Source organism: Petromyzon marinus, chromosome 79, assembly GCF_048934315.1.
Source record: "Petromyzon marinus isolate PM22_M1 ecotype Great Lakes invasive population chromosome 79, UKy_Petmar_22M1.pri1.0, whole genome shotgun sequence".
NCBI classification, from domain to species: Eukaryota; Metazoa; Chordata; class Hyperoartia; order Petromyzontiformes; family Petromyzontidae; genus Petromyzon; species Petromyzon marinus.
In genome coordinates, this window is record NC_133745.1 from 8308276 (window position 1) to 8596633 (window position 288358).

The following is a 288358-nucleotide window of genomic DNA, read 5'->3' on the forward strand; positions in this document are numbered from 1 at the left end:
GATTGGGACTAAGGTGAGTGCGGGCTAATTGATCAGAGGGAAGAAAGCGGAGAGGCAGGCAGGATAAGTTCAGCCCAGGATCCCCGAGGGATAAGCTAAAGTCTGCTGACCCACACAATCACGAGTAGTTTAGCGGGTTACTCGCGGTGAATAAAATAGCTAGTAGGGGGATAAACTGTGTCGTGTGGTCTTTGTGAGTGTGAAGAGGAAGGCAGAGTGCTTAGCATTCGCGTGCCCGTGCGGCTGTTTACCGGAGTGCTTAGCGTTTGCGTACCTGGGCGACTGTTTACGGGAGTGCTTAGCGTTCGCGTGCCCGTGCGGCTGTTTACCGGAGTGCTTAGCGTTTGCGTACCTGGGCGACTGTTTACGGGAGTGCTTAGCGTTTGCGTACCTGGGCGACTGTTTACCGGAGTGCTTAGCGTTCGCGTACCTGGGCGACTGTTTACGGGAGTGCTTAGCGTTCGCGTGCCTGGGCGACTGTTTACGGGAGTGCTTATCGTTCGCGTACCTGGGCGACTGTTTACGGGAGTGCTTAGCATTCGCGTGCCCGTGCGGCTGTTTACGGGAGCGCTTAGCGTTCACGTACCTGGGCGATTGTTTACGGGAGTGCTTAGCGCTTGCGTACCTGTGCGACTGTTTACGGGAGTGCTTAGCGTTCGCATACCTGGGCGACTTTTTACGGGAGTGTCTTGCGGTCGCGTGCATGCGCGGTTGTTTCTAGCGAAGCAGAGAGCTAAGCGCCTGGTGTGCGCGTACACGCGCGGCTGTTTAAACGGCCCTTTTAAATCAGAGCGGAGTGACTCCCTCCAATAAGCGGCGCGCGCACGGCAGACACCCCTGCCCTCTCACCCCCGAACCCAACTCCCTCGCGTGTGATTGGTGTATGGGGCTGGGCAGGTAGCGGTGTTGGGTTTGTTATTGCCTAGGCGCGTAGAGCGTGTGTGTGAGGGAGTCATGTGTCAGCATACCGTACTCATTTGTTTACGTACTGAAATCACGCGTCGGCGCACCGTACCCATTTGTTTACGTACGTGAGTCACGCATCAGTGCGCCGTACCCATTTTTTTACGTACGGGACAGAGTCTTGCTTCGCGAGCGCGCTCACCGCAGCACGCCGCCACTGAACCCGCGTAGCGCGCCGCAAGAGTAAAGCGTACAAGCCCACTAATTGAGCCATGCCAACGCGGTCGGTAACAAAGTCAGGGGCCCCGGGGGGCAAGGAGTTGGAGGTCGCTAACCCGAACCCTACAGAACTGCCAGGTGGTAGTAGTACAAATGTAATGGGGGAGTCAGGGGGCAACGGCCCCGACAATTCAGTGATGGCGGGGGACGGCAGCCCCCACAGTTTGGCGTCAGAAGCGGTACGAACCCCCGCGTTACCCCACGCAAAAATATGGCATATATTTACCAGCCGGGGGGCTCCTTGGTGGAAGGCATTCGCCCGCAACGTCATAGGGGCTAAAGAGATTAATGGGTGGACGGACGCGCAGGCGTTACGCCAACTTATTATGAACCTGGATGGGCGGGCAGCCAATTTTGTGGAAGCCCTACCCACAAGCGCGCAGACACAGCTAGAGGAACTGATGCGCCGACTTGATCTGCGTTTCGGTACGCGTGATGAGGAGTAGGCAAAAGCAGCCTTAGAGGCACGCTACCGCCAACCCGGCGAGGACCTGCGTGATTATGCCGAGGATGTGCACGAGCTAACAAAGATCGCACACCTGGGATACACGACAGAGATGATTGAGGAGCTTGCCGCTGAGAAGATCCAGCGATACTTGACTCGCACGTCGTGGTGGCAGCCAGACATGAGCTATACACGTCTCCCCTTTAACGCCCTTGTCGAGCGCGCGCGTAAATGTGAAGGAATTTCCAGCGAACGCGCGCAGCTCCGGGGGCTGGGAAGAGAGCGCACCATCGCAAGCCTGTCGTTAGAGTAGGAAGAGGAGGAACAGGAGCTCGCCACGACGGTAAGGGGTCGGGAAAGGGAGCCCCCGGTAGCCCGCGAGACAACCCCGGGATGGGTAGCAGGGCTACAGACCGGCATGGGTGATATAGTCGGCCAGGTGACCCAAGTTGGTGGCCATATCACCAAACTACAGTCCACAGTGGAGACCATTCAGTCGGAAATGGGGGAAATGCGCTCCACGGTAGGGGGGCTAGCCGGGAGGGTGGCCCGACTAGAGGCAGAGTCTGGGCAGCGGCGTACGGGAGGGGAAAGAGGGAGCGTGCGGGGAAGCTCCTACGGGGCCACCGCCCTTCCCCGAGCGTGTTACCTGTGCGACCGCCGCGGGCACCTCGTGAGAGACTGTCCTCAAATCGCCCGCACTAGACAGGCGCCAGGGTTAAACGCCAACGCCCCCTAGAGAGTGGACCACCTAAGGGTGCAATCGACGAGGTCCCAAAACAAAACAACGATAGTAATAATGGTGAGCGAGTGACCCCCGCACAGATTCCGACCACAACACCCAAGGACGCGGTGAGGACAGGTGACTGGCTATGGGAGCTGGTGGCGGCGATCACGGGGGCCACATCACTGGTAGGACAGGTGAACGGGCAGCGCACCTGGATCCTACTCGACACGGGGGCAGTGGCTTCACTCGTGAGCGCCACACACTGCAGCGTGCTCGGGGTTGACGTGAGCCGCCTGCAGGCACACAGCGAGCAGAGCCGGGATGGGGTTGCTGGGAAGGATCTCCCTCGAGGTCCGTCTCGGACACCAGGTGTGTACACAGGAATTCTATGTCTCGAGTGTGTTGTGCCATGAGTGTATTGCGGGTACGGACCTCCTGGAGAAACTGGGGCTCAACGACTAGCCAGGCCAGCGATGCGCCACCGTGGAGGACAGCGGGGAGAGGATCCCGCTCCTGGGACAAGAACGGAATCGCCCTCACTTCACACCCATGGCCGCCACCCTGGTGTCGGCCGTCACCATCGGCCCGCTTGCCGAGATGCTGGTGCCCGTAGCAACACCCTCCGCCGACCCCACACACCGACCATCGGGCGAGGTAATGCTAACTCCTCACCCGGAGCTGGCGGACCGGTACGGAGTTGTGGGGTCAGCCACACTGGTAAACGCAGATGAGGGCCGACTGTTTATGCGGGTGTTTAACCCACACAGTACCCCGGAAATTCTACGACGACGCACCACGGTAGCCACCATACACCCCCTGCACGCGCGCCATTCTAACGACTCGGTGTTTGCACTCTGGGCGGAAGACCCTGGCTGCCCCGAGGACAACCAGGATCTGGCCTGGCGAGTCGGCCCGACCCCCCGAGCCGAGATCGTTCCCTTGCATGATGCGTTACATGTGCCTTGGGCAGATTTACCTAAGGGGGAGGCCGATCAACTGTGCGGATTGTTGCAGGAGCACGCCAACGTGTTTAGTGAGCACGATTCAGATATGGGCCGGACAGACCTTGTTAAGCACCAAATTAACACAGGTGCAGCCCGACCCATCAAACTCCCCGCATACCGAGTGGGCGCGCCTGATCGGACCCAGATCAAAGAGGCAGTCGCGGATATGCTACGTGATAACATAATCCAGCCCTCGGCGAGCCCCTGGTCTTCCCCGGTAGTGCTAGTGACGAAAAAGGATGGGTCGACCCGATTCTGTGTTGATTACCGAAAGTTGAACGCAGTCACCCTCGGCGACGCCTTCCCCATACCGTGCATCGACGACACCTCTGACAGCCTCGCAATAGCACAGTATTTTTCCACCCTCGATCTGGGGTCCGGGTACTGGCAGGTGGAGATGGCAGAGGAGGATCGGCCAAAAACCGCATTCACCACCCCAATTGGACTGTTCGAGTTTCGAGTGCTTCCGTTCGGACTCACTAACGCGCCTGCAACGTTCCAGCGATTGATGGAGTTGGTTATGCGGGGCTTGCAGTGGGAACAGTGCCTGATTTACCTGGACGAGGTGACAGTGTTCAGTAGATCTGTCGGAACACTGGTCAAGCGCTGCGAGAGGTGTTCCAGCGATTGCGAGCAGCCCATCTCAAGCTCAAGCCGCGTAAGTGCTACATTGCGCAGTGCGAGGTGGCATACCTCGGACACCGAGTCAGCGAGGCGGGGTGTGCACCGATCCGGAGAAGGTACGCGCCGTAGTGGAATGGCCACGGCCAAGGAACCTGACGGAGATCATTCTTGGGGCTCGCCACCTATTATCGTCGATCTGTAAAGGGATTCAGCGAGATTGCATGCCCCCTCACCCAACTCACCTCCCATAAGAACCCCTATCAGTGGACGGAGGCCTGCCAGACGGCCTTCACCACCCTCAAAGACCACCTCGCCCACACCCCCACTCTAGCTTTCCCCAATTTCACCACTAATTTTATTTTAGACACCGATGCCTGCAGCAGTGGGCTGAGCGCGGTGCTGTCGCAGGTGCAGGGTGGGACGGAGCGGGTCATCGCATATGCCAGTCGGACCCTGAGTGGGGCCGAGCTGAATTATTGCGTGACCCGTCAAGAACTGTATGCCGTGATCTTCGCGTGTAAACAGTTCCGACCGTATATGTATGGCAGGAAATGTCGGGTGCGCACCGACCATCATGCCCTGCATTTCCTCCTTACGTTCAAGGAACCACGGGGGCAGATGGCCCGATGGTTAGCGGAGTTGCATGAGTACAAATTGCAAATCGAGTACAGAGCTGGGCGTACACATGCAAACGCGGACGCCTTGTCGAGGCGACCCGCGGTGTGCGCCGAGACATGGGTGGAGGAAGTCTGCCCGTGCTTCACGGGGGGACGCTGCCAGCAAACAGCGGACCACCGAAGGCGCGCCGAAACTAAAACCCCCCCTCGCGGGGGAGAGTGCAATATGTGCCACAGAAACCCCGGCAGGGGGAACCAGGGAACCGGGGGACCACCCGGCGGACGCGGAGCCCACGCCCCGGGGCCCAACGGGTCGCTTAACCCCACCCAATCGGATCCAGGAGAACATCGGCTGCGCCTTCCCAGGCCTGGACGACGAGTAGCTGAGACGGACCCAGCTGCGAGGATCCAGATCTGGCGGCGGTGGAAGCGGCCCTACGGGAGAAGAGGGACACCCTACCAGGACCCTGGCGTGGTTTGTACGCCCGGTTGTGCATGCAGAACGGGGTGGTACGGGAGCTCACCGAAGCCGGCCAGCCTGGGTGCATCTGTGTTCCCGCCCAGGTGCGACCCCAGCTGCTAAGACTAGTGCATGACCACCTGCTCGGGGGCCACGACGGGGAGACCCTGCATCGCCAATATCTCTGGCCCAAGTTAGCACAAGACGTGGCCGCCTGGGTGCAGGGCTGCCGCGCGTGTCAGTAATGCGGGCCCAAACCAGCGCGATACCAGGTCCCCCTGAGACCGTTCCGCGTCAGTCGGACGAATCAGCTGGTTGGGATCGACCTGCAGGGGCCATTCCCGCGATCCCACCGGGGCAACCGATATATTCTTGTAGCGGTGTTCTACTTCACACGCTATCCCATAGCGGTGGCCATCCCCGATAAGACAACCCTCATAGTGGCCCGAACATTCGTGGAACACTACGTACTTAAGCACGGGATCCCCGAACGAGTCATTACTGACCAGGGTAGTGAGTTCGACCCTATGCGGAGCTAGGGTCCGGGCCTACCTGCAAGGCGAGGCCGTACACCAGCGGCAGGAGCAGGGCGCCCGACCCCGGATGGAGCCCCCTTCTACTCGGCGGGCTCCAAGGTGTGGCTGCACACCCCTCGCGTCGGGGCCGGACAGATGGGAAGCGGGGACCCTGGACCGTGGGGCGACAGATCTCCCCCTGGACGGTACTGATTCAAGGGGGGGAGAGAGGCCGGGAGATGGTTGTCAATGTCCGGCGAATTAAACCATGGAGGGCGGCCCCAGCGAGGGAGAACCCCGCCGTTCGAGGACCCCGATACCCCGGGGTCCCCACACCCCCCCCCCCATACCCGGGGGCCTTGCACAGTGTATGGGCCCCACGGAGCCCCGGGCCCCAGGGGGTCCCGACCCGAGCCAGGAGAGACGGGTACGATGGCCCCTGCACCCTACCGCTACCGAGTTTGTCTTCCAGCTCGCACGTACCCAGGACCGGTGAGAACCACTGGAGTGGAGGAGGAGACCGCCGCCGGAACCCCGAGAGGTGGAGCCACCACCGCCAAGGCCAGCCACGAGAGCCGGACGAGTCCCGCGGACCCCGCGGCGCTACCTTGTAGGGGCAACCCAGGCGAGGTGCTCCAGTCAACCCGGGACGAGGACTGACACCTCGGGGGGCTGTGTGGTGCTGCCACAGCTGAGCCACTCCGTCGGGGCCATACCCACCGCCGTGACGCTGCCACCGGTGCCTCGGATTTCCCGCCACTCTCCCGAGGCCGGTGCTCTCGCAGACGTCCGCTGTTTAGCCTCTACACAGTTGTGGTGCTGCCGCAGCGGAGCCTCTCCGTCGGGGCCGTGCCCACCGCCGTGACGCCGCCACTTGGGAGTGACGGCGCCGACGCGGCGCCCCCCTCGCACGAATGCACGCACACACCATGTAGAGGCGGGAGGGACGGTCACCTGGACATTGTTGCCGTCAATGATAAGTGTGATTTGTAGAGTGTCTTGTCTAACTGATCTAGTTCGGTGCGTATAAGTCTGATTTTCTCTGAGATAAGAGCTAAGCTAGTTTTGAAAAGAATTCGTTTCGCATTAGAAGAAGTTACAGCAGCAGAGGTCAGTGTAAATGCGATTGGAATTACCCCAGAGTCGCGGCATCTCTTCAGAAAGGTGAGAGACTCGATCAGCTGAGCCTTCTTATCCCGGAGTTTGTTGAAGGATCTTAAAGTGACGTGGAAACCCTCCCCGTAGAGGCGGTAAAATTTTCATTTAAAGCTTTCGTGACTGCAGTAATTCATATTCTTAGCTCTTTCGGTAAAGTCACGTTGAAGGGAAACAATAAAATAATAAATATATATAAAACAATAAAAATTCTCACGACGTTTCGAAAGGAATAGATGTAAGATGCATGGAACATCTGAAGGCTGTGCTAGTTTACTTGTTAGGAAGCCATGCTTGTAATTGTGCATGTTAAAAAAGATAGGTCCACCTGGATTGTGGATCAATTCACGTGATGTTTTAATCTCTTTTAGCTGTTTTATAAACATATTGGCCCTTAGGATTTCAATTTGCGCACATAAGAAAGAAATATTATGAAAGTATCTTTACATATTTTTTTTAATTGTCGTAATTTAAATGCACTAACAAGACTAAAACCTTGAATCACATCCAAAAAAGGAATCTGTGCCTGTAATGCCCACAAATTATTAATAGACTTCAGGTATTGTATCCCTATTGTACAGATACATGGTTTCTGTCTTTGTTTTTTCATAGCCCCTCTTTCTTTTGTACTTGTAATATGTTGGATAAACATGTTGAGACAAAATTGCACAAATACATGTCAATCTGCTGTTCCTTTTCATAGTTCTTATCTTTTTGATGGTGCTCGGTTGACTTAACGTAAGTGAATTGTGGCACCATGAAGGCATGCTATTGGGTGGATTAGAAATATAAATGTTATGGCAACAGACATTCAATATAAGTATTTTATTTAGTAAATCCAAATCATTGAACCAGATATTTAGTAAGCTTATATCAATTTCACCCAGGCAATTAGTACATGTAAATCAATTTCAGCCAGATCATTAATATATATTAATCAGATTCCTCCAAATATTTAGTAAATCTAAATTACCATTGCTCAGACATTTAGTAAATATAAATCACTTTTCCTTGTAAAATCTATTTGTATTTGCACTATTTTTCAGGCTAAATAACTCATCATTTGGCATGCTATTACTAAATCCAACACATTTTAACTGTTGCTTTTATTACCATGTACTTACTTTTATTCTTTATTTTTAATTTATTCAATATTTTTTTTTTCAAAATTGTAGTGCTTAAAATCTATTCAATTATATCACGTATCACTTCATTGCCAAAATTGTTTTAAGTAACAATGGGTCACTCATTATAGACACCCAGAGAGACCTACAGATTTGCACGGTTGGCTACGTACGGTGCGAAAGAGGTTCAACATACAGGTTGGTGCTGATGAATTCTGACTACCCAATAAGTTGTATTTGTATTCTTGGGTCTTTCGGTAAAGTCACCACGTAGATAGGTTCAGAGAAAGTAGCAAAAAATAACAAAAAACTACGACGTTTCGATTGCAACAAAAGCGGTCGTCAAAGACTTTTAAAACGGCCTGCATCAGCACCTTTCCACCTCCTTGTTTTCTCCTGATGTCGAGGAATGAGTGGGTGGGTGAATGAGTGAGTGGATGAGTGGTTGGGTGAGTGAATGGGTGGGTGGTTGAGTTAATGAGTAGATGTGATGGTGAATGAGTAGATGGGTGTGTGAGTGAAAGGGTGGGTGAGTGAATGGGTGGGTGAGTGAATGAGTGGATAGGGTGGGTTAGTGAACACAAGGGCAGTTGTGTGAATGAGTGGATGGGTTGGTGAATAAGTGAGTGGGTGGGTGAGTGAATGAGTGGGTGGGTGAGTGGTTGAGTTAGTGAATGAGTGGGTAGGTGAGTGAATGAATAGTTGGGTGAGTGAAAGTGTGGGTGGGTGGGTGAGCGAATGAGTGGGGGGGGGGGGGGTGAATGAGTGGGTGGGTGAGTTAATGATTAATGGGTGAGTGAACGAGTTGGTGAGTGAGTGGATGAGTAGTGGGTGAGTGAAATAGTAGGTGGATAAGTTGATGAGTGTATGGGTGAGTGAATGAGTGAGTGGGTGGGTGAGTGAATGAGTGGGTGGGTGAGTTAATGAGTGGGTGAGTGAGTGAATGAGTTCGTGGGCGAGTGAATGAGTGGGTCTGTAAGTTGATGAGTGTATGGGTGAGTGAATGAGTGGGTGTGTACGTTGATGAGTGCATGGGCGAGTGAATGAGTGCGTGGGTGAGTGAATGAGGGGGTGGGTGAGTAAAGGAGTGGGTGCGTGAGTGATTGAATTGCGGTTTTGGGAAGGCGCCTGAAATCTAGGCGGGGGTTGGTGGATCACCACACACAAGATGAGTGGATGAGTTGATGAGTGACCCCACCCTACCTGGCCATTATATACTCATTCTACCGGGAAATTATGAACCCAACCTTTCATTATCACCAGCACCAATAATCATCACTAGCACCAGCACGAACCATTATAATCATAACCAGCACCAATAATCATCATCATGGCCAGCACCAATCATCATCATCATCCCCAGCACCAGGACCAATCATCATCATCACCATGACCAGCACGAACCATCATCATCATGACCAGCACAAATAATCATCATCACCAGCACCAATCATGATCATCTTCACCAGCACGAATCATCATCATCATCATAACCAGCACCAGCACTCATCATCATGCTCATCACCAGCACCAATCATCATCACCAGCAACAATCATCATCTTCATTACCAATCATCATCACCAGCACCAATCATCATCACCAGCATCACCAATAATCATCATTGTCATCACCAATCATCAGTCGTCATCACCAGCACCAATCATCATCATTATCACCAGCACCAGCACGAATCAGCGTTATGACCAGCACCAGCACCAATCATCATCATCACCAGCAGCAATCATCATCACCAGCACCAATCATCATTATCATCAACAGCACCAATTATAAATCATCATCACCAACCACCCACCACCACCCAACACCACCCACCACCACTCACCTCCACCATCCACCACTCACCACCAACCACCACCACCACTCACTACCCACCAACCACTAGCCACCACCCACCACCACCCACCACCAACCACGAGCCACGACAACCCACTACCAACCACGCACCTCCACCACCACCCGCCACCCACCACCCACCACCACTAACCACCACCCACGACCACCCACCACCCACCACTACCCACCACCATCCACCACCACCTAGCACCACGCACCACCCAGCACCACCCACCACCACGCATCACCACCCACCACCCACCATCACCCACCATCACCCACCACCGATCTCCACCAACCACCCACCGCCCACCACCACCAAACCACCAACCACCCACATCCACCAACCACCCACCACCACCCACTACCACCTCCACCACCCACCAACCACCACAACCACCCACCAACCACTACCATCCACCAACCACCACCCACAAACCACCACCACCACCCTCCAACCACGTCCATCACCCACCAACCACCACCACCACCCACCAACCACTACCATCCACCAACCACCACCCACAAACCACCACCCACAAACCACCACCCACCAACCACCATAACCACCACTACCCACAAACACCCACCAACTACCACCTACCACCAACCACCACCACCCACCACCACCACCCACCAACCACTACCATCCACCAACACCACCCACAAACCACCACCCACAAACCACCACCCACCAACCACCATAACCACCACTACCCACAAACACCCACCAACTACCACCTACCACCAACCACCACCACCCACCAAACACTACCACCACCACCACCCACCAACCACCACCACCCACCACCACCCATCCCCACCCACCAACCACCACCACCCACCACCACCCACCACCACCCATCCCCACCACCACCCACCCCCACCCACCACCCACAACCAATCACCACCAACCACCACCATCCACAACCAACGACCAACTCATCCAACCACAACCACCAGCAACTACAACCACCACCAACCACAACCACCACCTCCCCTCATCATCACATAATCATCATCCATCATCATCATCCATCATCATCGCCACCCAACATCATCGTCACACATCACCACCCATCATGACCAGCATCCTTCATCACAACCACCCATCACCTATCATCACCACCACCACAGACCCATCATCACCACCACCCATCATGATCAATCACCCAATATCACCAACCACCACCACCACCAACCACCACCACCACCCACAACCACTCACCCACAACCACCCACCCACCACCACCCTCCAACCACCACCACCCACCACCACCCCCAAGCAACCACAACCGCCACCCAAGAACCACCAATCACCACTAATCGCTAAATACCACAAATTACCAATCACCGTTAATCACCAATCACAACCAATAACCACCAACCGCCAAACACCAATCACCACCAATCACTGTTAATCACCAATCACCACCAAACAACACCAATCTCCAAACACCAATAACAAACATTCACCACGAATCACCAATCAAAAACAATCACCAATCACCACCACTCATCATGAATCACCAATCACCATCAATCACCACCAATCACCATGAATCACCAATCACCATCAATCACCACCAAACACCATCCAGTACCACCAATCTCCAATCACCTTTCACCACCAATCACCAATCACCACCAATCACAAATCACCACCAATCACCAATCATCACCAATCACCACCAATCACAACAATCACCAATCACCACTAATCACCACCAATCTCCAATCACCACCAATCTCCAATCACCACCAATCTCCAATCACCACCAATCACCACCAATCATCATCATCACCCATCATCACCACCCATCATGATCACCACCCTTCATCACTACCACCCTTCATCACTTCCAACTATCAAAACCACCACCAATCAACCATCATTATCACCATGACCAATCATCAGCACCACCCATCATCACTTTTACCTATCATAACCACCACCCATAAACCATGATCATCACCATGACTAATCATCACCACCACCCATTATCACGGACCACCATCATCATCATTGCCACCAACCACCCAACATCACCATCACCCATCATTATCCTCACCACAAATCAGCATCATCACCCATCATAATCACCACCCATCGTGATCACCACCTTACATCATTAACACCAATTATCAGCATGAACACCCACCATCATCACCAACCATCATTATCACCATCTATCACAATCATCACCACCGATCATCATCAACCACCTATCAACACCACCACCACCGACCATCATCAACACACATCATCACCCATCAACCATCATCATCAACAGCCATCAGCACCCATCATAATCACCACCCATCGTCATCTATAACCATCATCACCACCCACCATCATCAACCACCACCACCCATCATCATCACCCATCATCATCACCACCCACGGCCACCACCCGCACTGCACCACGTGGTGCGGCAGCTGTGCGCGTGGGGGCGGAGCCTCGCGGAAGTGACGTCATTTCTGGTACGTCATAGCCACGCCTCCACCGCCAGTCGAGAGGAATGCGCACGAGGGAGCAGCTGCAGACGACGTTGGAGAGCGAATCCTCAACGAGGTGAGCGTCCCTGTTGACTATGAGTGTTGTTTATCTTTATTTTACATTTTGACCGCAAATTAAAGCCTCATTATTGTTGATATGTTGGTATTTTTATTTTCTGCAATCAAATTAGGACTGCTAGATAGGTTACTTGGCATGCCCTGATATGTTGCTTTTACTGTCACTGTTTAGACATAAGCGAGTCAGCATTTTAAAATTAATAACTAACTTGTTTAAATCTCAGAGTATGAATAACATGTCTACAATTATTGTTTTCTGATTGCTGGCACAATTGTGCCCTACATTTTATGTATTGAATGTTATTCAACATTGGGGAGGAGTCTGCCTTCTTGTTCAGACCCCAGCTGCTGCCATAGTTGTCTCTAATCTGTGATGTCACAGCCACATGGGTGGTGTCTCTGACATCACGTGACCCACGACGTCATGCTCGGTTTATAACAAATAATTTAAGTAAGGTCATATGACCCTCATGACCTACAAGGCATAGGGGGGGGGGTGTTTATCAAGAATTCGATTAATGCAAATGGGCTGTACATTAACATGCATGTGTGGATTAAATATCATTAAGTTTGGCGATTATGTTTAATGTAATAGGCTGGTGGAATATACATGTTTGTGTGCATCGATGAGTGAGTGATCAGAAGCACGTATGAGTGGCAAACAAGTGCGGGCGTTGGCTTGAAAGCAACAGGCATGGAAGTGATGGGATTGGTACAGTGAGTGGCCAAATATGTAATATTTTAGAGGATGAGTGATTCAAATTGTTGCTAAATCTTAGCGTTGTTCCAAACTCCACAGGCCATCCAACTTCACGCAGAATCTACTCTTTCCCAACAACATGGATAGCCATATCAAGTGGGCTGAGATTGTGGATGACTATGAGGGTAAGTCCCAGATACCTGCATCACGTGGCTTATATACAGAGAAGGAGGCTCCTTTATCAATTACTTTGAGAAGACATGGCTTGGTTGTGATGGGAAGACGTAATGATCGAGTGTTCCAGAAACGATGGGTTTATATCTGAATTTCAGCCATTTTTGTTTAAACTGGGGTCTCAAGCTTATGGAATTAATGGTCTCAGCATGCCCACAAAAACATGACTTGTAAAGTTTTACTGCCATGTGATGAATATTTCTCAATAGCAGCTCCTGTTGTGTGGAAAGAGCTAATTACAGGGATCTTAAAATTCGTTCTGTGAAACTCCATGTTCTTCGTTCTCTAATTCATTACTCGTCCTTTGAATTACCTGTCTGCTCTTCGCAGGCCGGGAATCGTCGCGCCAGTCGACCACCTGGGGTGACATTATGGATAAAGTGGACCCTTTCCCAGGCCAAGGTTACAAGCATCGCTCCCCAAAGGTGTGTATGGGGTCTGTGGGGGTCAAATACACATTATCTACAAAACTGGCACACCATCTCTCCACATTACCTTTCTCACCACACCACCACCAATTAAATAGACCATCATATAGCCTTATCATGAATCTATAACATCACAAGACACCATCTCTCTGGAACATTCCTCTGCTTCACCTCTCTGTATATCAAAACCAGCTCCAGACACCATCAGCCAATCTCTCCACCATCCCACTCATGCATTGGTCATTTATTACCATTGAGGACGAAATGATATAAATCAGTCACATTAATTACGTCTGCTAGTTCAGTTGATTGGAAGTAGCCATTCCAGTTGCCCACTATTGGCACTGCGTGAAATTTGTCGAGATTATGGGCTACGAGATCTTTATAATGTAACATTCTGTGGAAACTATTGCCAGTGATGATTGTTGCCAACAATTGCCATGAAATATTCCCAGTCGATCACAGACTTAAGTGCATGTATGGGGTGTGTGAGGATATATGAGGATGTAACATGTATTTTGATTATGTAGGGGTTGGGATTATTAAGGGTTAGGGCTACACGTACAATGTGATAAAAGTATTGATGGATAAGGTGTTATGTTATCAGGTGATTTTATATATTCAATCTTGATTTGAAATTTTCTTGACTGTGTATATTCATGCGAGTGTAAAAAGCGAGTTTGAATGAGTGAACGTGGATGTCTGCATCTGTACAAAGATGTGTGAGTATGCATTTGTGTTGGGTTTATGTGCACGTTTATGTTTGCATGCATGTGGGTATTAATTTTTGTTTGCATGTGCATGTCTGAATATTAATGTGGTGATCTTTGCTTGAACAGAGGATAATTGGGGAGTTAAAAGACTTCAGCGGGGTGAAGCGTCTTCAGGAGAAGGACCTTGGGACGCTGAAACGCCTCCTGGTAGAGGAGCGCCTCTTTGAGGTGCAGCGCCTGGCCAGGGAAAAGTGCCGCACAGAGGAGCATTGCTTCAGAGACCATCTCCTCAAGAAGCGACTCGTTATAGTGCAGTGCTTCGCGGAGGAGAAGCGACTTCGTGAGATGAAGCATCTTGAGGAGAAGCGTCTGGCGGAGGATGAGGAGAAGTACCTTGAGGAGGAGCAGTGCCCCGTCAGGACCGCTGCCATCACCACCACTGCCAGCAACGCTGCCACCACCACCACCGCTGCCACCCCCGCCATCACTGCCACCACTGACACGACTGCCACCACCGCCACCGTCACCGTCACCGCCACCACCGCGGCAACCACCACCTCTGCCACCACCACAACTTACTCCACTGCCAGCGCCACCACCACTGCTGCCACCCCCACCACCGACACCTTTGACGCTACCGCAACCACCTCCACCGCCATCATCACCACCGACCGCCCTGCCGCTAACGCCACCACCACTGCCACCACCATGGCAACCACCACCTCTGCCGCTACCAACGCAACCAACACCACCACTACCGCCACCACCACCACCACCGCCACTGACACCACCAGCACTGCCACCTCAGCCAACACCACCACCACCGACACCACTGCCACCACTTCTGCCACCTCCGAGGACGAGGAGGTTGAGGAGGATGAGGAGAGAATTGAGAAAACAGAGAAGGGGGATACGATGGTGGTGGAGGATGAAGATGAAATGGAGGACGAGACAAAGGAGCAGGAGATGGAAGAGGTGCAGGTGGTGGAGGTGGTGATGCAGGGAAAGAAGAGGAAGCGAGGGGGCCTCGCTCGCGTTGCAAGAGCGATCACCTCACTCCTCCGCCGCGTGCTGCTTTGTGGTAGCATGTCAACCACTCAGTAGGGGTGATGGTGGTGGTCGTGGATTGGTGCCAACCATGACCACTATCACCATACTACCCACCCACCCTGTGATACATGCCACACCCACCCACCCCGTGATACATGAAACACACTTACCACACGGTTCCCCAGAGAAACGTTGCCAGTGGGACCACAGCTGTTGAAGTGGAGAACGATTGCTACCAAGACACCACGCACACCACACACACACGGGACTAGCCCAAAAGCATAGCCGGCCCCACTCTGGGCCCCTTCCATGCTGGTTTTTATCCAGGCAGTCCTCATGGGATGACCTTGCTATGGTTTCCAGGACATGGAAGGGGCAGAAAAGCCAGGGTGAGAGAGCTGGAGGGGTCTGGATCGGACAATGGACGACACCTGCCACATGGCAAGCCCCAGGGCCACCCTGCAAATAATACGGTTAAATACCATTGTTCTTATTGGTACTATAAACTCTTTGAAATAAACCCATGATGACAAAAAATATATTTGAATTGCTTGCAAGTGCTGCCTGAGTTGGTTAAATGTGCCTTGGCTCAGGTGTGCGGTTTTCCAGCTGTGTGTGGAGGTACAAGGACAAATATAGAATGATCGCCGTTTTGAGAGATGGTCCTTCTTTAGAGCACATACAAATGTCGGTGGGAAAAGATATTCAGGTGATTCGCCTCCTTCACAACACTGCCACTCTACTCCACTGCCCCACTGATCCACTGCTCCACTGACCCACTGTCCCACTGTCCCACTGCTCAATTGATCCATTGCCCCTCTGCCCAACTGTCCCTTTGCTCCACTACTCCACTGCCCTACTACCCATTTGGCCCACTGCTCTTCTGCTCCGCTGTCCCACTGCCCATCTGCTCAATTGCCCTACTGCTCAACTACTCCAATGCTCCACTGCCCTTCTACTCCACTGCCCCTCTACCTCCCTGCTCCACTGCCCATCTGTTCCCCTTCTGTAACAGCAGTTGAAACAAACGTTTGAGTTTCTTAACCCCCCCTGCCTCTGTCCACCAATCAGTAGAAATGGGTAAGCCACAATCGAGCAGCAAGGTGCATGTGGTGTGTTAAAGTGTGGGTACTCCATCTTCTAAAATATCTGCTCAGTGTGGTAGAGTAGAACAAAACATCGTGTAAAGGGGCTCTCTAGAACTCGGTCTTGTAGAAATTATTCCTGCAACCAGAGGTATGATAAAGCAATTGCGAAATTGGGTCAACACTCCACAATTCAAATTGTTTTGGCAGAGTATTCAAAGAATGCTGCTGCTCACGATACAGGTTGCTACTTATGTATTTAACATGGGGGGTGTTTAGAGGCGGCCCAGTGACCGAGAGGTCAGAGCACTGAAGTGGGACCACGGAGTAACTGGGTCTGAATCCAGGCACCCGCCTGTGATCAAAGTGGGTTGTCAAGTCTAGCGAGTTCATGATCTCAGCCTGGTCGTCAATGACTGCGAAACATAAACCATCACATGGCAGTAATGTGGTTCTCTACTTACTTTGCGTGAGGAGGCCCTCGTAAAACCATGTTTTTACAAGAAGGTCTGCATTGTGCACATAGAATCGCCCCTTGGATACGGAGAATCGGAGCGACCGCCCAGGTCCGCGGGCATTGGGGGGGCCCTGCGCTTCAATGTCACGGGGGTGTCAGATGTAATACTTGCGGTGGAATTTGAACGCGTCGGAGGCCCACATGCTGGGATTTTCCCCTGGCCTAGCACCCTTATGGACGGTCCTGTGTGTACATTGTTCAAAGTCTCGCACAGGCTTTTGCCAAACTCAATTATGGCAATAATAATAAAACGAATTACAGGACTGTGAAGGACATGGCATGTGAGCCCTGTAGCTCTCCCAAGTGCTTGTGGGTTGAACCGCGTGTTGTTCAGCAGGAATTCAGTGTTTTTGAAGAGAGGTGAGACAGTGAGACCCAGGTTAGTGTGGGTAGAGTGGTGAGTGTGACAGTAAGACAGACCCAAGTGAGTGAGTGTAGGAAGACAAATGAGTGAGAGAGTGAAACAGACTCTGGTGAGTGTGTGTGGGTAGAGGTGAGTGTGACATTGAGACAGACCAATGTAAGAGTCTGTGGAATGTGGTGTTAAAGTAAGACAAACCCAGGTGAGTGTGGTAGAGAGGTGAGTGTAACAGTGAGACAGACCCAGGTGGGTGAGTGTGACTAGTGATGTGAGTGTGACAGTGAGACAGACCTACGTCAGTGCGTGTGGATGAGGTGAGTATGACAGTGAGACAGACCCAGATGAGTGAGTGTACGAATAGAGGTGAGTGTGACAGTGAGACAGACCAAGGTGAGCCCGGTTGTCCTTGACAGCACAAAGAAGTAAGAACATTGTTACGACCAACGTTACAGGAGGGAGGATCCTGCTCTTTATTACGTGGATGAGAGGGCACTTGAAATGTACTCAGAAGTAGCTCCGTGATTACAGCTTCAGTGGGCCATTCTCTAACACAAGGCTTGCAATCTTCTGCTCGAGACACGAATGATTCGTTGTTTCCACGGCAGGATGGCAACATCCAACCGAGGTTAAGATTTGGGTAAAATTAGAAAATGCAGGTTTACTAATAAAATACGTTGCAGTTTGGTTACCAAAGCAGTGGGTTGTCGGCATGTAGCATGGAGGTAGGGTAGATGTGAAGTTTAACGTCATTGAGTAAAAACTCAGAGTGAGTGTACATCTACTGTCGTTATGATCCACGTCTAGCGATACACGCAGAGACACGAGGAGCAGGAGGTACTCTATTTATTATAGCCTTCACAGGGTACAAGGGGTCACTACACTTTCAGTCAAGAGAGCTAACAGACTGCCTGTCTGACACCGCCGAGAAAATGCAGATGGTGACGATGACTCCAGCAGTCCGACGAGATTCCACTCCAAGCAACAGCCCCAAACCTTTGCCCGGGGTCCCCTTTTATCCTCCTAGCGTGGCCTCGCTAGGAGGATAATGGAAATCAAATTATAACATTTTTGACATGTTTTTCTGGATGTTTTTGTTGTTATTCTGCCTCTCACTGTTCAAATAAACCTACCATTAAAATTATATTCTGTTCATTTCTTTGTCAGTGGGCAAATGTACAAAATCAGCAGGGGATCAAATATTTTTTTCCCTCACTGTACTTGATATGTACAGGACCGGACAACATCACCTTAACAAATTCATATGCCACAGATTGCACATTAGATCAGAGCACAATTATTTGTTTTGTCATAGTTCTGAATGTCTCAACTGGGACCAAAAAAGTTAAACAAAGTTAATGTAATAAACAGTGCTTGTTAATATTTGTCTGTTGTTTAAAAGAAATAAGTTTCTGTTCCCAAAACTTATTTTCAATAAATTGTACCATAGATGTACACTTGAATAGTGTGCTGATCTTTAAAGGTGTATTGAATATTTTTTTACATACTGCGACTCATAATCCTGCTGTTATGGAGTGACTCATACAGCCAGCTATGGCTGCAAAGTTTGGTCGTACATGTTATGTATATATCGTTAATTGTTAAATTTGAATCACAGTTCCTATGATCACTGTTACATTGTTTTTATAGCTTTATTTTGGTGATTTTGAAAACGTTTTGGTTTAGCCATGTTTGTTTTTTGTAGTACAGAGTTAGCCTGATAACTTTAATCTAAATTGTCTTATGATTGTTATTATTCGACTTGCATCCCACCGGGATTTTTGCACACAGTGTTGATATACGGTGCTTTTCTGGAAGACTTTGCTGTCTTTTCCTGGATTTTTCTGTTACGTGTAGTCGCTTTAAGATATTCCTTGATCATGTTTTTGTTTGTTGCGGTTGCACCCGAGTCAAGAGCAACATAGCTCACAGGGTTATACCAAATAAATGAATCTGAAAAACTTAAATGAATTTCTGCTTGCATGTCTGTATATTCATGTGATTATCTTTGCTTGAACAGAGGATAATTGGGGAGTTGAAGGATCTCAGCGGGGTGAAGCATCTCCAGGAGGAGAAGGACCATGCGACAGAGAAACGCCACATGGTAGAGGAGCACCTCTTTGAGGTGCAGCGCCTTGCCAGGGTGAAGCGCCGCACAGAGGAGAACTGCTTCAGAGACTATTTCCTCAAGAAGCGCCTCGTTAAAGTGAAGTGCTTCACGGAAGAGAAGCGTCTGGTGGAGGAGAAGTGTCTCGCCAACGTGAAGAGCGTCGAGGAGGAGAAGCGCCTCATGGAGGAAGAGCGGTGCCTCGCCAGGACTACTACCATCACCACCACCAACGCTGCCACCTCCGCCCCACCACCGCTGGCGCCACCGCCATTACCGCTGCCGCCACCGCCACCTCCGCTGCCACCATCACCACCATTGCCACCGCCACCACGGCCATCACCTCCAGCACCTCCGCTGCCACCACCGATGCCACCGACGCCACCTCGGAGGTTGAGGAGCATGAAGAGAGAATGGAGAAAACAGAAGAGGGGGAGAAGATGGTGGTGGAGGATTAAGAGGAGGTGGAGGAGGATGAGACAAAGGAGGAGATGGAGGTGGTGATGCAGGGAATGAAGAGGAAGCGAGAGGGCCTCGCTCGTGAGGCGAGAGCGGTCACCTCACTTCTCCGCCGCATGCTGCTTTGTGGTGGCATGTCCACCACTCAGTAGGGGTGATGGAGGTCGTGGATCGGTGCCTACCATGACCACTATCACGATACTATCCACCCACCCCGTGATACATGTCACACCCACACACACACCACATGGGTCCCCGGAGAGACCGCGCCACTGGAACCACAGCTGTGGAATGAAGCTGAGCAGCAGATGCCAGGACTACAGTGGAGAACGATTGCTACGAAGACACCGCACACCACACACAAACGGGACTAGCCCAAAAGCATAGCCGGTCCCACCCTGGGCCCCTTCCATGCTGGTTTTCATCCAGGCAGTCCTCATAGGATGACCTTGCCATGGTTTCCAGGACATGGAAGGGGCAGCTGACCCAGGGTGAGAGAGCTGGAGGGGTCTGTTATGGACAATGGACGACACCTGCCACGTGGCAAGCCCCAGGGCCACCCTGTAAAGAAAAAGGTTCAATACCATTCTGTTAAATTTCGATTTAAAGCTATCTTGGCTGCAAGGATTCATCTTCTTTGGTTCTTTCGGTAAAGCAGCGTAGAATGAGAATAAAATAATACATTGATCAAATAAATAACACAATAAAATTCTCACGACGTTTCGGCCACAACACAAGCGGCCTTCATCAGGTGAAGGGACGAGACTGTCTGGAGGAAAGCGCTGGAGTGAACACAGCCAAGCTCAGACCGCGACCTTTAAGCTGTGTGAGAAGAAACAGAGCGCCTTGACAAACGAATTAGCATAAAATTTAGCATTGAAAGAGCTGAGTGATTAGCTTGTGACTGGTCACAGAAATGGCTATGTTAAAGTCAAAGCCTACACATCCACAGAGGCACCTAGTACAAATCAAACAGGATAATTTAGCATTGAAATTGCTGAGTGATTAGCTTGTGTCTGGTCACAGAAATGGCTATGTTAAAGTCAAAGCTTGCAAGCAGAAATATCCCTGTGAAACTCGCACAGACAGACACACACACACGCAGATGCGCACACAAACAGGCACACAGGCGCACACAGACACTACTGCTACTAACTACTACTCAGTACTACCACTGCTGCTACCACTAAGCGTAAAACATTCCCATCGTGATTGTGACTCTGACTGGCCGTTGCGGCGCTGCTGCTGCTGCTGCTTCTTAGATACCCCAGGAGCAGCTCCAATGCCGCTTCGAGGTGCGAGAGAAGATTGGCGAGGGAGGGCAGGGAGTGGTGCTGCGGTGCGTGGACCACAATATGGGATTCCTGGTGGCTGTCAAGATGCTGGCACTGCCCATCCAGTAGGTTGGGGCAGGGGTGATGGGGTTGGTGGTGGTGGTGGTGTGGGTGGGTGCTGGTGGTCTTAACACAGCGGCCATGGTCATAATTATAAATGAATACAATAATAGATAATAAATGCAAGTAAATACAACATGGTTACAAAATAATGAGTATAATAGTAAACAACAATGATAATAACCTCTGCAAAACTATCTCTAACTATAAACTGAAACTATCTCACTAAAAAATTAACCGTCGTAAAACTACTATGAACTAGAGACCCACAGAGACCCACAGACTTGCTGTGTGCACACAGCCCTACCAAAATGGAGATGCAGAGGATGGAGTTGAAGGTGATCACGGAGCTGCAGGGGGAGGGCAGTGCTGAGCTGCACGGCGTCATCCGCGTCCTGCACTCGTTCCACTTCCGCGGACACAACTGTCTCGTGCTGGAGCTGTTGAAGTACGCATCATCACCATTGTTATTATTGTCATCATTATCATCATTATCACCATCGTCATCATTATCGTCATTATCACTATCGTCATTAAAATTGATTAACACAGAAGTGTTGTGTTCTTTCGTGACATTTATGCATAAGAACTATATTCTGTGCTGAGATCTGAACTTGGAGACCTGGCTGAACACACTACCACATACTCAGTAAATGTTAAAGCGGGAATAATTGTATTATACTGATCGATAGTACAAAGTTAAACAACACAGCCGAGTTTAATCTGACATGCTCAAGTACCTGCATAACTGCATATGATTAATTGCATTATCCCGATTGAAAACCGACCCTCGTCAACGAGGCGGGGCCTAATTATCATAACGGCTCGCAGTAGCATAATCACACATACACTAGCATAAATTAATACGATTATCTCTCGCATTCGCATAGTTTATGCGCATAAATTACAGCAAATTAACATTTTTTCGGATAATTATGCAAATTTCAAATTTGATTTAATTTTTATTATTTTCATCAAATTTTCATAACCTACATATACAACAGACCGCAACCTCACCCCAACCGTGACGCGTGTCGGAGAGCCCTCATGTCGTTGTTGTTGACTCCGTAGTACAGGTTTTGTTTGGGTTAGATCGCGTGAATATATAAATGTTGTGTTGTTATACCTCGCCACCACCCGACACGGCCATCACCACACAGAGACCCATAGACATCGTCACCACACAGAGACCCACAGACTCACCACACTGTCAACCACAGACTCAGCCCCTTTACCGTATTCACCTGATTAAGAGACTCAGTTTTTTTATGTTCTTGTTACAACAAAGTATGGTTTGCGTCCTATAATCCGGTAGTAGGATAGATCGGATTGATTTAACTCACCCGTTTTGGGGTGCGTCTTACTTTACCCACTAAGCTATTCATTGTTGTTATGTTTGTGTTATATTTTAAATACAAAATGTTTACATTTGTGGGACCTCTTTGGCCCAGAATTACAATTACAGAATAAGGGATATGGTGTTACCACCTCGTGGAAATAGAAAAACTTCATCAGCAAAAAAGGAAAAGGAGGAGGGAGACACAGGGAGGAGGGAGACGGGGGAAGGAGGGAAACACGGGGAGCAGGAAGGAGACCGGGGGAGGAGGGAGACACAGGGAGGTGGAGGGAGACAGGGGGAGGAGGAGGAGGAGGGAAATGAGGGGGAGGAAGAGAAGGAGGTGCTGCAGCTGCTGACCTTCTTGACAGCGAATCTGATCGCCGGTTTCATGGCTCACCTAGCAACACAGACGGAGTGGCTGCAGTTGCAGGAGCAGCTGCAGAAGGTGCAGAAGGTTCAGCAGCTGCAGGAGGTTCAGCCAGCACAGCTGGTGCAGGAGGTGGTCAACTGCCTGGCAGACCTGTTCCTCGTGCGGTTCAGAGACTCCGTTCTGGACTTGGTGAGCCACACGGAGGAGCGGGTGGTGCACCGAGGGCTCCTCCGGCTGCTCGTGGACGTGGCCTGGGAGGTCCTCCGCGATGGCTCCGCGAGCTGGGGCCGCGTGGTGGTCCTGGTGGTGCTCTGCTCGCTCCTCCCTCGCGAAGAGGCTGGTGGACTGCTTACGTCTGAGCGACGCGGAGAAGACGGTGGCCGTGACGGACGCGGTGGCCGCCCTGCTGGTGAACGCGTGCGGGGCCTGGCTCGTTGAGCAGGGAGGCTGGGAGGGCTTCAGGCGAGAATTCGGGCTGGGGTCGCCCACCTAGGAGAGCGGCCGCGGATGCCGAGCTCCGACGATTGGCGACGGTGGAGACAAAAAGAGAGGAGAGAGCGAGAACGTCGCAGTTGGGAAAAGAAGAAACAATCCGTACGGAGGAGACGGCGCGACCTCACCCTCACCCCAACCGCGACGCGCGTCGGAGAGCCCTCATGTCATTGTTGTTGACTCCGTAGTACAGGTCTTGTTTGGGTTAGATCTCGTGAATCTCATAATGTTGTGTTGTTAAACCCGCCACCACCCGACACGGCCATCATCACACAGAGACCCAGAGAGATCGTCACCACACAAAGACCCACAGACTCACCACACTGATACAACAAAGTTTGGTTTGCATCCTATAATCCGGTAATAGGAGAGATCGGATTTATTAAGCTCACCCGTTTTGGGGTGCGTCTTACTTTACCCACTAAGCCATTCATCATTGTTGTTATGTTTGTGTTATATTTTAAATACAACACGTTTACGTTTATGGGACCTCTTTGGTCCAGAATTAAAAAGACAGAATAAGGACACACTGCAAGCCTCGCAGAGTGCTCTGCTACTGTGGAAGAGGCGTGTGGTAGCATTCCACCTGCCACGGCCCCTGGGGGAGGTGTTGTATCTAGGCCCCTTTTCCATCTTAATATTAACAAGTAATTTTTCAATACATATAGATACATATTTCTATTGTTTCTTTTAATTTTAATAATGAATAAAAACACCAAACCAGGCCTCAGCATGGCATGTGGGGGTCATATTTACCTTGACCCACTAACACGATTTTGACGTTCAGAGCCCTCCCAGGGTCAGAGGGAGCAGATAGAGAGCAGAGCGCAGTGGATTGCAAAGGGCTGACGTAAACACAAAGCCAGGGTCACTGGGAGGTTGCGTTAGCCTAGATCTAGTTAAGTCAAAAAAACTAATTGGTGCTGCATTACTATTAAAGCAACTTAAAGTCGGAATTTAACGACAGGGTAGGCTAAAGTTATTGATCTTCACACCCACTTCAATTGAACCCTGCCACAAGCTACGTCAATGTAACCATCACCCGTCTATTAATTTAATATGAAATGTATTTCCATATTTTAATAATGTCTATACGACTTGACCCGAAGCCTATAACAATCAGGTTTTCCTAAGTCAACATAAATGCTCTAGCCTCCACCCATACGCAAATAATAAGCAGGGTTAAAGTAAGAGTAGAGAGGAAAAGAAATGCAAGCGCACAGCAAAACTGCAACGTAAGCAAAGGGCGATGTTAAACCCAGGGTCGGAGAGAAAGGGAAATCCCGGCCGTCTTTGTATCCCTGCAGCGCGGGGTAGGAGTGTGTATACGCTTGGGGAAACACGAGTCAAACACCACAACGAGAAGCTGACTCAGACCTTGGATTAATACAGAATCATAACTATGGAACTCTGATGAAATGAAATGTTAACTTAAAACTTTTTAACCATTTCTTTGTGCGTCGGTGAAAGTCGGAGGGAATATCACCCCTCCCTCCAGGTTGTGCACCCAGACAGAGAGGCGCCTTCGAGACAATTTATAACATTTGATTGTTTTACTTGTGGGTTTTATGGTAGGAGTATGACAACGGAATATACCGTGGGTGATCTACACAAGGACACACACTGACACATGTACGGACACACACACACGGACGCAGATACATACGGACAAATCCTTACACAGCAAAAATCGAAAGAAACCTCGCCTTGTGGGCAGGATCCGAGTGAAGGGATTTTTGGGCATAAAAAGAGGATCCTGAGCATTGAAACCTCAGTTCGACTTGGGGGGGGGGGGTCGGCTCACCAGAGTTCGACCGGGGGGTCGACTCTCGGGAGACAGTTCGACTCGGAGGAGCAACTCGGAAGAGTTCGACCCGGGGGGGGGTCGGCTCACCAGAGTTCGACCGGGGGGGGTCGACTCTCGGGAGACAGTTCGACTCGGAGGGGTCGGAACTCGGGGAGTTCTACCAGGGGGGTCGGAACTCGGGGAGTTCGAATCGGAGGAGGTCGGAACGCGGGGAGTTCGACCAGTGGGCCGGCTCAGGAGCAGTTCCAATCGGGAACGAGAGCAACAGGTCGCCAGCCGGCGAGCTGCAGAGCAGGGGGCGGCGAGCAGAAGCCAAAGTGGCCCCGTCGCTACCCACTGACGTTGGCAAGACTCGCAAGGTAGTGAGGCGTCACCTAGTGTGATTTCCAAGAGCTGAAAGACAGAGTATTGCTGAAAGATTATTCTACATTGAGTCCAGCTGCAGAGCGACCGACGCAATAAGCAAGAGCTTCTGCAAACCAGAGCAAGAGCACGTGCGACTTGAGTCATCCAGCAGTGGAGAAAAACCTGCTTTCAGCAAACCAGCAACGAGCACGTTCGAGTTCTCCACCCAGAGAGAGGGAGCGTGCCGATGCAGCTCATCCAACAGCGGAGAGAAACTGCTGTCAGCGAACCAGCACGAGCGTGATCGCGCAGCTCATCCAGCAGTGGAGAGAGGTGTCCACTGAGCAGAACTGAGAGCGATCAAGCAACTCTCCCCCGTGGACAGAGGCTGGCTGCTGCGTGGAGGAGGGCGGCGATTCGTATGATGCACTCCCACACACCTCACCGCTCTAAAGGGAGCGAGGCTACTTCTCCTACAAGCGATGCCAACTTCAGCATATGGCAACGCAAATAATTAATTCCAAACACTGACTATTCAAAACAATTCATATCACTCAAACATACACAGGTCCTTAACCAGAAGCGAACACTCAAGTCCGTGAACCATCTGGCTGTGGAAGCATCGATCGTGTGATAACAGTCCGTCATTTATAAGTATATTCATAATTTCCCTCTTTAATATTTTGTTTTGGACTGTACTTCTAATCGCATAAGTTACCAACCGATCTATCAATACGAATTAACCCTTGGCACCTTCGCCACGGAGCTACGGTCCCGGGGAGGAATCGTGCTAAACCGATTTTCTGATCATACATTCTTATTCACGAATTAATTAATTAATTAATCTCCCGTGAGATAACACGCTCCGCCGCATACCCTCACACTAAGCCATTTCGGTAATCTTATAGTCTGTCCGGTGGATCTGTTGTTACATTTATGCCTTTGGAAATAATAACTGTTTGATTGTCTTTTTATATGAATACCGTTGCATGTTAATCAGTCGCCTGTGATAATGTGCTGACCATTTCAAGCATAATGATCGTTCATATTATAATGTATAAGCTTTTGTGTAACATAGCATTTGCATGTTCTGACTCTCTCTCTCACTAACAGCAATCGCTTTATGCGGGGTCCATGTGTTATCAAAGTGAAATCGTACAGTCGTTGATGATACTGTCTTGATACCGTGTGGATACCGTGTTGAAGTTCCGAGATTGAGAGTCACATACATATTATAGTTAAGGTTTAATTAGAAAATAAATTGATTAATACAGAAGTGGTCGTGTGATTCTTTCCTGAAGTTTTTGCATAAGATCTGTATCCTGCGACGAGATATGAACTCGGGAACCTAAACTATAAACACACCAATCCACACTCATTAAACTAATGCGAACGATGTGAACATGGGACCTAAAATATGAACACTCGGGGAGTGTTAAAGCGAGAATCATTGTATTATGCTGATCAATAATACGAAGTTAGACAACGAGGCCGAATTGACACTAGCGTAACGGCACACGATTGATTGCGTTATCCTGATTGATAACCCCACCTCGTCAACGAGACGGGGCCTGATTATCATAAAGGCTATCATTAACACAACCACACCCACTCGTATAAATTAATACGATTACCTCTCTAATTAGCATAGTTACACGCATAAGTACACAAATTAGCATAATTTCGGATTAATTATGCAAATTTCGAATTTCATTTAATTTTAATTATTTTTCATCAATTTTCACACACCCACATATACAACAAATTGGGGGCTCGTATCCGGGATCTCTCGCAGACAGTTTATGCTTAAATTAAGGAACGAATCACTGTTGTATTAATCAAGGTATTGTGAACTAACATTGCCCTGTGACTGTAAACGGTGTAAACAAACAAAAAAACGCACTCTGAAGGAAAATACCAGAGTAGCAGTGGATAACAAAGACAGTGGGGGTAAGATTATTTGCTCGAGTTGAACCAACACATCCTGTGATACGAATGTTTTTATATGTACTCTGAAGTGGAATTCCAGAGTAACTCACGCCACACATAAGAGACTAGAGTTAAGATACACTCTTAGGTCTATTAACTACACTACGTAATAGAGATGGCACATGACCCGCAACGTTCTGAGGGTGACATCCCAACGCATAACACTGATACAGAATGGACCTCCGAGGAGGAGATAGAATCTATGGAAAAACAATATCGTGAATTTGTGTTAAAACGTACTGGACGGACTGCTAGACAGCAGACAGAGCAGAGAGACGTATGGGAGGGGAGACATATAGAAGATGTTAAGGCACATAGGAGGAAACTACTTAAGGATGTGATGAAATGTAGCAAAGCCAAACGTGACGTAAAAATTGCAGAAATAGCAAGGTTAGACTCGTATCTCCTCACACAGACATACAGAGAAAGATTATGGACTGGGGAAAAATTTGACAGGGAAAGGAAGGAGAAACTGTCCCTAATAGAGGAGGTTGAGCGTCTGCACGCCCTCGTGAGAGAAAAAGAGTCGGCGCTGAATGCACCAGCGAAACCCCCAGATGTTGATACACATAACACATACGGGAGTAACAGTTTACCACACTCCGAGCCACGCGGACGTAAACCAGAGACAGGTCACACAGGAGGTGTGGCTACCAATCAAAGTGGTTTTGACAGAGATTCCCCCTCGCGACTCGAGAGAGGGGAGGGAGAGATACGGATGAAAATAGGAAAACATAGGACTGACAACTTCGAGGGTAGAGAGGAAAAAAATATTAACACTAAGTCAGCAGGATATTCTGTACTGATCGAGCAAAAAAGGGCGGAGCTGGGGCAAGACGAGCGACATGACAGAGACAGCTCATTTGGTAGACACATTCCACGCAAGCACGACCGACGTGGAACCTATGGCAGAGATTACTTTCCAGAAAGACGCACATCACACAAGCATGAGCCATGGGATAAGCAGGAGTCACCGAGCAAAGTTGACTCACGTTACAGGTGCAAAAGGCACTACAAAAGTTATGTTAAGCAGCGCCACCGTGATGGTGACAGCTCGAGTGAGCACTCCTCAGGAACAGACGCCTCTGACGATGATCAACTGTCCGAATACTCATTCAGTAGTAAAACTCTGAAATTGATGGACAAGGCTCTCGTCAGAATTCCCTACTTTGATCCACACGATAGGAACAGAGACATACACGCTCACATCGCAACGGTAGAAGCAGAAGCAGTGATCAGGGGTTTGAGGAAAACGAATGAGAAAGCCAGTTTACTGAGACGAAGCTTGCACGAGCAGTCTATACCATGGGTAAAGTCGCTTTCATACAAGGTTCGGAACGATTTCAAAAAGCTGAGCCTGGCAGTGAGCCGGAAGTTTGGAGAATATTTAACATGGTCTGAGGGATTTAATGCTGCAAAATCTATGACCCAGTGCGCAGACGAGGATCCGCGAGATTACCTCCTACGGTTTAAAAGAGCGTACTACGCGGGTGATGTGGATCAGTATCACGAAGGTGACAAAAGGTTCAAAGTTATGTTTTTCGGGTCTTTGAGTCCAGAGATTACAGAAATTGTGGGAATGGTATTGAATCCAGAAACAGCCTCCTTACACCATATAGAGGATAAGGCGCACAGAGCTTGGCTGTACAGAGCTAAAGACAATAGTTCTACGACACCCAGAGAGAGGGATGATGTAACCAGCGTTTCAGAGGGAAATAAAAATCACGTGAGCAGAAACACAGCACCACCAGCGAGGCAATGGCCCGCAGGCTGGGAGCGATCGCAGTGTGCAGGGACGCATATTTGCGAGAATCGCGGTGTGTGTAGACCAAGAGCAGAATCATGCCGGGTCCCAATGCCACGACACACGAGGGATCAAACACAATCGGCCCACTTCCGATCGATTCCCCCACCAGTTTTACCAGGAGAGAGCAGAGGCATGAGGAATAGGGAGACAGGCGTGAGCTTGGCTGAGACACAAAAAATGACACGGGCACGTGATGAATCAATCACATTGGTTGAGAGGGAGCTTTCAGTGAGAGTGGTGTCCGTGGAGCTGCAGGGAAATTATGGACCCGTTAAAAAAATTAAGCAGGCTGCGGTTGACAAGGTAAACCAGGAGGGTCCCAATGATTGGGAAACAATAAATGCGTCGGGCACCAGTTCTGATAATGTGGTGGAGAGCGCAAGTGTTGCTCCCGTAATTGACACACCTATCGAGCAGGGAAACATAACTGCATTAAAGTGTGATCCTACAGGAGATGATAACCAACCGCAGGGAGGGGAAGGAAAACCTGATTGTCTGGTAAATATAAATGCCATCCCTTGTGTCGCGGAAGTGCGTGAGTGTACTGTGGAAGAGGCAGATGAATGCAGACATCAGCCTTTGGATGTTAAATTGTGCTCGGGCACACTAAGGAGGGATGGAGATCAGAGTGTTGAAGTGGAGGAGAAGAATATCCGTGACGGATCGGGAATTGTGTTGAAACACAGCATACTCAAAAGCACGGAATCGAATCGTGACCCAGAATCGAATCGTGGCACGGAATCAAATCGTAGCGCAGAAGGGAATCGTGGCCCAGAGTCAAATCGACTCCCAGAGGCAGCAGATGTGCACAGGGCTGCGGAGAATACAAATGACCCCAACAGTCGAGTACGGAAACTCGTGGTGTATGTTGATCCTGGTTACGCACAGCATAACTTCACGCCACACAATCTCACATGGAAAGGGAGTGATAAAATAAATTACCGATACGAACCAGTGAGCCATGTTCATTAGGCCAAAGCCATCACGACGATGAGCCGGGACGATGATGTGATGATGTTGCATGGAAGGGTCATCGGTAACTCTAAGATACCTGGCCATGAGAGATATGATACACTCGTGACTAAAAGAGTCAGTCAGGTTATCAATGACTTGGTACAAGGTGGCAGAGAGGTAACATGAGAAAGTCAGAGAGACACCGTGGTTCTCGTTAACCTGCACTCCGCCATGGTTAACTTAACAATCCAAGAATTGGGTTTCGCAATCCGAGATCTGTACGAAGAAGAGAATACTCGACAGCAAATTCAATAGTTGATCCAAAGACTTGTTGCATTGCACCAGCGGCAGCATCAGTGATCTTCTCCAAGGACAATTTCCTTCATATCTGGTAACTCCAACACTAAAAAAAAATGTGATACCATTAGCATCCCTGGAAACAATCAGTACAACACAGGTACAAATTGACTTTAAAATGGGTACAGCCACACCCATACATGGGGACTCCCAGACCGGACAGGTGGGATTTTTGTTGAATTTCCCACTGGTCAAACCCGAAAATGTATTTCGATTGCGGACAGTATTGAACGTGGGTACATGGAATAATGACATCTCCTATAACATGTAGCCAGTTAAACAATTTCCCCTTGTTTTACCTTCCTTTTAGTATTTCTTTTCTTATTTCAAATGTAATCATAAGTTGTGACGTGCGCGCGTTGTAAGGAAAAATTACTTGAGTAATATTGATGATTCATGATGGAAAAGTGCATAGATTCTTTGTTTTAAAAATGACCCGTGGCCAATTGACCACCGATCATTTTTAAAAGGGCGGAATGTTGTATCTAGGCACCTTTTCCATCTTAATATTAACAAGTAAGTTTTCAATACATATAGATACATATTTCTATTGTTTCTTTTAATTTTAATAATGAATAAAAACACCAAACCAGGCCTCAGCATGGCATGTGGGGGTCATATTTACCTTGACCCACTAACACGATTTTGACGTTCAGAGCCCTCCCAGGGTCAGAGGGAGCAGATAGAGAGCAGAGCGCAGTGGATTGCAAAGGGCTGACGTAAACACAAAGCCAGGGTCACTGGGAGGTTGCGTTAGCCTAGATCTAGTTAAGTCAAAAAAAGCTAATTGGTTCTGCATTACTATTAAAGTAACTTAAAGTCGGAATTTAACGACAGGGTAGGCTAAAGTTATTGATCTTCACACCCACTTCAATTGAACCCTGCCACAAGCTACGTCAATGTAACCATCACCCGTCTATTAATTTAATATGAAATGTATTTCCATATTTTAATAATGTCTATACGACTTGACCCGAAGCCTATAACAATCAGGTTTTCCTAAGTCAACATAAATGCTCTAGCCTCCACCCATACGCAAATAATATGCAGGGTTAAAGTAAGAGTAGAGAGGAAAAGAAATGCAAGCGCACAGCAAAACTGCAACGTAAGCAAAGGGTGATGTTAAACCCAGGGTCGGAGAGAAAGACAAATCCCGACCGTCTTTGTATCCCTGCAGCGCGGGGTAGGAGTGTGTATACGCTTGGGGAAACACGAGTCAAACACCACAACGAGAAGCTGACTCAGACCTTGGATTAATACAGAATCATAACTATGGAACTCTGATGAAATGAAATGTTAACTTAAAACTTTTTAACCATTTCTTTGTGCGTCGGTGAAAGTCGGAGGGAATATCGCCCCTCCCTCAGGTTGTGCACCCAGACAGAGAGGCGCCTTCGAGACAATTTATAACATTTGATTGTTTTAATTGTGGGTTTTAAGGTAGGAGTATGACAACGGAATATACCGTGGGTGATCCACACAAGGACACACACTGACACATGTACGGACACACACACGTACGCAGATACATACGGACAAACCCTGACACAGCAAAAATCGAAAGAAACCTCGCCTTGTGGGCAGGATTTTTGGGCATAAAAAGAGGATCCTGAGCATTGAAACCTCAGTTCGACTGGGGGGGGGGGGGTCGGCTCACCAGAGTTCGACCGGGGGGTCGACTCTCGGGAGACAGTTCGCCTCGGAGGAGCAACTCGGAAGAGTTCGACCCGGGGGGGGTTGGCTCACCAGAGTTCGACCGGGGGGGGTCGACTCTCGGGAGACAGTTCGACTCGGAGGGGTTGGAACTCGGGGAGTTCTACCAGGGGGATCGGAACTCGGGGAGTTCGAATCGGAGGAGGTCGGAACGCGGGGAGTTCGACCAGTGGGCCGGCTCAGGAGCAGTTCCAATCGGGAACGAGAGCAACAGGTCGCCAGCCGGCGAGCTGCAGAGCAGGAGGCGGCGAGCAGAAGCCAAAGTGGCCCCGTCGCTACCCACTGACGTTGGCAAGACTCGCAAGGTAGTGAGGCGTCACCTAGTGTGATTTCCAAGAGCTGAAAGACAGAGTATTGCTGAAAGATTATTCTACATTGAGTCCAGCTGCAGAGCGACCGACGCACCAAGCAAGAGCTTCTGCAAACCAGAGCAAGAGCACGTGCGACTTGAGTCATCCAGCAGTGGAGAAAAACCTGCTTTCAGCAAACCAGCAACGAGCACGTTCGAGTTCTCCACCCAGAGAGAGGGAGCGTGCCGATGCAGCTCATCCAACAGCGGAGAGAAACTGCTGTCAGCGAACCAGCACGAGCGTGATCGCGCAGCTCATCCAGCAGTGGAGAGAGGTGTCCACTGAGCAGAACTGAGAGCGATCAAGCAACTCTCCCCCGTGGACAGAGGCTGGCTGCTGCGTGGAGGAGGGCGGCGATTCGTATGATGCACTCCCACACACCTCACCGCTCTAAAGGGAGCGAGGCTACTTCTCCTACAAGCGATGCCAACTTCAGCATATGGCAACGCAAATAATTAATTCCAAACACTGACTATTCAAAACAATTCATATCACTCAAACATACACAGGTGCTTAACCAGAAGCGAACACTCAAGTCCGTGAACCATCTGGCTGTGGAAGCATCGATCGTGTGATAACAGTCCGTCATTTATAAGTATATTCATAATTTCCCTCTTTAATATTTTGTTTTGGACTGTACTTCTAATCGCATACGTTACCAACCGATCCATCAATACGAATTAACCCTTGGCACCTTCGCCACGGAGCTACGCTCCCGGGGAGGAATCGTGCTAAACCGATTTTCTGATCATACATTCTTATTCACGAATTAATTAATTAATCTCCCGTGAGATAACACATTCCGCCGCATACCCTCACACTAAGCCATTTCGATAATCTTATAGTCTGTCCGGTGGATCTGTTGTTACATTCATGCCTTTGGAAATAATAACTGTTTGATTGTCTTTTTTATATGAATACCGTTGCATGTTAATCAGTCGCCTGTGATAATGTGCTGACTATTTCAAGCATAATGATCGTTCATATTATAATGTATAAGCTTTTGTGTAACATAGCATTTGCATATTCTGACTCTCTCTCTCACTAACAGCAATCGCTTTATGCGGGGTCCATGTGTTATCAAAGTGAAATCGTACAGTCGTTGATGATACTGTCTTGATACCTTGTGGATACCGTTTTGAAGTTCCGAGATTGAGAGTCACATACATATTATAGTTAAGGTTTAATTAGAAAATAAATTGATTAATACAGAAGTGGTCGTGTGATTCTTTCCTGAAGTTTTTGCATAAGATCTGTATCCTGCGACGAGATATGAACTCGGGAACCTAAACTATAAACACACCAATCCACACTCATTAAACTAAAACGAACGATGTGAACATGGGACCTAAAATATGAACACTCGGGGAGTGTTAAAGCGAGAATCATTGTATTATGCTGATCAATAATACGAAGTTAGACAACGAGGCCGAATTGACACTAGCGTAACGGCACACGATTGATTGCGTTATCCTGATTGATAACCCAACCTCGTCAACGAGGCGGGGCCTGATTATCATAAAGGCTATCATTAACACAGCCACACCCACTCGTATAAATTAATACGATTACCTCTCTAATTAGCATAGTTACACGCATAAGTACACAAATTAGCATAATTTCGGATTAATTATGCAAATTTCGAATTTCATTTAATTTTAATTATTTTTCATCAATTTTCACACACCCACATATACAACAGAGGCCACATGGAGCCAACCATGGGCACCCGACTCTTGGCCCCCACATGCAGGGCATGGAAGCAAGAAGGGGGACTCGGATTATGACCTCCGTGTGGGTAGCGAAACCAGCCAGGTCTCAAAGAGGTCATCTTCGCGGGCACCATCTTCTGCCAGGAAGACCTGTGGAGATTCTTCGAAGAGACCCACAGGAAACCAAACAAGGTGATGGAGGCCTTGTCAGGATGGCGAGCCAGACGCCATAGAAGTCTCCCTCAGACGCATCCTAGGGGAGCTCCAGCAGGAAGGACAACAATCGAGAGACCTGGAGAGGTCCAGGGTAAGGAGCCTTCTCAGCAAGGTGACTGATTGGAACAGGCGGGCCACTCGCTCACAATGACACTGCGCATCGCCTCCCTGAACATGAATGGGTGCCGAGAGGCGCTGAGAAGATACTACGCAGCGTCCCTTGCAAAGCAGCATAATGTCTCTGTGCTGTTCGTGCAGGAGACCCATCTCGCCATGGACGATGAGGTTGCCTGGAGGACGGAGTGGAAAATGGGAGCCTTTTTTCAGCCACTTCAGCAACACCTCCTCAGGAGTAGCAACCGTGCTGTCACCAAACTTCACTCCTGACACCGTCAGCCAGGTGGAGGTGATCAAGGGGAGGGTCCTGGACGTCCGGGCGCAGGTCGGCAACACCGCCATCCACCTCGTCAACGTGTACGCTCCCACCACTGACAGTGAGAGACCCGGGTTCCTGCAACTTCTGCGGAACCACCTCGGTGGCATTCCAGAGTACGAGTTTGTGGTCATGGGAGGTGACTACAACTGCACGCTGGATGCTCTCGACCGTACAGGGAAGGGTCACTGCAACGCCAAGCTCTGGGGAGAGCTCCAAGCCCTTCTGGACCCCTCCGATCTGGTGGACGTGTGGCAGCTTCACCACCCGAGGCGGCGAAGCTTCACCTACACGAGGACAAGGGGCAATGAACCAGCTACCCAGTCCAGGATCGACCGCTTCTATATCTCCAGAAGTCTTGTCTCGAGCATTCTGCCTGCTGACATCAGGGCTGCACCACTAACAGACCACAGCCTGATCCTGCTGGACCTTAGGCTGCGTGGAACACCAAGTGCTGCGGCCTACTGGCACTTCAACAACGCCCTGCTGGAGGACAGTACGTTCACCGACCTCTTTAGGAAATTCTGGGCAGGCATAGACGTTTTATCAGGAGAGAAGAGGTCACTATAAAATTCCCAGGTTATTGATATTATGTCCTCACTCTTTGTTTTATGAGTGGAGGAGGAGGAAGAAGAAGGTGAGGGGGAGGAAGAAAAAGGAGGCGCTGCAGCTGTTGACTGTCTTGACAGCGAATCTGATCGCGGGCTTCATGGCTCACCTAGCGAAACAGACAGAGTAGCTGCAGGTGCAGGAGCAGCTGCAGGTCCAGCAGCTGCAGAAGGTTCAGCCAGCACAGCTGGTGCAGGAGGTGGTCAACTGCCTGGGGACCTGTTCCTCGCGCGGTTCAGAGACTCTGTTCTGGTGAGCCACGCGGAGGAGCGCGTGGAGCACCGAGGGCCCCGCCGGCTGCTCGTGGACGTGGCCTGGGAGGTCCTCCGTGACGTCTTCGCGAGCTGGGGCCGCGTGGTGGTCCTGGTGGTGCTCTGCTCGCTCCTCCCTCGCGAAGAGGCTGGTGGACTGCGTACGTCTGAGTGACGCGGAGAAGACGGCGGCAGTGACGGACGTGGTGGCCGCCCTGCTGGTGAACGCGTGCTGGGCCTGGTTCGTCGAGCAGGGAGGCTGGGAGGGCTTCCTGCGAGAATTCGGGCTGGGGACGCCCACCTAGGAGAGGGGCCGCGGATGCCGAGCTCCGACGGTTGGCGACGGTGGAGACAAAAAGAGAGGAGAGAGCGAGAACATCGCAGTTGGGAAAGGAAGAAACAATCCGTACGGAGGAGACGGCGCGACCGCACCCTCACCCCAACCGAGACGCGCGTCGGAGAACCCTCATGTCATTGTTGTTGAATCCGTAGTACAGGCTTTGTTTGGGTTAGATCGCGTGAATATATTAATTTTGTGTTGTTAAACCCGCCACCACCCGACATGGCCATCACCACACAGAGACCCACAGACTCACCACACAGAGACCCACAGACTCACCACACTGACACCCACAGACTCAGCCCCTTTACCGTATTCACCTGATTAAGAGACTCAGTTTTTTCTATGTTCTTGTTACAACAAAGTTTGGTTTGCGTCCTATCATCCGGTAATAGGAAAGATCAGATTTATTTAACTCACCGGTTTTGGGGTGCGTCTTACTTTACCCACTAAGCCATTCATTGCTGTTGTTTGTGTTATATTTTAAATACAACACGTTTACGTTTATGGGACCTCTTTGGCCCAGAATTAAAAAGACAGAATAAGGACACCCTGCAAGCCTCGCAGAGTGCCCTGCTAATGTGGAAGAGGCGTGCGGTAGCATTCCACCTGCCACGGCCCCTGGGGGAGGCCACATGGAGCCAACCATGGGCCCCCGACTCTTGGCCCCCACATGCAGGGCATGGAAGCAAGAAGGGGGACTCGGATGATGACCTCCGTGTCGGTAGCGAAACCAACCAGGTCTCAAAGAGGTCATCTTCGCGGGCACCCATCTTCTGCCAGGAAGACCTGTGGAGATTCTTCAAAGAGACCCCCAGGAAACCAAACAAGGTGATGGAGGCCTTGACAAGATGGCGAGCCAGACGCCATAGAGGTCTCCCTCTGACGCATCCTCACAGAGCTCCAGCAGGAAGGAAAACAATCGAGAGACCTGGAGACGTCCAGGGTAAGGAGCCTCCTCAGCAAGGTGACTCATTGGAACAGGCGGGCGACTCACTCACAATGACGTTGCGCAACGCCTCCCTGAACATGAATGGGTGCAGAGGGGCGCTGAGAATATACTACGTAGGATACCTTGCAAAGCAGCATAAGGTCTCCGTGCTGTTCGTGCAGGAGACCCATCTCGCCATGGACAATGACGTTGCCTGGAGGACGGAGTGGAGAGCGAAGCCCTTCATCAGCCACTTCAGCAACACCTCCTCAGGAGTAGCAACCGTGCTGTCACCAAACTTTTCCCCCGACACCGTCAGCCAGGTGGAGGTGATCAAGGGGAGGATCCTGGACCTCACGGTGCAGGTCGGCGTCACCGCCATCCACCTCGTCAACGTGTACGCTCCCACCACTGACAGTGAGAGACCCGGGTTCCTGCAACTTCTGCGGAACCACCTCGGTGGCATTCCAGGGGACGAGTTTGTGGTCACGGGAGGTGACTACAACTGCACGCTGGATGCTCTCGACCACACAGGGAAGGGGCACTGCAACGCCAATCTCCGGGGAGAGCTCCAAGCCCTTCTGGACGCCTCCGATCTGGTGGACGTGTGGCGGCTTCACCACCCTAGGCGGCGAAGCTTCACCTTCACGCGGACACGGGGCAATGAACCAGCTACACAGTCCAGGATCGACCGTTTCTACATCTCCAGAAGTCTTGTCTCGAGCATTCTGACTGCTGACATCAGGGGCTGCATCACTAACAGACCACAGCCTGATCCTGCTGGACCTCAGGCTGCGTGGAACACCAAGTGGTGAGGCCTACTGGCACTTCAACAACGCCCTGCTGGAGGACAGTACTTTCACCGAGCTCTTTAGGAAATTCTGGGCAGGCATAGACGTTTTATCAGGAAAGAAGAGGTCACTATAAAATTCCCAGGTTATTGATATTATGTCCTCACTCTTTGTTTTGAAAGTGGAGGAGGAGGGGGAGGAGGAGGAGGAGGGGGAGGAGGAAAACGAGGGGGAGGAGGAAGGTGAGGAAAAGAAGGAGGCGCTGCAGCTGTTGAGCGTCTTGATAGCGAATCTGATCGCCGGCTACATGGCTCACATGGCGACACAGACGGAGTAGATGTAGGTGCAGGAGTAGCTGCAGGTGCAGGAGCAGCTGCAGCTCCAGCAGCTGCAGAAGGTTCAGCCAGCACAGCTGGCGCAGGAGGTGGTCAACTGCCTGGGAGACCTGTTCCTCGCGCGGTTCAGAAACTCCGTTCTGGTGAGCCACGCGGAGGAGCGGGTGGAGCACCGAGGGCCCCGCCGGCTGCTCGTGGACGTGGCCTGGGAAGTCCTCCACGACGGCTCTGCGAGCCGGAGCCGCGTGGTGGTCCTGGTGGTGCTCTGCTCGCTCCTCCCTCGCAAAGAGGCTGGTCGACTGCATACGTCTGCGCGACGTGGAGAAGACGGCGGCCGTGATGGACGCGGTGGACGCCCTGCTGGTGAACGCGTGCGGGGCCTGGCTCGTCGAGCAAGGAGGCTAGGAGGGCTTCCTGCGAGCATTCGGGCTGGGGACGCCCACTGCGGATGCGGTGTGTTAAAGTGTAGGTACTACTTCCTCTTCATCTGCCCAGTGTGGAAGAGTAGACCAAAACATCGAGTAAAGGGGTTCTCTAGAACTCCGTCTTGTAGAAATTCTTCCTGTCACCAGAGGTATGAGAAAGCAATTGCGGAATTGTGCCACCACTCCACAATAAACATTTTTTGACAGAGTATTCAAAGAATGCTGCTGCCCACGATACAGGTTGCTGCTTATGTATTTGACATGGGGGGTGTTTGGAGGCGGCTAAGTGACCCAGAGGTCATAGCACTGACCAGGCACCACGGAGTACTTGGGTTTGAATCCACACCGCCTGTGATCAAAGCAGGTTCTCAATTCTAGCGAGCTAATGATCTCAGCCCAGTCGTCATTGACAGCACAAAATAAACCATTACATGGCTGCAATGTGGTTCTGCACTTAATTTGGATAAATTTCATCGAAAAGAACGTTGTTATGACCAACGTTACTCCTACTTAAAGGACAGGTGGGAGGGTGCTGCTCTTTACTGTGGACCAGAGGGCGTTTGAAGGGTAATTAGAAGTAGCTCTGTGATATCAGCTTCAGTGAGCCATTCTCTAACACAAGGCCTGCAATGGTCTGCTAGAGACACGAATTAATAATTGGTTCCAGGGCAGGATGGCGACAGCCCAACCCAGGTTAAAATTTGGGAAAAATAAGAAAATGCAGGTTGATGAATAAAATGCGTTGCAGTTTTATTACCACTGCAGTGGCTTTTCGGCATGGAGCACAGAGGTAGGGTAGATGTAAAGTTTCACGTCATTGTGTACCCCATGCTGTTTAACGACACAGTAAAGACTCGGAGTGAATGCACATCCACTCTCGTTACTATCCACGTACAAATACAGAACACATACAGTGCATGGAATTGTCCATGTCTCTGACAAGCTCGCAGGAACATTCTCCTGAAGCCGGTGCCTCGGATGATTCCTCTGCTGCATTCGGTCGGTGCCTAGGGCGACACATTCACGGTGGTACAGGTGTTCCACTACGTGGAACAGTACATCAAGCGGAGGCGACTTTACGATGAAGAGAGGCAGTACCTGGTGAGGTGTGGCAGGGACCCCCTGGAGGAGGTGTTTTGTCTGGAGGGATTCTCACTCAGAGATCTCAGACACTCGGTGGCAGCGCTGCTCATTAAGTTATTCTCCGTAGTGACGGCCGACAACAGGCGAGCCGGTGCCAGCGTCAACACCACCTCCACCACTGCCTCTCCTTCTTACACTCCAGCCGGTAGCGGTGGTGGATGGTGATGGTGTGGGTGGTGTGGTTGGTGGTGGTGTAGGTAGTGGTGGCATGGGTGCTGGTGCTGGTGGTGTTGTGGGTGGTGTTGTGGGTGGTGGTGGTGTTGTGGGTGGGTGCGTGGTGTGCCGGTGTGAGCCACGTAGCTGCACGTTGGTTCACGGCGACAGCGAAAACCTTGCCACATGCCGCCACTGCGTCTTCGAGTTGCAGCGGCGCGGCATGGCCTGTCCCCTGTGCCGCAGGGAGATTCACTCTGTGGTGCACACATTCCTGGTCTGACAGAACACAAAGATAAAGATCCCCCATATAGCCTTAACAGACTGTAGGGGCAAGTGCTGTTAGCGAGCACCTATGAAGGCCGGAACGGTACACGAGGGGGTGGGTGGCCAGCACCACGCCCGACCGCCTTTGTCTCCCCAGTGGCAATGTTTACACACCGCACCAGGTACTCATTTGAGGCTGAGTCGACCTAGGGGAAGCCCGGGACCGGTTCAGAAAATCGTCACTGGTGTTGGCCGTGAGCGGGAATCAAACCCGGGTCGCCAGGTTCATAGCGCAGCGCGCTAACCGCTACAGAACACACACACAGACACACACACAGACACACAACAACCGCCAACTTGCTGGGCTTTTTGGTGTGTGTAAAAACACTCTTTGGTTGTTTCGGTAAAGAAAAAAAACATAGTTAATGATTTAAGTTGTTGTTGTCACGTCTGCAGCGATCCTGGCTCTCTTCGAGCCTCGCCTGACCGAGCGCCAGGAGGAGGAGCTGGCCGACGTCTGTCAAGTTTGGTTTTTCTCTATGGACGAGGGCAAATCCCGCGGTGGCATCTACAACGATGGCTACGACGACCAAGAAAACAAATACATCCCTGTGAGGCTCACAGAGACCCAGACATCCATTGATACACCCATTGAGACACCTATAGAGACCCATAGATAACACCCATAACGACCCACAACTACATCCCTGTGAGGCTCACAGAGACACCCACAGAGCCCATTCAGACACCCATAGAGATCCACAGAGACACTCATAGAGACTCACAGAGGCACCAATCGAGACCCACAGCTATATATCAGTGAGATGCACAGACACAGAGATACCCACAGAGACCCACAACTATATCCCTGTGAGACTCGCACAGACAGACACACAAACACAGGCACACACACAAAGGCACACAGACACACAGGCACTACTGCTACTACTAACTACTAACCACTACGACCACTGCTGCTCCTACCACTAAGCGTTAAATATTCCCATCGTGATTGTGACTCTGACTGGCTGTGGCGGCGCTGCTGCTGCTTCGGCTGCTTTTTAGATACCCCAGGATCAGCACCAATAGGGCTTCGAGGTGCAAGAGAAGATTGGCTAGAGAGGGCAGGGTGTGGTGCTGCAGTGCGTGGACCACAAGATGGGATTCCTGGTGGCTGTCAAGATGCTGGTACTGCACGGAAAGTGGGTTGGGGCAGGGGTGATGGGGTTGGTGGGGGGGTGGGTGGGTAGTGGTGATGTGGCGTGGTTGGAAATGGTGTGGGTGGTGGTGGTCTTAACACAGTGGGAGCAGTCGTAATAATTATACATGAATAAAATAATAATAGATCATAAATGGTAGTAAATACAACATGGTTACAAAATAATGAGTATAATAGTAAACAGCAATGATAATAACCTCCGTAAAACTCTCTAAATATAAACTGAAACTATCTCACTAAAATAATAACCCTCTTAAGACTACTATAAACTAGAGACAACCATAGAGATCCATAGACACCCTTAGACACTCATAGAGACCCACAGAGACCCAAATAATTCATAATAAAGGTGTTTGGGTTAGATCGCGTTTATTTATAAATGTGTCGCAACCCTCCACCACCCGACACGGCCAATCAGCAAAAAAGTGTCACGTTGACAAAAGACAAACAATTCACTACTTCAGCCCACCGGTGTGTTGAAGAGTCAATCCACATTTACAGTTTGAGTACGACGTTTCGCTGGTAAATACATCCAGCATCATCAAGCAATTGATGATGCTGGATGTATTTACCATCATCAAGCAATTGATGATGCTGGATGTATTTACCAGCGAAACGTCGTACTCAAACTGTAAATGTGGATTGACTCTTCAACACACCGGTGGGCTGAAGTAGTGAATTGTTTGTCTTTTGTCAACGTGACACTTTTTTGCTGATTGGCCGTGTCGGGTGGTGGAGGGTTGCGACACATTTATAAATAAACGCGATCTAACCCAAAAACCTTTATTATGAATGATATTGGTCGCGAAAGCCTACGTGTTAAACTGACCCAAAGAATTGCTGTGTGCACGCAGCCCTACCAAGATGGAGATGCAGAGGATGGAGCTGAAGGTGATCACGGAGCTGCAGGGGGAGGGCAGTGCTGAGCTGCACGGCGTCATCCGCGTCCTGCACTCGTTCCACTTCCGCGGACACAACTGTCTCGTGCTGGAGCTGTTGAAGTACGCATCATCACCATTGTTATTATCGTCATCATTATCACCATCGTAATCATTATCACCATCGTCATCATTATCGTCATTATCACTATCGTCATTAAAATTGATTAACACGGAAGTGTTGTGTGTTCTTTCCTGAAATTTATGCATAAGAACTGTATTCTGTGCTGAGATCTGAACTTGGAGACCTGGCTGAACACACTAACACATACTCAGTAAATGTTAAAGCGAGAATAATTGTATTATACCCATCGATAATACGAAGTTAAACAACACAGCCGAGTTTAATGTGACATGCTCACAGTACCTGCATAACTGCATACGATTAATTGCATTATCCCGATTGATAAACGACCCTCGTCAACGAGGCGGGGCCTAATTATCATAACGGCTCGCAGTAGCATAATCACACATACACTAGCATAAATTAATACGATTATCTCTCGAATTAGCATAGTCTATGCACTTACATCAATTAGCATAATGTCGGATTATTATGCAAATTTCATTTAATTTTTATTATTTACATCAAATTTTCATAACCTACATATACAACAGAAAGCACCCTCACCCCAACCGAGACGCGCGTCGGAGAGCCCTCACGTCGTTGTTGTTGACTCCGTAGTACAGGTTTTGTTTGGGTTAGATCGCGTGAATATATAAATGTTGTGTGGTTAAACCCGCCACCACCCGACATTGCCATCACCACAGAGACCCATAGACATCGTCACCACACAGAGACCCACAGACTCACCACACCGGCAACCACAGACTCAGCCCCTTTACCGTATTCACCTGATTAAGAGAATCAGTTTTTTTATGTTCTTGTTACAACAAAGTTTGGTTTGCGTCCTATAATCCGGTAGGAGAGATTGGATTTATTTAACTCACCCGTTTTGGCGTGCGTCTTACTTTACCCACTAAGCCATTCATTGTTGTTGTGTTATATCTTAAATACAAAACGTTTACGTTTGTGGGACCTCTTTGGCCCAGAATTACAATTACAAAATAAGGGATACGGCGTTTACACCTTGTGGAAATAAAAAAAAAACTTCATCAGCAAAAAGAAAAAAGAGGGAGACACAGGGAAGAGGGAGACGGGGGAAGGAGGAGGGACGCACGGGGACGAGGAAGGAGACCGGGGGAGGAGGGTCACACAGGGAGTTAGAGGGAGACAGAGGAGAAGGAGTCTAAGGAGGGGGAGGAGGAAGATGATGAGGTGGAGGAGGAAGACGAGGGGGAGGAAGAGAAGGAGGCGCTGCAGCTGCTGACCGTCTTGCCAGCGAATCTGGTCGCCGGCTTCATGGCTCACCTAGCGACACAGACGGAGTGGCTGCAGGTGCAGGAGCAGCTGCAGAAGGTGCAGAAGGTTCAGCAGCTGCAGGAGGTTCAGCCAACGCAGCTGGTGCAGGAGGTGGTCAACTGCCTGGGAGACCTGTCCCTCGCGCGGTTCAGAGACTCCGTTCTGGACTTGGTGAGCTACACGGAGGAGCGGGTGGAGCACCGAGGGCCCCGCCGGCTGCTCGTGGACGTGGCCTGGGAGGTCCTCCGCGATGGCTCCGCGAGCTGGGGCCGCGTGGTGGTCCTGGTGGTGGTCTGCTCGCTCCTCCCTCGCGAAGAGGCTGGTGGAATGCGTACGTCTGAGCAACGCGGAGGAGACGTCGGCCGTGACGGACGCGGTGGCCGCCCTGCTGGTGAACGCGTGCGGGAACTGGCTCGTCGAGCAGGGAGGCTGGGGGCGCTTCCTGCGAGCATTTGGGCTGGGGACGCCCACTGAGGAGAGGAATTGTGTCAGCACTCCACGATAAAAAATATTTTGGCAGAGTATTCAAAGAATGCTGCTGCTCACGGTACAGGTTGCTGCTTATGTATTTGACATGGGGGGTGTTTAGAGGCGGCCCAGTGGCCAAGAGGTCATAGCACGGAACTGGCACCACGGAGTACTTGGGTTTGAATACAGGCACCCGCAAGTGATTAAAACGGGTTCTCAAGTCTAGCGAGTAAATGATCTCAGCCTTGTCGTCATTGACAGCACAAAATAAACCATCACATTGCTGCAATGTGGTTCTGCACTTAATTTGGATAAATTTCAACGAAAAGAACATTGTTATGACCAACGTTACTCCTACTTAAAGGACAGGTGGGAGGGTGCTGCTCTTTACTGCGGACCAGAGGGCACTTGAAGGGTACTCAGAAGTAGCTCTGTGATATCAGCTTCAGTGAGCCATTCTCTAACACAAGGCTTGCAATGGTCTGCTAGAGACACGAATGAATAATTGGTTCCAGGGCAGGATGGCGACAGCCCAACCCGGGTTAAAATTTGGGAAAAATAAGAAAATGCAGGTTGATGAATAAAATACGTTGCAGTTTTATTACCACTGCAGTGGCTTTTCGGCATGGAGCACGGAGGTAGGGTAGATGTGAAGTTTCACGTCATTGTGTACCCCATGCTGTTTAACGACCCAGTAAAGACTCGGAGTGAATGTACATCCACTGTCGTTACTATCCACGTACAAATACAGAACACATACAGTGCATGGAATTGTCCATGTCTCTGACAAGCTCGGAGGAACACTCCTGAAGCCGGTGCCTCGGATGCTTCCACTGCTGCAGTCGGTCGGTGCCGAGGGCGACACATTCACTGTGGAGCAGGTGTTCCACTACGTGGAACAGTACATCAAGCGGAGGCGACTTTACGATGAAGAGAGGCAGTACCTGGTGAGGTGTGGCGGGGGACCCCCTGGGGGAGGTGTTTGGTGTGGAGGGATTCTCACTCAGAGATCTCAGACACTCAGTATTAGCGCTGCTCATGAAGATAGCCGACAACAGGCGAGCAGGTGCCAGCGTCAACACCACCTCCACCACTGCCTCTCCTTCTTACACTCCAGCCGGTAGCGGTGGTGGTGTGGGTGGTGGTGATGGTGTGGGTGGTGGTGTTGTGGGTGGGTGCGTGGTGTGGGTGGTGGTGGTGGTGTGGTTGGTGGTGGTGGTGTGGGTGGTGGTGATGTAGGTAGTGGTGGCATGGGTGGTTGTGGCCTGGGTAGTGCTGCTGGTAGTGTGGTTGGTGGTGTTGGTGGTGCGGGTGGCGTTGGTGTGGGTGGTGGTGTGGGTGGTGGTGGTGTTGTGGGTGGTGGTGTTGTTGTGGGTGGTGCTGGTGGTGTGGGTGGTTTTGGTGCGGGTGTTGGTATAGGTGGTGGTGGCATGGGTGATGGTGCTGGAAGTGTGGTTGGTGGTGTTGGTGGTGTGGGTGGTGTTGGTGTGTCTGATGGTGGTGGTCTTGTGGGTGGGTGCGTGGTGTTGTGGGTGGTGGTGGTGTTGTGGGTGGTGGTTGTGGTGTGGGTAGTGGTGGTGTTGTGGGTGGGTGCGTGGTGTGCCAGTGTGAGCCGCGTAGCTGCACGTTGGTTCACGGCGACGGCGGCCACCTTGCCACGTGCCGCCGCTGCATCTTCGAGTTGCAGCGGCGCGGCATGGCCTGTCCACTGTACCGCAGTGAGATTCACTCTGTGGTGCACACATTCTTGGCCTGATTGAATATACACACACACACAACAACCGCCATTCGCCACTAAGTGGCGGTGACATCATAACGACGCTTGTGCCAGGCTATGTGCACTTTTAAGCCAAGTGAAGTGTCGAACTCCCGCTGGCAGGAGGTCACGGGGCAGACCCAACAGGTGCCACGGGTCGACCGACTGAGACGAGTGGCTGATGCACCACCTGTGCCCCCTACTGTGCCAATTTACTGGGCTTATTGGTGTGTAAGAAACACTCTGGTTCTGTCGGTAAAGAAAAAAAACCCATAGTTGTCAGGTGTGCAGTGATCCTGGCACTCTTCCTGCCTCGCCTGACCGAGCGACAGGAGGAGCTGGCCGACGTCTGTCAAGTTTGTTTTGTCTCTATGGACGAGGGCAAATCCCGCGGTTGCATCAACAACGATGGCTACGACAACCAAGAACACAAATATATCCCTGTGAGGCTCACAAAGACAGACACTCATAGACACACTCATTGAGACACCCATTGAGAAACCCATAGATACACCCATAACGACCCACAACTACATCCCTGTGAGACTCACAGACACCCATAGAGATCTACAGATACCCATTGAGACTCAAAGAGGCACCAATAGAGACCCACAGCTACATCCCAGTGAGACGCACAGACACAGAGACACCCACAGAGACCCACAACTATATCCCTGTGAGACTCGCACATACAGACACACACACACTACTGCTACTACTAACCACTACTACCACTGCTGCTCCTACCACTAAGCGTTAAACATTCACATCGTGATTGTGACTGACTGGCTTGTGGCGGCGCTGCTGCCTCATCTGCTCCATTTTATATTCCCCAGGAGCAGCTCCAATACCACTTCGAGGTGCGAGAGAATAATTTGGCGAGGAAGGGCAGGGAGTAGTGCTGCGGTGTGTGGACCACAAGATGGGATTCCTGGTGGCTGTGAAGATGCTGGCACTGCCCATCAAGTGGGTTGTTGCGGGGGTGATGGGGATGGTGGTGTGGGTGGGTGGTGGTGTTTTGGTGTGGTTGGAAATGGTGTGGGTGGTGGTGGTCTTAACAAAGCGGCCGCAGTCGTAATAATTATAAATGAAGAAAATAATAGATAATGGAAGTAAATACATGGTTACAAAATAATGAGTAAAATAGTAAAAAATAATAATAACCTCCGTAAAACTACTATGACCCCCAAACACCCATAGAGATCCATAGACACACGTATAAACCCACAGAGACCCACAGAGACCCAGAGACCCACAGACTTACTGTGTGCACGCAGCCCTACCAAGATGGAGATGCAGAGGATGGAGCTGAAGGTGATCACGGAGCTGCAGGGGAGGGCAGTGCTGAGCTGCACGGCGTCATCCGCGTCCTGCACTCGTTCCACTTCCGCGGACACAACTGCCTCGTGCTGCAGCTGTTGAAGTACGCATCATCACCATTGTTATTATCGTCATCATTATCGTCATTATCACTATCGTCATCATCACCATCGTCATCGTGATTATCACCATCGTCATTGTCATCATTATCGTCATTATCATCATCGTCATCATCATCTTCATTACCGTCATCATCGCTATCGTCGTCATTGCTGCTGCTGCCGCCGCCGGGATTGCCTCTACGACTTGAGCAAGCGAGCGGTGATCTGGCGCATCAACGACGCCGCGTTGAGGTCATACACCAGTGGAATCGTCCGCTTCCTGGCCCAGACCAAGTCCCGCGGCATCGTCCACGCGGTCATCAAAGCCGGTGATAGCGGAGGGCACTCTGGGAGCGCGCACGCTCCCCACGACGCACTCGCGCTCGCTCCTGTTGTAGCGGTGGTGTGTAGTAAACATCGCCCAATGGGGGAGACAAAGGCGGCCGGCCGTGGTACTGGCCACCCACTCCCTCTGTGCGTGCCACATTGTCAGCTTGCATAGGCAGTGCTGCTACTAGCTACTTCTAACAGCACTTGGCCCTACAGCCTGCTAGCGGCTACACGAGGGGACCTTTGTAATTGTCGTTGTTCGTGGGTCGATCCACTGCTGGCTGACCGCTCACAGGGCAGCCTCTGAGCGTGACCTCCCCTTGCCTCCCCGTGTGCGTCCAGGACAACGTGATGCTCTCTCAGGCCGGCCACATGAGAGTCACCGATATTGGTTGCAGCTTCTATGTTTGTCAATCAATGTGAGTGGCCACCCACCCATCGACCGACCCACCCACCCACCGACCCACACACCGACCGACCAACCCACCCACCGACCCAAACCGACCCACCCACCCACACCGACCCACCCATCCACCCACTGACCCAAACCGACCCACCCACCCAAACCGACCCACCCACCCAAACCGACCCACACACCCACCCACCGACCCATGCCGCCCTGACTGCACGACACGTGATGCTGCTTGCGCGCAATGCCCGGCGACGGCACCACGGGCACGCGCTGCGCCACTCCGCCCGACACAGCGCCCGCGGCGCTCCGAACGGCGCCGGTGACGCGGTCCGGCAACCCGCACCGGCTCCCGGGACGCAGGGAGCTGCTGTCGCGACTGCGGCCCTGACTGCGCGGTAGGTCTCTCCAGATTTCATCTTGGGCAGGCATAGACGTTTATAAGGAGAGAAGAATTCTGGCCAAAGCGCTATTCTCCAAGATGAAGACTGTATTGGCTCAGGTGGTGGGCAGTGACCAGGCCCACACGGTCTCAGTGAGAACAATTCATGATGGCGTCTTCCTCGTCAGAGACCTCAGCACCCTCTTCGAGAGAAAGGGGGCTCCCACTCGCGCTTCTCTCCCTCGACCAAGAGAAGGCGTTTGACCACGGGTACCTAATGGGACCACCGAGGGCGTTTGGTTTTGGGACCAGCTTCCTGGGACTGAACCGCCTGCTCTACACTGAAGTCCAGTGTCTAATCAAAGTCAACGGTACGCTCACTGCCCCTGTCAGCTTCAGAAGAGGTGTACGACAGGGTCGTCCCATGTCAGAGCAGCTGTATACCCTCGTTGTGGGGAAACATACTAATTAACTGATTACTAACGTAGTATATAATTACAATAATACACATTACACCTAATTACTAATCTACAACTTATTACTGATCATAACATTTGACTGATTACTAATCTATTATATAATTAAAATACCCCCCACTCCGCCTCAAATCACTGCACCTGAATGAGTTAAATGATGTCACCCTGCTGCTCTATTTAAGACCGCGAGTGAGTGAGGGCTTCACCATTCTGGCGAATTGCCCGATGATGCTGGATGTAATTACCAGCGAAACGTCATACTAAAAAATTGTAAATGTTGTGGATTCACTCTTCAACACACCAGTGGGCTAAAGTAGTGAACTATTTTGTCTTTTGTCAACATGACACTTTTTTACTGATTGGCCGTGTCGGGTGGTGGAGGGTTACGACACATTTATTAATAACGCGATCTAACCCAAACACGTTTATTATGAATAATATTGGTCGCGAAAGCCTACGTGTTAAACTGACTAACCTCTATGGGGAGGATACTTTTCTTAAAACCAGAAAGTTGGAGAAGCTCCGCATCAAGCGGATGGAATTGATATCTTCACTGACGTTCCTCAAAAGGTGCAGAGATTCGAAGTTAATACCAAACGCAGTTAAAATAACACATCACAAAGTCTGCTAAAGCTAACCAAATACTACACAAAGCTAGCAAATGATTATTAATAGAGAGAATACAGCACAACAGGAGTGAATTATCTTACATTTCAGAATCTCTAAGGCAGTTGCACTTAGATATAAGCAAGTAGATCAATGCATTATTGGAATATAATCGAGACCATAACACAACAATCGGCTGATAATGTGTTTAATCTAACCAAAACTAGCCAAATGAATAAATTATCTAGACTTCATAATAAACAAATACCCACTAAAAACGAACAATTTAAAAACAAACCCGTAATGAACTTGACTAACACTGTTTTAACCAGTGACATGATCTCTGTCCTTTCTAAAGGCCTTAACTTTGCCGTTACCCCACGCACAATTCCAGTGGATGAGATAATTGCTGAGGTAGAATCAGCAGTTAGACTCCTTCCACATAATGAGGCAGAGATGACTAGACACGAGGTTGCCAAAATAATTGAAAATAGCAAAGTACCAAAAATAAATATTAGCTCGAACGAAGCAAAAGCCTTAAGAGAGATTCATTTAAATAAAGATTTTAAAATCCTGGCAGCTGATGAAGGCCGCACTACTGTGGTGATGCCACGAGCCAATTATGATAATAAAATTAAAGATTTACTAGAGAAAAGTACCCACATTAAAATTAAACGAGATCCTATTAATACTTTAGAACGTCAGACTACTGCAATAATTGCAAATTCATTAATCCCTAAGAATGAGCAATACCGAATAATTCCAAGGGCCTCAAAACCATCTAGACTGTATGGGCTACCAAAGATTCATGAAATCGGCATCCCATTACGACCCATATTCAGTACAATTCGCTCTGCCACATATAAATTAGCAAAACATATAACTAAACAATTACATCCCTACATCGGGAGGACATCTTCATACATAAGAAATTCAGAACATCTTGTGAATGTGAATAAAGATATTAAACTTTACCCTAATGATATTCTGGTGAGTTTTGATGTGATTTCTCTATTCACTAAGGTTCCAGTGAACGAGTCACTTAAATTACTTGATACACTAGTAAAGAATACAGGTTTACCAAAATATATTCTGAAACTGGCTCATCATTGTTTAAATAACACTTACTTCTTTTGGAGGTGATTTATTTAAACAAAAGGAAGGAGCAGCAATGGGCTCTCCTTTATCTCCGGCTATAGCAAATATGCACATGGAAAACTCTGAAACAAGAGCACTTGTCTCGAGCACATTGAAACCATCTTTTTGGTTTAGATATGTGGATGACACTTTGGTTGCCTGGCCACATGGTAAAGATACACTTAATGATTTTCTAAATCATCTCAATGCACAAAACCCGGCCATCCAGTTCACCATGGAAATGGAGGTGAATAACACATTCCCGTTCCTAGATATTTTGCTTGGACATGGCCTAAATGGTAAAATAGCACACAGCGTTTACAGAAAGCGAACGCACACACTGATGCTATTTGAATGCAGAATCACATCATCACCCAGCTCAGACATCCTCTCTTATCAAGACGCTGATATATCAGGCTAAAGCAGTGTCAGATGGTGAAAGTCTCGTGAGAGAGATTAAACACGTTAAAGAAGCACTACGACAGAATGGCTACAATAATGCTCAAATTAACAGAGCATTGAATGCCAAATCACGATGGCAAAGCAACAATGCTGAAATCGATAAGATTGTTAAAACAATTAAAATACCATATATCTCGGGAGTAACTGACAAATTAGTACGTGTTTTGCAAAAGCAAAACATTACAGTAGGAGGGAGACACAGGGAGGTGGAGGGAGACAGGGGGAGGGAGTGGGACACGGGGAGGAGGAATGAGACACGGGCAGGAGGAGGAAGAAGATGAGGGGGAGGAAAAGGAGGTGCTGCAGCTGCTGACCGTCTTGACAGCGGATCTGATCGTCGGCTACATGGCTCACCTGGTGACACAGACGGAGTAGCTGCAGGTGCAGGAGCAGCTGCAGGTCCAGCAGCTGCAGAAGGTTTAGCCAGCACAGCTGGTGCAGGAGGTGGTCAACTGCCTGGGGGACCTGTTCCTCACACGGAGTGGGTGGAGCACCGAGGGCACCGCCGGCTGCTCATGGACGTGGCCTGGGAAGTCATCCGCGATGGCTCTGCGAGCTGGGGCCGCGTGGTGGTCCTGGTGGTGCTCTGCTCGCTCCTCCCTCGCGAAGAGGCTGGTGGACTGCGTACGTCTGAGCGACGCGGAGAAGTCAGCCGTGACGGACGTGGTGGCCGCCTTGTTGGTGAACGTGTGCGGGGCCTGGTTCGTCGAGCAGGGAGGCTGGGAGGGCTTCCTGCGAGCATTCGGGCTGGGGACGCCCACTTAGGAGAGGGGCCGTGGATGCGGTGCGTTAAATTGTGGGTACTCCTTCCTCTCCTGAAACATCCGCCCAGTGTGGAAGAGTAGACCAAAACATCGCGTAAAGGGGTTCTCTAGAACTCGGTCTTGTAGAAATTCTTCCTATCACCAGAGATATGATAAAGCTATTGCGGAATTGTGCCACCACTCCACAATTCAAATTGTTTTGGCAGAGTATTCAAATAATGCTGCTGCTCACGATACAGGTTCCTGCTTATGTATTTGACATGGGGGGTGTTTGGAAGCGGCTCAGTGACCCAGAGGTTGTGGTGCCGCGGCAGCGGAGCCGCTCCATCGGGGCCGTGCCCACCGCCGTGACGCAGCCACCGGGGAGTGACGGCGCCGACGTGGCGCGCCCATCACACGAATGCACACACACCCCACGTAGAGCCGGGAGGGAAGGTCACCTGGCCAACAGGTTTTTATCCAGAAGCCCCTAATGAGATCAAGCTTCATGGTTTCCTGCAGCCGGGAAATTGGGCGACCTACCCCCGAGGCTGAAGAGCACCGCGGTGCTGTGACCTGGGATTGTAATGGCATGGTCATGGCAGGGGCTGTTTAGCCACCGCGAGTGGAACCACACACACACAAACACGAGTCAGTGGCCGGATAGCGGGAAGAACGGAAAGCGGACGTCCAATAAACCACTGCAGTGACGTCACCAGAGCGGTGATCCGAGGGCGGGAAAATCCAGACCTCTGATTGGACAGGGGGGCACGGGGTGCGGGAACATCACCGTTCCACAGCTTCTGCAGCATCAGATTGGGACTAAGGTGAGTGCGGGCTAATTGATCAGAGGGAAGAAAGCGGAGAGGCAGGCAGGATAAGTTCAGCCCAGGATCCCCGAGGGATAAGCTAAAGTCTGCTGACCCACACAATCACGAGTAGTTTAGCGGGTTACTCGCGGTGAATAAAATAGCTAGTAGGGGGATAAACTGTGTCGTGTGGTCTTTGTGAGTGTGAAGAGGAAGGCGGAGTGCTTAGCATTCGCGTGCCCGTGCGGCTGTTTACCGGAGTGCTTAGCGTTTGCGTACCTGGGCGAATGTTTACGGGAGTGCTTAGCGTTCGCGTGCCCGTGCGGCTGTTTACCGGAGTGCTTAGCGTTTGCGTACCTGGGCGACTGTTTACGGGAGTGCTTAGCATTTGCGTACCTGGGCGACTGTTTACCGGAGTGCTTAGCGTTCGCGTACCTGGGCGACTGTTTACGGGAGTGCTTAGCGTTCGCGTGCCTGGGCGACTGTTTACGGGAGTGCTTATCGTTCGCGTTCCTGGGCGACTGTTTACGGGAGTGCTTAGCATTCGCGTGCCCGTGCGGCTGTTTACGGGAGCGCTTAGCGTTCACGTACCTGGGCGATTGTTTACGGGAGTGCTTAGCGCTTGCGTACCTGTGCGACTGTTTACGGGAGTGCTTAGCGTTCGCATACCTGGGCGACTATTTACGGGAGTGTCTTGCGGTCGCGTGCATGCGCGGTTGTTTCTAGCGAAGCAGAGAGCTAAGCGCCTGGTGTGCGCGTACACGCGCGGCTGTTTAAACGGCCCTTTTAAATCAGAGCGGAGTGACTCCCTCCAATAAGCGGCGCGCGCACGGCAGACACCCCTGCCCTCTCACCCCCGAACCCAACTCCCTCGCGTGTGATTGGTGTATGGGGCTGGGCAGGTAGCGGTGTTGGGTTTGTTATTGCCTAGGCGCGTAGAGCGTGTGTGTGAGGGAGTCATGTGTCAGCATACCGTACCCATTTGTTTACGTACTGAAATCACGCGTCGGCGCACCGTACCCATTTGTTTACGTACGTGAGTCACGCATCAGTGCGCGGTACCCATTTTTTTACGTACGGGACAGAGTCTTGCTTCGCGAGCGCGCTCACCGCAGCACGCCGCCACTGAACCCGCGTAGCGCGCCGCAAGAGTAAAGCGTACAAGCCCACTAATTGAGCCATGCCAACGCGGTCGGTAACAAAGTCAGGGGCCCCGGGGGGCGAGGAGTTGGAGGTCGCTAACCCGAACCCTACAGAACTGCCAGGTGGTAGTAGTACAAATGTAATGGGGGAGTCAGGGGGCAACGGCCCCGACAATTCAGTGATGGCGGGGGACGGCAGCCCCCACAGTTTGGCGTCAGAAGCGGTACGAACCCCCGCGTTACCCCACGCAAAAATATGGCATATATTTACCAGCCGGGGGGCTCCTTGGTGGAAGGCATTCGCCCGCAACGTCATAGGGGCTAAAGAGATTAATGGGTGGACGGACGCGCAGGCGTTACGCCAACTTATTATGAACCTGGATGGGCGGGCAGCCAATTTTGTGGAAGCACTACCCACAAGCGCGCAGACACAGCTAGAGGAACTGATGCGCCGACTTGATCTGCGTTTCGGTACGCGTGATGAGGAGTAGGCAAAAGCAGCCTTAGAGGCACGCTACCGCCAACCCGGCGAGGACCTGCGTGATTATGCCGAGGATGTGCGCGAGCTAACAAAGATCGCACACCTGGGATACACGACAGAGATGATTGAGGAGCTTGCCGCTGAGAAGATCCAGCGATACTTGACTCGCACGTCGTGGTGGCAGCCAGACATGAGCTATACACGTCTCCCCTTTAACGCCCTTGTCGAGCGCGCGCGTAAATGTGAAGGAATTTCCAGCGAACGCGCGCAGCTCCGGGGGCTGGGAAGAGAGCGCACCATCGCAAGCCTGTCGTTAGAGTAGGAAGAGGAGGAACAGGAGCTCGCCACGACGGTAAGGGGTCGGGAAAGGGAGCCCCCGGTAGCCCGCGAGACAACCCCGGGATGGGTAGCAGGGCTACAGACCGGCATGGGTGATATAGTCGGCCAGGTGACCCAAGTTGGTGGCCATATCACCAAACTACAGTCCACAGTGGAGACCATTCAGTCGGAAATGGGGGAAATGCGCTCCACGGTAGGGGGGCTAGCCGGGAGGGTGGCCCGACTAGAGGCAGAGTCTGGGCAGCGGCGTACGGGAGGGGAAAGAGGGAGCGTGCGGGGAAGCTCCTACGGGGCCACCGCCCTTCCCCGAGCGTGTTACCTGTGCGACCGCCGCGGGCACCTCGTGAGAGACTGTCCTCAAATCGCCCGCACTAGACAGGCGCCAGGGTTAAACGCCAACGCCCCCTAGAGAGTGGACCACCTAAGGGTGCAATCGACGAGGTCCCAAAACAAAACCACGATAGTAATAATGGTGAGCGAGTGACCCCCGCACAGATTCCGACCACAACACCCAAGGACGCGGTGAGGACAGGTGACTGGCTATGGGAGCTGGTGGCGGCGATCACGGGGGCCACATCACTGGTAGGACAGGTGAACGGGCAGCGCACCTGGATCCTACTCGACACGGGGGCAGTGGCTTCACTCGTGAGCGCCACACACTGCAGCGTGCTCGGGGTTGACGTGAGCCGCCTGCAGGCACACAGCGAGCAGAGCCGGGATGGGGTTGCTGGGAAGGATCTTCCTCGAGGTCCGTCTCGGACACCAGGTGTGTACACAGGAATTCTATGTCTCGAGTGTGTTGTGCCATGAGTGTATTGCGGGTACGGACCTCCTGGAGAAACTGGGGCTCAACGACTAGCCAGGCCAGCGATGCGCCACCGTGGAGGACAGCGGGGAGAGGATCCCGCTCCTGGGACAAGAACGGAATCGCCCTCACTTCACACCCATGGCCGCCACCCTGGTGTCGGCCGTCACCATCGGCCCGCTTGCCGAGATGCTGGTGCCCATAGCAACACCCTCCGCCGACCCCACACACCAACCATCGGGCGAGGTAATGCTAACTCCTCACCCGGAGCTGGCGGACCGGTACGGAGTTGTGGGGTCAGCCACACTGGTAAACGCAGATGAGGGCCGACTGTTTATGCGGGTGTTTAACCCACACAGTACCCCGGAAATTCTACGACGACGCACCACGGTAGCCACCATACACCCCCTGCACGCGCGCCATTCTAACGACTCGGTGTTTGCACTCTGGGCGGAAGACCCTGGCTGCCCCGAGGACAACCAGGATCTGGCCTGGCGAGTCGGCCCGATCCCCCGAGCCGAGATCGTTCCCTTGCATGATGCGTTACATGTGCCTTGGGCAGATTTACCTAAGGGGGAGGCCGATCAACTGTGCGGATTGTTGCAGGAGCACGCCAACGTGTTTAGTGAGCACGATTCAGATATGGGCCGGACAGACCTTGTTAAGCACCAAATTAACACAGGTGCAGCCCGACCCATCAAATTCCCCGCATACCGAGTGGGCGCGCCTGATCGGACCCAGATCAAAGAGGCAGTCGCGGATATGCTACGTGATAACATAATCCAGCCCTCGGCGAGCCCCTGGTCTTCCCCGGTAGTGCTAGTGACGAAAAAGGATGGGTCGACCCGATTCTGTGTTGATTACCGAAAGTTGAACGCAGTCACCCTCGGCGACGCCTTCCCCATACCGTGCATCGACGACACCTCTGACAGCCTCGCAATAGCACAGTATTTTTCCACCCTCGATCTGGGGTCCGGGTACTGGCAGGTGGAGATGGCAGAGGAGGATCGGCCAAAAACCGCATTCACCACCCCAATTGGACTGTTCGAGTTTCGAGTGCTTCCGTTCGGACTCACTAACGCGCCCGCAACGTTCCAGCGATTGATGGAGTTGGTGATGCGGGGCTTGCAGTGGGAACAGTGCCTGATTTACCTGGACGAGGTGACAGTGTTCAGTAGATCTGTCGGAACACTGGTCCAGGCTGCGAGAGGTGTTCCAGCGATTGCGAGCAGCCCATCTCAAGCTCAAGCCGTGTAAGTGCTACATTGCGCAGTGCGAGGTGGCATACCTCGGACACCGAGTCAGCGAGGCGGGGTGTGCACCGATCCGGAGAAGGTACGCGCCGTAGTGGAATGGCCACGGCCAAGGAACCTGACGGAGATCATTCTTGGGGCTCGCCACCTATTATCGTCGATCTGTAAAGGGATTCAGCGAGATTGCATGCCCCCTCACCCAACTCACCTCCCCTAAGAAACCCTATCAGTGGACGGAGGCCTGCCAGACGGCCTTCACCACCCTCAAAGACCACCTCGCCCACACCCCCACTCTAGCTTTCCCCAATTTCACCACTAATTTTATTTTAGACACCGATGCCTGCAGCAGTGGGCTGAGCGCGGTGCTGTCGCAGGTGCAGGGTGGGACGGAGCGGGTCATCGCATATGCCAGTCGGACCCTGAGTGGGGCCGAGCTGAATTATTGCGTGACCCGTCAAGAACTGTATGCCGTGATCTTCGCGTGTAAACAGTTCCGACCGTATATGTATGGCAGGAAATGTCGGGTGCGCACCGACCATCATGCCCTGCATTTCCTCCTTACGTTCAAGGAACCACGGGGGCAGATGGCCCGATGGTTAGCGGAGTTGCATGAGTACAAATTGCAAATCGAGTACAGAGCTGGGCGTACACATGCAAACGCGGACGCCTTGTCGAGGCGACCCGCTGTGTGCGCCGAGACAAGGGCGGAGGAAGTCTGCCCGTGCTTCACGGGGGGACGCTGCCAGCAAACAGCGGACCATCGAGGGCGCGCCGAAACTAAAACCCCCCCTCGCGGGGGAGAGTGCAATATGTGCCACAGAAACCCCGGCAGGGGGAACCAGGGAACCGGGGGACCACCCGGCGGACGCGGAGCCCACGCCCCGGGGCCCAACGGGTCGCTTAACCCCACCCAATCGGATCCAGGAGAACATCGGCTGCGCCTTCCCAGGCCTGGACGACGAGTAGCTGAGACGGACCCAGCTGCGAGGATCCAGATCTGGCGGCGGTGGAAGCGGCCCTACGGGAGAAGAGGGACACCCTACCAGGACCCTGGCGTGGTTTGTACGCCCGGTTGTGCATGCAGAACGGGGTGGTACGGGAGCTCACCGAAGCCGGCCAGCCTGGGTGCATCTGTGTTCCCGCCCAGGTGCGACCCCAGCTGCTAAGACTAGTGCATGACCACCTGCTCGGGGGCCACGACGGGGAGACCCTGCATCGCCAATATCTCTGGCCCAAGTTAGCACAAGACGTGGCCGCCTGGGTGCAGGGCTGCCGCGCGTGTCAGTAATGCGGGCCCAAACCAGCGTGATACCAGGTCCCCCTGAGACCGTTCCGCGTCAGTCGGACGAATCAGCTGGTTGGGATCGACCTGCAGGGGCCATTCCCGCGATCCCACCGGGGCAACCGATATATTCTTGTAGCGGTGTTGTACTTCACACGCTATCCCATAGCGGTGGCCATCCCCGATAAGACAACCCTCATAGTGGCCCGAACATTCGTGGAACACTACGTACTTAAGCACGGGATCCCCGAACGAGTCATTACTGACCAGGGTAGTGAGTTCGACCCTATGCGGAGCTAGGGTCCGGGCCTACCTGCAAGGCGAGGCCGCACACCAGCGGCAGGAGCAGGGCGCCCGACCCCGGATGGAGCCCCCTTCTACTCGGCGAGCTCCAAGGTGTGGCTGCACACCCCTCGCGTCGGGGCCGGACAGATGGGGAAGCTAACCACCTACTGGCGGGGACCCTGGACCGTGGGGCGACAGATCTCCCCCTGGACGGTACTGATTCAAGGGGGGGAGAGAGGCCGGGAGATGGTGGTCAATGTCCGGCGAATAAAACCATGGAGGGCGGCCCCAGCGAGGGAGAACCCCGCCGTTCGAGGACCCTGATACCCCGGGGTCCCCACACCCCCCCCCCCCATACCCGGGGTCCTTGCACAGTGTATGGGCCCCACGGAGCCCCGGGCCCCAGGGGGTCCCGACCCGAGCCAGGAGAGACGGGTACGATGGCCCCTGCACCCTACCGCTACCGAGTTTGTCTTCCAGCTCGCACGTACCCAGGACCGGTGAGAACCACTGGAGTGGAGGAGGAGACCGCCGCCGGAACCCCGAGAGGTGGAGCCACCACCGCCAAGGCCAGCCACGAGAGCCGAACGAGTCCCGCGGACCCCGCGGCGCTACCTTGTAGGGGCAACCCAGGCGAGGTGCTCCAGTCAACCCGGGACGAGGACTGACACCTCGGGGGGCTGTGTGGTGCTGCCACAGCTGAGCCACTCCGTCGGGGCCATACCCACCGCCGTGACGCCGCCACCGGTGCCTCGGATTTCCCGCCACTCTCCCGAGGCCGGTGCTCTCGCAGACGTCCGCTGTTTAGCCTCTACACAGTTGTGGTGCTGCCGCAGCGGAGCCTCTCCGTCGGGGCCGTGCCCACCGCCGTGACGCCGCCACTTGGGAGTGACGGCGCCGACGCGGCGCCCCCCTCGCACGAATGCACGCACACACCATGTAGAGGCGGGAGGGACGGTCACCTGGACATTGTTGCCGTCAATGATAAGTGTGATTTGTAGAGTGTCTTGTCTAACTGATCTAGTTCGGTGCGTATAAGTCTGATTTTCTCTGAGATAAGAGCTAAGCTAGTTTTGAAAAGAATTCGTTTCGCATTAGAAGAAGTTACAGCAGCAGAGGTCAGTGTAAATGCGATTGGAATTACCCCAGAGTCGCGGCATCTCTTCAGAAAGGTGAGAGACTCGATCAGCTGAGCCTTCTTATCCCGGAGTTTGTTGAAGGATCTTAAAGTGACGTGGAAACCCTCCCCGTAGAGGCGGTAAAATTTTCATTTAAAGCTTTCGTGACTGCAGTAATTCATATTCTTAGCTCTTTCGGTAAAGTCACGTTGAAGGGAAACAATAAAATAATAAATATATATAAAACAATAAAAATTCTCACGACGTTTCGAAAGGAATAGATGTAAGATGCATGGAACATCTGAAGGCTGTGCTAGTTTACTTGTTAGGAAGCCATGCTTGTAATTGTGCATGTTAAAAAAGATAGGTCCACCTGGATTGTGGATCAATTCACGTGATGTTTTAATCTCTTTTAGCTGTTTTATAAACATATTGGCCCTTAGGATTTCAATTTGCGCACATAAGAAAGAAATATTATGAAAGTATCTTTACATATTTTTTTTAATTGTCGTAATTTAAATGCACTAACAAGACTAAAACCTTGAATCACATCCAAAAAAGGAATCTGTGCCTGTAATGCCCACAAATTATTAATAGACTTCAGGTATTGTATCCCTATTGTACAGATACATGGTTTCTGTCTTTGTTTTTTCATAGCCCCTCTTTCTTTTGTACTTGTAATATGTTGGATAAACATGTTGAGACAAAATTGCACAAATACATGTCAATCTGCTGTTCCTTTTCATAGTTCTTATCTTTTTGATGGTGCTCGGTTGACTTAACGTAAGTGAATTGTGGCACCATGAAGGCATGCTATTGGGTGGATTAGAAATATAAATGTTATGGCAACAGACATTCAATATAAGTATTTTATTTAGTAAATCCAAATCATTGAACCAGATATTTAGTAAGCTTATATCAATTTCACCCAGGCAATTAGTACATGTAAATCAATTTCAGCCAGATCATTAATAAATATTAATCAGATTCCTCCAAATATTTAGTAAATCTAAATTACCATTGCTCAGACATTTAGTAAATATAAATCACTTTTCCTTGTAAAATCTATTTGTATTTGCACTATTTTTCAGGCTAAATAACTCATCATTTGGCATGCTATTACTAAATCCAACACATTTTAACTGTTGCTTTTATTACCATGTACTTACTTTTATTCTTTATTTTTAATTTATTCAATATTTTTTTTTTCAAAATTGTAGTGCTTAAAATCTATTCAATTATATCACGTATCACTTCATTGCCAAAATTGTTTTAAGTAACAATGGGTCACTCATTATAGACACCCAGAAAGACCTAAAGATTTGCACGGTTGGCTACGTACGGTGCGAAAGAGGTTCAACATACAGGTTGGTGCTGATGAATTCTGACTACCCAATAAGTTGTATTTGTATTCTTGGGTCTTTCGGTAAAGTCACCACGTAGATAGGTTCAGAGAAAGTAGCAAAAAATAACAAAAAACTACGACGTTTCGATTGCAACAAAAGCGGTCGTCAAAGACTTTTAAAACGGCCTGCATCAGCACCTTTCCACCTCCTTGTTTCCTCCTGATGTCGAGGAATGAGTGGGTGGGTGAATGAGTGAGTGGATGAGTGGTTGGGTGAGTGAATGGGTGGGTGGTTGAGTTAATGAGTAGATGTGATGGTGAATGAGTAGATGGGTGTGTGAGTGTAAGGGTGGGTGAGTGAATGGGTGGGTGAGTGAATGAGTGGATAGGGTGGGTTAGTGAACAGAAGGGCAGTTGTGTGAATGAGTGGATGGGTTGGTGAATAAGTGAGTGGGTGGGTGAGTGAATGAGTGGGTGGGTGAGTGGTTGAGTTAGTGAATGAGTGGGTAGGTGAGTGAATGAATAGTTGGGTGAGTGAATGTGTGGGTGGGTGGGTGAGCGAATGAGTGGGGGGGGGGGGGGGGTGAATGAGTGGGTGGGTGAGTTAATGATTAATGGGTGAGTGAACGAGTTGGTGAGTGAGTGGATGAGTAGTGGGTGAGTGAAATAGTAGGTGGATAAGTTGATGAGTGTATGGGTGAGTGAATGAGTGAGTGGGTGGGTGAGTGAATGAGTGGGTGGGTGAGTTAATGAGTGGGTGAGTGAGTGAATGAGTTCGTGGGCGAGTGAATGAGTGGGTCTGTAAGTTGATGAGTGTATGGGTGAGTGAATGAGTGGGTGTGTACGTTGATGAGTGCATGGGCGAGTGAATGAGTGCGTGGGTGAGTGAATGAGGGGGTGGGTGAGTAAAGGAGTGGGTGCGTGAGTGATTGAATTGCGGTTTTGGGAAGGCGCCTGAAATCTAGGCGGGGGTTGGTGGATCACCACACACAAGATGAGTGGATGAGTTGGAGAGTGACCCCACCCTACCTGGCCATTATATACTCATTCTACCGGGCAATTATGAACCCAACCTTTCATTATCACCAGCACCAATAATCATCACCAGCACCAGCACGAACCATTATCATCATAACCAGCACCAATAATCATCATCATGGCCAGCACCAATCATCATCATCATCCCCAGCACCAGGACCAATCATCATCATCATCACCATGACCAGCACGAACCATCATCATCATGACCAGCACAAATAATCATCATCACCAGCACCAATCATGATCATCTTCACCAGCACGAATCATCATCATCATCATAACCAGCACCAGCACTCATCATCATGCTCATCACCAGCACCAATCATCATCACCAGCAACAATCATCATCTTCATTACCAATCATCATCACCAGCACCAATCATCATCACCAGCATCACCAATAATCATCATTGTCATCACCAATCATCAGTCGTCATCACCAGCACCAATCATCATCATTATCACCAGCACCAGCACGAATCAGCGTTATGACCAGCACCAGCACCAATCATCATCATCACCAGCAGCAATCATCATCACCAGCACCAATCATCATTATCATCAACAGCACCAATTATAAATCATCATCACCAACCACCCACCACCACCCAACACCACCCACCACCACTCACCTCCACCATCCACCACTCACCACCAACCACCACCACCACCCACTACCCACCAACCACTAGCCACCACCCACCACCACCCACCACCAACCACGAGCCACGACAACCCACTACCAACCACGCACCTCCACCACCACCCGCCACCCACCACCCACCACCACTAACCACCACCCACGACCACCCACCACCCACCACTACCCACCACCATCCACCACCACCTAGCACCACGCACCACCCAGCACCACCCACCACCACGCATCACCACCCACCACCCACCATCACCCACCACCCACCATCACCCACCACCGATCTCCACCAACCACCCACCGCCCACCACCACCAAACCACCAACCACCCACATCCACCAACCACCCACCACCACCCACTACCACCTCCACCACCCACCAACCACCACAACCACCCACCAACCACTACCATCCACCAACCACCACCCACAAACCACCACCACCACCCTCCAACCACCTCCATCACCCACCAACCACCACCACCACCCACCAACCACTACCATCCACCAACCACCACCCACAAACCACCACCCACAAACCACCACCCACCAACCACCATAACCACCACTACCCACAAACACCCACCAACTACCACCTACCACCAACCACCACCACCCACCACCACCACCCACCAACCACTACCATCCACCAACACCACCCACAAACCACCACCCACAAACCACCACCCACCAACCACCATAACCACCACTACCCACAAACACCCACCAACTACCACCTACCACCAACCACCACCACCCACCAAACACTACCACCACCACCACCCACCAACCACCACCACCCACCACCACCCATCCCCACCCACCAACCACCACCACCCACCACCACCCACCACCACCCATCCCCACCACCACCCACCCCCACCCACCACCCACAACCAATCACCACCAACCACCATCCACAACCAACGACCAACTCATCCAACCACAACCACCAGCAACTACAACCACCACCAACCACAACCACCACCTCCCCTCATCATCACATAATCATCATCCATCATCATCATCCATCATCATCGCCACCCAACATCATCGTCACACATCACCACCCATCATGACCAGCATCCTTCATCACAACCACCCATCACCTATCATCACCACCACCACAGACCCATCATCACCACCACCCATCATGATCAATCACCCAATATCACCAACCACCACCACCAACCACCACCACCACCCACAACCACTCACCCACAACCACCCACCCACCACCACCCTCCAACCACCACCACCCACCACCACCCCCAAGCAACCACAACCGCCACCCAAGAACCACCAATCACCACTAATCGCTAAATACCACAAATTACCAATCACCGTTAACCACCAATCACAACCAATAACCACCAACCGCCAAACACCAATCACCACCAATCACTGTTAATCACCAATCACCACCAAACAACACCAATCTCCAAACACCAATAACAAACATTCACCACGAATCACCAATCAAAAACAATCACCAATCACCACCACTCATCATGAATCACCAATCACCATCAATCACCACCAATCACCATGAATCACCAATCACCATCAATCACCACCAAACACCATCCATAACCACCAATCTCCAATCACCTTTCACCACCAATCACCAATCACCACCAATCACAAATCACCACCAATCACCAATCATCACCAATCACCACCAATCACAACAATCACCAATCACCACTAATCACCACCAATCTCCAATCACCACCAATCTCCAATCACCACCAATCTCCAATCACCACCAATCACCACCAATCATCATCATCACCCATCATCACCACCCATCATGATCACCACCCTTCATCACTACCACCCTTCATCACTTCCAACTATCAAAACCACCACCAATCAACCATCATTATCACCATGACCAATCATCAGCACCACCCATCATCACTTTTACCTATCATAACCACCACCCATAAACCATGATCATCACCATGACTAATCATCACCACCACCCATTATCACGGACCACCATCATCATCATTGCCACCAACCACCCAACATCACCATCACCCATCATTATCCTCACCACAAATCAGCATCATCACCCATCATAATCACCACCCATCGTGATCACCACCTTACATCATTAACACCAATTATCAGCATGAACACCCACCATCATCACCAACCATCATTATCACCATCTATCACAATCATCACCACCGATCATCATCAACCACCTATCAACACCACCACCACCGACCATCATCAACACACATCATCACCCATCAACCATCATCATCAACAGCCATCAGCACCCATCATAATCACCACCCATCGTCATCTATAACCATCATCACCACCCACCATCATCAACCACCACCACCCATCATCATCACCCATCATCATCACCACCCACGGCCACCACCCGCACTGCACCACGTGGTGCGGCAGCTGTGCGCGTGGGGGCGGAGCCTCGCGGAAGTGACGTCATTTCTGGTACGTCATAGCCACGCCTCCACCGCCAGTCGAGAGGAATGCGCACGAGGGAGCAGCTGCAGACGACGTTGGAGAGCGAATCCTCAACGAGGTGAGCGTCCCTGTTGACTATGAGTGTTGTTTATCTTTATTTTACATTTTGACCGCAAATTAAAGCCTCATTATTGTTGATATGTTGGTATTTTTATTTTCTGCAATCAAATTAGGACTGCTAGATAGGTTACTTGGCATGCCCTGATATGTTGCTTTTACTGTCACTGTTTAGACATAAGCGAGTCAGCATTTTAAAATTAATAACTAACTTGTTTAAATCTCAGAGTATGAATAACATGTCTACAATTATTGTTTTCTGATTGCTGGCACAATTGTGCCCTACATTTTATGTATTGAATGTTATTCAACATTGGGGAGGAGTCTGCCTTCTTGTTCAGACCCCTGCTGCTGCCATAGTTGTCTCTAATCTGTGATGTCACAGCCACATGGGTGGTGTCTCTGACATCACGTGACCCACGACGTCATGCTCGGTTTATAACAAATAATTTAAGTAAGGTCATATGACCCTCATGACCTACAAGGCATAGGGGGGGGGGGGGGGTGTTTATCAAGAATTCGATTAATGCAAATGGGCTGTACATTAACATGCATGTGTGGATTAAATATAATTAAGTTTGGCGATTATGTTTAATGTAATAGGCTGGTGGAATAAACATGTTTGTGTGGATCGATGAGTGAGTGATCAGAAGCACGTATGAGTGGCAAACAAGTGCGGGCATTGGCTTGAAAGCAACAGGCATGGAAGTGATGGGATTGGTACAGTGAGTGGCCAAATATGTAATATTTTAGAGGATGAGTGATTCAAATTGTTGCTAAATCTTAGCGTTGTTCCAAACTCCACAGGCCATCCAACTTCACGCAGAATCTACTCTTTCCCAACAACATGGATAGCCATATCAAGTGGGCTGAGATTGTGGATGACTATGAGGGTAAGTCCCAGATACCTGCATCACGTGGCTTATATACAGAGAAGGAGGCTCCTTTATCAATTACTTTGAGAAGACATGGCTTGGTTGTGATGGGAAGACGTAATGATCGAGTGTTCCAGAAACGATGGGTTTATATCTGAATTTCAGCCATTTTTGTTTAAACTGGGGTCTCAAGCTTATGGAATTAATGGTCTCAGCATGCCCACAAAAACATGACTTGTAAAGTTTTACTGCCATGTGATGAATATTTCTCAATAGCAGCTCCTGTTGTGTGGAAAGAGCTAATTACAGGGATCTTAAAATTCGTTCTGTGAAACTCCATGTTCTTCGTTCTCTAATTCATTACTCGTCCTTTGAATTACCTGTCTGCTCTTCGCAGGCCGGGAATCGTCGCGCCAGTCGACCACCTGGGGTGACATTATGGATAAAGTGGACCCTTTCCCAGGCCAAGGTTACAAGCATCGCTCCCCAAAGGTGTGTATGGGGTCTGTGGGGGTCAAATACACATTATCTACAAAACTGGCACACCATCTCTCCACATTACCTTTCTCACCACACCACCACCAATTAAATAGACCATCATATAGCCTTATCATGAATCTATAACATCACAAGACACCATCTCTCTGGAACATTCCTCTGCTTCACCTCTCTGTATATCAAAACCAGCTCCAGACACCATCAGCCAATCTCTCCACCATCCCACTCATGCATTGGTCATTTATTACCATTGAGGACGAAATGATATAAATCAGTCACATTAATTACGTCTGCTAGTTCAGTTGATTGGAAGTAGCCATTCCAGTTGCCCACTATGGGCACTGCGTGCAATTTGTCGAGATTATGGGCTACGAGATCTTTATAATGTAACATTCTGTGGAAACTATTGCCAGTGATGATTGTTGCCAACAATTGCTATGAAATATTCCCAGTCGATCACAGACTTAAGTGCATGTATGGGGTGTGTGAGGATATATGAGGATGTAACATGTATTTTGATTATGTAGGGGTTGGGATTATTAAGGGTTAGGGCTACACGTACAATGTGATAAAAGTATTGATGGATAAGGTGTTATGTTATCAGGTGATTTTATATATTCAATCTTGATTTGAAATTTTCTTGACTGTGTATATTCATGCGAGTGTAAAAAGCGAGTTTGAATGAGTGAACGTGGATGTCTGCATCTGTACAAAGATGTGTGAGTATGCATTTGTGTTGGGTTTATGTGCACGTTTATGTTTGCATGCATGTGGGTATTAATTTTTGTTTGCATGTGCATGTCTGAATATTAATGTGGTGATCTTTGCTTGAACAGAGGATAATTGGGGAGTTAAAAGACTTCAGCGGGGTGAAGCGTCTTCAGGAGAAGGACCTTGGGACGCTGAAACGCCTCCTGGTAGAGGAGCGCCTCTTTGAGGTGCAGCGCCTGGCCAGGGAAAAGTGCCGCACAGAAGAGCATTGCTTCAGAGACCATCTCCTCAAGAAGCGACTCGTTATAGTGCAGTGCTTCGCGCAGGAGAAGCGACTTCGTGAGATGAAGCATCTTGAGGAGAAGCGTCTGGAGGAGGATGAGAAGTACCTTGAGGAGGAGCAGTGCCCCGTCAGGACCGCTGCCATCACCACCACTGCCAGCAACGCTGCAACCACCACCACCGCTGCCACCCCCGCCATCACTGCCACCACTGACACGACTGCCACCACCGCCACCGTCACCGTCACCGCCAACACCGCGGCAACCACCACCTCTGCCACCACCACAACTTACTCCACTGCCAGCGCCACCACCACTGCTGCCACCGCCACCACCGACACCTTTGACGCTACCGCAACCACCTCCACCAACTCCACCACGTCCACCGCCATCATCACCACCGACCGCCCTGCCGCTAACGCCACCACCACTGCCACCACCATGGCAACCACCACCTCTGCCGCTACCAACGCAACCAACACCACCACTACCGCCACCACCACCGCCACTGACACCACCAGCACTGCCACCTCAGCCAACACCACCACCACCGACACCACTGCCACCACTTCTGCCACCTCCGAGGACGAGGAGGTTGAGGAGGATGAGGAGAGAATTGAGAAAACAGAGAAGGGGGATACGATGGTGGTGGAGGATGAAGATGAAATGGAGGACGAGACAAAGGAGCAGGAGATGGAAGAGGTGCAGGTGGTGGAGGTGGTGATGCAGGGAAAGAAGAGGAAGCGAGGGGGCCTCGCTCGCGTTGCAAGAGCGATCACCTCACTCCTCCGCCGCGTGCTGCTTTGTGGTAGCATGTCAACCACTCAGTAGGGGTGATGGTGGTGGTCGTGGATTGGTGCCAACCATGACCACTATCACCATACTACCCACCCACCCTGTGATACATGCCACACCCACCCACCCCGTGATACATGAAACACACTTACCACACGGTTCCCCAGAGAAACGTTGCCACTGGGACCACAGCTGTTGAAGTGGAGAACGATTGCTACCAAGACACCACGCACACCACACACACACGGGACTAGCCCAAAAGCATAGCCGGCCCCACTCTGGGCCCCTTCCATGCTGGTTTTTATCCAGGCAGTCCTCATGGGATGACCTTGCTATGGTTTCCAGGACATGGAAGGGGCAGAAAAGCCAGGGTGAGAGAGCTGGAGGGGTCTGGATCGGACAATGGACGACACCTGCCACATGGCAAGCCCCAGGGCCACCCTGCAAATAATACGGTTAAATACCATTGTTCTTATTGGTACTATAAACTCTTTGAAATAAACCCATGATGACAAAAAATATATTTGAATTGCTTGCAAGTGCTGCCTGAGTTGGTTAAATGTGCCTTGGCTCAGGTGTGCGGTTTTCCAGCTGTGTGTGGAGGTACAAGGACAAATATAGAATGATCGCCGTTTTGAGAGATGGTCCTTCTTTAGAGCACATACAAATGTCGGTGGGAAAAGATATTCAGGTGATTCGCCTCCTTCACAACACTGCCACTCTACTCCACTGCCCCACTGATCCACTGCTCCACTGCCCCACTGTCCCACTGTCCCACTGCTCAATTGATCCATTGCCCCTCTGCCCAACTATCCCTTTGCTCCACTACTCCACTGCCCTACTACCCATTTGGCCCACTGCTCTTCTGCTCCGCTGTCCCACTGCCCATCTGCTCAATTGCCCTACTGCTCAACTACTCCAATGCTCCACTGCCCTTCTACTCCACTGCCCCTCTACCTCCCTGCTCCACTGCCCATCTGTTCCCCTTCTGTAACAGCAGTTGAAACAAACGTTTGAGTTTCTTAACCCCCCCTGCCTCTGTCCACCAATCGGTAGAAATGGGTAAGCCACAATCGAGCAGCAAGGTGCATGTGGTGTGTTAAAGTGTGGGTACTCCATCTTCTAAAATATCTGCTCAGTGTGGAAGAGTAGAACAAAACATCGTGTAAAGGGGCTCTCTAGAACTCGGTCTTGTAGAAATTATTCCTGCAACCAGAGGTATGATAAAGCAATTGCGAAATTGGGTCAACACTCCACAATTCAAATTGTTTTGGCAGAGTATTCAAAGAATGCTGCTGCTCACGATACAGGTTGCTACTTATGTATTTAACATGGGGGGTGTTTAGAGGCGGCCCAGTGACCGAGAGGTCAGAGCACTGAAGTGGGACCACGGAGTAACTGGGTCTGAATCCAGGCACCCGCCTGTGATCAAAGTGGGTTGTCAAGTCTAGCGAGTTCATGATCTCAGCCTGGTCGTCAATGACTGCGAAACATAAACCATCACATGGCAGTAATGTGGTTCTCTACTTAATTTGCGTGAGGAGGCCCTCGTAAAACCATGTTTTTACAAGAAGGTCTGCATTGTGCACATAGAATCGCCCCTTGGATACGGAGAATCGGAGCGACCGCCCAGGTCCGCGGGCATTGGGGGGGCCCTGCGCTTCAATGTCACGGGGGTGTCAGATGTAATACTTGCGGTGGAATTTGAACGCGTCGGAGGCCCACATGCTGGGATTTTCCCCTGGCCTAGCACCCTTATGGACGGTCCTGTGTGTACATTGTTCAAAGTCTCGCACAGGCTTTTGCCAAACTCAATTATGGCAATAATAATAAAACGAATTACAGGACTGTGAAGGACATGGCATGTGAGCCCTGTAGCTCTCCCAAGTGCTTGTGGGTTGAACCGCGTGTTGTTCAGCAGGAATTCAGTGTTTTTGAAGAGAGGTGAGACAGTGAGACCCAGGTTAGTGTGGGTAGAGTGGTGAGTGTGACAGTAAGACAGACCCAAGTGAGTGAGTGTAGGAAGACAAATGAGTGAGAGAGTGAAACAGACTCTGGTGAGTGTGTGTGGGTAGAGGTGAGTGTGACATTGAGACAGACCAATGTAAGTGTCTGTGGAATGTGGTGTTAAAGTAAGACAAACCCAGGTGAGTGTGGTAGAGAGGTGAGTGTAACAGTGAGACAGACCCAGGTGGGTGAGTGTGACTAGTGATGTGAGTGTGACAGTGAGACAGACCTACGTCAGTGCGTGTGGATGAGGTGAGTATGACAGTGAGACAGACCCAGATGAGTGAGTGTACGAATAGAGGTGAGTGTGACAGTGAGACAGACCAAGGTGAGCCCGGTTGTCCTTGACAGCACAAAGAAGTAAGAACATTGTTACGACCAACGTTACAGGAGGGAGGATCCTGCTCTTTATTACGTGGATGAGAGGGCACTTGAAATGTACTCAGAAGTAGCTCCGTGATTACAGCTTCAGTGGGCCATTCTCTAACACAAGGCTTGCAATCTTCTGCTCGAGACACGAATGATTCGTTGTTTCCACGGCAGGATGGCAACATCCAACCGAGGTTAAGATTTGGGTAAAATTAGAAAATGCAGGTTTACTAATAAAATACGTTGCAGTTTGGTTACCAAAGCAGTGGGTTGTCGGCATGTAGCATGGAGGTAGGGTAGATGTGAAGTTTAACGTCATTGAGTAAAAACTCAGAGTGAGTGTACATCTACTGTCGTTATGATCCACGTCTAGCGATACACGCAGAGACACGAGGAGCAGGAGGTACTCTATTTATTATAGCCTTCACAGGGTACAAGGGGTCACTACACTTTCAGTCAAGAGAGCTAACAGACTGCCTGTCTGACACCGCCGAGAAAATGCAGATGGTGACGATGACTCCAGCAGTCCGACGAGATTCCACTCCAAGCAACAGCCCCAAACCTTTGCCCGGGGTCCCCTTTTATCCTCCTAGCGTGGCCTCGCTAGGAGGATAATGGAAATCAAATTATAACATTTTTGACATGTTTTTCTGGATGTTTTTGTTGTTATTCTGCCTCTCACTGTTCAAATAAACCTACCATTAAAATTATATTCTGTTCATTTCTTTGTCAGTGGGCAAATGTACAAAATCAGCAGGGGATCAAATATTTTTTTCCCTCACTGTACTTGATATGTACAGGACCGGACAACATTACCTTAACAAATTCATATGCCACAGATTGCACATTAGATCAGAGCACAATTATTTGTTTTGTCATAGTTCTGAATGTCTCAACTGGGACCAAAAAAGTTAAACAAAGTTAATGTAATAAACAGTGCTTGTTAATATTTGTCTGTTGTTTAAAAGAAATAAGTTTCTGTTCCCAAAACTTATTTTCAATAAATTGTACCATAGATGTACACTTGAATAGTGTGCTGATCTTTAAAGGTGTATTGAATATTTTTTTACATACTGCGACTCATAATCCTGCTGTTATGGAGTGACTCATACAGCCAGCTATGGCTGCAAAGTTTGGTCGTACATGTTATGTATATATCGTTAATTGTTAAATTTGAATCACAGTTCCTATGATCACTGTTACATTGTTTTTATAGCTTTATTTTGGTGATTTTGAAAACGTTTTGGTTTAGCCATGTTTGTTTTTTGTAGTACAGAGTTAGCCTGATAACTTTAATCTAAATTGTCTTATGATTGTTATTATTCGACTTGCATCCCACCGGGATTTTTGCACACAGTGTTGATATACGGTGCTTTTCTGGAAGACTTTGCTGTCTTTTCCTGGATTTTTCTGTTACGTGTAGTCGCTTTAAGATATTCCTTGATCATGTTTTTGTTTGTTGCGGTTGCACCCGAGTCAAGAGCAACATAGCTCACAGGGTTATACCAAATAAATGAATCTGAAAAACTTAAATGAATTTCTGCTTGCATGTCTGTATATTCATGTGATTATCTTTGCTTGAACAGAGGATAATTGGGGAGTTGAAGGATCTCAGCGGGGTGAAGCATCTCCAGGAGGAGAAGGACCATGCGACAGAGAAACGCCACATGGTAGAGGAGCACCTCTTTGAGGTGCAGCGCCTTGCCAGGGTGAAGCGCCGCACAGAGGAGAACTGCTTCAGAGACTATTTCCTCAAGAAGCGCCTCGTTAAAGTGAAGTGCTTCACGGAAGAGAAGCGTCTGGTGGAGGAGAAGTGTCTCGCCAACGTGAAGAGCGTCGAGGAGGAGAAGCGCCTCATGGAGGAAGAGCGGTGCCTCGCCAGGACTACTACCATCACCACCACCAACGCTACCACCTCCGCCCCACCACCGCTGGCGCCACCGCCATTACCGCTGCCGCCACCGCCACCTCCGCTGCCACCATCACCACCATTGCCACCGCCACCACGGCCATCACCTCCAGCACCTCCGCTGCCACCACCGATGCCACCGACGCCACCTCGGAGGTTGAGGAGCATGAAGAGAGAATGGAGAAAACAGAAGAGGGGGAGAAGATGGTGGTGGAGGATTAAGAGGAGGTGGAGGAGGATGAGACAAAGGAGGAGATGGAGGTGGTGATGCAGGGAATGAAGAGGAAGCGAGAGGGCCTCGCTCGTGAGGCGAGAGCGGTCACCTCACTCCTCCGCCGCATGCTGCTTTGTGGTGGCATGTCCACCACTCAGTAGGGGTGATGGAGGTCGTGGATCGGTGCCTACCATGACCACTATCACGATACTATCCACCCACCCCGTGATACATGTCACACCCACACACACACCACATGGGTCCCCGGAGAGACCGCGCCACTGGAACCACAGCTGTGGAATGAAGCTGAGCAGCAGATGCCAGGACTACAGTGGAGAACGATTGCTACGAAGACACCGCACACCACACACAAACGGGACTAGCCCAAAAGCATAGCCGGTCCCACCCTGGGCCCCTTCCATGCTGGTTTTCATCCAGGCAGTCCTCATAGGATGACCTTGCCATGTTTTCCAGGACATGGAAGGGGCAGCTGACCCAGGGTGAGAGAGCTGGAGGGGTCTGTTATGGACAATGGACGACACCTGCCACGTGGCAAGCCCCAGGGCCACCCTGTAAAGAAAAAGGTTCAATACCATTCTGTTAAATTTCGATTTAAAGCTATCTTGGCTGCAAGGATTCATCTTCTTTGGTTCTTTCGGTAAAGCAGCGTAGAATGAGAATAAAATAATACATTGATCAAATAAAATAACACAATAAAATTCTCACGACGTTTCGGCCACAACACAAGCGGCCTTCATCAGGTGAAGGGACGAGACTGTCTGGAGGAAAGCGCTGGAGTGAACACAGCCAAGCTCAGACCGCGACCTTTAAGCTGTGTGAGAAGAAACAGAACGCCTTGACAAACGAATTAGCATAAAATTTAGCATTGAAAGAGCTGAGTGATTAGCTTGTGACTGGTCACAGAAATGGCTATGTTAAAGTCAAAGCCTACACATCCACAGAGGCACCTAGTACAAATCAAACAGGATAATTTAGCATTGAAATTGCTGAGTGATTAGCTTGTGTCTGGTCACAGAAATGGCTATGTTAAAGTCAAAGCTTGCAAGCAGAAATATCCCTGTGAAACTCGCACAGACAGACACACACACACGCAGATGCGCACACAAACAGGCACACAGCCGCACACAGACACTACTGCTACTAACTACTACTCAGTACTACCACTGCTGCTACCACTAAGCGTAAAACATTCCCATCGTGATTGTGACTCTGACTGGCCGTTGCGGCGCTGCTGCTGGTGCTGCTTCTTAGATACCCCAGGAGCAGCTCCAATGCCGCTTCGAGGTGCGAGAGAAGATTGGCGAGGGAGGGCAGGGAGTGGTGCTGCGGTGCGTGGACCACAATATGGGATTCCTGGTGGCTGTCAAGATGCTGGCACTGCCCATCCAGTAGGTTGGGGCAGGGGTGATGGGGTTGGTGGTGGTGGTGGTGTGGGTGGGTGCTGGTGGTCTTAACACAGCGGCCATGGTCATAATTATAAATGAATACAATAATAGATAATAAATGCAAGTAAATACAACATGGTTACAAAATAATGAGTATAATAGTAAACAACAATGATAATAACCTCTGCAAAACTATCTCTAACTATAAACTGAAACTATCTCACTAAAAAATTAACCGTCGTAAAACTACTATGAACTAGAGACCCACAGAGACCCACAGACTTGCTGTGTGCACACAGCCCTACCAAAATGGAGATGCAGAGGATGGAGTTGAAGGTGATCACGGAGCTGCAGGGGGAGGGCAGTGCTGAGCTGCACGGCGTCATCCGCGTCCTGCACTCGTTCCACTTCCGCGGACACAACTGTCTCGTGCTGGAGCTGTTGAAGTACGCATCATCACCATTGTTATTATTGTCATCATTATCATCATTATCACCATCGTCATCATTATCGTCATTATCACTATCGTCATTAAAATTGATTAACACAGAAGTGTTGTGTTCTTTCGTGACATTTATGCATAAGAACTGTATTCTGTGCTGAGATCTGAACTTGGAGACCTGGCTGAACACACTACCACATACTCAGTAAATGTTAAAGCGGGAATAATTGTATTATACTGATCGATAGTACAAAGTTAAACAACACAGCCGAGTTTAATCTGACATGCTCAAGTACCTGCATAACTGCATATGATTAATTGCATTATCCCGATTGAAAACCGACCCTCGTCAACGAGGCGGGGCCTAATTATCATAACGGCTCGCAGTAGCATAATCACACATACACTAGCATAAATTAATACGATTATCTCTCGCATTCGCATAGTTTATGCGCATAAATTACAGCAATAAACATTTTTTCGGATAATTATGCAAATTTCAAATTTGATTTAATTTTTATTATTTTCATCAAATTTTCATAACCTACATATACAACAGACCGCAACCTCACCCCAACCGTGACGCGTGTCGGAGAGCCCTCATGTCGTTGTTGTTGACTCCGTAGTACAGGTTTTGTTTGGGTTAGATCGCGTGAATATATAAATGTTGTGTTGTTATACCTCGCCACCACCCGACACGGCCATCACCACACAGAGACCCATAGACATCGTCACCACACAGAGACCCACAGACTCACCACACTGTCAACCACAGACTCAGCCCCTTTACCGTATTCACCTGATTAAGAGACTCAGTTTTTTATGTTCTTGTTACAACAAAGTATGGTTTGCGTCCTATAATCCGGTAGTAGGATAGATCGGATTGATTTAACTCACCCGTTTTGGGGTGCGTCTTACTTTACCCACTAAGCTATTCATTGTTGTTATGTTTGTGTTATATTTTAAATACAAAATGTTTACATTTGTGGGACCTCTTTGGCCCAGAATTACAATTACAGAATAAGGGATATGGTGTTACCACCTCGTGGAAATAGAAAAACTTCATCAGCAAAAAAGGAAAAGGAGGAGGGAGACACAGGGAGGAGGGAGACGGGGGAAGGAGGGAAACACGGGGAGCAGGAAGGAGACCGGGGGAGGAGGGAGACACAGGGAGGTGGAGGGAGACAGGGGGAGGAGGAGGAGGAGGGAAATGAGGGGGAGGAAGAGAAGGAGGTGCTGCAGCTGCTGACCTTCTTGACAGCGAATCTGATCGCCGGTTTCATGGCTCACCTAGCGACACAGACGGAGTGGCTGCAGTTGCAGGAGCAGCTGCAGAAGGTGCAGAAGGTTCAGCAGCTGCAGGAGGTTCAGCCAGCACAGCTGGTGCAGGAGGTGGTCAACTGCCTGGCAGACCTGTTCCTCGTGCGGTTCAGAGACTCCGTTCTGGACTTGGTGAGCCACACGGAGGAGCGGGTGGTGCACCGAGGGCTCCTCCGGCTGCTCGTGGACGTGGCCTGGGAGGTCCTCCGCGATGGCTCCGCGAGCTGGGGCCGCGTGGTGGTCCTGGTGGTGCTCTGCTCGCTCCTCCCTCGCGAAGAGGCTGGTGGACTGCTTACGTCTGAGCGACGCGGAGAAGACGGTGGCCGTGACGGACGCGGTGGCCGCCCTGCTGGTGAACGCGTGCGGGGCCTGGCTCGTTGAGCAGGGAGGCTGGGAGGGCTTCAGGCGAGAATTCGGGCTGGGGTCGCCCACCTAGGAGAGCGGCCGCGGATGCCGAGCTCCGAAGATTGGCGACGGTGGAGACAAAAAGAGAGGAGAGAGCGAGAACGTCGCAGTTGGGAAAAGAAGAAACAATCCGTACGGAGGAGACGGCGCGACCTCACCCTCACCCCAACCGCGACGCGCGTCGGAGAGCCCTCATGTCGTTGTTGTTGACTCCGTAGTACAGGTCTTGTTTGGGTTAGATCTCGTGAATCTCATAATGTTGTGTTGTTAAACCCGCCACCACCCGACACGGCCATCATCACACAGAGACCCAGAGAGATCGTCACCACACAAAGACCCACAGACTCACCACACTGATACAACAAAGTTTGGTTTGCATCCTATAATCCGGTAATAGGAGAGATCGGATTTATTAAGCTCACCCGTTTTGGGGTGCGTCTTACTTTACCCACTAAGCCATTCATCATTGTTGTTATGTTTGTGTTATATTTTAAATACAACACGTTTACGTTTATGGGACCTCTTTGGCCCAGAATTAAAAAGACAGAATAAGGACACACTGCAAGCCTCGCAGAGTGCTCTGCTACTGTGGAAGAGGCGTGTGGTAGCATTCCACCTGCCACGGCCCCTGGGGGAGGTGTTGTATCTAGGCCCCTTTTCCATCTTAATATTAACAAGTAATTTTTCAATACATATAGATAATATTTCTATTGTTTCTTTTAATTTTAATAATGAATAAAAACACCAAACCAGGCCTCAGCATGGCATGTGGGGGTCATATTTACCTTGACCCACTAACACGATTTTGACGTTCAGAGCCCTCCCAGGGTCAGAGGGAGCAGATAGAGAGCAGAGCGCAGTGGATTGCAAAGGGCTGACGTAAACACAAAGCCAGGGTCACTGGGAGGTTGCGTTAGCCTAGATCTAGTTAAGTAAAAAAAGCTAATTGGTGCTGCATTACTATTAAAGCAACTTAAAGTCGGAATTTAACGACAGGGTAGGCTAAAGTTATTGATCTTCACACCCACTTCAATTGAACCCTGCCACAAGCTACGTCAATGTAACCATCACCCGTCTATTAATTTAATATGAAATGTATTTCCATATTTTAATAATGTCTATACGACTTGACCCGAAGCCTATAACAATCAGGTTTTCCTAAGTCAACATAAATGCTCTAGCCTCCACCCATACGCAAATAATAAGCAGGGTTAAAGTAAGAGTAGAGAGGAAAAGAAATGCAAGCGCACAGCAAAACTGCAACGTAAGCAAAGGGCGATGTTAAACCCAGGGTCGGAGAGAAAGGGAAATCCCGGCCGTCTTTGTATCCCTGCAGCGCGGGGTAGGAGTGTGTATACGCTTGGGGAAACACGAGTCAAACACCACAACGAGAAGCTGACTCAGACCTTGGATTAATACAGAATCATAACTATGGAACTCTGATGAAATGAAATGTTAACTTAAAACTTTTTAACCATTTCTTTGTGCGTCGGTGAAAGTCGGAGGGAATATCACCCCTCCCTCCAGGTTGTGCACCCAGACAGAGAGGCGCCTTCGAGACAATTTATAACATTTGATTGTTTTACTTGTGGGTTTTATGGTAGGAGTATGACAACGGAATATACCGTGGGTGATCTACACAAGGACACACACTGACACATGTACGGACACACACACACGGACGCAGATACATACGGACAAATCCATACACAGCAAAAATCGAAAGAAACCTCGCCTTGTGGGCAGGATCCGAGTGAAGGGATTTTTGGGCATAAAAAGAGGATCCTGAGCATTGAAACCTCAGTTCGACTTGGGGGGGGGGGGTCGGCTCACCAGAGTTCGACCGGGGGGTCGACTCTCGGGAGACAGTTCGACTCGGAGGAGCAACTCGGAAGAGTTCGACCCGGGGGGGGTCGGCTCACCAGAGTTCGACCGGGGGGGGTCGACTCTCGGGAGACAGTTCGACTCGGAGGGGTCGGAAATCGGGGAGTTCTACCAGGGGGGTCGGAACTCGGGGAGTTCGAATCGGAGGAGGTCGGAACGCGGGGAGTTCGACCAGTGGGCCGGCTCAGGAGCAGTTCCAATCGGGAACGAGAGCAACAGGTCGCCAGCCGGCGAGCTGCAGAGCAGGGGGCGGCGAGCAGAAGCCAAAGTGGCCCCGTCGCTACCCACTGACGTTGGCAAGACTCGCAAGGTAGTGAGGCGTCACCTAGTGTGATTTCCAAGAGCTGAAAGACAGAGTATTGCTGAAAGATTATTCTACATTGAGTCCAGCTGCAGAGCGACCGACGCACCAAGCAAGAGCTTCTGCAAACCAGAGCAAGAGCACGTGCGACTTGAGTCATCCAGCAGTGGAGAAAAACCTGCTTTCAGCAAACCAGCAACGAGCACGTTCGAGTTCTCCACCCAGAGAGAGGGAGCGTGCCGATGCAGCTCATCCAACAGCGGAGAGAAACTGCTGTCAGCGAACCAGCACGAGCGTGATCGCGCAGCTCATCCAGCAGTGGAGAGAGGTGTCCACTGAGCAGAACTGAGAGCGATCAAGCAACTCTCCCCCGTGGACAGAGGCTGGCTGCTGCGTGGAGGAGGGCGGCGATTCGTATGATGCACTCCCACACACCTCACCGCTCTAAAGGGAGCGAGGCTACTTCTCCTACAAGCGATGCCAACTTCAGCATATGGCAACGCAAATAATTAATTCCAAACACTGACTATTCAAAACAATTCATATCACTCAAACATACACAGGTCCTTAACCAGAAGCGAACACTCAAGTCCGTGAACCATCTGGCTGTGGAAGCATCGATCGTGTGATAACAGTCCGTCATTTATAAGTATATTCATAATTTCCCTCTTTAATATTTTGTTTTGGACTGTACTTCTAATCGCATAAGTTACCAACCGATCTATCAATACGAATTAACCCTTGGCACCTTCGCCACGGAGCTACGGTCCCGGGGAGGAATCGTGCTAAACCGATTTTCTGATCATACATTCTTATTCACGAATTAATTAATTAATCTCCCGTGAGATAACACGTTCCGCCGCATACCCTCACACTAAGCCATTTCGGTAATCTTATAGTCTGTCCGGTGGATCTGTTATTACATTTATGCCTTTGGAAATAATAACTGTTTGATTGTCTTTTTTATATGAATACCGTTGCATGTTAATCAGTCGCCTGTGATAATGTGCTGACCATTTCAAGCATAATGATCGTTCATATTATAATGTATAAGCTTTTGTGTAACATAGCATTTGCATGTTCTGACTCTCTCTCTCACTAACAGCAATCGCTTTATGCGGGGTCCATGTGTTATCAAAGTGAAATCGTACAGTCGTTGATGATACTGTCTTGATACCGTGTGGATACCGTGTTGAAGTTCCGAGATTGAGAGTCACATACATATTATAGTTAAGGTTTAATTAGAAAATAAATTGATTAATACAGAAGTGGTCGTGTGATTCTTTCCTGAAGTTTTTGCATAAGATCTGTATCCTGCGACGAGATATGAACTCGGGAACCTAAACTATAAACACACCAATCCACACTCATTAAACTAATGCGAACGATGTGAACATGGGACCTAAAATATGAACACTCGGGGAGTGTTAAAGCGAGAATCATTGTATTATGCTGATCAATAATACGAAGTTAGACAACGAGGCCGAATTGACACTAGCGTAACGGCACACGATTGATTGCGTTATCCTGATTGATAACCCCACCTCGTCAACGAGACGGGGCCTGATTATCATAAAGGCTATCATTAACACAACCACACCCACTCGTATAAATTAATACGATTACCTCTCTAATTAGCATAGTTACACGCATAAGTACACAAATTACCATAATTTCGGATTAATTATGCAAATTTCGAATTTCATTTAATTTTAATTATTTTTCATCAATTTTCACACACCCACATATACAACAAATTGGGGGCTCGTATCCGGGATCTCTCGCAGACAGTTTATGCTTAAATTAAGGAACGAATCACTGTTGTATTAATCAAGGTATTGTGAACTAACATTGCCCTGTGACTGTAAACGGTGTAAACAAACAAAAAAACGCACTCTGAAGGAAAATACCAGAGTAGCAGTGGATAACAAAGACAGTGGGGGTAAGATTATTTGCTCGAGTTGAACCAACACATCCTGTGATACGAATGTTTTTATATGTACTCTGAAGTGGAATTCCAGAGTAACTCACGCCACACATAAGAGACTAGAGTTAAGATACACTCTTAGGTCTATTAACTACACTACGTAATAGAGATGGCACATGACCCGCAACGTTCTGAGGGTGACATCCCAACGCATAACACTGATACAGAATGGACCTCCGAGGAGGAGATAGAATCTATGGAAAAACAATATCGTGAATTTGTGTTAAAACGTACTGGACGGACTGCTAGACAGCAGACAGAGCAGAGAGACGTATGGGAGGGGAGACATATAGAAGATGTTAAGGCACATAGGAGGAAACTACTTAAGGATGTGATGAAATGTAGCAAAGCCAAACGTGACGTAAAAATTGCAGAAATAGCAAGGTTAGACTCGTATCTCCTCACACAGACATACAGAGAAAGATTATGGACTGGGGAAAAATTTGACAGGGAAAGGAAGGAGAAACTGTCCCTAATAGGGGAGGTTGAGCGTCTGCACGCCCTCGTGAGAGAAAAAGAGTCGGCGCTGAATGCACCAGCGAAACCCCCAGATGTTGATACACATAACACATACGGGAGTAACAGTTTACCACACTCCGAGCCACGCGGACGTAAACCAGAGACAGGTCACACAGGAGGTGTGGCTACCAATCAAAGTGGTTTTGACAGAGATTCCCCCTCGCGACTCGAGAGAGGGGAGGGAGAGATACGGATGAAAATAGGAAAACATAGGACTGACAACTTCGAGGGTAGAGAGGAAAAAAATATTAACACTAAGTCAGCAGGATATTCTGTACTGATCGAGCAAAAAAGGGCGGAGCTGGGGCAAGACGAGCGACATGACAGAGACAGCTCATTTGGTAGACACATTCCACGCAAGCACGACCGACGTGGAACCTATGGCAGAGATTACTTTCCAGAAAGACGCACATCACACAAGCATGAGCCATGGGATAAGCAGGAGTCACCGAGCAAAGTTGACTCACGTTACAGGTGCAAAAGGCACTACAAAAGTTATGTTAAGCAGCGCCACCGTGATGGTGACAGCTCGAGTGAGCACTCCTCAGGAACAGACGCCTCTGACGATGATCAACTGTCCGAATACTCATTCAGTAGTAAAACTCTGAAATTGATGGACAAGGCTCTCGTCAGAATTCCCTACTTTGATCCACACGATAGGAACAGAGACATACACGCTCACATCGCAACGGTAGAAGCAGAAGCAGTGATCAGGGGTTTGAGGAAAACGAATGAGAAAGCCAGTTTACTGAGACGAAGCTTGCACGAGCAGTCTATACCATGGGTAAAGTCGCTTTCATACAAGGTTCGGAACGATTTCAAAAAGCTGAGCCTGGCAGTGAGCCGGAAGTTTGGAGAATATTTAACATGGTCTGAGGGATTTAATGCTGCAAAATCTATGACCCAGTGCGCAGACGAGGATCCGCGAGATTACCTCCTACGGTTTAAAAGAGCGTACTACGCGGGTGATGTGGATCAGTATCACGAAGGTGACAAAAGGTTCAAAGTTATGTTTTTCGTGTCTTTGAGTCCAGAGATTACAGAAATTGTGGGAATGGTATTGAATCCAGAAACAGCCTCCTTACACCATATAGAGGATAAGGCGCACAGAGCTTGGCTGTACAGAGCTAAAGACAATAGTTCTACGACACCCAGAGAGAGGGATGATGTAACCAGCGTTTCAGAGGGAAATAAAAATCACGTGAGCAGAAACACAGCACCACCAGCGAGGCAATGGCCCGCAGGCTGGGAGCGATCGCAGTGTGCAGGGACGCATATTTGCGAGAATCGCGGTGTGTGTAGACCAAGAGCAGAATCATGCCGGGTCCCAATGCCACGACACACGAGGGATCAAACACAATCGGCCCACTTCCGATCGATTCCCCCACCAGTTTTACCAGGAGAGAGCAGAGGCATGAGGAATAGGGAGACAGGCGTGAGCTTGGCTGAGACACAAAAAATGACACGGGCACGTGATGAATCAATCACATTGGTTGAGAGGGAGCTTTCAGTGAGAGTGGTGTCCGTGGAGCTGCAGGGAAATTATGGACCCGTTAAAAAAATTAAGCAGGCTGCGGTTGACAAGGTAAACCAGGAGGGTCCCAATGATTGGGAAACAATAAATGCGTCGGGCACCAGTTCTGATAATGTGGTGGAGAGCGCAAGTGTTGCTCCCGTAATTGACACACCTATCGAGCAGGGAAACATAACTGCATTAAAGTGTGATCCTACAGGAGATGATAACCAACCGCAGGGAGGGGAAGGAAAACCTGATTGTCTGGTAAATATAAATGCCATCCCTTGTGTCGCGGAAGTGCGTGAGTGTACTGTGGAAGAGGCAGATGAATGCAGACATCAGCCTTTGGATGTTAAATTGTGCTCGGGCACACTAAGGAGGGATGGAGATCAGAGTGTTGAAGTGGAGGAGAAGAATATCCGTGACGGATCGGGAATTGTGTTGAAACACAGCATACTCAAAAGCACGGAATCGAATCGTGACCCAGAATCGAATCGTGGCACGGAATCGAATCGTAGCGCAGAAGGGAATCGTGGCCCAGAGTCAAATCGACTCCCAGAGGCAGCAGATGTGCACAGGGCTGCGGAGAATACAAATGACCCCAACAGTCGAGTACGGAAACTCGTGGTGTATGTTGATCCTGGTTACGCACAGCATAACTTCACGCCACACAATCTCACATGGAAAGGGAGTGATAAAATAAATTACCGATACGAACCAGTGAGCCATGTTCATTAGGCCAAAGCCATCACGACGATGAGCCGGGACGATGATGTGATGATGTTGCATGGAAGGGTCATCGGTAACTCTAAGATACCTGGCCATGAGAGATATGATACACTCGTGACTAAAAGAGTCAGTCAGGTTATCAATGACTTGGTACAAGGTGGCAGAGAGGTAACATGAGAAAGTCAGAGAGACACCGTGGTTCTCGTTAACCTGCACTCCGCCATGGTTAACTTAACAATCCAAGAATTGGGTTTCGCAATCCGAGATCTGTACGAAGAAGAGAATACTCGACAGCAAATTCAATAGTTGATCCAAAGACTTGTTGCATTGCACCAGCGGCAGCATCAGTGATCTTCTCCAAGGACAATTTCCTTCATATCTGGTAACTCCAACACTAAAAAAAAATGTGATACCATTAGCATCCCTGGAAACAATCAGTACAACACAGGTACAAATTGACTTTAAAATGGGTACAGCCACACCCATACATGGGGACTCCCAGACCGGACAGGTGGGATTTTTGTTGAATTTCCCACTGGTCAAACCCGAAAATGTATTTCGATTGCGGACAGTATTGAACGTGGGTACATGGAATAACGACATCTCCTATAACATGTAGCCAGTTAAACAATTTCCCCTTGTTTTACCTTCCTTTTAGTATTTCTTTTCTTATTTCAAATGTAATCATAAGTTGTGATGTGCGCGCGTTGTAAGGAAAAATTACTTGAGTAATATTGATGATTCATGATGGAAAAGTGCATAGATTCTTTGTTTTAAAAATGACCCGTGGCCAATTGACCACCGATCATTTTTAAAAGGGCGGAATGTTGTATCTAGGCACCTTTTCCATCTTAATATTAACAAGTAATTTTTCAATACATATAGATACATATTTCTATTGTTTCTTTTAATTTTAATAATGAATAAAAACACCAAACCAGGCCTCAGCATGGCATGTGGGGGTCATATTTACCTTGACCCACTAACACGATTTTGACGTTCAGAGCCCTCCCAGGGTCAGAGGGAGCAGATAGAGAGCAGAGCGCAGTGGATTGCAAAGGGCTGACGTAAACACAAAGCCAGGGTCACTGGGAGGTTGCGTTAGCCTAGATCTAGTTAAGTCAAAAAAAGCTAATTGGTTCTGCATTACTATTAAAGTAACTTAAAGTCAGAATTTAACGACAGGGTAGGCTAAAGTTATTGATCTTCACACCCACTTCAATTGAACCCTGCCACAAGCTACGTCAATGTAACCATCACCCGTCTATTAATTTAATATGAAATGTATTTCCATATTTTAATAATGTCTATACGACTTGACCCGAAGCCTATAACAATCAGATTTTCCTAAGTCAACATAAATGCTCTAGCCTCCACCCATACGCAAATAATATGCAGGGTTAAAGTAAGAGTAGAGAGGAAAAGAAATGCAAGCACACAGCAAAACTGCAACGTAAGCAAAGGGTGATGTTAAACCCAGGGTCGGAGAGAAAGACAAATCCCGACCGTCTTTGTATCCCTGCAGCGCGGGGTAGGAGTGTGATTACGCTTGGGGAAACACGAGTCAAACACCACAACGAGAAGCTGACTCAGACCTTGGATTAATACAGAATCATAACTATGGAACTCTGATGAAATGAAATGTTAACTTAAAACTTTTTAACCATTTCTTTGTGCGTCGGTGAAAGTCGGAGGGAATATCGCCCCTCCCTCAGGTTGTGCACCCAGACAGAGAGGCGCCTTCGAGACAATTTATAACATTTGATTGTTTTAATTGTGGGTTTTATGGTAGGAGTATGACAACGGAATATACCGTGGGTGATCCACACAAGGACACACACTGACACATGTACGGACACACACACGGACGCAGATACATACGGACAAACCCTGACACAGCAAAAATCGAAAGAAACCTCGCCTTGTGGGCAGGATTTTTGGGCATAAAAAGAGGATCCTGAGCATTGAAACCTCAGTTCGACTGGGGGGGGGGCGGGGGGGTCGGCTCACCAGAGTTCGACCGGGGGGTTGACTCTCGGGAGACAGTTCGCCTCGGAGGAGCAACTCGGAAGAGTTCGACCCGGGGGGGGTCGGCTCACCAGAGTTCGACCGGGGGGGGTCGACTCTCGGGAGACAGTTCGACTCGGAGGGGTCGGAACTCGGGGAGTTCTACCAGGGGGATCGGAACTCGGGGAGTTCGAATCGGAGGAGGTCGGAACGCGGGGAGTTCGACCAGTGGGCCGGCTCAGGAGCAGTTCCAATCGGGAACGAGAGCAACAGGTCGCCAGCCGGCGAGCTGCAGAGCAGGAGGCGGCGAGCAGAAGCCAAAGTGGCCCCGTCGCTACCCACTGACGTTGGCAAGACTCGCAAGGTAGTGAGGCGTCACCTAGTGTGATTTCCAAGAGCTGAAAGACAGAGTATTGCTGAAAGATTATTCTACATTGAGTCCAGCTGCAGAGCGACCGACGCACCAAGCAAGAGCTTCTGCAAACCAGAGCAAGAGCACGTGCGACTTGAGTCATCCAGCAGTGGAGAAAAACCTGCTTTCAGCAAACCAGCAACGAGCACGTTCGAGTTCTCCACCCAGAGAGAGGGAGCGTGCCGATGCAGCTCATCCAACAGCGGAGAGAAACTGCTGTCAGCGAACCAGCACGAGCGTGATCGCGCAGCTCATCCAGCAGTGGAGAGAGGTGTCCACTGAGCAGAACTGAGAGCGATCAAGCAACTCTCCCCCGTGGACAGAGGCTGGCTGCTGCGTGGAGGAGGGCGGCGATTCGTATGATGCACTCCCACACACCTCACCGCTCTAAAGGGAGCGAGGCTACTTCTCCTACAAGCGATGCCAACTTCAGCATATGGCAACGCAAATAATTAATTCCAAACACTGACTATTCAAAACAATTCATATCACTCAAACATATACAGGTCCTTAACCAGAAGCGAACACTCAAGTCCGTGAACCATCTGGCTGTGGAAGCATCGATCGTGTGATAACAGTCCGTCATTTATAAGTATATTCATAATTTCCCTCTTTAATATTTTGTTTTGGACTGTACTTCTAATCGCATAAGTTACCAACCGATCCATCAATACGAATTAACCCTTGGCACCTTCGCCACGGAGCTACGCTCCCGGAGAGGAATCGTGCTAAACCGATTTTCTGATCATACATTCTTATTCACGAATTAATTAATTAATCTCCCGTGAGATAACACATTCCGCCGAATACCCTCACACTAAGCCATTTCGATAATCTTATAGTCTGTCCGGTGGATCTGTTGTTACATTCATGCCTTTGGAAATAATAACTGTTTGATTGTCTTTTTTATATGAATACCGTTGCATGTTAATCAGTCACCTGTGATAATGTGCGGACTATTTCAAGCATACTGATCGTTCATATTATAATGTATAAGCTTTTGTGTAACATAGCATTTGCATATTCTGACTCTCTCTCTCACTAACAGCAATCGCTTTATGCGGGGTCCATGTGTTATCAAAGTGAAATCGTACAGTCGTTGATGATACTGTCTTGATACCTTGTGGATACCGTTTTGAAGTTCCGAGATTGAGAGTCACATACATATTATAGTTAAGGTTTAATTAGAAAATAAATTGATTAATACAGAAGTGGTCGTGTGATTCTTTCCTGAAGTTTTTGCATAAGATCTGTATCCTGCGACGAGATATGAACTCGGGAACCTAAACTATAAAACCACACCAATCCACACTCATTAAACTAAAACGAACGATGTGAACATGGGACCTAAAATATGAACACTCGGGGAGTGTTAAAGCGAGAATCATTGTATTATGCTGATCAATAATACGAAGTTAGACAACGAGGCCGAATTGACACTAGCGTAACGGCACACGATTGATTGCGTTATCCTGATTGATAACCCAACCTCGTCAACAAGGCGGGGCCTGATTATCATAAAGGCTATCATTAACACAGCCACACCCACTCGTATAAATTAATACGATTACCTCTCTAATTAGCATAGTTACACGCATAAGTACACAAATTAGCATAATTTCGGATTAATTATGCAAATTTCGAATTTCATTTAATTTTAATTATTTTTCATCAATTTTCACACACCCACATATACAACAGAGGCCACATGGAGCCAACCATGGGCACCCGACTCTTGGCCCCCACATGCAGGGCATGGCAGCAAGAAGGGGGACTCGGATTATGACCTCCGTGTGGGTAGCGAAACCAGCCAGGTCTCAAAGAGGTCATCTTCGCGGGCACCATCTTCTGCCTGGAAGACCTGTGGAGATTCTTCGAAGAGACCCACAGGAAACCAAACAAGGTGATGGAGGCCTTGTCAGGATGGCGAGCCAGACGCCATAGAAGTCTCCCTCAGACGCATCCTAGGGGAGCTCCAGCAGGAAGGACAACAATCGAGAGACCTGGAGAGGTCCAGGGTAAGGAGCCTTCTCAGCAAGGTGACTGATTGGAACAGGCGGGCCACTCGCTCACAATTACACTGCGCATCGCCTCCCTGAACATGAATGGGTGCCGAGAGGCGCTGAGAAGATACTACGCAGCGTCCCTTGCAAAGCAGCATAATGTCTCTGTGCTGTTCGTGCAGGAGACCCATCTCGCCATGGACGATGAGGTTGCCTGGAGGACGGAGTGGAAAATGGGAGCCTTTTTTCAGCCACTTCAGCAACACCTCCTCAGGAGTAGCAACCGTGCTGTCACCAAACTTCACTCCTGACACCGTCAGCCAGGTGGAGGTGATCAAGGGGAGGGTCCTGGACGTCCGGGCGCAGGTCGGCAACACCGCCATCCACCTCGTCAACGTGTACGCTCCCACCACTGACAGTGAGAGACCCGGGTTCCTGCAACTTCTGCGGAACCACCTCGGTGGCATTCCAGAGTACGAGTTTGTGGTCATGGGAGGTGACTACAACTGCACGCTGGATGCTCTCGACCGTACAGGGAAGGGTCACTGCAACGCCAAGCTCTGGGGAGAGCTCCAAGCCCTTCTGGACCCCTCCGATCTGGTGGACGTGTGGCAGCTTCACCACCCGAGGCGGCGAAGCTTCACCTACACGAGGACAAGGGGCAATGAACCAGCTACCCAGTCCAGGATCGACCGCTTCTATATCTCCAGAAGTCTTGTCTCGAGCATTCTGCCTGCTGACATCAGGGCTGCACCACTAACAGACCACAGCCTGATCCTGCTGGACCTTAGGCTGCGTGGAACACCAAGTGCTGCAGCCTACTGGCACTTCAACAACGCCCTGCTGGAGGACAGTACGTTCACCGACCTCTTTAGGAAATTCTGGGCAGGCATAGACGTTTTATCAGGAGAGAAGAGGTCACTATAAAATTCCCAGGTTATTGATATTATGTCCTCACTCTTTGTTTTATGAGTGGAGGAGGAGGAAGAAGAAGGTGAGGGGGAGGAAGAAAAAGGAGGCGCTGCAGCTGTTGACTGTCTTGACAGCGAATCTGATCGCGGGCTTCATGGCTCACCTAGCGAAACAGACAGAGTAGCTGCAGGTGCAGGAGCAGCTGCAGGTCCAGCAGCTGCAGAAGGTTCAGCCAGCACAGCTGGTGCAGGAGGTGGTCAACTGCCTGGGGACCTGTTCCTCGCGCGGTTCAGAGACTCTGTTCTGGTGAGCCACGCGGAGGAGCGCGTGGAGCACCGAGGGCCCCGCCGGCTGCTCGTGGACGTGGCCTGGGAGGTCCTCCGTGACGTCTTCGCGAGCTGGGGCCGCGTGGTGGTCCTGGTGGTGCTCTGCTCGCTCCTCCCTCGCGAAGAGGCTGGTGGACTGCGTACGTCTGAGTGACGCGGAGAAGACGGCGGCAGTGACGGACGTGGTGGCCGCCCTGCTGGTGAACGCGTGCTGGGCCTGGTTCGTCGAGCAGGGAGGCTGGGAGGGCTTCCTGCGAGAATTCGGGCTGGGGACGCCCACCTAGGAGAGGGGCCGCGGATGCCGAGCTCCGACGGTTGGCGACGGTGGAGACAAAAAGAGAGGAGAGAGCGAGAACATCGCAGTTGGGAAAGGAAGAAACAATCCGTACGGAGGAGACGGCGCGACCGCACCCTCATCCCAACCGAGACGCGCGTCGGAGAACCCTCATGTCATTGTTGTTGAATCCGTAGTACAGGCTTTGTTTGGGTTAGATCGCGTGAATATATTAATTTTGTGTCGTTAAACCCGCCACCACCCGACATGGCCATCACCACACAGAGACCCACAGACTCACCACACAGAGACCCACAGACTCACCACACTGACACCCACAGACTCAGCCCCTTTACCGTATTCACCTGATTAAGAGACTCAGTTTTTTCTATGTTCTTGTTACAACAAAGTTTGGTTTGCGTCCTATAATCCGGTAATAGGAAAGATCAGATTTATTTAACTCACCGGTTTTGGGGTGCGTCTTACTTTACCCACTAAGCCATTCATTGCTGTTGTTTGTGTTATATTTTAAATACAACACGTTTACGTTTATGGGACCTCTTTGGCCCAGAATTAAAAAGACAGAATAAGGACACCCTGCAAGCCTCGCAGAGTGCCCTGCTAATGTGGAAGAGGCGTGCGGTAGCATTCCACCTGCCACGGCCCCTGGGGGAGGCCACATGGAGCCAACCATGGGCCCCCGACTCTTGGCCCCCACATGCAGGGCATGGAAGCAAGAAGGGGGACTCGGATGATGACCTCCGTGTGGGTAGCGAAACCAACCAGGTCTCAAAGAGGTCATCTTCGCGGGCACCCATCTTCTGCCAGGAAGACCTGTGGAGATTCTTCAAAGAGACCCCCAGGAAACCAAACAAGGTGATGGAGGCCTTGACAAGATGGCGAGCCAGACGCCATAGAGGTCTCCCTCTGACGCATCCTCACAGAGCTCCAGCAGGAAGGAAAACAATCGAGAGACCTGGAGACGTCCAGGGTAAGGAGCCTCCTCAGCAAGGTGACTCATTGGAACAGGCGGGCGACTCACTCACAATGACGTTGCGCAACGCCTCCCTGAACATGAATGGGTGCAGAGGGGCGCTGAGAATATACTACGTAGGATACCTTGCAAAGCAGCATAAGGTCTCCGTGCTATTCGTGCAGGAGACCCATCTCGCCATGGACAATGACGTTGCCTGGAGGACGGAGTGGAGAGCGAAGCCCTTCATCAGCCACTTCAGCAACACCTCCTCAGGAGTAGCAACCGTGCTGTCACCAAACTTTTCCCCCGACACCGTCAGCCAGGTGGAGGTGATCAAGGGGAGGATCCTGGACCTCACGGTGCAGGTCGGCGTCACCGCCATCCACCTCGTCAACGTGTACGCTCCCACCACTGACAGTGAGAGACCCGGGTTCCTGCAACTTCTGCGGAACCACCTCGGTGGCATTCCAGGGGACGAGTTTGTGGTCACGGGAGGTGACTACAACTGCACGCTGGATGCTCTCGACCAGACAGGGAAGGGGCACTGCAACGCCAATCTCCGGGGAGAGCTCCAAGCCCTTCTGGACGCCTCCGATCTGGTGGACGTGTGGCGGCTTCACCACCCTAGGCGGCGAAGCTTCACCTTCACGCGGACACGGGGCAATGAACCAGCTACACAGTCCAGGATCGACCGTTTCTACATCTCCAGAAGTCTTGTCTCGAGCATTCTGACTGCTGACATCAGGGGCTGCATCACTAACAGACCACAGCCTGATCCTGCTGGACCTCAGGCTGCGTGGAACACCAAGTGGTGAGGCCTACTGGCACTTCAACAACGCCCTGCTGGAGGACAGTACTTTCACCGAGCTCTTTAGGAAATTCTGGGCAGGCATAGACGTTTTATCAGGAAAGAAGAGGTCACTATAAAATTCCCGGGTTATTGATATTATGTCCTCACTCTTTGTTTTGAAAGTGGAGGAGGAGGGGGAGGAGGAGGAGGAGGGGGAGGAGGAAAACGAGGGGGAGGAGGAAGGTGAGGAAAAGAAGGAGGCGCTGCAGCTGTTGAGCGTCTTGATAGCGAATCTGATCGCCGGCTACATGGCTCACATGACGACACAGACGGAGTAGATGTAGGTGCAGGAGTAGCTGCAGGTGCAGGAGCAGCTGCAGCTCCAGCAGCTGCAGAAGGTTCAGCCAGCACAGCTGGCGCAGGAGGTGGTCAACTGCCTGGGAGACCTGTTCCTCGCGCGGTTCAGAAACTCCGTTCTGGTGAGCCACGCGGAGGAGCGGGTGGAGCACCGAGGGCCCCGCCGGCTGCTCGTGGACGTGGCCTGGGAAGTCCTCCACGACGGCTCTGCGAGCCGGAGCCGCGTGGTGGTCCTGGTGGTGCTCTGCTCGCTCCTCCCTCGCAAAGAGGCTGGTCGACTGCATACGTCTGCGCGACGCGGAGAAGACGGCGGCCGTGATGGACGCGGTGGACGCCCTGCTGGTGAACGCGTGCGGGCCTGGCTCGTCGAGCAGGGAGGCTAGGAGGGCTTCCTGCGAGCATTCGGGCTGGGGACGCCCACTTAGGAGAGGGGCTGCGGATGCGGTGTGTTAAAGTGTAGGTACTACTTCCTCTTCATCTGCCCAGTGTGGAAGAGTAGACCAAAACATCGAGTAAAGGGGTTCTCTAGAACTCCGTCTTGTAGAAATTCTTCCTGTCACCAGAGGTATGAGAAAGCAATTGCGGAATTGTGCCACCACTCCACAATAAACATTTTTTGACAGAGTATTCAAAGAATGCTGCTGCCCACGATACAGGTTGCTGCTTATGTATTTGACATGGGGGGTGTTTGGAGGCGGCTAAGTGACCCAGAGGTCATAGCACTGACCAGGCACCACGGAGTACTTGGGTTTGAATCCACACCGCCTGTGATCAAAGCAGGTTCTCAATTCTAGCGAGCTAATGATCTCAGCCCAATCGTCATTGACAGCACAAAATAAACCATTACATGGCTGCAATGTGGTTCTGCACTTAATTTGGATAAATTTCATCGAAAAGAACGTTGTTATGACCAACGTTACTCCTACTTAAAGGACAGGTGGGAGGGTGCTGCTCTTTACTGTGGACCAGAGGGCGTTTGAAGGGTAATTAGAAGTAGCTCTGTGATATCAGCTTCAGTGAGCCATTCTCTAACACAAGGCCTGCAATGGTCTGCTAGAGACACGAATTAATAATTGGTTCCAGGGCAGGATGGCGACAGCCCAACCCAGGTTAAAATTTGGGAAAAATAAGAAAATGCAGGTTGATGAATAAAATGCGTTGCAGTTTTATTACCACTGCAGTGGCTTTTCGGCATGGAGCACAGAGGTAGGGTAGATGTAAAGTTTCACGTCATTGTGTACCCCATGCTGTTTAACGACACAGTAAAGACTCGGAGTGAATGCACATCCACTCTCGTTACTATCCACGTACAAATAAAGAACACATACAGTGCATGGAATTGTCCATGTCTCTGACAAGCTCGCAGGAACATTCTCCTGAAGCCGGTGCCTCGGATGATTCCTCTGCTGCATTCGGTCGGTGCCTAGGGCGACACATTCACGGTGGTACAGGTGTTCCACTACGTGGAACAGTACATCAAGCGGAGGCGACTTTACGATGAAGAGAGGCAGTACCTGGTGAGGTGTGGCAGGGACCCCCTGGAGGAGGTGTTTTGTCTGGAGGGATTCTCACTCAGAGATCTCAGACACTCGGTGGCAGCGCTGCTCATTAAGTTATTCTCCGTAGTGACGGCCGACAACAGGCGAGCCGGTGCCAGCGTCAACACCACCTCCACCACTGCCTCTCCTTCTTACACTCCAGCCGGTAGCGGTGGTGGATGGTGATGGTGTGGGTGGTGTGGTTGGTGGTGGTGTAGGTAGTGGTGGCATGGGTGGTGGTGCTGGTGGTGTTGTGGGTGGTGTTGTGGGTGGTGGTGGTGTTGTGGGTGGGTGCGTGGTGTGCCGGTGTGAGCCACGTAGCTGCACGTTGGTTCACGGCGACAGCGAAAACCTTGCCACATGCCGCCACTGCGTCTTCGAGTTGCAGCGGCGCGGCATGGCCTGTCCCCTGTGCCGCAGGGAGATTCACTCTGTGGTGCACACATTCCTGGTCTGACAGAACACAAAGATAAAGATCCCCCATATAGCCTTAACAGACTGTAGGGGCAAGTGCTGTTAGCGAGCACCTATGAAGGCCGGAACGGTACACGAGGGGGTGGGTGGCCAGCACCACGCCCGACCGCCTTTGTCTCCCCAGTGGCAATGTTTACACACCGCACCAGGTACTCATTTGAGGCTGAGTCGACCTAGGGGAAGCCCGGGACCGGTTCAGAAAATCGTCACTGGTGTTGGCCGTGAGCGGGAATCAAACCCGGGTCGCCAGGTTCATAGCGCAGCGCGCTAACCGCTACAGAACACACACACAGACACACACACAGACACACAACAACCGCCAACTTGCTGGGCTTTTTGGTGTGTGTAAAAACACTCTTTGGTTGTTTCGGTAAAGAAAAAAAACATAGTTAATGATTTAAGTTGTTGTTGTCACGTCTGCAGCGATCCTGGCTCTCTTCGAGCCTCGCCTGACCGAGCGCCAGGAGGAGGAGCTGGCCGACGTCTGTCAAGTTTGGTTTTTCTCTATGGACGAGGGCAAATCCCGCGGTGGCATCTACAACGATGGCTACGACGACCAAGAAAACAAATACATCCCTGTGAGGCTCACAGAGACCCAGACATCCATAGATACACCCATTGAGACACCTATAGAGACCCATAGATAACACCCATAACGACCCACAACTACATCCCTGTGAGGCTCACAGAGACACCCACAGAGCCCATTCAGACACCCATAGAGATCCACAGAGACACTCATAGAGACTCACAGAGGCACCAATCGAGACCCACAGCTATATATCAGTGAGATGCACAGACACAGAGATACCCACAGAGACCCACAACTATATCCCTGTGAGACTCGCACAGACAGACACACAAACACAGGCACACACACAAAGGCACACAGACACACAGGCACTACTGCTACTACTAACTACTAACCACTACGACCACTGCTGCTCCTACCACTAAGCGTTAAATATTCCCATCGTGATTGTGACTCTGACTGGCTGTGGCGGCGCTGCTGCTGCTTCGGCTGCTTTTTAGATACCCCAGGATCAGCACCAATAGGGCTTCGAGGTGCAAGAGAAGATTGGCTAGAGAGGGCAGGGTGTGGTGCTGCAGTGCGTGGACCACAAGATGGGATTCCTGGTGGCTGTCAAGATGCTGGTACTGCACGGAAAGTGGGTTGGGGCAGGGGTGATGGGGTTGGTGGGGGGGTGGGTGGGTAGTGGTGATGTGGCGTGGTTGGAAATGGTGTGGGTGGTGGTGGTCTTAACACAGTGGGAGCAGTCGAAATAATTATACATGAATAAAATAATAATAGATCATAAATGGTAGTAAATACAACATGGTTACAAAATAATGAGTATAATAGTAAACAGCAATGATAATAACCTCCGTAAAACTCTCTAAATATAAACTGAAACTATCTCACTAAAATAATAACCCTCTTAAGACTACTATAAACTAGAGACAACCATAGAGATCCATAGACACCCTTAGACACTCATAGAGACCCACAGAGACCCAAATAATTCATAATAAAGGTGTTTGGGTTAGATCGCGTTTATTTATAAATGTGTCGCAACCCTCCACCACCCGACACGGCCAATCAGCAAAAAAGTGTCACGTTGACAAAAGACAAACAATTCACTACTTCAGCCCACAGGTGTGTTGAAGAGTCAATCCACATTTACAGTTTGAGTACGACGTTTCGCTGGTAAATACATCCAGCATCATCAAGCAATTGATGATGCTGGATGTATTTACCATCATCAAGCAATTGATGATGCTGGATGTATTTACCAGCGAAACGTCGTACTCAAACTGTAAATGTGGATTGACTCTTCAACACACCGGTGGGCTGAAGTAGTGAATTGTTTGTCTTTTGTCAACGTGACACTTTTTTGCTGATTGGCCGTGTCGGGTGGTGGAGGGTTGCGACACATTTATAAATAAACGCGATCTAACCCAAAAACCTTTATTATGAATGATATTGGTCGCGAAAGCCTACGTGTTAAACTGACCCAAAGAATTGCTGTGTGCACGCAGCCCTACCAAGATGGAGATGCAGAGGATGGAGCTGAAGGTGATCACGGAGCTGCAGGGGGAGGGCAGTGCTGAGCTGCACGGCGTCATCCGCGTCCTGCACTCGTTCCACTTCCGCGGACACAACTGTCTCGTGCTGGAGCTGTTGAAGTACGCATCATCACCATTGTTATTATCGTCATCATTATCACCATCGTCATCATTATCACCATCGTCATCATTATCGTCATTATCACTATCGTCATTAAAATTGATTAACACGGAAGTGTTGTGTGTTCTTTCCTGAAATTTATGCATAAGAACTGTATTCTGTGCTGAGATCTGAACTTGGAGACCTGGCTGAACACACTAACACATACTCAGTAAATGTTAAAGCGAGAATAATTGTATTATACCCATCGATAATACGAAGTTAAACAACACAGCCGAGTTTAATGTGACATGCTCACAGTACCTGCATAACTGCATACGATTAATTGCATTATCCCGATTGATAAACGACCCTCGTCAACGAGGCGGGGCCTAATTATCATAACGGCTCGCAGTAGCATAATCACACATACACTAGCATAAATTAATACGATTATCTCTCGAATTAGCATAGTCTATGCACTTACATCAATTAGCATAATGTCGGATTATTATGCAAATTTCATTTAATTTTTATTATTTACATCAAATTTTCATAACCTACATATACAACAGAAAGCACCCTCACCCCAACCGAGACGCGCGTCGGAGAGCCCTCACGTCGTTGTTGTTGACTCCGTAGTACAGGTTTTGTTTGGGTTAGATCGCGTGAATATATAAATGTTGTGTGGTTAAACCCGCCACCACCCGACATTGCCATCACCACAGAGACCCATAGACATCGTCACCACACAGAGACCCACAGACTCACCACACCGGCAACCACAGACTCAGCCCCTTTACCGTATTCACCTGATTAAGAGAATCAGTTTTTTTATGTTCTTGTTACAACAAAGTTTGGTTTGCGTCCTATAATCCGGTAGGAGAGATTGGATTTATTTAACTCACCCGTTTTGGCGTGCGTCTTACTTTACCCACTAAGCCATTCATTGTTGTTGTGTTATATTTTAAATACAAAACGTTTACGTTTGTGGGACCTCTTTGGCCCAGAATTACAATTACAAAATAAGGGATACGGCGTTTACACCTTGTGGAAATAAAAAAAAAACTTCATCAGCAAAAAGAAAAAAGAGGGAGACACAGGGAAGAGGGAGACGGGGGAAGGAGGAGGGACGCACGGGGACGAGGAAGGAGACCGGGGGAGGAGGGTCACACAGGGAGTTAGAGGGAGACAGAGGAGAAGGAGTCTAAGGAGGGGGAGGAGGAAGATGATGAGGTGGAGGAGGAAGACGAGGGGGAGGAAGAGAAGGAGGCGCTGCAGCTGCTGACCGTCTTGCCAGCGAATCTGGTCGCCGGCTTCATGGCTCACCTAGCGACACAGACGGAGTGGCTGCAGGTGCAGGAGCAGCTGCAGAAGGTGCAGAAGGTTCAGCAGCTGCAGGAGGTTCAGCCAACGCAGCTGGTGCAGGAGGTGGTCAACTGCCTGGGAGACCTGTCCCTCGCGCGGTTCAGAGACTCCGTTCTGGACTTTGTGAGCTACACGGAGGAGCGGGTGGAGCACCGAGGGCCCCGCCGGCTGCTCGTGGACGTGGCCTGGGAGGTCCTCCGCGATGGCTCCGCGAGCTGGGGCCGCGTGGTGGTCCTGGTGGTGGTCTGCTCGCTCCTCCCTCGCGAAGAGGCTGGTGGAATGCGTACGTCTGAGCAACGCGGAGGAGACGTCGGCCGTGACGGACGCGGTGGCCGCCCTGCTGGTGAACGCGTGCGGGAACTGGCTCGTCGAGCAGGGAGGCTGGGGGCGCTTCCTGCGAGCATTTGGGCTGGGGACGCCCACTGAGGAGAGGAATTGCGTCAGCACTCCACGATAAAAATTATTTTGGCAGAGTATTCAAAGAATGCTGCTGCTCACGGTACAGGTTGCTGCTTATGTATTTGACATGGGGGGTGTTTAGAGGCGGCCCAGTGGCCAAGAGGTCATAGCACGGAACTGGCACCACGGAGTACTTGGGTTTGAATACAGGCACCCGCAAGTGATTAAAACGGGTTCTCAAGTCTAGCGAGTAAATGATCTCAGCCTTGTCGTCATTGACAGCACAAAATAAACCATCACATTGCTGCAATGTGGTTCTGCACTTAATTTGGATAAATTTCAACGAAAAGAACATTGTTATGACCAACGTTACTCCTACTTAAAGGACAGGTGGGAGGGTGCTGCTCTTTACTGTGGACCAGAGGGCACTTGAAGGGTACTCAGAAGTAGCTCTGTGATATCAGCTTCAGTGAGCCATTCTCTAACACAAGGCTTGCAATGGTCTGCTAGAGACACGAATGAATAATTGGTTCCAGGGCAGGATGGCGACAGCCCAACCCGGGTTAAAATTTGGGAAAAATAAGAAAATGCAGGTTGATGAATAAAATACGTTGCAGTTTTATTACCACTGCAGTGGCTTTTCGGCATGGAGCACGGAGGTAGGGTAGATGTGAAGTTTCACGTCATTGTGTACCCCATGCTGTTTAACGACCCAGTAAAGACTCGGAGTGAATGTACATCCACTGTCGTTACTATCCACGTACAAATACAGAACACATACAGTGCATGGAATTGTCCATGTCTCTGACAAGCTCGGAGGAACACTCCTGAAGCCGGTGCCTCGGATGCTTCCACTGCTGCAGTCGGTCGGTGCCGAGGGCGACACATTCACTGTGGAGCAGGTGTTCCACTACGTGGAACAGTACATCAAGCGGAGGCGACTTTACGATGAAGAGAGGCAGTACCTGGTGAGGTGTGGCGGGGGACCCCCTGGGGGAGGTGTTTGGTGTGGAGGGATTCTCACTCAGAGATCTCAGACACTCAGTATTAGCGCTGCTCATGAAGATATTCTCCGTAGTGACAGCCGACAACAGGCGAGCAGGTGCCAGCGTCAACACCACCTCCACCACTGCCTCTCCTTCTTACACTCCAGCCGGTAGCGGTGGTGGTGTGGGTGGTGGTGATGGTGTGGGTGGTGGTGTTGTGGGTGGGTGCGTGGTGTGGGTGGTGGTGGTGGTGTGGTTGGTGGTGGTGGTGTGGGTGGTGGTGATGTAGGTAGTGGTGGCATGGGTGGTTGTGGCCTGGGTAGTGCTGCTGGTAGTGTGGTTGGTGGTGTTGGTGGTGCGGGTGGCGTTGGTGTGGGTGGTGGTGTGGGTGGTGGTGGTGTTGTGGGTGGTGGTGTTGTTGTGGGTGGTGCTGGTGGTGTGGGTGGTTTTGGTGCGGGTGTTGGTATAGGTGGTGGTGGCATGGGTGGTGGTGCTGGAAGTGTGGTTGGTGGTGTTGTTGGTGTGGGTGGTGTTGGTGTGGCTGATGGTGGTGGTCTTGTGGGTGGGTGCGTGGTGTTGTGGGTGGTGGTGGTGTTGTGGGTGGTGGTTGTGGTGTGGGTAGTGGTGGTGTTGTGGGTGGGTGCGTGGTGTGCCAGTGTGAGCCGCGTAGCTGCACGTTGGTTCACGGCGACGGCGGCCACCTTGCCACGTGCCGCCGCTGCATCTTCGAGTTGCAGCGGCGCGGCATGGCCTGTCCACTGTACCGCAGTGAGATTCACTCTGTGGTGCACACATTCTTGGCCTGATTGAATATACACACACACACAACAACCGCCATTCGCCACTAAGTGGCGGTGACATCATAACGACGCTTGTGCCAGGCTATGTGCACTTTTAAGCCAAGTGAAGTGTCGAACTCCCGCTGGCAGGAGGTCACGGGGCAGACCCAACAGGTGCCACGGGTCGACCGACTGAGACGAGTGGCTGATGCACCACCTGTGCCCCCTACTGTGCCAATTTACTGGGCTTATTGGTGTGTAAGAAACACTCTGGTTCTGTCGGTAAAGAAAAAAAACCCATAGTTGTTGTCAGGTGTGCAGTGATCCTGGCACTCTTCCTGCCTCGCCTGACCGAGCGACAGGAGGAGCTGGCCGACGTCTGTCAAGTTTGTTTTGTCTCTATGGACGAGGGCAAATCCCGCGGTTGCATCAACAACGATGGCTACGACAACCAAGAACACAAATATATCCCTGTGAGGCTCACAAAGACAGACACTCATAGACACACTCATTGAGACACCCATTGAGACACCCATAGATACACCCATAACGACCCACAACTACATCCCTGTGAGACTCACAGACACCCATAGAGATCTACAGATACCCATTGAGACTCAAAGAGGCACCAATAGAGACCCACAGCTACATCCCAGTGAGACGCACAGACACAGAGACACCCACAGAGACCCACAACTATATCCCTGTGAGACTCGCACATACAGACACACACACACACTACTGCTACTACTAACCACTACTACCACTGCTGCTCCTACCACTAAGCGTTAAACATTCACATCGTGATTGTGACTGACTGGCTTGTGGCGGCGCTGCTGCCTCATCTGCTCCATTTTATATTCCCCAGGAGCAGCTCCAATACCACTTCGAGGTGCGAGAGAATAATTTGGCGAGGAAGGGCAGGGAGTAGTGCTGCGGTGTGTGGACCACAAGATGGGATTCCTGGTGGCTGTGAAGATGCTGGCACTGCCCATCAAGTGGGTTGTTGCGGGGGTGATGGGGATGGTGGTGTGGGTGGGTGGTGGTGTTTTGGTGTGGTTGGAAATGGTGTGGGTGGTGGTGGTCTTAACAAAGCGGCCGCAGTCGTAATAATTATAAATGAAGAAAATAATAGATAATGGAAGTAAATACATGGTTACAAAATAATGAGTAAAATAGTAAAAAATAATAATAACCTCCGTAAAACTACTATGACCCCCAAACACCCATAGAGATCCATAGACACACGTAGAAACCCACAGAGACCCACAGAGACCCAGAGACCCACAGACTTACTGTGTGCACGCAGCCCTACCAAGATGGAGATGCAGAGGATGGAGCTGAAGGTGATCACGGAGCTGCAGGGGAGGGCAGTGCTGAGCTGCACGGCGTCATCCGCGTCCTGCACTCGTTCCACTTCCGCGGACACAACTGCCTCGTGCTGCAGCTGTTGAAGTACGCATCATCACCATTGTTATTATCGTCATCATTATCGTCATTATCACTATCGTCATCATCACCATCGTCATCGTGATTATCACCATCGTCATTGTCATCATTATCGTCATTATCATCATCGTCATCATCATCTTCATTACCGTCATCATCGCTATCGTCGTCATTGCTGCTGCTGCCGCCGCCGGGATTGCCTCTACGACTTGAGCAAGCGAGCGGTGATCTGGCGCATCAACGACGCCGCGTTGAGGTCATACACCAGTGGAATCGTCCGCTTCCTGGCCCAGACCAAGTCCCGCGGCATCGTCCACGCGGTCATCAAAGCCGGTGATAGCGGAGGGCACTCTGGGGGCGCGCACGCTCCCCACGACGCACTCGCGCTCGCTCCTGTTGTAGCGGTGGTGTGTAGTAAACATCGCCCAATGGGGGAGACAAAGGCGGCCGGCCGTGGTACTGGCCACCCACTCCCTCTGTGTGTGCCACATTGTCAGCTTGCATAGGCAGTGCTGCTACTAGCTACTTCTAACAGCACTTGGCCCTACAGCCTGCTAGCGGCTACACGAGGGGACCTTTGTAATTGTCGTTGTTCGTGGGTCGATCCACTGCTGGCTGACCGCTCACAGGGCAGCCTCTGAGCGTGACCTCCCCTTGCCTCCCCGTGTGCGTCCAGGACAACGTGATGCTCTCTCAGGCCGGCCACATGAGAGTCACCGATATTGGTTGCAGCTTCTATGTTTGTCAATCAATGTGAGTGGCCACCCACCCATCGACCGACCCACCCACCCACCGACCCACACACCGACCGACCAACCCACCCACCGACCCAAACCGACCCACCCACCCACACCGACCCACCCATCCACCCACTGACCCAAACCGACCCACCCACCCAAACCGACCCACACACCCACCCACCGACCCATGCCGCCCTGACTGCACGACACGTGATGCTGCTTGCGCGCAATGCCCGGCGACGGCACCACGGGCACGCGCTGCGCCACTCCGCCCGACACAGCGCCCGCGGCGCTCCGAACGGCGCCGGTGACGCGGTCCGGCAACCCGCACCGGCTCCCGGGACGCAGGGAGCTGCTGTCGCGACTGCGGCCCTGACTGCGCGGTAGGTCTCTCCAGATTTCATCTTGGGCAGGCATAGACGTTTATAAGGAGAGAAGAATTCTGGCCAAAGCGCTATTCTCCAAGATGAAGACTGTATTGGCTCAGGTGGTGGGCAGTGACCAGGCCCACACGGTCTCAGTGAGAACAATTCATGATGGCGTCTTCCTCGTCAGAGACCTCAGCACCCTCTTCGAGAGAAAGGGGGCTCCCACTCGCGCTTCTCTCCCTCGACCAAGAGAAGGCGTTTGACCACGGGTACCTAATGGGACCACCGAGGGCGTTTGGTTTTGGGACCAGCTTCCTGGGACTGAACCGCCTGCTCTACACTGAAGTCCAGTGTCTAATCAAAGTCAACGGTACGCTCACTGCCCCTATCAGCTTTAGAAGAGGTGTACGACAGGGTCGTCCCATGTCAGAGCAGCTGTATACCCTCGTTGTGGGGAAACATACTAATTAACTGATTACTAACGTAGTATATAATTACAATAATACACATTACACCTAATTACTAATCTACAACTTATTACTGATCATAACATTTGACTGATTACTAATCTATTATATAATTAAAATACCCCCCACTCCGCCTCAAATCACTGCACCTGAATGAGTTAAATGATGTCACCCTGCTGCTCTATTTAAGACCGCGAGTGAGTGAGGGCTTCACCATTCTGGCGAATTGCCCGATGATGCTGGATGTAATTACCAGCGAAACGTCATACTAAAAAATTGTAAATGTTGTGGATTCACTCTTCAACACACCAGTGGGCTAAAGTAGTGAACTATTTTGTCTTTTGTCAACATGACACTTTTTTACTGATTGGCCGTGTCGGGTGGTGGAGGGTTACGACACATTTATTAATAACGCGATCTAACCCAAACACGTTTATTATGAATAATATTGGTCGCGAAAGCCTACGTGTTAAACTGACTAACCTCTATGGGGAGGATACTTTTCTTAAAACCAGAAAGTTGGAGAAGCTCCGCATCAAGCGGATGGAATTGATATCTTCACTGACGTTCCTCAAAAGGTGCAGAGATTCGAAGTTAATACCAAACGCAGTTAAAATAACACATCACAAAGTCTGCTAAAGCTAACCAAATACTACACAAAGCTAGCAAATGATTATTAATAGAGAGAATACAGCACAACAGGAGTGAATTATCTTACATTTCAGAATCTCTAAGGCAGTTGCACTTAGATATAAGCAAGTAGATCAATGCATTATTGGAATATAATCGAGACCATAACACAACAATCGGCTGATAATGTGTTTAATCTAACCAAAACTAGCCAAATGAATAAATTATCTAGACTTCATAATAAACAAATACCCACTAAAAACGAACAATTTAAAAACAAACCCGTAATGAACTTGACTAACACTGTTTTAACCAGTGACATGATCTCTGTCCTTTCTAAAGGCCTTAACTTTGCCGTTACCCCACGCACAATTCCAGTGGATGAGATAATTGCTGAGGTAGAATCAGCAGTTAGACTCCTTCCACATAATGAGGCAGAGATGACTAGACACGAGGTTGCCAAAATAATTGAAAATAGCAAAGTACCAAAAATAAATATTAGCTCGAACGAAGCAAAAGCCTTAAGAGAGATTCATTTAAATAAAGATTTTAAAATCCTGGCAGCTGATGAAGGCCGCACTACTGTGGTGATGCCACGAGCCAATTATGATAATAAAATTAAAGATTTACTAGAGAAAAGTACCCACATTAAAATTAAACGAGATCCTATTAATACTTTAGAACGTCAGACTACTGCAATAATTGCAAATTCATTAATCCCTAAGAATGAGCAATACCGAATAATTCCAAGGGCCTCAAAACCATCTAGACTGTATGGGCTACCAAAGATTCATGAAATCGGCATCCCATTACGACCAATATTCAGTACAATTCGCTCTGCCACATATAAATTAGCAAAACATATAACTAAACAATTACATCCCTACATCGGGAGGACATCTTCATACATAAGAAATTCAGAACATCTTGTGAATGTGAATAAAGATATTAAACTTTACCCTAATGATATTCTGGTGAGTTTTGATGTGATTTCTTTATTCACTAAGGTTCCAGTGAACGAGTCACTTAAATTACTTGATACACTAGTAAAGAATACAGGTTTACCAAAATATATTCTGAAACTGGCTCATCATTGTTTAAATAACACTTACTTCTTTTGGAGGTGATTTATTTAAACAAAATGAAGGAGCAGCAATGGGCTCTCCTTTATCTCCGGCTTTAGCAAATATGCACATGGAAAACTCTGAAACAAGAGCACTTGTCTCGAGCACATTGAAACCATGTTTTTGGTTTAGATATGTGGATGACACTTTGGTTGCCTGGCCACATGGTAAAGATACACTTAATGATTTTCTAAATCATCTCAATGCACAAAACCCGGCCATCCAGTTCACCATGGAAATGGAGGTGAATAACACATTCCCGTTCCTAGATATTTTGCTTGGACATGGCCTAAATGGTAAAATAGCACACAGCGTTTACAGAAAGCGAACGCACACACTGATGCTATTTGAATGCAGAATCACATCATCACCCAGCTCAGACATCCTCTCTTATCAAGACGCTGATATATCAGGCTAAAGCAGTGTCAGATGGTGAAAGTCTCGTGAGAGAGATTAAACACGTTAAAGAAGCACTACGACAGAATGGCTACAATAATGCTCAAATTAACAGAGCATTGAATGCCAAATCACGATGGCAAAGCAACAATGCTGAAATCGATAAGATTGTTAAAACAATTAAAATACCATATATCTCGGGAGTAACTGACAAATTAGTACGTGTTTTGCAAAAGCAAAACATTACAGTAGGAGGGAGACACAGGGAGGTGGAGGGAGACAGGGGGAGGGAGTGGGACACGGGGAGGAGGAATGAGACACGGGCAGGAGGAGGAAGAAGATGAGGGGGAGGAAAAGGAGGTGCTGCAGCTGCTGACCGTCTTGACAGCGGATCTGATCGTCGGCTACATGGCTCACCTGGTGACACAGACGGAGTAGCTGCAGGTGCAGGAGCAGCTGCAGGTCCAGCAGCTGCAGAAGGTTTAGCCAGCACAGCTGGTGCAGGAGGTGGTCAACTGCCTGGGGGACCTGTTCCTCACACGGAGTGGGTGGAGCACCGAGGGCACCGCCGGCTGCTCATGGACGTGGCCTGGGAAGTCATCCGCGATGGCTCTGCGAGCTGGGGCCGCGTGGTGGTCCTGGTGGTGCTCTGCTCGCTCCTCCCTCGCGAAGAGGCTGGTGGACTGCGTACGTCTGAGCGACGCGGAGAAGTCAGCCGTGACGGACGTGGTGGCCGCCTTGTTGGTGAACGTGTGCCGGGCCTGGTTCGTCGAGCAGGGAGGCTGGGAGGGCTTCCTGCGAGCATTCGGGCTGGGGACGCCCACTTAGGAGAGGGGCCGTGGATGCGGTGCGTTAAATTGTGGGTACTCCTTCCTCTCCTGAAACATCCGCCCAGTGTGGAAGAGTAGACCAAAACATCGCGTAAAGGGGTTCTCTAGAACTCGGTCTTGTAGAAATTCTTCCTATCACCAGAGATATGATAAAGCTATTGCGGAATTGTGCCACCACTCCACAATTCAAATTGTTTTGGCAGAGTATTCAAATAATGCTGCTGCTCACGATACAGGTTCCTGCTTATGTATTTGGCATGGGGGGTGTTTGGAAGCGGCTCAGTGACCCAGAGGTTGTGGTGCCGCGGCAGCGGAGCCGCTCCATCGGGGCCGTGCCCACCGCCGTGACGCAGCCACCGGGGAGTGACGGCGCCGACGTGGCGCGCCCATCACACGAATGCACACACACCCCACGTAGAGCCGGGAGGGAAGGTCACCTGGCCAACAGGTTTTTATCCAGAAGCCCCTAATGAGATCAAGCTTCATGGTTTCCTGCAGCCGGGAAATTGGGCGACCTACCCCCGAGGCTGAAGAGCACCGCGGTGCTGTGACCTGGGATTGTAATGGCATGGTCATGGCAGGGGCTGTTTAGCCACCGCGAGTGGAACCACACACACACAAACACGAGTCAGTGGCCGGATAGCGGGAAGAACGGAAAGCGGACGTCCAATAAACCACTGCAGTGACGTCACCAGAGCGGTGATCCGAGGGCGGGAAAATCCAGACCTCTGATTGGACAGGGGGGCACGGGGTGCGGGAACATCACCGTTCCACAGCTTCTGCAGCATCAGATTGGGACTAAGGTGAGTGCGGGCTAATTGATCAGAGGGAAGAAAGCGGAGAGGCAGGCAGGATAAGTTCAGCCCAGGATCCCCGAGGGATAAGCTAAAGTCTGCTGACCCACACAATCACGAGTAGTTTAGCGGGTTACTCGCGGTGAATAAAATAGCTAGTAGGGGGATAAACTGTGTCGTGTGGTCTTTGTGAGTGTGAAGAGGAAGGCGGAGTGCTTAGCATTCGCGTGCCCGTGCGGCTGTTTACCGGAGTGCTTAGCGTTTGCGTACCTGGGCGAATGTTTACGGGAGTGCTTAGCGTTCGCGTGCCCGTGCGGCTGTTTACCGGAGTGCTTAGCGTTTGCGTACCTGGGCGACTGTTTACGGGAGTGCTTAGCATTTGCGTACCTGGGCGACTGTTTACCGGAGTGCTTAGCGTTCGCGTACCTGGGCGACTGTTTACGGGAGTGCTTAGCGTTCGCGTGCCTGGGCGACTGTTTACGGGAGTGCTTATCGTTCGCGTTCCTGGGCGACTGTTTACGGGAGTGCTTAGCATTCGCGTGCCCGTGCGGCTGTTTACGGGAGCGCTTAGCGTTCACGTACCTGGGCGATTGTTTACGGGAGTGCTTAGCGCTTGCGTACCTGTGCGACTGTTTACGGGAGTGCTTAGCGTTCGCATACCTGGGCGACTATTTACGGGAGTGTCTTGCGGTCGCGTGCATGCGCGGTTGTTTCTAGCGAAGCAGAGAGCTAAGCGCCTGGTGTGCGCGTACACGCGCGGCTGTTTAAACGGCCCTTTTAAATCAGAGCGGAGTGACTCCCTCCAATAAGCGGCGCGCGCACGGCAGACACCCCTGCCCTCTCACCCCCGAACCCAACTCCCTCGCGTGTGATTGGTGTATGGGGCAGGGCAGGTAGCGGTGTTGGGTTTGTTATTGCCTAGGCGCGTAGAGCGTGTGTGTGAGGGAGTCATGCGTCAGCATACCGTACCCATTTGTTTACGTACTGAAATCACTCGTCGGCGCACCGTACCCATTTGTTTACGTACGTGAGTCACGCATCAGTGCGCCGTACCCATTTTTTTACGTACGGGACAGAGTCTTGCTTCGCGAGCACGCTCACCGCAGCACGCCGCCACTGAACCCGCGTAGCGCGCCGCAAGAGTAAAGCGTACAAGCCCACTAATTGAGCCATGCCAACGCGGTCGGTAACAAAGTCAGGGGCCCCGGGGGGCGAGGAGTTGGAGGTCGCTAACCCGAACCCTACAGAACTGCCAGGTGGTAGTAGTACAAATGTAATGGGGGAGTCAGGGGGCAACGGCCCCGACAATTCAGTGATGGCGGGGGACGGCAGCCCCCACAGTTTGGCGTCAGAAGCGGTACGAACCCCCGCGTTACCCCACGCAAAAATATGGCATATATTTACCAGCCGGGGGGCTCCTTGGTGGAAGGCATTCGCCCGCAACGTCATAGGGGCTAAAGAGATTAATGGGTGGACGGACGCGCAGGCGTTACGCCAACTTATTATGAACCTGGATGGGCGGGCAGCCAATTTTGTGGAAGCCCTACCCACAAGCGCGCAGACACAGCTAGAGGAACTGATGCGCCGACTTGATCTGCGTTTCGGTACGCGTGATGAGGAGTAGGCAAAAGCAGCCTTAGAGGCACGCTACCGCCAACCCGGCGAGGACCTGCGTGATTATGCCGAGGATGTGCGCGAGCTAACAAAGATCGCACACCTGGGATACACGACAGAGATGATTGAGGAGCTTGCCGCTGAGAAGATCCAGCGATACTTGACTCGCACGTCGTGGTGGCAGCCAGACATGAGCTATACACGTCTCCCCTTTAACGCCCTTGTCGAGCGCGCGCGTAAATGTGAAGGAATTTCCAGCGAACGCGCGCAGCTCCGGGGGCTGGGAAGAGAGCGCACCATCGCAAGCCTGTCGTTAGAGTAGGAAGAGGAGGAACAGGAGCTCGCCACGACGGTAAGGGGTCGGGAAAGGGAGCCCCCGGTAGCCCGCGAGACAACCCCGGGATGGGTAGCAGGGCTACAGACCGGCATGGGTGATATAGTCGGCCAGGTGACCCAAGTTGGTGGCCATATCACCAAACTACAGTCCACAGTGGAGACCATTCAGTCGGAAATGGGGGAAATGCGCTCCACGGTAGGGGGGCTAGCCGGGAGGGTGGCCCGACTAGAGGCAGAGTCTGGGCAGCGGCGTACGGGAGGGGAAAGAGGGAGCGTGCGGGGAAGCTCCTACGGGGCCACCGCCCTTCCCCGAGCGTGTTACCTGTGCGACCGCCGCGGGCACCTCGTGAGAGACTGTCCTCAAATCGCCCGCACTAGACAGGCGCCAGGGTTAAACGCCAACGCCCCCTAGAGAGTGGACCACCTAAGGGTGCAATCGACGAGGTCCCAAAACAAAACAACGATAGTAATAATGGTGAGCGAGTGACCCCCGCACAGATTCCGACCACAACACCCAAGGACGCGGTGAGGACAGGTGACTGGCTATGGGAGCTGGTGGCGGCGATCACGGGGGCCACATCACTGGTAGGACAGGTGAACGGGCAGCGCACCTGGATCCTACTCGACACGGGGGCAGTGGCTTCACTCGTGAGCGCCACACACTGCAGCGTGCTCGGGGTTGACGTGAGCCGCCTGCAGGCACACAGCGAGCAGAGCCGGGATGGGGTTGCTGGGAAGGATCTTCCTCGAGGTCCGTCTCGGACACCAGGTGTGTACACAGGAATTCTATGTCTCGAGTGTGTTGTGCCATGAGTGTATTGCGGGTACGGACCTCCTGGAGAAACTGGGGCTCAACGACTAGCCAGGCCAGCGATGCGCCACCGTGGAGGACAGCGGGGAGAGGATCCCGCTCCTGGGACAAGAACGGAATCGCCCTCACTTCACACCCATGGCCGCCACCCTGGTGTCGGCCGTCACCATCGGCCCGCTTGCCGAGATGCTGGTGCCCGTAGCAACACCCTCCGCCGACCCCACACACCGACCATCGGGCGAGGTAATGCTAACTCCTCACCCGGAGCTGGCGGACCGGTACGGAGTTGTGGGGTCAGCCACACTGGTAAACGCAGATGAGGGCCGACTGTTTATGCGGGTGTTTAACCCACACAGTACCCCGGAAATTCTACGACGACGCACCACGGTAGCCACCATACACCCCCTGCACGCGCGCCATTCTAACGACTCGGTGTTTGCACTCTGGGCGGAAGACCCTGGCTGCCCCGAGGACAACCAGGATCTGGCCTGGCGAGTCGGCCCGATCCCCCGAGCCGAGATCGTTCCCTTGCATGATGCGTTACATGTGCCTTGGGCAGATTTACCTAAGGGGGAGGCCGATCAACTGTGCGGATTGTTGCAGGAGCACGCCAACGTGTTTAGTGAGCACGATTCAGATATGGGCCGGACAGACCTTGTTAAGCACCAAATTAACACAGGTGCAGCCCGACCCATCAAATTCCCCGCATACCGAGTGGGCGCGCCTGATCGGACCCAGATCAAAGAGGCAGTCGCGGATATGCTACGTGATAACATAATCCAGCCCTCGGCGAGCCCCTGGTCTTCCCCGGTAGTGCTAGTGACGAAAAAGGATGGGTCGACCCGATTCTGTGTTGATTACCGAAAGTTGAACGCAGTCACCCTCGGCGACGCCTTCCCCATACCGTGCATCGACGACACCTCTGACAGCCTCGCAATAGCACAGTATTTTTCCACCCTCGATCTGGGGTCCGGGTACTGGCAGGTGGAGATGGCAGAGGAGGATCGGCCAAAAACCGCATTCACCACCCCAATTGGACTGTTCGAGTTTCGAGTGCTTCCGTTCGGACTCACTAACGCGCCCGCAACGTTCCAGCGATTGATGGAGTTGGTGATGCGGGGCTTGCAGTGGGAACAGTGCCTGATTTACCTGGACGAGGTGACAGTGTTCAGTAGATCTGTCGGAACACTGGTCCAGGCTGCGAGAGGTGTTCCAGCGATTGCGAGCAGCCCATCTCAAGCTCAAGCCGCGTAAGTGCTACATTGCGCAGTGCGAGGTGGCATACCTCGGACACCGAGTCAGCGAGGCGGGGTGTGCACCGATCCGGAGAAGGTACGCGCCGTAGTGGAATGGCCACGGCCAAGGAACCTGACGGAGATCATTCTTGGGGCTCGCCACCTATTATCGTCGATCTGTAAAGGGATTCAGCGAGATTGCATGCCCCCTCACCCAACTCACCTCCCCTAAGAAACCCTATCAGTGGACGGAGGCCTGCCAGACGGCCTTCACCACCCTCAAAGACCACCTCGCCCACACCCCCACTCTAGCTTTCCCCAATTTCACCACTAATTTTATTTTAGACACCGATGCCTGCAGCAGTGGGCTGAGCGCGGTGCTGTCGCAGGTGCAGGGTGGGACGGAGCGGGTCATCGCATATGCCAGTCGGACCCTGAGTGGGGCCGAGCTGAATTATTGCGTGACCCGTCAAGAACTGTATGCCGTGATCTTCGCGTGTAAACAGTTCCGACCGTATATGTATGGCAGGAAATGTCGGGTGCGCACCGACCATCATGCCCTGCATTTCCTCCTTACGTTCAAGGAACCACGGGGGCAGATGGCCCGATGGTTAGCGGAGTTGCATGAGTACAAATTGCAAATCGAGTACAGAGCTGGGCGTACACATGCAAACGCGGACGCCTTGTCGAGGCGACCCGCGGTGTGCGCCGAGACAAGGGCGGAGGAAGTCTGCCCGTGCTTCACGGGGGGACGCTGCCAGCAAACAGCGGACCACCGAGGGCGCGCCGAAACTAAAACCCCCCCTCGCGGGGGAGAGTGCAATATGTGCCACAGAAACCCCGGCAGGGGGAACCAGGGAACCGGGGGACCACCCGGCGGACGCGGAGCCCACGCCCCGGGGCCCAACGGGTCGCTTAACCCCACCCAATCGGATCCAGGAGAACATCGGCTGCGCCTTCCCAGGCCTGGACGACGAGTAGCTGAGACGGACCCAGCTGCGAGGATCCAGATCTGGCGGCGGTGGAAGCGGCCCTACGGGAGAAGAGGGACACCCTACCAGGACCCTGGCGTGGTTTGTACGCCCGGTTGTGCATGCAGAACGGGGTGGTACGGGAGCTCACCGAAGCCGGCCAGCCTGGGTGCATCTGTGTTCCCGCCCAGGTGCGACCCCAGCTGCTAAGACTAGTGCATGACCACCTGCTCGGGGGCCACGACGGGGAGACCCTGCATCGCCAATATCTCTGGCCCAAGTTAGCACAAGACGTGGCCGCCTGGGTGCAGGGCTGCCGCGCGTGTCAGTAATGCGGGCCCAAACCAGCGTGATACCAGGTCCCCCTGAGACCGTTCCGCGTCAGTCGGACGAATCAGCTGGTTGGGATCGACCTGCAGGGGCCATTCCCGCGATCCCACCGGGGCAACCGATATATTCTTGTAGCGGTGTTGTACTTCACACGCTATCCCATAGCGGTGGCCATCCCCGATAAGACAACCCTCATAGTGGCCCGAACATTCGTGGAACACTACGTACTTAAGCACGGGATCCCCGAACGAGTCATTACTGACCAGGGTAGTGAGTTCGACCCTATGCGGAGCTAGGGTCCGGGCCTACCTGCAAGGCGAGGCCGCACACCAGCGGCAGGAGCAGGGCGCCCGACCCCGGATGGAGCCCCCTTCTACTCGGCGAGCTCCAAGGTGTGGCTGCACACCCCTCGCGTCGGGGCCGGACAGATGGGGAAGCTAACCACGTACTGGCGGGGACCCTGGACCGTGGGGCGACAGATCTCCCCCTGGACGGTACTGATTCAAGGGGGGGAGAGAGGCCGGGAGATGGTGGTCAATGTCCGGCGAATAAAACCATGGAGGGCGGCCCCAGCGAGGGAGAACCCCGCCGTTCGAGGACCCTGATACCCCGGGGTCCCCACACCCCCCCCCCATACCCGGGGTCCTTGCACAGTGTATGGGCCCCACGGAGCCCCGGGCCCCAGGGGGTCCCGACCCGAGCCAGGAGAGACGGGTACGATGGCCCCTGCACCCTACCGCTACCGAGTTTGTCTTCCAGCTCGCACGTACCCAGGACCGGTGAGAACCACTGGAGTGGAGGAGGAGACCGCCGCCGGAACCCCGAGAGGTGGAGCCACCACCGCCAAGGCCAGCCACGAGAGCCGAACGAGTCCCGCGGACCCCGCGGCGCTACCTTGTAGGGGCAACCCAGGCGAGGTGCTCCAGTCAACCCGGGACGAGGACTGACACCTCGGGGGGCTGTGTGGTGCTGCCACAGCTGAGCCACTCCGTCGGGGCCATACCCACCGCCGTGATGCCGCCACCGGTGCCTCGGATTTCCCGCCACTCTCCCGAGGCCGGTGCTCTCGCAGACGTCCGCTGTTTAGCCTCTACACAGTTGTGGTGCTGCCGCAGCGGAGCCTCTCCGTCGGGGCCGTGCCCACCGCCGTGACGCCGCCACTTGGGAGTGACGGCGCCGACGCGGCGCCCCCCTCGCACGAATGCACGCACACACCATGTAGAGGCGGGAGGGACGGTCACCTGGACATTGTTGCCGTCAATGATAAGTGTGATTTGTAGAGTGTCTTGTCTAACTGATCTAGTTCGGTGCGTATAAGTCTGATTTTCTCTGAGATAAGAGCTAAGCTAGTTTTGAAAAGAATTCGTTTCGCATTAGAAGAAGTTACAGCAGCAGAGGTCAGTGTAAATGCGATTGGAATTACCCCAGAGTCGCGGCATCTCTTCAGAAAGGTGAGAGACTCGATCAGCTGAGCCTTCTTATCCCGGAGTTTGTTGAAGGATCTTAAAGTGACGTGGAAACCCTCCCCGTAGAGGCGGTAAAATTTTCATTTAAAGCTTTCGTGACTGCAGTAATTCATATTCTTAGCTCTTTCGGTAAAGTCACGTTGAAGGGAAACAATAAAATAATAAATATATATAAAACAATAAAAATTCTCACGACGTTTCGAAAGGAATAGATGTAAGATGCATGGAACATCTGAAGGCTGTGCTAGTTTACTTGTTAGGAAGCCATGCTTGTAATTGTGCATGTTAAAAAAGATAGGTCCACCTGGATTGTGGATCAATTCACGTGATGTTTTAATCTCTTTTAGCTGTTTTATAAACATATTGGCCCTTAGGATTTCAATTTGCGCACATAAGAAAGAAATATTATGAAAGTATCTTTACATATTTTTTTTTAATTGTCGTAATTTAAATGCACTAACAAGACTAAAACCTTGAATCACATCCAAAAAAGGAATCTGTGCCTGTAATGCCCACAAATTATTAATAGACTTCAGGTATTGTATCCCTATTGTACAGATACATGGTTTCTGTCTTTGTTTTTTCATAGCCCCTCTTTCTTTTGTACTTGTAATATGTTGGATAAACATGTTGAGACAAAATTGCACAAATACATGTCAATCTGCTGTTCCTTTTCATAGTTCTTATCTTTTTGATGGTGCTCGGTTGACTTAACGTAAGTGAATTGTGGCACCATGAAGGCATGCTATTGGGTGGATTAGAAATATAAATGTTATGGCAACAGACATTCAATATAAGTATTTTATTTAGTAAATCCAAATCATTGAACCAGATATTTAGTAAGCTTATATCAATTTCACCCAGGCAATTAGTACATGTAAATCAATTTCAGCCAGATCATTAATAAATATTAATCAGATTCCTCCAAATATTTAGTAAATCTAAATTACCATTGCTCAGACATTTAGTAAATATAAATCACTTTTCCTTGTAAAATCTATTTGTATTTGCACTATTTTTCAGGCTAAATAACTCATCATTTGGCATGCTATTACTAAATCCAACACATTTTAACTGTTGCTTTTATTACCATGTACTTACTTTTATTCTTTATTTTTAATTTATTCAATATTTTTTTTTTCAAAATTGTAGTGCTTAAAATCTATTCAATTATATCACGTATCACTTCATTGCCAAAATTGTTTTAAGTAACAATGGGTCACTCATTATAGACACCCAGAAAGACCTACAGATTTGCACGGTTGGCTACGTACGGTGCGAAAGAGGTTCAACATACAGGTTGGTGCTGATGAATTCTGACTACCCAATAAGTTGTATTTGTATTCTTGGGTCTTTCGGTAAAGTCACCACGTAGATAGGTTCAGAGAAAGTAGCAAAAAATAACAAAAAACTACGACGTTTCGATTGCAACAAAAGCGGTCGTCAAAGACTTTTAAAACGGCCTGCATCAGCACCTTTCCACCTCCTTGTTTCCTCCTGATGTCGAGGAATGAGTGGGTGGGTGAATGAGTGAGTGGATGAGTGGTTGGGTGAGTGAATGGGTGGGTGGTTGAGTTAATGAGTAGATGTGATGGTGAATGAGTAGATGGGTGTGTGAGTGTAAGGGTGGGTGAGTGAATGGGTGGGTGAGTGAATGAGTGGATAGGGTGGGTTAGTGAACAGAAGGGCAGTTGTGTGAATGAGTGGATGGGTTGGTGAATAAGTGAGTGGGTGGGTGAGTGAATGAGTGGGTGGGTGAGTGGTTGAGTTAGTGAATGAGTGGGTAGGTGAGTGAATGAATAGTTGGGTGAGTGAATGTGTGGGTGGGTGGGTGAGCGAATGAGTGGGGGGGGGGGGGGGGTGAATGAGTGGGTGGGTGAGTTAATGATTAATGGGTGAGTGAACGAGTTGGTGAGTGAGTGGATGAGTAGTGGGTGAGTGAAATAGTAGGTGGATAAGTTGATGAGTGTATGGGTGAGTGAATGAGTGAGTGGGTGGGTGAGTGAATGAGTGGGTGGGTGAGTTAATGAGTGGGTGAGTGAGTGAATGAGTTCGTGGGCGAGTGAATGAGTGGGTCTGTAAGTTGATGAGTGTATGGGTGAGTGAATGAGTGGGTGTGTACGTTGATGAGTGCATGGGCGAGTGAATGAGTGCGTGGGTGAGTGAATGAGGGGGTGGGTGAGTAAAGGAGTGGGTGCGTGAGTGATTGAATTGCGGTTTTGGGAAGGCGCCTGAAATCTAGGCGGGGGTTGGTGGATCACCACACACAAGATGAGTGGATGAGTTGGAGAGTGACCCCACCCTACCTGGCCATTATATACTCATTCTACCGGGCAATTATGAACCCAACCTTTCATTATCACCAGCACCAATAATCATCACCAGCACCAGCACGAACCATTATCATCATAACCAGCACCAATAATCATCATCATGGCCAGCACCAATCATCATCATCATCCCCAGCACCAGGACCAATCATCATCATCATCACCATGACCAGCACGAACCATCATCATCATGACCAGCACAAATAATCATCATCACCAGCACCAATCATGATCATCTTCACCAGCACGAATCATCATCATCATCATAACCAGCACCAGCACTCATCATCATGCTCATCACCAGCACCAATCATCATCACCAGCAACAATCATCATCTTCATTACCAATCATCATCACCAGCACCAATCATCATCACCAGCATCACCAATAATCATCATTGTCATCACCAATCATCAGTCGTCATCACCAGCACCAATCATCATCATTATCACCAGCACCAGCACGAATCAGCGTTATGACCAGCACCAGCACCAATCATCATCATCACCAGCAGCAATCATCATCACCAGCACCAATCATCATTATCATCAACAGCACCAATTATAAATCATCATCACCAACCACCCACCACCACCCAACACCACCCACCACCACTCACCTCCACCATCCACCACTCACCACCAACCACCACCACCACCCACTACCCACCAACCACTAGCCACCACCCACCACCACCCACCACCAACCACGAGCCACGACAACCCACTACCAACCACGCACCTCCACCACCACCCGCCACCCACCACCCACCACCACTAACCACCACCCACGACCACCCACCACCCACCACTACCCACCACCATCCACCACCACCTAGCACCACGCACCACCCAGCACCACCCACCACCACGCATCACCACCCACCACCCACCATCACCCACCACCCACCATCACCCACCACCGATCTCCACCAACCACCCACCGCCCACCACCACCAAACCACCAACCACCCACATCCACCAACCACCCACCACCACCCACTACCACCTCCACCACCCACCAACCACCACAACCACCCACCAACCACTACCATCCACCAACCACCACCCACAAACCACCACCACCACCCTCCAACCACCTCCATCACCCACCAACCACCACCACCACCCACCAACCACTACCATCCACCAACCACCACCCACAAACCACCACCCACAAACCACCACCCACCAACCACCATAACCACCACTACCCACAAACACCCACCAACTACCACCTACCACCAACCACCACCACCCACCACCACCACCCACCAACCACTACCATCCACCAACACCACCCACAAACCACCACCCACAAACCACCACCCACCAACCACCATAACCACCACTACCCACAAACACCCACCAACTACCACCTACCACCAACCACCACCACCCACCAAACACTACCACCACCACCACCCACCAACCACCACCACCCACCACCACCCATCCCCACCCACCAACCACCACCACCCACCACCACCCACCACCACCCATCCCCACCACCACCCACCCCCACCCACCACCCACAACCAATCACCACCAACCACCATCCACAACCAACGACCAACTCATCCAACCACAACCACCAGCAACTACAACCACCACCAACCACAACCACCACCTCCCCTCATCATCACATAATCATCATCCATCATCATCATCCATCATCATCGCCACCCAACATCATCGTCACACATCACCACCCATCATGACCAGCATCCTTCATCACAACCACCCATCACCTATCATCACCACCACCACAGACCCATCATCACCACCACCCATCATGATCAATCACCCAATATCACCAACCACCACCACCAACCACCACCACCACCCACAACCACTCACCCACAACCACCCACCCACCACCACCCTCCAACCACCACCACCCACCACCACCCCCAAGCAACCACAACCGCCACCCAAGAACCACCAATCACCACTAATCGCTAAATACCACAAATTACCAATCACCGTTAACCACCAATCACAACCAATAACCACCAACCGCCAAACACCAATCACCACCAATCACTGTTAATCACCAATCACCACCAAACAACACCAATCTCCAAACACCAATAACAAACATTCACCACGAATCACCAATCAAAAACAATCACCAATCACCACCACTCATCATGAATCACCAATCACCATCAATCACCACCAATCACCATGAATCACCAATCACCATCAATCACCACCAAACACCATCCATAACCACCAATCTCCAATCACCTTTCACCACCAATCACCAATCACCACCAATCACAAATCACCACCAATCACCAATCATCACCAATCACCACCAATCACAACAATCACCAATCACCACTAATCACCACCAATCTCCAATCACCACCAATCTCCAATCACCACCAATCTCCAATCACCACCAATCACCACCAATCATCATCATCACCCATCATCACCACCCATCATGATCACCACCCTTCATCACTACCACCCTTCATCACTTCCAACTATCAAAACCACCACCAATCAACCATCATTATCACCATGACCAATCATCAGCACCACCCATCATCACTTTTACCTATCATAACCACCACCCATAAACCATGATCATCACCATGACTAATCATCACCACCACCCATTATCACGGACCACCATCATCATCATTGCCACCAACCACCCAACATCACCATCACCCATCATTATCCTCACCACAAATCAGCATCATCACCCATCATAATCACCACCCATCGTGATCACCACCTTACATCATTAACACCAATTATCAGCATGAACACCCACCATCATCACCAACCATCATTATCACCATCTATCACAATCATCACCACCGATCATCATCAACCACCTATCAACACCACCACCACCGACCATCATCAACACACATCATCACCCATCAACCATCATCATCAACAGCCATCAGCACCCATCATAATCACCACCCATCGTCATCTATAACCATCATCACCACCCACCATCATCAACCACCACCACCCATCATCATCACCCATCATCATCACCACCCACGGCCACCACCCGCACTGCACCACGTGGTGCGGCAGCTGTGCGCGTGGGGGCGGAGCCTCGCGGAAGTGACGTCATTTCTGGTACGTCATAGCCACGCCTCCACCGCCAGTCGAGAGGAATGCGCACGAGGGAGCAGCTGCAGACGACGTTGGAGAGCGAATCCTCAACGAGGTGAGCGTCCCTGTTGACTATGAGTGTTGTTTATCTTTATTTTACATTTTGACCGCAAATTAAGCCTCATTATTGTTGATATGTTGGTATTTTTATTTTCTGCAATCAAATTAGGACTGCTAGATAGGTTACTTGGCATGCCCTGATATGTTGCTTTTACTGTCACTGTTTAGACATAAGCGAGTCAGCATTTTAAAATTAATAACTAACTTGTTTAAATCTCAGAGTATGAATAACATGTCTACAATTATTGTTTTCTGATTGCTGGCACAATTGTGCCCTACATTTTATGTATTGAATGTTATTCAACATTGGGGAGGAGTCTGCCTTCTTGTTCAGACCCCTGCTGCTGCCATAGTTGTCTCTAATCTGTGATGTCACAGCCACATGGGTGGTGTCTCTGACATCACGTGACCCACGACGTCATGCTCGGTTTATAACAAATAATTTAAGTAAGGTCATATGACCCTCATGACCTACAAGGCATAGGGGGGGGGGGGGGTGTTTATCAAGAATTCGATTAATGCAAATGGGCTGTACATTAACATGCATGTGTGGATTAAATATCATTAAGTTTGGCGATTATGTTTAATGTAATAGGCTGGTGGAATAAACATGTTTGTGTGGATCGATGAGTGAGTGATCAGAAGCACGTATGAGTGGCAAACAAGTGCGGGCATTGGCTTGAAAGCAACAGGCATGGAAGTGATGGGATTGGTACAGTGAGTGGCCAAATATGTAATATTTTAGAGGATGAGTGATTCAAATTGTTGCTAAATCTTAGCGTTGTTCCAAACTCCACAGGCCATCCAACTTCACGCAGAATCTACTCTTTCCCAACAACATGGATAGCCATATCAAGTGGGCTGAGATTGTGGATGACTATGAGGGTAAGTCCCAGATACCTGCATCACGTGGCTTATATACAGAGAAGGAGGCTCCTTTATCAATTACTTTGAGAAGACATGGCTTGGTTGTGATGGGAAGACGTAATGATCGAGTGTTCCAGAAACGATGGGTTTATATCTGAATTTCAGCCATTTTTGTTTAAACTGGGGTCTCAAGCTTATGGAATTAATGGTCTCAGCATGCCCACAAAAACATGACTTGTAAAGTTTTACTGCCATGTGATGAATATTTCTCAATAGCAGCTCCTGTTGTGTGGAAAGAGCTAATTACAGGGATCTTAAAATTCGTTCTGTGAAACTCCATGTTCTTCGTTCTCTAATTCATTACTCGTCCTTTGAATTACCTGTCTGCTCTTCGCAGGCCGGGAATCGTCGCGCCAGTCGACCACCTGGGGTGACATTATGGATAAAGTGGACCCTTTCCCAGGCCAAGGTTACAAGCATCGCTCCCCAAAGGTGTGTATGGGGTCTGTGGGGGTCAAATACACATTATCTACAAAACTGGCACACCATCTCTCCACATTACCTTTCTCACCACACCACCACCAATTAAATAGACCATCATATAGCCTTATCATGAATCTATAACATCACAAGACACCATCTCTCTGGAACATTCCTCTGCTTCACCTCTCTGTATATCAAAACCAGCTCCAGACACCATCAGCCAATCTCTCCACCATCCCACTCATGCATTGGTCATTTATTACCATTGAGGACGAAATGATATAAATCAGTCACATTAATTACGTCTGCTAGTTCAGTTGATTGGAAGTAGCCATTCCAGTTGCCCACTATGGGCACTGCGTGCAATTTGTCGAGATTATGGGCTACGAGATCTTTATAATGTAACATTCTGTGGAAACTATTGCCAGTGATGATTGTTGCCAACAATTGCTATGAAATATTCCCAGTCGATCACAGACTTAAGTGCATGTATGGGGTGTGTGAGGATATATGAGGATGTAACATGTATTTTGATTATGTAGGGGTTGGGATTATTAAGGGTTAGGGCTACACGTACAATGTGATAAAAGTATTGATGGATAAGGTGTTATGTTATCAGGTGATTTTATATATTCAATCTTGATTTGAAATTTTCTTGACTGTGTATATTCATGCGAGTGTAAAAAGCGAGTTTGAATGAGTGAACGTGGATGTCTGCATCTGTACAAAGATGTGTGAGTATGCATTTGTGTTGGGTTTATGTGCACGTTTATGTTTGCATGCATGTGGGTATTAATTTTTGTTTGCATGTGCATGTCTGAATATTAATGTGGTGATCTTTGCTTGAACAGAGGATAATTGGGGAGTTAAAAGACTTCAGCGGGGTGAAGCGTCTTCAGGAGAAGGACCTTGGGACGCTGAAACGCCTCCTGGTAGAGGAGCGCCTCTTTGAGGTGCAGCGCCTGGCCAGGGAAAAGTGCCGCACAGAAGAGCATTGCTTCAGAGACCATCTCCTCAAGAAGCGACTCGTTATAGTGCAGTGCTTCGCGGAGGAGAAGCGACTTCGTGAGATGAAGCATCTTGAGGAGAAGCGTCTGGAGGAGGATGAGAAGTACCTTGAGGAGGAGCAGTGCCCCGTCAGGACCGCTGCCATCACCACCACTGCCAGCAACGCTGCAACCACCACCACCGCTGCCACCCCCGCCATCACTGCCACCACTGACACGACTGCCACCACCGCCACCGTCACCGTCACCGCCACCACCGCGGCAACCACCACCTCTGCCACCACCACAACTTACTCCACTGCCAGCGCCACCACCACTGCTGCCACCGCCACCACCGACACCTTTGACGCTACCGCAACCACCTCCACCAACTCCACCACGTCCACCGCCATCATCACCACCGACCGCCCTGCCGCTAACGCCACCACCACTGCCACCACCATGGCAACCACCACCTCTGCCGCTACCAACGCAACCAACACCACCACTACCGCCACCACCACCGCCACTGACACCACCAGCACTGCCACCTCAGCCAACACCACCACCACCGACACCACTGCCACCACTTCTGCCACCTCCGAGGACGAGGAGGTTGAGGAGGATGAGGAGAGAATTGAGAAAACAGAGAAGGGGGATACGATGGTGGTGGAGGATGAAGATGAAATGGAGGACGAGACAAAGGAGCAGGAGATGGAAGAGGTGCAGGTGGTGGAGGTGGTGATGCAGGGAAAGAAGAGGAAGCGAGGGGGCCTCGCTCGCGTTGCAAGAGCGATCACCTCACTCCTCCGCCGCGTGCTGCTTTGTGGTAGCATGTCAACCACTCAGTAGGGGTGATGGTGGTGGTCGTGGATTGGTGCTAACCATGACCACTATCACCATACTACCCACCCACCCTGTGATACATGCCACACCCACCCACCCCGTGATACATGAAACACACTTACCACACGGTTCCCCAGAGAAACGTTGCCACTGGGACCACAGCTGTTGAAGTGGAGAACGATTGCTACCAAGACACCACGCACACCACACACACACGGGACTAGCCCAAAAGCATAGCCGGCCCCACTCTGGGCCCCTTCCATGCTGGTTTTTATCCAGGCAGTCCTCATGGGATGACCTTGCTATGGTTTCCAGGACATGGAAGGGGCAGAAAAGCCAGGGTGAGAGAGCTGGAGGGGTCTGGATCGGACAATGGACGACACCTGCCACATGGCAAGCCCCAGGGCCACCCTGCAAATAATACGGTTAAATACCATTGTTCTTATTGGTACTATAAACTCTTTGAAATAAACCCATGATGACAAAAAATATATTTGAATTGCTTGCAAGTGCTGCCTGAGTTGGTTAAATGTGCCTTGGCTCAGGTGTGCGGTTTTCCAGCTGTGTGTGGAGGTACAAGGACAAATATAGAATGATCGCCGTTTTGAGAGATGGTCCTTCTTTAGAGCACATACAAATGTCGGTGGGAAAAGATATTCAGGTGATTCGCCTCCTTCACAACACTGCCACTCTACTCCACTGCCCCACTGATCCACTGCTCCACTGCCCCACTGTCCCACTGTCCCACTGCTCAATTGATCCATTGCCCCTCTGCCCAACTATCCCTTTGCTCCACTACTCCACTGCCCTACTACCCATTTGGCCCACTGCTCTTCTGCTCCGCTGTCCCACTGCCCATCTGCTCAATTGCCCTACTGCTCAACTACTCCAATGCTCCACTGCCCTTCTACTCCACTGCCCCTCTACCTCCCTGCTCCACTGCCCATCTGTTCCCCTTCTGTAACAGCAGTTGAAACAAACGTTTGAGTTTCTTAACCCCCCCTGCCTCTGTCCACCAATCGGTAGAAATGGGTAAGCCACAATCGAGCAGCAAGGTGCATGTGGTGTGTTAAAGTGTGGGTACTCCATCTTCTAAAATATCTGCTCAGTGTGGAAGAGTAGAACAAAACATCGTGTAAAGGGGCTCTCTAGAACTCGGTCTTGTAGAAATTATTCCTGCAACCAGAGGTATGATAAAGCAATTGCGAAATTGGGTCAACACTCCACAATTCAAATTGTTTTGGCAGAGTATTCAAAGAATGCTGCTGCTCACGATACAGGTTGCTACTTATGTATTTAACATGGGGGGTGTTTAGAGGCGGCCCAGTGACCGAGAGGTCAGAGCACTGAAGTGGGACCACGGAGTAACTGGGTCTGAATCCAGGCACCCGCCTGTGATCAAAGTGGGTTGTCAAGTCTAGCGAGTTCATGATCTCAGCCTGGTCGTCAATGACTGCGAAACATAAACCATCACATGGCAGTAATGTGGTTCTCTACTTAATTTGCGTGAGGAGGCCCTCGTAAAACCATGTTTTTACAAGAAGGTCTGCATTGTGCACATAGAATCGCCCCTTGGATACGGAGAATCGGAGCGACCGCCCAGGTCCGCGGGCATTGGGGGGGCCCTGCGCTTCAATGTCACGGGGGTGTCAGATGTAATACTTGCGGTGGAATTTGAACGCGTCGGAGGCCCACATGCTGGGATTTTCCCCTGGCCTAGCACCCTTATGGACGGTCCTGTGTGTACATTGTTCAAAGTCTCGCACAGGCTTTTGCCAAACTCAATTATGGCAATAATAATAAAACGAATTACAGGACTGTGAAGGACATGGCATGTGAGCCCTGTAGCTCTCCCAAGTGCTTGTGGGTTGAACCGCGTGTTGTTCAGCAGGAATTCAGTGTTTTTGAAGAGAGGTGAGACAGTGAGACCCAGGTTAGTGTGGGTAGAGTGGTGAGTGTGACAGTAAGACAGACCCAAGTGAGTGAGTGTAGGAAGACAAATGAGTGAGAGAGTGAAACAGACTCTGGTGAGTGTGTGTGGGTAGAGGTGAGTGTGACATTGAGACAGACCAATGTAAGTGTCTGTGGAATGTGGTGTTAAAGTAAGACAAACCCAGGTGAGTGTGGTAGAGAGGTGAGTGTAACAGTGAGACAGACCCAGGTGGGTGAGTGTGACTAGTGATGTGAGTGTGACAGTGAGACAGACCTACGTCAGTGCGTGTGGATGAGGTGAGTATGACAGTGAGACAGACCCAGATGAGTGAGTGTACGAATAGAGGTGAGTGTGACAGTGAGACAGACCAAGGTGAGCCCGGTTGTCCTTGACAGCACAAAGAAGTAAGAACATTGTTACGACCAACGTTACAGGAGGGAGGATCCTGCTCTTTATTACGTGGATGAGAGGGCACTTGAAATGTACTCAGAAGTAGCTCCGTGATTACAGCTTCAGTGGGCCATTCTCTAACACAAGGCTTGCAATCTTCTGCTCGAGACACGAATGATTCGTTGTTTCCACGGCAGGATGGCAACATCCAACCGAGGTTAAGATTTGGGTAAAATTAGAAAATGCAGGTTTACTAATAAAATACGTTGCAGTTTGGTTACCAAAGCAGTGGGTTGTCGGCATGTAGCATGGAGGTAGGGTAGATGTGAAGTTTAACGTCATTGAGTAAAAACTCAGAGTGAGTGTACATCTACTGTCGTTATGATCCACGTCTAGCGATACACGCAGAGACACGAGGAGCAGGAGGTACTCTATTTATTATAGCCTTCACAGGGTACAAGGGGTCACTACACTTTCAGTCAAGAGAGCTAACAGACTGCCTGTCTGACACCGCCGAGAAAATGCAGATGGTGACGATGACTCCAGCAGTCCGACGAGATTCCACTCCAAGCAACAGCCCCAAACCTTTGCCCGGGGTCCCCTTTTATCCTCCTAGCGTGGCCTCGCTAGGAGGATAATGGAAATCAAATTATAAAATTTTTGACATGTTTTTCTGGATGTTTTTGTTGTTATTCTGCCTCTCACTGTTCAAATAAACCTACCATTAAAATTATATTCTGTTCATTTCTTTGTCAGTGGGCAAATGTACAAAATCAGCAGGGGATCAAATATTTTTTTCCCTCACTGTACTTGATATGTACAGGACCGGACAACATTACCTTAACAAATTCATATGCCACAGATTGCACATTAGATCAGAGCACAATTATTTGTTTTGTCATAGTTCTGAATGTCTCAACTGGGACCAAAAAAGTTAAACAAAGTTAATGTAATAAACAGTGCTTGTTAATATTTGTCTGTTGTTTAAAAGAAATAAGTTTCTGTTCCCAAAACTTATTTTCAATAAATTGTACCATAGATGTACACTTGAATAGTGTGCTGATCTTTAAAGGTGTATTGAATATTTTTTTACATACTGCGACTCATAATCCTGCTGTTATGGAGTGACTCATACAGCCAGCTATGGCTGCAAAATTTGGTCGTACATGTTATGTATATATCGTTAATTGTTAAATTTGAATCACAGTTCCTATGATCACTGTTACATTGTTTTTATAGCTTTATTTTGGTGATTTTGAAAACGTTTTGGTTTAGCCATGTTTGTTTTTTGTAGTACAGAGTTAGCCTGATAACTTTAATCTAAATTGTCTTATGATTGTTATTATTCGACTTGCATCCCACCGGGATTTTTGCACACAGTGTTGATATACGGTGCTTTTCTGGAAGACTTTGCTGTCTTTTCCTGGATTTTTCTGTTGCGTGTAGTCGCTTTAAGATATTCCTTGATCATGTTTTTGTTTGTTGCGGTTGCACCCGAGTCAAGAGCAACATAGCTCACAGGGTTATACCAAATAAATGAATCTGAAAAACTTAAATGAATTTCTGCTTGCATGTCTGTATATTCATGTGATTATCTTTGCTTGAACAGAGGATAATTGGGGAGTTGAAGGATCTCAGCGGGGTGAAGCATCTCCAGGAGGAGAAGGACCATGCGACAGAGAAACGCCACATGGTAGAGGAGCACCTCTTTGAGGTGCAGCGCCTTGCCAGGGTGAAGCGCCGCACAGAGGAGAACTGCTTCAGAGACTATTTCCTCAAGAAGCGCCTCGTTAAAGTGAAGTGCTTCACGGAAGAGAAGCGTCTGGTGGAGGAGAAGTGTCTCGCCAACGTGAAGAGCGTCGAGGAGGAGAAGCGCCTCATGGAGGAAGAGCGGTGCCTCGCCAGGACTACTACCATCACCACCACCAACGCTGCCACCTCCGCCCCACCACCGCTGGCGCCACCGCCATTACCGCTGCCGCCACCGCCACCTCCGCTGCCACCATCACCACCATTGCCACCGCCACCACGGCCATCACCTCCAGCACCTCCGCTGCCACCACCGATGCCACCGACGCCACCTCGGAGGTTGAGGAGCATGAAGAGAGAATGGAGAAAACAGAAGAGGGGGAGAAGATGGTGGTGGAGGATTAAGAGGAGGTGGAGGAGGATGAGACAAAGGAGGAGATGGAGGTGGTGATGCAGGGAATGAAGAGGAAGCGAGAGGGCCTCGCTCGTGAGGCGAGGGCGGTCACCTCACTCCTCCGCCGCATGCTGCTTTGTGGTGGCATGTCCACCACTCAGTAGGGGTGATGGAGGTCGTGGATCGGTGCCTACCATGACCACTATCACGATACTATCCACCCACCCCGTGATACATGTCACACCCACACACACACCACATGGGTCCCCGGAGAGACCGCGCCACTGGAACCACAGCTGTGGAATGAAGCTGAGCAGCAGATGCCAGGACTACAGTGGAGAACGATTGCTACGAAGACACCGCACACCACACACAAACGGGACTAGCCCAAAAGCATAGCCGGTCCCACCCTGGGCCCCTTCCATGCTGGTTTTCATCCAGGCAGTCCTCATAGGATGACCTTGCCATGGTTTCCAGGACATGGAAGGGGCAGCTGACCCAGGGTGAGAGAGCTGGAGGGGTCTGGTATGGACAATGGACGACACCTGCCACGTGGCAAGCCCCAGGGCCACCCTGTAAAGAAAAAGGTTCAATACCATTCTGTTAAATTTCGATTTAAAGCTATCTTGGCTGCAAGGATTCATCTTCTTTGGTTCTTTCGGTAAAGTAGCGTAGAATGAGAATAAAATAATACATTGATCAAATAAAATAACACAATAAAATTCTCACGACGTTTCGGCCACAACACAAGCGGCCTTCATCAGGTGAAGGGACGAGACTGTCTGGAGGAAAGCGCTGGAGTGAACACAGCCAAGCTCAGACCGCGACCTTTAAGCTGTGTGAGAAGAAACAGAGCGCCTTGACAAACGAATTAGCATAAAATTTAGCATTGAAAGAGCTGAGTGATTAGCTTGTGACTGGTCACAGAAATGGCTATGTTAAAGTCAAAGCCTACACATCCACAGAGGCACCTAGTACAAATCAAACAGGATAATTTAGCATTGAAATTGCTGAGTGATTAGCTTGTGTCTGGTCACAGAAATGGCTATGTTAAAGTCAAAGCTTGCAAGCAGAAATATCCCTGTGAAACTCGCACAGACAGACACACACACACGCAGATGCGCACACAAACAGGCACACAGGCGCACACAGACACTACTGCTACTAACTACTACTCAGTACTACCACTGCTGCTACCACTAAGCGTAAAACATTCCCATCGTGATTGTGACTCTGACTGGCCGTTGCGGCGCTGCTGCTGCTGCTGCTTCTTAGATACCCCAGGAGCAGCTCCAATGCCGCTTCGAGGTGCGAGAGAAGATTGGCGAGGGAGGGCAGGGAGTGGTGCTGCGGTGCGTGGACCACAATATGGGATTCCTGGTGGCTGTCAAGATGCTGGCACTGCCCATCCAGTAGGTTGGGGCAGGGGTGATGGGGTTGGTGGTGGTGGTGGTGTGGGTGGGTGCTGGTGGTCTTAACACAGCGGCCATGGTCATAATTATAAATGAATACAATAATAGATAATAAATGCAAGTAAATACAACATGGTTACAAAATAATGAGTATAATAGTAAACAACAATGATAATAACCTCTGCAAAACTATCTCTAACTATAAACTGAAACTATCTCACTAAAAAATTAACCGTCGTAAAACTACTATGAACTAGAGACCCACAGAGACCCACAGACTTGCTGTGTGCACACAGCCCTACCAAAATGGAGATGCAGAGGATGGAGTTGAAGGTGATCACGGAGCTGCAGGGGGAGGGCAGTGCTGAGCTGCACGGCGTCATCCGCGTCCTGCACTCGTTCCACTTCCGCGGACACAACTGTCTCGTGCTGGAGCTGTTGAAGTACGCATCATCACCATTGTTATTATTGTCATCATTATCATCATTATCACCATCGTCATCATTATCGTCATTATCACTATCGTCATTAAAATTGATTAACACAGAAGTGTTGTGTTCTTTCGTGACATTTATGCATAAGAACTGTATTCTGTGCTGAGATCTGAACTTGGAGACCTGGCTGAACACACTACCACATACTCAGTAAATGTTAAAGCGGGAATAATTGTATTATACTGATCGATAGTACAAAGTTAAACAACACAGCCGAGTTTAATCTGACATGCTCAAGTACCTGCATAACTGCATATGATTAATTGCATTATCCCGATTGAAAACCGACCCTCGTCAACGAGGCGGGGCCTAATTATCATAACGGCTCGCAGTAGCATAATCACACATACACTAGCATAAATTAATACGATTATCTCTCGCATTCGCATAGTTTATGCGCATAAATTACAGCAATAAACATTTTTTCGGATAATTATGCAAATTTCAAATTTGATTTAATTTTTATTATTTTCATCAAATTTTCATAACCTACATATACAACAGACCGCAACCTCACCCCAACCGTGACGCGTGTCGGAGAGCCCTCATGTCGTTGTTGTTGACTCCGTAGTACAGGTTTTGTTTGGGTTAGATCGCGTGAATATATAAATGTTGTGTTGTTATACCTCGCCACCACCCGACACGGCCATCACCACACAGAGACCCATAGACATCGTCACCACACAGAGACCCACAGACTCACCACACTGTCAACCACAGACTCAGCCCCTTTACCGTATTCACCTGATTAAGAGACTCAGTTTTTTTATGTTCTTGTTACAACAAAGTATGGTTTGCGTCCTATAATCCGGTAGTAGGATAGATCGGATTGATTTAACTCACCCGTTTTGGGGTGCGTCTTACTTTACCCACTAAGCTATTCATTGTTGTTATGTTTGTGTTATATTTTAAATACAAAATGTTTACATTTGTGGGACCTCTTTGGCCCAGAATTACAATTACAGAATAAGGGATATGGTGATACCACCTCGTGGAAATTGAAAAACTTCATCAGCAAAAAAGGAAAAGGAGGAGGGAGACACAGGGAGGAGGGAGACAGGAGAAGGAGGGAAACACGGGGAGCAGGAAGGAGACCGGGGGAGGAGGGAGACACAGGGAGGTGGAGGGAGACAGGGGGAGGAGGAGGAGGAGGGAAATGAGGGGGAGGAAGAGAAGGAGGTGCTGCAGCTGCTGACCTTCTTGACAGCGAATCTGATCGCCGGTTTCATGGCTCACCTAGCGACACAGACGGAGTGGCTGCAGTTGCAGGAGCAGCTGCAGAAGGTGCAGAAGGTTCAGCAGCTGCAGGAGGTTCAGCCAGCACAGCTGGTGCAGGAGGTGGTCAACTGCCTGGCAGACCTGTTCCTCGTGCGGTTCAGAGACTCCGTTCTGGACTTGGTGAGCCACACGGAGGAGCGGGTGGTGCACCGAGGGATCCTCCGGCTGCTCGTGGACGTGGCCTGGGAGGTCCTCCGCGATGGCTCCGCGAGCTGGGGCCGCGTGGTGGTCCTGGTGGTGCTCTGCTCGCTCCTCCCTCGCGAAGAGGCTGGTGGACTGCTTACGTCTGAGCGACGCGGAGAAGACGGTGGCCGTGACGGACGCGGTGGCCGCCCTGCTGGTGAACGCGTGCGGGGCCTGGCTCGTTGAGCAGGGAGGCTGGGAGGGCTTCAGGCGAGAATTCGGGCTGGGGTCGCCCACCTAGGAGAGCGGCCGCGGATGCCGAGCTCCGAAGATTGGCGACGGTGGAGACAAAAAGAGAGGAGAGAGCGAGAACGTCGCAGTTGGGAAAAGAAGAAACAATCCGTACGGAGGAGACGGCGCGACCTCACCCTCACCCCAACCGCGACGCGCGTCGGAGAGCCCTCATGTCGTTGTTGTTGACTCCGTAGTACAGGTCTTGTTTGGGTTAGATCTCGTGAATCTCATAATGTTGTGTTGTTAAACCCGCCACCACCCGACACGGCCATCATCACACAGAGACCCAGAGAGATCGTCACCACACAAAGACCCACAGACTCACCACACTGATACAACAAAGTTTGGTTTGCATCCTATAATCCGGTAATAGGAGAGATCGGATTTATTAAGCTCACCCGTTTTGGGGTGCGTCTTACTTTACCCACTAAGCCATTCATCATTGTTGTTATGTTTGTGTTATATTTTAAATACAACACGTTTACGTTTATGGGACCTCTTTGGCCCAGAATTAAAAAGACAGAATAAGGACACACTGCAAGCCTCGCAGAGTGCTCTGCTACTGTGGAAGAGGCGTGTGGTAGCATTCCACCTGCCACGGCCCCTGGGGGAGGTGTTGTATCTAGGCCCCTTTTCCATCTTAATATTAACAAGTAATTTTTCAATACATATAGATACATATTTCTATTGTTTCTTTTAATTTTAATAATGAATAAAAACACCAAACCAGGCCTCAGCATGGCATGTGGGGGTCATATTTACCTTGACCCACTAACACGATTTTGACGTTCAGAGCCCTCCCAGGGTCAGAGGGAGCAGATAGAGAGCAGAGCGCAGTGGATTGCAAAGGGCTGACGTAAACACAAAGCCAGGGTCACTGGGAGGTTGCGTTAGCCTAGATCTAGTTAAGTAAAAAAAGCTAATTGGTGCTGCATTACTATTAAAGCAACTTAAAGTCGGAATTTAACGACAGGGTAGGCTAAAGTTATTGATCTTCACACCCACTTCAATTGAACCCTGCCACAAGCTACGTCAATGTAACCATCACCCGTCTATTAATTTAATATGAAATGTATTTCCATATTTTAATAATGTCTATACGACTTGACCCGAAGCCTATAACAATCAGGTTTTCCTAAGTCAACATAAATGCTCTAGCCTCCACCCATACGCAAATAATAAGCAGGGTTAAAGTAAGAGTAGAGAGGAAAAGAAATGCAAGCGCACAGCAAAACTGCAACGTACGCAAAGGGCGATGTTAAACCCAGGGTCGGAGAGAAAGACAAATCCCGGCCGTCTTTGTATCCCTGCAGCGCGGGGTAGGAGTGTGTATACGCTTGGGGAAACACGAGTCAAACACCACAACGAGAAGCTGACTCAGACCTTGGATTAATACAGAATCATAACTATGGAACTCTGATGAAATGAAATGTTAACTTAAAACTTTTTAACCATTTCTTTGTGCGTCGGTGAAAGTCGGAGGGAATATCACCCCTCCCTCCAGGTTGTGCACCCAGACAGAGAGGCGCCTTCGAGACAATTTATAACATTTGATTGTTTTACTTGTGGGTTTTATGGTAGGAGTATGACAACGGAATATACCGTGGGTGATCTACACAAGGACACACACTGACACATGTACGGACACACACACACGGACGCAGATACATACGGACAAATCCTTACACAGCAAAAATCGAAAGAAACCTCGCCTTGTGGGCAGGATCCGAGTGAAGGGATTTTTGGGCATAAAAAGAGGATCCTGAGCATTGAAACCTCAGTTCGACTTGGGGGGGGGGGGGTCGGCTCACCAGAGTTCGACCGGGGGGTCGACTCTCGGGAGACAGTTCGACTCGGAGGAGCAACTCGGAAGAGTTCGACCCGGGGGGGGTCGGCTCACCAGAGTTCGACCGGGGGGGGTCGACTCTCGGGAGACAGTTCGACTCGGAGGGGTCGGAACTCGGGGAGTTCTACCAGGGGGGTCGGAACTCGGGGAGTTCGAATCGGAGGAGGTCGGAACGCGGGGAGTTCGACCAGTGGGCCGGCTCAGGAGCAGTTCCAATCGGGAACGAGAGCAACAGGTCGCCAGCCGGCGAGCTGCAGAGCAGGGGGCGGCGAGCAGAAGCCAAAGTGGCCCCGTCGCTACCCACTGACGTTGGCAAGACTCGCAAGGTAGTGAGGCGTCACCTAGTGTGATTTCCAAGAGCTGAAAGACAGAGTATTGCTGAAAGATTATTCTACATTGAGTCCAGCTGCAGAGCGACCGACGCACCAAGCAAGAGCTTCTGCAAACCAGAGCAAGAGCACGTGCGACTTGAGTCATCCAGCAGTGGAGAAAAACCTGCTTTCAGCAAACCAGCAACGAGCACGTTCGAGTTCTCCACCCAGAGAGAGGGAGCGTGCCGATGCAGCTCATCCAACAGCGGAGAGAAACTGCTGTCAGCGAACCAGCACGAGCGTGATCGCGCAGCTCATCCAGCAGTGGAGAGAGGTGTCCACTGAGCAGAACTGAGAGCGATCAAGCAACTCTCCCCCGTGGACAGAGGCTGGCTGCTGCGTGGAGGAGGGCGGCGATTCGTATGATGCACTCCCACACACCTCACCGCTCTAAAGGGAGCGAGGCTACTTCTCCTACAAGCGATGCCAACTTCAGCATATGGCAACGCAAATAATTAATTCCAAACACTGACTATTCAAAACAATTCATATCACTCAAACATACACAGGTCCTTAACCAGAAGCGAACACTCAAGTCCGTGAACCATCTGGCTGTGGAAGCATCGATCGTGTGATAACAGTCCGTCATTTATAAGTATATTCATAATTTCCCTCTTTAATATTTTGTTTTGGACTGTACTTCTAATCGCATAAGTTACCAACCGATCTATCAATACGAATTAACCCTTGGCACCTTCGCCACGGAGCTACGGTCCCGGGGAGGAATCGTGCTAAACCGATTTTCTGATCATACATTCTTATTCACGAATTAATTAATTAATCTCCCGTGAGATAACACGTTCCGCCGCATACCCTCACACTAAGCCATTTCGGTAATCTTATAGTCTGTCCGGTGGATCTGTTATTACATTTATGCCTTTGGAAATAATAACTGTTTGATTGTCTTTTAATATGAATACCGTTGCATGTTAATCAGTCGCCTGTGATAATGTGCTGACCATTTCAAGCATAATGATCGTTCATATTATAATGTATAAGCTTTTGTGTAACATAGCATTTGCATGTTCTGACTCTCTCTCTCACTAACAGCAATCGCTTTATGCGGGGTCCATGTGTTATCAAAGTGAAATCGTACAGTCGTTGATGATACTGTCTTGATACCGTGTGGATACCGTGTTGAAGTTCCGAGATTGAGAGTCACATACATATTATAGTTAAGGTTTAATTAGAAAATAAATTGATTAATACAGAAGTGGTCGTGTGATTCTTTCCTGAAGTTTTTGCATAAGATCTGTATCCTGCGACGAGATATGAACTCGGGAACCTAAACTATAAACACACCAATCCACACTCATTAAACTAATGCGAACGATGTGAACATGGGACCTAAAATATGAACACTCGGGGAGTGTTAAAGCGAGAATCATTGTATTATGCTGATCAATAATACGAAGTTAGACAACGAGGCCGAATTGACACTAGCGTAACGGCACACGATTGATTGCGTTATCCTGATTGATAACCCCACCTCGTCAACGAGACGGGGCCTGATTATCATAAAGGCTATCATTAACACAACCACACCCACTCGTATAAATTAATACGATTACCTCTCTAATTAGCATAGTTACACGCATAAGTACACAAATTAGCATAATTTCGGATTAATTATGCAAATTTCGAATTTCATTTAATTTTAATTATTTTTCATCAATTTTCACACACCCACATATACAACAAATTGGGGGCTCGTATCCGGGATCTCTCGCAGACAGTTTATGCTTAAATTAAGGAACGAATCACTGTTGTATTAATCAAGGTATTGTGAACTAACATTGCCCTGTGACTGTAAACGGTGTAAACAAACAAAAAAACGCACTCTGGAGGAAAATACCAGAGTAGCAGTGGATAACAAAGACAGTGGGGGTAAGATTATTTGCTCGAGTTGAACCAACACATCCTGTGATACGAATGTTTTTATATGTACTCTGAAGTGGAATTCCAGAGTAACTCACGCCACACATAAGAGACTAGAGTTAAGATACACTCTTAGGTCTATTAACTACACTACGTAATAGAGATGGCACATGACCCGCAACGTTCTGAGGGTGACATCCCAACGCATAACACTGATACAGAATGGACCTCCGAGGAGGAGATAGAATCTATGGAAAAACAATATCGTGAATTTGTGTTAAAACGTACTGGACGGACTGCTAGACAGCAGACAGAGCAGAGAGACGTATGGGAGGGGAGACATATAGAAGATGTTAAGGCACATAGGAGGAAACTACTTAAGGATGTGATGAAATGTAGCAAAGCCAAACGTGACGTAAAAATTGCAGAAATAGCAAGGTTAGACTCGTATCTCCTCACACAGACATACAGAGAAAGATTATGGACTGGGGAAAAATTTGACAGGGAAAGGAAGGAGAAACTGTCCCTAATAGGGGAGGTTGAGCGTCTGCACGCCCTCGTGAGAGAAAAAGAGTCGGCGCTGAATGCACCAGCGAAACCCCCAGATGTTGATACACATAACACATACGGGAGTAACAGTTTACCACACTCCGAGCCACGCGGACGTAAACCAGAGACAGGTCACACAGGAGGTGTGGCTACCAATCAAAGTGGTTTTGACAGAGATTCCCCCTCGCGACTCGAGAGAGGGGAGGGAGAGATACGGATGAAAATAGGAAAACATAGGACTGACAACTTCGAGGGTAGAGAGGAAAAAAATATTAACACTAAGTCAGCAGGATATTCTGTACTGATCGAGCAAAAAAGGGCGGAGCTGGGGCAAGACGAGCGACATGACAGAGACAGCTCATTTGGTAGACACATTCCACGCAAGCACGACCGACGTGGAACCTATGGCAGAGATTACTTTCCAGAAAGACGCACATCACACAAGCATGAGCCATGGGATAAGCAGGAGTCACCGAGCAAAGTTGACTCACGTTACAGGTGCAAAAGGCACTACAAAAGTTATGTTAAGCAGCGCCACCGTGATGGTGACAGCTCGAGTGAGCACTCCTCAGGAACAGACGCCTCTGACGATGATCAACTGTCCGAATACTCATTCAGTAGTAAAACTCTGAAATTGATGGACAAGGCTCTCGTCAGAATTCCCTACTTTGATCCACACGATAGGAACAGAGACATACACGCTCACATCGCAACGGTAGAAGCAGAAGCAGTGATCAGGGGTTTGAGGAAAACGAATGAGAAAGCCAGTTTACTGAGACGAAGCTTGCACGAGCAGTCTATACCATGGGTAAAGTCGCTTTCATACAAGGTTCGGAACGATTTCAAAAAGCTGAGCCTGGCAGTGAGCCGGAAGTTTGGAGAATATTTAACATGGTCTGAGGGATTTAATGCTGCAAAATCTATGACCCAGTGCGCAGACGAGGATCCGCGAGATTACCTCCTACGGTTTAAAAGAGCGTACTACGCGGGTGATGTGGATCAGTATCACGAAGGTGACAAAAGGTTCAAAGTTATGTTTTTCGGGTCTTTGAGTCCAGAGATTACAGAAATTGTGGGAATGGTATTGAATCCAGAAACAGCCTCCTTACACCATATAGAGGATAAGGCGCACAGAGCTTGGCTGTACAGAGCTAAAGACAATAGTTCTACGACACCCAGAGAGAGGGATGATGTAACCAGCGTTTCAGAGGGAAATAAAAATCACGTGAGCAGAAACACAGCACCACCAGCGAGGCAATGGCCCGCAGGCTGGGAGCGATCGCAGTGTGCAGGGACGCATATTTGCGAGAATCGCGGTGTGTGTAGACCAAGAGCAGAATCATGCCGGGTCCCAATGCCACGACACACGAGGGATCAAACACAATCGGCCCACTTCCGATCGATTCCCCCACCAGTTTTACCAGGAGAGAGCAGAGGCATGAGGAATAGGGAGACAGGCGTGAGCTTGGCTGAGACACAAAAAATGACACGGGCACGTGATGAATCAATCACATTGGTTGAGAGGGAGCTTTCAGTGAGAGTGGTGTCCGTGGAGCTGCAGGGAAATTATGGACCCGTTAAAAAAATTAAGCAGGCTGCGGTTGACAAGGTAAACCAGGAGGGTCCCAATGATTGGGAAACAATAAATGCGTCGGGCACCAGTTCTGATAATGTGGTGGAGAGCGCAAGTGTTGCTCCCGTAATTGACACACCTATCGAGCAGGGAAACATAACTGCATTAAAGTGTGATCCTACAGGAGATGATAACCAACCGCAGGGAGGGGAAGGAAAACCTGATTGTCTGGTAAATATAAATGCCATCCCTTGTGTCGCGGAAGTGCGTGAGTGTACTGTGGAAGAGGCAGATGAATGCAGACATCAGCCTTTGGATGTTAAATTGTGCTCGGGCACACTAAGGAGGGATGGAGATCAGAGTGTTGAAGTGGAGGAGAAGAATATCCGTGACGGATCGGGAATTGTGTTGAAACACAGCATACTCAAAAGCACGGAATCGAATCGTGACCCAGAATCGAATCGTGGCACGGAATCGAATCGTAGCGCAGAAGGGAATCGTGGCCCAGAGTCAAATCGACTCCCAGAGGCAGCAGATGTGCACAGGGCTGCGGAGAATACAAATGACCCCAACAGTCGAGTACGGAAACTCGTGGTGTATGTTGATCCTGGTTACGCACAGCATAACTTCACGCCACACAATCTCACATGGAAAGGGAGTGATAAAATAAATTACCGATACGAACCAGTGAGCCATGTTCATTAGGCCAAAGCCATCACGACGATGAGCCGGGACGATGATGTGATGATGTTGCATGGAAGGGTCATCGGTAACTCTAAGATACCTGGCCATGAGAGATATGATACACTCGTGACTAAAAGAGTCAGTCAGGTTATCAATGACTTGGTACAAGGTGGCAGAGAGGTAACATGAGAAAGTCAGAGAGACACCGTGGTTCTCGTTAACCTGCACTCCGCCATGGTTAACTTAACAATCCAAGAATTGGGTTTCGCAATCCGAGATCTGTACGAAGAAGAGAATACTCGACAGCAAATTCAATAGTTGATCCAAAGACTTGTTGCATTGCACCAGCGGCAGCATCAGTGATCTTCTCCAAGGACAATTTCCTTCATATCTGGTAACTCCAACACTAAAAAAAAATGTGATACCATTAGCATCCCTGGAAACAATCAGTACAACACAGGTACAAATTGACTTTAAAATGGGTACAGCCACACCCATACATGGGGACTCCCAGACCGGACAGGTGGGATTTTTGTTGAATTTCCCACTGGTCAAACCCGAAAATGTATTTCGATTGCGGACAGTATTGAACGTGGGTACATGGAATAACGACATCTCCTATAACATGTAGCCAGTTAAACAATTTCCCCTTGTTTTACCTTCCTTTTAGTATTTCTTTTCTTATTTCAAATGTAATCATAAGTTGTGATGTGCGCGCGTTGTAAGGAAAAATTACTTGAGTAATATTGATGATTCATGATGGAAAAGTGCATAGATTCTTTGTTTTAAAAATGACCCGTGGCCAATTGACCACCGATCATTTTTAAAAGGGCGGAATGTTGTATCTAGGCACCTTTTCCATCTTAATATTAACAAGTAATTTTTCAATACATATAGATACATATTTCTATTGTTTCTTTTAATTTTAATAATGAATAAAAACACCAAACCAGGCCTCAGCATGGCATGTGGGGGTCATATTTACCTTGACCCACTAACACGATTTTGACGTTCAGAGCCCTCCCAGGGTCAGAGGGAGCAGATAGAGAGCAGAGCGCAGTGGATTGCAAAGGGCTGACGTAAACACAAAGCCAGGGTCACTGGGAGGTTGCGTTAGCCTAGATCTAGTTAAGTCAAAAAAAGCTAATTGGTTCTGCATTACTATTAAAGTAACTTAAAGTCGGAATTTAACGACAGGGTAGGCTAAAGTTATTGATCTTCACACCCACTTCAATTGAACCCTGCCACAAGCTACGTCAATGTAACCATCACCCGTCTATTAATTTAATATGAAATGTATTTCCATATTTTAATAATGTCTATACGACTTGACCCGAAGCCTATAACAATCAGGTTTTCCTAAGTCAACATAAATGCTCTAGCCTCCACCCATACGCAAATAATATGCAGGGTTAAAGTAAGAGTAGAGAGGAAAAGAAATGCAAGCGCACAGCAAAACTGCAACGTAAGCAAAGGGTGATGTTAAACCCAGGGTCGGAGAGAAAGACAAATCCCGACCGTCTTTGTATCCCTGCAGCGCGGGGTAGGAGTGTGTATACGCTTGGGGAAACACGAGTCAAACACCACAACGAGAAGCTGACTCAGACCTTGGATTAATACAGAATCATAACTATGGAACTCTGATGAAATGAAATGTTAACTTAAAACTTTTTAACCATTTCTTTGTGCGTCGGTGAAAGTCGGAGGGAATATCGCCCCTCCCTCAGGTTGTGCACCCAGACAGAGAGGCGCCTTCGAGACAATTTATAACATTTGATTGTTTTAATTGTGGGTTTTATGGTAGGAGTATGACAACGGAATATACCGTGGGTGATCCACACAAGGACACACACTGACACATGTACGGACACACACACGGACGCAGATACATACGGACAAACCCTGACACAGCAAAAATCGAAAGAAACCTCGCCTTGTGGGCAGGATTTTTGGGCATAAAAAGAGGATCCTGAGCATTGAAACCTCAGTTCGACTGGGGGGGGGGCGGGGGGGTCGGCTCACCAGAGTTCGACCGGGGGGTCGACTCTCGGGAGACAGTTCGCCTCGGAGGAGCAACTCGGAAGAGTTCGACCCGGGGGGGGTCGGCTCACCAGAGTTCGACCGGGGGGGGTCGACTCTCGGGAGACAGTTCGACTCGGAGGGGTCGGAACTCGGGGAGTTCTACCAGGGGGATCGGAACTCGGGGAGTTCGAATCGGAGGAGGTCGGAACGCGGGGAGTTCGACCAGTGGGCCGGCTCAGGAGCAGTTCCAATCGGGAACGAGAGCAACAGGTCGCCAGCCGGCGAGCTGCAGAGCAGGGGGCGGCGAGCAGAAGCCAAAGTGGCCCCGTCGCTACCCACTGACGTTGGCAAGACTCGCAAGGTAGTGAGGCGTCACCTAGTGTGATTTCCAAGAGCTGAAAGACAGAGTATTGCTGAAAGATTATTCTACATTGAGTCCAGCTGCAGAGCGACCGACGCACCAAGCAAGAGCTTCTGCAAACCAGAGCAAGAGCACGTGCGACTTGAGTCATCCAGCAGTGGAGAAAAACCTGCTTTCAGCAAACCAGCAACGAGCACGTTCGAGTTCTCCACCCAGAGAGAGGGAGCGTGCCGATGCAGCTCATCCAACAGCGGAGAGAAACTGCTGTCAGCGAACCAGCACGAGCGTGATCGCGCAGCTCATCCAGCAGTGGAGAGAGGTGTCCACTGAGCAGAACTGAGAGCGATCAAGCAACTCTCCCCCGTGGACAGAGGCTGGCTGCTGCGTGGAGGAGGGCGGCGATTCGTATGATGCACTCCCACACACCTCACCGCTCTAAAGGGAGCGAGGCTACTTCTCCTACAAGCGATGCCAACTTCAGCATATGGCAACGCAAATAATTAATTCCAAACACTGACTATTCAAAACAATTCATATCACTCAAACATATACAGGTCCTTAACCAGAAGCGAACACTCAAGTCCGTGAACCATCTGGCTGTGGAAGCATCGATCGTGTGATAACAGTCCGTCATTTATAAGTATATTCATAATTTCCCTCTTTAATATTTTGTTTTGGACTGTACTTCTAATCGCATAAGTTACCAACCGATCCATCAATACGAATTAACCCTTGGCACCTTCGCCACGGAGCTACGCTCCCGGAGAGGAATCGTGCTAAACCGATTTTCTGATCATACATTCTTATTCACGAATTAATTAATTAATCTCCCGTGAGATAACACATTCCGCCGAATACCCTCACACTAAGCCATTTCGATAATCTTATAGTCTGTCCGGTGGATCTGTTGTTACATTCATGCCTTTGGAAATAATAACTGTTTGATTGTCTTTTTTATATGAATACCGTTGCATGTTAATCAGTCACCTGTGATAATGTGCTGACTATTTCAAGCATACTGATCGTTCATATTATAATGTATAAGCTTTTGTGTAACATAGCATTTGCATATTCTGACTCTCTCTCTCACTAACAGCAATCGCTTTATGCGGGGTCCATGTGTTATCAAAGTGAAATCGTACAGTCGTTGATGATACTGTCTTGATACCTTGTGGATACCGTTTTGAAGTTCCGAGATTGAGAGTCACATACATATTATAGTTAAGGTTTAATTAGAAAATAAATTGATTAATACAGAAGTGGTCGTGTGATTCTTTCCTGAAGTTTTTGCATAAGATCTGTATCCTGCGACGAGATATGAACTCGGGAACCTAAACTATAAAACCACACCAATCCACACTCATTAAACTAAAACGAACGATGTGAACATGGGACCTAAAATATGAACACTCGGGGAGTGTTAAAGCGAGAATCATTGTATTATGCTGATCAATAATACGAAGTTAGACAACGAGGCCGAATTGACACTAGCGTAACGGCACACGATTGATTGCGTTATCCTGATTGATAACCCAACCTCGTCAACAAGGCGGGGCCTGATTATCATAAAGGCTATCATTAACACAGCCACACCCACTCGTATAAATTAATACGATTACCTCTCTAATTAGCATAGTTACACGCATAAGTACACAAATTAGCATAATTTCGGATTAATTATGCAAATTTCGAATTTCATTTAATTTTAATTATTTTTTATCAATTTTCACACACCCACATATACAACAGAGGCCACATGGAGCCAACCATGGGCACCCGACTCTTGGCCCCCACATGCAGGGCATGGCAGCAAGAAGGGGGACTCGGATTATGACCTCCGTGTGGGTAGCGAAACCAGCCAGGTCTCAAAGAGGTCATCTTCGCGGGCACCATCTTCTGCCTGGAAGACCTGTGGAGATTCTTCGAAGAGACCCACAGGAAACCAAACAAGGTGATGGAGGCCTTGTCAGGATGGCGAGCCAGACGCCATAGAAGTCTCCCTCAGACGCATCCTAGGGGAGCTCCAGCAGGAAGGACAACAATCGAGAGACCTGGAGAGGTCCAGGGTAAGGAGCCTTCTCAGCAAGGTGACTGATTGGAACAGGCGGGCCACTCGCTCACAATTACACTGCGCATCGCCTCCCTGAACATGAATGGGTGCCGAGAGGCGCTGAGAAGATACTACGCAGCGTCCCTTGCAAAGCAGCATAATGTCTCTGTGCTGTTCGTGCAGGAGACCCATCTCGCCATGGACGATGAGGTTGCCTGGAGGACGGAGTGGAAAATGGGAGCCTTTTTTCAGCCACTTCAGCAACACCTCCTCAGGAGTAGCAACCGTGCTGTCACCAAACTTCACTCCTGACACCGTCAGCCAGGTGGAGGTGATCAAGGGGAGGGTCCTGGACGTCCGGGCGCAGGTCGGCAACACCGCCATCCACCTCGTCAACGTGTACGCTCCCACCACTGACAGTGAGAGACCCGGGTTCCTGCAACTTCTGCGGAACCACCTCGGTGGCATTCCAGAGTACGAGTTTGTGGTCATGGGAGGTGACTACAACTGCACGCTGGATGCTCTCGACCGTACAGGGAAGGGTCACTGCAACGCCAAGCTCTGGGGAGAGCTCCAAGCCCTTCTGGACCCCTCCGATCTGGTGGACGTGTGGCAGCTTCACCACCCGAGGCGGCGAAGCTTCACCTACACGAGGACAAGGGGCAATGAACCAGCTACCCAGTCCAGGATCGACCGCTTCTATATCTCCAGAAGTCTTGTCTCGAGCATTCTGCCTGCTGACATCAGGGCTGCACCACTAACAGACCACAGCCTGATCCTGCTGGACCTTAGGCTGCGTGGAACACCAAGTGCTGCAGCCTACTGGCACTTCAACAACGCCCTGCTGGAGGACAGTACGTTCACCGACCTCTTTAGGAAATTCTGGGCAGGCATAGACGTTTTATCAGGAGAGAAGAGGTCACTATAAAATTCCCAGGTTATTGATATTATGTCCTCACTCTTTGTTTTATGAGTGGAGGAGGAGGAAGAAGAAGGTGAGGGGGAGGAAGAAAAAGGAGGCGCTGCAGCTGTTGACTGTCTTGACAGCGAATCTGATCGCGGGCTTCATGGCTCACCTAGCGAAACAGACAGAGTAGCTGCAGGTGCAGGAGCAGCTGCAGGTCCAGCAGCTGCAGAAGGTTCAGCCAGCACAGCTGGTGCAGGAGGTGGTCAACTGCCTGGGGACCTGTTCCTCGCGCGGTTCAGAGACTCTGTTCTGGTGAGCCACGCGGAGGAGCGCGTGGAGCACCGAGGGCCCCGCCGGCTGCTCGTGGACGTGGCCTGGGAGGTCCTCCGTGACGTCTTCGCGAGCTGGGGCCGCGTGGTGGTCCTGGTGGTGCTCTGCTCGCTCCTCCCTCGCGAAGAGGCTGGTGGACTGCGTACGTCTGAGTGACGCGGAGAAGACGGCGGCAGTGACGGACGTGGTGGCCGCCCTGCTGGTGAACGCGTGCTGGGCCTGGTTCGTCGAGCAGGGAGGCTGGGAGGGCTTCCTGCGAGAATTCGGGCTGGGGACGCCCACCTAGGAGAGGGGCCGCGGATGCCGAGCTCCGACGGTTGGCGACGGTGGAGACAAAAAGAGAGGAGAGAGCGAGAACATCGCAGTTGGGAAAGGAAGAAACAATCCGTACGGAGGAGACGGCGCGACCGCACCCTCACCCCAACCGAGACGCGCGTCGGAGAACCCTCATGTCATTGTTGTTGAATCCGTAGTACAGGCTTTGTTTGGGTTAGATCGCGTGAATATATTAATTTTGTGTCGTTAAACCCGCCACCACCCGACATGGCCATCACCACACAGAGACCCACAGACTCACCACACAGAAACCCACAGACTCACCACACTGACACCCACAGACTCAGCCCCTTTACCGTATTCACCTGATTAAGAGACTCAGTTTTTTCTATGTTCTTGTTACAACAAAGTTTGGTTTGCGTCCTATAATCCGGTAATAGGAAAGATCAGATTTATTTAACTCACCGGTTTTGGGGTGCGTCTTACTTTACCCACTAAGCCATTCATTGCTGTTGTTTGTGTTATATTTTAAATACAACACGTTTACGTTTATGGGACCTCTTTGGCCCAGAATTAAAAAGACAGAATAAGGACACCCTGCAAGCCTCGCAGAGTGCCCTGCTAATGTGGAAGAGGCGTGCGGTGGCATTCCACCTGCCACGGCCCCTGGGGGAGGCCACATGGAGCCAACCATGGGCCCCCGACTCTTGGCCCCCACATGCAGGGCATGGAAGCAAGAAGGGGGACTCGGATGATGACCTCCGTGTGGGTAGCGAAACCAACCAGGTCTCAAAGAGGTCATCTTCGCGGGCACCCATCTTCTGCCAGGAAGACCTGTGGAGATTCTTCAAAGAGACCCCCAGGAAACCAAACAAGGTGATGGAGGCCTTGACAAGATGGCGAGCCAGACGCCATAGAGGTCTCCCTCTGACGCATCCTCACAGAGCTCCAGCAGGAAGGAAAACAATCGAGAGACCTGGAGACGTCCAGGGTAAGGAGTCTCCTCAGCAAGGTGACTCATTGGAACAGGCGGGCGACTCACTCACAATGACGTTGCGCAACGCCTCCCTGAACATGAATGGGTGCAGAGGGGCGCTGAGAATATACTACGTAGGATACCTTGCAAAGCAGCATAAGGTCTCCGTGCTATTCGTGCAGGAGACCCATCTCGCCATGGACAATGACGTTGCCTGGAGGACGGAGTGGAGAGCGAAGCCCTTCATCAGCCACTTCAGCAACACCTCCTCAGGAGTAGCAACCGTGCTGTCACCAAACTTTTCCCCCGACACCGTCAGCCAGGTGGAGGTGATCAAGGGGAGGATCCTGGACCTCACGGTGCAGGTCGGCGTCACCGCCATCCACCTCGTCAACGTGTACGCTCCCACCACTGACAGTGAGAGACCCGGGTTCCTGCAACTTCTGCGGAACCACCTCGGTGGCATTCCAGGGGACGAGTTTGTGGTCACGGGAGGTGACTACAACTGCACGCTGGATGCTCTCGACCACACAGGGAAGGGGCACTGCAACGCCAATCTCCGGGGAGAGCTCCAAGCCCTTCTGGACGCCTCCGATCTGGTGGACGTGTGGCGGCTTCACCACCCTAGGCGGCGAAGCTTCACCTTCACGCGGACACGGGGCAATGAACCAGCTACACAGTCCAGGATCGACCGTTTCTACATCTCCAGAAGTCTTGTCTCGAGCATTCTGACTGCTGACATCAGGGGCTGCATCACTAACAGACCACAGCCTGATCCTGCTGGACCTCAGGCTGCGTGGAACACCAAGTGGTGAGGCCTACTGGCACTTCAACAACGCCCTGCTGGAGGACAGTACTTTCACCGAGCTCTTTAGGAAATTCTGGGCAGGCATAGACGTTTTATCAGGAAAGAAGAGGTCACTATAAAATTCCCGGGTTATTGATATTATGTCCTCACTCTTTGTTTTGAAAGTGGAGGAGGAGGGGGAGGAGGAGGAGGAGGGGGAGGAGGAAAACGAGGGGGAGGAGGAAGGTGAGGAAAAGAAGGAGGCGCTGCAGCTGTTGAGCGTCTTGATAGCGAATCTGATCGCCGGCTACATGGCTCACATGGCGACACAGACGGAGTAGATGTAGGTGCAGGAGTAGCTGCAGGTGCAGGAGCAGCTGCAGCTCCAGCAGCTGTAGAAGGTTCAGCCAGCACAGCTGGCGCAGGAGGTGGTCAACTGCCTGGGAGACCTGTTCCTCGTGCGGTTCAGAAACTCCGTTCTGGTGAGCCACGCGGAGGAGCGGGTGGAGCACCGAGGGTCCCGCCGGCTGCTCGTGGACGTGGCCTGGGAAGTCCTCCACGACGGCTCTGCGAGCCGGAGCCGCGTGGTGGTCCTGGTGGTGCTCTGCTCGCTCCTCCCTCGCAAAGAGGCTGGTCGACTGCATACGTCTGCGCGACGCGGAGAAGACGGCGGCCGTGATGGACGCGGTGGACGCCCTGCTGGTGAACGCGTGCGGGCCTGGCTCGTCGAGCAGGGAGGCTAGGAGGGCTTCCTGCGAGCATTCGGGCTGGGGACGCCCACTTAGGAGAGGGGCTGCGGATGCGGTGTGTTAAAGTGTAGGTACTACTTCCTCTTCATCTGCCCAGTGTGGAAGAGTAGACCAAAACATCGAGTAAAGGGGTTCTCTAGAACTCCGTCTTGTAGAAATTCTTCCTGTCACCAGAGGTATGAGAAAGCAATTGCGGAATTGTGCCACCACTCCACAATAAACATTTTTTGACAGAGTATTCAAAGAATGCTGCTGCCCACGATACAGGTTGCTGCTTATGTATTTGACATGGGGGGTGTTTGGAGGCGGCTAAGTGACCCAGAGGTCATAGCACTGACCAGGCACCACGGAGTACTTGGGTTTGAATCCACACCGCCTGTGATCAAAGCAGGTTCTCAATTCTAGCGAGCTAATGATCTCAGCCCAATCGTCATTGACAGCACAAAATAAACCATTACATGGCTGCAATGTGGTTCTGCACTTAATTTGGATAAATTTCATCGAAAAGAACGTTGTTATGACCAACGTTACTCCTACTTAAAGGACAGGTGGGAGGGTGCTGCTCTTTACTGTGGACCAGAGGGCGTTTGAAGGGTAATTAGAAGTAGCTCTGTGATATCAGCTTCAGTGAGCCATTCTCTAACACAAGGCCTGCAATGGTCTGCTAGAGACACGAATTAATAATTGGTTCCAGGGCAGGATGGCGACAGCCCAACCCAGGTTAAAATTTGGGAAAAATAAGAAAATGCAGGTTGATGAATAAAATGCGTTGCAGTTTTATTACCACTGCAGTGGCTTTTCGGCATGGAGCACAGAGGTAGGGTAGATGTAAAGTTTCACGTCATTGTGTACCCCATGCTGTTTAACGACACAGTAAAGACTCGGAGTGAATGCACATCCACTCTCGTTACTATCCACGTACAAATACAGAACACATACAGTGCATGGAATTGTCCATGTCTCTGACAAGCTCGCAGGAACATTCTCCTGAAGCCGGTGCCTCGGATGATTCCTCTGCTGCATTCGGTCGGTGCCTAGGGCGACACATTCACGGTGGTACAGGTGTTCCACTACGTGGAACAGTACATCAAGCGGAGGCGACTTTACGATGAAGAGAGGCAGTACCTGGTGAGGTGTGGCAGGGACCCCCTGGAGGAGGTGTTTTGTCTGGAGGGATTCTCACTCAGAGATCTCAGACACTCGGTGGCAGCGCTGCTCATTAAGTTATTCTCCGTAGTGACGGCCGACAACAGGCGAGCCGGTGCCAGCGTCAACACCACCTCCACCACTGCCTCTCCTTCTTACACTCCAGCCGGTAGCGGTGGTGGATGGTGATGGTGTGGGTGGTGTGGTTGGTGGTGGTGTAGGTAGTGGTGGCATGGGTGGTGGTGCTGGTGGTGTTGTGGGTGGTGTTGTGGGTGGTGGTGGTGTTGTGGGTGGGTGCGTGGTGTGCCGGTGTGAGCCACGTAGCTGCACGTTGGTTCACGGCGACAGCGAAAACCTTGCCACATGCCGCCACTGCGTCTTCGAGTTGCAGCGGCGCGGCATGGCCTGTCCCCTGTGCCGCAGGGAGATTCACTCTGTGGTGCACACATTCCTGGTCTGACAGAACACAAAGATAAAGATCCCCCATATAGCCTTAACAGACTGTAGGGGCAAGTGCTGTTAGCGAGCACCTATGAAGGCCGGAACGGTACACGAGGGGGTGGGTGGCCAGCACCACGCCCGACCGCCTTTGTCTCCCCAGTGGCAATGTTTACACACCGCACCAGGTACTCATTTGAGGCTGAGTCGACCTAGGGGAAGCCCGGGACCGGTTCAGAAAATCGTCACTGGTGTTGGCCGTGAGCGGGAATCAAACCCGGGTCGCCAGGTTCATAGCGCAGCGCGCTAACCGCTACAGAACACAACAACAACAACAACAACCGCCATTCGCCACTAAGTGGCGGTGACGTCACCACGACGCTTGTGCCAGGCTATGTGCACCCTGAGGCCACGTGAAGTGTCGAACGCCCGCTGGCAGGAGGTCACGGGGCAGACCCAGGTGCCACGGGTCGACTGACTGAGATGACTGGCTGATGCACCACCTGTGCCCCCTACTGTGCCAACCTGCTGTGCTTTAGCCACCCGGCGCTCCGCTCGCTGTTGTGAGCGTCGCTCCTCCGCCCTCCGTTGTTGTTGGAGGGCGACTGCCTCCAACTGCCCAGTAGCATCCTTCACGAGCCTCCTCCACAGAGGCCGATCTTGACACCGCTGGTACCAGTCATCGGCAAGTCCACTCAGCTCCACATCCTCCTGTACCACATCACTCCATCTCTTCTCTAGCCCGTGCCGCGCCCGCTTAGCCCCCTCAATCCGGCCAAACAAAAGCTGTTTCGGCATGCGGTGGCTGGGCATGCGGGCTACATGACCCAGCCATCGCAGCCTTGCCTGCCGGAGGAGCTCACCGATGGGACCCTGTCCAGATCTTTCAAGGATTTGTGAGCTCCTCACACAATCCAGTCTGGTTAAACCCAGGATGGATCGTAGGCAGGTCAGCCTAAATGTTTCTAACCGGCGAAGATGTTCCATTAGGGGGGTCCACGTTTCGCAAGCGTAGAGAAGGGAGGGAATGACCGTGGCCGAGAAGACCTGAAGCTTAGTGCGGAGCGACAGACCAGGTAGCTTCCACACAGCGTTACGCAACCGATGAAAAGATATTGTCGCTCGACTGATTCGGAGTGAGACACACAACAACCGCCAACTTGCTGGGCTTTTTGGTGTGTGTAAAAACACTCTTTGGTTGTTTCGGTAAAGAAAAAAAACATAGTTAATGATTTAAGTTGTTGTTGTCACGTCTGCAGCGATCCTGGCTCTCTTCGAGCCTCGCCTGACCGAGCGCCAGGAGGAGGAGCTGGCCGACGTCTGTCAAGTTTGGTTTTTCTCTATGGACGAGGGCAAATCCCGCGGTGGCATCTACAACGATGGCTACGACGACCAAGAAAACAAATACATCCCTGTGAGGCTCACAGAGACCCAGACATCCATAGATACACCCATTGAGACACCTATAGAGACCCATAGATAACACCCATAACGACCCACAACTACATCCCTGTGAGGCTCACAGAGACACCCACAGAGCCCATTCAGACACCCATAGAGATCCACAGAGACACTCATAGAGACTCACAGAGGCACCAATCGAGACCCACAGCTATATATCAGTGAGATGCACAGACACAGAGATACCCACAGAGACCCACAACTATATCCCTGTGAGACTCGCACAGACAGACACACAAACACAGGCACACACACAAAGGCACACAGACACACAGGCACTACTGCTACTACTAACTACTAACCACTACGACCACTGCTGCTCCTACCACTAAGCGTTAAATATTCCCATCGTGATTGTGACTCTGACTGGCTGTGGCGGCGCTGCTGCTGCTTCGGCTGCTTTTTAGATACCCCAGGATCAGCACCAATAGGGCTTCGAGGTGCAAGAGAAGATTGGCTAGAGAGGGCAGGGTGTGGTGCTGCAGTGCGTGGACCACAAGATGGGATTCCTGGTGGCTGTCAAGATGCTGGTACTGCACGGAAAGTGGGTTGGGGCAGGGGTGATGGGGTTGGTGGGGGGGTGGGTGGGTAGTGGTGATGTGGCGTGGTTGGAAATGGTGTGGGTGGTGGTTGTCTTAACACAGTGGGAGCAGTCGTAATAATTATACATGAATAAAATAATAATAGATCATAAATGGTAGTAAATACAACATGGTTACAAAATAATGAGTATAATAGTAAACAGCAATGATAATAACCTCCGTAAAACTCTCTAAATATAAACTGAAACTATCTCACTAAAATAATAACCCTCTTAAGACTACTATAAACTAGAGACAACCATAGAGATCCATAGACACCCTTAGACACTCATAGAGACCCACAGAGACCCAAATAATTCATAATAAAGGTGTTTGGGTTAGATCGCGTTTATTTATAAATGTGTCGCAACCCTCCACCACCCGACACGGCCAATCAGCAAAAAAGTGTCACGTTGACAAAAGACAAACAATTCACTACTTCAGCCCACAGGTGTGTTGAAGAGTCAATCCACATTTACAGTTTGAGTACGACGTTTCGCTGGTAAATACATCCAGCATCATCAAGCAATTGATGATGCTGGATGTATTTACCATCATCAAGCAATTGATGATGCTGGATGTATTTACCAGCGAAACGTCGTACTCAAACTGTAAATGTGGATTGACTCTTCAACACACCGGTGGGCTGAAGTAGTGAATTGTTTGTCTTTTGTCAACGTGACACTTTTTTGCTGATTGGCCGTGTCGGGTGGTGGAGGGTTGCGACACATTTATAAATAAACGCGATCTAACCCAAAAACCTTTATTATGAATGATATTGGTCGCGAAAGCCTACGTGTTAAACTGACCCAAAGAATTGCTGTGTGCACGCAGCCCTACCAAGATGGAGATGCAGAGGATGGAGCTGAAGGTGATCACGGAGCTGCAGGGGGAGGGCAGTGCTGAGCTGCACGGCGTCATCCGCGTCCTGCACTCGTTCCACTTCCGCGGACACAACTGTCTCGTGCTGGAGCTGTTGAAGTACGCATCATCACCATTGTTATTATCGTCATCATTATCACCATCGTCATCATTATCACCATCGTCATCATTATCGTCATTATCACTATCGTCATTAAAATTGATTAACACGGAAGTGTTGTGTGTTCTTTCCTGAAATTTATGCATAAGAACTGTATTCTGTGCTGAGATCTGAACTTGGAGACCTGGCTGAACACACTAACACATACTCAGTAAATGTTAAAGCGAGAATAATTGTATTATACACATCGATAATACGAAGTTAAACAACACAGCCGAGTTTAATGTGACATGCTCACAGTACCTGCATAACTGCATACGATTAATTGCATTATCCCGATTGATAAACGACCCTCGTCAACGAGGCGGGGCCTAATTATCATAACGGCTCGCAGTAGCATAATCACACATACACTAGCATAAATTAATACGATTATCTCTCGAATTAGCATAGTCTATGCACTTACATCAATTAGCATAATGTCGGATTATTATGCAAATTTCATTTAATTTTTATTATTTACATCAAATTTTCATAACCTACATATACAACAGAAAGCACCCTCACCCCAACCGAGACGCGCGTCGGAGAGCCCTCACGTCGTTGTTGTTGACTCCGTAGTACAGGTTTTGTTTGGGTTAGATCGCGTGAATATATACATGTTGTGTGGTTAAACCCGCCACCACCCGACATTGCCATCACCACAGAGACCCATAGACATCGTCACCACACAGAGACCCACAGACTCACCACACCGGCAACCACAGACTCAGCCCCTTTACCGTATTCACCTGATTAAGAGAATCAGTTTTTTTTATGTTCTTGTTACAACAAAGTTTGGTTTGCGTCCTATAATCCGGTAGGAGAGATTGGATTTATTTAACTCACCCGTTTTGGCGTGCGTCTTACTTTACCCACTAAGCCATTCATTGTTGTTGTGTTATATTTTAAATACAAAACGTTTACGTTTGTGGGACCTCTTTGGCCCAGAATTACAATTACAAAATAAGGGATACGGCGTTTACACCTTGTGGAAATAAAAAAAAAACTTCATCAGCAAAAAGAAAAAAGAGGGAGACACAGGGAAGAGGGAGACGGGGGAAGGAGGAGGGACGCACGGGGACGAGGAAGGAGACCGGGGGAGGAGGGTCACACAGGGAGTTAGAGGGAGACAGAGGAGAAGGAGTCTAAGGAGGGGGAGGAGGAAGATGATGAGGTGGAGGAGGAAGACGAGGGGGAGGAAGAGAAGGAGGCGCTGCAGCTGCTGACCGTCTTGCCAGCGAATCTGGTCGCCGGCTTCATGGCTCACCTAGCGACACAGACGGAGTGGCTGCAGGTGCAGGAGCAGCTGCAGAAGGTGCAGAAGGTTCAGCAGCTGCAGGAGGTTCAGCCAACGCAGCTGGTGCAGGAGGTGGTCAACTGCCTGGGAGACCTGTCCCTCGCGCGGTTCAGAGACTCCGTTCTGGACTTGGTGAGCTACACGGAGGAGCGGGTGGAGCACCGAGGGCCCCGCCGGCTGCTCGTGGACGTGGCCTGGGAGGTCCTCCGCGATGGCTCCGCGAGCTGGGGCCGCGTGGTGGTCCTGGTGGTGGTCTGCTCGCTCCTCCCTCGCGAAGAGGCTGGTGGAATGCGTACGTCTGAGCAACGCGGAGGAGACGTCGGCCGTGACGGACGCGTTGGCCGCCCTGCTGGTGAACGCGTGCGGGAACTGGCTCGTCGAGCAGGGAGGCTGGGGGCGCTTCCTGCGAGCATTTGGGCTGGGGACGCCCACTGAGGAGAGGAATTGTGTCAGCACTCCACGATAAAAAATATTTTGGCAGAGTATTCAAAGAATGCTGCTGCTCACGGTACAGGTTGCTGCTTATGTATTTGACATGGGGGGTGTTTAGAGGCGGCCCAGTGGCCAAGAGGTCATAGCACGGAACTGGCACCACGGAGTACTTGGGTTTGAATACAGGCACCCGCAAGTGATTAAAACGGGTTCTCAAGTATAGCGAGTAAATGATCTCAGCCTTGTCGTCATTGACAGCACAAAATAAACCATCACATTGCTGCAATGTGGTTCTGCACTTAATTTGGATAAATTTCAACGAAAAGAACATTGTTATGACCAACGTTACTCCTACTTAAAGGACAGGTGGGAGGGTGCTGCTCTTTACTGTGGACCAGAGGGCACTTGAAGGGTACTCAGAAGTAGCTCTGTGATATCAGCTTCAGTGAGCCATTCTCTAACACAAGGCTTGCAATGGTCTGCTAGAGACACGAATGAATAATTGGTTCCAGGGCAGGATGGCGACAGCCCAACCCGGGTTAAAATTTGGGAAAAATAAGAAAATGCAGGTTGATGAATAAAATACGTTGCAGTTTTATTACCACTGCAGTGGCTTTTCGGCATGGAGCACGGAGGTAGGGTAGATGTGAAGTTTCACGTCATTGTGTACCCCATGCTGTTTAACGACCCAGTAAAGACTCGGAGTGAATGTACATCCACTGTCGTTACTATCCACGTACAAATACAGAACACATACAGTGCATGGAATTGTCCATGTCTCTGACAAGCTCGGAGGAACACTCCTGAAGCCGGTGCCTCGGATGCTTCCACTGCTGCAGTCGGTCGGTGCCGAGGGCGACACATTCACTGTGGAGCAGGTGTTCCACTACGTGGAACAGTACATCAAGCGGAGGCGACTTTACGATGAAGAGAGGCAGTACCTGGTGAGGTGTGGCGGGGGACCCCCTGGGGGAGGTGTTTGGTGTGGAGGGATTCTCACTCAGAGATCTCAGACACTCAGTATTAGCGCTGCTCATGAAGATATTCTCCGTAGTGACAGCCGACAACAGGCGAGCAGGTGCCAGCGTCAACACCACCTCCACCACTGCCTCTCCTTCTTACACTCCAGCCGGTAGCGGTGGTGGTGTGGGTGGTGGTGATGGTGTGGGTGGTGGTGTTGTGGGTGGGTGCGTGGTGTGGGTGGTGGTGGTGGTGTGGTTGGTGGTGGTGGTGTGGGTGGTGGTGATGTAGGTAGTGGTGGCATGGGTGGTTGTGGCCTGGGTAGTGCTGCTGGTAGTGTGGTTGGTGGTGTTGGTGGTGCGGGTGGCGTTGGTGTGGGTGGTGGTGTGGGTGGTGGTGGTGTTGTGGGTGGTGGTGTTGTTGTGGGTGGTGCTGGTGGTGTGGGTGGTTTTGGTGCGGGTGTTGGTATAGGTGGTGGTGGCATGGGTGGTGGTGCTGGAAGTGTGGTTGGTGGTGTTGTTGGTGTGGGTGGTGTTGGTGTGGCTGATGGTGGTGGTCTTGTGGGTGGGTGCGTGGTGTTGTGGGTGGTGGTGGTGTTGTGGGTGGTGGTTGTGGTGTGGGTAGTGGTGGTGTTGTGGGTGGGTGCGTGGTGTGCCAGTGTGAGCCGCGTAGCTGCACGTTGGTTCACGGCGACGGCGGCCACCTTGCCACGTGCCGCCGCTGCATCTTCGAGTTGCAGCGGCGCGGCATGGCCTGTCCACTGTACCGCAGTGAGATTCACTCTGTGGTGCACACATTCTTGGCCTGATTGAATATACACACACACACAACAACCGCCATTCGCCACTAAGTGGCGGTGACATCATAACGACGCTTGTGCCAGGCTATGTGCACTTTTAAGCCAAGTGAAGTGTCGAACTCCCGCTGGCAGGAGGTCACGGGGCAGACCCAACAGGTGCCACGGGTCGACCGACTGAGACGAGTGGCTGATGCACCACCTGTGCCCCCTACTGTGCCAATTTACTGGGCTTATTGGTGTGTAAGAAACACTCTGGTTCTGTCGGTAAAGAAAAAAAACCCATAGTTGTTGTCAGGTGTGCAGTGATCCTGGCACTCTTCCTGCCTCGCCTGACCGAGCGACAGGAGGAGCTGGCCGACGTCTGTCAAGTTTGTTTTGTCTCTATGGACGAGGGCAAATCCCGCGGTTGCATCAACAACGATGGCTACGACAACCAAGAACACAAATATATCCCTGTGAGGCTCACAAAGACAGACACTCATAGACACACTCATTGAGACACCCATTGAGACACCCATAGATACACCCATAACGACCCACAACTACATCCCTGTGAGACTCACAGACACCCATAGAGATCTACAGATACCCATTGAGACTCAAAGAGGCACCAATAGAGACCCACAGCTACATCCCAGTGAGACGCACAGACACAGAGACACCCACAGAGACCCACAACTATATCCCTGTGAGACTCGCACATACAGACACACACACACACTACTGCTACTACTAACCACTACTACCACTGCTGCTCCTACCACTAAGCGTTAAACATTCACATCGTGATTGTGACTGACTGGCTTGTGGCGGCGCTGCTGCCTCATCTGCTCCATTTTATATTCCCCAGGAGCAGCTCCAATACCACTTCGAGGTGCGAGAGAATAATTTGGCGAGGAAGGGCAGGGAGTAGTGCTGCGGTGTGTGGACCACAAGATGGGATTCCTGGTGGCTGTGAAGATGCTGGCACTGCCCATCAAGTGGGTTGTTGCAGGGGTGATGGGGATGGTGGTGTGGGTGGGTGGTGGTGTTTTGGTGTGGTTGGAAATGGTGTGGGTGGTGGTGGTCTTAACAAAGCGGCCGCAGTCGTAATAATTATAAATGAAGAAAATAATAGATAATGGAAGTAAATACATGGTTACAAAATAATGAGTAAAATAGTAAAACATAATAATAATAACCTCCGTAAAACTACTATGACCCCCAAACACCCATAGAGATCCATAGACACACGTAGAAACCCACAGAGACCCACAGAGACCCAGAGACCCACAGACTTGCTGTGTGCACGCAGCCCTACCAAGATGGAGATGCAGAGGATGGAGCTGAAGCTGATCACGGAGCTGCAGGGGAGGGCAGTGCTGAGCTGCACGGCGTCATCCGCGTCCTGCACTCGTTCCACTTCCGCGGACACAACTGCCTCGTGCTGCAGCTGTTGAAGTACGCATCATCACCATTGTTATTATCGTCATCATTATCGTCATTATCACTATCGTCATCATCACCATCGTCATCGTGATTATCACCATCGTCATTGTCATCATTATCGTCATTATCATCATCGTCATCATCATCTTCATTACCGTCATCATCGCTATCGTCGTCGTTGCTGCTGCTGCCGCCGCCGGGATTGCCTCTACGACTTGAGCAAGCGAGCGGTGATCTGGCGCATCAACGACGCCGCGTTGAGGTCATACACCAGTGGAATCGTCCACTTCCTGGCCCAGACCAAGTCCCGCGGCATCGTCCACGCGGTCATCAAAGCCGGTGATAGCGGAGGGCACTCTGGGGGCGCGCACGCTCCCCACGACGCACTCGCGCTCGCTCCTGTTGTAGCGGTGGTGTGTAGTAAACATCGCCCAATGGGGGAGACAAAGGCGGCCGGCCGTGGTACTGGCCACCCACTCCCTCTGTGTGTGCCACATTGTCAGCTTGCATAGGCAGTGCTGCTACTAGCTACTTCTAACAGCACTTGGCCCTACAGCCTGCTAGCGGCTACACGAGGGGACCTTTGTAATTGTCGTTGTTCGTGGGTCGATCCACTGCTGGCTGACCGCTCACAGGGCAGCCTCTGAGCGTGACCTCCCCTTGCCTCCCCGTGTGCGTCCAGGACAACGTGATGCTCTCTCAGGCCGGCCACATGAGAGTCACCGATATTGGTTGCAGCTTCTATGTTTGTCAATCAATGTGAGTGGCCACCCACCCATCGACCGACCCACCCACCCATCGACCCACACACCGACCGACCAACCCACCCACCGACCCAAACCGACCCACCCACCCACACCGACCCACCCATCCACCCACTGACCCAAACCGACCCACCCACCCAAACCGACCCACACACCCACCCACCGACCCATGCCGCCCTGACTGCACGACACGTGATGCTGCTTGCGCGCAATGCCCGGCGACGGCACCACGGGCACGCGCTGCGCCACTCCGCCCGACACAGCGCCCGCGGCGCTCCGAACGGCGCCGGTGACGCGGTCCGGCAACCCGCACCGGCTCCCGGGACGCAGGGAGCTGCTGTCGCGACTGCGGCCCTGACTGCGCGGTAGGTCTCTCCAGATTTCATCTTGGGCAGGCATAGACGTTTATAAGGAGAGAAGAATTCTGGCCAAAGCCCTATTCTCCAAGATGAAGACTGTATTGGCTCAGGTGGTGGGCAGTGACCAGGCCCACACGGTCCCAGTGAGAACAATTCATGATGGCGTCTTCCTCGTCAGAGACCTCAGCACCCTCTTCGAGAGAAAGGGGGCTCCCACTCGCGCTTCTCTCCCTCGACCAAGAGAAGGCGTTTGACCACGGGTACCTAATGGGACCACCGAGGGCGTTTGGTTTTGGGACCAGCTTCCTGGGACTGAACCGCCTGCTCTACACTGAAGTCCAGTGTCTAATCAAAGTCAACGGTACGCTCACTGCCCCTGTCAGCTTCAGAAGAGGTGTACGACAGGGTCGTCCCATGTCAGAGCAGCTGTATACCCTCGTTGTGGGGAAACATACTAATTAACTGATTACTAACGTAGTATATAATTACAATAATACACATTACACCTAATTACTAATCTACAACTTATTACTGATCATAACATTTGACTGATTACTAATCTATTATATAATTAAAATACCCCCCACTCCGCCTCAAATCACTGCACCTGAATGAGTTAAATGATGTCACCCTGCTGCTCTATTTAAGACCGCGAGTGAGTGAGGGCTTCACCATTCTGGCGAATTGCCCGATGATGCTGGATGTAATTACCAGCGAAACGTCATACTAAAAAATTGTAAATGTTGTGGATTCACTCTTCAACACACCAGTGGGCTAAAGTAGTGAACTATTTTGTCTTTTGTCAACATGACACTTTTTTACTGATTGGCCGTGTCGGGTGGTGGAGGGTTACGACACATTTATTAATAACGCGATCTAACCCAAACACGTTTATTATGAATAATATTGGTCGCGAAAGCCTACGTGTTAAACTGACTAACCTCTATGGGGAGGATACTTTTCTTAAAACCAGAAAGTTGGAGAAGCTCCACATCAAGCGGATGGAATTGATATCTTCACTGACGTTCCTCAAAAGGTGCAGAGATTCGAAGTTAATACCAAACGCAGTTAAAATAACACATCACAAAGTCTGCTAAAGCTAACCAAATACTACACAAAGCTAGCAAATGATTATTAATAGAGAGAATACAGCACAACAGGAGTGAATTATCTTACATTTCAGAATCTCTAAGGCAGTTGCACTTAGATATAAGCAAGTAGATCAATGCATTATTGGAATATAATCGAGACCATAACACAACAATCGGCTGATAATGTGTTTAATCTAACCAAAACTAGCCAAATGAATAAATTATCTAGACTTCATAATAAACAAATACCCACTAAAAACGAACAATTTAAAAACAAACCCGTAATGAACTTGACTAACACTGTTTTAACCAGTGACATGATCTCTGTCCTTTCTAAAGGCCTTAACTTTGCCGTTACCCCACGCACAATTCCAGTGGATGAGATAATTGCTGAGGTAGAATCAGCAGTTAGACTCCTTCCACATAATGAGGCAGAGATGACTAGACACGAGGTTGCCAAAATAATTGAAAATAGCAAAGTACCAAAAATAAATATTAGCTCGAACGAAGCAAAAGCCTTAAGAGAGATTCATTTAAATAAAGATTTTAAAATCCTGGCAGCTGATGAAGGCCGCACTACTGTGGTGATGCCACGAGCCAATTATGATAATAAAATTAAAGATTTACTAGAGAAAAGTACCCACATTAAAATTAAACGAGATCCTATTAATACTTTAGAACGTCAGACTACTGCAATAATTGCAAATTCATTAATCCCTAAGAATGAGCAATACCGAATAATTCCAAGGGCCTCAGAACCATCTAGACTGTATGGGCTACCAAAGATTCATGAAATCGGCATCCCATTACGACCCATAGTCAGTACAATTCGCTCTGCCACATATAAATTAGCAAAACATATAACTAAACAATTACATCCCTACATCGGGAGGACATCTTCATACATAAGAAATTCAGAACATCTTGTGAATGTGAATAAAGATATTAAACTTTACCCTAATGATATTCTGGTGAGTTTTGATGTGATTTCTCTATTCACTAAGGTTCCAGTGAACGAGTCACTTAAATTACTTGATACACTAGTAAAGAATACACGTTTACCAAAATATATTCTGAAACTGGCTCATCATTGTTTAAATAACACTTACTTCTTTTGGAGGTGATTTATTTAAACAAAAGGAAGGAGCAGCAATGGGCTCTCCTTTATCTCCGGCTATAGCAAATATGCACATGGAAAACTCTGAAACAAGAGCACTTGTCTCGAGCACATTGAAACCATGTTTTTGGTTTAGATATGTGGATGACACTTTGGTTGCCTGGCCACATGGTAAAGATACACTTAATGATTTTCTAAATCATCTCAATGCACAAAACCCGGCCATCCAGTTCACCATGGAAATGGAGGTGAATAACACATTCCCATTCCTAGATATTTTGCTTGGACATGGCCTAAATGGTAAAATAGCACACAGCGTTTACAGAAAGCGAACGCACACACTGATGCTATTTGAATGCAGAATCACATCATCACCCAGCTCAGACATCCTCTCTTATCAAGACGCTGATATATCAGGCTAAAGCAGTGTCAGATGGTGAAAGTCTCGTGAGAGAGATTAAACACGTTAAAGAAGCACTACGACAGAATGGCTACAATAATGCTCAAATTAACAGAGCATTGAATGCCAAATCACGATGGCAAAGCAACAATGCTGAAATCGATAAGATTGTTAAAACAATTAAAATACCATATATCTCGGGAGTAACTGACAAATTAGTACGTGTTTTGCAAAAGCAAAACATTACAGTAGGAGGGAGACACAGGGAGGTGGAGGGAGACAGGGGGAGGGAGTGGGACACGGGGAGGAGGAATGAGACACGGGCAGGAGGAGGAAGAAGATGAGGGGGAGGAAAAGGAGGTGCTGCAGCTGCTGACCGTCTTGACAGCGGATCTGATCGTCGGCTACATGGCTCACCTGGTGACACAGACGGAGTAGCTGCAGGTGCAGGAGCAGCTGCAGGTCCAGCAGCTGCAGAAGGTTTAGCCAGCACAGCTGGTGCAGGAGGTGGTCAACTGCCTGGGGGACCTGTTCCTCACACGGAGTGGGTGGAGCACCGAGGGCACCGCCGGCTGCTCATGGACGTGGCCTGGGAAGTCATCCGCGATGGCTCTGCGAGCTGGGGCCGCGTGGTGGTCCTGGTGGTGCTCTGCTCGCTCCTCCCTCGCGAAGAGGCTGGTGGACTGCGTACGTCTGAGCGACGCGGAGAAGTCGGCCGTGACGGACGTGGTGGCCGCCTTGTTGGTGAACGTGTGCGGGGCCTGGTTCGTCGAGCAGGGAGGCTGGGAGGGCTTCCTGCGAGCATTCGGGCTGGGGACGCCCACTTAGGAGAGGGGCCGTGGATGCGGTGCGTTAAATTGTGGGTACTCCTTCCTCTACTGAAACATCCGCCCAGTGTGGAAGAGTAGACCAAAACATCGCGTAAAGGGGTTCTCTAGAACTCGGTCTTGTAGAAATTCTTCCTATCACCAGAGATATGATAAAGCTATTGCGGAATTGTGCCACCACTCCACAATTCAAATTGTTTTGGCAGAGTATTCAAATAATGCTGCTGCTCACGATACAGGTTCCTGCTTATGTATTTGACATGGGGGGTGTTTGGAAGCGGCTCAGTGACCCAGAGGTTGTGGTGCCGCGGCAGCGGAGCCGCTCCATCGGGGCCGTGCCCACCGCCGTGACGCAGCCACCGGGGAGTGACGGCGCCGACGTGGCGCGCCCATCACACGAATGCACACACACCCCACGTAGAGCCGGGAGGGAAGGTCACCTGGCCAACAGGTTTTTATCCAGAAGCCCCTAATGAGATCAAGCTTCATGGTTTCCTGCAGCCGGGAAATTGGGCGACCTACCCCCGAGGCTGAAAAGCACCGCGGTGCTGTGACCTGGGATTGTAATGGCATGGTCATGGCAGGGGCTGTTTAGCCACCGCGAGTGGAACCACACACACACAAACACGAGTCAGTGGGCGGATAGCGGGAAGAACGGAAAGCGGACGTCCAATAAACCACTGCGGTGACGTCACCAGAGCGGTGATCCGAGGGCGGGAAAATCCAGACCTCTGATTGGACAGGGGGGCACGGGGTGCGGGAACATCACCGTTCCACAGCTTCTGCAGCATCAGATTGGGACTAAGGTGAGTGCGGGCTAATTGATCAGAGGGAAGAAAGCGGAGAGGCAGGCAGGATAAGTTCAGCCCAGGATCCCCGAGGGATAAGCTAAAGTCTGCTGACCCACACAATCACGAGTAGTTTAGCGGGTTACTCGCGGTGAATAAAATAGCTAGTAGGGGGATAAACTGTGTCGTGTGGTCTTTGTGAGTGTGAAGAGGAAGGAGGAGTGCTTAGCATTCGCGTGCCCGTGCGGCTGTTTACCGGAGAGCTTAGCGTTTGCGTACCTGGGCGACTGTTTACGGGAGTGCTTAGCGTTCGCGTGCCCGTGCGGCTGTTTACCGGAGTGCTTAGCGTTTGCGTACCTGGGCGACTGTTTACGGGAGTGCTTAGCGTTTGCGTACCTGGGCGACTGTTTACCGGAGTGCTTAGCGTTCGCGTACCTGGGCGACTGTTTACGGGAGTGCTTAGCGTTCGCGTGCCTGGGCGACTGTTTACGGGAGTGCTTAGCGTTCGCGTACCTGGGCGACTGTTTACGGGAGTGCTTAGCATTCGCGTGCCCGTGCGGCTGTTTACGGGAGCGCTTAGCGTTCACGTACCTGGGCGATTGTTTACGGGAGTGCTTAGCGCTTGCGTACCTGTGCGACTGTTTACGGGAGTGCTTAGCGTTCGCATACCTGGGCGACTATTTACGGGAGTGTCTTGCGGTCGCGTGCATGCGCGGTTGTTTCTAGCGAAGCAGAGAGCTAAGCGCCTGGTGTGCGCGTACACGCGCGGCTGTTTAAACGGCCCTTTTAAATCAGAGCGGAGTGACTCCCTCCAATAAGCGGCGCGCGCACGGCAGACACCCCTGCCCTCTCACCCCCGAACCCAACTCCCTCGCGTGTGATTGGTGTATGGGGCAGGGCAGGTAGCGGTGTTGGGTTTGTTATTGCCTAGGCGCGTAGAGCGTGTGTGTGAGGGAGTCATGCGTCAGCATACCGTACCCATTTGTTTACGTACTGAAATCACTCGTCGGCGCACCGTACCCATTTGTTTACGTACGTGAGTCACGCATCAGTGCGCCGTACCCATTTTTTTACGTACGGGACAGAGTCTTGCTTCGCGAGCGCGCTCACCGCAGCACGCCGCCACTGAACCCGCGTAGCGCGCCGCAAGAGTAAAGCGTACAAGCCCACTAATTGAGCCATGCCAACGCGGTCGGTAACAAAGTCAGGGGCCCCGGGGGGCGAGGAGTTGGAGGTCGCTAACCCGAACCCTACAGAACTGCCAGGTGGTAGTAGTACAAATGTAATGGGGGAGTCAGGGGGCAACGGCCCCGACAATTCAGTGATGGCGGGGGACGGCAGCCCCCACAGTTTGGCGTCAGAAGCGGTACGAACCCCCGCGTTACCCCACGCAAAAATATGGCATATATTTACCAGCCGGGGGGCTCCTTGGTGGAAGGCATTCGCCCGCAACGTCATAGGGGCTAAAGAGATTAATGGGTGGACGGACGCGCAGGCGTTACGCCAACTTATTATGAACCTGGATGGGCGGGCAGCCAATTTTGTGGAAGCCCTACCCACAAGCGCGCAGACACAGCTAGAGGAACTGATGCGCCGACTTGATCTGCGTTTCGGTACGCGTGATGAGGAGTAGGCAAAAGCAGCCTTAGAGGCACGCTACCGCCAACCCGGCGAGGACCTGCGTGATTATGCCGAGGATGTGCGCGAGTTAACAAAGATCGCACACCTGGGATACACGACAGAGATGATTGAGGAGCTTGCCGCTGAGAAGATCCAGCGATACTTGACTCGCACGTCGTGGTGGCAGCCAGACATGAGCTATACACGTCTCCCCTTTAACGCCCTTGTCGAGCGCGCGCGTAAATGTGAAGGAATTTCCAGCGAACGCGCGCAGCTCCGGGGGCTGGGAAGAGAGCGCACCATCGCAAGCCTGTCGTTAGAGTAGGAAGAGGAGGAACAGGAGCTCGCCACGACGGTAAGGGGTCGGGAAAGGGAGCCCCCGGTAGCCCGCGAGACAACCCCGGGATGGGTAGCAGGGCTACAGACCGGCATGGGTGATATAGTCGGCCAGGTGACCCAAGTTGGTGGCCATATCACCAAACTACAGTCCACAGTGGAGACCATTCAGTTGGAAATGGGGGAAATGCGCTCCACGGTAGGGGGGCTAGCCGGGAGGGTGGCCCGACTAGAGGCAGAGTCTGGGCAGCGGCGTACGGGAGGGGAAAGAGGGAGCGTGCGGGGAAGCTCCTACGGGGCCACCGCCCTTCCCCGAGCGTGTTACCTGTGCGACCGCCGCGGGCACCTAGTGAGAGACTGTCCTCAAATCGCCCGCACTAGACAGGCGCCAGGGTTAAACGCCAACGCCCCCTAGAGAGTGGACCACCTAAGGGTGCAATCGACGAGGTCCCAAAACAAAACAACGATAGTAATAATGGTGAGCGAGTGACCCCCGCACAGATTCCGACCACAACACCCAAGGACGCGGTGAGGACAGGTGACTGGCTATGGGAGCTGGTGGCGGCGATCACGGGGGCCACATCACTGGTAGGACAGGTGAACGGGCAGCGCACCTGGATCCTACTCGACACGGGGGCAGTGGCTTCACTCGTGAGCGCCACACACTGCAGCGTGCTCGGGGTTGACGTGAGCCGCCTGCAGGCACACAGCGAGCAGAGCCGGGATGGGGTTGCTGGGAAGGATCTCCCTCGAGGTCCGTCTCGGACACCAGGTGTGTACACAGGAATTCTATGTCTCGAGTGTGTTGTGCCATGAGTGTATTGCGGGTACGGACCTCCTGGAGAAACTGGGGCTCAACGACTAGCCAGGCCAGCGATGCGCCACCGTGGAGGACAGCGGGGAGAGGATCCCGCTCCTGGGACAAGAACGGAATCGCCCTCACTTCACACCCATGGCCGCCACCCTGGTGTCGGCCGTCACCATCGGCCCGCTTGCCGAGATGCTGGTGCCCGTAGCAACACCCTCCGCCGACCCCACACACCGACCATCGGGCGAGGTAATGCTAACTCCTCACCCGGAGCTGGCGGACCGGTACGGAGTTGTGGGGTCAGCCACACTGGTAAACGCAGATGAGGGCCGACTGTTTATGCGGGTGTTTAACCCACACAGTACCCCGGAAATTCTACGACGACGCACCACGGTAGCCACCATACACCCCCTGCACGCGCGCCATTCTAACGACTCGGTGTTTGCACTCTGGGCGGAAGACCCTGGCTGCCCCGAGGACAACCAGGATCTGGCCTGGTGAGTCGGCCCGACCCCCCGAGCCGAGATCGTTCCCTTGCATGATGCGTTACATGTGCCTTGGGCAGATTTACCTAAGGGGGAGGCCGATCAACTGTGCGGATTGTTGCAGGAGCACGCCAACGTGTTTAGTGAGCACGATTCAGATATGGGCCGGACAGACCTTGTTAAGCACCAAATTAACACAGGTGCAGCCCGACCCATCAAACTCCCCGCATACCGAGTGGGCGCGCCTGATCGGACCCAGATCAAAGAGGCAGTCGCGGATATGCTACGTGATAACATAATCCAGCCCTCGGCGAGCCCCTGGTCTTCCCCGGTAGTGCTAGTGACGAAAAAGGATGGGTCGACCCGATTCTGTGTTGATTACCGAAAGTTGAACGCAGTCACCCTCGGCGACGCCTTCCCCATACCGTGCATCGACGACACCTCTGACAGCCTCGCAATAGCACAGTATTTTTCCACCCTCGATCTGGGGTCCGGGTACTGGCAGGTGGAGATGGCAGAGGAGGATCGGCCAAAAACCGCATTCACCACCCCAATTGGACTGTTCGAGTTTCGAGTGCTTCCGTTCGGACTCACTAACGCGCCCGCAACGTTCCAGCGATTGATGGAGTTGGTGATGCGGGGCTTGCAGTGGGAACAGTGCCTGATTTACCTGGACGAGGTGACAGTGTTCAGTAGATCTGTCGGAACACTGGTCCAGGCTGCGAGAGGTGTTCCAGCGATTGCGAGCAGCCCATCTCAAGCTCAAGCCGCGTAAGTGCTACATTGCGCAGTGCGAGGTGGCATACCTCGGACACCGAGTCAGCGAGGCGGGGTGTGCACCGATCCGGAGAAGGTACGCGCCGTAGTGGAATGGCCACGGCCAAGGAACCTGACGGAGATCATTCTTGGGGCTCGCCACCTATTATCGTCGATCTGTAAAGGGATTCAGCGAGATTGCATGCCCCCTCACCCAACTCACCTCCCCTAAGAAACCCTATCAGTGGACGGAGGCCTGCCAGACGGCCTTCACCACCCTCAAAGACCACCTCGCCCACACCCCCACTCTAGCTTTCCCCAATTTCACCACTAATTTTATTTTAGACACCGATGCCTGCAGCAGTGGGCTGAGCGCGGTGCTGTCGCAGGTGCAGGGTGGGACGGAGCGGGTCATCGCATATGCCAGTCGGACCCTGAGTGGGGCCGAGCTGAATTATTGCGTGACCCGTCAAGAACTGTATGCCGTGATCTTCGCGTGTAAACAGTTCCGACCGTATATGTATGGCAGGAAATGTCGGGTGCGCACCGACCATCATGCCCTGCATTTCCTCCTTACGTTCAAGGAACCACGGGGGCAGATGGCCCGATGGTTAGCGGAGTTGCATGAGTACAAATTGCAAATCGAGTACAGAGCTGGGCGTACACATGCAAACGCGGACGCCTTGTCGAGGCGACCCGCGGTGTGCGCCGAGACAAGGGCGGAGGAAGTCTGCCCGTGCTTCACGGGGGGACGCTGCCAGCAAACAGCGGACCACCGAGGGCGCGCCGAAACTAAAACCCCCCCTCGCGGGGGAGAGTGCAATATGTGCCACAGAAACCCCGGCAGGGGGAACCAGGGAACCGGGGGACCACCCGGCGGACGCGGAGCCCACGCCCCGGGTCCCAACGGGTCGCTTAACCCCACCCAATCGGATCCAGGAGAACATCGGCTGCGCCTTCCCAGGCCTGGACGACGAGTAGCTGAGACGGACCCAGCTGCGAGGATCCAGATCTGGCGGCGGTGGAAGCGGCCCTACGGGAGAAGAGGGACACCCTACCAGGACCCTGGCGTGGTTTGTACGCCCGGTTGTGCATGCAGAACGGGGTGGTACGGGAGCTCACCGAAGCCGGCCAGCCTGGGTGCATCTGTGTTCCCGCCCAGGTGCGACCCCAGCTGCTAAGACTAGTGCATGACCACCTGCTCGGGGGCCACGACGGGGAGACCCTGCATCGCCAATATCTCTGGCCCAAGTTAGCACAAGACGTGGCCGCCTGGGTGCAGGGCTGCCGCGCGTGTCAGTAATGCGGGCCCAAACCAGCGCGATACCAGGTCCCCCTGAGACCGTTCCGCGTCAGTCGGACGAATCAGCTGGTTGGGATCGACCTGCAGGGGCCATTCCCGCGATCCCACCGGGGCAACCGATATATTCTTGTAGCGGTGTTGTACTTCACACGCTATCCCATAGCGGTGGCCATCCCCGATAAGACAACCCTCATAGTGGCCCGAACATTCGTGGAACACTACGTACTTAAGCACGGGATCCCCGAACGAGTCATTACTGACCAGGGTAGTGAGTTCGACCCTATGCGGAGCTAGGGTCCGGGCCTACCTGCAAGGCGAGGCCGCACACCAGCGGCAGGAGCAGGGCGCCCGACCCCGGATGGAGCCCCCTTCTACTCGGCGGGCTCCAAGGTGTGGCTGCACACCCCTCGCGTCGGGGCCGGACAGATGGGGAAGCTAACCACCTACTGGCGGGGACCCTGGACCGTGGGGCGACAGATCTCCCCCTGGACGGTACTGATTCAAGGGGGGGAGAGAGGCCGGGAGATGGTGGTCAATGTCCGGCGAATAAAACCATGGAGGGCGGCCCCAGTGAGGGAGAACCCCGCCGTTCGAGGACCCCGATACCCCGGGGTCCCCACACCCCCCCCCCATACCCGGGGGCCTTGCACAGTGTATGGGCCCCACGGAGCCCCGGGCCCCAGGGGGTCCCGACCTGAGCCAGGAGAGACGGGTACGATGGCCCCTGCACCCTACCGCTACCGAGTTTGTCTTCCAGCTCGCACGTACCCAGGACCGGTGAGAACCACTGGAGTGGAGGAGGAGACCGCCGCCGGAACCCCGAGAGGTAGAGCCACCACCGCCAAGGCCAGCCACGAGAGCCGGACGAGTCCCGCGGACCCCGCGGCGCTACCTTGTAGGGGCAACCCAGGCGAGGTGCTCCAGTCAACCCGGGACGAGGACTGACACCTCGGGGGGCTGTGTGGTGCTGCCACAGCTGAGCCACTCCGTCGGGGCCATACCCACCGCCGTGACGCCGCCACCGGTGCCTCGGATTTCCCGCCACTCTCCCGAGGCCGGTGCTCTCGCAGACGTCCGCTGTTTAGCCTCTACACAGTTGTGGTGCTGCCGCAGCGGAGCCTCTCCGTCGGGGCCGTGCCCACCGCCGTGACGCCGCCACTTGGGAGTGACGGCGCCGACGCGGCGCCCCCCTCGCACGAATGCACGCACACACCATGTAGAGGCGGGAGGGACGGTCACCTGGACATTGTTGCCGTCAATGATAAGTGTGATTTGTAGAGTGTCTTGTCTAACTGATCTAGTTCGGTGCGTATAAGTCTGATTTTCTCTGAGATAAGAGCTAAGCTAGTTTTGAAAAGAATTCGTTTCGCATTAGAAGAAGTTACAGCAGCAGAGGTCAGTGTAAATGCGATTGGAATTACCCCAGAGTCGCGGCATCTCTTCAGAAAGGTGAGAGACTCGATCAGCTGAGCCTTCTTATCCCGGAGTTTGTTGAAGGATCTTAAAGTGACGTGGAAACCCTCCCCGTAGAGGCGGTAAAATTTTCATTTAAAGCTTTCGTGACTGCAGTAATTCATATTCTTAGCTCTTTCGGTAAAGTCACGTTGAAGGGAAATAATAAAATAATAAATATATATAAAACAATAAAAATTATCACGACGTTTCGAAAGGAATAGATGTAAGATGCATGGAACATCTGAAGGCTGTGCTAGTTTACTTGTTAGGAAGCCATGCTTGTAATTGTGCATGTTAAAAAAGATAGGTCCACCTGGATTGTGGTTCAATTCACGTGATGTTTTAATCTCTTTTAGCTGTTTTATAAACATATTGGCCCTTAGGATTTCAATTTGCGCACATAAGAAAGAAATATTATGAAAGTATCTTTACATATTTTTTTTTAATTGTCGTAATTTAAATGCACTAACAAGACTAAAACCTTGAATCACATCCAAAAAAGGAATCTGTGCCTGTAATGCCCACAAATTATTAATAGACTTCAGGTATTGTATCCCTATTGTACAGATACATGGTTTCTGTCTTTGTTTTTTCATAGCCCCTCTTTCTTTTGTACTTGTAATATGTTGGATAAACATGTTGAGACAAAATTGCACAAATACATGTCAATCTGCTGTTCCTTTTCATAGTTCTTATCTTTTTGATGGTGCTCGGTTGACTTAACGTAAGTGAATTGTGGCACCATGAAGGCATGCTATTGGGTGGATTAGAAATATAAATGTTATGGCAACAGACATTCAATATAAGTATTTTATTTAGTAAATCCAAATCATTGAACCAGATATTTAGTAAGCTTATATCAATTTCACCCAGGCAATTAGTACATGTAAATCAATTTCAGCCAGATCATTAATAAATATTAATCAGATTCCTCCAAATATTTAGTAAATCTAAATTACCATTGCTCAGACATTTAGTAAATATAAATCACTTTTCCTTGTAAAATCTATTTGTATTTGCACTATTTTTCAGGCTAAATAACTCATAATTTGGCATGCTATTACTAAATCCAACACATTTTAACTGTTGCTTTTATTACCATGTACTTACTTTTATTCTTTATTTTTAATTTATTCAATATTTTTTTTTTCAAAATTGTAGTGCTTAAAATCTATTCAATTATATCACGTATCACTTCATTGCCAAAATTGTTTTAAGTAACAATGGGTCACTCATTATAGACACCCAGAGAGACCTACAGATTTGCACGGTTGGCTACGTACGGTGCGAAAGAGGTTCAACATACAGGTTGGTGCTGATGAATTCTGACTACCCAATAAGTTGTATTTGTATTCTTGGGTCTTTCGGTAAAGTCACCACGTAGATAGGTTCAGAGAAAGTAGCAAAAAATAACAAAAAACTACGACGTTTCGATTGCAACAAAAGCGGTCGTCAAAGACTTTTAAAACGGCCTGCATCAGCACCTTTCCACCTCCTTGTTTCCTCCTGATGTCGAGGAATGAGTGGGTGGGTGAATGAGTGAGTGGATGAGTGGTTGGGTGAGTGAATGGGTGGGTGGTTGAGTTAATGAGTAGATGTGATGGTGAATGAGTAGATGGGTGTGTGAGTGAAAGGGTGGGTGAGTGAATGGGTGGGTGAGTGAATGAGTGGATAGGGTGGGTTAGTGAACAGAAGGGCAGTTGTGTGAATGAGTGGATGGGTTGGTGAATAAGTGAGTGGGTGGGTGAGTGAATGAGTGGGTGGGTGAGTGGTTGAGTTAGTGAATGAGTGGGTAGGTGAGTGAATGAATAGTTGGGTGAGTGAATGTGTGGGTGGGTGGGTGAGCGAATGAGTGGGGGGGGGGGGGGGTGAATGAGTGGGTGGGTGAGTTAATGATTAATGGGTGAGTGAACGAGTTGGTGAGTGAGTGGATGAGTAGTGGGTGAGTGAAATAGTAGGTGGATAAGTTGATGAGTGTATGGGTGAGTGAATGAGTGAGTGGGTGGGTGAGTGAATGAGTGGGTGGGTGAGTTAATGAGTGGGTGAGTGAGTGAATGAGTTCGTGGGCGAGTGAATGAGTGGGTCTGTAAGTTGATGAGTGTATGGGTGAGTGAATGAGTGGGTGTGTACGTTGATGAGTGCATGGGCGAGTGAATGAGTGCGTGGGTGAGTGAATGAGGGGGTGGGTGAGTAAAGGAGTGGGTGCGTGAGTGATTGAATTGCGGTTTTGGGAAGGCGCCTGAAATCTAGGCGGGGGTTGGTGGATCACCACACACAAGATGAGTGGATGAGTTGGTGAGTGACCCCACCCTACCTGGCCATTATATACTCATTCTACCGGGCAATTATGAACCCAACCTTTCATTATCACCAGCACCAATAATCATCACCAGCACCAGCACGAACCATTATCATCATAACCAGCACCAATAATCATCATCATGGCCAGCACCAATCATCATCATCATCCCCAGCACCAGGACCAATCATCATCATCACCATGACCAGCACGAACCATCATCATCATGACCAGCACAAATAATCATCATCACCAGCACCAATCATGATCATCTTCACCAGCACGAATCATCATCATCATCATAACCAGCACCAGCACTCATCATCATGCTCATCACCAGCACCAATCATCATCACCAGCAACAATCATCATCTTCATTACCAATCATCATCACCAGCACCAATCATCATCACCAGCATCACCAATAATCAGCATTGTCATCACCAATCATCAGTCGTCATCACCAGCACCAATCATCATCATTATCACCAGCACCAGCACGAATCAGCGTTATGACCAGCACCAGCACCAATCATCATCATCACCAGCAGCAATCATCATCACCAGCACCAATCATCATTATCATCAACAGCACCAATTATAAATCATCATCACCAACCACCCACCACCACCCAACACCACCCACCACCACTCACCTCCACCATCCACCACTCACCACCAACCACCACCACCACCCACTACCCACCAACCACTAGCCACCACCCACCACCACCCACCACCAACCACGAGCCACGACAACCCACTACCAACCACGCACCTCCACCACCACCCGCCACCCACCACCCACCACCACTAACCACCACCCACGACCACCCACCACCCACCACTACCCACCACCATCCACCACCACCTAGCACCACGCACCACCAAGCACCACCCACCACCACGCATCACCACCCACCACCCACCATCACCCACCACCCACCATCACCCACCACCGATCTCCACCAACCACCCACCGCCCACCACCACCAAACCACCAACCACCCACATCCACCAACCACCCACCACCACCCACTACCACCTCCACCACCCACCAACCACCACAACCACCCACCAAACACTACCATCCACCAACCACCACCCACAAACCACCACCACCACCCTCCAACCACCTCCCTCACCCACCAACCAACACCACCACCCACCAACCACTACCATCCACCAACCACCACCCACAAACCACCACCCACAAACCACCACCCACCAACCACCATAACCACCACTACCCACAAACACCCACCAACTACCACCTACCACCAACCACCACCACCCACCACCACCACCCACCAACCACTACCATCCACCAACACCACCCACAAACCACCACCCACAACCACCACCCACCAACCACCATAACCACCACTACCCACAAACACCCACCAACTACCACCTACCACCAACCACCACCACCCACCAAACACTACCACCACCACCCACCAACCACCACCACCCACCACCACCCATCCCCACCCACCAACCACCACCACCCACCACCACCCACCACCACCCATCCCCACCACCACCCACCCCCACCCACCACCCACAACCAATCACCACCAACCACCACCATCCACAACCAACGACCAACTCATCCAACCACAACCACCAGCAACTACAACCACCACCAACCACAACCACCACCTCCCCTCATCATCACATAATCATCATCCATCATCATCATCCATCATCATCGCCACCCAACATCATCGTCACACATCACCACCCATCATGACCAGCATCCTTCATCACAACCACCCATCACCTATCATCACCACCACCACAGACCCATCATCACCACCACCCATCATGATCAATCACCCAATATCACCAACCACCACCACCAACCACCACCACCACCCACAACCACTCACCCACAACCACCCACCCACCACCACCCTCCAACCACCACCACCCACCACCACCCCCAAGCAACCACAACCGCCACCCAAGAACCACCAATCACCACTAATCGCTAAATACCACAAATTACCAATCACCGTTAATCACCAATCACAACCAATAACCACCAACCGCCAAACACCAATCACCACCAATCAGTGTTAATCACCAATCACCACCAAACAACACCAATCTCCAAACACCAATAACAAACATTCACCACGAATCACCAATCAAAAACAATCACCAATCACCACCACTCATCATGAATCACCAATCACCATCAATCACCACCAATCACCATGAATCACCAATCACCATCAATCACCACCAAACACCATCCATAACCACCAATCTCCAATCACCTTTCACCACCAATCACCAATCACCACCAATCACAAATCACCACCAATCACCAATCATCACCAATCACCACCAATCACAACAATCACCAATCACCACTAATCACCACCAATCTCCAATCACCACCAATCTCCAATCACCACCAATCTCCAATCACCACCAATCACCACCAATCATCATCATCACCCATCATCACCACCCATCATGATCACCACCCTTCATCACTACCACCCTTCATCACTTCCAACTATCAAAACCACCACCAATCAACCATCATTATCACCATGACCAATCATCAGCACCACCCATCATCACTTTTACCTATCATAACCACCACCCATAAACCATGATCATCACCATGACTAATCATCACCACCACCCATTATCACGGACCACCATCATCATCATTGCCACCAACCACCCAACATCACCATCACCCATCATTATCCTCACCACAAATCAGCATCATCACCCATCATAATCACCACCCATCGTGATCACCACCTTACATCATTAACACCAATTATCAGCATGAACACCCACCATCATCACCAACCATCATTATCACCATCTATCACAATCATCACCACCGATCATCATCAACCACCTATCAACACCACCACCACCGACCATCATCAACACACATCATCACCCATCAACCATCATCATCAACAGCCATCAGCACCCATCATAATCACCACCCATCGTCATCTATAACCATCATCACCACCCACCATCATCAACCACCACCACCCATCATCATCACCCATCATCATCACCACCCACGGCCACCACCCGCACTGCACCACGTGGTGCGGCAGCTGTGCGCGTGGGGGCGGAGCCTCGCGGAAGTGACGTCATTTCTGCTACGTCATAGCCACGCCTCCACCGCCAGTCGAGAGGAATGCGCACGAGGGAGCAGCTGCAGACGACGTTGGAGAGCGAATCCTCAACGAGGTGAGCGTCCCTGTTGACTATGAGTGTTGTTTATCTTTATTTTACATTTTGACCGCAAATTAAAGCCTCATTATTGTTGATATGTTGGTATTTTTATTTTCTGCAATCAAATTAGGACTGCTAGATAGGTTACTTGGCATGCCCTGATATGTTGCTTTTACTGTCACTGTTTAGACATAAGCGAGTCAGCATTTTAAAATTAATAACTAACTTGTTTAAATCTCAGAGTATGAATAACATGTCTACAATTATTGTTTTCTGATTCCTGGCACAATTGTGCCCTACATTTTATGTATTGAATGTTATTCAACATTGGGGAGGAGTCTGCCTTCTTGTTCAGACCCCAGCTGCTGCCATAGTTGTCTCTAATCTGTGATGTCACAGCCACATGGGTGGTGTCTCTGACATCACGTGACCCACGACGTCATGCTCGGTTTATAACAAATAATTTAAGTAAGGTCATATGACCCTCATGACCTACAAGGCATAGGGGGGGGGGGGGGGGGTGTTTATCAAGAATTCGATTAATGCAAATGGGCTGTACATTAACATGCATGTGTGGATTAAATATCATTAAGTTTGGCGATTATGTTTAATGTAATAGGCTGGTGGAATAAACATGTTTGTGTGGATCGATGAGTGAGTGATCAGAAGCACGTATGAGTGGCAAACAAGTGCGGGCGTTGGCTTGAAAGCAACAGGCATGGAAGTGATGGGATTGGTACAGTGAGTGGCCAAATATGTAATATTTTAGAGGATGAGTGATTCAAATTGTTGCTAAATCTTAGCGTTGTTCCAAACTCCACAGGCCATCCAACTTCACGCAGAATCTACTCTTTCCCAACAACATGGATAGCCATATCAAGTGGGCTGAGATTGTGGATGACTATGAGGGTAAGTCCCAGATACCTGCATCACGTGGCTTATATACAGAGAAGGAGGCTCCTTTATCAATTACTTTGAGAAGACATGGCTTGGTTGTGATGGGAAGACGTAATGATCGAGTGTTCCAGAAACGATGGGTTTATATCTGAATTTCAGCCATTTTTGTTTAAACTGGGGTCTCAAGCTTATGGAATTAATGGTCTCAGCATGCCCACAAAAACATGGCTTGTAAAGTTTTACTGCCATGTGATGAATATTTCTCAATAGCAGCTCCTGTTGTGTGGAAAGAGCTAATTACAGGGATCTTAAAATTCGTTCTGTGAAACTCCATGTTCTTCGTTCTCTAATTCATTACTCGTCCTTTGAATTACCTGTCTGCTCTTCGCAGGCCGGGAATCGTCGCGCCAGTCGACCACCTGGGGTGACATTATGGATAAAGTGGACCCTTTCCCAGGCCAAGGTTACAAGCATCGCTCCCCAAAGGTGTGTATGGGGTCTGTGGGGGTCAAATACACATTATCTACAAAACTGGCACACCATCTCTCCACATTACCTTTCTCACCACACCACCACCAATTAAATAGACCATCATATAGCCTTATCATGAATCTATAACATCACAAGACACCATCTCTCTGGAACATTCCTCTGCTTCACCTCTCTGTATATCAAAACCAGCTCCAGACACCATCAGCCAATCTCTCCACCATCCCACTCATGCATTGGTCATTTATTACCATTGAGGACGAAATGATATAAATCAGTCACATTAATTACGTCTGCTAGTTCAGTTGATTGGAAATAGCCATTCCAGTTGCCCACTATGGGCACTGCGTGAAATTTGTCGAGATTATGGGCTACGAGATCTTTATAATGTAACATTCTGTGGAAACTATTGCCAGTGATGATTGTTGCCAACAATTGCTATGAAATATTCCCAGTCGATCACAGACTTAAGTGCATGTATGGGGTGTGTGAGGATATATGAGGATGTAACATGTATTTTGATTATGTAGGGGTTGGGATTATTAAGGGTTAGGGCTACACGTACAATGTGATAAAAGTATTGATGGATAAGGTGTTATGTTATCAGGTGATTTTATATATTCAATCTTGATTTGAAATTTTCTTGACTGTGTATATTCATGCGAGTGTAAAAAGCGAGTTTGAATGAGTGAACGTGGATGTCTGCATCTGTACAAAGATGTGTGAGTATGCATTTGTGTTGGGTTTATGTGCACGTTTATGTTTGCATGCATGTGGGTATTAATTTTTGTTTGCATGTGCATGTCTGAATATTAATGTGGTGATCTTTGCTTGAACAGAGGATAATTGGGGAGTTAAAAGACTTCAGCGGGGTGAAGCGTCTTCAGGAGAAGGACCTTGGGACGCTGAAACGCCTCCTGGTAGAGGAGCGCCTCTTTGAGGTGCAGCGCCTGGCCAGGGAAAAGTGCCGCGCAGAGGAGCATTGCTTCAGAGACCATCTCCTCAAGAAGCGACTCGTTATAGTGCAGTGCTTCGCGGAGGAGAAGCGACTTCGTGAGATGAAGCATCTTGAGGAGAAGCGTCTGGAGGAGGATGAGAAGTACCTTGAGGAGGAGCAGTGCCCCGTCAGGACCGCTGCCATCACCACCACTGCCAGCAACGCTGCAACCACCACCACCGCTGCCACCCCCGCCATCACTGCCACCACTGACACGACTGCCACCACCGCCACCGTCACCGTCACCGCCACCACCGCGGCAACCACCACCTCTGCCACCACCACAACTTACTCCACTGCCAGCGCCACCACCACTGCTGCCACCGCCACCACCGACACCTTTGAGAGAATTGAGAAAACAGAGAAGGGGGATACGATGGTGGTGGAGGATGAAGATGAAATGGAGGACGAGACAAAGGAGCAGGAGATGGAAGAGGTGCAGGTGGTGGAGGTGGTGATGCAGGGAAAGAAGAGGAAGCGAGGGGGCCTCGCTCGCGTTGCAAGAGCGATCACCTCACTCCTCCGCCGCGTGCTGCTTTGTGGTAGCATGTCAACCACTCAGTAGGGGTGATGGTGGTGGTCGTGGATTGGTGCCAACCATGACCACTATCACCATACTACCCACCCACCCTGTGATACATGCCACACCCACCCACCCCGTGATACATGAAACACACTTACCACACGGTTCCCCAGAGAAACGTTGCCAGTGGGACCACAGCTGTTGAAGTGGAGAACGATTGCTACCAAGACACCACGCACACCACACACACACGGGACTAGCCCAAAAGCATAGCCGGCCCCACTCTGGGCCCCTTCCATGCTGGTTTTTATCCAGGCAGTCCTCATGGGATGACCTTGCTATGGTTTCCAGGACATGGAAGGGGCAGAAAAGCCAGGGTGAGAGAGCTGGAGGGGTCTGGATCGGCCAATGGACGACACCTGCCACATGGCAAGCCCCAGGGCCACCCTGCAAATAATACGGTTAAATACCATTGTTCTTATTGGTACTATAAACTCTTTGAAATAAACCCATGATGACAAAAAATATATTTGAATTGCTTGCAAGTGCTGCCTGAGTTGGTTAAATGTGCCTTGGCTCAGGTGTGCGGTTTTCCAGCTGTGTGTGGAGGTACAAGGACAAATATAGAATGATCGCCGTTTTGAGAGATGGTCCTTCTTTAGAGCACATACAAATGTCGGTGGGAAAAGATATTCAGGTGATTCGCCTCCTTCACAACACTGCCACTCTACTCCACTGCCCCACTGATCCACTGCTCCACTGCCCCACTGTCCCACTGTCCCACTGCTCAATTGATCCATTGCCCCTCTGCCCAACTGTCCCTTTGCTCCACTACTCCACTGCCCTACTACCCATTTGGCCCACTGCTCTTCTGCTCCGCTGTCCCACTGCCCATCTGCTCAATTGCCCTACTGCTCAACTACTCCAATGCTCCACTGCCTTTCTACTCCACTGCCCCTCTACCTCCCTGCTCCACTGCCCATCTGTTCCCCTTCTGTAACAGCAGTTGAAACAAACGTTTGAGTTTCTTAACCCCCCCTGCCTCTGTCCACCAATCAGTAGAAATGGGTAAGCCACAATCGAGCAGCAAGGTGCATGTGGTGTGTTAAAGTGTGGGTACTCCATCTTCTAAAATATCTGCTCAGTGTGGAAGAGTAGAACAAAACATCGTGTAAAGGGGCTCTCTAGAACTCGGTCTTGTAGAAATTATTCCTGCAACCAGAGGTATGATAAAGCAATTGCGAAATTGGGTCAACACTCCACAATTCAAATTGTTTTGGCAGAGTATTCAAAGAATGCTGCTGCTCACGATACAGGTTTGCTACTTATGTATTTAACATGGGGGGTGTTTAGAGGCGGCCCAGTGACCGAGAGGTCAGAGCACTGAAGTGGGACCACGGAGTAACTGGGTCTGAATCCAGGCACCCGCCTGTGATCAAAGTGGGTTGTCAAGTCTAGCGAGTTCATGATCTCAGCCTGGTCGTCAATGACTGCGAAACATAAACCATCACATGGCAGTAATGTGGTTCTCTACTTAATTTGCGTGAGGAGGCCCTCGTAAAACCATGTTTTTACAAGAAGGTCTGCATTGTGCACATAGAATCGCCCCTTGGATACGGAGAATCGGAGCGACCGCCCAGGTCCGCGGGCATTGGGGGGGCCCTGCGCTTCAATGTCACGGGGGTGTCAGATGTAATACTTGCGGTGGAATTTGAACGCGTCGGAGGCCCACATGCTGGGATTTTCCCCTGGCCTAGCACCCTTATGGACGGTCCTGTGTGTACATTGTTCAAAGTCTCGCACAGGCTTTTGCCAAACTCAATTATGGCAATAATAATAAAACGAATTACAGGACTGTGAAGGACATGGCATGTGAGCCCTGTAGCTCTCCCAAGTGCTTGTGGGTTGAACCGCGTGTTGTTCAGCAGGAATTCAGTGTTTTTGAAGAGAGGTGAGACAGTGAGACCCAGGTTAGTGTGGGTAGAGTGGTGAGTGTGACAGTAAGACAGACCCAAGTGAGTGAGTGTAGGAAGACAAATGAGTGAGAGAGTGAAACAGACTCTGGTGAGTGTGTGTGGGTAGAGGTGAGTGTGACATTGAGACAGACCAATGTAAGTGTCTGTGGAATGTGGTGTTAAAGTAAGACAAACCCAGGTGAGTGTGGTAGAGAGGTGAGTGTAACAGTGAGACAGACCCAGGTGGGTGAGTGTGACTAGTGATGTGAGTGTGACAGTGAGACAGACCTACGTCAGTGCGTGTGGATGAGGTGAGTATGACAGTGAGACAGACCCAGATGAGTGAGTGTACGAATAGAGGTGAGTGTGACAGTGAGACAGACCAAGGTGAGCCCGGTTGTCCTTGACAGCACAAAGAAGTAAGAACATTGTTACGACCAACGTTACAGGAGGGAGGATCCTGCTCTTTATTACGTGGATGAGAGGGCACTTGAAATGTACTCAGAAGTAGCTCCGTGATTACAGCTTCAGTGGGCCATTCTCTAACACAAGGCTTGCAATCTTCTGCTCGAGACACGAATGATTCGTTGTTTCCACGGCAGGATGGCAACATCCAACCGAGGTTAAGATTTGGGTAAAATTAGAAAATGCAGGTTTACTAATAAAATACGTTGCAGTTTGGTTACCAAAGCAGTGGGTTGTCGTCATGTAGCATGGAGGTAGGGTAGATGTGAAGTTTAACGTCATTGAGTAAAAACTCAGAGTGAGTGTACATCTACTGTCGTTATGATCCACGTCTAGCGATACACGCAGAGACACGAGGAGCAGGAGGTACTCTATTTATTATAGCCTTCACAGGGTACAAGGGGTCACTACACTTTCAGTCAAGAGAGCTAACAGACTGCCTGTCTGACACCGCCGAGAAAATGCAGATGGTGACGATGACTCCAGCAGTCCGACGAGATTCCACTCCAAGCAACAGCCCCAAACCTTTGCCCGGGGTCCCCTTTTATCCTCCTAGCGTGGCCTCGCTAGGAGGATAATGGAAATCAAATTATAACATTTTTGACATGTTTTTCTGGATGTTTTTGTTGTTATTCTGCCTCTCACTGTTCAAATAAACCTACCATTAAAATTATATTCTGTTCATTTCTTTGTCAGTGGGCAAATGTACAAAATCAGCAGGGGATCAAATATTTTTTTCCCTCACTGTACTTGATATGTACAGGACCGGACAACATCACCTTAACAAATTCATATGCCACAGATTGCACATTAGATCAGAGCACAATTATTTGTTTTGTCATAGTTCTGAATGTCTCAACTGGGACGAAAAAAGTTAAACAAAGTTAATGTAATAAACAGTGCTTGTTAATATTTGTCTGTTGTTTAAAAGAAATAAGTTTCTGTTCCCAAAACTTATTTTCAATAAATTGTACCATAGATGTACACTTGAATAGTGTGCTGATCTTTAAAGGTGTATTGAATATTTTTTTTACATACTGCGACTCATAATCCTGCTGTTATGGAGTGACTCATACAGCCAGCTATGGCTGCAAAGTTTGGTCGTACATGTTATGTATATATCGTTAATTGTTAAATTTGAATCACAGTTCCTATGATCACTGTTACATTGTTTTTATAGCTTTATTTTGGTGATTTTGAAAACGTTTTGGTTTAGCCATGTTTGTTTTTTGTAGTACAGAGTTAGCCTGATAACTTTAATCTAAATTGTCTTATGATTGTTATTATTCGACTTGCATCCCACCGGGATTTTTGCACACAGTGTTGATATACGGTGCTTTTCTGGAAGACTTTGCTGTCTTTTCCTGGATTTTTCTGTTGCGTGTAGTCGCTTTAAGATATTCCTTGATCATGTTTTTGTTTGTTGCGGTTGCACCCGAGTCAAGAGCAACATAGCTCACAGGGTTATACCAAATAAATGAATCTGAAAAACTTAAATGAATTTCTGCTTGCATGTCTGTATATTCATGTGATTATCTTTGCTTGAACAGAGGATAATTGGGGAGTTGAAGGATCTCAGCGGGGTGAAGCATCTCCAGGAGGAGAAGGACCATGCGACAGAGAAACGCCACATGGTAGAGGAGCACCTCTTTGAGGTGCAGCGCCTTGCCAGGGTGAAGCGCCGCACAGAGGAGAACTGCTTCAGAGACTATTTCCTCAAGAAGCGCCTCGTTAAAGTGAAGTGCTTCACGGAAGAGAAGCGTCTGGTGGAGGAGAAGTGTCTCGCCAACGTGAAGAGCGTCGAGGAGGAGAAGCGCCTCATGGAGGAAGAGCGGTGCCTCGCCAGGACTACTACCATCACCACCACCAACGCTGCCACCTCCGCCCCACCACCGCTGGCGCCACCGCCATTACCGCTGCCGCCACCGCCACCTCCGCTGCCACCATCACCACCATTGCCACCGCCACCACGGCCATCACCTCCAGCACCTCCGCTGCCACCACCGATGCCACCGACGCCACCTCGGAGGTTGAGGAGCATGAAGAGAGAATGGAGAAAACAGAAGAGGGGGAGAAGATGGTGGTGGAGGATTAAGAGGAGGTGGAGGAGGATGAGACAAAGGAGGAGATGGAGGTGGTGATGCAGGGAATGAAGAGGAAGCGAGAGGGCCTCGCTCGTGAGGCGAGAGCGGTCACCTCACTCCTCCGCCGCATGCTGCTTTGTGGTGGCATGTCCACCACTCAGTAGGGGTGATGGAGGTCGTGGATCGGTGCCTACCATGACCACTATCACGATACTATCCACCCACCCCGTGATACATGTCACACCCACACACACACCACATGGGTCCCCGGAGAGACCGCGCCACTGGAACCACAGCTGTGGAATGAAGCTGAGCAGCAGATGCCAGGACTACAGTGGAGAACGATTGCTACGAAGACACCGCACACCACACACAAACGGGACTAGCCCAAAAGCATAGCCGGTCCCACCCTGGGCCCCTTCCATGCTGGTTTTCATCCAGGCAGTCCTCATAGGATGACCTTGCCATGGTTTCCAGGACATGGAAGGGGCAGCTGACCCAGGGTGAGAGAGCTGGAGGGGTCTGGTATGGACAATGGACGACACCTGCCACGTGGCAAGCCCCAGGGCCACCCTGTAAAGAAAAAGGTTCAATACCATTCTGTTAAATTTCGATTTAAAGCTATCTTGGCTGCAAGGATTCATCTTCTTTGGTTCTTTCGGTAAAGTAGCGTAGAATGAGAATAAAATAATACATTGATCAAATAAAATAACACAATAAAATTCTCACGACGTTTCGGCCACAACACAAGCGGCCTTCATCAGGTGAAGGGACGAGACTGTCTGGAGGAAAGCGCTGGAGTGAACACAGCCAAGCTCAGACCGCGACCTTTAAGCTGTGTGAGAAGAAACAGAGCGCCTTGACAAACGAATTAGCATAAAATTTAGCATTGAAAGAGCTGAGTGATTAGCTTGTGACTGGTCACAGAAATGGCTATGTTAAAGTCAAAGCCTACACATCCACAGAGGCACCTAGTACAAATCAAACAGGATAATTTAGCATTGAAATTGCTGAGTGATTAGCTTGTGTCTGGTCACAGAAATGGCTATGTTAAAGTCAAAGCTTGCAAGCAGAAATATCCCTGTGAAACTCGCACAGACAGACACACACACACGCAGATGCGCACACAAACAGGCACACAGGCGCACACAGACACTACTGTTACTAACTACTACTCAGTACTACCACTGCTGCTACCACTAAGCGTAAAACATTCCCATCGTGATTGTGACTCTGACTGGCCGTTGCGGCGCTGCTGCTGCTGCTTCTTAGATACCCCAGGAGCAGCTCCAATGCCGCTTCGAGGTGCGAGAGAAGATTGGCGAGGGAGGGCAGGGAGTGGTGCTGCGGTGCGTGGACCACAATATGGGATTCCTGGTGGCTGTCAAGATGCTGGCACTGCCCATCCAGTAGGTTGGGGCAGGGGTGATGGGGTTGGTGGTGGTGGTGGTGTGGGTGGGTGCTGGTGGTCTTAACACAGCGGCCATGGTCATAATTATAAATGAATACAATAATAGGTAATAAATGCAAGTAAATACAACATGGTTACAAAATAATGAGTATAATAGTAAACAACAATGATAATAACCTCTGCAAAACTATCTCTAACTATAAACTGAAACTATCTCACTAAAAAATTAACCGTCGTAAAACTACTATGAACTAGAGACCCACAGAGACCCACAGACTTGCTGTGTGCACACAGCCCTACCAAAATGGAGATGCAGAGGATGGAGTTGAAGGTGATCACGGAGCTGCAGGGGGAGGGCAGTGCTGAGCTGCACGGCGTCATCCGCGTCCTGCACTCGTTCCACTTCCGCGGACACATCTGTCTCGTGCTGGAGCTGTTGAAGTACGCATCATCACCATTGTTATTATTGTCATCATTATCATCATTATCACCATCGTCATCATTATCGTCATTATCACTATCGTCATTAAAATTGATTAACACAGAAGTGTTGTGTTCTTTCGTGACATTTATGCATAAGAACTGTATTCTGTGCTGAGATCTGAACTTGGAGACCTGGCTGAACACACTACCACATACTCAGTAAATGTTAAAGCGGGAATAATTGTATTATACTGATCGATAGTACAAAGTTAAACAACACAGCCGAGTTTAATCTGACATGCCCAAGTACCTGCATAACTGCATATGATTAATTGCATTATCCCGATTGAAAACCGACCCTCGTCAACGAGGCGGGGCCTAATTATCATAACGGCTCGCAGTAGCATAATCACACATACACTAGCATAAATTAATACGATTATCTCTCGCATTCGCATAGTTTATGCGCATAAATTACAGCAAATTAACATTTTTTCGGATAATTATGCAAATTTCAAATTTGATTTAATTTGTATTATTTTCATCAAATTTTCATAACCTACATATACAACAGACCGCAACCTCACCCCAACCGTGACGCGTGTCGGAGAGCCCTCATGTCGTTGTTGTTGACTCCATAGTACAGGTTTTGTTTGGGTTAGATCGCGTGAATATATAAATGTTGTGTTGTTATACCTCGCCACCACCCGACACGGCCATCACCACACAGAGACCCATAGACATCGTCACCACACAGAGACCCACAGACTCACCACACTGTCAACCACAGACTCAGCCCCTTTACCGTATTCACCTGATTAAGAGACTCAGTTTTTTTATGTTCTTGTTACAACAAAGTATGGTTTGCGTCCTATAATCCGGTAGTAGGATAGATCGGATTGATTTAACTCACCCGTTTTGGGGTGCGTCTTACTTTACCCACTAAGCTATTCATTGTTGTTATGTTTGTGTTATATTTTAAATACAAAATGTTTACATTTGTGGGACCTCTTTGGCCCAGAATTACAATTACAGAATAAGGGATATGGTGTTACCACCTCGTGGAAATAGAAAAACTTCATCAGCAAAAAAGGAAAAGGAGGAGGGAGACACAGGGAGGAGGGAGACGGGGGAAGGAGGGAAACACGGGGAGCAGGAAGGAGACCGGGGGAGGAGGGAGACACAGGGAGGTGGAGGGAGACAGGGGGAGGAGGAGGAGGAGGAGGGAAATGAGGGGGAGGAAGAGAAGGAGGTGCTGCAGCTGCTGACCTTCTTGACAGCGAATCTGATCGCCGGTTTCATGGCTCACCTAGCGACACAGACGGAGTGGCTGCAGTTGCAGGAGCAGCTGCAGAAGGTGCAGAAGGTTCAGCAGCTGCAGGAGGTTCAGCCAGCACAGCTGGTGCAGGAGGTGGTCAACTGCCTGGCAGACCTGTTCCTCGTGCGGTTCAGAGACTCCGTTCTGGACTTGGTGAGCCACACGGAGGAGCGGGTGGTGCACCGAGGGCTCCTCCGGCTGCTCGTGGACGTGGCCTGGGAGGTCCTCCGCGATGGCTCCGCGAGCTGGGGCCGCGTGGTGGTCCTGGTGGTGCTCTGCTCGCTCCTCCCTCGCAAAGAGGCTGGTGGACTGCTTACGTCTGAGCGACGCGGAGAAGACGGTGGCCGTGACGGACGCGGTGGCCGCCCTGCTGGTGAACGCGTGCGGGGCCTGGCTCGTTGAGCAGGGAGGCTGGGAGGGCTTCAGGCGAGAATTCGGGCTGGGGTCGCCCACCTAGGAGAGCGGCCGCGAATGCCGAGCTCCGACGATTGGCGACGGTGGAGACAAAAAGAGAGGAGAGAGCGAAAACGTCGCAGTTGGGAAAAGAAGAAACAATCCGTACGGAGGAGACGGCGCGACCTCACCCTCACCCCAACCGCGACGCGCGTCGGAGAGCCCTCATGTCGTTGTTGTTGACTCCGTAGTACAGGTCTTGTTTGGGTTAGATCTCGTGAATCTCATAATGTTGTGTTGTTAAACCCGCCACCACCCGACACGGCCATCATCACACAGAGACCCAGAGAGATCGTCACCACACAAAGACCCACAGACTCACCACACTGATACAACAAAGTTTGGTTTGCATCCTATAATCCGGTAATAGGAGAGATCGGATTTATTAAGCTCACCCGTTTTGGGGTGCGTCTTACTTTACCCACTAAGCCATTCATCATTGTTGTTATGTTTGTGTTATATTTTAAATACAACACGTTTACGTTTATGGGACCTCTTTGGCCCAGAATTAAAAAGACAGAATAAGGACACACTGCAAGCCTCGCAGAGTGCTCTGCTACTGTGGAAGAGGCGTGTGGTAGCATTCCACCTGCCACGGCCCCTGGGGGAGGTGTTGTATCTAGGCCCCTTTTCCATCTTAATATTAACAAGTAATTTTACAATACATATAGATACATATTTCTATTGTTTCTTTTAATTTTAATAATGAATAAAAACACCAAACCAGGCCTCAGCATGGCATGTGGGGGTCATATTTACCTTGACCCACTAACACGATTTTGACGTTCAGAGCCCTCCCAGGGTCAGAGGGAGCAGATAGAGAGCAGAGCGCAGTGGATTGCAAAGGGCTGACGTAAACACAAAGCCAGGGTCACTGGGAGGTTGCGTTAGCCTAGATCTAGTTAAGTAAAAAAAGCTAATTGGTGCTGCATTACTATTAAAGCAACTTAAAGTCGGAATTTAACGACAGGGTAGGCTAAAGTTATTGATCTTCACACCCACTTCAATTGAACCCTGCCACAAGCTACGTCAATGTAACCATCACCCGTCTATTAATTTAATATGAAATGTATTTCCATATTTTAATAATGTCTATACGACTTGACCCGAAGCCTATAACAATCAGGTTTTCCTAAGTCAACATAAATGCTCTAGCCTCCACCCATACGCAAATAATAAGCAGGGTTAAAGTAAGAGTAGAGAGGAAAAGAAATGCAAGCGCACAGCAAAACTGCAACGTAAGCAAAGGGCGATGTTAAACCCAGGGTCGGAGAGAAAGGGAAATCCCGGCCGTCTTTGTATCCCTGCAGCGCGGGGTAGGAGTGTGTATACGCTTGGGGAAACACGAGTCAAACACCACAACGAGAAGCTGACTCAGACCTTGGATTAATACAGAATCATAACTATGGAACTCTGATGAAATGAAATGTTAACTTAAAACTTTTTTACCATTTCTTTGTGCGTCGGTGAAAGTCGGAGGGAATATCACCCCTCCCTCCAGGTTGTGCACCCAGACAGAGAGGCGCCTTCGAGACAATTTATAACATTTGATTGTTTTACTTGTGGGTTTTATGGTAGGAGTATGACAACGGAATATACCGTGGGTGATCTACACAAGGACACACACTGACACATGTACGGACACACACACACGGACGCAGATACATACGGACAAATCCTTACACAGCAAAAATCGAAAGAAACCTCGCCTTGTGGGCAGGATCCGAGTGAAGGGATTTTTGGGCATAAAAAGAGGATCCTGAGCATTGAAACCTCAGTTCGACTTGGGGGGGGGGGTCGGCTCACCAGAGTTCGACCGGGGGGTCGACTCTCGGGAGACAGTTCGACTCGGAGGAGCAACTCGGAAGAGTTCGACCCGGGGGGGGTCGGCTCACCAGAGTTCGACCTGGGGGGGTCGACTCTCGGGAGACAGTTCGACTCGGAGGGGTCGGAACTCGGGGAGTTCTACCAGGGGGGTCGGAACTCGGGGAGTTCGAATCGGAGGAGGTCGGAACGCGGGGAGTTCGACCAGTGGGCCGGCTCAGGAGCAGTTCCAATCGGGAACGAGAGCAACAGGTCGCCAGCCGGCGAGCTGCAGAGCAGGGGGCGGCGAGCAGAAGCCAAAGTGGCCCCGTCGCTACCCACTGACGTTGGCAAGACTCGCAAGGTAGTGAGGCGTCACCTAGTGTGATTTCCAAGAGCTGAAAGACAGAGTATTGCTGAAAGATTATTCTACATTGAGTCCAGCTGCAGAGCGACCGACGCACCAAGCAAGAGCTTCTGCAAACCAGAGCAAGAGCACGTGCGACTTGAGTCATCCAGCAGTGGAGAAAAACCTGCTTTCAGCAAACCAGCAACGAGCACGTTCGAGTTCTCCACCCAGAGAGAGGGAGCGTGCCGATGCAGCTCATCCAACAGCGGAGAGAAACTGCTGTCAGCGAACCAGCACGAGCGTGATCGCGCAGCTCATCCAGCAGTGGAGAGAGGTGTCCACTGAGCAGAACTGAGAGCGATCAAGCAACTCTCCCCCGTGGACAGAGGCTGGCTGCTGCGTGGAGGAGGGCGGCGATTCGTATGATGCACTCCCACACACCTCACCGCTCTAAAGGGAGCGAGGCTACTTCTCCTACAAGCGATGCCAACTTCAGCATATGGCAACGCAAATAATTAATTCCAAACACTGACTATTCAAAACAATTCATATCACTCAAACATACACAGGTCCTTAACCAGAAGCGAACACTCAAGTCTGTGAACCATCTGGCTGTGGAAGCATCGATCGTGTGATAACAGTCCGTCATTTATAAGTATATTCATAATTTCCCTCTTTAATATTTTGTTTTGGACTGTACTTCTAATCGCATAAGTTACCAACCGATCTATCAATACGAATTAACCCTTGGCACCTTCGCCACGGAGCTACGGTCCCGGGGAGGAATCGTGCTAAACCGATTTTCTGATCATACATTCTTATTCACGAATTAATTAATTAATCTCCCGTGAGATAACACGTTCCGCCGCATACCCTCACACTAAGCCATTTCGGTAATCTTATAGTCTGTCCGGTGGATCTGTTGTTACATTTATGCCTTTGGAAATAATAACTGTTTGATTGTCTTTTTATATGAATACCGTTGCATGTTAATCAGTCGCCTGTGATAATGTGCTGACCATTTCAAGCATAATGATCGTTCATATTATAATGTATAAGCTTTTGTGTAACATAGCATTTGCATGTTCTGACTCTCTCTCTCACTAACAGCAATCGCTTTATGCGGGGTCCATGTGTTATCAAAGTGAAATCGTACAGTCGTTGATGATACTGTCTTGATACCGTGTGGATACCGTGTTGAAGTTCCGAGATTGAGAGTCACATACATATTATAGTTAAGGTTTAATTAGAAAATAAATTGATTAATACAGAAGTGGTCGTGTGATTCTTTCCTGAAGTTTTTGCATAAGATCTGTATCCTGCGACGAGATATGAACTCGGGAACCTAAACTATAAACACACCAATCCACACTCATTAAACTAATGCGAACGATGTGAACATGGGACCTAAAATATGAACACTCGGGGAGTGTTAAAGCGAGAATCATTGTATTATGCTGATCAATAATACGAAGTTAGACAACGAGGCCGAATTGACACTAGTGTAACGGCACACGATTGATTGCGTTATCCTGATTGATAACCCCACCTCGTCAACGAGACGGGGCCTGATTATCATAAAGGCTATCATTAACACAACCACACCCACTCGTATAAATTAATACGATTACCTCTCTAATTAGCATAGTTACACGCATAAGTACACAAATTAGCATAATTTCGGATTAATTATGCAAATTTCGAATTTCATTTAATTTTAATTATTTTTCATCAATTTTCACACACCCACATATACAACAAATTGGGGGCTCGTATCCGGGATCTCTCGCAGACAGTTTATGCTTAAATTAAGGAACGAATCACTGTTGTATTAATCAAGGTATTGTGAACTAACATTGCCCTGTGACTGTAAACGGTGTAAACAAACAAAAAAACGCACTCTGAAGGAAAATACCAGAGTAGCAGTGGATAACAAAGACAGTGGGGGTAAGATTATTTGCTCGAGTTGAACCAACACATCCTGTGATACGAATGTTTTTATATGTACTCTGAAGTGGAATTCCAGAGTAACTCACGCCACACATAAGAGACTAGAGTTAAGATACACTCTTAGGTCTATTAACTACACTACGTAATAGAGATGGCACATGACCCGCAACGTTCTGAGGGTGACATCCCAACGCATAACACTGATACAGAATGGACCTCCGAGGAGGAGATAGAATCTATGGAAAAACAATATCGTGAATTTGTGTTAAAACGTACTGGACGGACTGCTAGACAGCAGACAGAGCAGAGAGACGTATGGGAGGGGAGACATATAGAAGATGTTAAGGCACATAGGAGGAAACTACTTAAGGATGTGATGAAATGTAGCAAAGCCAAACGTGACGTAAAAATTGCAGAAATAGCAAGGTTAGACTCGTATCTCCTCACACAGACATACAGAGAAAGATTATGGACTGGGGAAAAATTGACAGGGAAAGGAAGGAGAAACTGTCCCTAATAGAGGAGGTTGAGCGTCTGCACGCCCTCGTGAGAGAAAAAGAGTCGGCGCTGAATGCACCAGCGAAACCCCCAGATGTTGATACACATAACACATACGGGAGTAACAGTTTACCACACTCCGAGCCACGCGGACGTAAACCAGAGACAGGTCACACAGGAGGTGTGGCTACCAATCAAAGTGGTTTTGACAGAGATTCCCCCTCGCGACTCGAGAGAGGGGAGGGAGAGATACGGATGAAAATAGGAAAACATAGGACTGACAACTTCGAGGGTAGAGAGGAAAAAAATATTAACACTAAGTCAGCAGGATATTCTGTACTGATCGAGCAAAAAAGGGCGGAGCTGGGGCAAGACGAGCGACATGACAGAGACAGCTCATTTGGTAGACACATTCCACGCAAGCACGACCGACGTGGAACCTATGGCAGAGATTACTTTCCAGAAAGACGCACATCACACAAGCATGAGCCATGGGATAAGCAGGAGTCACCGAGCAAAGTTGACTCACGTTACAGGTGCAAAAGGCACTACAAAAGTTATGTTAAGCAGCGCCACCGTGATGGTGACAGCTCGAGTGAGCACTCCTCAGGAACAGACGCCTCTGACGATGATCAACTGTCCGAATACTCATTCAGTAGTAAAACTCTGAAATTGATGGACAAGGCTCTCGTCAGAATTCCCTACTTTGATCCACACGATAGGAACAGAGACATACACGCTCACATCGCAACGGTAGAAGCAGAAGCAGTGATCAGGGGTTTGAGGAAAACGAATGAGAAAGCCAGTTTACTGAGACGAAGCTTGCACGAGCAGTCTATACCATGGGTAAAGTCGCTTTCATACAAGGTTCGGAACGATTTCAAAAAGCTGAGCCTGGCAGTGAGCCGGAAGTTTGGAGAATATTTAACATGGTCTGAGGGATTTAATGCTGCAAAATCTATGACCCAGTGCGCAGACGAGGATCCGCGAGATTACCTCCTACGGTTTAAAAGAGCGTACTACGCGGGTGATGTGGATCAGTATCACGAAGGTGACAAAAGGTTCAAAGTTATGTTTTTCGGGTCTTTGAGTCCAGAGATTACAGAAATTGTGGGAATGGTATTGAATCCAGAAACAGCCTCCTTACACCATATAGAGGATAAGGCGCACAGAGCTTGGCTGTACAGAGCTAAAGACAATAGTTCTACGACACCCAGAGAGAGGGATGATGTAACCAGCGTTTCAGAGGGAAATAAAAATCACGTGAGCAGAAACACAGCACCACCAGCGAGGCAATGGCCCGCAGGCTGGGAGCGATCGCAGTGTGCAGGGACGCATATTTGCGAGAATCGCGGTGTGTGTAGACCAAGAGCAGAATCATGCCGGGTCCCAATGCCACGACACACGAGGGATCAAACACAATCGGCCCACTTCCGATCGATTCCCCCACCAGTTTTACCAGGAGAGAGCAGAGGCATGAGGAATAGGGAGACAGGCGTGAGCTTGGCTGAGACACAAAAAATGACACGGGCACGTGATGAATCAATCACATTGGTTGAGAGGGAGCTTTCAGTGAGAGTGGTGTCCGTGGAGCTGCAGGGAAATTATGGACCCGTTAAAAAATTAAGCAGGCTGCGGTTGACAAGGTAAACCAGGAGGGTCCCAATGATTGGGAAACAATAAATGCGTCGGGCACCAGTTCTGATAATGTGGTGGAGAGCGCAAGTGTTGCTCCCGTAATTGACACACCTATCGAGCAGGGAAACATAACTGCATTAAAGTGTGATCCTACAGGAGATGATAACCAACCGCAGGGAGGGGAAGGAAAACCTGATTGTCTGGTAAATATAAATGCCATCCCTTGTGTCGCGGAAGTGCGTGAGTGTACTGTGGAAGAGGCAGATGAATGCAGACATCAGCCTTTGGATGTTAAATTGTGCTCGGGCACACTAAGGAGGGATGGAGATCAGAGTGTTGAAGTGGAGGAGAAGAATATCCGTGACGGATCGGGAATTGTGTTGAAACACAGCATACTCAAAAGCACGGAATCGAATCGTGACCCAGAATCGAATGGTGGCACGGAATCGAATCGTAGCGCAGAAGGGAATCGTGGCCCAGAGTCAAATCGACTCCCAGAGGCAGCAGATGTGCACAGGGCTGCGGAGAATACAAATGACCCCAACAGTCGAGTACGGAAACTCGTGGTGTATGTTGATCCTGGTTACGCACAGCATAACTTCACGCCACACAATCTCACATGGAAAGGGAGTGATAAAATAAATTACCGATACGAACCAGTGAGCCATGTTCATTAGGCCAAAGCCATCACGACGATGAGCCAGGACGATGATGTGATGATGTTGCATGGAAGGGTCATCGGTAACTCTAAGATACCTGGCCATGAGAGATATGATACACTCGTGACTAAAAGAGTCAGTCAGGTTATCAATGACTTGGTACAAGGTGGCAGAGAGGTAACATGAGAAAGTCAGAGAGACACCGTGGTTCTCGTTAACCTGCACTCCGCCATGGTTAACTTAACAATCCAAGAATTGGGTTTCGCAATCCGAGATCTGTACGAAGAAGAGAATACTCGACAGCAAATTCAATAGTTGATCCAAAGACTTGTTGCATTGCACCAGCGGCAGCATCAGTGATCTTCTCCAAGGACAATTTCCTTCATATCTGGTAACTCCAACACTAAAAAAAATGTGATACCATTAACATCCCTGGAAACAATCAGTACAACACAGGTACAAATTGACTTTAAAATGGGTACAGCCACACCCATACATGGGGACTCCCAGACCGGACAGGTGGGATTTTTGTTGAATTTCCCACTGGTCAAACCCGAAAATGTATTTCGATTGCGGACAGTATTGAACGTGGGTACATGGAATAACGACATCTCCTATAACATGTAGCCAGTTAAACAATTTCCCCTTGTTTTACCTTCCTTTTAGTATTTCTTTTCTTATTTCAAATGTAATCATAAGTTGTGACGTGCGCGCGTTGTAAGGAAAAATTACTTGAGTAATATTGATGATTCATGATGGAAAAGTGCATAGATTCTTTGTTTTAAAAATGACCCGTGGCCAATTGACCACCGATCATTTTTAAAAGGGCGGAATGTTGTATCTAGGCCCCTTTTCCATCTTAATATTAACAAGTAATTTTTCAATACATATAGATACATATTTCTATTGTTTCTTTTAATTTTAATAATGAATAAAAACACCAAACCAGGCCTCAGCATGGCATGTGGGGGTCATATTTACCTTGACCCACTAACACGATTTTGACGTTCAGAGCCCTCCCAGGGTCAGAGGGAGCAGATAGAGAGCAGAGCGCAGTGGATTGCAAAGGGCTGACGTAAACACAAAGCCAGGGTCACTGGGAGGTTGCGTTAGCCTAGATCTAGTTAAGTCAAAAAAGCTAATTGGTTCTGCATTACTATTAAAGTAACTTAAAGTCGGAATTTAACGACAGGGTAGGCTAAAGTTATTGATCTTCACACCCACTTCAATTGAACCCTGCCACAAGCTATGTCAATGTAACCATCACCCGTCTATTAATTTAATATGAAATGTATTTCCATATTTTAATAATGTCTATACGACTTGACCCGAAGATTATAACAATCAGGTTTTCCTAAGTCAACATAAATGCTCTAGCCTCCACCCATACGCAAATAATATGCAGGGTTAAAGTAAGAGTAGAGAGGAAAAGAAATGCAAGCGCACAGCAAAACTGCAACGTAAGCAAAGGGTGATGTTAAACCCAGGGTCGGAGAGAAAGACAAATCCCGACCGTCTTTGTATCCCTGCAGCGCGGGGTAGGAGTGTGTATACGCTTGGGGAAACACGAGTCAAACACCACAACGAGAAGCTGACTCAGACCTTGGATTAATACAGAATCATAACTATGGAACTCTGATGAAATGAAATGTTAACTTAAAACTTTTTAACCATTTCTTTGTGCGTCGGTGAAAGTCGGAGGGAATATCGCCCCTCCCTCAGGTTGTGCACCCAGACAGAGAGGCGCCTTCGAGACAATTTATAACATTTGATTGTTTTACTTGTGGGTTTTATGGTAGGAGTATGACAACGGAATATACCGTGGGTGATCCACACAAGGACACACACTGACACATGTACGGACACACACACGGACGCAGATACATACGGACAAACCCTGACACAGCAAAAATCGAAAGAAACCTCGCCTTGTGGGCAGGATTTTTGGGCATAAAAAGAGGATCCTGAGCATTGAAACCTCAGTTCGACTGGGGGGGGGGGGGGGGTCGGCTCACCAGAGTTCGACCGGGGGGTCGACTCTCGGGAGACAGTTCGCCTCGGAGGAGCAACTCGGAAGAGTTCGACCCGGGGGGGGTCGGCTCACCAGAGTTCGACCGGGGGGGGTCGACTCTCGGGAGACAGTTCGACTCGGAGGGGTCGGAACTCGGGGAGTTCTACCAGGGGGATCGGAACTCGGGGAGTTCGAATCGGAGGAGGTCGGAACGCGGGGAGTTCGACCAGTGGGCCGGCTCAGGAGCAGTTCCAATCGGGAACGAGAGCAACAGGTCGCCAGCCGGCGAGCTGCAGAGCAGGAGGCGGCGAGCAGAAGCCAAAGTGGCCCCCTCGCTACCCACTGACGTTGGCAAGACTCGCAAGGTAGTGAGGCGTCACCTAGTGTGATTTCCAAGAGCTGAAAGACAGAGTATTGCTGAAAGATTATTCTACATTGAGTCCAGCTGCAGAGCGACCGACGCACCAAGCAAGAGCTTCTGCAAACCAGAGCAAGAGCACGTGCGACTTGAGTCATCCAGCAGTGGAGAAAAACCTGCTTTCAGCAAACCAGCAACGAGCACGTTCGAGTTCTCCACCCAGAGAGAGGGAGCGTGCCGATGCAGCTCATCCAACAGCGGAGAGAAACTGCTGTCAGCGAACCAGCACGAGCGTGATCGCGCAGCTCATCCAGCAGTGGAGAGAGGTGTCCACTGAGCAGAACTGAGAGCGATCAAGCAACTCTCCCCCGTGGACAGAGGCTGGCTGCTGCGTGGAGGAGGGCGGCGATTCGTATGATGCACTCCCACACACCTCACCGCTCTAAAGGGAGCGAGGCTACTTCTCCTACAAGCGATGCCAACTTCAGCATATGGCAACGCAAATAATTAATTCCAAACACTGACTATTCAAAACAATTAATATCACTCAAACATACACAGGTCCTTAACCAGAAGCGAACACTCAAGTCCATGAACCATCTGGCTGTGGAAGCATCGATCGTGTGATAACAGTCCGTCATTTATAAGTATATTCATAATTTCCCTCTTTAATATTTTGTTTTGGACTGTACTTCTAATCGCATAAGTTACCAACCGATCCATCAATACGAATTAACCCTTGGCACCTTCGCCACGGAGCTACGCTCCCGGGGAGGAATCGTGCTAAACCGATTTTCTGATCATACATTCTTATTCACGAATTAATTAATTAATCTCCCGTGAGATAACACATTCCGCCGCATACCCTCACACTAAGCCATTTCGATAATCTTATAGTCTGTCCGGTGGATCTGTTGTTACATTCATGCCTTTGGAAATAATAACTGTTTGATTGTCTTTTTTATATGAATACCGTTGCATGTTAATCAGTCGCCTGTGATAATGTGCTGACTATTTCAAGCATAATGATCGTTCATATTATAATGTATTAGCTTTTGTGTAACATAGCATTTGCATATTCTGACTCTCTCTCTCACTAACAGCAATCGCTTTATGCGGGGTCTATGTGTTATCAAAGTGAAATCGTACAGTCGTTGATGATACTGTCTTGATACCTTGTGGATACCGTTTTGAAGTTCCGAGATTGAGAGTCACATACATATTATAGTTAAGGTTTAATTAGAAAATAAATTGATTAATACAGAAGTGGTCGTGTGATTCTTTCCTGAAGTTTTTGCATAAGATCTGTATCCTGCGACGAGATATGAACTCGGGAACCTAAACTATAAACACACCAATCCACACTCATTAAACTAAAACGAACGATGTGAACATGGGACCTAAAATATGAACACTCGGGGAGTGTTAAAGCGAGAATCATTGTATTATGCTGATCAATAATACGAAGTTAGACAACGAGGCCGAATTGACACTAGCGTAACGGCACACGATTGATTGCGTTATCCTGATTGATAACCCCACCTCGTCAACGAGGCGGGGCCTGATTATCATAAAGGCTATCATTAACACAGCCACACCCACTCGTATAAATTAATACGATTACCTCTCTAATTAGCATAGTTACACGCATAAGTACACAAATTAGCATGATTTCGGATTAATTATGCAAATTTCGAATTTCATTTAATTTTAATTATTTTTCATCAATTTTCACACACCCACATATACAACAGAGGCCACATGGAGCCAACCATGGGCACCCGACTCTTGGCCCCCACATGCAGGGCATGGAAGCAAGAAGGGGGACTCGGATTATGACCTCCGTGTGGGTAGCGAAACCAGCCAGGTCTCAAAGAGGTCATCTTCGCGGGCACCATCTTCTGCCAGGAAGACCTGTGGAGATTCTTCGAAGAGACCCACAGGAAACCAAACAAGGTGATGGAGGCCTTGTCAGGATGGCGAGCCAGACGCCATAGAAGTCTCCCTCAGACGCATCCTAGGGGAGCTCCAGCAGGAAGGACAACAATCGAGAGACCTGGAGAGGTCCAGGGTAAGGAGCCTTCTCAGCAAGGTGACTGATTGGAACAGGCGGGCCACTCGCTCACAATGACACTGCGCATCGCCTCCCTGAACATGAATGGGTGCCGAGAGGCGCTGAGAAGATACTACGCAGCGTCCCTTGCAAAGCAGCATAATGTCTCTGTGCTGTTCGTGCAGGAGACCCATCTCGCCATGGACGATGAGGTTGCCTGGAGGACGGAGTGGAAAATGGGAGCCTTTTTTCAGCCACTTCAGCAACACCTCCTCAGGAGTAGCAACCGTGCTGTCACCAAACTTCACTCCTGACACCGTCAGCCAGGTGGAGGTGATCAAGGGGAGGGTCCTGGACGTCCGGGCGCAGGTCGGCAACACCGCCATCCACCTCGTCAACGTGTACGCTCCCACCACTGACAGTGAGAGACCCGGGTTCCTGCAACTTCTGCGGAACCACCTCGGTGGCATTCCAGAGGACGAGTTTGTGGTCATGGGAGGTGACTACAACTGCACGCTGGATGCTCTCGACCGTACAGGGAAGGGTCACTGCAACGCCAAGCTCTGGGGAGAGCTCCAAGCCCTTCTGGACCCCTCCGATCTGGTGGACGTGTGGCAGCTTCACCACCCGAGGCGGCGAAGCTTCACCTACACGAGGACAAGGGGCAATGAACCAGCTACCCAGTCCAGGATCGACCGCTTCTATATCTCCAGAAGTCTTGTCTCGAGCATTCTGCCTGCTGACATCAGGGCTGCACCACTAACAGACCACAGCCTGATCCTGCTGGACCTTAGGCTGCGTGGAACACCAAGTGCTGCGGCCTACTGGCACTTCAACAACGCCCTGCTGGAGGACAGTACGTTCACCGACCTCTTTAGGAAATTCTGGGCAGGCATAGACGTTTTATCAGGAGAGAAGAGGTCACTATAAAATTCCCAGGTTATTGATATTATGTCCTCACTCTTTGTTTTATGAGTGGAGGAGGAGGAAGAAGAAGGTGAGGGGGAGGAAGAAAAAGGAGGCGCTGCAGCTGTTGACTGTCTTGACAGCGAATCTGATCGCGGGCTTCATGGCTCACCTAGCGAAACAGACAGAGTAGCTGCAGGTGCAGGAGCAGCTGCAGGTCCAGCAGCTGCAGAAGGTTCAGCCAGCACAGCTGGTGCAGGAGGTGGTCAACTGCCTGGGGACCTGTTCCTCGCGCGGTTCAGAGACTCTGTTCTGGTGAGCCACGCGGAGGAGCGCGTGGAGCACCGAGGGCCCCGCCGGCTGCTCGTGGACGTGGCCTGGGAGGTCCTCCATGACGTCTTCGCGAGCTGGGGCCGCGTGGTGGTCCTGGTGGTGCTCTGCTCGCTCCTCCCTCGCGAAGAGGCTGGTGGACTGCGTACGTCTGAGTGACGCGGAGAAGACGGCGGCAGTGACGGACGTGGTGGCCGCCCTGCTGGTGAACGCGTGCTGGGCCTGGTTCGTCGAGCAGGGAGGCTGGGAGGGCTTCCTGCGAGAATTCGGGCTGGGGACGCCCACCTAGGCGAGGGGCCGCGGATGCCGAGCTCCGACGGTTGGCGACGGTGGAGACAAAAAGAGAGGAGAGAGCGAGAACATCGCAGTTGGGAAAGGAAGAAACAATCCGTACGGAGGAGACGGCGCGACCGCACCCTCACCCCAACCGAGACGCGCGTCGGAGAACCCTCATGTCATTGTTGTTGAATCCGTAGTACAGGCTTTGTTTGGGTTAGATCGCGTGAATATATTAATTTTGTGTCGTTAAACCCGCCACCACCCGACATGGCCATCACCACACAGAGACCCACAGACTCACTACACAGAGACCCACAGACTCACCACACTGACACCCACAGACTCAGCCCCTTTACCGTATTCACCTGATTAAGAGACTCAGTTTTTTCTATGTTCTTGTTACAACAAAGTTTGGTTTGCGTCCTATAATCCGGTAATAGGAAAGATCAGATTTATTTAACTCACCGGTTTTGGGGTGCGTCTTACTTTACCCACTAAGCCATTCATTGCTGTTGTTTGTGTTATATTTTAAATACAACACGTTTACGTTTATGGGACCTCTTTGGCCCAGAATTAAAAAGACAGAATAAGGACACCCTGCAAGCCTCGCAGAGTGCCCTGCTAATGTGGAAGAGGCGTGCGGTAGCATTCCACCTGCCACGGCCCCTGGGGGAGGCTACATGGAGCCAACTATGGGCCCCCGACTCTTGGCCCCCACATGCAGGGCATGGAAGCAAGAAGGGGGACTCGGATGATGACCTCCGTGTGGGTAGCGAAACCAACCAGGTCTCAAAGAGGTCATCTTCGCGGGCACCCATCTTCTGCCAGGAAGACCTGTGGAGATTCTTCAAAGAGACCCCCAGGAAACCAAACAAGGTGATGGAGGCCTTGACAAGATGGCGAGCCAGACGCCATAGAGGTCTCCCTCTGACGCATCCTCACAGAGCTCCAGCAGGAAGGAAAACAATCGAGAGACCTGGAGACGTCCAGGGTAAGGAGCCTCCTCAGCAAGGTGACTCATTGGAACAGGCGGGCGACTCACTCACAATGACGCTGCGCAACGCCTCCCTGAACATGAATGGGTGCAGAGGGGCGCTGAGAATATACTACGTAGGATACCTTGCAAAGCAGCATAAGGTCTCCGTGCTGTTCGTGCAGGAGACCCATCTCGCCATGGACAATGACGTTGCCTGGAGGACGGAGTGGAGAGCGAAGCCCTTCATCAGCCACTTCAGCAACACCTCCTCAGGAGTAGCAACCGTGCTGTCACCAAACTTTTCCCCCGACACCGTCAGCCAGGTGGAGGTGATCAAGGGGAGGATCCTGGACCTCACGGTGCAGGTCGGCGTCACCGCCATCCACCTCGTCAACGTGTACGCTCCCACCACTGACAGTGAGAGACCCGGGTTCCTGCAACTTCTGCGGAACCACCTCGGTGGCATTCCAGGGGACGAGTTTGTGGTCACGGGAGGTGACTACAACTGCACGCTGGATGCTCTCGACCACACAGGGAAGGGGCACTGCAACGCCAATCTCCGGGGAGAGCTCCAAGCCCTTCTGGACGCCTCCGATCTGGTGGACGTGTGGCGGCTTCACCACCCTAGGCGGCGAAGCTTCACCTTCACGCGGACACGGGGCAATGAACCAGCTACACAGTCCAGGATCGACCGTTTCTACATCTCCAGAAGTCTTGTCTCGAGCATTCTGACTGCTGACATCAGGGGCTGCATCACTAACAGACCACAGCCTGATCCTGCTGGACCTCAGGCTGCGTGCAACACCAAGTGGTGAGGCCTACTGGCACTTCAACAACGCCCTGCTGGAGGACAGTACTTTCACCGAGCTCTTTAGGAAATTCTGGGCAGGCATAGACGTTTTATCAGGAAAGAAGAGGTCACTATAAAATTCCCGGGTTATTGATATTATGTCCTCACTCTTTGTTTTGAAAGTGGAGGAGGAGGGGGAGGAGGAGGAGGCGGGGGAGGAGGAAAACGAGGGGGAGGAGGAAGGTGAGGAAAAGAAGGAGGCGCTGCAGCTGTTGAGCGTCTTGATAGCGAATCTGATCGCCGGCTACATGGCTCACATGGCGACACAGACGGAGTAGATGTAGGTGCAGGAGTAGCTGCAGGTGCAGGAGCAGCTGCAGCTCCAGCAGCTGCAGAAGGTTCAGCCAGCACAGCTGGCGCAGGAGGTGGTCAACTGCCTGGGAGACCTGTTCCTCGCGCGGTTCAGAAACTCCGTTCTGGTGAGCCACGCGGAGGAGCGGGTGGAGCACCGAGGGCCCCGCCGGCTGCTCGTGGACGTGGCCTGGGAAGTCCTCCACGACGGCTCTGCGAGCCGGAGCCGCGTGGTAGTCCTGGTGGTGCTCTGCTCGCTCCTCCCTCGCAAAGAGGCTGGTCGACTGCATACGTCTGCGCGACGCGGAGAAGACGGCGGCCGTGATGGACGCGGTGGACGCCCTGCTGGTGAACGCGTGCGGGGCCTGGCTCGTCGAGCAGGGAGGCTAGGAGGGCTTCCTGCGAGCATTCGGGCTGGGGACGCCCACTTAGGAGAGGGGCTGCGGATGCGGTGTGTTAAAGTGTAGGTACTACTTCCTCTTCATCTGCCCAGTGTGGAAGAGTAGACCAAAACATCGAGTAAAGGGGTTCTCTAGAACTCCGTCTTGTAGAAATTCTTCCTGTCACCAGAGGTATGAGAAAGCAATTGCGGAATTGTGCCACCACTCCACAATAAACATTTTTTGACAGAGTATTCAAAGAATGCTGCTGCCCACGATACAGGTTGCTGCTTATGTATTTGACATGGGGGGTGTTTGGAGGCGGCTAAGTGACCCAGAGGTCATAGCACTGACCAGGCACCACGGAGTACTTGGGTTTGAATCCACACCGCCTGTGATCAAAGCAGGTTCTCAATTCTAGCGAGCTAATGATCTCAGCCCAGTCGTCATTGACAGCACAAAATAAACCATTACATGGCTGCAATGTGGTTCTGCACTTAATTTGGATAAATTTCATCGAAAAGAACGTTGTTATGACCAACGTTACTCCTACTTAAAGGACAGGTGGGAGGGTGCTGCTCTTTACTGTGGACCAGAGGGCGTTTGAAGGGTAATTAGAAGTAGCTCTGTGATATCAGCTTCAGTGAGCCATTCTCTAACACAAGGCCTGCAATGGTCTGCTAGAGACACGAATTAATAATTGGTTCCAGGGCAGGATGGCGACAGCCCAACCCAGGTTAAAATTTGGGAAAAATAAGAAAATGCAGGTTGATGAATAAAATGCGTTGCAGTTTTATTACCACTGCAGTGGCTTTTCGGCATGGAGCACAGAGGTAGGGTAGATGTAAAGTTTCACGTCATTGTGTACCCCATGCTGTTTAACGACACAGTAAAGACTCGGAGTGAATGCACATCCACTCTCGTTACTATCCACGTACAAATACAGAACACATACAGTGCATGGAATTGTCCATGTCTCTGACAAGCTCGCAGGAACATTCTCCTGAAGCCGGTGCCTCGGATGATTCCTCTGCTGCATTCGGTCGGTGCCTAGGGCGACACATTCACGGTGGTACAGGTGTTCCACTACGTGGAACAGTACATCAAGCGGAGGCGACTTTACGATGAAGAGAGGCAGTACCTGGTGAGGTGTGGCAGGGACCCCCTGGAGGAGGTGTTTTGTCTGGAGGGATTCTCACTCAGAGATCTCAGACACTCGGTGGCAGCGCTGCTCATTAAGTTATTCTCCGTAGTGACGGCCGACAACAGGCGAGCCGGTGCCAGCGTCAACACCACCTCCACCACTGCCTCTCCTTCTTACACTCCAGCCGGTAGCGGTGGTGGATGGTGATGGTGTGGGTGGTGTGGTTGGTGGTGGTGTAGGTAGTGGTGGCATGGGTGGTGGTGCTGGTGGTGTTGTGGGTGGTGTTGTGGGTGGTGGTGGTGTTGTGGGTGGGTGCGTGGTGTGCCGGTGTGAGCCACGTAGCTGCACGTTGGTTCACGGCGACAGCGAAAACCTTGCCACATGCCGCCACTGCGTCTTCGAGTTGCAGCGGCGCGGCATGGCCTGTCCCCTGTGCCGCAGGGAGATTCACTCTGTGGTGCACACATTCCTGGTCTGACAGAACACAAAGATAAAGATCCCCCATATAGCCTTAACAGACTGTAGGGGCAAGTGCTGTTAGCGAGCACCTATGAAGGCCGGAACGGTACACGAGGGGGTGGGTGGCCAGCACCACGCCCGACCGCCTTTGTCTCCCCAGTGGCAATGTTTACACACCGCACCAGGTACTCATTTGAGGCTGAGTCGACCTAGGGGAAGCCCGGGACCGGTTCAGAAAATCGTCACTGGTGTTGGCCGTGAGCGGGAATCAAACCCGGGTCGCCAGGTTCATAGCGCAGCGCGCTAACCGCTACAGAACACACACACAGACACACACACACAGACACACAACAACCGCCAACTTGCTGGGCTTTTTGGTGTGTGTAAAAACACTCTTTGGTTGTTTCCGTAAAGAAAAAAAACATAGTTAATGATTTAAGTTGTTGTTGTCACGTCTGCAGCGATCCTGGCTCTCTTCGAGCCTCGCCTGACCGAGCGCCAGGAGGAGGAGCTGGCCGACGTCTGTCAAGTTTGGTTTTTCTCTATGGACGAGGGCAAATCCCGCGGTGGCATCTACAACGATGGCTACGACGACCAAGAAAACAAATACATCCCTGAGGCTCACAGAGACCCAGACATCCATAGATACACCCATTGAGACACCTATAGAGACCCATAGATAACACCCATAACGACCCACAACTACATCCCTGTGAGGCTCACAGAGACACCCACAGAGCCCATTCAGACACCCATAGAGATCCACAGAGACACTCATAGAGACTCACAGAGGCACCAATCGAGACCCACAGCTATATATCAGTGAGATGCACAGACACAGAGATACCCACAGAGACCCACAACTATATCCCTGTGAGACTCGCACAGACAGACACACAAACACAGGCACACACACAAAGGCACACAGACACACAGGCACTACTGCTACTACTAACTACTAACCACTATGACCACTGCTGCTCCTACCACTAAGCGTTAAATATTCCCATCGTGATTGTGACTCTGACTGGCTGTGGCGGCGCTGCTGCTGCTTAGGCTGCTTTTTAGATACCCCAGGATCAGCACCAATAGGGCTTCGAGGTGCAAGAGAAGATTGGCTAGAGAGGGCAGGGTGTGGTGCTGCAGTGCGTGGACCACAAGATGGGATTCCTGGTGGCTGTCAAGATGCTGGTACTGCACGGAAAGTGGGTTGGGGCAGGGGTGATGGGGTTGGTGGGGGGGTGGGTGGGTAGTGGTGATGTGGCGTGGTTGGAAATGGTGTGGGTGGTGGTGGTCTTAACACAGTGGGAGCAGTCGTAATAATTATACATGAATAAAATAATAATAGATCATAAATGGTAGTAAATACAACATGGTTACAAAATAATGAGTATAATAGTAAACAGCAATGATAATAACCTCCGTAAAACTCTCTAAATATAAACTGAAACTATCTCACTAAAATAATAACCCTCTTAAGACTACTATAAACTAGAGACAACCATAGAGATCCATAGACACCCTTAGACACTCATAGAGACCCACAGAGACCCAAATAATTCATAATAAAGGTGTTTGGGTTAGATCGCGTTTATTTATAAATGTGTCGCAACCCTCCACCACCCGACACGGCCAATCAGCAAAAAAGTGTCACGTTGACAAAAGACAAACAATTCACTACTTCAGCCCACCGGTGTGTTGAAGAGTCAATCCACATTTACAGTTTGAGTACGACGTTTCGCTGGTAAATACATCCAGCATCATCAAGCAATTGATGATGCTGGATGTATTTACCATCATCAAGCAATTGATGATGCTGGATGTATTTACCAGCGAAACGTCGTACTCAAACTGTAAATGTGGATTGACTCTTCAACACACCGGTGGGCTGAAGTAGTGAATTGTTTGTCTTTTGTCAACGTGACACTTTTTTGCTGATTGGCCGTGTCGGGTGGTGGAGGGTTGCGACACATTTATAAATAAACGCGATCTAACCCAAAAACCTTTATTATGAATGATATTGGTCGCGAAAGCCTACGTGTTAAACTGACCCAAAGAATTGCTGTGTGCACGCAGCCCTACCAAGATGGAGATGCAGAGGATGGAGCTGAAGGTGATCACGGAGCTGCAGGGGGAGGGCAGTGCTGAGCTGCACGGCGTCATCCGCGTCCTGCACTCGTTCCACTTCCGCGGACACAACTGTCTCGTGCTGGAGCTGTTGAAGTACGCATCATCACCATTGTTATTATCGTCATCATTATCACCATCGTCATCATTATCACCATCGTCATCATTATCGTCATTATCACTATCGTCATTAAAATTGATTAACACGGAAGTGTTGTGTGTTCTTTCCTGAAATTTATGCATAAGAACTGTATTCTGTGCTGAGATCTGAACTTGGAGACCTGGCTGAACACACTAACACATACTCAGTAAATGTTAAAGCGAGAATAATTGTATTATACCCATCGATAATACGAAGTTAAACAACACAGCCGAGTTTAATGTGACATGCTCACAGTACCTGCATAACTGCATACGATTAATTGCATTATCCCGATTGATAAACGACCCTCGTCAACGAGGCGGGGCCTAATTATCATAACGGCTCGCAGTAGCATAATCACACATACACTAGCATAAATTAATACGATTATCTCTCGAATTAGCATAGTCTATGCACTTACATCAATTAGCATAATGTCGGATTATTATGCAAATTTCATTTAATTTTTATTATTTACATCAAATTTTCATAACCTACATATACAACAGAAAGCACCCTCACCCCAACCGAGACGCGCGTCGGAGAGCCCTCACGTCGTTGTTGTTGACTCCGTAGTACAGGTTTTGTTTGGGTTAGATCGCGTGAATATATAAATGTTGTGTGGTTAAACCCGCCACCACCCGACATTGCCATCACCACAGAGACCCATAGACATCGTCACCACACAGAGACCCACAGACTCACCACACCGGCAACCACAGACTCAGCCCCTTTACCGTATTCACCTGATTAAGAGAATCAGTTTTTTTTATGTTCTTGTTACAACAAAGTTTGGTTTGCGTCCTATAATCCGGTAGGAGAGATTGGATTTATTTAACTCACCCGTTTTGGCGTGCGTCTTACTTTACCCACTAAGCCATTCATTGTTGTTGTGTTATATTTTAAATACAAAACGTTTACGTTTGTGGGACCTCTTTGGCCCAGAATTACAATTACAAAATAAGGGATACGGCGTTTACACCTTGTGGAAATAAAAAAAAACTTCATCAGCAAAAAGAAAAAAGAGGGAGACACAGGGAAGAGGGAGACGGGGGAAGGAGGAGGGACGCACGGGGACGAGGAAGGAGACCGGGGGAGGAGGGTCACACAGGGAGTTAGAGGGAGACAGAGGAGAAGGAGTCTAAGGAGGGGGAGGAGGAAGATGATGAGGTGGAGGAGGAAGACGAGGGGGAGGAAGAGAAGGAGGCGCTGCAGCTGCTGACCGTCTTGCCAGCGAATCTGGTCGCCGGCTTCATGGCTCACCTAGCGACACAGACGGAGTGGCTGCAGGTGCAGGAGCAGCTGCAGAAGGTGCAGAAGGTTCAGCAGCTGCAGGAGGTTCAGCCAACGCAGCTGGTGCAGGAGGTGGTCAACTGCCTGGGAGACCTGTCCCTCGCGCGGTTCAGAGACTCCGTTCTGGACTTGGTGAGCTACACGGAGGAGCGGGTGGAGCACCGAGGGCCCCGCCGGCTGCTCGTGGACGTGGCCTGGGAGGTCCTCCGCGATGGCTCCGCGAGCTGGGGCCGCGTGGTGGTCCTGGTGGTGGTCTGCTCGCTCCTCCCTCGCGAAGAGGCTGGTGGAATGCGTACGTCTGAGCAACGCGGAGGAGACGTCGGCCGTGACGGACGCGGTGGCCGCCCTGCTGGTGAACGCGTGCGGGAACTGGCTCGTCGAGCAGGGAGGCTGGGGGCGCTTCCTGCGAGCATTTGGGCTGGGGACGCCCACTGAGGAGAGGAATTGTGTCAGCACTCCACGATAAAAATTATTTTGGCAGAGTATTCAAAGAATGCTGCTGCTCACGGTACAGGTTGCTGCTTATGTATTTGACATGGGGGGTGTTTAGAGGCGGCCCAGTGGCCAAGAGGTCATAGCACGGAACTGGCACCACGGAGTACTTGGGTTTGAATACAGGCACCCGCAAGTGATTAAAACGGGTTCTCAAGTCTAGCGAGTAAATGATCTCAGCCTTGTCGTCATTGACAGCACAAAATAAACCATCACATTGCTGCAATGTGGTTCTGCACTTAATTTGGATAAATTTCAACGAAAAGAACATTGTTATGACCAACGTTACTCCTACTTAAAGGACAGGTGGGAGGGTGCTGCTCTTTACTGTGGACCAGAGGGCACTTGAATGGTACTCAGAAGTAGCTCTGTGATATCAGCTTCAGTGAGCCATTCTCTAACACAAGGCTTGCAATGGTCTGCTAGAGACACGAATGAATAATTGGTTCCAGGGCAGGATGGCGACAGCCCAACCCGGGTTAAAATTTGGGAAAAATAAGAAAATGCAGGTTGATGAATAAAATACGTTGCAGTTTTATTACCACTGCAGTGGCTTTTCGGCATGGAGCACGGAGGTAGGGTAGATGTGAAGTTTCACGTCATTGTGTACCCCATGCTGTTTAACGACCCAGTAAAGACTCGGAGTGAATGTACATCCACTGTCGTTACTATCCACGTACAAATACAGAACACATACAGTGCATGGAATTGTCCATGTCTCTGACAAGCTCGGAGGAACACTCCTGAAGCCGGTGCCTCGGATGCTTCCACTGCTGCAGTCGGTCGGTGCCGAGGGCGACACATTCACTGTGGAGCAGGTGTTCCACTACGTGGAACAGTACATCAAGCGGAGGCGACTTTACGATGAAGAGAGGCAGTACCTGGTGAGGTGTGGCGGGGGACCCCCTGGGGGAGGTGTTTGGTGTGGAGGGATTCTCACTCAGAGATCTCAGACACTCAGTATTAGCGCTGCTCATGAAGATATTCTCCGTAGTGACAGCCGACAACAGGCGAGCAGGTGCCAGCGTCAACACCACCTCCACCACTGCCTCTCCTTCTTACACTCCAGCCGGTAGCGGTGGTGGTGTGGGTGGTGGTGATGGTGTGGGTGGTGGTGTTGTGGGTGGGTGCGTGGTGTGGGTGGTGGTGGTGGTGTGGTTGGTGGTGGTGGTGTGGGTGGTGGTGATGTAGGTAGTGGTGGCATGGGTGGTTGTGGCCTGGGTAGTGCTGCTGGTAGTGTGGTTGGTGGTGTTGGTGGTGCGGGTGGCGTTGGTGTGGGTGGTGGTGTGGGTGGTGGTGGTGTTGTGGGTGGTGGTGTTGTTGTGGGTGGTGCTGGTGGTGTGGGTGGTTTTGGTGCGGGTGTTGGTATAGGTGGTGGTGGCATGGGTGGTGGTGCTGGAAGTGTGGTTGGTGGTGTTGGTGGTGTGGGTGGTGTTGGTGTGGCTGATGGTGGTGGTCTTGTGGGTGGGTGCGTGGTGTTGTGGGTGGTGGTGGTGTTGTGGGTGGTGGTTGTGGTGTGGGTAGTGGTGGTGTTGTGGGTGGGTGCGTGGTGTGCCAGTGTGAGCCGCGTAGCTGCACGTTGGTTCACGGCGACGGCGGCCACCTTGCCACGTGCCGCCGCTGCATCTTCGAGTTGCAGCGGCGCGGCATGGCCTGTCCACTGTACCGCAGTGAGATTCACTCTGTGGTGCACACATTCTTGGCCTGATTGAATATACACACACACACAACAACCGCCATTCGCCACTAAGTGGCGGTGACATCATAACGACGCTTGTGCCAGGCTATGTGCACTTTTAAGCCAAGTGAAGTGTCGAACTCCCGCTGGCAGGAGGTCACGGGGCAGACCCAACAGGTGCCACGGGTCGACCGACTGAGACGAGTGGCTGATGCACCACCTGTGCCCCCTACTGTGCCAATTTACTGGGCTTATTGGTGTGTAAGAAACACTCTGGTTCTGTCGGTAAAGAAAAAAAACCCATAGTTGTTGTCAGGTGTGCAGTGATCCTGGCACTCTTCCTGCCTCGCCTGACCGAGCGACAGGAGGAGCTGGCCGACGTCTGTCAAGTTTGTTTCGTCTCTATGGACGAGGGCAAATCCCGCGGTTGCATCAACAACGATGGCTACGACAACCAAGAACACAAATATATCCCTGTGAGGCTCACAAAGACAGACACTCATAGACACACTCATTGAGACACCCATTGAGACACCCATAGATACACCCATAACGACCCACAACTACATCCCTGTGAGACTCACAGACACCCATAGAGATCTACAGATACCCATTGAGACTCAAAGAGGCACCAATAGAGACCCACAGCTACATCCCAGTGAGACGCACAGACACAGAGACACCCACAGAGACCCACAACTATATCCCTGTGAGACTCGCACATACAGACACACACACACTACTGCTACTACTAACCACTACTACCACTGCTGCTCCTACCACTAAGCGTTAAACATTCACATCGTGATTGTGACTGACTGGCTTGTGGCGGCGCTGCTGCCTCATCTGCTCCATTTTATATTCCCCAGGAGCAGCTCCAATACCACTTCGAGGTGCGAGAGAATAATTTGGCGAGGAAGGGCAGGGAGTAGTGCTGCGGTGTGTGGACCACAAGATGGGATTCCTGGTGGCTGTGAAGATGCTGGCACTGCCCATCAAGTGGGTTGTTGCGGGGGTGATGGGGATGGTGGTGTGGGTGGGTGGTGGTGTTTTGGTGTGGTTGGAAATGGTGTGGGTGGTGGTGGTCTTAACAAAGCGGCCGCAGTCGTAATAATTATAAATGAAGAAAATAATAGATAATGGAAGTAAATACATGGTTACAAAATAATGAGTAAAATAGTAAAAAATAATAATAACCTCCGTAAAACTACTATGACCCCCAAACACCCATAGAGATCCATAGACACACGTAGAAACCCACAGAGACCCACAGAGACCCAGAGACCCACAGACTTGCTGTGTGCACGCAGCCCTACCAAGATGGAGATGCAGAGGATGGAGCTGAAGGTGATCACGGAGCTGCAGGGGAGGGCAGTGCTGAGCTGCACGGCGTCATCCGCGTCCTGCACTCGTTCCACTTCCGCGGACACAACTGCCTCGTGCTGCAGCTGTTGAAGTACGCATCATCACCATTGTTATTATCGTCATCATTATCGTCATTATCACTATCGTCATCATCACCATCGTCATCGTGATTATCACCATCGTCATTGTCATCATTATCGTCATTATCATCATCGTCATCATCATCTTCATTACCGTCATCATCGCTATCGTCGTCGTTGCTGCTGCTGCCGCCGCCGGGATTGCCTCTACGACTTGAGCAAGCGAGCGGTGATCTGGCGCATCAACGACGCCGCGTTGAGGTCATACACTAGTGGAATCGTCCGCTTCCTGGCCCAGACCAAGTCCCGCGGCATCGTCCACGCGGTCATCAAAGCCGGTGATAGCGGAGGGCACTCTGGGGGCGTGCACGCTCCCCACGACGCACTCGCGCTCGCTCCTGTTGTAGCGGTGGTGTGTAGTAAACATCGCCCAATGGGGGAGACAAAGGCGGCCGGCCGTGGTACTGGCCACCCACTCCCTCTGTGTGTGCCACATTGTCAGCTTGCATAGGCAGTGCTGCTACTAGCTACTTCTAACAGCACTTGGCCCTACAGCCTGCTAGCGGCTACACGAGGGGACCTTTGTAATTGTCGTTGTTCGTGGGTCGATCCACTGCTGGCTGACCGCTCACAGGGCAGCCTCTGAGCGTGACCTCCCCTTGCCTCCCCGTGTGCGTCCAGGACAACGTGATGCTCTCTCAGGCCGGCCACATGAGAGTCACCGATATTGGTTGCAGCTTCTATGTTTGTCAATCAATGTGAGTGGCCACCCACCCATCGACCGACCCACCCACCCACCGACCCCACACCGACCGACCAACCCACCCACCGACCCAAACCGACCCACCCACCCACACCGACCCACCCATCCACCCACTGACCCAAACCGACCCACCCACCCAAACCGACCCACCCACCCAAACCGACCCACACACCCACCCACCGACCCATGCCGCCCTGACTGCACGACACGTGATGCTGCTTGCGCGCAATGCCCGGCGACGGCACCACGGGCACGCGCTGCGCCACTCCGCCCGACACAGCGCCCGCGGCGCTCCGAACGGCGCCGGTGACGCGGTCCGGCAACCCGCACCGGCTCCCGGGACGCAGGGAGCTGCTGTCGCGACTGCGGCCCTGACTGCGCGGTAGGTCTCTCCAGATTTCATCTTGGGCAGGCATAGACGTTTATAAGGAGAGAAGAATTCTGGCCAAAGCGCTATTCTCCAAGATGAAGACTGTATTGGCTCAGGTGGTGGGCAGTGACCAGGCCCACACGGTCCCAGTGAGAACAATTCATGATGGCGTCTTCCTCGTCAGAGACCTCAGCACCCTCTTCGAGAGAAAGGGGGCTCCCACTCGCGCTTCTCTCCCTCGACCAAGAGAAGGCGTTTGACCACGGGTACCTAATGGGACCACCGAGGGCGTTTGGTTTTGGGACCAGCTTCCTGGGACTGAACCGCCTGCTCTACACTGAAGTCCAGTGTCTAATCAAAGTCAACGGTACGCTCACTGCCCCTGTCAGCTTCAGAAGAGGTGTACGACAGGGTCGTCCCATGTCAGAGCAGCTGTATACCCTCGTTGTGGGGAAACATACTAATTAACTGATTACTAACGTAGTATATAATTACAATAATACACATTACACCTAATTACTAATCTACAACTTATTACTGATCATAACATTTGACTGATTGCTAATCTATTATATAATTAAAATACCCCCCACTCCGCCTCAAATCACTGCACCTGAATGAGTTAAATGATGTTACCCTGCTGCTCTATTTAAGACCGCGAGTGAGTGAGGGCTTCGCCATTCTGGCGAATTGCCCGATGATGCTGGATGTAATTACCAGCGAAACGTCATACTAAAAAATTGTAAATGTTGTGGATTCACTCTTCAACACACCAGTGGGCTAAAGTAGTGAACTATTTTGTCTTTTGTCAACATGACACTTTTTTACTGATTGGCCGTGTCGGGTGGTGGAGGGTTACGACACATTTATTAATAACGCGATCTAACCCAAACACGTTTATTATGAATAATATTGGTCGCGAAAGCCTACGTGTTAAACTGACTAACCTCTATGGGGAGGATACTTTTCTTAAAACCAGAAAGTTGGAGAAGCTCCGCATCAAGCGGATGGAATTGATATCTTCACTGACGTTCCTCAAAAGGTGCAGAGATTCGAAGTTAATACCAAACGCAGTTAAAATAACACATCACAAAGTCTGCTAAAGCTAACCAAATACTACACAAAGCTAGCAAATGATTATTAATAGAGAGAATACAGCACAACAGGAGTGAATTATCTTACATTTCAGAATCTCTAAGGCAGTTGCACTTAGATATAAGCAAGTAGATCAATGCATTATTGGAATATAATCGAGACCATAACACAACAATCGGCTGATAATGTGTTTAATCTAACCAAAACTAGCCAAATGAATAAATTATCTAGACTTCATAATAAACAAATACCCACTAAAAACGAACAATTTAAAAACAAACCCGTAATGAACTTGACTAACACTGTTTTAACCAGTGACATGATCTCTGTCCTTTCTAAAGGCCTTAACTTTGCCGTTACCCCACGCACAATTCCAGTGGATGAGATAATTGCTGAGGTAGAATCAGCAGTTAGACTCCTTCCACATAATGAGGCAGTGATGACTAGACACGAGGTTGCCAAAATAATTGAAAATAGCAAAGTACCAAAAATAAATATTAGCTCGAACGAAGCAAAAGCCTTAAGAGAGATTCATTTAAATAAAGATTTTAAAATCCTGGCAGCTGATGAAGGCCGCACTACTGTGGTGATGCCACGAGCCAATTATGATAATAAAATTAAAGATTTACTAGAGAAAAGTACCCACATTAAAATTAAACGAGATCCTATTAATACTTTAGAACGTCAGACTACTGCAATAATTGCAAATTCATTAATCCCTAAGAATGAGCAATACCGAATAATTCCAAGGGCCTCAAAACCATCTAGACTGTATGGGCTACCAAAGATTCATGAAATCGGCATCCCATTATGACCCATAGTCAGTACAATTCGCTCTGCCACATATAAATTAGCAAAACATATAACTAAACAATTACATCCCTACATCGGGAGGACATCTTCATACATAAGAAATTCAGAACATCTTGTGAATGTGAATAAAGATATTAAACTTTACCCTAATGATATTCTGGTGAGTTTTGATGTGATTTCTCTATTCACTAAGGTTCCAGTGAACGAGTCACTTAAATTACTTGATACACTAGTAAAGAATACAGGTTTACCAAAATATATTCTGAAACTGGCTCATCATTGTTTAAATAACACTTACTTCTTTTGGAGGTGATTTATTTAAACAAAAGGAAGGAGCAGCAATGGGCTCTCCTTTATCTCCGGCTTTAGCAAATATGCACATGGAAAACTCTGAAACAAGAGCACTTGTCTCGAGCACATTGAAACCATGTTTTTGGTTTAGATATGTGGATGACACTTTGGTTGCCTGGCCACATGGTAAAGATACACTTAATGATTTTCTAAATCATCTCAATGCACAAAACCCGGCCATCCAGTTCACCATGGAAATGGAGGTGAATAACACATTCCCGTTCCTAGATATTTTGCTTGGACATGGCCTAAATGGTAAAATAGCACACAGCGTTTACAGAAGGCGAACGCACACACTGATGCTATTTGAATGCAGAATCACATCATCACCCAGCTCAGACATCCTCTCTTATCAAGACGCTGATATATCAGGCTAAAGCAGTGTCAGATGGTGAAAGTCTCGTGAGAGAGATTAAACACGTTAAAGAAGCACTACGACAGAATGGCTACAATAATGCTCAAATAAACAGAGCATTGAATGCCAAATCACGATGGCAAAGCAACAATGCTGAAATCGATAAGATTGTTAAAACAATTAAAATACCATATATCTCGGGAGTAACTGACAAATTAGTACGTGTTTTGCAAAAGCAAAACATTACAGTAGGAGGGAGACACAGGGAGGTGGAGGGAGACAGGGGGAGGGAGTGGGACACGGGGAGGAGGAATGAGACACGGGCAGGAGGAGGAAGAAGATGAGGGGGAGGAAAAGGAGGTGCTGCAGCTGCTGACCGTCTTGACAGCGGATCTGATCGTCGGCTACATGGCTCACCTGGTGACACAGACGGAGTAGCTGCATGTGCAGGAGCAGCTGCAGGTCCAGCAGCTGCAGAAGGTTTAGCCAGCACAGCTGGTGCACGAGGTGGTCAACTGCCTGGGGGACCTGTTCCTCACACGGAGTGGGTGGAGCACCGAGGGCACCGCCGGCTGCTCATGGACGTGGCCTGGGAAGTCATCCGCGATGGCTCTGCGAGCTGGGGCCGCGTGGTGGTCCTGGTGGTGCTCTGCTCGCTCCTCCCTCGCGAAGAGGCTGGTGGACTGCGTACGTCTGAGCGACGCGGAGAAGTCGGCCGTGACGGACGTGGTGGCCGCCTTGTTGGTGAACGTGTGCGGGGCCTGGTTCGTCGAGCAGGGAGGCTGGGAGGGCTTCCTGCGAGCATTCGGGCTGGGGACGCCCACTTAGGAGAGGGGCCGTGGATGCGGTGCGTTAAATTGTGGGTACTCCTTCCTCTACTGAAACATCCGCCCAGTGTGGAAGAGTAGACCAAAACATCGCGTAAAGGGGTTCTCTAGAACTCGGTCTTGTAGAAATTCTTCCTATCACCAGAGATATGATAAAGCTATTGCGGAATTGTGCCACCACTCCACAATTCAAATTGTTTTGGCAGAGTATTCAAATAATGCTGCTGCTCACGATACAGGTTCCTGCTTATGTATTTGACATGGGGGGTGTTTGGAAGCGGCTCAGTGACCCAGAGGTTGTGGTGCCGCGGCAGCGGAGCCGCTCCATCGGGGCCGTGCCCACCGCCGTGACGCAGCCACCGGGGAGTGACGGCGCCGACGTGGCGCGCCCATCACACGAATGCACACACACCCCACGTAGAGCCGGGAGGGAAGGTCACCTGGCCAACAGGTTTTTATCCAGAAGCCCCTAATGAGATCAAGCTTCATGGTTTCCTGCAGCCGGGAAATTGGGCGACCTACCCCCGAGGCTGAAGAGCACCGCGGTGCTGTGACCTGGGATTGTAATGGCATGGTCATGGCAGGGGCTGTTTAGCCACCGCGAGTGGAACCACACACACACAAACACGAGTCAGTGGGCGGATAGCGGGAAGAACGGAAAGCGGACGTCCAATAAACCACTGCGGTGACGTCACCAGAGCGGTGATCCGAGGGCGGGAAAATCCAGACCTCTGATTGGACAGGGGGGCACGGGGTGCGGGAACATCACCGTTCCACAGCTTCTGCAGCATCAGATTGGGACTAAGGTGAGTGCGGGCTAATTGATCAGAGGGAAGAAAGCGGAGAGGCAGGCAGGATAAGTTCAGCCCAGGATCCCCGAGGGATAAGCTAAAGTCTGCTGACCCACACAATCACGAGTAGTTTAGCGGGTTACTCGCGGTGAATAAAATAGCTAGTAGAGGGATAAACTGTGTCGTGTGGTCTTTGTGAGTGTGAAGAGGAAGGCGGAGTGCTTAGCATTCGCGTGCCCGTGCGGCTGTTTACCGGAGTGCTTAGCGTTTGCGTACCTGGGCGACTGTTTACGGGAGTGCTTAGCGTTCGCGTGCCCGTGCGGCTGTTTACCGGAGTGCTTAGCGTTTGCGTACCTGGGCGACTGTTTACGGGAGTGCTTAGCGTTTGCGTACCTGGGCGACTGTTTACCGGAGTGCTTAGCGTTCGCGTACCTGGGCGACTGTTTACGGGAGTGCTTAGCGTTCGCGTGCCTGGGCGACTGTTTACGGGAGTGCTTATCGTTTGCGTACCTGGGCGACTGTTTACGGGAGTGCTTAGCATTCGCGTGCCCGTGCGGCTGTTTACGGGAGCGCTTAGCGTTCACGTACCTGGGCGATTGTTTACGGGAGTGCTTAGCGCTTGCGTACCTGTGCGACTGTTTACGGGAGTGCTTAGCGTTCGCATACCTGGGCGACTATTTACGGGAGTGTCTTGCGGTCGCGTGCATGCGCGGTTGTTTCTAGCGAAGCAGAGAGCTAAGCGCCTGGTGTGCGCGTACACGCGCGGCTGTTTAAACGGCCCTTTTAAATCAGAGCGGAGTGACTCCCTCCAATAAGCGGCGCGCGCACGGCAGACACCCCTGCCCTCTCACCCCCGAACCCAACTCCCTCGCGTGTGATTGGTGTATGGGGCTGGGCAGGTAGCGGTGTTGGGTTTGTTATTGCCTAGGCGCGTAGAGCGTGTGTGTGAGGGAGTCATGTGTCAGCATACCGTACCCATTTGTTTACATACTGAAATCACGCGTCGGCGCACCGTACCCATTTGTTTACGTACGTGAGTCACGCATCAGTGCGCGGTACCCATTTTTTTACGTACGGGACAGAGTCTTGCTTCGCGAGCGCGCTCACCGCAGCACGCCGCCACTGAACCCGCGTAGCGCGCCGCAAGAGTAAAGCGTACAAGCCCACTAATTGAGCCATGCCAACGCGGTCGGTAACAAAGTCAGGGGCCACGGGGGGCGAGGAGTTGGAGGTCGCTAACCCGAACCCTACAGAACTGCCAGGTGGTAGTAGTACAAATGTAATGGGGGAGTCAGGGGGCAACGGCCCCGACAATTCAGTGATGGCGGGGGACGGCAGCCCCCACAGTTTGGCGTCAGAAGCGGTACGAACCCCCGCGTTACCCCACGCAAAAATATGGCATATATTTACCAGCCGGCGGGCTCCTTGGTGGAAGGCATTCGCCCGCAACGTCATAGGGGCTAAAGAGATTAATGGGTGGACGGACGCGCAGGCGTTACGCCAACTTATTATGAACCTGGATGGGCGGGCAGCCAATTTTGTGGAAGCCCTACCCACAAGCGCGCAGACACAGCTAGAGGAACTGATGCGCCGACTTGATCTGCGTTTCGGTACGCGTGATGAGGAGTAGGCAAAAGCAGCCTTAGAGGCACGCTACCGCCAACCCGGCGAGGACCTGCGTGATTATGCCGAGGATGTGCGCGAGCTAACAAAGATCGCACACCTGGGATACACGACAGAGATGATTGAGGAGCTTGCCGCTGAGAAGATCCAGCGATACTTGACTCGCACGTCGTGGTGGCAGCCAGACATGAGCTATACACGTCTCCCCTTTAACGCCCTTGTCGAGCGCGCGCGTAAATGTGAAGGAATTTCCAGCGAACACGCGCAGCTCCGGGGGCTGGGAAGAGAGTGCACCATCGCAAGCCTGTCGTTAGAGTAGGAAGAGGAGGAACAGGAGCTCGCCACGACGGTAAGGGGTCGGGAAAGGGAGCCCCCGGTAGCCCGCGAGACAACCCCGGGATGGGTAGCAGGGCTACAGACCGGCATGGGTGATATAGTCGGCCAGGTGACCCAAGTTGGTGGCCATATCACCAAACTACAGTCCACAGTGGAGACCATTCAGTCGGAAATGGGGGAAATGCGCTCCACGGTAGGGGGGCTAGCCGGGAGGGTGGCCCGACTAGAGGCAGAGTCTGGGCAGCGGCGTACGGGAGGGGAAAGAGGGAGCGTGCGGGGAAGCTCCTACGGGGCCACCGCCCTTCCCCGAGCGTGTTACCTGTGCGACCGCCGCGGGCACCTCGTGAGAGACTGTCCTCAAATCGCCCGCACTAGACAGGCGCCAGGGTTAAACGCCAACGCCCCCTAGAGAGTGGACCACCTAAGGGTGCAATCGACGAGGTCCCAAAACAAAACAACGATAGTAATAATGGTGAGCGGGTGACCCCCGCACAGATTCCGACCACAACACCCAAGGACGCGGTGAGGACAGGTGACTGGCTATGGGAGCTGGTGGCGGCGATCACGGGGGCCACATTACTGGTAGGACAGGTGAACGGGCAGCGCACCTGGATCCTACTCGACACGGGGGCAGTGGCTTCACTCGTGAGTGCCACACACTGCAGCGTGCTCGGGGTTGACGTGAGCCGCCTGCAGGCACACAGCGAGCAGAGCCGGGATGGGGTTGCTGGGAAGGATCTCCCTCGAGGTCCGTCTCGGACACCAGGTGTGTACACAGGAATTCTATGTCTCGAGTGTGTTGTGCCATGAGTGTATTGCGGGTACGGACCTCCTGGAGAAACTGGGGCTCAACGACTAGCCAGGCCAGCGATGCGCCACCGTGGAGGACAGCGGGGAGAGGATCCCGCTCCTGGGACAAGAACGGAATCGCCCTCACTTCACACCCATGGCCGCCACCCTGGTGTCGGCCGTCACCATCGGCCCGCTTGCCGAGATGCTGGTGCCCGTAGCAACACCCTCCGCCGACCCCACACACCGACCATCGGGCGAGGTAATGCTAACTCCTCACCCGGAGCTGGCGGACCGGTACGGAGTTGTGGGGTCAGCCACACTGGTAAACGCAGATGAGGGCCGACTGTTTATGCGGGTGTTTAACCCACACAGTACCCCGGAAATTCTACGACGACGCACCACGGTAGCCACCATACACCCCCTGCACGCGCGCCATTCTAACGACTCGGTGTTTGCACTCTGGGCGGAAGACCCTGGCTGCCCCGAGGACAACCAGGATCTGGCCTGGCGAGTCGGCCCGACCCCCCGAGCCGAGATCGTTCCCTTGCATGATGCGTTACATGTGCCTTGGGCAGATTTACCTAAGGGGGAGGCCGATCAACTGTGCGGATTGTTGCAGGAGCACGCCAACGTGTTTAGTGAGCACGATTCAGATATGGGCCGGACAGACCTTGTTAAGCACCAAATTAACACAGGTGCAGCCCGACCCATCAAACTCCCCGCATACCGAGTGGGCGCGCCTGATCGGACCCAGATCAAAGAGGCAGTCGCGGATATGCTACGTGATAACATAATCCAGCCCTCGGCGAGCCCCTGGTCTTCCCCGGTAGTGCTAGTGACGAAAAAGGATGGGTCGACCCGATTCTGTGTTGATTACCGAAAGTTGAACGCAGTCACCCTCGGCGACGCCTTCCCCATACCGTGCATCGACGACACCTCTGACAGCCTCGCAATAGCACAGTATTTTTCCACCCTCGATCTGGGGTCCGGGTACTGGCAGGTGGAGATGGCAGAGGAGGATCGGCCAAAAACCGCATTCACCACCCCAATTGGACTGTTCGAGTTTCGATTGCTTCCGTTCGGACTCACTAACGCGCCCGCAACGTTCCAGCGATTGATGGAGTTGGTGATGCGGGGCTTGCAGTGGGAACAGTGCCTGATTTACCTGGACGAGGTGACAGTGTTCAGTAGATCTGTCGGAACACTGGTCCAGGCTGCGAGAGGTGTTCCAGCGATTGCGAGCAGCCCATCTCAAGCTCAAGCCGCGTAAGTGCTACATTGCGCAGTGCGAGGTGGCATACCTCGGTCACTGAGTCAGCGAGGCGGGGTGTGCACCGATCCGGAGAAGGTACGCACCGTAGTGGAATGGCCACGGCCAAGGAACCTGACGGAGATCATTCTTGGGGCTCGCCACCTATTATCGTCGATCTGTAAAGGGATTCAGCGAGATTGCATGCCCCCTCACCCAACTCACCTCCCCTAAGAACCCCTATCAGTGGACGGAGGCCTGCCAGACGGCCTTCACCACCCTCAAAGACCACCTCGCCCACACCCCCACTCTAGCTTTCCCCAATTTCACCACTAATTTTATTTTAGACACCGATGCCTGCAGCAGTGGGCTGAGCGCGGTGCTGTCGCAGGTGCAGGGTGGGACGGAGCGGGTCATCGCATATGCCAGTCGGACCCTGAGTGGGGCCGAGCTGAATTATTGCGTGACCCGTCAAGAACTGTATGCCGTGATCTTCGCGTGTAAACAGTTCCGACCGTATATGTATGGCAGGAAATGTCGGGTGCGCACCGACCATCATGCCCTGCATTTCCTCCTTACGTTCAAGGAACCACGGGGGCAGATGGCCCGATGGTTAGCGGAATTGCATGAGTACAAATTGCAAATCGAGTACAGAGCTGGGCGTACACATGCAAACGCGGACGCCTTGTCGAGGCGACCCGCGGTGTGCGCCGAGACAAGGGCGGAGGAAGTCTGCCCGTGCTTCACGGGGGGACGCTGCCAGCAAACAGCGGACCACCGAGGGCGCGCCGAAACTAAAACCCCCCCTCGCGGGGGAGAGTGCAATATGTGCCACAGAAACCCCGGCAGGGGGAACCAGGGAACCGGGGGACCACCCGGCGGACGCGGAGCCCACGCCCCGGGGCCCAACGGGTCGCTTAACCCCACCCAATCGGATCCAGGAGAACATCGGCTGCGCCTTCCCAGGCCTGGACGACGAGTAGCTGAGATGGACCCAGCTGCGAGGATCCAGATCTGGCGGCGGTGGAAGCGGCCCTACGGGAGAAGAGGGACACCCTACCAGGACCCTGGCGTGGTTTGTACGCCCGGTTGTGCATGCAGAACGGGGTGGTACGGGAGCTCACCGAAGCCGGCCAGCCTGGGTGCATCTGTGTTCCCGCCCAGGTGCGACCCCAGCTGCTAAGACTAGTGCATGACCACCTGCTCGGGGGCCACGACGGGGAGACCCTGCATCGCCAATATCTCTGTCCCAAGTTAGCACAAGACGTGGCCGCCTGGGTGCAGGGCTGCCGCGCGTGTCAGTAATGCGGGCCCAAACCAGCGCGATACCAGGTCCCCCTGAGACCGTTCCGCGTCAGTCGGACGAATCAGCTGGTTGGGATCGACCTGCAGGGGCCATTCCCGCGATCCCACCGGGGCAACCGATATATTCTTGTAGCGGTGATGTACTTCACACGCTATCCCATAGCGGTGGCCATCCCCGATAAGACAACCCTCATAGTGGCCCGAACATTCGTGGAACACTACGTACTTAAGCACGGGATCCCCGAACGAGTCATTACTGACCAGGGTAGTGAGTTCGACCCTATGCGGAGCTAGGGTCCGGGCCTACCTGCAAGGCGAAGCCGCACACCAGCGGCAGGAGCAGGGCGCCCGACCCCGGATGGAGCCCCCTTCTACTCGGCGGGCTCCAAGGTGTGGCTGCACACCCCTCGCGTCGGGGCCGGACAGATGGGGAAGCTAACCACCTACTGGCGGGGACCCTGGACCGTGGGGCGACAGATCTCCCCCTGGACGGTACTGATTCAAGGGGGGGAGAGAGGCCGGGAGATGGTGGTCAATGTCCGGCGAATAAAACCATGGAGGGCGGCCCCAGCGAGGGAGAACCCCGCCGTTCGAGGACCCCGATACCCCGGGGTCCCCACACCCCCCCCCCCCCCATACCCGGGGGCCTTGCACAGTGTATGGGCCCCACGGAGCCCCGGGCCCCAGGGGGTCCCGACCCGAGCCAGGAGAGACGGGTACGATGGCCCCTGCACCCTACCGCTACCGAGTTTGTCTTCCAGCTCGCACGTACCCAGGACCGGTGAGAACCACTGGAGTGGAGGAGGAGACCGCCGCCGGAACCCCGAGAGGTGGAGCCACCACCATCAAGGCCAGCCACGAGAGCCGGACGAGTCCCGCGGACCCCGCGGCGCTACCTTGTAGGGGCAACCCAGGCGAGGTGCTCCAGTCAGCCCGGGACGAGGACTGACACCTCGGGGGGCTGTGTGGTGCTGCCACAGCTGAGCCACTCCGTCGGGGCCATACCCACCGCCGTGACGCCGCCACCGGTGCCTCGGATTTCCCGCCACTCTCCCGAGGCCGGTGCTCTCGCAGACGTCCGCTGTTTAGCCTCTACACAGTTGTGGTGCTGCCGCAGCGGAGCCTCTCCGTCGGGGCCGTGCCCACCGCCGTGACGCCGCCACTTGGGAGTGACGGCGCCGACGCGGCGCCCCCCTCGCACGAATGCACGCACACACCATGTAGAGGCGGGAGGGACGGTCACCTGGACATTGTTGCCGTCAATGATAAGTGTGATTTGTAGAGTGTCTTGTCTAACTGATCTAGTTCGGTGCGTATAAGTCTGATTTTCTCTGAGATAAGAGCTAAGCTAGTTTTGAAAAGAATTCGTTTCGCATTAGAAGAAGTTACAGCAGCAGAGGTCAGTGTAAATGCGATTGGAATTACCCCAGAGTCGCGGCATCTCTTCAGAAAGGTGAGAGACTCGATCAGCTGAGCCTTCTTATCCCGGAGTTTGTTGAAGGATCTTAAAGTGACGTGGAAACCCTCCCCGTAGAGGCGGTAAAATTTTCATTTAAAGCTTTCGTGACTGCAGTAATTCATATTCTTAGCTCTTTCGGTAAAGTCACGTTGAAGGGAAACAATAAAATAATAAATATATATAAAACAATTAAAATTCTCACGACGTTTCGAAAGGAATAGATGTAAGATGCATGGAACATCTGAAGGCTGTGCTAGTTTACTTGTTAGGAAGCCATGCTTGTAATTGTGCATGTTAAAAAAGATAGGTCCACCTGGATTGTGGATCAATTCACGTGATGTTTTAATCTCTTTTAGCTGTTTTATAAACATATTGGCCCTTAGGATTTCAATTTGCGCACATAAGAAATAAATATTATGAAAGTATCTTTACATATTTTTTTTTAATTGTCGTAATTTAAATGCACTAACAAGACTAAAACCTTGAATCACATCCAAAAAAGGAATCTGTGCCTGTAATGCCCACAAATTATTAATAGACTTCAGGTATTGTATCCCTATTGTACAGATACATGGTTTCTGTCTTTGTTTTTTCATAGCCCCTCTTTCTTTTGTACTTGTAATATGTTGGATAAACATGTTGAGACAAAATTGCACAAATACATGTCAATCTGCTGTTCCTTTTCATAGTTCTTATCTTTTTGATGGTGCTCGGTTGACTTAACGTAAGTGAATTGTGGCACCATGAAGGCATGCTATTGGGTGGATTAGAAATATAAATGTTATGGCAACAGACATTCAATATAAGTATTTTATTTAGTAAATCCAAATCATTGAACCAGATATTTAGTAAGCTTATATCAATTTCACCCAGGCAATTAGTACATGTAAATCAATTTCAGCCAGATCATTAATAAATATTAATCAGATTCCTCCAAATATTTAGTAAATCTAAATTACCATTGCTCAGACATTTAGTAAATATAAATCACTTTTCCTTGTAAAATCTATTTGTATTTGCACTATTTTTCAGGCTAAATAACTCATCATTTGGCATGCTATTACGAAATCCAACACATTTTAACTGTTGCTTTTATTACCATGTACTTACTTTTATTCTTTATTTTTAATTTATTCAATACTTTTTTTTTCAAAATTGTAGTGCTTAAAATCTATTCAATTATATCACGTATCACTTCATTGCCAAAATTGTTTTAAGTAACAATGGGTCACTCATTATAGACACCCAGAGAGACCTACAGATTTGCACGGTTGGCTACGTACGGTGCGAAAGAGGTTCAACATACAGGTTGGTGCTGATGAATTCTGACTACCCAATAAGTTGTATTTGTATTCTTGTGTATTTCGGTAAAGTCACCACGTAGATAGGTTCAGAGAAAGTAGCAAAAAATAACAAAAAACTACGACGTTTCGATTGCAACAAAAGCGGTCGTCAAAGACTGTTAAAACGGCCTGCATCAGCACCTTTCCACCTCCTTGTTTCCTCCTGATGTCGAGGAATGAGTGGGTGGGTGAATGAGTGAGTGGATGAGTGGTTGGGTGAGTGAATGGGTGGGTGGTTGAGTTAATGAGTAGATGTGATGGTGAATGAGTAGATGGGTGTGTGAGTGAAAGGGTGGGTGAGTGAATGGGTGGGTGAGTGAATGAGTGGATAGGGTGGGTTAGTGAACAGAAGGGCAGTTGTGTGAATGAGTGGATGGGTTGGTGAATAAGTGAGTGGGTGGGTGAGTGAATGAGTGGGTGGGTGAGTGGTTGAGTTAGTGAATGAGTGGGTAGGTGAGTGAATGAATAGTTGGGTGAGTGAATGTGTGGGTGGGTGGGTGAGCGAATGAGTGGGGGGGGGGGGGGGGGGTGAATGAGTGGGTGGGTGAGTTAATGATTAATGGGTGAGTGAACGAGTTGGTGAGTGAGTGGATGAGTAGTGGGTGAGTGAAATAGTAGGTGGATAAGTTGATGAGTGTATGGGTGAGTGAATGAGTGAGTGGGTGGGTGAGTGAATGAGTGGGTGGGTGAGTTAATGAGTGGGTGAGTGAGTGAATGAGTTCGTGGGCGAGTGAATGAGTGGGTCTGTAAGTTGATGAGTGTATGGGTGAGTGAATGAGTGGGTGTGTACGTTGATGAGTGCATGGGCGAGTGAATGAGTGCGTGGGTGAGTGAATGAGGGGGTGGGTGAGTAAAGGAGTGGGTGCGTGAGTGATTGAATTGCGGTTTTGGGAAGGCGCCTGAAATCTAGGCGGGGGTTGGTGGATCACCACACACAAGATGAGTGGATGAGTTGGTGAGTGACCCCACCCTACCTGGCCATTATATACTCATTCTACCGGGCAATTATGAACCCAACCTTTCATTATCACCAGCACCAATAATCATCACCAGCACCAGCACGAACCATTATCATCATAACCAGCACCAATAATCATCATCATGGCCAGCACCAATCATCATCATCATCCCCAGCACCAGGACCAATCATCATCATCACCATGACCAGCACGAACCATCATCATCATGACCAGCACAAATAATCATCATCACCAGCACCAATCATGATCATCTTCACCAGCACGAATCATCATCATCATCATAACCAGCACCAGCACTCATCATCATGCTCATCACCAGCACCAATCATCATCACCAGCAACAATCATCATCTTCATTACCAATCATCATCACCAGCACCAATCATCATCACCAGCATCACCAATAATCATCATTGTCATCACCAATCATCAGTCGTCATCACCAGCACCAATCATCATCATTATCACCAGCACCAGCACGAATCAGCGTTATGACCAGCACCAGCACCAATCATCATCATCACCAGCAGCAATCATCATCACCAGCACCAATCATCATTATCATCAACAGCACCAATTATAAATCATCATCACCAACCACCCACCACCACCCAACACCACCCACCACCACTCACCTCCACCATCCACCACTCACCACCAACCACCACCACCACCCACTACCCACCAACCACTAGCCACCACCCACCACCACCCACCACCAACCACGAGCCACGACAACCCACTACCAACCACGCACCTCCACCACCACCCGCCACCCACCACCCACCACCACTAACCACCACCCACGACCAACCACCACCCACCACTACCCACCACCATCCACCACCACCTAGCACCACGCACCACCAAGCACCACCCACCACCACGCATCACCACCCACCACCCACCATCACCCACCACCCACCATCACCCACCACCGATCTCCACCAACCACCCACCGCCCACCACCACCAAACCACCAACCACCCACATCCACCAACCACCCACCACCACCCACTACCACCTCCACCACCCACCAACCACCACAACCACCCACCAACCACTACCATCCACCAACCACCACCCACAAACCACCACCACCACCCTCCAACCACCTCCCTCACCCACCAACCACCACCACCACCCACCAACCACCACCATCCACCAACCACCACCCACAAACCACCACCCACAAACCACCACCCACCAACCACCATAACCACCACTACCCACAAACACCCACCAACTACCACCTACCACCAACCACCACCACCCACCACCACCACCCACCAACCACTACCATCCACCAACACCACCCACAAACCACCACCCACAACCACCACCCACCAACCACCATAACCACCACTACCCACAAACACCCACCAACTACCACCTACCACCAACCACCACCACCCACCAAACACTACCACCACCACCCACCAACCACCACCACCCACCACCACCCATCCCCACCCACCAACCACCACCACCCACCACCACCCACCACCACCCATCCCCACCACCACCCACCCCCACCCACCACCCACAACCAATCACCACCAACCACCACCATCCACAACCAACGACCAACTCATCCAACCACAACCACCAGCAACTACAACCACCACCAACCACAACCACCACCTCCCCTCATCATCACATAATCATCATCCATCATCATCATCCATCATCATCGCCACCCAACATCATCGTCACACATCACCACCCATCATGACCAGCATCCTTCATCACAACCACCCATCACCTATCATCACCACCACCACAGACCCATCATCACCACCACCCATCATGATCAATCACCCAATATCACCAACCACCACCACCAACCACCACCACCACCCACAACCACTCACCCACAACCACCCACCCACCACCACCCTCCAACCACCACCACCCACCACCACCCCCAAGCAACCACAACCGCCACCCAAGAACCACCAATCACCACTAATCGCTAAATACCACAAATTACCAATCACCGTTAATCACCAATCACAACCAATAACCACCAACCGCCAAACACCAATCACCACCAATCAGTGTTAATCACCAATCACCACCAAACAACACCAATCTCCAAACACCAATAACAAACATTCACCACGAATCACCAATCAAAAACAATCACCAATCACCACCACTCATCATGAATCACCAATCACCATCAATCACCACCAATCACCATGAATCACCAATCACCATCAATCACCACCAAACACCATCCATAACCACCAATCTCCAATCACCTTTCACCACCAATCACCAATCACCACCAATCACAAATCACCACCAATCACCAATCATCACCAATCACCACCAATCACAACAATCACCAATCACCACTAATCACCACCAATCTCCAATCACCACCAATCTCCAATCACCACCAATCTCCAATCACCACCAATCACCACCAATCATCATCATCACCCATCATCACCACCCATCATGATCACCACCCTTCATCACTACCACCCTTCATCACTTCCAACTATCAAAACCACCACCAATCAACCATCATTATCACCATGACCAATCATCAGCACCACCCATCATCACTTTTACCTATCATAACCACCACCCATAAACCATGATCATCACCATGACTAATCATCACCACCACCCATTATCACGGACCACCATCATCATCATTGCCACCAACCACCCAACATCACCATCACCCATCATTATCCTCACCACAAATCAGCATCATCACCCATCATAATCACCACCCATCGTGATCACCACCTTACATCATTAACACCAATTATCAGCATGAACACCCACCATCATCACCAACCATCATTATCACCATCTATCACAATCATCACCACCGATCATCATCAACCACCTATCAACACCACCACCACCGACCATCATCAACACACATCATCACCCATCAACCATCATCATCAACAGCCATCAGCACCCATCATAATCACCACCCATCGTCATCTATAACCATCATCACCACCCACCATCATCAACCACCACCACCCATCATCATCACCCATCATCATCACCACCCACGGCCACCACCCGCACTGCACCACGTGGTGCGGCAGCTGTGCGCGTGGGGGCGGAGCCTCGCGGAAGTGACGTCATTTCCTCTACGTCATAGCCACGCCTCCACCGCCAGTCGAGAGGAATGCGCACGAGGGAGCAGCTGCAGACGACGTTGGAGAGCGAATCCTCAACGAGGTGAGCGTCCCTGTTGACTATGAGTGTTGTTTATCTTTATTTTACATTTTGACCGCAAATTAAAGCCTCATTATTGTTGATATGTTGGTATTTTTATTTTCTGCAATCAAATTAGGACTGCTAGATAGGTTACTTGGCATGCCCTGATATGTTGCTTTTACTGTCACTGTTTAGACATAAGCGAGTCAGCATTTTAAAATTAATAACTAACTTGTTTAAATCTCAGAGTATGAATAACATGTCTACAATTATTGTTTTCTGATTGCTGGCACAATTGTGCCCTACATTTTATGTATTGAATGTTATTCAACATTGGGGAGGAGTCTGCCTTCTTGTTCAGACCCCAGCTGCTGCCATAGTTGTCTCTAATCTGTGATGTCACAGCCACATGGGTGGTGTCTCTGACATCACGTGACCCACGACGTCATGCTCGGTTTATAACAAATAATTTAAGTAAGGTCATATGACCCTCATGACCTACAAGGCATAGGGGGGGGGGGGGGGGTGTTTATCAAGAATTCGATTAATGCAAATGGGCTGTACATTAACATGCATGTGTGGATTAAATATCATTAAGTTTGGCGATTATGTTTAATGTAATAGGCTGGTGGAATAAACATGTTTGTGTGGATCGATGAGTGAGTGATCAGAAGCACGTATGAGTGGCAAACAAGTGCGGGCGTTGGCTTGAAAGCAACAGGCATGGAAGTGATGGGATTGGTACAGTGAGTGGCCAAATATGTAATATTTTAGAGGATGAGTGATTCAAATTGTTGCTAAATCTTAGCGTTGTTCCAAACTCCACAGGCCATCCAACTTCACGCAGAATCTACTCTTTCCCAACAACATGGATAGCCATATCAAGTGGGCTGAGATTGTGGATGACTATGAGGGTAAGTCCCAGATACCTGCATCACGTGGCTTATATACAGAGAAGGAGGCTCCTTTATCAATTACTTTGAGAAGACATGGCTTGGTTGTGATGGGAAGACGTAATGATCGAGTGTTCCAGAAACGATGGGTTTATATCTGAATTTCAGCCATTTTTGTTTAAACTGGGGTCTCAAGCTTATGGAATTAATGGTCTCAGCATGCCCACAAAAACATGGCTTGTAAAGTTTTACTGCCATGTGATGAATATTTCTCAATAGCAGCTCCTGTTGTGTGGAAAGAGCTAATTACAGGGATCTTAAAATTCGTTCTGTGAAACTCCATGTTCTTCGTTCTCTAATTCATTACTCGTCCTTTGAATTACCTGTCTGCTCTTCGCAGGCCGGGAATCGTCGCGCCAGTCGACCACCTGGGGTGACATTATGGATAAAGTGGACCCTTTCCCAGGCCAAGGTTACAAGCATCGCTCCCCAAAGGTGTGTATGGGGTCTGTGGGGGTCAAATACACATTATCTACAAAACTGGCACACCATCTCTCCACATTACCTTTCTCACCACACCACCACCAATTAAATAGACCATCATATAGCCTTATCATGAATCTATAACATCACAAGACACCATCTCTCTGGAACATTCCTCTGCTTCACCTCTCTGTATATCAAAACCAGCTCCAGACACCATCAGCCAATCTCTCCACCATCCCACTCATGCATTGGTCATTTATTACCATTGAGGACGAAATGATATAAATCAGTCACATTAATTACGTCTGCTAGTTCAGTTGATTGGAAGTAGCCATTCCAGTTGCCCACTATGGGCACTGCGTGAAATTTGTCGAGATTATGGGCTACGAGATCTTTATAATGTAACATTCTGTGGAAACTATTGCCAGTGATGATTGTTGCCAACAATTGCTATGAAATATTCCCAGTCGATCACAGACTTAAGTGCATGTATGGGGTGTGTGAGGATATATGAGGATGTAACATGTATTTTGATTATGTAGGGGTTGGGATTATTAAGGGTTAGGGCTACACGTACAATGTGATAAAAGTATTGATGGATAAGGTGTTATGTTATCAGGTGATTTTATATATTCAATCTTGATTTGAAATTTTCTTGACTGTGTATATTCATGCGAGTGTAAAAAGCGAGTTTGAATGAGTGAACGTGGATGTCTGCATCTGTACAAAGATGTGTGAGTATGCATTTGTGTTGGGTTTATGTGCACGTTTATGTTTGCATGCATGTGGGTATTAATTTTTGTTTGCATGTGCATGTCTGAATATTAATGTGGTGATCTTTGCTTGAACAGAGGATAATTGGGGAGTTAAAAGACTTCAGCGGGGTGAAGCGTCTTCAGGAGAAGGACCTTGGGACGCTGAAACGCCTCCTGGTAGAGGAGCGCCTCTTTGAGGTGCAGCGCCTGGCCAGGGAAAAGTGCCGCGCAGAGGAGCATTGCTTCAGAGACCATCTCCTCAAGAAGCGACTCGTTATAGTGCAGTGCTTCGCGGAGGAGAAGCGACTTCGTGAGATGAAGCATCTTGAGGAGAAGCGTCTGGAGGAGGATGAGAAGTACCTTGAGGAGGAGCAGTGCCCCGTCAGGGCCGCTGCCATCACCACCACTGCCAGCAACGCTGCAACCACCACCACCGCTGCCACCCCCGCCATCCCTGCCACCACTGACACGACTGCCACCACCGCCACCGTCACCGTCACCGCCACCACCGCGGCAACCACCACCTCTGCCACCACCACAACTTACTCCACTGCCAGCGCCACCACCACTGCTGCCACCGCCACCACCGACACCTTTGAGAGAATTGAGAAAACAGAGAAGGGGGATACGATGGTGGTGGAGGATGAAGATGAAATGGAGGACGAGACAAAGGAGCAGGAGATGGAAGAGGTGCAGGTGGTGGAGGTGGTGATGCAGGGAAAGAAGAGGAAGCGAGGGGGCCTCGCTCGCGTTGCAAGAGCGATCACCTCACTCCTCCGCCGCGTGCTGTTTTGTGGTAGCATGTCAACCACTCAGTAGGGGTGATGGTGGTGGTCGTGGATTGGTGCCAACCATGACCACTATCACCATACTACCCACCCACCCTGTGATACATGCCACACCCACCCACCCCGTGATACATGAAACACACTTACCACACGGTTCCCCAGAGAAACGTTGCCAGTGGGACCACAGCTGTTGAAGTGGAGAACGATTGCTACCAAGACACCACGCACACCACACACACACGGGACTAGCCCAAAAGCATAGCCGGCCCCACTCTGGGCCCCTTCCATGCTGGTTTTTATCCAGGCAGTCCTCATGGGATGACCTTGCTATGGTTTCCAGGACATGGAAGGGGCAGAAAAGCCAGGGTGAGAGAGCTGGAGGGGTCTGGATCGGCCAATGGACGACACCTGCCACATGGCAAGCCCCAGGGCCACCCTGCAAATAATACGGTTAAATACCATTGTTCTTATTGGTACTATAAACTCTTTGAAATAAACCCATGATGACAAAAAATATATTTGAATTGCTTGCAAGTGCTGCCTGAGTTGGTTAAATGTGCCTTGGCTCAGGTGTGCGGTTTTCCAGCTGTGTGTGGAGGTACAAGGACAAATATAGAATGATCGCCGTTTTGAGAGATGGTCCTTCTTTAGAGCACATACAAATGTCGGTGGGAAAAGATATTCAGGTGATTCGCCTCCTTCACAACACTGCCACTCTACTCCACTGCCCCACTGATCCACTGCTCCACTGCCCCACTGTCCCACTGTCCCACTGCTCAATTGATCCATTGCCCCTCTGCCCAACTGTCCCTTTGCTCCACTACTCCACTGCCCTACTACCCATTTGGCCCACTGCTCTTCTGCTCCGCTGTCCCACTGCCCATCTGCTCAATTGCCCTACTGCTCAACTACTCCAATGCTCCACTGCCCTTCTACTCCACTGCCCCTCTACCTCCCTGCTCCACTGCCCATCTGTTCCCCTTCTGTAACAGCAGTTGAAACAAACGTTTGAGTTTCTTAACCCCCCCTGCCTCTGTCCACCAATCAGTAGAAATGGGTAAGCCACAATCGAGCAGCAAGGTGCATGTGGTGTGTTAAAGTGTGGGTACTCCATCTTCTAAAATATCTGCTCAGTGTGGAAGAGTAGAACAAAACATCGTGTAAAGGGGCTCTCTAGAACTCGGTCTTGTAGAAATTATTCCTGCAACCAGAGGTATGATAAAGCAATTGCGAAATTGGGTCAACACTCCACAATTCAAATTGTTTTGGCAGAGTATTCAAAGAATGCTGCTGCTCACGATACAGGTTTGCTACTTATGTATTTAACATGGGGGGTGTTTAGAGGCGGCCCAGTGACCGAGAGGTCAGAGCACTGAAGTGGGACTACGGAGTAACTGGGTCTGAATCCAGGCACCCGCCTGTGATCAAAGTGGGTTGTCAAGTCTAGCGAGTTCATGATCTCAGCCTGGTCGTCAATGACTGCGAAACATAAACCATCACATGGCAGTAATGTGGTTCTCTACTTAATTTGCGTGAGGAGGCCCTCGTAAAACCATGTTTTTACAAGAAGGTCTGCATTGTGCACATAGAATCGCCCCTTGGATACGGAGAATCGGAGCGACCGCCCAGGTCCGCGGGCATTGGGGGGGCCCTGCGCTTCAATGTCACGGGGGTGTCAGATGTAATACTTGCGGTGGAATTTGAACGCGTCGGAGGCCCACATGCTGGGATTTTCCCCTGGCCTAGCACCCTTATGGACGGTCCTGTGTGTACATTGTTCAAAGTCTCGCACAGGCTTTTGCCAAACTCAATTATGGCAATAATAATAAAACGAATTACAGGACTGTGAAGGACATGGCATGTGAGCCCTGTAGCTCTCCCAAGTGCTTGTGGGTTGAACCGCGTGTTGTTCAGCAGGAATTCAGTGTTTTTGAAGAGAGGTGAGACAGTGAGACCCAGGTTAGTGTGGGTAGAGTGGTGAGTGTGACAGTAAGACAGACCCAAGTGAGTGAGTGTAGGAAGACAAATGAGTGAGAGAGTGAAACAGACTCTGGTGAGTGTGTGTGGGTAGAGGTGAGTGTGACATTGAGACAGACCAATGTAAGTGTCTGTGGAATGTGGTGTTAAAGTAAGACAAACCCAGGTGAGTGTGGTAGAGAGGTGAGTGTAACAGTGAGACAGACCCAGGTGGGTGAGTGTGACTAGTGATGTGAGTGTGACAGTGAGACAGACCTACGTCAGTGCGTGTGGATGAGGTGAGTATGACAGTGAGACAGACCCAGATGAGTGAGTGTACGAATAGAGGTGAGTGTGACAGTGAGACAGACCAAGGTGAGCCCGGTTGTCCTTGACAGCACAAAGAAGTAAGAACATTGTTACGACCAACGTTACAGGAGGGAGGATCCTGCTCTTTATTACGTGGATGAGAGGGCACTTGAAATGTACTCAGAAGTAGCTCCGTGATTACAGCTTCAGTGGGCCATTCTCTAACACAAGGCTTGCAATCTTCTGCTCGAGACACGAATGATTCGTTGTTTCCACGGCAGGATGGCAACATCCAACCGAGGTTAAGATTTGGGTAAAAATAGAAAATGCAGGTTTACTAATAAAATACGTTGCAGTTTGGTTACCAAAGCAGTGGGTTGTCGTCATGTAGCATGGAGGTAGGGTAGATGTGAAGTTTAACGTCATTGAGTAAAAACTCAGAGTGAGTGTACATCTACTGTCGTTATGATCCACGTCTAGCGATACACGCAGAGACACGAGGAGCAGGAGGTACTCTATTTATTATAGCCTTCACAGGGTACAAGGGGTCACTACACTTTCAGTCAAGAGAGCTAACAGACTGCCTGTCTGACACCGCCGAGAAAATGCAGATGGTGACGATGACTCCAGCAGTCCGACGAGATTCCACTCCAAGCAACAGCCCCAAACCTTTGCCCGGGGTCCCCTTTTATCCTCCTAGCGTGGCCTCGCTAGGAGGATAATGGAAATCAAATTATAACATTTTTGACATGTTTTTCTGGATGTTTTTGTTGTTATTCTGCCTCTCACTGTTCAAATAAACCTACCATTAAAATTATATTCTGTTCATTTCTTTGTCAGTGGGCAAATGTACAAAATCAGCAGGGGATCAAATATTTTTTTCCCTCACTGTACTTGATATGTACAGGACCGGACAACATCACCTTAACAAATTCATATGCCACAGATTGCACATTAGATCAGAGCACAATTATTTGTTTTGTCATAGTTCTGAATGTCTCAACTGGGACGAAAAAAGTTAAACAAAGTTAATGTAATAAACAGTGCTTGTTAATATTTGTCTGTTGTTTAAAAGAAATAAGTTTCTGTTCCCAAAACTTATTTTCAATAAATTGTACCATAGATGTACACTTGAATAGTGTGCTGATCTTTAAAGGTGTATTGAATATTTTTTTTACATACTGCGACTCATAATCCTGCTGTTATGGAGTGACTCATACAGCCAGCTATGGCTGCAAAGTTTGGTCGTACATGTTATGTATATATCGTTAATTGTTAAATTTGAATCACAGTTCCTATGATCACTGTTACATTGTTTTTATAGCTTTATTTTGGTGATTTTGAAAACGTTTTGGTTTAGCCATGTTTGTTTTTTGTAGTACAGAGTTAGCCTGATAACTTTAATCTAAATTGTCTTATGATTGTTATTATTCGACTTGCATCCCACCGGGATTTTTGCACACAGTGTTGATATACGGTGCTTTTCTGGAAGACTTTGCTGTCTTTTCCTGGATTTTTCTGTTGCGTGTAGTCGCTTTAAGATATTCCTTGATCATGTTTTTGTTTGTTGCGGTTGCACCCGAGTCAAGAGCAACATAGCTCACAGGGTTATACCAAATAAATGAATCTGAAAAACTTAAATGAATTTCTGCTTGCATGTCTGTATATTCATGTGATTATCTTTGCTTGAACAGAGGATAATTGGGGAGTTGAAGGATCTCAGCGGGGTGAAGCATCTCCAGGAGGAGAAGGACCATGCGACAGAGAAACGCCACATGGTAGAGGAGCACCTCTTTGAGGTGCAGCGCCTTGCCAGGGTGAAGCGCCGCACAGAGGAGAACTGCTTCAGAGACTATTTCCTCAAGAAGCGCCTCGTTAAAGTGAAGTGCTTCACGGAAGAGAAGCGTCTGGTGGAGGAGAAGTGTCTCGCCAACGTGAAGAGCGTCGAGGAGGAGAAGCGCCTCATGGAGGAAGAGCGGTGCCTCGCCAGGACTACTACCATCACCACCACCAACGCTGCCACCTCCGCCCCACCACCGCTGGCGCCACCGCCATTACCGCTGCCGCCACCGCCACCTCCGCTGCCACCATCACCACCATTGCCACCGCCACCACGGCCATCACCTCCAGCACCTCCGCTGCCACCACCGATGCCACCGACGCCACCTCGGAGGTTGAGGAGCATGAAGAGAGAATGGAGAAAACAGAAGAGGGGGAGAAGATGGTGGTGGAGGATTAAGAGGAGGTGGAGGAGGATGAGACAAAGGAGGAGATGGAGGTGGTGATGCAGGGAATGAAGAGGAAGCGAGAGGGCCTCGCTCGTGAGGCGAGAGCGGTCACCTCACTCCTCCGCCGCATGCTGCTTTGTGGTGGCATGTCCACCACTCAGTAGGGGTGATGGAGGTCGTGGATCGGTGCCTACCATGACCACTATCACGATACTATCCACCCACCCCGTGATACATGTCACACCCACACACACACCACATGGGTCCCCGGAGAGACCGCGCCACTGGAACCACAGCTGTGGAATGAAGCTGAGCAGCAGATGCCAGGACTACAGTGGAGAACGATTGCTACGAAGACACCGCACACCACACACAAACGGGACTAGCCCAAAAGCATAGCCGGTCCCACCCTGGGCCCCTTCCATGCTGGTTTTCATCCAGGCAGTCCTCATAGGATGACCTTGCCATGGTTTCCAGGACATGGAAGGGGCAGCTGACCCAGGGTGAGAGAGCTGGAGGGGTCTGGTATGGACAATGGACGACACCTGCCACGTGGCAAGCCCCAGGGCCACCCTGTAAAGAAAAAGGTTCAATACCATTCTGTTAAATTTCGATTTAAAGCTATCTTGGCTGCAAGGATTCATCTTCTTTGGTTCTTTCGGTAAAGTAGCGTAGAATGAGAATAAAATAATACATTGATCAAATAAAATAACACAATAAAATTCTCACGACGTTTCGGCCACAACACAAGCGGCCTTCATCAGGTGAAGGGACGAGACTGTCTGGAGGAAAGCGCTGGAGTGAACACAGCCAAGCTCAGACCGCGACCTTTAAGCTGTGTGAGAAGAAACAGAGCGCCTTGACAAACGAATTAGCATAAAATTTAGCATTGAAAGAGCTGAGTGATTAGCTTGTGACTGGTCACAGAAATGGCTATGTTAAAGTCAAAGCCTACACATCCACAGAGGCACCTAGTACAAATCAAACAGGATAATTTAGCATTGAAATTGCTGAGTGATTAGCTTGTGTCTGGTCACAGAAATGGCTATGTTAAAGTCAAAGCTTGCAAGCAGAAATATCCCTGTGAAACTCGCACAGACAGACACACACACACGCAGATGCGCACACAAACAGGCACACAGGCGCACACAGACACTACTGCTACTAACTACTACTCAGTACTACCACTGCTGCTACCACTAAGCGTAAAACATTCCCATCGTGATTGTGACTCTGACTGGCCGTTGCGGCGCTGCTGCTGCTGCTTCTTAGATACCCCAGGAGCAGCTCCAATGCCGCTTCGAGGTGCGAGAGAAGATTGGCGAGGGAGGGCAGGGAGTGGTGCTGCGGTGCGTGGACCACAATATGGGATTCCTGGTGGCTGTCAAGATGCTGGCACTGCCCATCCAGTAGGTTGGGGCAGGGGTGATGGGGTTGGTGGTGGTGGTGGTGTGGGTGGGTGCTGGTGGTCTTAACACAGCGGCCATGGTCATAATTATAAATGAATACAATAATAGGTAATAAATGCAAGTAAATACAACATGGTTACAAAATAATGAGTATAATAGTAAACAACAATGATAATAACCTCTGCAAAACTATCTCTAACTATAAACTGAAACTATCTCACTAAAAAATTAACCGTCGTAAAACTACTATGAACTAGAGACCCACAGAGACCCACAGACTTGCTGTGTGCACACAGCCCTACCAAAATGGAGATGCAGAGGATGGAGTTGAAGGTGATCACGGAGCTGCAGGGGGAGGGCAGTGCTGAGCTGCACGGCGTCATCCGCGTCCTGCACTCGTTCCACTTCCGCGGACACAACTGTCTCGTGCTGGAGCTGTTGAAGTACGCATCATCACCATTGTTATTATTGTCATCATTATCATCATTATCACCATCGTCATCATTATCGTCATTATCACTATCGTCATTAAAATTGATTAACACAGAAGTGTTGTGTTCTTTCGTGACATTTATGCATAAGAACTGTATTCTGTGCTGAGATCTGAACTTGGAGACCTGGCTGAACACACTACCACATACTCAGTAAATGTTAAAGCGGGAATAATTGTATTATACTGATCGATAGTACAAAGTTAAACAACACAGCCGAGTTTAATCTGACATGCCCAAGTACCTGCATAACTGCATATGATTAATTGCATTATCCCGATTGAAAACCGACCCTCGTCAACGAGGCGGGGCCTAATTATCATAACGGCTCGCAGTAGCATAATCACACATACACTAGCATAAATTAATACGATTATCTCTCGCATTCGCATAGTTTATGCGCATAAATTACAGCAAATTAACATTTTTTCGGATAATTATGCAAATTTCAAATTTGATTTAATTTTTATTATTTTCATCAAATTTTCATAACCTACATATACAACAGACCGCAACCTCACCCCAACCGTGACGCGTGTCGGAGAGCCCTCATGTCGTTGTTGTTGACTCCGTAGTACAGGTTTTGTTTGGGTTAGATCGCGTGAATATATAAATGTTGTGTTGTTATACCTCGCCACCACCCGACACGGCCATCACCACACAGAGACCCATAGACATCGTCACCACACAGAGACCCACAGACTCACCACACTGTCAACCACAGACTCAGCCCCTTTACCGTATTCACCTGATTAAGAGACTCAGTTTTTTTATGTTCTTGTTACAACAAAGTATGGTTTGCGTCCTATAATCCGGTAGTAGGATAGATCGGATTGATTTAACTCACCCGTTTTGGGGTGCGTCTTACTTTACCCACTAAGCTATTCATTGTTGTTATGTTTGTGTTATATTTTAAATACAAAATGTTTACATTTGTGGGACCTCTTTGGCCCAGAATTACAATTACAGAATAAGGGATATGGTGTTACCACCTCGTGGAAATAGAAAAACTTCATCAGCAAAAAAGGAAAAGGAGGAGGGAGACACAGGGAGGAGGGAGACGGGGGAAGGAGGGAAACACGGGGAGCAGGAAGGAGACCGGGGGAGGAGGGAGACACAGGGAGGTGGAGGGAGACAGGGGGAGGAGGAGGAGGAGGGAAATGAGGGGGAGGAAGAGAAGGAGGTGCTGCAGCTGCTGACCTTCTTGACAGCGAATCTGATCGCCGGTTTCATGGCTCACCTAGCGACACAGACGGAGTGGCTGCAGTTGCAGGAGCAGCTGCAGAAGGTGCAGAAGGTTCAGCAGCTGCAGGAGGTTCAGCCAGCACAGCTGGTGCAGGAGGTGGTCAACTGCCTGGCAGACCTGTTCCTCGTGCGGTTCAGAGACTCCGTTCTGGACTTGGTGAGCCACACGGAGGAGCGGGTGGTGCACCGAGGGCTCCTCCGGCTGCTCGTGGACGTGGCCTGGGAGGTCCTCCGCGATGGCTCCGCGAGCTGGGGCCGCGTGGTGGTCCTGGTGGTGCTCTGCTCGCTCCTCCCTCGCGAAGAGGCTGGTGGACTGCTTACGTCTGAGCGACGCGGAGAAGACGGTGGCCGTGACGGACGCGGTGGCCGCCCTGCTGGTGAACGCGTGCGGGGCCTGGCTCGTTGAGCAGGGAGGCTGGGGGTGCTTCAGGCGAGAATTCGGGCTGGGGTCGCCCACCTAGGAGAGCGGCCGCGGATGCCGAGCTCCGACGATTGGCGACGGTGGAGACAAAAAGAGAGGAGAGAGCGAAAACGTCGCAGTTGGGAAAAGAAGAAACAATCCGTACGGAGGAGACGGCGCGACCTCACCCTCACCCCAACCGCGACGCGCGTCGGAGAGCCCTCATGTCGTTGTTGTTGACTCCGTAGTACAGGTCTTGTTTGGGTTAGATCTCGTGAATCTCATAATGTTGTGTTGTTAAACCCGCCACCACCCGACACGGCCATCATCACACAGAGACCCAGAGAGATCGTCACCACACAAAGACCCACAGACTCACCACACTGATACAACAAAGTTTGGTTTGCATCCTATAATCCGGTAATAGGAGAGATCGGATTTATTAAGCTCACCCGTTTTGGGGTGCGTCTTACTTTACCCACTAAGCCATTCATCATTGTTGTTATGTTTGTGTTATATTTTAAATACAACACGTTTACGTTTATGGGACCTCTTTGGCCCAGAATTAAAAAGACAAAATAAGGACACACTGCAAGCCTCGCAGAGTGCTCTGCTACTGTGGAAGAGGCGTGTGGTAGCATTCCACCTGCCACGGCCCCTGGGGGAGGTGTTGTATCTAGGCCCCTTTTCCATCTTAATATTAACAAGTAATTTTACAATACATATAGATACATATTTCTATTGTTTCTTTTAATTTTAATAATGAATAAAAACACCAAACCAGGCTCAGCATGGCATGTGGGGGTCATATTTACCTTGACCCACTAACACGATTTTGACGTTCAGAGCCCTCCCAGGGTCAGAGGGAGCAGATAGAGAGCAGAGCGCAGTGGATTGCAAAGGGCTGACGTAAACACAAAGCCAGGGTCACTGGGAGGTTGCGTTAGCCTAGATCTAGTTAAGTCAAAAAAGCTAATTGGTGCTGCATTACTATTAAAGCAACTTAAAGTCGGAATTTAACGACAGGGTAGGCTAAAGTTATTGATCTTCACACCCACTTCAATTGAACCCTGCCACAAGCTACGTCAATGTAACCATCACCCGTCTATTAATTTAATATGAAATGTATTTCCATATTTTAATAATGTCTATACGACTTGACCCGAAGCCTATAACAATCAGGTTTTCCTAAGTCAACATAAATGCTCTAGCCTCCACCCATACGCAAATAATAAGCAGGGTTAAAGTAAGAGTAGAGAGGAAAAGAAATGCAAGCGCACAGCAAAACTGCAACGTAAGCAAAGGGCGATGTTAAACCCAGGGTCGGAGAGAAAGGGAAATCCCGGCCGTCTTTGTATCCCTGCAGCGCGGGGTAGGAGTGTGTATACGCTTGGGGAAACACGAGTCAAACACCACAACGAGAAGCTGACTCAGACCTTGGATTAATACAGAATCATAACTATGGAACTCTGATGAAATGAAATGTTAACTTAAAACTTTTTAACCATTTCTTTGTGCGTCGGTGAAAGTCGGAGGGAATATCACCCCTCCCTCCAGGTTGTGCACCCAGACAGAGAGGCGCCTTCGAGACAATTTATAACATTTGATTGTTTTACTTGTGGGTTTTATGGTAGGAGTATGACAACGGAATATACCGTGGGTGATCTACACAAGGACACACACTGACACATGTACGGACACACACACACGGACGCAGATACATACGGACAAATCCTTACACAGCAAAAATCGAAAGAAACCTCGCCTTGTGGGCAGGATCCGAGTGAAGGGATTTTTGGGCATAAAAATAGGATCCTGAGCATTGAAACCTCAGTTCGACTTGGGGGGGGGGGTCGGCTCACCAGAGTTCGACCGGGGGGTCGACTCTCGGGAGACAGTTCGACTCGGAGGAGCAACTCGGAAGAGTTCGACCCGGGGGGGGTCGGCTCACCAGAGTTCGACCGGGGGGGGTCGACTCTCGGGAGACAGTTCGACTCGGAGGGGTCGGAACTCGGGGAGTTCTACCAGGGGGGTCGGAACTCGGGGAGTTCGAATCGGAGGAGGTCGGAACGCGGGGAGTTCGACCAGTGGGCCGGCTCAGGAGCAGTTCCAATCGGGAACGAGAGCAACAGGTCGCCAGCCGGCGAGCTGCAGAGCAGGGGGCGGCGAGCAGAAGCCAAAGTGGCCCCGTCGCTACCCACTGACGTTGGCAAGACTCGCAAGGTAGTGAGGCGTCACCTAGTGTGATTTCCAAGAGCTGAAAGACAGAGTATTGCTGAAAGATTATTCTACATTGAGTCCAGCTGCAGAGCGACCGACGCACCAAGCAAGAGCTTCTGCAAACCAGAGCAAGAGCACGTGCGACTTGAGTCATCCAGCAGTGGAGAAAAACCTGCTTTCAGCAAACCAGCAACGAGCACGTTCGAGTTCTCCACCCAGAGAGAGGGAGCGTGCCGATGCAGCTCATCCAACAGCGGAGAGAAACTGCTGTCAGCGAACCAGCACGAGCGTGATCGCGCAGCTCATCCAGCAGTGGAGAGAGGTGTCCACTGAGCAGAACTGAGAGCGATCAAGCAACTCTCCCCCGTGGACAGAGGCTGGCTGCTGCGTGGAGGAGGGCGGCGATTCGTATGATGCACTCCCACACACCTCACCGCTCTAAAGGGAGCGAGGCTACTTCTCCTACAAGCGATGCCAACTTCAGCATATGGCAACGCAAATAATTAATTCCAAACACTGACTATTCAAAACAATTCATATCACTCAAACATACACAGGTCCTTAACCAGAAGCGAACACTCAAGTCCGTGAACCATCTGGCTGTGGAAGCATCGATCGTGTGATAACAGTCCGTCATTTATAAGTATATTCATAATTTCCCTCTTTAATATTTTGTTTTGGACTGTACTTCTAATCGCATAAGTTACCAACCGATCTATCAATACGAATTAACCCTTGGCACCTTCGCCACGGAGCTACGGTCCCGGGGAGGAATCGTGCTAAACCGATTTTCTGATCATACATTCTTATTCACGAATTAATTAATTAATCTCCCGTGAGATAACACGTTCCGCCGCATACCCTCACACTAAGCCATTTCGGTAATCTTATAGTCTGTCCGGTGGATCTGTTGTTACATTTATGCCTTTGGAAATAATAACTGTTTGATTGTCTTTTTATATGAATACCGTTGCATGTTAATCAGTCGCCTGTGATAATGTGCTGACCATTTCAAGCATAATGATCGTTCATATTATAATGTATAAGCTTTTGTGTAACATAGCATTTGCATGTTCTGACTCTCTCTCTCACTAACAGCAATCGCTTTATGCGGGGTCCATGTGTTATCAAAGTGAAATCGTACAGTCGTTGATGATACTGTCTTGATACCGTGTGGATACCGTGTTGAAGTTCCGAGATTGAGAGTCACATACATATTATAGTTAAGGTTTAATTAGAAAATAAATTGATTAATACAGAAGTGGTCGTGTGATTCTTTCCTGAAGTTTTTGCATAAGATCTGTATCCTGCGACGAGATATGAACTCGGGAACCTAAACTATAAACACACCAATCCACACTCATTAAACTAATGCGAACGATGTGAACATGGAACCTAAAATATGAACACTCGGGGAGTGTTAAAGCGAGAATCATTGTATTATGCTGATCAATAATACGAAGTTAGACAACGAGGCCGAATTGACACTAGCGTAACGGCACACGATTGATTGCGTTATCCTGATTGATAACCCCACCTCGTCAACGAGACGGGGCCTGATTATCATAAAGGCTATCATTAACACAACCACACCCACTCGTATAAATTAATACGATTACCTCTCTAATTAGCATAGTTACACGCATAAGTACACAAATTAGCATAATTTCGGATTAATTATGCAAATTTCGAATTTCATTTAATTTTAATTATTTTTCATCAATTTTCACACACCCACATATACAACAAATTGGGGGCTCGTATCCGGGATCTCTCGCAGACAGTTTATGCTTAAATTAAGGAACGAATCACTGTTGTATTAATCAAGGTATTGTGAACTAACATTGCCCTGTGACTGTAAACGGTGTAAACAAACAAAAAAACGCACTCTGAAGGAAAATACCAGAGTAGCAGTGGATAACAAAGACAGTGGGGGTAAGATTATTTGCTCGAGTTGAACCAACACATCCTGTGATACGAATGTTTTTATATGTACTCTGAAGTGGAATTCCAGAGTAACTCACGCCACACATAAGAGACTAGAGTTAAGATACACTCTTAGGTCTATTAACTACACTACGTAATAGAGATGGCACATGACCCGCAACGTTCTGAGGGTGACATCCCAACGCATAACACTGATACAGAATGGACCTCCGAGGAGGAGATAGAATCTATGGAAAAACAATATCGTGAATTTGTGTTAAAACGTACTGGACGGACTGCTAGACAGCAGACAGAGCAGAGAGACGTATGGGAGGGGAGACATATAGAAGATGTTAAGGCACATAGGAGGAAACTACTTAAGGATGTGATGAAATGTAGCAAAGCCAAACGTGACGTAAAAATTGCAGAAATAGCAAGGTTAGACTCGTATCTCCTCACACAGACATACAGAGAAAGATTATGGACTGGGGAAAAATTTGACAGGGAAAGGAAGGAGAAACTGTCCCTAATAGAGGAGGTTGAGCGTCTGCACGCCCTCGTGAGAGAAAAAGAGTCGGCGCTGAATGCACCAGCGAAACCCCCAGATGTTGATACACATAACACATACGGGAGTAACAGTTTACCACACTCCGAGCCACGCGGACGTAAACCAGAGACAGGTCACACAGGAGGTGTGGCTACCAATCAAAGTGGTTTTGACAGAGATTCCCCCTCGCGACTCGAGAGAGGGGAGGGAGAGATACGGATGAAAATAGGAAAACATAGGACTGACAACTTCGAGGGTAGAGAGGAAAAAAATATTAACACTAAGTCAGCAGGATATTCTGTACTGATCGAGCAAAAAAGGGCGGAGCTGGGGCAAGACGAGCGACATGACAGAGACAGCTCATTTGGTAGACACATTCCACGCAAGCACGACCGACGTGGAACCTATGGCAGAGATTACTTTCCAGAAAGACGCACATCACACAAGCATGAGCCATGGGATAAGCAGGAGTCACCGAGCAAAGTTGACTCACGTTACAGGTGCAAAAGGCACTACAAAAGTTATGTTAAGCAGCGCCACCGTGATGGTGACAGCTCGAGTGAGCACTCCTCAGGAACAGACGCCTCTGACGATGATCAACTGTCCGAATACTCATTCAGTAGTAAAACTCTGAAATTGATGGACAAGGCTCTCGTCAGAATTCCCTACTTTGATCCACACGATAGGAACAGAGACATACACGCTCACATCGCAACGGTAGAAGCAGAAGCAGTGATCAGGGGTTTGAGGAAAACGAATGAGAAAGCCAGTTTACTGAGACGAAGCTTGCACGAGCAGTCTATACCATGGGTAAAGTCGCTTTCATACAAGGTTCGGAACGATTTCAAAAAGCTGAGCCTGGCAGTGAGCCGGAAGTTTGGAGAATATTTAACATGGTCTGAGGGATTTAATGCTGCAAAATCTATGACCCAGTGCGCAGACGAGGATCCGCGAGATTACCTCCTACGGTTTAAAAGAGCGTACTACGCGGGTGATGTGGATCAGTATCACGAAGGTGACAAAAGGTTCAAAGTTATGTTTTTCGGGTCTTTGAGTCCAGAGATTACAGAAATTGTGGGAATGGTATTGAATCCAGAAACAGCCTCCTTACACCATATAGAGGATAAGGCGCACAGAGCTTGGCTGTACAGAGCTAAAGACAATAGTTCTACGACACCCAGAGAGAGGGATGATGTAACCAGCGTTTCAGAGGGAAATAAAAATCACGTGAGCAGAAACACAGCACCACCAGCGAGGCAATGGCCCGCAGGCTGGGAGCGATCGCAGTGTGCAGGGACGCATATTTGCGAGAATCGCGGTGTGTGTAGACCAAGAGCAGAATCATGCCGGGTCCCAATGCCACGACACACGAGGGATCAAACACAATCGGCCCACTTCCGATCGATTCCCCCACCAGTTTTACCAGGAGAGAGCAGAGGCATGAGGAATAGGGAGACAGGCGTGAGCTTGGCTGAGACACAAAAAATGACACGGGCACGTGATGAATCAATCACATTGGTTGAGAGGGAGCTTTCAGTGAGAGTGGTGTCCGTGGAGCTGCAGGGAAATTATGGACCCGTTAAAAAAATTAAGCAGGCTGCGGTTGACAAGGTAAACCAGGAGGGTCCCAATGATTGGGAAACAATAAATGTGTCGGGCACCAGTTCTGATAATGTGGTGGAGAGCGCAAGTGTTGCTCCCGTAATTGACACACCTATCGAGCAGGGAAACATAACTGCATTAAAGTGTGATCCTACAGGAGATGATAACCAACCGCAGGGAGGGGAAGGAAAACCTGATTGTCTGGTAAATATAAATGCCATCCCTTGTGTCGCGGAAGTGCGTGAGTGTACTGTGGAAGAGGCAGATGAATGCAGACATCAGCCTTTGGATGTTAAATTGTGCTCGGGCACACTAAGGAGGGATGGAGATCAGAGTGTTGAAGTGGAGGAGAAGAATATCCGTGACGGATCGGGAATTGTGTTGAAACACAGCATACTCAAAAGCACGGAATCGAATCGTGACCCAGAATCGAATCGTGGCACGGAATCGAATCGTAGCGCAGAAGGGAATCGTGGCCCAGAGTCAAATCGACTCCCAGAGGCAGCAGATGTGCACAGGGCTGCGGAGAATACAAATGACCCCAACAGTCGAGTACGGAAACTCGTGGTGTATGTTGATCCTGGTTACGCACAGCATAACTTCACGCCACACAATCTCACATGGAAAGGGAGTGATAAAATAAATTACCGATACGAACCAGTGAGCCATGTTCATTAGGCCAAAGCCATCACGACGATGAGCCGGGACGATGATGTGATGATGTTGCATGGAAGGGTCATCGGTAACTCTAAGATACCTGGCCATGAGAGATATGATACACTCGTGACTAAAAGAGTCAGTCAGGTTATCAATGACTTGGTACAAGGTGGCAGAGAGGTAACATGAGAAAGTCAGAGAGACACCGTGGTTCTCGTTAACCTGCACTCCGCCATGGTTAACTTAACAATCCAAGAATTGGGTTTCGCAATCCGAGATCTGTACGAAGAAGAGAATACTCGACAGCAAATTCAATAGTTGATCCAAAGACTTGTTGCATTGCACCAGCGGCAGCATCAGTGATCTTCTCCAAGGACAATTTCCTTCATATCTGGTAACTCCAACACTAAAAAAAAATGTGATACCATTAGCATCCCTGGAAACAATCAGTACAACACAGGTACAAATTGACTTTAAAATGGGTACAGCCACACCCATACATGGGGACTCCCAGACCGGACAGGTGGGATTTTTGTTGAATTTCCCACTGGTCAAACCCGAAAATGTATTTCGATTGCGGACAGTATTGAATGTGGGTACATGGAATAACGACATCTCCTATAACATGTAGCCAGTTAAACAATTTCCCCTTGTTTTACCTTCCTTTTAGTATTTCTTTTCTTATTTCAAATGTAATCATAAGTTGTGACGTGCGCGCGTTGTAAGGAAAAATTACTTGAGTAATATTGATGATTCATGATGGAAAAGTACATAGATTCTTTGTTTTAAAAATGACCCGTGGCCAATTGACCACCGATCATTTTTAAAAGGGCGGAATGTTGTATCTAGGCACCTTTTCCATCTTAATATTAACAAGTAATTTTTCAATACATATAGATACATATTTCTATTGTTTCTTTTAATTTGAATAATGAATAAAAACACCAAACCAGGCCTCAGCATGGCATGTGGGGGTCATATTTACCTTGACCCACTAACACGATTTTGACGTTCAGAGCCCTCCCAGGGTCAGAGGGAGCAGATAGAGAGCAGAGCGCAGTGGATTGCAAAGGGCTGACGTAAACACAAAGCCAGGGTCACTGGGAGGTTGCGTTAGCCTAGATCTAGTTAAGTCAAAAAAAGCTAATTGGTTCTGCATTACTATTAAAGTAACTTAAAGTCGGAATTTAACGACAGGGTAGGCTAAAGTTATTGATCTTCACACCCACTTCAATTGAACCCTGCCACAAGCTACGTCAATGTAACCATCACCCGTCTATTAATTTAATATGAAATGTATTTCCATATTTTAATAATGTCTATACGACTTGACCCGAAGCCTATAACAATCAGGTTTTCCTAAGTCAACATAAATGCTCTAGCCTCCACCCATACGCAAATAATATGCAGGGTTAAAGTAAGAGTAGAGAGGAAAAGAAATGCAAGCGCACAGCAAAACTGCAACGTAAGCAAAGGGCGATGTTAAACCCAGGGTCGGAGAGAAAGACAAATCCCGACCGTCTTTGTATCCCTGCAGCGCGGGGTAGGAGTGTGTATACGCTTGGGGAAACACGAGTCAAACACCACAACGAGAAGCTGACTCAGACCTTGGATTAATACAGAATCATAACTATGGAACTCTGATGAAATGAAATGTTAACTTAAAACTTTTTAACCATTTCTTTGTGCGTCGGTGAAAGTCGGAGGGAATATCGCCCCTCCCTCAGGTTGTGCACCCAGACAGAGAGGCGCCTTCGAGACAATTTATAACATTTGATTGTTTTAATTGTGGGTTTTATGGTAGGAGTATGACAACGGAATATACCGTGGGTGATCCACACAAGGACACACACTGACACATGTACGGACACACACACGGACGCAGATACATACGGACAAACCCTGACACAGCAAAAATCGAAAGAAACCTCGCCTTGTGGGCCGGATTTTTGGGCATAAAAAGAGAATCCTGAGCATTGAAACCTCAGTTCGACTGGGGGGGGGGGGGGGGGGGGGGGTCGGCTCACCAGAGTTCGACCGGGGGGTCGACTCTCGGGAGACAGTTCGCCTCGGAGGAGCAACTCGGAAGAGTTCGACCCGGGGGGGGTCGGCTCACCAGAGTTCGACCGGGGGGGGTCGACTCTCGGGAGACAGTTCGACTCGGAGGGGTCGGAACTCGGGGAGTTCTACCAGGGGGATCGGAACTCGGGGAGTTCGAATCGGAGGAGGTCGGAACGCGGGGAGTTCGACCAGTGGGCCGGCTCAGGAGCAGTTCCAATCGGGAACGAGAGCAACAGGTCGCCAGCCGGCGAGCTGCAGAGCAGGAGGCGGCGAGCAGAAGCCAAAGTGGCCCCGTCGCTACCCACTGACGTTGGCAAGACTCGCAAGGTAGTGAGGCGTCACCTAGTGTGATTTCCAAGAGCTGAAAGACAGAGTATTGCTGAAAGATTATTCTACATTGAGTCCAGCTGCAGAGCGACCGACGCACCAAGCAAGAGCTTCTGCAAACCAGAGCAAGAGCACGTGCGACTTGAGTCATCCAGCAGTGGAGAAAAACCTGCTTTCAGCAAACCAGCAACGAGCACGTTCGAGTTCTCCACCCAGAGAGAGGGAGCGTGCCGATGCAGCTCATCCAACAGCGGAGAGAAACTGCTGTCAGCGAACCAGCACGAGCGTGATCGCGCAGCTCATCCAGCAGTGGAGAGAGGTGTCCACTGAGCAGAACTGAGAGCGATCAAGCAACTCTCCCCCGTGGACAGAGGCTGGCTGCTGCGTGGAGGAGGGCGGCGATTCGTATGATGCACTCCCACACACCTCACCGCTCTAAAGGGAGCGAGGCTACTTCTCCTACAAGCGATGCCAACTTCAGCATATGGCAACGCAAATAATTAATTCCAAACACTGACTATTCAAAACAATTCATATCACTCAAACATACACAGGTCCTTAACCAGAAGCGAACACTCAAGTCCGTGAACCATCTGGCTGTGGAAGCATCGATCGTGTGATAACAGTCCGTCATTTATAAGTATATTCATAATTTCCCTCTTTAATATTTTGTTTTGGACTATACTTCTAATCGCATAAGTTACCAACCGATCCATCAATACGAATTAACCCTTGGCACCTTCGCCACGGAGCTACGCTCCCGGGGAGGAATCGTGCTAAACCGATTTTCTGATCATACATTCTTATTCACGAATTAATTAATTAATCTCCCGTGAGATAACACATTCCGCCGCATACCCTCACACTAAGCCATTTCGATAATCTTATAGTCTGTCCGGTGGATCTGTTGTTACATTCATGCCTTTGGAAATAATAACTGTTTGATTGTCTTTTTTATATGAATACCGTTGCATGTTAATCAGTCGCCTGTGATAATGTGCTGACTATTTCAAGCATAATGATCGTTCATATTATAATGTATAAGCTTTTGTGTAACATAGCATTTGCATATTCTGACTCTCTCTCTCACTAACAGCAATCGCTTTATGCGGGGTCCATGTGTTATCAAAGTGAAATCGTACAGTCGTTGATGATACTGTCTTGATACCTTGTGGATACCGTTTTGAAGTTCCGAGATTGAGAGTCACATACATATTATAGTTAAGGTTTAATTAGAAAATAAATTGATTAATACAGAAGTGGTCGTGTGATTCTTTCCTGAAGTTTTTGCATAAGATCTGTATCCTGCGACGAGATATGAACTCGGGAACCTAAACTATAAACACACCAATCCACACTCATTAAACTAAAACGAACGATGTGAACATGGGACCTAAAATATGAACACTCGGGGAGTGTTAAAGCGAGAATCATTGTATTATGCTGATCAATAATACGAAGTTAGACAACGAGGCCGAATTGACACTAGCGTAACGGCACACGATTGATTGCGTTATCCTGATTGATAACCCAACCTCGTCAACAAGGCGGGGCCTGATCATCATAAAGGCTATCATTAACACAGCCACACCCACTCGTATAAATTAATACGATTACCTCTCTAATTAGCATAGTTACACGCATAAGTACACAAATTAGCATAATTTCGGATTAATTATGCAAATTTCGAATTTCATTTAATTTTAATTATTTTTCATCAATTTTCACACACCCACATATACAACAGAGGCCACATGGAGCCAACCATGGGCACCCGACTCTTGGCCCCCACATGCAGGGCATGGAAGCAAGAAGGGGGACTCGGATTATGACCTCCGTGTGGGTAGCGAAACCAGCCAGGTCTCAAAGAGGTCATCTTCGCGGGCACCATCTTCTGCCAGGAAGACCTGTGGAGATTCTTCGAAGAGACCCACAGGAAACCAAACAAGGTGATGGAGGCCTTGTCAGGATGGCGAGCCAGACGCCATAGAAGTCTCCCTCAGACGCATCCTAGGGGAGCTCCAGCAGAAAGGACAACAATCGAGAGACCTGGAGAGGTCCAGGGTAAGGAGCCTTCTCAGCAAGGTGACTGATTGGAACAGGCGGGCCACTCGCTCACAATGACACTGCGCATCGCCTCCCTGAACATGAATGGGTGCCGAGAGGCGCTGAGAAGATACTACGCAGCGTCCCTTGCAAAGCAGCATAATGTCTCTGTGCTGTTCGTGCAGGAGACCCATCTCGCCATGGACGATGAGGTTGCCTGGATGACGGAGTGGAAAATGGGAGCCTTTTTTCAGCCACTTCAGCAACACCTCCTCAGGAGTAGCAACCGTGCTGTCACCAAACTTCACTCCTGACACCGTCAGCCAGGTGGAGGTGATCAAGGGGAGGGTCCTGGACGTCCGGGCGCAGGTCGGCAACACCGCCATCCACCTCGTCAACGTGTACGCTCCCACCACTGACAGTGAGAGACCCGGGTTCCTGCAACTTCTGCGGAACCACCTCGGTGGCATTCCAGAGGACGAGTTTGTGGTCATGGGAGGTGACTACAACTGCACGCTGGATGCTCTCGACCGTACAGGGAAGGGTCACTGCAACGCCAAGCTCTGGGGAGAGCTCCAAGCCCTTCTGGACCCCTCCGATCTGGTGGACGTGTGGCAGCTTCACCACCCGAGGTGGCGAAGCTTCACCTACACGAGGACAAGGGGCAATGAACCAGCTACCCAGTCCAGGATCGACCGCTTCTATATCTCCAGAAGTCTTGTCTCGAGCATTCTGCCTGCTGACATCAGGGCTGCACCACTAACAGACCACAGCCTGATCCTGCTGGACCTTAGGCTGCGTGGAACACCAAGTGCTGCGGCCTACTGGCACTTCAACAACGCCCTGCTGGAGGACAGTACGTTCACCGACCTCTTTAGGAAATTCTGGGCAGGCATAGACGTTTTATCAGGAGAGAAGAGGTCACTATAAAATTCCCAGGTTATTGATATTATGTCCTCACTCTTTGTTTTATGAGTGGAGGAGGAGGAAGAAGAAGGTGAGGGGGAGGAAGAAAAAGGAGGCGCTGCAGCTGTTGACTGTCTTGACAGCGAATCTGATCGCGGGCTTCATGGCTCACCTAGCGAAACAGACAGAGTAGCTGCAGGTGCAGGAGCAGCTGCAGGTCCAGCAGCTGCAGAGGTTCAGCCAGCACAGCTGGTGCAGGAGGTGGTCAACTGCCTGGGGACCTGTTCCTCGCGCGGTTCAGAGACTCTGTTCTGGTGAGCCACGCGGAGGAGCGCGTGGAGCACCGAGGGCCCCGCCGGCTGCTCGTGGACGTGGCCTGGGAGGTCCTCCGTGACGTCTTCGCGAGCTGGGGCCGCGTGGTGGTCCTGGTGGTGCTCTGCTCGCTCCTCCCTCGCGAAGAGGCTGGTGGACTGCGTACGTCTTAGTGACGCGGAGAAGACGGCGGCAGTGACGGACGTGGTGGCCGCCCTGCTGGTGAACGCGTGCTGGGCCTGGTTCGTCGAGCAGGGAGGCTGGGAGGGCTTCCTGCGAGAATTCGGGCTGGGGACGCCCACCTAGGAGAGGGGCCGCGGATGCCGAGCTCCGACGGTTGGCGACGGTGGAGACAAAAAGAAAGGAGAGAGCGAGAACATCGCAGTTGGGAAAGGAAGAAACAATCCGTACGGAGGAGACGGCGCGACCGCACCCTCACCCCAACCGAGACGCGCGTCGGAGAACCCTCATGTCATTGTTGTTGAATCCGTAGTACAGGCTTTGTTTGGGTTAGATCGCGTGAATATATTAATTTTGTGTCGTTAAACCCGCCACCACCCGACATGGCCATCACCACACAGAGACCCACAGACTCACCACACAGAGACCCACAGACTCACCACACTGACACCCACAGACTCAGCCCCTTTACCGTATTCACCTGATTAAGAGACTCAGTTTTTTCTATGTTCTTGTTACAACAAAGTTTGGTTTGCGTCCTATCATCCGGTAATAGGAAAGATCAGATTTATTTAACTCACCGGTTTTGGGGTGCGTCTTACTTTACCCACGAAGCCATTCATTGCTGTTGTTTGTGTTATATTTTAAATACAACACGTTTACGTTCATGGGACCTCTTTGGCCCAGAATTAAAAAGACAGAATAAGGACACCCTGCAAGCCTCGCAGAGTGCCCTGCTAATGTGGAAGAGGCGTGCGGTAGCATTCCACCTGCCACGGCCCCTGGGGGAGGCCACATGGAGCCAACCATGGGCCCCCGACTCTTGGCCCCCACATGCAGGGCATGGAAGCAAGAAGGGGGACTCGGATGATGACCTCCGTGTGGGTAGCGAAACCAACCAGGTCTCAAAGAGGTCATCTTCGCGGGCACCCATCTTCTGCCAGGAAGACCTGTGGAGATTCTTCAAAGAGACCCCCAGGAAACCAAACAAGGTGATGGAGGCCTTGACAAGATGGCGAGCCAGACGCCATAGAGGTCTCCCTCTGACGCATCCTCACAGAGCTCCAGCAGGAAGGAAAACAATCGAGAGACCTGGAGACGTCCAGGGTAAGGAGCCTCCTCAGCAAGGTGACTCATTGGAACAGGCGGGCGACTCACTCACAATGACGTTGCGCAACGCCTCCCTGAACATGAATGGGTGCAGAGGGGCGCTGAGAATATACTACGTAGGATACCTTGCAAAGCAGCATAAGGTCTCCGTGCTGTTCGTGCAGGAGACCCAACTCGCCATGGACAATGACGTTGCCTGGAGGACGGAGTGGAGAGCGAAGCCCTTCATCAGCCACTTCAGCAACACCTCCTCAGGAGTAGCAACCGTGCTGTCACCAAACTTTTCCCCCGACACCGTCAGCCAGGTGGAGGTGATCAAGGGGAGGATCCTGGACCTCACGGTGCAGGTCGGCGTCACCGCCATCCACCTCGTCAACGTGTACGCTCCCACCACTGACAGTGAGAGACCCGGGTTCCTGCAACTTCTGCGGAACCACCTCGGTGGCATTCCAGGGGACGAGTTTGTGGTCACGGGAGGTGACTACAACTGCACGCTGGATGCTCTCGACCACACAGGGAAGGGGCACTGCAACGCCAATCTCCGGGGAGAGCTCCAAGCCCTTCTGGACGCCTCCGATCTGGTGGACGTGTGGCGGCTTCACCACCCTAGGCGGCGAGGCTTCACCTTCACGCGGACACGGGGCAATGAACCAGCTACACAGTCCAGGATCGACCGTTTCTACATCTCCAGAAGTCTTGTCTCGAGCATTCTGACTGCTGACATCAGGGGCTGCATCACTAACAGACCACAGCCTGATCCTGCTGGACCTCAGGCTGCGTGGAACACCAAGTGGTGAGGCCTACTGGCACTTCAACAACGCCCTGCTGGAGGACAGTACTTTCACCGAGCTCTTTAGGAAATTCTGGGCAGGCATAGACGTTTTATCAGGAAAGAAGAGGTCACTATAAAATTCCCGGGTTATTGATATTATGTCCTCACTCTTTGTTTTGAAAGTGGAGGAGGAGGGGGAGGAGGAGGAGGAGGGGGAGGAGGAAAACGAGGGGGAGGAGGAAGGTGAGGAAAAGAAGGAGGCGCTGCAGCTGTTGAGCGTCTTGATAGCGAATCTGATCGCCGGCTACATGGCTCACATGGCGACACAGACGGAGTAGATGTAGGTGCAGGAGTAGCTGCAGGTGCAGGAGCAGCTGCAGCTCCAGCAGCTGCAGAAGGTTCAGCCAGCACAGCTGGCGCAGGAGGTGGTCAACTGCCTGGGAGACCTGTTCCTCGCGCGGTTCAGAAACTCCGTTCTGGTGAGCCACGCGGAGGAGCGGGTGGAGCACCGAGGGCCCCGCCGGCTGCTCGTGGACGTGGCCTGGGAAGTCCTCCACGACGGCTCTGTGAGCCGGAGCCGCGTGGTGGTCCTGGTGGTGCTCTGCTCGCTCCTCCCTCGCAAAGAGGCTGGTCGACTGCATACGTCTGCGCAACGCGGAGAAGACGGCGGCCGTGATGGACGCGGTGGACGCCCTGCTGGTGAACGCGTGCGGGGCCTGGCTCGTCGAGCAGGGAGGCTAGGAGGGCTTCCTGCGAGCATTCGGGCTGGGGACGCCCACTTAGGAGAGGGGCTGCGGATGCGGTGTGTTAAAGTGTAGGTACTACTTCCTCTTCATCTGCCCAGTGTGGAAGAGTAGACCAAAACATCGAGTAAAGGGGTTCTCTAGAACTCCGTCTTGTAGAAATTCTTCCTGTCACCAGAGGTATGAGAAAGCAATTGCGGAATTGTGCCACCACTCCACAATAAACATTTTTTGACAGAGTATTCAAAGAATGCTGCTGCCCACGATACAGGTTGCTGCTTATGTATTTGACATGGGGGGTGTTTGGAGGCGGCTAAGTGACCCAGAGGTCATAGCACTGACCAGGCACCACGGAGTACTTGGGTTTGAATCCACACCGCCTGTGATCAAAGCAGGTTCTCAATTCTAGCGAGCTAATGATCTCAGCCCAGTCGTCATTGACAGCACAAAATAAACCATTACATGGCTGAAATGTGGTTCTGCACTTAATTTGGATAAATTTCATCGAAAAGAACGTTGTTATGACCAACGTTACTCCTACTTAAAGGACAGGTGGGAGGGTGCTGCTCTTTACTGTGGACCAGAGGGCGTTTGAAGGGTAATTAGAAGTAGCTCTGTGATATCAGCTTCAGTGAGCCATTCTCTAACACAAGGCCTGCAATGGTCTGCTAGAGACACGAATTAATAATTGGTTCCAGGGCAGGATGGCGACAGCCCAACCCAGGTTAAAATTTGGGAAAAATAAGAAAATGCAGGTTGATGAATAAAATGCGTTGCAGTTTTATTACCACTGCAGTGGCTTTTCGGCATGGAGCACAGAGGTAGGGTAGATGTAAAGTTTCACGTCATTGTGTACCCCATGCTGTTTAACGACACAGTAAAGACTCGGAGTGAATGCACATCCACTCTCGTTACTATCCACGTACAAATACAGAACACATACAGTGCATGGAATTGTCCATGTCTCTGACAAGCTCGCAGGAACATTCTCCTGAAGCCGGTGCCTCGGATGATTCCTCTGCTGCATTCGGTCGGTGCCTAGGGCGACACATTCACGGTGGTACAGGTGTTCCACTACGTGGAACAGTACATCAAGCGGAGGCGACTTTACGATGAAGAGAGGCAGTACCTGGTGAGGTGTGGCAGGGACCCCCTGGAGGAGGTGTTTTGTCTGGAGGGATTCTCACTCAGAGATCTCAGACACTCGGTGGCAGCGCTGCTCATTAAGTTATTCTCCGTAGTGACGGCCGACAACAGGCGAGCCGGTGCCAGCGTCAACACCACCTCCACCACTGCCTCTCCTTCTTACACTCCAGCCGGTAGCGGTGGTGGATGGTGATGGTGTGGGTGGTGTGGTTGGTGGTGGTGTAGGTAGTGGTGGCATGGGTGGTGGTGCTGGTGGTGTTGTGGGTGGTGTTGTGGGTGGTGGTGGTGTTGTGGGTGGGTGCGTGGTGTGCCGGTGTGAGCCACGTAGCTGCACGTTGGTTCACGGCGACAGCGAAAACCTTGCCACATGCCGCCACTGCGTCTTCGAGTTGCAGCGGCGCGGCATGGCCTGTCCCCTGTGCCGCAGGGAGATTCACTCTGTGGTGCACACATTCCTGGTCTCACAGAACACAAAGATAAAGATCCCCCATATAGCCTTAACAGACTGTAGGGGCAAGTGCTGTTAGCGAGCACCTATGAAGGCCGGAACGGTACACGAGGGGGTGGGTGGCCAGCACCACGCCCGACCGCCTTTGTCTCCCCAGTGGCAATGTTTACACACCGCACCAGGTACTCATTTGAGGCTGAGTCGACCTAGGGGAAGCCCGGGACCGGTTCAGAAAATCGTCACTGGTGTTGGCCGTGAGCGGGAATCAAACCCGGGTCGCCAGGTTCATAGCGCAGCGCGCTAACCGCTACAGAACACACACACAGACACACACACAGACACACAACAACCGCCAACTTGCTGGGCTTTTTGGTGTGTGTAAAAACACTCTTTGGTTGTTTCGGTAAAGAAAAAAAACATAGTTAATGATTTAAGTTGTTGTTGTCACGTCTGCAGCGATCCTGGCTCTCTTCGAGCCTCGCCTGACCGAGCGCCAGGAGGAGGAGCTGGCCGACGTCTGTCAAGTTTGGTTTTTCTCTATGGACGAGGGCAAATCCCGCGGTGGCATCTACAACGATGGCTACGACGACCAAGAAAACAAATACATCCCTGTGAGGCTCACAGAGACCCAGACATCCATAGATACACCCATTGAGACACCTATAGAGACCCATAGATAACACCCATAACGACCCACAACTACATCCCTGTGAGGCTCACAGAGACACCCACAGAGCCCATTCAGACACCCTTAGAGATCCACAGAGACACTCATAGAGACTCACAGAGGCACCAATCGAGACCCACAGCTATATATCAGTGAGATGCACAGACACAGAGATACCCACAGAGACCCACAACTATATCCCTGTGAGACTCGCACAGACAGACACACAAACACAGGCACACACACAAAGGCACACAGACACACAGGCACTACTGCTACTACTAACTACTAACCACTACGACCACTGCTGCTCCTACCACTAAGCGTTAAATATTCCCATCGTGATTGTGACTCTGACTGGCTGTGGCGGCGCTGCTGCTGCTTCGGCTGCTTTTTAGATACCCCAGGATCAGCACCAATAGGGCTTCGAGGTGCAAGAGAAGATTGGCTAGAGAGGGCAGGGTGTGGTGCTGCAGTGCGTGGACCACAAGATGGGATTCCTGGTGGCTGTCAAGATGCTGGTACTGCACGGAAAGTGGGTTGGGGCAGGGGTGATGGGGTTGGTGGGGGGGTGGGTGGGTAGTGGTGATGTGGCGTGGTTGGAAATGGTGTGGGTGGTGGTGGTCTTAACACAGTGGGAGCAGTCGTAATAATTATACATGAATAAAATAATAATAGATCATAAATGGTAGTAAATACAACATGGTTACAAAATAATGAGTATAATAGTAAACAGCAATGATAATAACCTCCGTAAAACTCTCTAAATATAAACTGAAACTATCTCACTAAAATAATAACCCTCTTAAGACTACTATAAACTAGAGACAACCATAGAGATCCATAGACACCCTTAGACACTCATAGAGACCCACAGAGACCCAAATAATTCATAATAAAGGTGTTTGGGTTAGATCGCGTTTATTTATAAATGTGTCGCAACCCTCCACCACCCGACACGGCCAATCAGCAAAAAAGTGTCACGTTGACAAAAGACAAACAATTCACTACTTCAGCCCACCGGTGTGTTGAAGAGTCAATCCACATTTACAGTTTGAGTACGACGTTTCGCTGGTAAATACATCCAGCATCATCAAGCAATTGATGATGCTGGATGTATTTACCATCATCAAGCAATTGATGATGCTGGATGTATTTACCAGCGAAACGTCGTACTCAAACTGTAAATGTGGATTGACTCTTCAACACACCGGTGGGCTGAAGTAGTGAATTGTTTGTCTTTTGTCAACGTGACACTTTTTTGCTGATTGGCCGTGTCGGGTGGTGGAGGGTTGCGACACATTTATAAATAAACGCGATCTAACCCAAAAACCTTTATTATGAATGATATTGGTCGCGAAAGCCTACGTGTTAAACTGACCCAAAGAATTGCTGTGTGCACGCAGCCCTACCAAGATGGAGATGCAGAGGATGGAGCTGAAGGTGATCACGGAGCTGCAGGGGGAGGGCAGTGCTGAGCTGCACGGCGTCATCCGCGTCCTGCACTCGTTCCACTTCCGCGGACACAACTGTCTCGTGCTGGAGCTGTTGAAGTACGCATCATCACCATTGTTATTATCGTCATCATTATCACCATCGTCATCATTATCACCATCGTCATCATTATCGTCATTATCACTATCGTCATTAAAATTGATTAACACGGAAGTGTTGTGTGTTCTTTCCTGAAATTTATGCATAAGAACTGTATTCTGTGCTGAGATCTGAACTTGGAGACCTGGCTGAACACACTAACACATACTCAGTAAATGTTAAAGCGAGAATAATTGTATTATACCCATCGATAATACGAAGTTAAACAACACAGCCGAGTTTAATGTGACATGCTCACAGTACCTGCATAACTGCATACGATTAATTGCATTATCCCGATTGATAAACGACCCTCGTCAACGAGGCGGGGCCTAATTATCATAACGGCTCGCAGTAGCATAATCACACATACACTAGCATAAATTAATACGATTATCTCTCGAATTAGCATAGTCTATGCACTTACATCAATTAGCATAATGTCGGATTATTATGCAAATTTCATTTAATTTTTATTATTTACATCAAATTTTCATAACCTACATATACAACAGAAAGCACCCTCACCCCAACCGAGACGCGCGTCGGAGAGCCCTCACGTCGTTGTTGTTGACTCCGTAGTACAGGTTTTGTTTGGGTTAGATCGCGTGAATATATAAATGTTGTGTGGTTAAACCCGCCACCACCCGACATTGCCATCACCACAGAGACCCATAGACATCGTCACCACACAGAGACCCACAGACTCACCACACCGGCAACCACAGACTCAGCCCCTTTACCGTATTCACCTGATTAAGAGAATCAGTTTTTTTATGTTCTTGTTACAACAAAGTTTGGTTTGCGTCCTATAATCCGGTAGGAGAGATTGGATTTATTTAACTCACCCGTTTTGGCGTGCGTCTTACTTTACCCACTAAGCCATTCATTGTTGTTGTGTTATATTTTAAATACAAAACGTTTACGTTTGTGGGACCTCTTTGGCCCAGAATTACAATTACAAAATAAGGGATACGGCGTTTACACCTTGTGGAAATAAAAAAAAAACTTCATCAGCAAAAATAAAAAAGAGGGAGACACAGGGAAGAGGGAGACGGGGGAAGGAGGAGGGACGCACGGGGACGAGGAAGGAGACCGGGGGAGGAGGGTCACACAGGGAGTTAGAGGGAGACAGAGGAGAAGGAGTCTAAGGAGGGGGAGGAGGAAGATGATGAGGTGGAGGAGGAAGACGAGGGGGAGGAAGAGAAGGAGGCGCTGCAGCTGCTGACCGTCTTGCCAGCGAATCTGGTCGCCGGCTTCATGGCTCACCTAGCGACACAGACGGAGTGGCTGCAGGTGCAGGAGCAGCTGCAGAAGGTGCAGAAGGTTCAGCAGCTGCAGGAGGTTCAGCCAACGCAGCTGGTGCAGGAGGTGGTCAACTGCCTGGGAGACCTGTCCCTCGCGCGGTTCAGAGACTCCGTTCTGGACTTGGTGAGCTACACGGAGGAGCGGGTGGAGCACCGAGGGCCCCGCCGGCTGCTCGTGGACGTGGCCTGGGAGGTCCTCCGCGATGGCTCCGCGAGCTGGGGCCGCGTGGTGGTCCTGGTGGTGGTCTGCTCGCTCCTCCCTCGCGAAGAGGCTGGTGGAATGCGTACGTCTGAGCAACGCGGAGGAGACGTCGGCCGTGACGGACGCGGTGGCCGCCCTGCTGGTGAACGCGTGCGGGAACTGGCTCGTCGAGCAGGGAGGCTGGGGGCGCTTCCTGCGAGCATTTGGGCTGGGGACGCCCACTGAGGAGAGGAATTGTGTCAGCATTCCACGATAAAAATTATTTTGGCAGAGTATTCAAAGAATGCTGCTGCTCACGGTACAGGTTGCTGCTTATGTATTTGACATGGGGGGTGTTTAGAGGCGGCCCAGTGGCCAAGAGGTCATAGCACGGAACTGGCACCACGGAGTACTTGGGTTTGAATACAGGCACCCGCAAGTGATTAAAACGGGTTCTCAAGTCTAGCGAGTAAATGATCTCAGCCTTGTCGTCATTGACAGCACAAAATAAACCATCACATTGCTGCAATGTGGTTCTGCACTTAATTTGGATAAATTTCAACGAAAAGAACATTGTTATGACCAACGTTACTCCTACTTAAAGGACAGGTGGGAGGGTGCTGCTCTTTACTGTGGACCAGAGGGCACTTGAAGGGTACTCAGAAGTAGCTCTGTGATATCAGCTTCAGTGAGCCATTCTCTAACACAAGGCTTGCAATGGTCTGCCAGAGACACGAATGAATAATTGGTTCCAGGGCAGGATGGCGACAGCCCAACCCGAGTTAAAATTTGGGAAAAATAAGAAAATGCAGGTTGATGAATAAAATACGTTGCAGTTTTATTACCACTGCAGTGGCTTTTCGGCATGGAGCACGGAGGTAGGGTAGATGTGAAGTTTCACGTCATTGTGTACCCCATGCTGTTTAACGACCCAGTAAAGACTCGGAGTGAATGTACATCCACTGTCGTTACTATCCACGTACAAATACAGAACACATACAGTGCATGGAATTGTCCATGTCTCTGACAAGCTCGGAGGAACACTCCTGAAGCCGGTGCCTCGGATGCTTCCACTGCTGCAGTCGGTCGGTGCCGAGGGCGACACATTCACTGTGGAGCAGGTGTTCCACTACGTGGAACAGTACATCAAGCGGAGGCGACTTTACGATGAAGAGAGGCAGTACCTGGTGAGGTGTGGCGGGGGACCCCCTGGGGGAGGTGTTTGGTGTGGAGGGATTCTCACTCAGATATCTCAGACACTCAGTATTAGCGCTGCTCATGAAGATATTCTCCGTAGTGACAGCCGACAACAGGCGAGCAGGTGCCAGCGTCAACACCACCTCCACCACTGCCTCTCCTTCTTACACTCCAGCCGGTAGCGGTGGTGGTGTGGGTGGTGGTGATGGTGTGGGTGGTGGTGTTGTGGGTGGGTGCGTGGTGTGGGTGGTGGTGGTGGTGTGGTTGTTGGTGGTGGTGTGGGTGGTGGTGATGTAGGTAGTGGTGGCATGGGTGGTTGTGGCCTGGGTAGTGCTGCTGGTAGTGTGGTTGGTGGTGTTGGTGGTGCGGGTGGCGTTGGTGTGGGTGGTGGTGTGGGTGGTGGTGATGTTGTGGGTGGTGGTGTTGTTGTGGGTGGTGCTGGTGGTGTGGGTGGTTTTGGTGCGGGTGTTGGTATAGGTGGTGGTGGCATGGGTGGTGGTGCTGGAAGTGTGGTTGGTGGTGTTGGTGGTGTGGGTGGTGTTGGTGTGGCTGATGGTGGTGGTCTTGTGGGTGGGTGCGTGGTGTTGTGGGTGGTGGTGGTGTTGTGGGTGGTGGTTGTGGTGTGGGTAGTGGTGGTGTTGTGGGTGGGTGCGTGGTGTGCCAGTGTGAGCCGCGTAGCTGCACGTTGGTTCACGGCGACGGCGGCCACCTTGCCACGTGCCGCCGCTGCATCTTCGAGTTGCAGCGGCGCGGCATGGCCTGTCCACTGTACCGCAGTGAGATTCACTCTGTGGTGCACACATTCTTGGCCTGATTGAATATACACACACACACAACAACCGCCATTCGCCACTAAGTGGCGGTGACATCATAACGACGCTTGTGCCAGGCTATGTGCACTTTTAAGCCAAGTGAAGTGTCGAACTCCCGCTGGCAGGAGGTCACGGGGCAGACCCAACAGGTGCCACGGGTCGACCGACTGAGACGAGTGGCTGATGCACCACCTGTGCCCCCTACTGTGCCAATTTACTGGGCTTATTGGTGTGTAAGAAACACTCTGGTTCTGTCGGTAAAGAAAAAAAAAACCCATAGTTGTTGTCAGGTGTGCAGTGATCCTGGCACTCTTCCTGCCTCGCCTGACCGAGCGACATGAGGAGCTGGCCGACGTCTGTCAAGTTTGTTTTGTCTCTATGGACGAGGGCAAATCCCGCGGTTGCATCAACAACGATGGCTACGACAACCAAGAACACAAATATATCCCTGTGAGGCTCACAAAGACAGACACTCATAGACACACTCATTGAGACACCCATTGAGACACCCATAGATACACCCATAACGACCCACAACTACATCCCTGTGAGACTCACAGACACCCATAGAGATCTACAGATACCCATTGAGACTCAAAGAGGCACCAATAGAGACCCACAGCTACATCCCAGTGAGACGCACAGACACAGAGACACCCACAGAGACCCACAACTATATCCCTGTGAGACTCGCACATACAGACACACACACACTACTGCTACTACTAACCACTACTACCACTGCTGCTCCTACCACTAAGCGTTAAACATTCACATCGTGATTGTGACTGACTGGCTTGTGGCGGCGCTGCTGCCTCATCTGCTCCATTTTATATTCCCCAGGAGCAGCTCCAATACCACTTCGAGGTGCGAGAGAATAATTTGGCGAGGAAGGGCAGGGAGTAGTGCTGCGGTGTGTGGACCACAAGATGGGATTCCTGGTGGCTGTGAAGATGCTGGCACTGCCCATCAAGTGGGTTGTTGCGGGGGTGATGGGGATGGTGGTGTGGGTGGGTGGTGGTGTTTTGGTGTGGTTGGAAATGGTGTGGGTGGTGGTGGTCTTAACAAAGCGGCCGCTGTCGTAATAATTATAAATGAAGAAAATAATAGATAATGGAAGTAAATACGTGGTTACAAAATAATGAGTAAAATAGTAAAAAATAATAATAACCTCCGTAAAACTACTATGACCCCCAAACACCCATAGAGATCCATAGACACACGTAGAAACCCACAGAGACCCACAGAGACCCAGAGACCTACAGACTTGCTGTGTGCACGCAGCCCTACCAAGATGGAGATGCAGAGGATGGAGCTGAAGGTGATCACGGAGCTGCAGGGGAGGGCAGTGCTGAGCTGCACGGCGTCATCCGCGTCCTGCACTCGTTCCACTTCCGCGGACACAACTGCCTCGTGCTGCAGCTGTTGAAGTACGCATCATCACCATTGTTATTATCGTCATCATTATCGTCATTATCACTATCGTCATCATCACCATCGTCATCGTGATTATCACCATCGTCATTGTCATCATTATCGTCATTATCATCATCGTCATCATCATCTTCATTACCGTCATCATCGCTATCGTCGTCGTTGCTGCTGCTGCCGCCGCCGGGATTGCCTCTACGACTTGAGCAAGCGAGCGGTGATCTGGCGCATCAACGACGCCGCGTTGAGGTCATACACCAGTGGAATCGTCCGCTTCCTGGCCCAGACCAAGTCCCGCGGCATCGTCCACGCGGTCATCAAAGCCGGTGATAGCGGAGGGCACTCTGGGGGCGCGCACGCTCCCCACGACGCACTCGCGCTCGCTCCTGTTGTAGCGGTGGTGTGTAGTAAACATCGCCCAATGGGGGAGACAAAGGCGGCCGGCTGTGGTACTGGCCACCCACTCCCTCTGTGTGTGCCACATTGTCAGCTTGCATAGGCAGTGCTGCTACTAGCTACTTCTAACAGCACTTGGCCCTACAGCCTGCTAGCGGCTACACGAGGGGACCTTTGTAATTGTCGTTGTTCGTGGGTCGATCCACTGCTGGCTGACCGCTCACAGGGCAGCCTCTGAGCGTGACCTCCCCTTGCCTCCCCGTGTGCGTCCAGGACAACGTGATGTCAATCAATGTGAGTGGCCACCCACCCATCGACCGACCCACCCACCCACCCACCGACCCACACACCGACCGACCAACCCACCCACCGACCCAAACCGACCCACCCACCCACACCGACCCACCCATCCACCCACTGACCCAAACCGACCCACCCACCCAAACCGACCCACCCACCCAAACCGACCCACACACCCACCCACCGACCCATGCCGCCCTGACTGCACGACACGTGATGCTGCTTGCGCGCAATGCCCGGCGACGGCACCACGGGCACGCGCTGCGCCACTCCGCCCGACACAGCGCCCGCGGCGCTCCGAACGGCGCCGGTGACGCGGTCCGGCAACCCGCACCGCCTCCCGGGACGCAGGGAGCTGCTGTCGCGACTGCGGCCCTGACTGCGCGGTAGGTCTCTCCAGATTTCATCTTGGGCAGGCATAGACGTTTATAAGGAGAGAAGAATTCTGGCCAAAGCGCTATTCTCCAAGATGAAGACTGTATTGGCTCAGGTGGTGGGCAGTGACCAGGCCCACACGGTCCCAGTGAGAACAATTCATGATGGCGTCTTCCTCGTCAGAGACCTCAGCACCCTCTTCGAGAGAAAGGGGGCTCCCACTCGCGCTTCTCTCCCTCGACCAAGAGAAGGCGTTTGACCACGGGTACCTAATGGGACCACCGAGGGCGTTTGGTTTTGGGACCAGCTTCCTGGGACTGAACCGCCTGCTCTACACTGAAGTCCAGTGTCTAATCAAAGTCAACGGTACGCTCACTGCCCCTGTCAGCTTCAGAAGAGGTGTCGTCCCATGTCAGAGCAGCTGTATACCCTCGTTGTGGGGAAACATACTAATTAACTGATTACTAACGTAGTATATAATTACAATAATACACATTACACCTAATTACTAATCTACAACTTATTACTGATCATAACATTTGACTGATTACTAATCTATTATATAATTAAAATACCCCCCACTCCGCCTCAAATCACTGCACCTGAATAAATGATGTCACCCTGCTGCTCTATTTAAGACCGCGAGTGAGTGAGGGCTTCACCATTCTGGCGAATTGCCCGATGATGCTGGATGTAATTACCAGCGAAACGTCATACTAAAAAATTGTAAATGTTGTGGATTCACTCTTCAACACACCAGTGGGCTAAAGTAGTGAACTATTTTGTCTTTTGTCAACATGACACTTTTTTACTGATTGGCCGTGTCGGGTGGTGGAGGGTTACGACACATTTATTAATAACGCGATCTAACCCAAACGCGTTTATTATGAATAATATTGGTCGCGAAAGCCTACGTGTTAAACTGACTAACCTCTATGGGGAGGATACTTTTCTTAAAACCAGAAAGTTGGAGAAGCTCCGCATCAAGCGGATGGAATTGATATCTTCACTGACGTTCCTCAAAAGGTGCAGAGATTCGAAGTTAATACCAAACGCAGTTAAAATAACACATCACAAAGTCTGCTAAAGCTAACCAAATACTACACAAAGCTAGCAAATGATTATTAATAGAGAGAATACAGCACAACAGGAGTGAATTATCTTACATTTCAGAATCTCTAAGGCAGTTGCACTTAGATATAAGCAAGTAGATCAATGCATTATTGGAATATAATCGAGACCATAACACAACAATCGGCTGATAATGTGTTTAATCTAACCAAAACTAGCCAAATGAATAAATTATCTAGACTTCATAATAAACAAATACCCACTAAAAACGAACAATTTAAAAACAAACCCGTAATGAACTTGACTAACACTGTTTTAACCAGTGACATGATCTCTGTCCTTTCTAAAGGCCTTAACTTTGCCGTTACCCCACGCACAATTCCAGTGGATGAGATAATTGCTGAGGTAGAATCAGCAGTTAGACTCCTTCCACATAATGAGGCAGAGATGACTAGACACGAGGTTGCCAAAATAATTGAAAATAGCAAAGTACCAAAAATATATATTAGCTCGAACGAAGCAAAAGCCTTAAGAGAGATTCATTTAAATAAAGATTTTAAAATCCTGGCAGCTGATGAAGGCCGCACTACTGTGGTGATGCCACGAGCCAATTATGATAATAAAATTAAAGATTTACTAGAGAAAAGTACCCACATTAAAGTTAAACGAGATCCTATTAATACTTTAGAACGTCAGACTACTGCAATAATTGCAAATTCATTAATCCCTAAGAATGAGCAATACCGAATAATTCCAAGGGCCTCAAAACCATCTATACTGTATGGGCTACCAAAGATTCATGAAATCGGCATCCCATTACGACCCATAGTCAGTACAATTCGCTCTGCCACATATAAATTAGCAAAACATATAACTAAACAATTACATCCCTACATCGGGAGGACATCTTCATACATAAGAAATTCAGAACATCTTGTGAATGTGAATAAAGATATTAAACTTTACCCTAATGATATTCTGGTGAGTTTTGATGTGATTTCTCTATTCACTAAGGTTCCAGTGAACGAGTCACTTAAATTACTTGATACACTAGTAAAGAATACAGGTTTACCAAAATATATTCTGAAACTGGCTCATCATTGTTTAAATAACACTTACTTCTTTTGGAGGTGATTTATTTAAACAAAAGGAAGGAGCAGCAATGGGCTCTCCTTTATCTCCGGCTATAGCAAATATGCACATGGAAAACTCTGAAACAAGAGCACTTGTCTCGAGCACATTGAAACCATGTTTTTGGTTTAGATATGTGGATGACACTTTGGTTGCCTGGCCACATGGTAAAGATACACTTAATGATTTTCTAAATCATCTCAATGCACAAAACCCGGCCATCCAGTTCACCATGGAAATGGAGGTGAATAACACATTCCCGTTCCTAGATATTTTGCTTGGACATGGCCTAAATGGTAAAATAGCACACAGCGTTTACAGAAAGCGAACGCACACACTGATGCTATTTGAATGCAGAATCACATCATCACCCAGCTCAGACATCCTCTCTTATCAAGACGCTGATATATCAGGCTAAAGCAGTGTCAGATGGTGAAAGTCTCGTGAGAGAGATTAAACACGTTAAAGAAGCACTACGACAGAATGGCTACAATAATGCTCAAATTAACAGAGCATTGAATGCCAAATCACGATGGCAAAGCAACAATGCTGAAATCGATAAGATTGTTAAAACAATTAAAATACCATATATCTCGGGAGTAACTGACAAATTAGTACGTGTTTTGCAAAAGCAAAACATTACAGTAGGAGGGAGACACAAGGAGGTGGAGGGAGACAGGGGGAGGGAGTGGGACACGGGGAGGAGGAATGAGACACGGGCAGGAGGAGGAAGAAGATGAGGGGGAGGAAAAGGAGGTGCTGCAGCTGCTGACCGTCTTGACAGCGGATCTGATCGTCGGCTACATGGCTCACCTGGTGACACAGACGGAGTAGCTGCAGGTGCAGGAGCAGCTGCAGGTCCAGCAGCTGCAGAAGGTTTAGCCAGCACAGCTGGTGCAGGAGGTGGTCAACTGCCTGGGGGACCTGTTCCTCACACGGAGTGGGTGGAGCACCGAGGGCACCGCCGGCTGCTCATGGACGTGGCCTGGGAAGTCATCCGCGATGGCTCTGCGAGCTGGGGCCGCGTGGTGGTCCTGGTGGTGCTCTGCTCGCTCCTCCCTCGCGAAGAGGCTGGTGGACTGCGTACGTCTGAGCGACGCAGAGAAGTCGGCCGTGACGGACGTGGTGGCCGCCTTGTTGGTGAACGTGTGCGGGGCCTGGTTCGTCGAGCAGGGAGGCTGGGAGGGCTTCCTGCGAGCATTCGGGCTGGGGACGCCCACTTAGGAGAGGGGCCGTGGATGCGGTGTGTTAAATTGTGGGTACTCCTTCCTCTACTGAAACATCTGCCCAGTGTGGAAGAGTAGACCAAAACATCGCGTAAAGGGGTTCTCTAGAACTCGGTCTTGTAGAAATTCTTCCTATCACCAGAGATATGATAAAGCTATTGCGGAATTGTGCCACCACTCCACAATTCAAATTGTTTTGGCAGAGTATTCAAATAATGCTGCTGCTCACGATACAGGTTCCTGCTTATGTATTTGACATGGGGGGTGTTTGGAAGCGGCTCAGTGACCCAGAGGTTGTGGTGCCGCGGCAGCGGAGCCGCTCCATCGGGGCCGTGCCCACCGCCGTGACGCAGCCACCGGGGAATGACGGCGCCGACGTGGCGCGCCCATCACACGAATGCACACACACCCCACGTAGAGCCGGGAGGGAAGGTCACCTGGCCAACAGGTTTTTATCCAGAAGCCCCTAATGAGATCAAGCTTCATGGTTTCCTGCAGCCGGGAAATTGGGCGACCTACCCCCGAGGCTGAAGAGCACCGCGGTGCTGTGACCTGGGATTGTAATGGCATGGTCATGGCAGGGGCTGTTTAGCCACCGCGAGTGGAACCACACACACACAAACACGCGTCAGTGGGCGGATAGCGGGAAGAACGGAAAGCGGACGTCCAATAAACCACTGCGGTGACGTCACCAGAGCGGTGATCCGAGGGCGGGAAAATCCAGACCTCTGATTGGACAGGGGGGCACGGGGTGCGGGAACATCACCGTTCCACAGCTTCTGCAGCATCAGATTGGGACTAAGGTGAGTGCGGGCTAATTGATCAGAGGGAAGAAAGCGGAGAGGCAGGCAGGATAAGTTCAGCCCAGGATCCCCGAGGGATAAGCTAAAGTCTGCTGACCCACACAATCACGAGTAGTTTAGCGGGTTACTCGCGGTGAATAAAATAGCTAGTAGAGGGATAAACTGTGTCGTGTGGTCTTTGTGAGTGTGAAGAGGAAGGCGGAGTGCTTAGCATTCGCGTGCCCGTGCGGCTGTTTACCGGAGTGCTTAGCGTTTGCGTACCTGGGCGACTGTTTACGGGAGTGCTTAGCGTTCGCGTGCCCGTGCGGCTGTTTACGGGAGTGCTTAGCGTTTGCGTACCTGGGCGACTGTTTACGGGAGTGCTTAGCGTTTGCGTACCTGGGCGACTGTTTACCGGAGTGCTTAGCGTTCGCGTACCTGGGCGACTGTTTACGGGAGTGCTTAGCGTTCGCGTGCCTGGGCGACTGTTTACGGGAGTGCTTATCGTTCGCGTACCTGGGCGACTGTTTACGGGAGTGCTTAGCATTCGCGTGCCCGTGCGGCTGTTTACGGGAGCGCTTAGCGTTCACGTACCTGGGCGATTGTTTACGGGAGTGCTTAGCGCTTGCGTACCTGTGCGACTGTTTACGGGAGTGCTTAGCGTTCGCATACCTGGGCGACTATTTACGGGAGTGTCTTGCGGTCGCGTGCATGCGCGGTTGTTTCTAGCGAAGCAGAGAGCTAAGCGCCTGGTGTGCGCGTACACGCGTGGCTGTTTAAACGGCCCTTTTAAATCAGAGCGGAGTGACTCCCTCCAATAAGCGGCGCGCGCACGGCAGACACCCCTGCCCTCTCACCCCCGAACCCAACTCCCTCGCGTGTGATTGGTGTATGGGGCTGGGCAGGTATCGGTGTTGGGTTTGTTATTGCCTAGGCGCGTAGAGCGTGTGTGTGAGGGAGTCATGTGTCAGCATACCGTACCCATTTGTTTACGTACTGAAATCACGCGTCGGCGCACCGTACCCATTTGTTTACGTACGTGAGTCACGCATCAGTGCGCCGTACCCATTTTTTTACGTACGGGACAGAGTCTTGCTTCGCGAGCGCGCTCACCGCAGCACGCCGCCACTGAACCCGCGTAGCGCGCCGCAAGAGTAAAGCGTACAAGCCCACTAATTGAGCCATGCCAACGCGGTCGGTAACAAAGTCAGGGGCCCCGGGGGGCGAGGAGTTGGAGGTCGCTAACCCGAACCCTACAGAACTGCCAGGTGGTAGTAGTACAAATGTAATGGGGGAGTCAGGGGGCAACGGCCCCGACAATTCAGTGATGGCGGGGGACGGCAGCCCCCACAGTTTGGCGTCAGAAGCGGTACGAACCCCCGCGTTACCCCACGCAAAAATATGGCATATATTTACCAGCCGGGGGGCTCCTTGGTGGAAGGCATTCGCCCGCAACGTCATAGGGGCTAAAGAGATTAATGGGTGGACGGACGCGCAGGCGTTACGCCAACTTATTATGAACCTGGATGGGCGGGCAGCCAATTTTGTGGAAGCCCTACCCACAAGCGCGCAGACACAGCTAGAGGAACTGATGCGCCGACTTGATCTGCGTTTCGGTACGCGTGATGAGGAGTAGGCAAAAGCAGCCTTAGAGGCACGCTACCGCCAACCCGGCGAGGACCTGCGTGATTATGCCGAGGATGTGCGCGAGCTAACAAAGATCGCACACCTGGGATACACGACAGAGATGATTGAGGAGCTTGCCGCTGAGAAGATCCAGCGATACTTGACTCGCACGTCGTGGTGGCAGCCAGACATGAGCTATACACGTCTCCCCTTTAACGCCCTTGTCGAGCGCGCGCGTAAATGTGAAGGAATTTCCAGCGAACGCGCGCAGCTCCGGGGGCTGGGAAGAGAGCGCACCATCGCAAGCCTGTCGTTAGAGTAGGAAGAGGAGGAACAGGAGCTCGCCACGACGGTAAGGGGTCGGGAAAGGGAGCCCCCGGTAGCCCGCGAGACAACCCCGGGATGGGTAGCAGGGCTACAGACCGGCATGGGTGATATAGTCGGCCAGGTGACCCAAGTTGGTGGCCATATCACCAAACTACAGTCCACAGTGGAGACCATTCAGTCGGAAATGGGGGAAATGCGCTCCACGGTAGGGGGGCTAGCCGGGAGGGTGGCCCGTCTAGAGGCAGAGTCTGGGCAGCGGCGTACGGGAGGGGAAAGAGGGAGCGTGCGGGGAAGCTCCTACGGGGCCACCGCCCTTCTCCGAGCGTGTTACCTGTGCGACCGCCGCGGGCACCTCGTGAGAGACTGTCCTCAAATCGCCCGCACTAGACAGGCGCCAGGGTTAAACGCCAACGCCCCCTAGAGAGTGGACCACCTAAGGGTGCAATCGACGAGGTCCCAAAACAAAACAACGATAGTAATAATGGTGAGCGAGTGACCCCCGCACAGATTCCGACCACAACACCCAAGGACGCGGTGAGGACAGGTGACTGGCTATGGGAGCTGGTGGCGGCGATCACGGGGGCCACATCACTGGTAGGACAGGTGAACGGGCAGCGCACCTGGATCCTACTCGACACGGGGGCAGTGGCTTCACTCGTGAGCGCCACACACTGCAGCGTGCTCGGGGTTGACGTGAGCCGCCTGCAGGCACACAGCGAGCAGAGCCGGGATGGGGTTGCTGGGAAGGATCTCCCTCGAGGTCCGTCTCGGACACCAGGTGTGTACACAGGAATTCTATGTCTCGAGTGTGTTGTGCCATGAGTGTATTGCGGGTACGGACCTCCTGGAGAAACTGGGGCTCAACGACTAGCCAGGCCAGCGATGCGCCACCGTGGAGGACAGCGGGGAGAGGATCCCGCTCCTGGGACAAGAACGGAATCGCCCTCACTTCACACCCATGGCCGCCACCCTGGTGTCGGCCGTCACCATCGGCCCGCTTGCCGAGATGCTGGTGCCCGTAGCAACACCCTCCACCGACCCCACACACCGACCATCGGGCGAGGTAATGCTAACTCCTCACCCGGAGCTGGCGGACCCGTACGGAGTTGTGGGGTCAGCCACACTGGTAAACGCAGATGAGGGCCGACTGTTTATGCGGGTGTTTAACCCACACAGTACCCCGGAAATTCTACGACGACGCACCACGGTAGCCACCATACACCCCCTGCACGCGCGCCATTCTAACGACTCGGTGTTTGCACTCTGGGCGGAAGACCCTGGCTGCCCCGAGGACAACCAGGATCTGGCCTGGCGAGTCGGCCCGACCCCCCGAGCCGAGATCGTTCCCTTGCATGATGCGTTACATGTGCCTTGGGCAGATTTACCTAAGGGGGAGGCCGATCAACTGTGCGGATTGTTGCAGGAGCACGCCAACGTGTTTAGTGAGCACGATTCAGATATGGGCCGGACAGACCTTGTTAAGCACCAAATTAACACAGGTGCAGCCCGACCCATCAAACTCCCCGCATACCGAGTGGGCGCGCCTGATCGGACACAGATCAAAGAGGCAGTCGCGGATATGCTACGTGATAACATAATCCAGCCCTCGGCGAGCCCCTGGTCTTCCCAGGTAGTGCTAGTGACGAAAAAGGATGGGTCGACCCGATTCTGTGTTGATTACCGAAAGTTGAACGCAGTCACCCTCGGCGACGCCTTCCCCATACCGTGCATCGACGACACCTCTGACAGCCTCGCAATAGCACAGTATTTTTCCACCCTCGATCTGGGGTCCGGGTACTGGCAGGTGGAGATGGCAGAGGAGGATCGGCCTAAAACCGCATTCACCACCCCAATTGGACTGTTCGAGTTTCGAGTGCTTCCGTTCGGACTCACTAACGCGCCCGCAACGTTCCAGCGATTGATGGAGTTGGTGATGCGGGGCTTGCAGTGGGAACAGTGCCTGATTTACCTGGACGAGGTGACAGTGTTCAGTAGATCTGTCGGAACACTGGTCCAGGCTGCGAGAGGTGTTCCAGCGATTGCGAGCAGCCCATCTCAAGCTCAAGCCGCGTAAGTGCTACATTGCGCAGTGCGAGGTGGCATACCTCGGACACCGAGTCAGCGAGGCGGGGTGTGCACCGATCCGGAGAAGGTACGTGCCGTAGTGGAATGGCCACGGCCAAGGAACCTGACGGAGATCATTCTTGGGGCTCGCCACCTATTATCGTCGATCTGTAAAGGGATTCAGCGAGATTGCATGCCCCCTCACCCAACTCACCTCCCCTAAGAACCCCTATCAGTGGACGGAGGCCTGCCAGACGGCCTTCACCACCCTCAAAGACCACCTCGCCCACACCCCCACTCTAGCTTTCCCCAATTTCACCACTAATTTTATTTTAGACACCGATGCCTGCAGCAGTGGGCTGAGCGCGGTGCTGTCGCAGGTGCAGGGTGGGACGGAGCGGGTCATCGCATATGCCAGTCGGACCCTGAGTGGGGCCGAGCTGAATTATTGCGTGACCCGTCAAGAACTGTATGCCGTGATCTTCGCGTGTAAACAGTTCCGACCGTATATGTATGGCAGGAAATGTCGGGTGCGCACCGACCATCATGCCCTGCATTTCCTCCTTACGTTCAAGGAACCACGGGGGCAGATGGCCCGATGGTTAGCGGAGTTGCATGAGTACAAATTGCAAATCGAGTACAGAGCTGGGCGTACACATGCAAACGCGGACGCCTTGTCGAGGCGACCCGCGGTGTGCGCCGAGACAAGGGCGGAGGAAGTCTGCCCGTGCTTCACGGGGGGACGCTGCCAGCAAACAGCGGACCACCGAGGGCGCGCCGAAACTAAAACCCCCCCTCGCGGGGGAGAGTGCAATATGTGCCACAGAAACCCCGGCAGGGGGAACCAGGGAACCGGGGGACCACCCGGCGGACGCGGAGCCCACGCCCCGGGGCCTTCCCAGGCCTGGACGACGAGTAGCTGAGACGGACCCAGCTGCGAGGATCCAGATCTGGCGGCGGTGGAAGCGGCCCTACGGGAGAAGAGGGACACCCTACCAGGACCCTGGCGTGGTTTGTACGCCCGGTTGTGCATGCAGAACGGGGTGGTACGGGAGCGCACCGAAGCCGGCCAGCCTGGGTGCATCTGTGTTCCCGCCCAGGTGCGACCCCAGCTGCTAAGACTAGTGCATGACCACCTGCTCGGGGGCCACGACGGGGAGACCCTGCATCGCCAATATCTCTGGCCCAAGTTAGCACAAGACGTGGCCGCCTGGGTGCAGGGCTGCCGCGCGTGTCAGTAATGCGGGCCCAAACCAGCGCGATACCAGGTCCCCCTGAGACCGTTCCGCGTCAGTCGGACGAATCAGCTGGTTGGGATCGACCTGCAGGGGCCATTCCCGCGATCCCACCGGGGCAACCGATATATTCTTGTAGCGGTGTTGTACTTCACACGCTATCCCATAGCGGTGGCCATCCCCGATAAGACAACCCTCATAGTGGCCCGAACATTCGTGGAACACTACGTACTTAAGCACGGGATCCCCGAACGAGTCATTACTGACCAGGGTAGTGAGTTCGACCCTATGCGGAGCTAGGGTCCGGGCCTACCTGCAAGGCGAGGCCGCACACCAGCGGCAGGAGCAGGGCGCCCGACCCCGGATAGAGCCCCCTTCTACTCGGCGGGCTCCAAGGTGTGGCTGCACACCCCTCGCGTCGGGGCCGGACAGATGGGGAAGCTAACCACCTACTGGCGGGGACCCTGGACCGTGGGGCGACAGATCTCCCCCTGGACGGTACTGATTCAAGGGGGGGAGAGAGGCCGGGAGATGGTGGTCAATGTCCGGCGAATAAAACCATGGAGGGCGGCCCCAGCGAGGGAGAACCCCGCCGTTCGAGGACCCCGATACCCCGGGGTCCCCACACCCCCCCCGCATACCCGGGGGCCTTGCACAGTGTATGGGCCCCACGGAGCCCCGGGCCCCAGGGGGTCCCGACCCGAGCCAGGAGAGACGGGTACGATGGCCCCTGCACCCTACCGCTACCGAGTTTGTCTTCCAGCTCGCACGTACCCAGGACCGGTGAGAACCACTGGAGTGGAGGAGGAGACCGCCGCCGGAACCCCGAGAGGTGGAGCGACCACCGCCAAGGCCAGCCACGAGAGCCGGACGAGTCCCGCGGACCCCGCGGCGCTACCTTGTAGGGGCAACCCCAGCGAGGTGCTCCAGTCAACCCGGGACGAGGACTGACACCTCGGGGGGCTGTGTGGTGCTGCCACAGCTGAGCCACTCCGTCGGGGCCATACCCACCGCCGTGACGCCGCCACCGGTGCCTCGGATTTCCCGCCACTCTCCCGAGGCCGGTGCTCTCGCAGACGTCCGCTGTTTAGCCTCTACACAGTTGTGGTGCTGCCGCAGCGGAGCCTTTCCGTCGGGGCCGTGCCCACCGCCGTGACGCCGCCACTTGGGAGTGACGGCGCCGACGCGGCGCCCCCCTCGCACGAATGCACGCACACACCATGTAGAGGCGGGAGGGACGGTCACCTGGACATTGTTGCCGTCAATGATAAGTGTGATTTGTAGAGTGTCTTGTCTAACTGATCTAGTTCGGTGCGTATAAGTCTGATTTTCTCTGAGATAAGAGCTAAGCTAGTTTTGAAAAGAATTCGTTTCGCATTAGAAGAAGTTACAGCAGCAGAGGTCAGTGTAAATGCGATTGGAATTACCCCAGAGTCGCGGCATCTCTTCAGAAAGGTGAGAGACTCGATCAGCTGAGCCTTCTTATCCCGGAGTTTGTTGAAGGATCTTAAAGTGACGTGGAAACCCTCCCCGTAGAGGCGGTAAAATTTTCATTTAAAGCTTTCGTGACTGCAGTAATTCATATTCTTAGCTCTTTCGGTAAAGTCACGTTGAAGGGAAACAATAAAATAATAAATATATATAAAACAATAAAAATTCTCACGACGTTTCGAAAGGAATAGATGTAAGATGCATGGAACATCTGAAGGCTGTGCTAGTTTACTTGTTAGGAAGCCATGCTTGTAATTGTGCATGTTAAAAAAGATAGGTCCACCTGGATTGTGGATCAATTCACGTGATGTTTTAATCTCTTTTAGCTGTTTTATAAACATATTGGCCCTTAGGATTTCAATTTGCGCACATAAGAAAGAAATATTATGAAAGTATCTTTACATATTTTTTTTTAATTGTCGTAATTTAAATGCACTAACAAGACTAAAACCTTGAATCACATCCAAAAAAGGAATCTGTGCCTGTAATGCCCACAAATTATTAATAGACTTCAGGTATTGTATCCCTATTGTACAGATACATGGTTTCTGTCTTTGTTTTTTCATAGCCCCTCTTTCTTTTGTACTTGTAATATGTTGGATAAACATGTTGAGACAAAATTGCACAAATACATGTCAATCTGCTGTTCCTTTTCATAGTTCTTATCTTTTTGATGGTGCTCGGTTGACTTAACGTAAGTGAATTGTGGCACCATGAAGGCATGCTATTGGGTGGATTAGAAATATAAATGTTATGGCAACAGACATTCAATATAAGTATTTTATTTAGTAAATCCAAATCATTGAACCAGATATTTAGTAAGCTTATATCAATTTCACCCAGGCAATTAGTACATGTAAATCAATTTCAGCCAGATCATTAATAAATATTAATCAGATTCCTCCAAATATTTAGTAAATCTAAATTACCATTGCTCAGACATTTAGTAAATATAAATCACTTTTCCTTGTAAAATCTATTTGTATTTGCACTATTTTTCAGGCTAAATAACTCATCATTTGGCATGCTATTACGAAATCCAACACATTTTAACTGTTGCTTTTATTACCATGTACTTACTTTTATTCTTTATTTTTAATTTATTCAATACTTTTTTTTTCAAAATTGTAGTGCTTAAAATCTATTCAATTATATCACGTATCACTTCATTGCCAAAATTGTTTTAAGTAACAATGGGTCACTCATTATAGACACCCAGAGAGACCTACAGATTTGCACGGTTGGCTACGTACGGTGCGAAAGAGGTTCAACATACAGGTTGGTGCTGATGAATTCTGACTACCCAATAAGTTGTATTTGTATTCTTGGGTCTTTCGGTAAAGTCACCACGTAGATAGGTTCAGAGAAAGTAGCAAAAAATAACAAAAAACTACGACGTTTCGATTGCAACAAAAGCGGTCGTCAAAGACTTTTAAAACGGCCTGCATCAGCACCTTTCCACCTCCTTGTTTCCTCCTGATGTCGAGGAATGAGTGGGTGGGTGAATGAGTGAGTGGATGAGTGGTTGGGTGAGTGAATGGGTGGGTGGTTGAGTTAATGAGTAGATGTGATGGTGAATGAGTAGATGGGTGTGTGAGTGAAAGGGTGGGTGAGTGAATGGGTGGGTGAGTGAATGAGTGGATAGGGTGGGTTAGTGAACAGAAGGGCAGTTGTGTGAATGAGTGGATGGGTTGGTGAATAAGTGAGTGGGTGGGTGAGTGAATGAGTGGGTGGGTGAGTGGTTGAGTTAGTGAATTAGTGGGTAGGTGAGTGAATGAATAGTTGGGTGAGTGAATGTGTGGGTGGGTGGGTGAGCGAATGAGTGGGGGGGGGGGGGGTGAATGAGTGGGTGGGTGAGTTAATGATTAATGGGTGAGTGAACGAGTTGGTGAGTGAGTGGATGAGTAGTGGGTGAGTGAAATAGTAGGTGGATAAGTTGATGAGTGTATGGGTGAGTGAATGAGTGAGTGGGTGGGTGAGTGAATGAGTGGGTGGGTGAGTTAATGAGTGGGTGAGTGAGTGAATGAGTTCGTGGGCGAGTGAATGAGTGGGTCTGTAAGTTGATGAGTGTATGGGTGAGTGAATGAGTGGGTGTGTACGTTGATGAGTGCATGGGCGAGTGAATGAGTGCGTGGGTGAGTGAATGAGGGGGTGGGTGAGTAAAGGAGTGGGTGCGTGAGTGATTGAATTGCGGTTTTGGGAAGGCGCCTGAAATCTAGGCGGGGGTTGGTGGATCACCACACACAAGATGAGTGGATGAGTTGGTGAGTGACCCCACCCTACCTGGCCATTATATACTCATTCTACCGGGCAATTATGAACCCAACCTTTCATTATCACCAGCACCAATAATCATCACCAGCACCAGCACGAACCATTATCATCATAACCAGCACCAATAATCATCATCATGGCCAGCACCAATCATCATCATCATCCCCAGCACCAGGACCAATCATCATCATCACCATGACCAGCACGAACCATCATCATCATGACCAGCACAAATAATCATCATCACCAGCACCAATCATGATCATCTTCACCAGCACGAATCATCATCATCATCATAACCAGCACCAGCACTCATCATCATGCTCATCACCAGCACCAATCATCATCACCAGCAACAATCATCATCTTCATTACCAATCATCATCACCAGCACCAATCATCATCACCAGCATCACCAATAATCATCATTGTCATCACCAATCATCAGTCGTCATCACCAGCACCAATCATCATCATTATCACCAGCACCAGCACGAATCAGCGTTATGACCAGCACCAGCACCAATCATCATCATCACCAGCAGCAATCATCATCACCAGCACCAATCATCATTATCATCAACAGCACAAATTATAAATCATCATCACCAACCACCCACCACCACCCAACACCACCCACCACCACTCACCTCCACCATCCACCACTCACCACCAACCACCACCACCACCCACTACCCACCAACCACTAGCCACCACCCACCACCACCCACCACCAACCACGAGCCACGACAACCCACTACCAACCACGCACCTCCACCACCACCCGCCACCCACCACCCATCACCACTAACCACCACCCACGACCACCCACCACCCACCACTACCCACCACCATCCACCACCACCTAGCACCACGCACCACCCAGCACCACCCACCACCACGCATCACCACCCACCACCCACCATCACCCACCACCCACCATCACCCACCACCGATCTCCACCAACCACCCACCGCCCACCACCACCAAACCACCAACCACCCACATCCACCAACCACCCACCACCACCCACTACCACCTCCACCACCCACCAACCACCACAACCACCCACCAACCACTACCATCCACCAACCACCACCCACAAACCACCACCACCACCCTCCAACCACCTACATCACCCACCAACCACCACCACCACCCACCAACCACTACCATCCACCAACCACCACCCACAAACCACCACCCACAAACCACCACCCACCAACCACCATAACCACCACTACCCACAAACACCCACCAACTACCACCTACCACCAACCACCACCACCCACCACCACCACCCACCAACCACTACCATCCACCAACACCACCCACAAACCACCACCCACAAACCACCACCCACCAACCACCATAACCACCACTACCCACAAACACCCACCAACTACCACCTACCACCAACCACCACCACCCACCAAACACTACCACCACCACCACCCACCAACCACCACCACCCACCACCACCCATCCCCACCCACCAACCACCACCACCCACCACCACCCACCACCACCTATCCCCACCACCACCCACCCCCACCCACCACCCACAACCAATCACCACCAACCACCACCATCCACAACCAACGACCAACTCATCCAACCACAACCACCAGCAACTACAACCACCACCAACCACAACCACCACCTCCCCTCATCATCACATAATCATCATCCATCATCATCATCCATCATCATCGCCACCCAACATCATCGTCACACATCACCACCCATCATGACCAGCATCCTTCATCACAACCACCCATCACCTATCATCACCACCACCACAGACCCATCATCACCACCACCCATCATGATCAATCACCCAATATCACCAACCACCACCACCACCAACCACCACCACCACCCACAACCACTCACCCACAACCACCCACCCACCACCACCCTCCAACCACCACCACCCACCACCACCCCCAAGCAACCACAACCGCCACCCAAGAACCACCAATCACCACTAATCGCTAAATACCACAAATTACCAATCACCGTTAATCACCAATCACAACCAATAACCACCAACCGCCAAACACCAATCACCACCAATCACTGTTAATCACCAATCACCACCAAACAACACCAATCTCCAAACACCAATAACAAACATTCACCACGAATCACCAATCAAAAACAATCACCAATCACCACCACTCATCATGAATCACCAATCACCATCAATCACCACCAATCACCATGAATCACCAATCACCATCAATCACCACCAAACACCATCCATAACCACCAATCTCCAATCACCTTTCACCACCAATCACCAATCACCACCAATCACAAATCACCACCAATCACCAATCATCACCAATCACCACCAATCACAACAATCACCAATCACCACTAATCACCACCAATCTCCAATCACCACCAATCTCCAATCACCACCAATCTCCAATCACCACCAATCACCACCAATCATCATCATCACCCATCATCACCACCCATCATGATCACCACCCTTCATCACTACCACCCTTCATCACTTCCAACTATCAAAACCACCACCAATCAACCATCATTATCACCATGACCAATCATCAGCACCACCCATCATCACTTTTACCTATCATAACCACCACCCATAAACCATGATCATCACCATGACTAATCATCACCACCACCCATTATCACGGACCACCATCATCATCATTGCCACCAACCACCCAACATCACCATCACCCATCATTATCCTCACCACAAATCAGCATCATCACCCATCATAATCACCACCCATCGTGATCACCACCTTACATCATTAACACCAATTATCAGCATGAACACCCACCATCATCACCAACCATCATTATCACCATCTATCACAATCATCACCACCGATCATCATCAACCACCTATCAACACCACCACCACCGACCATCATCAACACACATCATCACCCATCAACCATCATCATCAACAGCCATCAGCACCCATCATAATCACCACCCATCGTCATCTATAACCATCATCACCACCCACCATCATCAACCACCACCACCCATCATCATCACCCATCATCATCACCACCCACGGCCACCACCCGCACTGCACCACGTGGTGCGGCAGCTGTGCGCGTGGGGGCGGAGCCTAGCGGAAGTGACGTCATTTCTGGTACGTCATAGCCACGCCTCCACCGCCAGTCGAGAGGAATGCGCACGAGGGAGCAGCTGCAGACGACGTTGGAGAGCGAATCCTCAACGAGGTGAGCGTCCCTGTTGACTATGAGTGTTGTTTATCTTTATTTTACATTTTGACCGCAAATTAAAGCCTCATTATTGTTGATATGTTGGTATTTTTATTTTCTGCAATCAAATTAGGACTGCTAGATAGGTTACTTGGCATGCCCTGATATGTTGCTTTTACTGTCACTGTTTAGACATAAGCGAGTCAGCATTTTAAAATTAATAACTAACTTGTTTAAATCTCAGTGTATGAATAACATGTCTCCAATTATTGTTTTCTGATTGCTGGCACAATTGTGCCCTACATTTTATGTATTGAATGTTATTCAACATTGGGGAGGAGTCTGCCTTCTTGTTCAGACCCCAGCTGCTGCCATAGTTGTCTCTAATCTGTGATGTCACAGCCACATGGGTGGTGTCTCTGACATCACGTGACCCACGACGTCATGCTCGGTTTATAACAAATAATTTAAGTAAGGTCATATGACCCTCATGACCTACAAGGCATAGGGAGGGGGGGGGGTTTATCAAGAATTCGATTAATGCAAATGGGCTGTACATTAACATGCATGTGTGGATTAAATATCATTAAGTTTGGCGATTATGTTTAATGTAATAGGCTGGTGGAATAAACATGTTTGTGTGGATCGATGAGTGAGTGATCAGAAGCACGTATGAGTGGCAAACAAGTGCGGGCGTTGGCTTGAAAGCAACAGGCATGGAAGTGATGGGATTGGTACAGTGAGTGGCCAAATATGTAATATTTTAGAGGATGAGTGATTCAAATTGTTGCTAAATCTTAGCGTTGTTCCAAACTCCACAGGCCATCCAACTTCACGCAGAATCTACTCTTTCCCAACAACATGGATAGCCATATCAAGTGGGCTGAGATTGTGGATGACTATGAGGGTAAGTCCCAGATACCTGCATCACGTGGCTTATATACAGAGAAGGAGGCTCCTTTATCAATTACTTTGAGAAGACATGGCTTGGTTGTGATGGGAAGACGTAATGATCGAGTGTTCCAGAAACGATGGGTTTATATCTGAATTTCAGCCATTTTTGTTTAAACTGGGGTCTCAAGCTTATGGAATTAATGGTCTCAGCATGCCCACAAAAACATGACTTGTAAAGTTTTACTGCCATGTGATGAATATTTCTCAATAGCAGCTCCTGTTGTGTGGAAAGAGCTAATTACAGGGATCTTAAAATTCGTTCTGTGAAACTCCATGTTCTTCGTTCTCTAATTCATTACTCGTCCTTTGAATTACCTGTCTGCTCTTCGCAGGCCGGGAATCGTCGCGCCAGTCGACCACCTGGGGTGACATTATGGATAAAGTGGACCCTTTCCCAGGCCAAGGTTACAAGCATCGCTCCCCAAAGGTGTGTATGGGGTCTGTGGGGGTCAAATACACATTATCTACAAAACTGGCACACCATCTCTCCACATTACCTTTCTCACCACACCACCACCAATTAAATAGACCATCATATAGCCTTATCATGAATCTATAACATCACAAGACACCATCTCTCTGGAACATTCCTCTGCTTCACCTCTCTGTATATCAAAACCAGCTCCAGACACCATCAGCCAATCTCTCCACCATCCCACTCATGCATTGGTCATTTATTACCATTGAGGACGAAATGATATAAATCAGTCACATTAATTACGTCTGCTAGTTCAGTTGATTGGAAGTAGCCATTCCAGTTGCCCACTATGGGCACTGCGTGAAATTTGTCGAGATTATGGGCTACGAGATCTTTATAATGTAACATTCTGTGGAAACTATTGCCAGTGATGATTGTTGCCAACAATTGCTATGAAATATTCCCAGTCGATCACAGACTTAAGTGCATGTATGGGGTGTGTGAGGATATATGAGGATGTAACATGTATTTTGATTATGTAGGGGTTGGGATTATTAAGGGTTAGGGCTACACGTACAATGTGATAAAAGTATTGATGGATAAGGTGTTATGTTATCAGGTGATTTTATATATTCAATCTTGATTTGAAATTTTCTTGACTGTGTATATTCATGCGAGTGTAAAAAGCGAGTTTGAATGAGTGAACGTGGATGTCTGCATCTGTACAAAGATGTGTGAGTATGCATTTGTGTTGGGTTTATGTGCACGTTTATGTTTGCATGCATGTGGGTATTAATTTTTGTTTGCATGTGCATGTCTGAATATTAATGTGGTGATCTTTGCTTGAACAGAGGATAATTGGGGAGTTAAAAGACTTCAGCGGGGTGAAGCGTCTTCAGGAGAAGGACCTTGGGACGCTGAAACGCCTCCTGGTAGAGGAGCGCCTCTTTGAGGTGCAGCGCCTGGCCAGGGAAAAGTGCCGCACAGAAGAGCATTGCTTCAGAGACCATCTCCTCAAGAAGCGACTCGTTATAGTGCAGTGCTTCGCGGAGGAGAAGTGACTTCGTGAGATGAAGCATCTTGAGGAGAAGCGTCTGGAGGAGGATGAGAAGTACCTTGAGGAGGAGCAGTGCCCCGTCAGGACCGCTGCCATCACCACCACTGCCAGCAACGCTGCAACCACCACCACCGCTGCCACCCCCGCCATCACTGCCACCACTGACACGACTGCCACCACCGCCACCGTCACCGTCACCGCCACCACCGCGGCAACCACCACCTCTGCCACCACCACAACTTACTCCACTGCCAGCGCCACCACCACTGCTGCCACCGCCACCACCGACACCTTTGACGCTACCGCAACCACCTCCACCAACTCCACCACGTCCACCGCCATCATCACCACCGACCGCCCTGCCGCTAACGCCACCACCACTGCCACCACCATGGCAACCACCACCTCTGCCGCTACCAACGCAACCAACACCACCACTACCGCCACCACCACCACCACCGCCACTGACACCACCAGCACTGCCACCTCAGCCAACACCACCACCACCGACACCACTGCCACCACTTCTGCCACCTCCGAGGACGAGGAGGTTGAGGAGGATGAGGAGAGAATTGAGAAAACAGAGAAGGGGGATACGATGGTGGTGGAGGATGAAGATGAAATGGAGGACGAGACAAAGGAGCAGGAGATGGAAGAGGTGCAGGTGGTGGAGGTGGTGATGCAGGGAAAGAAGAGGAAGCGAGGGGGCCTCGCTCGCGTTGCAAGAGCGATCACCTCACTCCTCCGCCGCGTGCTGCTTTGTGGTAGCATGTCAACCACTCAGTAGGGGTGATGGTGGTGGTCGTGGATTGGTGCCAACCATGACCACTATCACCATACTACCCACCCACCCTGTGATACATGCCACACCCACCCACCCCGTGATACATGAAACACACTTACCACACGGTTCCCCAGAGAAACGTTGCCACTGGGACCACAGCTGTTGAAGTGGAGAACGATTGCTACCAAGACACCACGCACACCACACACACACGGGACTAGCCCAAAAGCATAGCCGGCCCCACTCTGGGCCCCTTCCATGCTGGTTTTTATCCAGGCAGTCCTCATGGGATGACCTTGCTATGGTTTCCAGGACATGGAAGGGGCAGAAAAGCCAGGGTGAGAGAGCTGGAGGGGTCTGGATCGGACAATGGACGACACCTGCCACATGGCAAGCCCCAGGGCCACCCTGCAAATAATACGGTTAAATACCATTGTTCTTATTGGTACTATAAACTCTTTGAAATAAACCCATGATGACAAAAATATATTTGAATTGCTTGCAAGTGCTGCCTGAGTTGGTTAAATGTGCCTTGGCTCAGGTGTGCGGTTTTCCAGCTGTGTGTGGAGGTACAAGGACAAATATAGAATGATCGCCGTTTTGAGAGATGGTCCTTCTTTAGAGCACATACAAATGTCGGTGGGAAAAGATATTCAGGTGATTCGCCTCCTTCACAACACTGCCACTCTACTCCACTGCCCCACTGATCCACTGCTCCACTGCCCCACTGTCCCACTGTCCCACTGCTCAATTGATCCATTGCCCCTCTGCCCAACTGTCCCTTTGCTCCACTACTCCACTGCCCTACTACCCATTTGGCCCACTGCTCTTCTGCTCCGCTGTCCCACTGCCCATCTGCTCAATTGCCCTACTGCTCAACTACTCCAATGCTCCACTGCCCTTCTACTCCACTGCCCCTCTACCTCCCTGCTCCACTGCCCATCTGTTCCCCTTCTGTAACAGCAGTTGAAACAAACGTTTGAGTTTCTTAACCCCCCCTGCCTCTGTCCACCAATAAGTAGAAATGGGTAAGCCACAATCGAGCAGCAAGGTGCATGTGGTGTGTTAAAGTGTGGGTACTCCATCTTCTAAAATATCTGCTCAGTGTGGAAGAGTAGAACAAAACATTGTGTAAAGGGGCTCTCTAGAACTCGGTCTTGTAGAAATTATTCCTGCAACCAGAGGTATGATAAAGCAATTGCGAAATTGGGTCAACACTCCACAATTCAAATTGTTTTGGCAGAGTATTCAAAGAATGCTGCTGCTCACGATACAGGTTGCTACTTATGTATTTAACATGGGGGGTGTTTAGAGGCGGCCCAGTGACCGAGAGGTCAGAGCACTGAAGTGGGACCACGGAGTAACTGGGTCTGAATCCAGGCACCCGCCTGTGATCAAAGTGGATTGTCAAGTCTAGCGAGTTCATGATCTCAGCCTGGTCGTCAATGACTGCGAAACATAAACCATCACATGGCAGTAATGTGGTTCTCTACTTAATTTGCGTGAGGAGGCCCTCGTAAAACCATGTTTTTACAAGAAGGTCTGCATTGTGCACATAGAATCGCCCCTTGGATACGGAGAATCGGAGCGACCGCCCAGGTCCGCGGGCATTGGGGGGGCCCTGCGCTTCAATGTCACGGGGGTGTCAGATGTAATACTTGCGGTGGAATTTGAACGCGTCGGAGGCCCACATGCTGGGATTTTCCCCTGGCCTAGCACCCTTATGGACGGTCCTGTGTGTACATTGTTCAAAGTCTCGCACAGGCTTTTGCCAAACTCAATTATGGCAATAATAATAAAACGAATTACAGGACTGTGAAGGACATGGCATGTGAGCCCTGTAGCTCTCCCAAGTGCTTGTGGGTTGAACCGCGTGTTGTTCAGCAGGAATTCAGTGTTTTTGAAGAGAGGTGAGACAGTGAGACCCAGGTTAGTGTGGGTAGAGTGGTGAGTGTGACAGTAAGACAGACCCAAGTGAGTGAGTGTAGGAAGACAAATGAGTGAGAGAGTGAAACAGACTCTGGTGAGTGTGTGTGGGTAGAGGTGAGTGTGACATTGAGACAGACCAATGTAAGTGTCTGTGGAATGTGGTGTTAAAGTAAGACAAACCCAGGTGAGTGTGGTAGAGAGGTGAGTGTAACAGTGAGACAGACCCAGGTGGGTGAGTGTGACTAGTGATGTGAGTGTGACAGTGAGACAGACCTACGTCAGTGCGTGTGGATGAGGTGAGTATGACAGTGAGACAGACCCAGATGAGTGAGTGTACGAATAGAGGTGAGTGTGACAGTGAGACAGACCAAGGTGAGCCCGGTTGTCCTTGACAGCACAAAGAAGTAAGAACATTGTTACGACCAACGTTACAGGAGGGAGGATCCTGCTCTTTATTACGTGGATGAGAGGGCACTTGAAATGTACTCAGAAGTAGCTCCGTGATTACAGCTTCAGTGGGCCATTCTCTAACACAAGGCTTGCAATCTTCTGCTCGAGACACGAATGATTCGTTGTTTCCACGGCAGGATGGCAACATCCAACCGAGGTTAAGATTTGGGTAAAATTAGAAAATGCAGGTTTACTAATAAAATACGTTGCAGTTTGGTTACCAAAGCAGTGGGTTGTCGGCATGTAGCATGGAGGTAGGGTAGATGTGAAGTTTAACGTCATTGAGTAAAAACTCAGAGTGAGTGTACATCTACTGTCGTTATGATCCACGTCTAGCGATACACGCAGAGACACGAGGAGCAGGAGGTACTCTATTTATTATAGCCTTCACAGGGTACAAGGGGTCACTACACTTTCAGTCAAGAGAGCTAACAGACTGCCTGTCTGACACCGCCGAGAAAATGCAGATGGTGACGATGACTCCAGCAGTCCGACGAGATTCCACTCCAAGCAACAGCCCCAAACCTTTGCCCGGGGTCCCCTTTTATCCTCCTAGCGTGGCCTCGCTAGGAGGATAATGGAAATCAAATTATAACATTTTTGACATGTTTTTCTGGATGTTTTTGTTGTTATTCTGCCTCTCACTGTTCAAATAAACCTACCATTAAAATTATATTCTGTTCATTTCTTTGTCAGTGGGCAAATGTACAAAATCAGCAGGGGATCAAATATTTTTTTCCCTCACTGTACTTGATATGTACAGGACCGGACAACATCACCTTAACAAATTCATATGCCACAGATTGCACATTAGATCAGAGCACAATTATTTGTTTTGTCATAGTTCTGAATGTCTCAACTGGGACCAAAAAAGTTAAACAAAGTTAATGTAATAAACAGTGCTTGTTAATATTTGTCTGTTGTTTAAAAGAAATAAGTTTCTGTTCCCAAAACTTATTTTCAATAAATTGTACCATAGATGTACACTTGAATAGTGTGCTGATCTTTAAAGGTGTATTGAATATTTTTTTACATACTGCGACTCATAATCCTGCTGTTATGGAGTGACTCATACAGCCAGCTATGGCTGCAAAGTTTGGTCGTGCATGTTATGTATATATCGTTAATTGTTAAATTTGAATCACAGTTCCTATGATCACTGTTACATTGTTTTTATAGCTTTATTTTGGTGATTTTGAAAACGTTTTGGTTTAGCCATGTTTGTTTTTTGTAGTACAGAGTTAGCCTGATAACTTTAATCTAAATTGTCTTATGATTGTTATTATTCGACTTGCATCCCACCGGGATTTTTGCACACAGTGTTGATATACGGTGCTTTTCTGGAAGACTTTGCTGTCTTTTCCTGGATTTTTCTGTTGCGTGTAGTCGCTTTAAGATATTCCTTGATCATGTTTTTGTTTGTTGCGGTTGCACCCGAGTCAAGAGCAACATAGCTCACAGGGTTATACCAAATAAATGAATCTGAAAAACTTAAATGAATTTCTGCTTGCATGTCTGTATATTCATGTGATTATCTTTGCTTGAACAGAGGATAATTGGGGAGTTGAAGGATCTCAGCGGGGTGAAGCATCTCCAGGAGGAGAAGGACCATGCGACAGAGAAACGCCACATGGTAGAGGAGCACCTCTTTGAGGTGCAGCGCCTTGCCAGGGTGAAGCGCCGCACAGAGGAGAACTGCTTCAGAGACTATTTCCTCAAGAAGCGCCTCGTTAAAGTGAAGTGCTTCACGGAAGAGAAGCGTCTGGTGGAGGAGAAGTGTCTCGCCAACGTGAAGAGCGTCGAGGAGGAGAAGCGCCTCATGGAGGAAGAGCGGTGCCTCGCCAGGACTACTACCATCACCACCACCAACGCTGCCACCTCCGCCCCACCACCGCTGGCGCCACCGCCATTACCGCTGCCGCCACCGCCACCTCCGCTGCCACCATCACCACCATTGCCACCGCCACCACGGCCATCACCTCCAGCACCTCCGCTGCCACCACCGATGCCACCGACGCCACCTCGGAGGTTGAGGAGCATGAAGAGAGAATGGAGAAAACAGAAGAGGGGGAGAAGATGGTGGTGGAGGATTAAGAGGAGGTGGAGGAGGATGAGACAAAGGAGGAGATGGAGGTGGTGATGCAGGGAATGAAGAGGAAGCGAGAGGGCCTCGCTCGTGAGGCGAGAGCGGTCACCTCACTCCTCCGCCGCATGCTGCTTTGTGGTGGCATGTCCACCACTCAGTAGGGGTGATGGAGGTCGTGGATCGGTGCCTACCATGACCACTATCACGATACTATCCACCCACCCCGTGATACATGTCACACCCACACACACACCACATGGGTCCCCGGAGAGACCGCGCCACTGGAACCACAGCTGTGGAATGAAGCTGAGCAGCAGATGCCAGGACTACAGTGGAGAACGATTGCTACGAAGACACCGCACACCACACACAAACGGGACTAGCCCAAAAGCATAGCCGGTCCCACCCTGGGCCCCTTCCATGCTGGTTTTCATCCAGGCAGTCCTCATAGGATGACCTTGCCATGGTTTCCAGGACATGGAAGGGGCAGCTGACCCAGGGTGAGAGAGCTGGAGGGGTCTGGTATGGACAATGGACGACACCTGCCACGTGGCAAGCCCCAGGGCCACCCTGTAAAGAAAAAGGTTCAATACCATTCTGTTAAATTTCGATTTAAAGCTATCTTGGCTGCAAGGATTCATCTTCTTTGGTGCTTTCGGTAAAGTAGCGTAGAATGAGAATAAAATAATACATTGATCAAATAAAATAACACAATAAAATTCTCACGACGTTTCGGCCACAACACAAGCGGCCTTCATCAGGTGAAGGGACGAGACTGTCTGGAGGAAAGCGCTGGAGTGAACACAGCCAAGCTCAGACCGCGACCTTTAAGCTGTGTGAGAAGAAACAGAGCGCCTTGACAAACGAATTAGCATAAAATTTAGCATTGAAAGAGCTGAGTGATTAGCTTGTGACTGGTCACAGAAATGGCTATGTTAAAGTCAAAGCCTACACATCCACAGAGGCACCTAGTACAAATCAAACAGGATAATTTAGCATTGAAATTGCTGAGTGATTAGCTTGTGTCTGGTCACAGAAATGGCTATGTTAAAGTCAAAGCTTGCAAGCAGAAATATCCCTGTGAAACTCGCACAGACAGACACACACACACGCAGATGCGCACACAAACAGGCACACAGGCGCACACAGACACTACTGCTACTAACTACTACTCAGTACTACCACTGCTGCTACCACTAAGCGTAAAACATTCCCATCGTGATTGTGACTCTGACTGGCCGTTGCGGCGCTGCTGCTGCTGCTTCTTAGATACCCCAGGAGCAGCTCCAATGCCGCTTCGAGGTGCGAGAGAAGATTGGCGAGGGAGGGCAGGGAGTGGTGCTGCGGTGCGTGGACCACAATATGGGATTCCTGGTGGCTGTCAAGATGCTGGCACTGCCCATCCAGTAGGTTGGGGCAGGGGTGATGGGGTTGGTGGTGGTGGTGGTGTGGGTGGGTGCTGGTGGTCTTAACACAGCGGCCATGGTCATAATTATAAATGAATACAATAATAGATAATAAATGCAAGTAAATACAACATGGTTACAAAATAATGAGTATAATAGTAAACAACAATGATAATAACCTCTGCAAAACTATCTCTAACTATAAACTGAAACTATCTCACTAAAAAATTAACCGTCGTAAAACTACTATGAACTAGAGACCCACAGAGACCCACAGACTTGCTGTGTGCACACAGCCCTACCAAAATGGAGATGCAGAGGATGGAGTTGAAGGTGATCACGGAGCTGCAGGGGGAGGGCAGTGCTGAGCTGCACGGCGTCATCCGCGTCCTGCACTCGTTCCACTTCCGCGGACACAACTGTCTCGTGCTGGAGCTGTTGAAGTACGTATCATCACCATTGTTATTATTGTCATCATTATCATCATTATCACCATCGTCATCATTATCGTCATTATCACTATCGTCATTAAAATTGATTAACACAGAAGTGTTGTGTTCTTTCGTGACATTTATGCATAAGAACTGTATTCTGTGCTGAGATCTGAACTTGGAGACCTGGCTGAACACACTACCACATACTCAGTAAATGTTAAAGCGGGAATAATTGTATTATACTGATCGATAGTACAAAGTTAAACAACACAGCCGAGTTTAATCTGACATGCTCAAGTACCTGCATAACTGCATATGATTAATTGCATTATCCCGATTGAAAACCGACCCTCGTCAACGAGGCGGGGCCTAATTATCATAACGGCTCGCAGTAGCATAATCACACATACACTAGCATAAATTAATACGATTATCTCTCGCATTCGCATAGTTTATGCGCATAAATTACAGCAAATTAACATTTTTTCGGATAATTATGCAAATTTCAAATTTGATTTAATTTTTATTATTTTCATCAAATTTTCATAACCTACATATACAACAGACCGCAACCTCACCCCAACCGTGACGCGTGTCGGAGAGCCCTCATGTCGTTGTTGTTGACTCCGTAGTACAGGTTTTGTTTGGGTTAGATCGCGTGAATATATAAATGTTGTGTTGTTATACCTCGCCACCACCCGACACGGCCATCACCACACAGAGACCCATAGACATCGTCACCACACAGAGACCCACAGACTCACCACACTGTCAACCACAGACTCAGCCCCTTTACCGTATTCACCTGATTAAGAGACTCAGTTTTTTTATGTTCTTGTTACAACAAAGTATGGTTTGCGTCCTATAATCCGGTAGTAGGATAGATCGGATTGATTTAACTCACCCGTTTTGGGGTGCGTCTTACTTTACCCACTAAGCTATTCATTGTTGTTATGTTTGTGTTATATTTTAAATACAAAATGTTTACATTTGTGGGACCTCTTTGGCCCAGAATTACAATTACAGAATAAGGGATATGGTGTTACCACCTCGTGGAAATAGAAAAACTTCATCAGCAAAAAAGGAAAAGGAGGAGGGAGACACAGGGAGGAGGGAGACGGGGGAAGGAGGGAAACACGGGGAGCAGGAAGGAGACCGGGGGAGGAGGGAGACACAAGGAGGTGGAGGGAGACAGGGGGAGGAGGAGGAGGAGGAGGAGGGAAATGAGGGGGAGGAAGAGAAGGAGG